Source organism: Hippopotamus amphibius, chromosome 4 (genome assembly GCF_030028045.1).
Source record: "Hippopotamus amphibius kiboko isolate mHipAmp2 chromosome 4, mHipAmp2.hap2, whole genome shotgun sequence".
Classification (NCBI taxonomy): Eukaryota; Metazoa; Chordata; class Mammalia; order Artiodactyla; family Hippopotamidae; genus Hippopotamus; species Hippopotamus amphibius.
The window spans coordinates 2,335,849-2,593,647 of NC_080189.1; the positions used below are offsets into that span (position 1 = coordinate 2,335,849).

General features: G+C 49.2%; 2 protein-coding genes across 11 annotated transcripts; one reads left to right on the forward strand and one right to left on the reverse strand.

Moving 5' to 3' along the window:
• Positions 1-56,767: 56,767 nt before the first annotated feature.
• Positions 56,768-65,857, forward strand: SHH (sonic hedgehog signaling molecule). Its single transcript, XM_057732797.1, has 3 exons — positions 56,768-57,070; positions 62,126-62,387; positions 65,067-65,857. The coding sequence occupies exons 1-3, from the start codon at positions 56,771-56,773 to the stop codon at positions 65,855-65,857; spliced, it is 1,353 nt and encodes a 450-aa protein (XP_057588780.1). The 5' UTR covers positions 56,768-56,770.
• An 18,527-nt stretch (positions 65,858-84,384) lies between these two features.
• Positions 84,385-207,481, reverse strand: RBM33 (RNA binding motif protein 33). Of its 10 annotated transcripts, none has more exons than XM_057730525.1 (19): positions 206,981-207,481; positions 193,499-193,577; positions 190,770-190,818; positions 187,390-187,466; positions 185,076-185,388; positions 181,053-181,169; positions 169,338-169,509; positions 163,792-164,000; positions 160,048-160,330; positions 153,849-153,907; positions 133,538-133,670; positions 132,981-133,324; positions 131,275-131,568; positions 129,249-129,536; positions 124,580-125,224; positions 106,066-106,275; positions 103,625-103,813; positions 87,358-87,446; positions 84,385-87,132 (listed from the first exon to the last, which is right to left on the reverse strand). In XM_057730525.1, the coding sequence occupies exons 1-19, from the start codon at positions 207,021-207,023 to the stop codon at positions 87,084-87,086; spliced, it is 3,642 nt and encodes a 1,213-aa protein (XP_057586508.1). In that variant the 5' UTR covers positions 207,024-207,481; the 3' UTR covers positions 84,385-87,083. The 10 variants fall into 10 exon arrangements, 9 of the variants coding, with proteins under 9 accessions (XP_057586508.1, XP_057586513.1, XP_057586509.1 ...); XM_057730530.1 differs by lacking the exon at positions 206,981-207,481 and adding an exon at positions 206,509-206,559; XM_057730526.1 differs by lacking the exon at positions 206,981-207,481 and adding an exon at positions 205,994-206,063 and having other exon boundaries at positions 160,048-160,297.
• Positions 207,482-257,799: the final 50,318 nt, after the last annotated feature.

Below are 257,799 nucleotides of genomic sequence, written 5' to 3' on the forward strand. Positions count from 1 at the left end.
CCTGAGACCAGCACATCCACTCCCGGGGTCAAGGGAGACACGACGGGCGGGTCTCAGCTCTTACTGCCAGGCCGTTGTCGCCGCCCGTCCAGTCCAGGTGGGAGGAGGGCTGGCCGCAGGTGCCCCATGTCGCCGAGGGCCCAGCCACACGGGCGCCTTCACTCCAACAAGCACCCCAGCACTGTGTGCTCCACGAATGCATGACAAGCCACAGGGTGGGTTCTTGGGCCTCTGGTCCACGGCCCGGCTGCCTGTCTGAGCGATGCTGGGCTCAGGGCCTCCTCCACTCAGGACCGTGGAGGCTCCGTCACGACCCCGGCCCCCGCCAGCCCCGCGGGCGCCCTTGGTGACGCAGGTGACTGAGGATGGCAACGCTTATCCAGCTCCACCGTCCTCCTCCGGCCGCCTGCCTGCTTCCCTCCCCGCCAGGCAGCACCAGGAATCGGCCATGTGATCTCACTCACGCACTTGCCCTCTCTCTCCCCTGGCGAGATGCAGGAGAGGATTCTGCTCACTTCCTGGATGCCCGCTCCCCGCCGCCATGCCTGGAACGCAGATGCCTGTGATTATTTCCAGCGTGAATGAGTGGGTCCATCAACCAAAGACCCTTCGCAGCCCCTTCCCCCACTCTGTTTGAAGCAAGAGGCTTTTGGAGCAACCCTGGGTGCCAGGTTGAAGCGGTCACCTTCCTTCCTCGCCTGCTGCCTGCCAGCCGCACCGCCCCGCCAGCCTTGGTGTGCTCTGCAGAGGGTCCCGTCCAGCCGCTGCCAGTCACAAGCACCAGGCTGGCCACATCAGCCTTCGGGGGCCCCCCGGCCTGCTCGGTGCCCAACTCCCCGGGGGCCAGGCCTCCTCCCCACCTCCCGGGGCACCCAATTCTTCCTCCAGGGCCTGTGAGAAGGTGCCCTCAGCACAGAGGCCCCGCAGGAGCCCTGGACCGAATCTCGGGGCCGCTGAGTCTTCCCTCAACCCTGCCGCTACCAAGTGCCTGGAGAGTCCCGGGTTCTGGGTGTCCCTCTGGGCGGCCAGCAGGCGATGCCGAGGAGAGGTGAGGTCACGGCCGCCCCGCTTGGCTAACCTGTCCCCCCAGCTCCTCACGGCTGCACAGCAGTCATCTGGGTGACAGGCATTAAGCCCGCCCCTCCCGGGGTCACTCAGGAGACAGCCGGGAGATGCGCCCTGGGATACCTGGGAAGGAGGGACAGTCATTCTTTCTTTTTGGGGGAAGAGAGCCCTTGTTATCGCCCTCCCTGCCCCCGCTGTCCTCCCAAAGGCCGGCTCTGCCCCGGCCCCACAAGGCCCCGTCTGTGTGCATCTGGGTGCCAGGACCTGCCACATTCTTCTTTACCGCGTGACATTCCAGCTGCCCCTCCGCGTGTCGTGTCGCACGGGGGTGAGACTTTACTCACTGCCGTGCCATTTATCCACTGCAGCCCGGAGAGGTCAGACAGGCCAGATCCGAGATCCACTGGGGCTTCCGGAAACTGGGGGCTCAGCCCCCGGGGCCAGGAGCCTCCCAGCGCCCACGCCCTCTGCCACGTCCTGGGTGAGCTGGAGGGGGCCCCGCGGGGTCGGCAGAGCCAGAGCTCGGCCACCAGCCCAGGGCCCGCTGAGAGCCGTGGTCTGAAGGCCTGCTTGTTGCGATGGCCTCTAGTTCAGACGCCTACGGGTCTGAACGGGACAGATGGCCGAGCCGGGCGTTGAGCATAGCTGGCACTTGGGGTTCCATTGTCCTGGGAGAAAGTGGGCTCCTGTGCCCGGACTTCCAAGCGGTCCTCTCCTGAAGGTCACTGACAACGTGACCACACCAGGGCAGCCACGGGGTGAGCAAGTCTCTGCGAAATGAAAATCCTTTTGTTGTCCTGGAAGGTCGCCTCGCCAGCAGGAGGCCCTCCCCTGTAAAGGTGACAGCCTCAGGGGCAGAAGTCAGCACCGCGGCATCGACCAGCAGCTCCACGCAGAGCAGGGACCCATTATCCCGTCACAAATGCCACTGTGGCCCGGGAACGGTGGCCATAAAGAGGTGCTGTTGGAAAGGCCACCGACTCAGCCAGGCCTGGAAGGAGAGGGGGCCGCAGCCGGGCGCCAGGCGAGGGAATTCAGGAGAGCCCCCAAGCCCACCTGGCCCCTCCATGGAGGTACCACCCAGCCGGCTCTCTTATGACAGAAGCTGTGCTCTAGAAAGTCACCACACACACCGCGTGGTCAAGAAATGGACCACGGCCGCCACGGAAAGAGGGCTGGGGTCCCGCCAGCCTCAGGCTACATGCGTTTGCCAGCGGGTGGGCACTGCCCTTGTTTCGTGTGTTTGTGTTTAAAGACACCATGTTGTGTATCTGCTGTTGGTTCATGGACAGTGAGCTCCGGCCAGCAGCCCTGTAACTCGTACCTGCGTGAACTTGACTCTGAGAGGTGCTCTCCCCACGGCCCAGCACCGCGTCCTGCACCCCGAGCTCTGGCCTGCCGTTCACTAGGCCTGGGGGCCACTGCGAACAGAGGAAACAGAGACAAAACATGCAAAGACGTGGAGAACAGGGCACGGGGCAGACCGCGACAAGGACACACGTTTGCAGAACAAGCTCAAACCGAGGAAGCCCCTGCCGACGTCACCCCAGCTGCGAGCACGGGTGCCGGGCACCTCGAATCTTAACCGCTCAGCACACGCCCTCAAAGGCCCGTGCAAGCGCAGGAATGTTGCCCTGGGGTGATGCGTGAACGCGCGGGAGCTGGCGAACTCCAAACACAGGACGTGATGGTGAGCATCGATTGTATAAAGGAGCTTTCCTCAACCGGAAACCTCTGTTCTCAGGACACATCTCCCAAAGTCACCACTGCTCAGCAAGAAGGCAAGCCTCACAAGCAGCCGTGCCCGCCCTAAAGGGTCCCGGGATGGCCCTGCCGCCCCGCAGCCACACCCCGGGAGCCGGCTGCCCTGCTGCCCCGTGCCGCTCCGCTTGGGGCCACAGCGCTGGCGTCCCACGGGGACCAGACCAGGGCGAGGCCGGGGGACAGCTCCCCAGAGTCTCAAACGGCTGGGCCTCGCTGGCAAAACGGTCCTCGCCGTCTTGTAAGCGTTTCAAGGTGCATCCTTGGTGGTGTGGTCCAGTGTCTGTGACCTCCTGGCCTCTCAGCGTGACCTTCATGGTCCACCTCCTGCCAACTGGCAGCACCTCATCACCTGATTCTGCGAGAAAGTCTCCACGCTGGCCTCATCCCCTTTTTTCTATTCTTATTTTCCTCGTCTCCCTAATTCTCATTAGACATTCATTTTAGCCTCCTGTCTTTGGGGACGAGGTGGAGGCAAAACAGAGCCTGCAGATTGCAGGTGCAGCCAGAGGCTCTCAGACACACCACATCCCCCTTTCACTCAGAGGAGGGAGGCTGAGTCAGGGCCCTACGGGGAGGGGGCGTCTTCCAGAGGCTGCCTGAGAAAGGAAACCGCTGGAAACCAAGTGCTTTACCTGCTAGTTTATCTTCATGGTCTGTCAACACCTCTGTAGGCAGAAATGAGACAAGGGCAAGACCGCAGGAGCCGAGGAACTCCAGGTGGCGGGTGTCGGGAAGGAGGCGGGGTTCAGCAGAGAAGACACACAACCCCTAACATTCCCCTCGGGGGCATGGGTGACCTCTTGGCCTGTGGACACATCCTCAAGGAAGGGTCTAGAGCAGCTCTTTTGAAGGAATCTTCTAGAAGAACCCAGCCACGTGTCTGGCCACAGGATGCCATTCAGGCCTTGCGGGCCCTGGGCAACTCTCTTAAGAAACTGGTCTTGAAACACAGCAGAGAGCTCCATCTGGAGATCCACACTTTTCCGGGGGCGCCCTGGGGACCATCGGCTCCCGTCCCAAACTCTGAGCTTCCTGGGATTTCTGCACGTGCGCTCTGTGTTTCCTTCTCCTCGATGCCTCTCTCCCCACCGCCTCCGCTTTGTCTTAAGGGTCCCTAGGAGGGCAACTTCCCACCACCCTGCCCCATCCCTCTGCCCCTCCCGCGGTGTCACAGAAAACTGGCGGAAGGTGAAAGGGAAGTGTCCATTTACAGAGCAGCAAACGTGGATAAAGCAGCCCCTCTCCATGAGAACAACTTCGGGGGCAAACAGCTCCCCAGCCCCCAAAATCCACCAGCAGTGAGTGGCCAGGCCTCAGCACTAAAGTGGGGAGCCCTGGGCAAACTGGGGTCGCTTGTCACCTCACTTAATGTCCCAGCAACCATTCCATCCCTGCAAAGTGGGGGGCGATGCTGTGTGATTCGGAGCATCGAGGCCGTAACTGGGTGGCTCCCAGGCCTGCTGCCATGACACCATCACTTCCACGTGAACTTCAGTCCTCAAAGATCTGCTAGGAAACGCCACCCCAGTGTTGGCGCCATGCGGGTCCCGAATAGAAGGGTGACAGTTCCTGGGCGGTAACAAACCAAGAACCAACCACCAAAAATGCGACGTTGTTGGTATGACATACGTGGAACTACAGTCCCACACAGTTTAAAAGTTGTCTTCAAAAAAAGTGAAACCAGTGATCTTGATGACAGTCCCTGGCACGGGAGTGCTCTCCCACGGCCAGCTTCACTAAGTTAAGCGAAGAGCAGAGCTGACTTGGAGACAAAAGCTCAGCACTTCTAAGGTTGGGGCCTGGGGTTGGGACAGAAACCGACGGATGGAAGTACTGACCCATGGGGCCCGACTGAGGTGGGGATGACCCAAAATGGGGGTGCACGGCCATGAGCAGATGGGCCCAGTGGTCTGTACCCCGAATGCCATCAGGCCACACAGGGGGGACACACAGAGGGCAACATCTCCCAGACGTGGGTCACGACCTCAAGGGCATCTCCGGGACTCTCAGACAAAGCCAGATACAGGGCCCCAGGGAGCAGCAGGCGCCCACCTTCCCCCAGGTGACACGGGTCCACCTGGGTGCAGCCTCTCATACCTGCCTCCCCTCCCGGCTTTGCCTGCCTCGCCCCCGGCCCAGCCCCTCTACCTCTCAGCTCTCGCTCCCTGCCCCTCGCTGCAAGGGGTCTCCCTCTACACCCTTCCTTCTGGCTGATGCCGGATCCATCCGTCCACCAGACTCTGCCCCACCCTTCCGCAAACACCTCAGTTGCCAGTGGGGTCCAGAGACCTCCGCAGGGAGGTGGGGCCTCTCTGGGCCGGTCGCACCTGGGTCTCATGAGCCCTGCCTGGGCTCACGTGCGGTCACGGAATCCACATGTGCCGCTTCCTAGCCTTGAGAAGGTCACTCAATCAGCTCAGAGTCAGGGGCGCCCCCACCCCCACTTCCAGCTCCTCATCACAGCCCTGAACATTGAGAGCTGGTGGTCTTCAGGTTGCACGAACATTCCATGACTGTATTGTTATTAGATCTGCAAAGAGCAGCACACGTGAGGCACAGTGAGCTCTGTTCACCGTCAGGAGGGGGAGACCTGACCCCCGTCACCTGGTGTCAGTGATGTACACAGATTTCCAAGCACGAGGAGGGCACGGGCCCAGGACACCCGGAGGAAGGCTGCACAGGGGTGGTGGCACTAGAACCTGGAGACACAGAGGGACAGCGGAGAGTGAGCAGACAGTGCTGGCAGAGGGGGAGTGACAAGAACACGGTCCCAGCCCGGCATGGTCTCCAGCAGGTCAGCTGAGAGCCTACAAGCGCCTAACTTGAAATATGTAATAACCAGAATATGCAGCTCTGGGTAGAGTGATTACCTGGCTGCAGGAGAGTCCGGTGCAAAGTGAATGCCTTTTGGATACAGGCTTTAGGGCAGAAAATAAAAATTAGCAACCCCTTCTTCTCTCAAGTAGAAGTGACAGATAAAGAGTTGCTTCCAAAGACTCCAAAGAGGGACTTCCCTGGTGGCACAGTGGTTAAGAATCCGCCTGCCAATGCAGGGGACATGGGTTTGAGCCCTGGTCCGGGAAGATCCCACATGCCACGGAGCAACTAATCCCGTGCACCACAACTACTGAGCCTGCACTGCAGAGCCCATGAGCCACAACTATTGAGCCCACATGCCACAACTACTGAACCCCGAGCACCTAGAGCCCGTGCTCCGTAAAAGAAGCCACTTCAATGAGAAGCCTGCGCACCGCAGCAAAGAGTATCCCCCACTCTCCACAACTAGGGAAAGCCCACACATAGCAACGAGGACCCAACACAGCCAACAAATAAATAAATAAATTTATTAAAAAAAAAAACAAAAAACAAAGACTCCAAAGAGCACAGCGCTGTGTGTCCTGCTGTGAATTTCAAGCATTTTCCTTCCGAGAAGGTGCTGCTGGTGCTGCGGAGGCTAGTTTCTCTGAGCTTACCGGCAGGTGGAGCTGCCTCCAGGGCAGGTGAGTCTGGGAGGCCCAGGGGACTATGGCCACTCTCCAGGAGCAAAGACTTCTGGTCAACCTCCAGCTCATGGGTGGGTGATGAACACAGGGGGAACCAAACATTGAGAGTATAAGGATATACACACCGTTCGAAGGACTAGAATTGAGAGCCCAGAAATAATCCCTCACATCTGTGGTCAATTGATTTTGACAAGGGTGACAAGACAATTTGATGGGGAAAGAACAGCCACATGCAAAAAAATAAGTCTGGATCCCCTTCCTCACACCATGTGTAAAAATTAACTCAAAAGGTAAGAACTAAAACTAGAAACCTCTTGGAGCTCTTACGTGTAACACTTCATGACCCCTGAACAGACAACGATTCCTGAGATCTGACACCAACAGCACCAGGAACCAAAGAAAAGAGAGACTCATGGGAGTTCATCCGAATTAAAAATGTTGGTACTCAAGGAACACTCTGAAGGCAGCGGAAAGGGAGCCTGCCTTCCTTTGGATGGAAGTGAGGGAATGAAAGAAAATACTTTCCAACCACAGATCTAATAAGGGTGTAGTATCCAGAATATATAAAATGTTCCTGATGCCTTCCTTCCTGCCTTCAAGAATCTGATGTCCCTCCATACACACACTACTATGTATAAAATAAATCATCAACAAGGACCTACTGTCTCGCACAGGAAACCCTACTCAATATTCTGTATCCACCTATCTGAGAAAAGAATCTAAAAAAAGGATGAATATGTGTGTGTGTATACCTGAATCACTGTGCTGTACACCTGAAACTAACACACCATCGTAAATCAACTCTGCTCCAGTAAAATGAAAAGAAAAGAATACGATGTTTCTCCTCCCGTGAGAATCTGCACCGTGAGACAAGATTCTCGGCATCTAAACAGAGGGAGGAAGCTTAGCAGTCCCTCAATCTAGTCTCCTCCCCAGGACCCAGAGCCCCTCACCGGCCATCCAGCTCCCACCCTAACCCAGCAGAATGCCCGCCCTGCCTCCTGGTGGCCCAGTGGGCGGCAGCGCCTGGTCGCTGACCTGTGCACCCATCTCCCGCCCCGGGTGCCCTCGCTGGCCCCGCTTTTCCTCCTTAGGATCAGGGGCACTTTCTCAGGGCTGCTCAAAAGACACGTCTCCCTCCTCACCTGCTTAGTCACCTCGCCAACACAGAAGAGAAGGAGAAGGGGAGGAAGAGAAAAAAGGAAGGGAGGAGGGGGAGGGAGGGGACCGGAGGGGGAGGTGAGGGGGAAGGGAGGGGACTCAAAAAAGAAACTCGGATCTCGCAGCCCAGAGTCCCTGCACGTGGACTGGGGGAATGAGCTCAGCGCCTCTGGAAGGGGAGGGCAGGGCCGCGCGGTCAGCAGTGACTCAGGCCTCTTTGTCCCCTGTCCACAGTGGTGGGACAGAGAACGGGCTCCATGCAGAACAAAGAGGTTCTGTGGAGCAGCACCGAACACAGGGCAGAGCTGGGGAGGGAACCCTCGGAAAAGAAAGAAAACTCACGGAGCGTGGGCCGGGGCCGCCCGGAAGTGCAGCATCATCGACGCCCCCCCGCCGCCCGAAAGGCAAGGCCAGGCCAGCGGGCAGGGTGCGAAGGAGGAAGACAGCCCCGCGCAGGGGAGGGCGGCGCTGCGCGGTGGGCCAGCCTCCACCTGCCTCCTGTGGGCAAGACCCCAGGCTCCCCTTTCTCTCCCAGAGCCTCGGGCGCTGCCCCCAGGACTACGGGCACCTCGTCAGTCGATGCCCTCTGTCCGTGGGATCACTCAGGAGGGGGGGGCAGCCTCCCGCGTCCCACTGCATCTCTGACCGCTGGTCCCCCCGAGCTCAGGAAAAGCGACGCCCATCCTGCCACCCGGGCGGTGGGCGGGCACCGTGCCAGCCCCACATCCACGCCACCGCAGGGCCCTGCACCGTCCACCCAGGCTCCTGCGCCCCTCAACAGCCAGGGTCAGACACGGCTTCTGAAGCCCAAGCAGCGCGTGCAGGACTGAATCCACCCCAAGAGAACCCCGCCGCTGCCAGGACCACCCCTGGGGCCTCTGAGGGGCCGCGGCTCTCCCGCCCGTGGCCACCGCAGGCCCACGGCCTCCGCTCCCTCCAGCTGTGAGTGATGGCGCCATGAAGCATCACTGAGGCAGGACATCTCTGTGCGCGGCTCGATTCCTTAAGTGGGCACAGCCCCGTTTAGACCCCTCTCCAAGCAAGTGGCGGGTTTGCTACACGGGGGTGTTCCACCACAAGGAGAAGGGGGAGACTTTAAAACCCAGTTTTCCCAGGACAATCTTGTAACCAGTTAGGAAACCTGGGACCCAAGAGCGCTGAGCCTCCTCCCCTGGAGCCCTTGTGCAGGTGGGGGCGCTGGTGGGGCCCTGCCCCCTCCTTCTGGACCAAAGGTTGCCTGTTTTTTAACATTACACCAGCAGGATCCCACTGTACATGTTCTTCTAAGTCTTGTTTCCTTCGCTCAGTGTAACGCTTTAAAGATTAACCTGTGTTGCTGCATGCAGTTCTAATTTGTTTCCAGTCCTAATTTGTTTCTCATTCATCCTTGTTTCCAGAATATTGTATGGCAATAAGAAGGTCTACACTGTTGCAGATGCATGTATGCCGGACACTTCCCGAGCCAAGCGAGCAGGAAGGAAGGGGAGCTGCGGGGAGCCGGCCATGTTCTGCTCCTTGCGGTGACGGGGGGTCATCCTGTCGTTTACGTGGTTCACTACCTGTTCATTAATGGCTACGCATGTCTCTGCGTGTCATACGTTTCACAATAAGAAGTTTTCATGAAAAGTGGAATCTCTGTGAATAATGTGTTTGGGGTCATTATACACGAAGTGAGGCCAGCGTGGGCCACGTGCAGGGAGGGGCGCCCCACCCGCCCCGGACCTCCGCGTGAAGCTGCTCAGCGCCCTTGGGTCCCAAGTTTCCTAATCGGCTACAAAACTGTCCCAGGAAAACGGTTTTAAAGTCTCTGCTTCTTCCTATGGTGGGCCTGATTCGTGCTAGGAAACCAAATCCTCCTGCAAAGAGCCTTTCACCTGAGACCCTGCGTGGATTTCCCATCCACCCCGTCCCCCAGGGGGGAGGTCGGGCACTTCCTCCCCCGGCCGCACCTGCCACACCTGCCCCACCTCGGGGAGCCACCGCTCACCTGGAAGAGCTTCTGCTTTCTCATCAGCGGGCTCCGCGGGCGAGAAGGGAGCCACCGCCTCTGGCCTGGAGAGGGTCCTAAAGACGCCTCCTCCGGTGCTTTAATCTGACTGATGATAGATGACTCCCATTTAGTTCGTGTTTCTGGAATTGCATCTTACCTTGTTACCGTAACAACCACCAGGTGAGGTGGGGCGGCCCCGACTCTGGTCTTACAAGTGGACAGAGGGAGGCCCGGGCAGGTCAGCAAGCTCGAGAGGTCACGTGGCTTGGCAGCCGTAAGTCCAGGACTCACACTCAGCTCCTGAAGCAGAGGGACACTAGGCCCGTGGATTTGCGGTGACCCAGCCAGGTGCCCATCTCACCTGGCGAAAGCTAGTGCTGACACTAGGACACAGGTGTTTGGCACGTCTGACATTTTCTCCCAGAAGAGCGCTTTAAACTAGTTTACGTCCTCTTCTCCAGGAACCCCTGCCTGACGCCAGGCTCCCGCAGTGAAGCCCCGACTCTGCCCCTCAGCCCTGCCTGCAGTCCCGCGGGTCACCTCCTCACTTGTCTCCCAACCAGACCGGGAAGGGAGGCGCCATAGAGACCAGGACGGTTGCTCAGAAAGGACTGCGGTGGCTCAGCCTGCCTTCCAAGGCCAAGCCCTGACTCCTGCTCTCTCTGATGGGTGGCCGGTGCCCATGACACGGCTGGGAGTGGTGTCTGTCCCCTCTCCAGGATTCTGGGGGGAGAACCTTGAGATAATGACAGTGCTGATTTTTTAACGTAATTGGATCTGACCTCATATGAATGTGTAATTTCTAAAGGATGCTTTCTCGCAGGGAAAGGCGCAACGTTTTTTGCCAAGAAGAGGATTTGCAGAGGCCAGCACACGGCATGCTGGGTGTGTGGGGTTGGGGCCCCCTGCAGCTGCCATGCGAGCAGCATGTGGGGTATATTAAAAGGGGGCTGTCTCTTTTAAAATACTCGCTTGCAAAAAAAATAAAAAATAAAAAAAAAATAAAAAATAAAAAAATAAAAAATGAAATACTCGCTTGCCCTGGAGCTAAGAAGACAATGGCTCAGGTAGCCTGGAAGAGACCCACTGTCCTCCACGCGCTCCAGTGGCAGGCGGTGCTCAGCCCACACTCCACTCCCGTCTAAGTGCTTGGCCGTGGAGACCTGGTACAAGTGCGGGTTGAGCTGAATTCTCCTCGTGACCCAACTGCACCCGGAGCCCACGGAGAACATTCCTTCCCCCCGGGCCCCCATCCCAGACCTTGTCTCCAAGGGGCAGACGTCAACACGCCTCCGCGTGAGAGAGCAGACACGCCCCCTCACGTGCGTCCGATTGTCAGCTCCTCCCCCGGGGTGTCGCTGACACCACCCTCCCACCCGGATGTGACCCAGGAGGGACCACCGCCCAGGTCGGGGGCTCTGAGGCATTGCAGGTCAGTGGGGGCCCGGGAAGAACCGTGTGAAGTCACATTCGAAGGCTACCCAGCTCCTAAAAAGGCCACATCTTGGCCCTTCATCCTGCCCTGGTCTCGGAGGGAGTAACCAAGCTTCTGGGTCAGGAAGGCGGAGAGGGGCTTGTGGACACCAGCAGTTAACTGAGCACTTACCATGCAGTCAGCGTGCTCAGGGCACTCTTCAAAAATCGTCCTTATGTGCAATCTTTGTCAGCGGATAACCTTAAATGCATGTGAGTCTTTGCTGCAAAATCATGGGGACGGTTTTGTGTGGCTTTGCAGCCCACCTTGTTGTTTCACAGTCATGCTACACGGCGTGTGGTTATAGGACATGCAACTTTCAGGTAAAGTGTGCAAGTCACCTGTGGGAAGATCCAGGGCCCCTGGGAAGCAGCAGAGGGTAATTAGCGGTGGACTGTTGTCGTTACCACCCATCAGATGTCTGTGGCGAAGCCTGCAGAGAATGGAAAGCTCCAATAGGATGGTGAGCAAATTGATGAAGCCACGGAAACTCCCAGAGTGGTGAACAGATGGCCTTGAGAAGCCCATAAGGAGACTTTGGTCCAGGAGGAAGCACCCTTGGTCCAGACAGCTGCAGCCACAAAACTCACTCACCAGCTTATCTTACACCCTTTTCTTCATCCTGTTGTTATCAGAAGCTGAGAAATCATGGGGTGGATTGCTTTAAATAGCATGATTTCCAGGATATCCACAGATGCAGCCGGGGCTTGTGACATTCCAGGAGAGAGGTTGGGGAGAGCGGCGGCGGCGGGCCGTTTCTGAGGAGGCAGGCCTGTGTGGCTTCCGGCCCCCTCAGGGCTGGGTTCCCACACACCTCATCCACATAGCAGATGTCCACCTGCCCAGAAAATCCGAGGCCGATACAAGCCTTAAGATGCAGCTAATACTCAAATGACCAGATCAAAAATATTTTTAAAGAGTCTAGATGTACAGACTTATATAACTTATCAAACTAATAAGATGGACCCAGTGTGAACACAAAATCCTAAACTCAAGTTAGGCGTGTGGAGTAAGCTGGGGAAGACGTAATATAGTACATGTGAAAAAGACGCAGTGGATGTTATGGCCAGTGTGATAGGTCTGAAAAATACAATAAAATAAAAATACAAGTTTGGGCTACCTGGGTAGAATTTAATATTCAGACTCCAGCTGGAACCAAATTCAGCTTATTGAGTCCAGACCTGCACACTTTTGAGACGAACCCTGAAGCAACCTAGACTAGGTCCCGAGGAGAATGCACGGCACAGACCGCAGACGGTGGGCTTTGCAGGCAATTCCCAAATCTACTGTCCGTTCGCTGTGATACTTTGGACAGCGGCTGAATCTCTCTGAACTTCTGTTTTCTCACCTGAGAAATAAAAATACATAACTGAGATGCTTTCTCTGACTGAGATAATCCTGTAAATCATAGTGCCCGTCTCAAAGTCACACTCAGCAGACCCCTTAAGTTATTTTTATTCTCATTGTGCTGAAAAAGATATTCCAGCAAAAGGAACATGGTAGCCGTCTTCCAATACGCATTCTATGCGAGAGGGGATAGGACCTCCGGGCTACGGGCAGAGCTGAGGCTAGTGGTGGGAGTGTGGGGAGGGGCCAGGGGTACGGAGGGGCACCGCTAAAGAAGAGACACCCCCCCTCCAGACAGTTTGACTCTGATGCAGAATTTCTGGATCCAATATTGAGAAACGCTGTTCTAAAAGTGTGAAACGTCTATTCAAAGCATACAACTGTAGAGCAAACAGTTCAAGGTGTTACAGAACAAATATCTGCATCGAAGGGAATTCAGCTCCAATCGCTTCCAACTCCAAGATTCCTGCGGTTCTTACTCACGCTTTCTGCAGATTCTGTATTAAATGACATTATAGGATCCCACAGCTTCCCAATACCCGAGACTATAGAATAGCCGCTAGGAAGCCTCTTACCCTCTGGGGGAGCAAGCTAGCTCACCTGAGCCCAAGACGGGTCCCCGACCAGGGCTGGGAACAGGAGGAGGGGAAGGGAGGCCCCTCCCCACCCCCACCCCCACCCCGAGGCCCCTCTCCCGCTGGGGTGGGGGGCCAGCATTCAGCACCCACGACACGTGGCGTGAGTCGGTGGAACATGACGTGCCCCGTTCGGGCGACCATCCCTTCTCCAAGGACCCCTACCAGTGATGCTGAGAAAACACCTGCAAATTGCTTCTCCAGTCAGGATTTGTGTGCCATGGACCCAAATAACCGAGCTCATGTCAGGTACCAGGGGCCCGCTGATAGGATGTCCTTTCCTCACGTTAGTCTGCAAAGCCCTTCTTTCAGCCTCACGATACTCCCTTTTTTCCTCTGATTATAAAAGTAATACATGCTCATTATACAAAATATGGAAGATACAGAAAGGCAGCTTTCTGTATCTTAATTCCACCAACTAGAGCCAAACAATGACTATTTTCTGTCCTTAATATATACAAAACATTTATTTTACAACATTGGACTTACAAGATTTCTTACAAGTGGCATCCTTTCTGTCACTTTTTACTACATGATGCAAATTTTCCAGCTCATTAGGTATGCTTCAGATTTACGTCTGTGGTACTGCGCTACACAAATAGGGCTTGTTTTATTGGAGAACCCCCCATTTTAGATATTTGTGCTGTCTCCAATCTTTTGGTATAATTTACAACTTTGAAATAAAAATTATTGTATGCAGCTTTTTGATTATTTTTAGGATAAATTCCTAGGAGAGGTTTATTGCTAGGTCAAATGGTTTAAGAATCTTGATAAAAAGTAATAAAAGTATTCCCAGAAAATTGTACCAATTTACTCATACGTGGATATAAGCGTTTTTATAGCACTCAGGGTTTTGCCAACCCTGAGCTGGTTGTTCTCTCGATACTTTGTTTCCGCCAATTTGATGTTTAAAAACTATTACTTTAATTTTACTGTGAATTATTTGATGCCTAGTGGGGTTGCACACCTCACTTACTCTCATGGTCTTGCTTCAGCGACTTGTTCATTGATGCTATTTGCTCATTTTCCTCCTTGGATGTTCAACCTGTTCTTACGGGACCTTAGAAGCATTTTTATAGTTAAGAATTTTACCTCTTTGTCTGTCATATGTGAATTATTCCCAGTATATTTTGTTTGCATTTTAACGTGAAATGCTACTTTTAATTCGCAAATATTTAATGCAGTCAAACCTATCAGTCTTTGCCTTTACAGGGCCTTCTCCTTTCTAAGATCAGATATATGCTGCTCTTTTCCTCCCCCGATTCTTTTTTTCTTACATAGCATTATTCAATCAGTGCACGTGAAGCCTATTTTGATGTCTGATGGGAAGTAAAGCCCAAACTCTTCTTCTCCAGATAGTGACGGAGTGTCCCAACACCATTCTGTCCCCACTAATGTGAAATGTGCTCTTTTATATACTAGATTATTGTAAAATATTGCATCTGTTTCTCAGTTTTCTCCTTTTCCAGGTTGATCTATTTTCACTCTGATTTAATATTTCTACACAATAGCTTTAATTTGGGACAGCAAATGTACCATTAATGTTATTTTCTAAAAATTTTTGTCTATTTCCACTCATCTGTTACTTCTTTAATTTAGAATCACGTGGTCAGGTTCCAAAAATGTCCTTACATGATTTTGGTTGAGATTACATTATATTTTTTATTGAAGTATAGTTGATGTTTAATACTGTGTTGTTTCATGTATACAGCAAAAAAATGATTCAGTTGTGTACATACATGTTTTTTCAGATTATTTTCCATTATAGGTTATTACAAGACACTGCATATAGTTCCTTGTGCTCTACAGTAAATCCTTGCAGTTTATTCTATGTAGAGTAGGTTGCATCTGTTAATCCCATACTCCCAGTTTATCCCCCTCTCCTTTCCTTTCTGATAACCGTAAGTTTGTTTTCTATGTCTGTGGGTCTGTTTCTGTTTGAGTTACGTTATATTTTTAACTAGTTAATTACGGGAAAACTATATCTTTATACTAACGAGTCTTTACATTTGGGAATGTGGCATATCTTTCCATTTTGTTAAATGAAAAAATTTTGGTTGTTTATTGTAGGAGTTCTGCACATTTCTTAAATGTATTCCAAGATGCTTTATATACTATGGTGAATACAGTCTTTTCTCCCCTTAAATTTTCCAACTAGTTGTTGCAAACAGGTAGAACACCTGTTAGTTGATGTTTCTGCAAACTAGCCACTTTACTACAAACTATCTATATAGTTCCAATAGCATTTTCAATTTATTCCCTTGAGTTTTTTTAGGTGGACAATCAAATCATCTACAAATTGTAATAATTTTTTTCCTCATATTTTGGAGATATATTTCTCATGTTTTCCGTGTCTTATTGCAGTGTCTAAAGCTTGTAGATCAGTGTTAAAGTGGCAAATGGGCTCTTTTGCCTTATTCTTGAGTTTAATAGAGATGTGTTCATTGTTTTACCCTCATATCTGGTGTTAGGTTTTGTTTAAAAGACAGAATATTTACCAAGTTAAGGAAGAATCATTCTATTCCTAATCTGCTAAAAACTTTTTAAAATCATGAATAGAGTCTCAGAAATTTATCAAGATGAGCTTTTCTTTCCATCCTTAGGCCTATTAATGCCGTAAATTACGTCAGTAGTACCCTGTGTTAAGCCATCATCTCATTTCTGAAATGGAGTTGCATTATTCTCTCAGCATTCTGCTGGGTTTGATCAGGTAGCATTTCCTTTGCAATGTAATGCATCTGTATGCATGAGAGAGATTGGTCTGTAATTTTTCATGCTATTGTGGTCAAGATTTATATAAGAATTATGATAACTCAGTAAAATTAAGGGGACGTTTTTATTTGCGTGTGTGGGTGAACAGACATGAAACAACATGAAAACCATCTATTCCAAAGCAACGGTGAGATCCCACTGCACACCCAGGAGAACGGCCAAAATCCAGAACACAGACAACACCAAGAGCTGTGAGGATGTGGAGCAACGGGAGCCCTCGTCATTGCTGGTGGGGATGCAAAGTGGTGCAGCCACTTTAGAAGACAATTTGGCAGTTTCTTGCAAAACTAAACATACCCTTACCATACTATCCAGCAATCATGCTCCTGGGTACTTACCCAAAGGAGTTGAAAACACGTCCACACAAAAACCAGCACATGAATGTCTATAGCAGCTTTATTCTTCGTTGCCAAAACCTGGACGCAACCAAGATGTCCTTTAATACGTGAGTGGAGGAATAAACTTTGCTGCATCCAGGAGATGGAATGGTATTAAGCATTAAAAAGTGAGCTCTCAAGCCATAGAAAGGCGTGGAGGAAGCTTAGATGTGTATGACGAAGGGACAGACGCCAATCTGGAAAGGCTACACGCTGTATGATTCCCACTGCATGCCGTTCTGGAAAAGGCAAAGCTGTGGAGACAGCAAAGAGATCAGTGGTTGTGAAATAGGTGAAGCACAGAGGATTCTGAGGGCAGTGGAACCACTCCACATGACACCATAAGGTTACGCATGCCCAAACCCACAGAATGTGTGACACCAGGAGTGAACCCTGATGTCAGCTACGGACTTTGGCTGCTACTGATGTGTCAGTGTGTCAGGGCAGATTCACCCTTGGTTTAAAAAAAAAAAAATAGTGCCATTCTGCTGGGGGATGTTGATAATGGGAGAGGTTATGCATGGGCGGGGCAGTGGGCATAGTGGAAATCTTCCCTCCAATTTTGCCGTGACCTAAAACTGCTGTAAAAAAATAAAATCTATTTAAAACAATTATCCCTTTCCTGAAAGTTTAAAAGAATGTGCCACGAAAACTCCTGTATCTTGGACTTATGTTTCTGGTTTTGGAGTAATTCTTTGACAATGTGAACAATTTACTCCAAGGACATCAATCTATCCGTGCGTTAAACATCCTCGGGACAGTGTTTTGCCAATCTGTGTTTTCCCAGAAAATAATCCAATGTATGAAAATCCACAAATTTACCGGCAGGGTGTTGCATCACGACTGCCTTCATTCTCCTGCTTCCTCTGAATAACTCCAGCTCCATGCCCAGATCTCTTTTCCATTTCTAATACTATGTATTTGTATTTTCTCTTTTTCATTTGACTTTTGGGATATCTTTATTTTTATCATTTCTTCCCAAACAACCAGCTTGTGGATTTGCAATCCCTTTGGCTGTTCCTCTATCTTCTAACGTGTTGCTCTCTGCACGTCATTTATTTTCCCCACTTTTCTCACTTTGTGTTGATGCTGTCCTTGCGCCGTTCTTAACTTCTCGAGTATCCAGCATATTTATTTACATTTTCTCCTGTATGGTTGTGAATGAATTGAACACCATAAACCTTCATGAAAACTGCTCTGACCACTCCCGTAGACTCAATAGCCAGGGTTCCATCCACACTCACTAAATAGTGCCATGTTATTCCCTCTTTAAGGCAACTTATTTTATTAAGTGATTCTTAACTTCCAGAAGGTTTAGGGTTGGGGCTAAAACTCTGGGTCAAGTTAGAGGCAAGATTTGGTCCTGATCTTAATGGAGGAGGAAGGAGGGGAAGGCAGAGGGCACGGCATGAATGAAAACACAGACGTGAGCACCGTCAGGATGGACACACAGTCCAGAGAGCCTGATTCTCAGCCCCCGAGGAAGGAGGACCCCATGAGGTTCTTGCCTCCCAGGCCAGTCCTTACCAACATTCACAGAGAAATCTGATGAAAACCAGGCGTGTCTGGGACTTCACTGGTGGTGCAGAGGTTGAGAATCCACCTGCCAATGCAGGGGACACGGGTTAGATCCCTGGTCTGGGAAAATCCCACATGCCGAGGAGCAACTAAGCCCGTGCGCCACAACTACTGAGCCTGCACTCTAAAGCCCAGGAGCCACAACGAATGAGCCCACGTGTCACAACTACTGAAGTCCGAGTGCCTAGAGCCCATGCTCCGCAACAAGAGAAGCCACCACAGTAAGAAGCCCGCGCATCGCAATGAAGAAAGAGCAGCCCCTGCTGTCCACAACTAGAGAAAGCCTGCGCGCAACAACAAAGACCCAACACAGCCAATCAATAAAAATAAATAAATAAATTTATTATAAAAACAAAAAAAAGGTGGATCTCCCTCTCCCTGTCTCCCTCACTGTATATATATATATATATATATATATATATATATATATATATATGGCTTCTGGAAAAAAACAGAAAAGAAAAACTTTCTTTAAAAATGAAAAGAACACTTTTAAAAATCTTAAAGCAAAGCTCTTGAGTCACGGAGATCCCAAATAAGAATCTCATCACCCTCAACACAAACATGTACTTGAGTGTCTCAGAGCCGTTCCTCTGCCCAGACAGGACAGGCAGCGCCGACGCGGGGACAGAGGGCCGGAACTCGCGGCCGGCCGGGCCTCCAGGCGGCCAGGGCTGCCCCCACCCCCGCGTCTGCCGCCCCTCGTGGCCGCCGTGCTGGCCCCGTGCACAAAAGCCATCCTAAGAATCAAAGCCACTTTAAAACAAAGTGAGTCTCGAAGCTTCCTTGGGACTGCTTCTCATTCCAGATGAGCTTGCACTGTTGACCATGGCTCAGCTCTGACGCGGCAAACTCCTAGGCGCTAAGGAGAGGAGGGGGGGCATAAAAGGCGTCACCCACGAAGCAAGCGCTCCCCTCGGAGCTGATGGGGACGCTGCCCCTGCCCCCGCGACCGTGACCCACCCCAGCTCTGCGGCTGGGACTCCAAGGCTGAGCCCTGGGTGTCCCCTGACACCATGCACCCCACGTACCAGCAGCCGCCAATGTCCTACGCGGGGCGGTTTAATCATTTCTTGAAAACAATGCAAATGGGAAACAAAGTTATTCTGACCAGCTCACCGGCTGAAAGGCCTTGGCTGCTACGTGGCAGACAATAGAAGAAAGACTGCAAACAGAGAGGAAAGAAAACGTGATTAAATCACAGAGGTGACATTAAATCAATAGGAGCAGCGCGAGATCGATGCTTCTGGGCTGTGGGGAACTGCAGCGGGCTTGTGCGTGTTTTCAGATGGTTCCAAGATTGCTTCCTATTTGAATCGTACAAAGAGAGGCTTTGGGGAGTGGGGGGACGTGGTGGGGGGACTGCTGTGTTCCTAAACGTCTAATTAGGGCCTCCAAGTAGGGTTACACGTTCCTCGCTTGATCCAGCAGTTCAGCCAATCGTTTCCAGCCCTGTGTACACATGGGGCACCAAAACCAATAACAGCACGGGCAGCTGCGCAATTGCCAGATGACAGTTACTCTGGGAGACCAACCGGCGCGTGAAGGCTCTGCTGTTCGCCCCTGCGGTGACCAGGCCGACAGAAATCCAGGTCGTGGACACAGTCCCCTTTCGAGGCACCAGCCCTGCCTCGCTTAGCATCACGGATGCACCAGGGTCCCCGGAACAGACTCGGAAGCTGCAGGATGCAGAATCCACGTCTGAGCCGAGGAAGTGTCAGCGAGGAGGAAGTGCCAGCTGAGCAGAGGGCCCCTGGGTTCTGGCGCCGATTCTGCAGCGAACTAGCTGCGGACCTTCAGCCTCTGAGCACGCCTTCTTTTCCTCTCTACCACGAGGCCGTGAAAGCCGATGATCTTAACATCTTTTTTAACCGCCAAAACTCTCATTCTCTAAAAACTGGACTAAAAGCCCTGCGAGTCCTTTGTGCTTGGCGATAACCAAACCGGGGGGTTGAAAAGCTGTCGGGCTGTTTTTCAAGCACTCTGGACAAATCATACCTAAACAGTACTAAACACACCTAAACAAAATGTTCTATCCATAAAGAAAAAACACACACAGCAAAGGCTGCATCCTGACATCGATCTGAGCACAGAACAGTGGCAGGATATGGCCATGAGTTTGCATTTGTTGTTAATAGGAAGGCTGAATTTTCAGGACAAAAATAACATTATCCTCGGAACTAAGGAAATGTGAAGCTGTAAATAAAACATAGGCAGTTGCCAGCTGAGAGGAGAGTGTATCCGATACTGCTCTTCAAAAGATTTCACTCTTTGGGACTCGGTGACTGTTCTGGTCAAAAGTACTCCTGGGTTCCCGTCTGGGGATGTGAAACCCAGGCTGATTGTCCGGAAATGCTGAAAACAGCTAACAAGAATACCTGTCTGCAAGGAGTGAAGAGGAAGAGCACTGGTCCCGCCCGTGAGCTGTCCCTGGCAGCCCGGGAGAGGCAGAGCCCAGCAGGAAGCGCCCAGGGCACTGTGGCCCCGCCTCCCCTGCCTGGGACGCCTGTGCTGTGAGGAGGGTTGGGATTTCACACGCATGTGTACAGGAGGTGGAGGTGGGAGGAGAGTCGGAGGCCCAGGTGCCAAGGCCCACAGCCAGAGTCCCTGTCATCCAGGACCTGAGGCAAGAGCTGCAGTCTCTGAGCCCGTCTCCTCCCAGGTAACAGGTGTGCCCACCTGCCTCCCAGGTAACAGGTGTGCCCACCTGCCTCCCAGGTAACAGGTGTGCTCATCTGCTTCCCAGGTAACAGGTATGCTTACCCACTTCCCTGGTTACTGGAGGCCCGAGACCCCAGAAGGGTGCTGGGAGGTCGACTCACCTCAGACAGATTTGCTTCAGATCATTCTTGCACCCATTCTTTTTGCTTTTTAACTTTTTAGCAGTGTAAACATTCTAGGGCGTGTCTGTGCCTGGGTGCGCATGGCTCAATTTTACCCTTCTGGTAATTCTCCAAAACACAGCATTTTGTGAATGGTGCACTGCTGAGTATCTATCTGAGTGATTCTTTCAACTTATTGGCTTTAAGAATATTTCTTCAAATGTAGCTTCAATTTCATTTTTCTTCTCAGAATTTGTTATGGGCTGAACTGTCTCCCCCTCAAATTCATACATTGGAGTCCTGACCCCCAGGACCTCAGAATGTGGCTGTATTTGGAGATGGGCCTTTAAAGAGGAGATTAAGGTAAACGAGGTCCTGGGTGGGCCCTGATCGCATGTGACTGGTATGCTTATAAGAGGAGATCAGGACAGAGACACGCACAGAGGGACGACCATGTGTAGACATGAGGAGAAAACAGTGTCTACAGGTCACGGAGAGAGGCCTCAGGAGGAACAAGCCCTGCCCGCACCTTGGTCTTGGACGTCCAGCCTGCAGGTCTGGGAGAGACCCTATTTCTGTTGTTTAAGCCGCCCCAGGAAACTAACACAGAGCAAGTGAGTAAACCAGGGCAGAGGAAGAGCCGTGAGTGACTGGACCATCAGGTGAGGCGATCGTAGGCCACCCTGCCCGCAGGAGCCAGACCCCCGTGCCAGGCAGAGCAAGCCCCCCAAAAGCTCTCTGTGCAGCCCGGCTGGGGGTGTGTTGGGCAGCCCAGAAGCTCCAAAGGGAGAACAGTGGCGGAAGGGCAGCGGCGCCCTGCAGGTCCTGGAGGAGCAGATGAAGAAGGAAGGAAACTGCACTCCGGGCCGTGGGACACATTTGCCGTGTTCAGGGGCACACGGGAGGTGCATCTGGGTAGAGAGAGCGCCTGGATCAGCACAGGGAAGGGGAGGTGTGTGAGGAAGAGGGTTGGAGGTAGCACTGGAAACCCAGGCTCTGGGCAGCCCTTCGCACACAGCGATGCAGCATGCGTGTGAAGACTTCCTATGCCCCCTCCACCCCCCCGAGGGAAGACACAGCTGATGAATGTTCATCTCTTATTAATTCTTTAAAAAATGTCATGGGTCCTCAAAGTTCTTTCAAGGGAACAGAGAGTGGTTGAGGCCATGCCCAGTCTGGGGAGGCTGGCATTCAGGAAGATGATCTCTGGCCCATGCACAGAGGTGGGACAGGATAGGACCGGCTGGACAACGAGATGTTTGAAAGCCCACCTGCCTCCAGGACAGCCCCCCTGCAGGTCATGGAAGGACAGCCTGCAGCAGCTGGACGCCTGCACCCCCTCCATCCTGGCCGGCCACCCCGTGAGCTCACCAAACCCCAGTAAGAACTGTGGCCTTCGGGCTGCACCTTCTCGAGAACTTCCCCAACAAAATCAGTTCATTAATTCGAAGCTAAGGGACCGAGGCCAGCAGTGGCCATCTATTCTCCCCAGCTGTGCGCGAACAACCCCACAGAATATTTATAAACCAAGTCAGACTTATGCTTTGAAGAGGGGCTGAGGCCCGGGGGCTCTTCAGCTGGTCCAGCTGATGAGCTCAGGGGCCCCACGGTCAGTGAGACATAGCCTGGGACCCAGGAGGCTGCCCTGTTCAGCAAAATCTGGGCCTCTGAGCTCCTCAGAGGAAAACGGGACCCACTCCACTCCTAGGGGTAATGCCCCTCTTTGGAAAACTGAATTCTACCTGAATTCATGCTATTGATACCCTGGGGACCCCTTGCCTTGATAACAGCAGGCAGTGGGGGAATTGCAGAAAGAGCCCCGGTCCGAGTCAGAGGGGGTGTGACTGGCTAGTTCAAACTTGCTGTTCCTGAGGGCAGGAAACAGATCTTTCTTATCTTTGCATCACCAACAGCCCCAGGTGTGTATCCTGCCACAAAGTACGGGCTCATTAAACACTTGCTGGATGAATGAACAAACCCTGGTGCTGGGGAGAACCAGGACTGAGCAGATGCTCTCCCCTAAGGAGCACGTAGGCAAACTTGTCCCATGAGGCACGATGCCAAGTCATTGTCCCCCGTGTATGTGGGGGGACTGATTCCAGGACCCCAGGAGATACCAAAATCCAAGCATGCTGCAGTCCCTTATATAAAATGACATGGTACTTGCATATCCGCCCATACACTTTAAATCATCTCTAGATTACTTATAATACCTAATACAATGTAAATATTGTACAAACAGTTGCCAGCCTGTGGCAAATTCAAGTTTTGCTTTTTAGACCTTTCTGAAATTTTTTCCAATAAAATTTGATTTGTGGACTGAAATTTGAATTTCATGTAATTTTCACGTGTCATGGAATATGTTTCACCTTTTGATTTTTTTTCTCAACCATTTAAAAATGGGACAATGACTCAGCTCAACAGTCACATAAGAGTGAGTGGCCAGTCAGGTTTGCTGACCTCTGATCCAGGATGTGATTGAACAAGATACCGCACAATCCAAGGAATCCTGCTGAAGGAGGCAGGCCAAGTCACACTTTTCAGCCACAAAGCTCATCTTGGGAACACAGATCGTAAACACAGGGGCAAGCTGCCTCTGAAGCCAAAACCGCAGCCAGGGCTGGACCTCCAACTGCCTCCACCCCCTGCCGTTAACCCGAGCTAAAAATAGCTTTCATTTAAAGTTACCGGACTAACATTTGTGAGCTTGTTTGTTATACAGCATACCTTGTCTGTCCTGACTGATACAGCCTCTATACTTTCAAGTCGTCAGCTTTAGAAACTATGTGTTGGTGGCACCTTGAGAAAAGTGAGGGTCTTCTCACTCACACAGCTTCTCACGACTCCCAAACGATACGGTGGCTACGTTTTTAGTTTTAGTTCTCCTCTTGCTTACATTTATAAATTTAGACGATGCGCTTTATTTCTTCTACCAACTTTAAAGGCACTTCTTGATTTCCACTCTACAAATCAGGGGGAAGCCCATCTCCCCCCTCCCTCCCCTCCGCTCTCTCTACCACTTTTACCAATTACAGTTCTATTTTCATGCTGTCAGGAATACTAACATTGGCATTTGCTCTTGAAGCCATCATTAAGTCTTCTGGGCTTTATTCCTAGGTTGATTATCGAGGATAAATAAAAGTTTTTAAAACGTTAAGTGCATTTATACGATGATGACTTTGTAAAGATTGTTCCCTCCAGACGAGCAGTTTTATTGTCTGTGAATCCAGAGTCAGGGTCCTCTGCCGACCACGGGAGGATGTTCCTCACACCGAGGTTACCGCCAGAGTGAAAATGGCCTTATTCCAAATTTCTGTGGGACGTTCCTGTCCCCACCCCCACCCCCCATTGTAAAGGACCCTGTTCTTGTAAGCCTCCTGCCTGTGTTCTGCCTGGGGCGGGAGGGAGATACACAGAGGGTAGGATGATAAGTCTTCCCAGGACAGGCTGGGAAATAACACGCATATATGGAAAATCAGACACAGATGTTTCATGCCATCTTTCGGGTGACATAAAACATAGAAAGCACAGCCTGGCAGATCGCCTTGACTGGTGTGAGTTTCCAGATGACAGCTCAGGCAGGCAGGGCGCGTAGGACACTTGCGGTGGTGGCTGAGCTCCTCTGGCCGCAGACTCCATCCCCACGTGCTAGAGAGCTCCACGCCGCGTGGCCCTGCCTGCCTCGAGCTCCTGCTCTGCTTCTCTGGCTCTTCTGCCCAAAGGTGAGGGGAGCATACAGCCCCCAAGGTGGCCCCTCCTGCCAGGGGAAGCCCGCTGTGGGCAAGTGCTCGCCTCCCTCCCTGCCAGGGTCACTCCTGCCCCAGTGACAGCCTCTGCGGGGACTCCTGCGCTCCCCTGACTGCTGGGACGACCTCCCAGACAGATCCATCCCCCATGTCGTTCCCCAGGCTCCGCTCTCCATGGCACTCAGGCCAGCACTGGGAGCACCATGCCCGCCCTCCAGGGCTGATGTTTCTTTCGATGTTTATGGAAAGGCACGGACATTTTCCAACGGCGAGGATGAGGGTGTCGATGAACAGGCGTGAGTGGGGGAGGCCAGGACATTCATTGGTGGTGGGGCCCCCAGCCAGCCCCACAGTCACCAATGGCCAAGCATCGGAGACACGGTCTGAGAGGGACGCCTGCCGTTTGGCCTCCTCTGACCCACAGGAGACAAGCAGGTGAGGCCTGTTCCCACCCAGAAGGAGGCCTGGGAGCCCGTCAACAGCCATGAGAAGCCACAGCAGCCGGCTTTCTTCCGGAAGATCAGGCCGGATACCATCACCAGAGTTCCCAGCCGAAGGGAGGAGCAAACCTCCCGGTGCATCCCCACCTGCAGAAGGCACTGTGGGAAAATCCTCCTGGGAACAGGGCAGAAGCAGGAAAGACTGGAGGAGAGAACCGTGGTGCTGAAGCCTTGGTAGTGCCGGATACCCCTCTTTTTCTGTTTAATAGCAGGGTCTTCCCACCTCCAGCCTCAGCAGAGGCCACATCCCTGTCTCCTCTGGAGCTCAGTCTGACCACCAGGGACCCTCACCAATGGGACGTGACATTGCAACCCTGTCACCATCTTCATGGCCTTCACCTCATCTCCTGGTCTTCTGCCCCCTTCTCTGTGGCCAGGAGGTTATTGCACAAGAGCCCTGGACCAGATGGAGAAGTCACACGTAGGTCCCGGGGCCCCGTGTGTCCTCATGGAGCAGAGCCTCCAGGCCATTCTGTGGGAGAGAAATAACTTCCGTGCTTATTTAAGCACCATGTTTGGAGGTCTCTGCACCTTGGGCTGCACCCTGACAAATAAAACCTGGTTAGGGGACTTCCCTGGTGGTGCAGTGGTTAAGAATCTGCCTGCCAATGCAGGGGATACGGGTTCGAGCCCTGGTCCGGGAAGATCCCACATGCCGCGGAGCGACTAAGCTGGTGTACCACAACTACTGAGCCTGCGCTCTAGAGCCCAAGAGCCACAACTATGGAGCCCATGTGCTGCAACTACTGAAGCCCACACGCCTAGAGCCCGTGCTCCGCAGCAAGACAAGCCACTGCAATGAGAAGCCCGCACACTGCAATGAAGAGTAGCCCCCGCTGGCTGCAAGTAGAGAAAGCCCATGTGCAGCAACAAAGACCCAATGCAGCCAACAAAAAGGTTTTTAAACACATATAAATAAATAAATTTTAAACGGGGGAGGCGGGAAGGGGTGCTCACGTGGAGCTGGAAGGAGGGAGCAGAGGAGGGCAGGCCCAGCCCAAGGCCCAGCACTGAGAAAGGCAAGCTGTCGCCTGGGAGCTGGGGACAAAGAAGGGACAGAGGAGGGAGGAAGATGCATGGAGGGGACCTAGGGCTGCCACAGCCCAAAGGCCCTCCCTTCCCCACGGGGACCCCAGAGGGACCACCTTAGAGAAAAGCAAGAAGACACATCTCTAACTCCACTGCCAGTTCGCATGCCCCCCGCTCAGTGAGCAGTCTGCCTTTTCTGCTGGGAGAGCACACCCCGGGCATGAGGGGCACATGGGCCTAGACCGGGGCTCCAGAACGTGGCCACTGCCCGTGCAGCCACGTGGGGAAAAGTCCAAGAGCTGACGGCACTGGAATCACTCTCGTTTGTGGAAAAAAGTCCTTGGTGAGCGCCTGGGGTCAAAGGACGCAGTCAAAGCGGCTGTGCTGAGACCCCAGGCGGAGGGGGTGGAGAGGCCAGGAGGGCTCTGGTGGAGTCCCCGTGAGCCTTGCGTCTCTGTGAACCTCCCAACGCACAAGGTCACCGCAGCGCATGGACGTCCCAGGCAGCTGGTGCAGGACCTGGGCTGTGTCCAGGGACGGCAGGAGGCCTGAGGCCTCAGGAGCAGAGGTGAAGGGGGACACAGAAGGCCACCCCCTGAAACGTGCGCACGTGTGGACGTGCAGAGGGGCCTTCTGACGGCCACAGTCCGCCGCCACAGGGAGGCAGCTCACCAAGGCCAGGTGGGCACACACCCTCGTCCCGCCAAGCAGCCACGGCCCTGGGCGTGCCTGCCCCTCCGAGGAGCGCGGGCCCTGGCGGTTTCAGAGCGAGATGAGATTCTGAGAAGCGTCGCTGATACATTTCGGGTTGTTTACGCTAAAAGACTTTGAAAAGGTGTTTTCTCGCCTCAAAAAGCCGCAGGATACAAGCAAAGCCCATCAACAACCCAATGAAGGAGCAGCTGGAAACTAGCCCTCACATCAGAGAAGAAGGCCCGTGTGAGGCTGAGGAAGGCCGTATGTGAGGGGACGTCTGCAGCCGCAGCGCAGGGCCGGCCGGCCCGGGAGAGCCGGGCCGCTGCAGCGGTCACACAGGGGCCTCCGGAGGTCCCCGCACCGCGTGGTGCGGAAGAGCCGGCACGAGGGCACCTGCTCGGGGCCGGCGACCACGCCCCGCGCTCACCTGCACGGCTCGGACCCCGCCAGGCCCAGGCTGGCGTCCCACCTCCCGGGAGGACCCTGACGCTGAGAGAGCCTAAGCGTCCGGGTGGGACTTGGGGAGAGGGGGGCGAGGCCGAGCTCTTTCCCTGGGGGTTTCCTCGCATCTGTGAAGTGGCGGGCTCACGCAGAGCCATGGGGAGGAAGGAAGGCTGCCGGATGAGGCGTCCCTGCCGTCTGAAGCGGGAAAAGCGCGCTCCCCTTGGAGGGACAGCCAGCTGTCGGAGGACGGGGCTCACTCAGCCGTGGGCCGCCGCGAGCCCTGCGCCAGGGAGCCTGTGGGCTGCGCCTTCCAGGAGGGTGGGGCCGTGACCTTCGCATGTTGTCCTCACCCTAAACCCCAGAGCCACTGGCAAGTGGAAGTGTGCATGTAACCTTTTTTCCATTGCAAATGGAAGGCTACGGCCCAGGGGTCTGTAGCCCCGTGAATTATCATCAGAACGGCAGCAGGACGGCGACCAGGAGAGCCCCGGGTGGGCACGGACGGAGGGGGGCGTTCACGCGGGGCTGAGGCTGGCACAGCGAAGCCAGTGTCTGCACACCTGCAGCATCGCCTTCTCATTTATAAAGCATGAGTAATCAGGTCGATATTGCTGGAACGGCATGCTGAGGATGGCGGGTGGAGCATGTCTCCTTGGCCTCGGGACAGAGACGAGATAAGAAAGTTCCATAGTCTTCTCACTGAGTAAACATATGCCCCCCAGATTTCCACATCCCTGCCACGGCGGTGGGGGGTGCTTTCCCGCAGGTTCTGAATGAAGATGAGACGTACAGTCGCAGATAAGTGCACATAGCGTCTCCTCATGACCAAGGATCTTAACTATTCCACGTCCCATGAACACGTGTGGGCCCGTCGGTAACTATCTTTCCTGCAAGAACACCTGAACGTGAAAATGTAAGCTGAACGCCTGTGTGCAGCACTGTGTTAGGGTGAAGTCAGGAGAACGCGGAAGGGGGACCTGGACTGGGGAGGGGAGAGGAGCCCCTACAGTGAGCCTGGGAAGGTGATTATTGATGAGGCCACCTGTGGAGCTGGACAGGCCTGGAACCCCTCTTCACCACGTGCGCTGGGGACACGCAAGCGGGCAGCAGGGTGACGTCTATCAACTCACTATTTATGGGCCTGCAGGAGGGCCGCTCTGCAGTGGAAATGCACTTACAAAATTGGAGCGATCACTCAGAGCTCGATTCCCTGTAAATTCCCGGCAGGGCCACATGTGACCGTCGCCGTGACGTGGCTGGGCCGCCACCGCAGCCTGCCTCCCCCTCCTGGCCGGAAGACCCAGAGCTCTGCTGTGCACACTGGGGTGGCCCTGGGTCTCCCGTCCCCCGCCCTGCCCAGCCTCCCCCGCCCGGGTCCGCGCCAGGGCACACCTGCGCAGAGGGCAGGACCGCCATCCCAGCTTCTCCACAAGGCACACCTGGCAGTGATTCCCCAAGGGCCCTTTCCACACTCAGAGAAGACCCAGCTTTTTGCTGATTCTCTGGGCTTTTGGGGGAGCAGTGCCAGCCGCCCCCTGAGACCTGAGCCTGGAGAGGCCCCAGCCCCCATCAGAAGCACCACGGAGGGGGCACCTGCTGGGAGCCACGGCCTTGCTGCCTCCTCGGTGGACGTTTGAGAAATGTTCTCAGGGACGGAGCTGGGCCTTGGCAAGCCTGCGACGGGGCCGGCTGCCAAACACTCTCCCAGCAGCAGGGGCCGTTTTGCAGGAAAGAGGAAAAATGATTGCAAATGTGAGCTGACGTCAGCTTTGTCTTTGGAGCCTGAGAGTTGGTAGCAGATGAGGTCATTCAGAACGCTCCCTCTCTTCCTGGGTTCTCCCCTGCCCTGGGAGAGGAGGAGCCTAAATCTCAGGGCCTCGGGTCCCAAGGCTCCCTGTGCACGGCCGGCTCCCAGGCTCTGGGGTCGCCAGCAACACGATGCTTTGGTGCCCCTGAAGCACACTGACCAGTTAGACCTCGCTTGGCTGGGCTGCCTGGAAGGCGAACCTCCTGCGCTTCCTGGAGTCAGACCCTCCCCATCCTGAGCGCCTGCGAGGAGGCACCTGCGAGCCCGGGGTCTCCTTCACCTTGGGCTCCAGCCTTTGTCACTGACGTCTGTGACCATTTGGTGACCCCAGGGACCAGTCTCGGCAACCACTCCCCGTTCACCCGGGAGGAAGCTGAGCCAACGAGAGAGAAGGGACCCGCGCTCAGAGTCAGCAGCAAAGACATCAAACCACAAATCAGTGGTCCCAGGGGAGAGCCAAGGGCGACCAGGTGTCAGGGAGGGAGGGGCAGGAAGCACGGGCCTGGGGCTGCTCAGACGCTCAGAAAGAGGCGCTGGGCTGCAGAGCCCAGGGAGGAGCCTGGAGACAAGACCGCTGGGCATCGGGGACCCAAACTCAAATCCCCAGCTGTGTGACCTTGGGTAAGTCACTTAACCTCTCTGAGCCTCGCTGTCCTCATCTATACAATAAAGTAATAAAAACTACTTCAGAGCTGCCTTAAGAAGGACCGAAGAATTACAACTAACACCTATTGAGGGCGTATTAACACAGGAGGCCCTGGGTTAGGAGGTTTTGGGGGATCACTTTAACCCCCACAAGAACCCTGACACAGGTACTGGGGACGTGTACGCAGAGGGCTGGAGTAACTGGCCCAAGGCCAAGGTGGCTCCAGCACCAGCACATGTTCGCACACGCCCGCGCCCGCGCACACGGTCACCCGTGTGCACGTCCTTGCATGCTTCCACACGCGTGCGCACACCGGCACGTGCTCTGCTTCCTGCAGCATCGCAGCTCCTCGTGCGCCTGCCTCCGTCCTAACGTCTTCCTCTCTCTCTCGGGTTGATGTCGGCAGTGATTGTTCTGGCCCAGACCCAGCTTAGGGGCAGCGCGTGACCGTCGGAAACACGCAGGGGAGAGAGCTCCGCGCGGGGTCTATGCACAGACGCCCCCGGGGACCGTCCACTGCAGGGGCCAGGGTGGGGCCCAGGGTTCCGAATTCCTAACCAGGGCTCAGAGCCCACTTTGAGGAGCGGGCCTGGAATACCCGGGGGCTGATCCCGACCTGAAGCCCGTGAACTTGGAGAGCACGCAGGCTGCAGAGCAGCGCGTACATGCCCTCAAGACGCACGTGCCCTCCGTGCCAACACCAGGGCTCTCTGCCAAAATGCCCAACAAAGCCAACGGCAGACACTCAGCAGGAAGGGACCAAAGTGTGACGCTCCTTAGCACCAGCGGCTGGGCCGACAGGCGGGTCACGGGGCCTCGTCGTGGGGAGGCTGGGGGCCACCTGGCCTGGCAGGAGAGGCCACCAGGGTCCAGCAGGTGACAGCGCCCTCCCGTGAAAATAGCCTGGTCTTCGTGCCCAGGGGCCCAGCCTGGAACCCCAGGGAGCTCACCGTGGGAGATGGCGGGCAGTCTTGCCCTGGGTGCAGTTTCCTTAGTCATAAAATAAATAGAGGAATGATGACCAAACAGGGGTGCAGTGGCGACAACACAGCACAGACAGGGTTCTGCAAAAGGCTCCTTCCTTTCCCCAGACTGGTTACTTTGGGGCTTTGTTTTCTTAATTTTTATCAGAATATAATTGATTTACAATGTTGTGTTAGTTTCAGGTGTACAGCAAAGTGAATCTCTTATACGCAGACTGGCTATTTTCGGACACCCTAAATTTGCTCCAGGATTTGGGCAGGTATCTGACACCGGGGAGGGCAAGCCCCCAGCCCAGCCTGGCCCTGGCACTGAGGGTGTCTTTGCATCAAAAAAGGGAGGCTTCGTCTCCGGCTCCAGACACGCGCTCTGGGCACAGGCGTGCCCCCCCCTCGCCACTGCCCCCAGAAGAAAGAGGCCTCCGAATTCAAGCAGAGACAGGGCCTGGTGTGGAGGCCTGAAACTGAACCTGGACCTTTCTGTCATCGAAGTTTCACCAACCCACGTCACCCCAAGCGTGTGTCCTGGGGGACGGACAGAGGGGAGCAGAGAGGAGGGGGCTGGGGAGAGCAGAGGCCGGGATGGAGCCCGAGCCCACGAAGAGCCAGAAGCAAGGCGCCCAGCGGAGCGGGGACACACCTAGGGTCCAGGAGAGACCAGAGGAACTGTCCCCTGGAGAGACCGTCCACGTGGGCGGCGTGCAGGGGTGGTGGGCACCCGGCACCCCGAAGCTTTGGTGTGACGGCTGGGTGCCCCTGCCCGGGTGAGACGCTCAGAAACGCCACCAGACTGCGGACACTTCGTCACCTCACTTCCTTCAGAGGTTCTCAGACTTAAAAAGTGGAGAGACTGGACTCAGACCCAGCTCTGCGTCCTTCTGGGCACCCGCACCTCCCCGACACCCCCCGGCTCCAGCTCGGGAGCGGGTGCAGGGACACCCACAAACTCGTGGTGAAGCATTGACGGGGAGCCCGGGCACCGGGGTGGGCCCCGGGGCCGCCCAGTGTCTTCAAGGAAGTAGCAGGAGGAGGCCGCGGCCCGGGAAGGGGGGCAGCGGGAACCCGAGAATATTTTTCATCCCTCCCCACGTAGAGCAGCCAGGTGAGCGGCCGGACGTATTCCTCATCCCGGACAGACGGCCGCCGGGGACCCGAGGGGACGACAGAGAGAGGGACGTGGGGTGACGGCCCCGGGCCTGGTCTCCTGCGGAAACCCTCAAAAGTCACCCCGCGTCACCCCCAACGTGTGTCCAGGGCCGCTCGGGGCGGACCCCACGCCGTGGGTGCTGAGCCCGTTCCGGCCTTGGACGCCCCCAGTTCTTCCGAGTTGAGGAGCAAGTGTCCCGACGGGGCCGGCGATGGACGCGCGGAGCGGCCGCGGCACACGCACGGCCCTTCCCGCAGACCCGCGGGGGCTGCCCTTGCTCCCGACCTGGCCCCTGCCCCACCCTCTCCACGGCCACGGGCCCTCCTGCGGAGTTAACAGCGGGGGCTGCTGGCTGAGTGACACCCGCTCGTGCTGCCTAGGGTGGCCGGCGTGACAGCCCTTTTACATGCCCTCGCATCACAGGCACTTACTGAGCGCCGACTGAAGACAGGGGCCTTGGATGGAGGTTGAGACGCAGCCGGCCTGGCCCTGCTCTGCCCATGAGAACAGGGCCACAGCACAGACCTATGACCTCCACGCGTGTAAGACCAAGCCCGCCTGCAGAGGAGAAAGGAGCTCACACGTGGTCCCCTGAACTCCAAGGACCCCGAGTCCAACCGCTTCTCTGCTCTAACCCAGCTGTGACCTGGAAGGGGGGGACGTGCGTGCCTGGCCCCTGCTGGGGGTTGCAGTGAACACACCCTCTGGATAAGCTGGAAGGTCTTCACCTCCAAGGAAACCTCACATGGTCACTGTTATCTCTCGAGGGAGATTCCAAACAATGGCTCCACGAGGAGAGGTCCTGGCCCTCCCTCTTCCACCCTCCCCACCCCAACCCGTTGCAAGTCTGGGGCGTTTGCTTGGCTCGTTCAGCCCGGAAGGGCGCCTGGCCAGGGCTCTGAACTCGCAGCCCCACTCTCCCTTCTTCCAGCATCCTCCCCTTCTGGCCTCTGCCCAGCTCCATGCTGACCACCCTTCTGGGGAGGCTACTTCCTGGAGCCCTGAGGCCCTCCCACCGCATCCCTGCCTTCTCTGTGCCTGGAGTAGACTGGAAGCTTCGTGCGGCCCAAACAAAGAACCTACCCTTCTGTACATCCACCCCACTCGACTCCTCCAGGCAGACACGCGGCAAGTGCTCGCTGTTGGAGAGGAAGGAAATGGCTCCGAGGTGTGACCCACCGACTTCCTGGCCCGCCACGTCATCTGGTGCAGAAGGGACATTGTTCCGAGCAGCTTGTACACATAAAGATAAGGCAGAAGGGAAAGCCCACAGACCGTAATTCCTTCCATTTTATGGCAGATAATTTAATATCAAAATGGACAGCGGAATGGAGGTAGAAATGACGGTAATAAATTGTTCTGACCGTCTGTCATCACACGAGCCGGAGCACACCCGTGATGGGACGGTGGGAATCTATGGAAGGGACTGGAACTCCCTTTTTCAATTTCAAGGTGAAGTTCTTCAGGGAATAAAAATAAATGCTTTTTCTCACAAATGAAAAGACGGCACAGGTAAAGGTGCCTGCGAGGGGTGTGCCTGCCAAGCTAACGCCTCCACGGCCCAGCCCGGCAGGCAGGCGCGGGAGCCAGTGTGGTTCTTCTCGGGGGCTGGTTCGTCACCGCCCCGGGGCCACCAGTGAACCAAGGGCAGTGCAAAGCCTTAGAGGCAGAAGAGTGAAAACCAGCACAGTTTCACTCCTTGTCCAAACAAACAAACGCAACGCTGTTTTGAAGACAAATTGGCCTCTGCAGTGGAGATGCAGCGCAGCCGGGGAGCGGGGAAACACCTGCCTGCCTGGGCGGGGATGCGAGGCCCTGCCAGCCTCCGTCACGTCCCTGCTGGCAGAGCAGAGGAGACGGCAGGTCACAGACCTTGCAGGGAGGGATGGGGCCTGGTCCCCAAACCAGGAATTGTCCAAAATGAAGCAAGGCCAAGCAGGTAAAAATCCAAAGTAATTCCACGCAGAAGCCAGCCTGCAGATCTGACTTAAGAAACACTGCAAGTGAGATAATTTTATGCGGTACTTGGTCAAGAAGGGCAGAAAATTTCAGCGTAAGAAAGAGTAGCACAGGGGAAGACCAAGAATGATTCTTGGGCCAGCAGTGGTGGTGTGACGCAGTCCCACACCTGAGGTCCCAGGCTCCTCGCATCAAATAGGGACGGCACCACGTGGAGAAAGGCAGATGACAAGACACGGACCTTGGCCTTAAGACACATGGCCAGGGCTCGTAAAGAGGTGGGCCCCGTCCCACCCCACCATGGGCCCTGCCGCACCCCCAGCATGGGGCCCTGCCGCACCCCCACGATGGTTCCTGCCCCTCCCCCACCATGGGCCCTTCCCCACCCCCAGCATGGACCCTGTCCCTCCCCAGCATGGGCCCTGCCACACCCCCACCATGCAGCCACCACACCGTTGCTCAGAAGCTGAAGCAGGTTTTCCAGACGTCCTCAGCAGTGACTAGTGCTGTCCTCTAAGGGTGGGTTTCACTGTTCACGACAAGGAGGGATGTTCCGATCCAGCCAGCATGGCCTCTGTGCACAGGGCCAGGCGTCCTGAGGGGACGGCCCAGGGGCGAGAGCCATGTGCTGGGGATACGTGGGCACCTGTGCTGAATGAGAAAAACGTGTGTTTTTCCTCGCTAGGGGTTTGCCTGCGCGTGTGTGTGCGTGTGTGTGTACACGTGTGGGTGTGTCACACCTTGTTCTGAGGCCTCAAGTTAATAGACTGACAAGCAGGTGCCTGGGGGATCTCACTGTTTAAAGGCCCCTTGCAGCCCATCTTCCCCAAAAGCAAATAAACCTGCAAACGGATATGTTCTACAAATCTGGATAGTTTATCTCAGCTCTATTTAAAATACAACCCACCTGAACGTGGCTGAAAGGCACACGTGTATAAAATAGACTTAGAGAGTCTGTGACCTCGAAGGAGAAATCTGGTCACAAATTCCAATAAACACCAGTTTTACAAGCCCAGCAGGAAAACAGGCACCACAATTTACAAGGACGGAGGGTGGGTGGTGGTCCCGCCTCCAGGAGGCGAGGTCTCGGAAGCCGTCTGCATCAGACGGCCGACCCTCCCCGCCAGAGCGCCAGGCCAGGCAGCATCCCACGAGCTGAGAGCAGAGTCTAATCTGAGGGTGTGAAAGTGTTGCAGGGATTAGAAGGCGGCGTGTCTCTGCGAAGGGATGCAGATGAACTTTATCTGAGTTCAGGGGAAAGGAGCCTTCAGGTAAACAGGCTCATGTGCCAAGTGGAAATCCCAGCCCTTGTATATTTAGTAAACGAGCGAAGATAAGATTTCCTCTTTGACAGCATGACGGATACAGTCATGGAAACCTTCCTGCTGTGCTAACAGCATGTACCTGCAGAGCAGGGCCCGATACAGCTCGCACCTGATGGGCTCCGCACTTCCGAGACTTCCGGAGCCCAAAAGTCAGGAATTTTCCCCAGAGTCGTTGGTTCTGAGACTGCCAGAGCCCCACAGAGCGTCGAAATTAATGACCTGGGTTAGCATATTTGCATGGCTTCGTCCAGATTACTGTCCTCTGGACACAGTAAGCAAAGAACTGCTGACTACAGGGAGGTCTGCGTCACACTGCTGGTTTCCCATATCTTTGCTGTAATTTTATAACAAACCATCCACACTGTGTCTTAGAGCTCGGCTCCCACGGTGTCTGACCTGCAATCCTTAGCCACTGAGTAAATCAGGCTGCCACTCTGCCTCTCGGTGACTCCGACTTGCAAGGCCACGTCTTTCACTCCCTGTTGCCTGGCTTTCCCAACAGAGAGTGGGGTCTCGAGCCCTTTTCTGTGACGACATGGCAGTTTTTTGAGACTGTCCAGAAGCATTTCTCTTTCTCATGCAATCACAAGAATTAAAATGTTTTATTCATTGAAAATTTGACTTTCTGAGTGTCTAGGTCTGCAGTCACAGCCATCAGCAAGCATGTCCACAAAAAGTGAGTCATTGAAGCAAACGTGATTATTCTCGAAAGGGTTCTCCCTTAATACTTCTGTTTTGTGTGTTCACCTATTTTTGCCATCAAAGTGGGGGCACCGCTAAGGGGGAAGGGTGCCGGTGGTTTAAGAAAACTTCACGGGACATCAGTTTAACATCGAAGGACTTGTACCCATTAACTTATATTGTTTTCTAATTTGGTTCATTGAACTTTAAAGCTTTATTACAGCTAACATTTCAGCAAACAACCAGAGTTCCTCTAGTTTCTTCAATGCAGTTCATAGAACCACAGCGCTTCTGCAGAAGCGTCACTGAGGTTTCCTGGACTACAACTGCTATCTCGCCTCCAACAATCAGAAGCCCTTGACACTGTCTTTGAAATAAAATCCACTCCATCATGGATGACGCAAGACAGGTGTGGGATTCTGGTTGTATTTGCGGGAACGCCCAAACAACAACCACCAGAAACAAACAAGCTGGTCACGGACAGCCAGAAGGACAGTGAGATCAGCCTCAGTTCTGTCTAGTTCCCTTTTCTGACCAAATCTCATCATTATTACCTCACTTACACCCATCCCTATGCATGACTTGGTCCACGTACAGAGCTGTGGGATAGTAGAGGCGCACCTTGCCTTTTATCATGAAGAAACCCTGGCCCAGAGAAGTGACTTTCCCAAGTCCCAGCTCAAGAGGAGCTGGAACAGACCTCTTTCCAAAGCAGAGGAATGGGAGGGGTGTCCCCAGTGCCCTGGGGCTGGACAAGCTCTGGCCTCTTGGAAGAGAATCAGGGAGAGCTGTTACATGGGTGACCAGCTGACAAAGATTCCTGCAAATACCTGGCTCTGTAACTGGGTTTCTCTTGGGTAAAAGGGCCACTGTCACATACCTGCAGTGAGTCAAGTCTTTTGGCCAGGTGAGGCCCAGGTAGCCAGTGTGAAGAGGGAAATGTGTTCTCCAGTGTGATGGGTAGATGCACCCAGGGTCATGGCCATCCTGCCTAAGGGCCTAGTACAGATTAATAACTTCAGTGGCTTTCCGTGATGTCCTAATCCGGGAAGGTTTGAGAACATCACTTAAAATTCTTCAAGCACTTCACAAGTCTTTATTAAATACCTTTTGTCCGCCTAGAACAGTGCTAGGAGCTGGAGTGGGGGGTATAAAAGGGTGGGCTTCAGAAGACATAGGCAGAGGCATTAAAGATTATGACCCTCCAAGGCCAAGTTCCTAAGAGACCCTGCCCATTCTAGGAAGGCTGTATACCCAGTGGTGTGGGCATCTCCTGCATGGACAGGGGGGTCCAGCCTGCACAGGACATGGACAGGACTCTCCTACCATGCTTAGGCTACAGGAAGCCCAGAGGTCAGCATCCAGCACCAATGGCCAGAGCCCTTGCCAGCCCTCCAGACAGGAGCCCAGGCTCTGATTGGACAACCAAGTCCAAGGACTTCTGTTTTCAGACAAGGAAACGGAGGCCCCTAGTGAACTAGGGTGGTCCCTGCATCCACTTCTCTTCCATCAAAAAGGTCATTTCAACCACAGATGCTAGAACTGGGGACTTTAGTGGCAACTTGGCAAGCGCATCCCTGATGTTTTCAGTATCAGGAACCAAGACCCAGAAACAGAGGGTCTGTGACAACACATCCTGAGCATGGGGCCAAGCTGGGCTCTGCATTTCCCCAAGTGTAGGGTCTGTGTTCTTGCAGGTCTGTGTGCCCATCGAATTATAGGAAATTACAAATAGGAGTAATTTCCTATATATGATTCCTACACATATCATTTATATGCAATTTATCATGTATAAGAATTATAAGGATTATAGGAAAGAACTCAGACAGCTTTCTGGGGTCAAAGGCTCAGACACTGACTGTCTTCAGAGGAGGATACACCTGAGGGTACGCTGTCTCCGGGGCAAGCCTGAGTGTGACCATAGGCCTGGGCCACAGTGGGGAGCTGGCCCCTCCCAGCCTCCGAGCAAGTCCTCAGCCCTGGTTCCCCTGCTCTCTCTCCTGACCAGGATCTGGTGGAGCCCCTCCTGGGGACACATGTCTGCGCAGAGACCAGTCCACACATGGTTGTGGCGGGACAACACACCATAGGAAGAAACTCTCAGCACAGTGGGCATGGAGGGAACACACCTCAACAAAAGAGAGGCCGTGCAGGACACACCCTTCACTAACCTCATACTCAACGGGGAGAAGCTTCCAGCTCAGCTTCCCCTTTAAGATCAGGAACAAGACAAGGATGCCCACTCTCTCCACTGTTATTCAACATAGCACTGGAAGTCCTAGCCACACAATTGGGTATGAAAAAGAAATAAAGGCCTCCAAACCAGAAGGGAAGAAGTGAAATAGTCTCTATTTGTAGATGACATGATATTATACACAGAAAATACTAAAGACGCCACCAAAAACAAACTGCTAGAACTGAAAAATGAATTCAGAACGTTGCAGGATACAAAATCAATGTACAAAATTCAGTTGTATTTCTATACACTAACAATATACTATCAGAAAGGGAAACAGAAAATACTCCTATTTACAATTTCATAAAAAGAACAAAATATCCAGGAATAAATTTAACCAAGAAGGGACGTTGGACATTGGACAATCCCTATCAAAATTTCAATGGCATTTTCCACAGAAGTAGAAAAAATAATTCTAAAATTTGTAGGAAATCACAAAGGATCCCAAATAGCCAAAGCAATACTGAGAAAGAAGGACAAAGTTGGAGGCATCACACTTCCTGATTCAAACTGTACTATGAAGCTAAAGTAATCAAAACAGTATGGTACTGGTATAAAAATAGACACACAGACCAATAGAACATAATATAGAGCCCAGAAATAAATCCCTGCATATATGGTCAAGTAATATTTGACAAGAGCACCAAGAATACTCAGTGGTCAAAGGACAGTCTCTGTAATAAATGGTTTTGAAAAAACTGGACAGCCACATCAAAAGAGTGAAACTGAGTCACTATCTTACACCACTCACAAAATCAACTCAAAATGGATTAAAGACTTGAATATAAGACCTGAAACCATAAAACTCCTAGAAGAAAACATAGGCAGTAAACTCCTTGACATTGGTCTTGGCAATGATTTTTTGGATTTGACACCAAAAGCAAAGGAAACAAAAGCAAAAATAAACAAGTGGGACTACATCAAACCAAAAATCCTCTGCTCAGCAAAGGAAACCATCAACAAAATGAAAAGGCAACCTACTGAATGAGAAAAAAATTTTTGCAAATCATATATTTGATAAGGAGTCAATATCCAAAATATATAAAGAACCCATACAACTTAATATCAAGTCAATAACGCACAGAGGACCTGAAGAGACATTTTTTTCAAAGAAAACATACAGATGGCCAACAAGTACATGAAAATATGCTTAAACCGCTAATCATCAGGGAAATGCAAGTCAAAACCACAGTGAGTGATCACCTGTACCTAGAATGGCTATTATCAAAAAGACAAAAGATGACAAGTCTTGGAGAGGATGTGGAGAAAAGGGAACCTGGTGCGCTGTTGGTGGGAATGTAAATTGGTGCAGCCACTGTGGAGAATGGTATGGGGGTTCCTCAAAAAATTAAAATAGAGGGCTTCCTAGGTGGCACAGTGGTTGAGATTCTGCCTGCCAATGCAAGGGACACGGGTTCGAGCTCTGCTCCAGGAAGATCCCACATGCTGTGGAGCACCTAAGCCCGTGTGCCACAACTATTGAGCCTGTGCTTTAGAGCCCATGAGCCACAACTATTGAGCCCTAGTGCCACAACTACTGAAGCCACGTGCCTAGAGCCTGTGCTCTGCAACAAAAGAAGCCATGACAATGAGGAGCCCACACACCACAACTAAAAAGAAGCCTGCACACAGCAAAACAGACCCAACATAGCCAATTAAATAAATAAAGAAATAAAGAAGCCATCAAAAAATTAAAATAGAACTGCCATTTGATTTTATTTCTTAGTGTTTATTTGAAGAAAAATCACTATCTCAAAAAGATGTCTGCAGTCCCATGTTCATTGGAGCATTATTTACAGTAGCAAAGACATGGAAACAAGCCATGTCCACTGACAGATGGATAAAGAAATGTGGCACATGTGTATATCATGTTATTACTACTGTTATCATTATTATACTCAGCCACAGAAAAGAAGGAAATCCTGCCATTTGCAACAACATGGATGAACCTTGAAGGCATTACACTAAGTTAAATAAGTCAGACAGAAAAAGACAAATACTGTATGATCTCATGTATATATGCCATCTCTAAATACACACACACACTCTAAACTCACAGATGCAGAGGACAGGTTGGTGGTTACCAGAGGCAGGGAGGGGAAAGGGGGGCCAAAAGGATGAGGTGATCCAAAGGCACAGACATCCAGCTACAGCATAAGCAAGCCCTGGGGATGTGATGTACAACACGAGGACCACGGTTACAACACTGCATTGTGTATGTGGGGGAAAGGTGAACGAAGGGATAAACAAACATGCTCTGTTCATGCACTGATGCAGTATTCTACCATAAAAAGGAAGGAAGCACTGACACAAGCTACAACACAGAAGAACCTTAAAAACGTTACGCTACGTGGAAAAGCCAGTCACAAAAGGTCACGTGTTCTATCGTTCCTTTCCCATGAATGTCCAGGTCAGGGAAGGCGGTAGAGAAGAGAGAAGATTAGCCTCGGGCTGGGGTGGGGGCACAGGGGGCGGTGGGGGGCAGACAGAGAATGAAGACAGGAAAGTTATAGCAAAAGGTTGTTTTTTAAGGTCATGAGAATGTTCTAAACTTGACTGTGGGGATGACTGCACGTATCTGTGGATATTCTAGAAACCATTGAATCAGACCCTTTTTTTTTTAAACATCACATAGTGTCTTTATTTTTACTTTTTGGCTGCGTTGGGGCTTTGTTGCTGCATGTGGACTTTCTCTAGCTGTGGGAAGCGGGGGCTACTCTTCATTGCGGTGTGTGGGCTTCTCCGTGCAGTGGATTCCCTTGGTGTGGAGCACAGGCACCAGGTCACGGGCTTCAGTAGCTGTGGCTCACAGGCTCGATAGTTGTGGCACACGAGCTTAGTTGCTCTGAGGTGTGTGGGATCTTCCCAGACCAGGGATCGAACCCGTGTCCCCTGCATTGGCAGGCGGATTCTTAACCACTGCACCACCAGGGAAGTGCCCTGAATCATGCACTTTTAATGGGTGAATTGTACAGTCTGCAAATTTTATCTCAACAAAGCTGTTTAAAAACAAGCTTTTTGGAGTCAGAAAATCTCCAATCAATTCTTGCCGTGGGCTTGAGGACACCCCCCCAGCCACCAGCCCAAGGGAGCACACTGTCCCCACCCCCAACAGCCGGGTCCCAGCAGCCTCAGGAGCACCTCATCCCCCACCCAGCAAAAGGCACTTTTCTGGAAACCAAGCCCTCCTTAAAGAACCAGGCGGAGAAAAGCCTGCAGCTTCAGGATGTCAGCTACCAGAGGCCTCTGTCCCCTCAGACTCCCCAGCCGCACCCCGGCTGCATGAGTCCCCAGGCGAGCGGGGACAGGGTAGGGGTACTGCCGACCTTGTGGACAGCAGCCCCCGGGACCGTCTGGTCCTTCGGGGAAGGGAGGATTCCCCGAGCCCTTGACCTGCTCTGGCCGCACAGCTCTGTCTCTGGGGCAGTCTCCACCATGGGATGCCTGCCCCCAACTGTCACACCCGGCCCCCGGGGTGGCTTGGGTTCCCAGCAATTGTCAACAGGACCCAGGCGGCTGTGCCCACAAGAGCGTCACTGGCGGGCTGGAGGGAGGGGACGCCGAGTAGTCACGCGGATAAAGTGCCCCCCGTGATGAGCAAGGACTTCAAATGCCTCGAGCACTTGGAAGCGCTGGGTCTCACCAGGTAAAGACCAGGGAGGGCTGAACCTGTCCTGCTTCTTGACCCGCAGGAGGAATTTGCCCCCCAGGGACACCCTTGAACGGTGGTCCTGGGGTGGAGGGGAGCTCCGCCCACCTCAGGTGGAAAGGGTGGTCACCACTCCACTGAGACGCAAGCGCCCACCTCCCGGGAGCCAGCCCTCCAGGGAATTCGGGGCTAACCTTCACCCCCAGGCCAAAGCTGCTCCTCTGTTCTTCAGCTTGGATGGAAGCGTTTCTGCAAAAGCGCTACACCATCTCTCTGCTTTATTAAACTTCAGACTGAACAAAACCCTCATCCTCTGTGAGCTGGAAGCATCAGTTTCCGCAGTGGCTGAACCCTGCCCAGCACATCCAGCCGCCGGCTCCCCAAGCCCCTGAGCCAGGTGTCAGGCAGCTTGTTTTCCTTCATTTCACCGACATCTGGTCCCTGGAGATGCCAACCTGTAGGAATCTCTCCCATCTTTGGTGTTTTATTTCTAAAACTGCTGGATGCTTGCAGCCTGATGACCGAGTGAGTTAGAAATTTTTCAAGCGTTACATAGACTCTGGATGAGGGTCTGGAAGCCTGTTTCTGGGTCGGGTTGGGTGTGGACCTAGGACATCTACTGGGGAACCAGAGTCCTTTCTACTCTTCTTCTGGTTACTGGGCATGTTCTAAGTAAATGAAGCTGCGGGTAAGGTGTGCACCTGTACAGATATTCTATAAAGTGAGTGCATTTGTGAAAGACCTGTGGGGTTGTTTCCGGCGTCACTGGTCATGGATCACGAGAGCTGCAAGGAGAGCTTCTGTTTCGTGGGAGGAAGCGTGAAGAGCGCTTAGCCAGCCGGTCCTGCCTTCCTGACAGTGGGCGACCGTGAGGTTTCAGGCTGAGCGGTGGGACCTGTGGGGTCTCTCAGAGGTTCAGGGGTTATAAGGCTAGGGACCATGTTGGTGTGCATGGTGACATCGCCCCATGCCTGGCATCACAGAAGGACACCTCCCGGATCAGGTGTGCGTCGGCCAGGGCTGAGGAGGCAGATGCAGCTTCCTGTTCCCCTCCCTCAGGCTCAGTTTGCTCCTCTGTGAAATGGGACTGTCAGTGCCTCCCCTGTAAATTGCCAGGACGTTTCCATTAGACAAAGGAGGAGCTCTGAGAAGCCTGTCCCCTCCGGAGCACAGGGTGTCCTCGCCCTGCACACCCAGCACTTATTACCTGGGGTGCTGCTCTGGCCGTGACTCTGTGCAGAGCCTCCCCGGCCTGGTGGCCTGGCCCAAGTCTCCTCTCCTCCCTGCCCTCCGTGCTGAAACCCAGGAGGCACTGGAGAAGGAAGGCTTTGAAGCCAGCCCATTTTAGACGGCCTCCTCCTCTCGGCCCCTGGCTCCGTGGGGGCCCCACACCCCATTCCCTGTGCCACCTGCACCCACACTGGCTCAGACTGCAGCTCCCACTAAGAGTCAGGAGCAGTGGAGCCCCTGGCCACGTGCCTCAGAGGTCCCAGGGGCGCCTGCCCCCTCCGCCCCCCAGAGGCTCCAGCTCTCTCAGACCCTCCGCCCAGACTCAGTTCCAGATCTAGGTCCCCATGGAACTCCCAGCTTCATGTGATGAACTTGGCCCCTCTTTGAAGAGCCCCCCCCCCCAACTTATCCTCCGTACAGCTCCATTCAGAGCAGCACATGGGGAGCCAGGCGAGAAACCTGGGCTACAGAACCATGGACAGCTACCCTGGACCCGCGCTCCAGAGGCCACGCCGGGGGTCTCATCCCCGGGCACAGCCAGCCTCCCCCTCTGCTGGCCATCCCCTCCCCCTCCTGGGGGAACGAGAGACCAGGGCTCTGACAGCCGGGTGGGGGGAGGGCTGGGCTGGGGGCGGGGCCCGGCTGAGCCAGCAGCCCAGCCTCGGCACCTCTCCGGGATGGCCTTTCTTTATGTCGGGCTGTGAGTCACTGCGTCCACGTCCACGTGTCGCGTGCCCAGGAGAGGGGGCCAGGTGCTGCTGCTGACCTCGCCCGAGGCCCCATTACAGCCTCCACCTGCTCCATGGCCCACCTAGGTCGCCGGGGGGAAGGTGGAGGGCCCGTGCACCCGCTGGGAAAGAGACCGCCTCCAGCACTGCCAGGGCGAATGCGTCAGGTGGGGGCCTCAGAAGATGGCAGGTGGAACAGGGATCCAGCGTGGGTCCTGTCTCATCTGGGGCACTTGGCAGCCGAGGCGAGCACCTTCCGGGCACCTGGTACGGTGTGTGAATAGGAGAGGGAGGTCCTGTCGCCTGTCCACATCGCCACCCCCTCCTCCAGCTACCAAGTCCCTCTTCTGCCTCGTGCTCACCCAGTGGGGCTGTCAACAAAAGGGCTCCCCGGGACTGGGGACCCAAGAGCCTGCACCCTGCACGCCCAGCCATGGTGGGGGTGGCGGGCCAGAAAAGCAGGACACTGGCCCTCCCTTCGTAGGGGTCTCTAGGAGCTGCCACCAAACAGAGAGCTGCCTGGCGAGGAAGTCAGCAGGGTTGTGACCACACTGTGGACTGAGCCAAGCTGGGACCACAGGCACCTGCCGCAAACACACCAGGTACTCAGTGACATCATTTTTCAAACGTCCGAAATGTATCTGGAAAACTAGTAAAGAGAAATCCTCAGGTGCCTATATAGAAAAAAGTCAGATCCTTCATCTTGTGAAGTGATGCTGCAACAGCCCCAGGATGCCCAGACACACTCTAGACCCTGGGAGCTGGGCTTTAGTGGCCGCAGTGGTAGGTAGGAGAGCTGGCCCTGATGCTGACCCTTGGAAGGGCTTCTCTTGTCGTGAAGAAGATGGAAGGCAGCTGGGGAAGCCCTACCATCAACTTCAAAGCAAAAAGGAAACACGGCTCTACTCAGGACTTGGGGTCAGGAAAAAAACCCTCCCCAGGAGAAACTGGAGATTGCAGCTGGGCCACAGATGGATGTAGTCTCCAAATTTACACCACCTGCATGGTGTGTGGCCCCCAGCGGCAAAACCAGTGCCAGCCCCTGGGGCGCAGAAGCAAGAGTGAAACTGCACGGCTTCCTCTCCTTGGCTTCCTCCAGGCCCTTGTCCTTGGCTCTATGACAGGACCCATTGCCTTTAGAGATTTCTGCAATCACATCTCTTCCCCGGATTGAATGCTGTGAGGCCAGGGTCGGTTCCTGCATTTGTACCAAAGGACAGCCTAGCACATCTTAGCACATCATAAGGAGTCAAGTGCACATCCGTGAAATGAATAAGCAGATGTATGGATACGTGGTAGGAGATGAACCAGTGACCAAGCTTTTCTCGGGGTCCCCAGCACCCAGAAAATAAGAGCATGTGTGGTCTCAGACGCCAGGGCTGGTTCACAGACGGGCCTCTGAATCTATGGAAGGAGACCGACGTGAAAGCAGAGTTCTGTTCTGAGGGTGGGTGGTGTGTGCTCTAATTCTGGCTTGGGACTCTTCAACCTTTGACAGGAACAAGGCACTTGAGTCAGTTAAGCCTCAGTTTCCTCATCTATAAAATCAGGGGTTGGATCAGATTTCTCATTTTCCTTCTAAAGTTCTTAAACTTCAGTGATGCTCTCCAGAGATGACATCACACAAGCTTTTTTTTTTTCTTTTTTTTTTGTGATGAGTCAGAAACTCAAAGGTTTGCTGGGATGCCTGTGGACTGTGTGCGGCTCAGAGACGGGGTAATTTTCTAGACCACATTCCGTGCCTTCTCTTACGGCAGCCGTCTGAGCACTCTGTGTGTGTTTTGATTTTTCCTCTTTACTCTCTGAATGATGATTTATCTGGCTTTCAGAATAGAAGGCTGAAAGGCCTAATTGTGTGTGCGGCTTCTGAGGTTGTTTAGATTTATAAATATTTTAATAGGATTTTTATTTCTTCATAACAGATATCTTAGAAACCTTTGTACCAGGAGCAAATTCCGTGTTTTTTCCCTACAAAGCCTAGCTTAAGAGAGAGAGAGAAAAAAAGACTCAAGAAAAATGGTCACAATTTTCAAAGTCCCTGAAGAGTAGGTGGCGGTCGCCCCTGCTTTAAACCCGCTCTGCTCTGATGACATCAACTGTCCGTTATTCCTCACGAGTTCCGCCCCGACCCACGACCTAAGAGGACGGTCGGGAACAGAGGTGCCTCGTTTTAATTTGACTTCTTGAGGAATCTATTATTGAGTAAATAAGACATACTGGCTCTTTAAACCTCCCACTGCAGAAATTATAAAGCCAAGTTAGACAACAGAAAATCCCGTAGCTGAGTCGTCTAACAGCCCAAACTTATTAGTAAGACTTACCTAGACCGGGGAGAGGAGAGGGGCCCAGCTTCAGGAGGATGTGGAGGCAAAAGTGGAAGTGGGGGCGGGGGGGGGGGGGGGCGCGTGGTTCCCAAGTCGCCGCTCACGGCCACACCTGTTGGCACTGGCTTCCTTCCTTCCAGCACAACTCAGCCATGCAGATACGGGTCCAGGTTTGAAAACTCTTTGCATAAGATTCTTGGTTTACCTCTGACCTAAAGCCAGCTCTTTTCACTCAATCCTCCCTCTTACGCTGAATCTGAGACCTTATAAAACCTTGCCCAGAAAAACCACTTCAATAATCCCAGGTTGTGTCTACCTGGCACCAAATCTCTCTCTGAAAACTGAGAAAAGATGATCTATTCCAGAGACTAGATGCTTGACATTCTGAAGACATAGACTCCTACGCACATCCCTGTCCTGCACGGTGGGGCTGGAGGATAAAGCATGGGAACACGCACTGCATATTAACCTAATACTTAAGCACAAGAATAAATACTGTCTGGCCTTGAGTACCATCCGAGTAAAATGTATTCTTGCCCTTAGAGCTACTCAGATGATGTTATGATGCTGTGAGCCAAAAGATGACAGCAGAATTGAACTATTGCCCAAAAGCAATTACTGATTAGAATTGATTATTTCTACAAAGAAAGGTGACCGATGGATTCGTTGTCCCATTACAGCAGATTTGGGCAAAACTGCGTAATTGTTAAAGGGACGCAGCTACCTGCCATTAAATGGGAACAGGGACCGTTAAGACTCAAGGATGCCTCTGGATACGGGTCTATAAACTGAAAATTAACAGAACGTGATGCCACCACTGGGCTTCCCAGGCTTGTCCTTGAAAGATCGCATACTTACCCGTCCCCTTCCATCAGATGGAATTACGTCGTGCCTGTCGTAAGGCTCTGAGACGTGAGTCAGTGGTGCTTAAAGGCAAATTCATGCTTCTGCCGTGGCTTTTATTTTCACAGGGAATGATAAAAAGACAGATCTCACTGAAACACACAGTAAATTACTAGGAAATGATATGTGACGGGAGAGTTGAAAGTAGTTGCCACGCCTTATTGGATTTGCCTAATTACACGTTTTACTGCCTCCTTTACAGAGCTGCTGCCTAAGGTGTCTGTGGCCTTTATACCTACTTCTTCCTTAATAGCAGAATCAAAATGCCACGTGATCACACTGGCATGAAATCTTACAACTGCCTCCCAGCGCATGGGTGCCTGCGTCCTGCAGAGGGGTGGCCCTCCCAGCCTTTCTGCAGTGGCATTTTAAGAACCCAAGGTGCACATTCTTGACCGATCTGATACAAAAGATCCCCCGGCCACTCCACTGCCCCCCACCCCATCCGTCCTCCCCCAAACAAAGCACCACAAAATTAGGGCATAAATACGTCAGGGTAAGAAAGAGCACACGTACACAACACCCAATGCTGTCGCCGATGGGAGGAAACAAGAGAATCCGGGACAATTGGGCACATACTTGGCCTGCTCCCATGGCCCGGGGATTCAGCGGTTACCATGGCGGGATGGAGCCGGAGGGAGGACCCCAGAGGGCAGGCTTTGTCTGGGCACTGCTCAAACAGAGAGCTGGGATTCAGTCTGCTGGTTTGTGTACTTTGGGGTGAGCCGTCCTCACGCTGAAAAGGCCAAGAGGAGCGGTGTTGGGTGTGACTTGATCTCATGCCTTTGGGTTTCTCTTGGCATCACCCCCTCGGCCCCCCTGCCCCAGGCCATCTCCGCCTTCCCCTCCGTGGAAACAAACAGCGTGGAGCGCTCTCAAGGGAAGAGGCCAATCAGGAGGCGCCCTTCTCCGTGGTTAAACTGCTGGTGGGAACATCCCAGGTCCCACGGCGTGAGTCAGCACAGGAGCCAGAGGAGGGCTCTTCACGTGCAAAAGGAAACTAGCCCGCTGAGGGGTGGCGGGTCTCCTCCTCTTGCGGTGTGCTGTCCTTTGGCCGGTGAGCCCAGGGCTCTGACAGGAGTGGCTGCAGGGCCTGGGAGTGTGGCCTGAGTCAAGGCTGTGTCCCCACAGCCAGGAGGACCGGGCCGGGGCTGGATCCTCTTTGACGTCCGCTATTTGCGCCTCTGAGTGTATTTCCCCACCTGTGGAAGGGGGTGCACGCCTGGGTTGTCGGGTTTGGTGAGTAAGTGACAGTGCGTGGCTGTGCCCGGCGGGTGCCTGGCCCAGTGTGGGTTCTGAGCTGAACAGAAGTGGTTTCCTGTTTAGACTGACGGACACGGACACTAGATCCTTGTTTGGGGCAATTGGGTGTCAAGTAATCAACTGTTTTTCAACAGAGCGGGCCTATCTTGGACCACTTCTTTACTTCAACATTGGCTCAAACTGAGTCAACTTAGATAATCTTACTTCCTGTTGAGGCTTCTTCTCCTCACCCCGTGCGCGTCCATCCCTCTTAGAAACCACCTCCGGGGGCGTCCCTGGCGGTCCAGTGGTTAGGACCCACGCTTCCGTTGTAGGGAGCACGGGCTCCAACCCTGGTCGGGGAACTAAGATGCTGTGAGGCCGGGGGGGGGTCTCCGAGGGCGGTCCCGGGTAAGAATGTGTCTCCCAAGGGGCTGTGACCCCCTCAGTGACACTGGGAGGTGGAGGCGGGCCCCAGGGTGTTACCTGCATCTGACAGATGGGGAGCTGTGGTCCAGAGAGAGCGGGTGACGTCCCCAGAGTCGCTCGGTCCGTCCCTGACTCGGCCCGTGGCTCTTCCATTTCCCCGCCTTCCGCTCGCGCATGAGGGAGCTGGTGCTCCGTTACCCAGGACACTACTCTCTGGCTTGAGCAGCTGGGGTGTCTGGGGCCCAGGCCTTGCACTGCTCCGTCATTGGGGTCACTTTTGTCTCCTCGGCCCCTCCGAGGCCAACTGCGCGATCACAGCAGACGAAGACAGAGGTCCGCAGAGCCCTCTCCCGCAGGAAAGAAGTACCTGGACCCTGACCTTGATGTGGAGACTCCTGTTGTTATTTGTCTGCTTGTTTGGTTTCATGGGGTCACTTTTTCAGCAGCACCCACCAGAGCGTATTTCACAGCACGTCGCAGGGTAACTGGCTCGTTACGAAGAAGCGTCTGTCAGCCGACACATATGTGTTGAGCATCGTGTGAGCCGGAGCCGCGGGACATACAGGGATGAGTGAGACTCGCACCCAAAGGTTCTTCTGGAAATTAGCCAACGTGTGGAGGAGACAAAAGTGGCCCCAGCGACGAAAGGCACGTAACAACCCCCAAAGTTAAACACACGCACGAGCAGCGAGCAGAGGCCGTCAGCTCAGCTCCAAGGGCGGGGCGCACCAGCACCTGGGGACCGCAGGCCGAGATGCGGGACACGGACAGACTCCGTGGACGTGAGAGGCCACAGCTGGCCCTGGGGGTGGACGCCGAGCTAGAGAGCGAACGTGATGGAGAAGTTCACGGGCGGGGTCACAGACCCAACGTGGGGCCTGCAGGGATGGCGTGGGAGACCCACGTACAGGGACAGAAACGCAGGAGAGTAATGTCTGGAATCAGCCCCGTCTGAGTTAATGAAAAGAGACATTTATGACTAAAGACCCCAGAACCACGGGCCGCAGCTCCGGAGGGTGGGGGTGGGAAACGCCCAGGTCGGATGCCAGCTCTCGGTAGGGAGCCCTGTGGCCTCCGTCGCCTCACCTGTGCCGGGAAAATGATGCCCCCGGCCTCACCCACCCCCCACGGCTGCCGGGGGCTCCAGTGACATCTACAAACACATGCTGCACACGAGGGGTTTGCATGATCCCATGAACTTGGGTAGAGTACCGTCTGTGACGCGGCTTCTACCCTACAAACGGGACAACAGATTGCAACAACACACATCGCAGCTCTAGGATCCTAACGGCCTCCTTCAGCCCACGAGGAAACAAGGTCCCAGGCTGTCCTGACCAAGAGTTTACCTGAAGGGGCTGGGGAGACCTTGGCCTCTGCAGTGGGTTCAGTGGAGGCCAAAAAGACTTGTTCAAGAACAAACCAGGACCTGCAAGTGTGGCCTTAGTGGGAACTAGGGTCTCTGCAGGTGGAATTAGTGAAGATGAGGCCACACTGGTGTAGTGACTGGGTTCGTTCCAAGAGGAGGAGAGACCACAGACCCACAGGGAGGAGACGGCCAGGCGACCATGGAGGCAGAGATTGGAGTGATGCCTCAACAAACCATAAGATGCCCGGGGTTGGTGGCAACATCCAGGCGAAGGGAAGGGCGCGGGAGACATCCCTCCCCGGTGCCTTCAGGGGAGCACAGCCCTGCCAGTCCCTGGAGCTCAGACCTCTGGCCTCCACACTGTGAAATAACGCATTTCTGTCGTGCCAAGCCCCAGTCTGTGGCTCTTCCCTGCAGCAGCCCTGGGGAACCAGTCCACAGTAAGACAACCAAGACAGAGCACAGAATGCGCTGAAAGAAACACACTCGGAGACCAAGAGGCAAAAGGCAGCTGGTGAGACTTCCAGACGGTCTGTCCCAGCTGAGATGATGGGACTGCCTGTGGCGGGGATGAGGCCACGGGAGGACCAGGTTGACTTAGCTTTGAGGAATCACGTTTTCTGCCTGGATTTGTGTATCACATAAGCTGTTTTCGCCAATAGTCTGTGTGAAAAATAAAACTGAAATCAGCCAAATTGCAACCCAGCAAGGAGGAGAGCAAGACACAGCATCCCGCCACAGTGATGGGTCGTGGGTCTGACCACCCCTCCATCCTGCAGACGGATAACCCGGGAAGCTGGGCACTGCTCCCTTCCCAGCACGGTTGACCACAGTCCCTGGAGACCCACACATGCTGTCCCATGGTGAACAGAATGCTGAGTAACAATAACAGAAGACCCGCAGGTGAGGCGGGCTTTGGAAATCCTGCCTCTGAAAATCTCTGTCATTCTGAAGCAGCAGTGGTCCCCTCCAGGTGAAGGTTCCAAGTCCTAAAACAGAGCCATCTTGCAGAGAGGCCAGCCCAGACGACTGCTCTTGTTTAAAGGTTTCTTTCATGCTGTGCTGTATTCTTTTCAATAATCAAGGATTATTATTGATTGTTTGCCAAGCAATCAAGAGATCAATACACTCAAACACTGAGAGATCAATAATTCAAGGATTCACAGAAACAATGTCCTTGAGCACACCTAATCTGAAACCCGGATTTCTGCCCACAGCTCAGGGTCAGCCCCATAGCCAGCCTGGAAATGCAGCCTTGCTGGGTGTCTCTCCTGTGACTCAGGAGTGCAGAACCCGGAGCTTCGAGATGGAAGTCAGTCTGGGCATGCTGACCACTCACTGCTAAGTGGCCTTGGGCACAGCCACCTGCTGCTGGTCTGTGTGGCACCAGCCTGGCAGAGACCTTGAGCGTGCCTCCAGGGCAGGGCCATCCTCTGTCACATCTTCTGCAAGCACCTGGACAGGAGATCTCACCTCTCTGCACCTCGTTTTCCTCATCTGCACACGGGCACCTGCTCAATAGGCTTGTGTGCAGTGATTAATTGAATTTTATCCAAGCACAATGAAAATTTATAATAAACACTGAATAAGCAAATATGATTACCCAAAGCTCCAGGTGAGACTGAACTTCTCATCAAGTGGCGCTCTCTGGGTGAGATGTTTGGCAGACACGCGCGGGAACCCCTGTGAGCACAGACCCTGTGCTGTATTCCTCCGTGGGGCGAGGGGCCACGGGGCCGGGGAAAGTGCCCCTTGCCGCCACAGGCCACAGCGTTCCTCCCGAGGGCCTCCCCCTGGAGCGAGGCTTCTGTCTCCCCCGGGAATTCCTCCCCCAGCCAGCGCCACTGGCCGCCCTCCAGGGTGTTCTTGTTAATACCTCCCAAATGGTGGCTCAGGTAAAAATACCAGTCAGGGGCCTGTCGAATTGCTAAGGTCCCAGCGGCTTTTGCTAACGTTGTCAAGCACAAACGTGTGTCCGCACCTCAGTGTCCCGTTCTGCGCCTGCTCCCACTTCCTGACGCGCCCGCCCCCTCCTCCCAGGCCCTCCGTGTCTCTGGCTCTTGGTTGTGCATCTTAAGGGGGATGTGGTGTCGCCCCTTTTCGAGACAGCAGAGAAGGGGTCGGGGGAGAGGATGCACCTGCGGAAGGCTGCCTGGCCTTCTCAGCCGCTGGCCGATAGGACCCCCAGGGCCTCCCAACTCCACGCGTGGCAGAGCCAAAAGGCCCCTGGGGAACCAACCTGGACCAGAAGTGCATCCCAGGAAGGGGCCAAGGTGTCCCAGGGACACACCCAGGGGGCCAGGAGAATGCTCACAGCAGGGGGGGCAGGGCCAGCTCGGCGTCTCCGTTTCCCACATAGAGAGACGGCTGGACGAGCTTAACGCGGAGTCACGGTCCTGAAGGCCATCCCTCAGTAGGGGTCGGGAGTGGCCCTGTGACTGGCCAGAGGGAGAGGGCGGAGGAGGGCAGCCCTGGAGCGGCAGAGGTGCCCCGGCAGCTGGGAGCCAGCAGTCGTGATGACGGGACGCTGCCCGCGGAGCTGGGGGCCCTGCACCGCAGCCCCCACCTGGCAAGCCCCTGCGCTCTCTCTGCTCCGGTACAGAAATGGCCTGTGTTTCCGTGTGTCAGCACTGCATCCCTTTTTTATTTAAAAGAAAACGTTTGGACAGCAGTTGCCCAGATGATGTAAGCACTCTGCTGGCTGCCAAGGTGGGTCGCAGTCGCCCCCCTTCAGAGCGGCGGGCGGGCAGGGACAGCCAGCCAGGGTCTCTCTCGGCCCAGGCGACAGAGGACACGGGCAGATGCGGCCCTGCGGCTTCACCCCCTGGACAGGTGCTCCGTGTCCAGAGCCCCCCCCGCGCCGCCGGGGCCACTCCGCACGCAGCTCCAGGCCCTGCCGACAGGTCAGATCCGGTTCTGGGCCTCATCCTCTGGCCCCCAGAGACACGCACGGCCCTTCAGCCACGCAGCAGCGCGGGCCCACCAGGCACTCACCAAGTAAGGGAGGGAATCGTAGGTCCTCAGGACGGAAAGGGCCTCAATGTCGCCTGTGCTCCTGCTTCAGCGAGCGACGGAGGCCTGGAAGATGCTGGGTCCTAGCCCCGGGCCTGGCGCAGTGAGCAGCTGGGGCACCCAGCATGCCCATCCCCCGGCAGGGCCCTCTTTCCGCTCTGTTCTGCTGAGACATGCTGCCCTGCAGGCACCAGCCCGCGAGGACAGCATCGCCCGCTGGTCCCTCGCGCCTGCACAGCCAGCGCTGGGGTCTCCTCCCCAGTTCCTCCCGCCGCTGGCCTGCTCTCGGCTGCAGCTCGATGGGGACGTGGACGCAGGGCAGCCAGCAGCTGCCATTCACCCAGGTGAGGGCTCCAGTCCTGAACAGCAGGGCCCTTCCCAGGCCTCCTGGGCCACCCGCACCCTGGGGCTCTCCAGAAGGACAGAGGCTCATCCCCCAGGTCCAGGGTCAGGCAAGGAACACGGGGTTAGGAGAGCAATGCTGAAGGGCCGCATCCCTCCAAAATTCAGAGTGGGGGGCGGGGACGTCCCTGGTGGTCCAGTGGGTAAGACTCCATGCTCCCAATGCAGGGGGCCCAGGTTCGATCCCTGGTTGGGGAACTAGATCCCACATGCCACACCTAAGAGTTCACAGGCCTCAACTAAGACCCAGCGCAGCCAAATAAATAATTTTTTAACTAAAAAATTTAAAAAAACCCATAAAATTCAGAGGGGCCCTGGCTGACAATCCCTAGAACTGTAACAGCAGAGATTCAATTTGCCAAAACTGGAACAAAATCAGAAAGAAATTGAAACTGGATGATTGGATGGAAAGAGGCTGAGTACAAGTATTATCAGGAAAAGAAGTCAAAGTGGGGGATGCAGGGAGGAGGGGATGTAAGATTAGAGCCCTAACCCAGAGACCGGGGTCTGGACAAGCGCTGGAGAAGAATGGCAGGCAGTGGCTTTGATGGGGAGCCCAGAGTCCCAGTTGCAGGGCCCAGCGGGTACCACACTGGGAAAAGGGAAATGGGGGATTGCAAAAGCTAACAAGGGGGATGGGAGAGGATGGACCAAGTTGTCTAGCCCCGCTTCCAGGGGCCTCCCAGTCTGGTCTGCACATATTTCCCAAACCGGCAGAGCCAGAGCCTGAAGGCAGAGTGAGGAGGCCATCTAGCGGCAGGGGCCGGAGGGGAGGCGGGGGCCGGGCCCAGGAGGCGCCTCCTGGGGGTGGGGGCAGAAGACAGGCAGCCACCTGTCCTCAGCAGGGATGCTGGTGAGGGATGGAGGGATGGGAGGATGGAGGTAGGGAAGGGTGGAGGGATGGAGGGATGGAGGGATGGAGGGATGAAGGCAGATGACCACGGGAAAGAGCAGCAGAGCCCAGACGAATCAGCAATGGCTCCCGAGGGCTACCTGGGATGTCAGGCCCAGTGAGGCAGAGGCTGGGGTTTGGAACCTCTGACCCACGTTGGGGGGGGGGGGGGGGGGGGGCCGGGTTGTCTGGAGGCGGAAAGGCAAAGAGAGAGAGCCACCTGGCGTCTGGAGGTGGAAGACGCCAGTGTCTGGGGTCTGGGAGGCGGGGAGGGGATGAAAGGAAGGGGAAGCCGGCGGAGGGCAAGACCTCAGCTGCCAGGGTGGCTCAGCTGGTGCCCTTGTTTCCAGGGCAAGAAACACAAATTGCCGTTGATTTTGGTCCTGATGCCCCACCTCCAGCCCCCACCCCACCCCACCCCACGGCAGGGAGCAGGCCCTGGGACTCAGGCGTCAGTGGCAGGTTTACGGTCCACCCTTGTTTCATTCCTGAGGATGGGCCATTCCCCAGGCAGGCGGCCCTGCCAGGCTCTCGGGATGTCCAGGGCTGGCTGAGATGGACAGGGAGGTGGTCTTGGCCCGACCCTGGGGCGAGGAGGCCTGCCCCCGGGACCTCCCGCCGCCTGGGAGTGCAGGGCCAGGGGCGGGCTCTGCCTGCTCCCCACCTGGAGGGAGCCACCCCAAGCCGTCTGCAGTTCCTGTCTGGGGTCTCCATACCTGCACCTGCAGGATGGCACGGTGGCCACAGCGGGTCCCTGGTCTCCAGCTGTAGGGTCGAGACCCCATGCTTTGGCCCTTTCCCCTTTGCCTGAGCAGAAAAAGAGGGGGGAAGGGAAGGGGCTGGGGCGAGATGCCACGCTGGAGAGGGCAATCGGGAGGCTGGAGTGCCCCCAGGGCCCAGGGGCTTCTCAAGCCCCCACACCCAGCCGTGTTACAATCACACTTGCTGCCCGGTGACCACCTCCAGCAGGCCGACCCTCCTGGGTCCAGGACGGTGTGATCTTTCTGCATCTGTTCCACTGGGAAGACCTGATAAAGTTGGGTAGATGCTTCGTGACTCATAGAATAGAAAAGATGTGTGTATGGGGGGGGGGGGGTGCTCCTGGACTGCAGAGCCTTGGTGATGTTCAGTGAGTGTCTGCGAGGGCCTGACTGCAGGTTCTTACACGGCCCTTTCCACCTCCCCCAAAAAACATTTGTCTGTGCGAGCGCTTACTCAGACTGCAGCAAGTATCTCGTCGTTCTGAGGACCCACCTGGCCTCTCCTGCTGCCCCCAGCCAGGCTGGGGTCAAGGGAGGGCGCTTAACGGCACCAAGTGACAGCCAGGCCTCGCTCTGTGCACTCCACGTGAGAGCCCTGGCTCTCTTGTTCTACTCCGGAGCAGTTGCTGTGAGTGAGATGGGAAGGGCCCACAAGGAGGAGGGCACGTTCCGCAAAAAGGGGGAATCTCAGATTTTCTTTTCCTGGTTTAAATAAGACTTTTTAAGTTAGTTAGTTTGTTTCTCAAAGGGCAAGAACTGGGGGCTCCAGTATTGCCGGCTCTGAGCGCCGTGCCCTCCTCTGGACGCCGCCCTTTGACCAGAACGCTGTGCCCCCAGGGCCCTGCCCCACACTCGACTACAGCCCCAGGACCCTGAGGACGGGCTTGCCGAGCTCCAGGGAAAGCCAGCTCACCATGATGTGGAAGGAGCCTGAATTCCACATCCAGCTCATCCCTGGCCTGCACTTTGCTCCGATCGATGGAATCGTGGGGGTGGTGTGTGCACAGCCTTGCCCGCTGCCGCTGCCCCCAGGCACCACGGGCCTCCGCCCACCACGCAGGCACCGGCACCGGCTCCCTTCTCTGAGCTGGGGTGCAGCCCTTAGACGCGCTGGGCCCAGCCAGCCGGACCGTCCCCTCGTTCCCTCTGCACCAGCCCCTGAGCACGCCCCCATTCCACTTCCAGAGAGTTAAAAATAATGCATTCACTGAAACACAATACAGAAGCAGTATTTTCAAGTTTTTCTAAGGTGCTTAAAGCATTTCAAACAGCAGTACGGTAAGTGGTAGGTGCGTGCAGGCCAGTCGTGAGACTGGAATATTCAGGAAGGGGCACAGACCCCTCTTTCTTTCAACTGCAGGGAGATCTGGCCTGCATGATAAAGTCTCTGGGAAAACATTTAAATAAGACCTGGGCAGCTTTGCCCCTCAAACATTTGAGAAACTATTTGTTTGGTGATGGAAGCTTGGGGGTGGGGGCGGTGGGTCTGGATTGTCCTTTAAAAACTTAAGTTGGTTTTAACTGAAGCATCTACCATTCTGGAGAAAGTGAAGGGGGAACGGGAGGTGTGCACAGGGCAGGGGGGAACTGATGTTATCCTCAGCAACACGCCTCCTCCCTCCCCCTCACCTTTGTCTTAGTAAAGATGTTTTTTCTCTTTTAACTAGAAGCCTTCAGGTAAAAATAAAGCCACAGCAGCAACAGAAAAAAAAAATTAGTCTTTTTTAGGGTTAAACATCAGAAGACAAGCTTGTGCTGCTTTGGCCAATCAGATACGCCCCTGCCAGCTATAATATAGTACTGAAGACAGCCTCTCGCACAAGCTCTCAGGCTTGCTACCATTTAAAATCAGACTCTTTTTGTCTTTTGATTGCTGTCTCAAGCCCCAACTCCGATGTGTTCCGTTATCAGCGGCCAGCAGCCTGCCGTTCCAGCCCCCGTCTGGGTGGGGATCGGTGGCGAGTCCCCCGCAGCGGCGGCGGGCAAGGTTATATAGGAAGAGAAAGAGCCAGGCAGAGAGCGAGGGCGCCAGCAGCCAGCCGGAGCGAGGGAGGGAGAGCGCACGGGCAACACACTTGCACACCCGCACCCTCGCGCCCTCAGACCTGCTCGGGCCAGCCTTAAGGTTCCCCGGGCTGCGTGGACGAGATGCTGCTGCTGGCGAGATGTCTGCTGCTGGTGCTGGTCTCCTCGCTGCTGATGTGCTCGGGGCTGGCGTGCGGACCCGGCAGGGGATTTGGGAAGAGGCGGAACCCCAAAAAGCTGACCCCTTTAGCCTACAAGCAGTTTATCCCCAACGTGGCTGAGAAGACCCTAGGGGCCAGTGGACGATACGAAGGGAAGATCACGAGAAACTCAGAGCGATTTAAGGAACTCACCCCCAATTACAACCCCGACATCATATTTAAGGATGAAGAAAACACTGGAGCCGACCGACTGATGACTCAGGTAGAAACCGGCGCGGGGCGTGGAGTGTGCGGCTCTCAGGCGTGATGTGTAACCGTGCAGCTCAGTGTGTTTGCTTTCAGGCAGGTCGAAAGGCGATTTTGCCTTCTCCTTCCCCACCCACCTGCCGGCCTACCATCCCTTCCTCTTCCTGGAAGGGAACAGAGGTGAAGGGTCCAGCTGGAGAACTTCAGGTGGGGGTGGGGGCGAGGAGGCTAGGGGATGTGGTCCAGGGATGGCCCTGATCTGATGTGTCCTGCTGGGCCGGCCTGCCCACCCCGCCTCAGCTCTGGCTGGTCACTTGGGGAGACCTTCACTTCGGGGGCATCTGTCCTTTCCAAGTTGGCAGTGGGAATGGAGAGAGGGGGCGAGAACCCCCTCATAAAGTGGTGTCCAGGTCACCGTGCAAGTGCCGCCTCTGTGCTTACACGTTTCCCTTCTCCTCTGTGCTTTTCTTTGCCACCACGACCCCCACCCTGCTGCCCCCCACCAAAGACCCTCAATGGGAAAAGCCAGGAGGCGGTGCTGACAAAAGGTCGGGGCTCCGGCGGCGGCCAGGCTGGTCCCTGACGGGATCACAGAGCTCCACTGCGATTCCGCTGGCAGTTGTGCCCATCAGAGTGTGAACGTATCGATATTGCTTTAAGGATGCCCTCTCATTCTCCCGAGCCCGCGGTACTTGAGGGGAGGGACTTAGAACTTACTGGCATTGCATCACGCTAGTTTTCAACCTGCTTGCATAGGAATTAGGAGGGACTAGATATTAGCGGGAGGGGTGCTGGAAAGAAGAACCAAAGCAAAACACGCATTCCTCTCTCCCTCTCCTCCTCCGTTTGAGACTTCTGGCTGCCAGTGGCAGACTTTCCGCAACTCCACGCACGTATAACTGAAGCTGGAAATGGATTTCCTGGCAAATATAGGTCAACATCCCTTTTATTGCCCTATTAAAATATTCAAGTCCTACCTTTAGGGCCAGGAGCGCACCGCAGCTGACGGAGCGGCGCTGGCGGGGCGCAAGTGCCGGGGAGGCTGGGGGTGGGAGGGACCGAGGAGCCACCTCCGGGCCGCTCCGCTCCCCAGCCCGATGCCCGGCCTTGCCGCGGAGCCGAGAAAGGCGAGGGGCAGGCGGGGCAGCGGGCTCCAGCTGACGGACGGGGGCGGAGCGGGAGCGGAGCAGAGGGTCCTCATCCCCGGCTCCCGAGCATCTGCTCCCGACCACCTTAAATCTGGACCGCGAGTGTGGACGCGCGCGCCTGTGCCCGAGAGCGGCGCGAGCCGCAATTAACTCTGCGCAGGCCGCGGGGTGCCCGGCGCGTGCGACCGGCTGCGGCGCTTCTCCGGCTCGCCCGGGGCTCCGACGCCCTGGTCACCCTCCATCCCGGCGGGAGGGCAGGGGCCTTCCCGGGATCCCTCGGAACCGGGGAGAGGGGCGCGAGGCCAGAGAAAGCGGCGGGGGCGGGGACGCCGCAGGTCCCCGAGCCGGAGGGCTCCGCGGACGCCGCGGTCCACGCCGGGCCGACGCGGGAGGGCGCGGGGTCCCGGCTCGCGCCCCGCCCGGGGCGCCGGGCCTCGCCGGCCCGGCCGCGCGGTGCTGAGCGCGCGGAGCCGCGCACCCGGGCAGACGCATCTCGGCTCCACTTACTCCCGGGTTATCGATCCCGCGGCTCGGGTTTCAGCGCGCGCGGGGCCGGGCTGCGGCCGCCCGCCCGCCCCTCCGCGCGCCGCAGCGCGGGCTCGGCAAGGGCTCCCGGCGGCGGCGCTCCGACGGCCCGGCTGGCGCAGCGGCGCGGGCGGGACCGGGCGGGGGCGGCGGGGGCGCTTCGGGGGCCCGGGCGCCCGGCCCAAGCCCCCGGCCGGCTCCCTCGCCCCGCCGCCCCCGGCCGCCCCGCCGGCCCCCACGGCCGCCCCGGCCGCCGCGTGCGCTGGCCGCGTTTGAACTTCTGACCTTCTGTCAACTTCCCTCAGACGAACGAAACGAAAACAAATACTTTTTTCCTTGGGCAGTGGCTATTCCCGTTCCCAACACAAAAGGAGGGGGGAGGGGCAGCGCCGTGGGGTGGGGGGGGTAGAGGCTGGCCCAGATTGAACCACGGACCCCACAAAGCTCCCCTGGAAACGTGGGTGGCTGGGGAGGGGCGCGGCCTGGAAGGCGCCCCCCGCTTTGCCGCTTCCCCGTCCTTCCCGCGTCCCTGGTCCTCAGAGTTCAGGGGCGGAGGGCGGGGGACGCGGGCGGCGAGGGCAGGGCCGGGGGTGGGGGGGGGGCAGCGGCAACGCCCCCCGGGCCCCGGGCCCCTGCTCCGCACCCCGCCCCCCGGCCCCCCACTTACGACAACCAGCCAGCCTCTGCTCTCAGGGGCGTGTCCCCCCCCCCCCCGCGTCCCTGTGTGTCTGTCTCCCCAGTGTGACTGCCGCCCAGGGCCCTCAACCATGGCAAGATCGTCCCCAGTGGAACTTTCAGAGCAGTTCAGGAACGCATGAGCTCCTGGTTAATATTAACTGGAGAGGGGGAGCGCAGACAGACACGCTCTCCCCGCAGGCCGCGGTGCCGGGGGCTCCGAGGGGGCAGGAGGCCGCGAGGGGCCGGCCTGCGGGCCGCGGTGGGCACCGGCCCGGGGCGCCACGTTGGGCAGGTTTCCGGGTGCGTGGCGGCCCCGGGGAGCGGCGCTCAGGTGTGGGTCTGGTGGCAGGGGTCTGGCTCTCCAGCGCGGGCTGGAGGAGCGGAGCGGGGTGTGCGCGGGGCCGGGGGGACCCTTTTGAAGTCGGGACACCCCTCCCCCGCGCTGGGGAAGCCCGTCGGCGTCGGCGGTGACAGTCCCGGCCCGGCTGCCGGGCGGCTGCGCAGACCGGGGAGGTGGCGGGAGCTCAGGCGTGGGGAACGACTTGGCCTCCGCCGACACAAAGCCGGGCCCGGCGGCCCCGCTGGGCTTCACGGTGGCTGCACAGAGGCGGGCTTGATTCGCGGCACACGACCCAGTGAATTGATCACCGGCCCGGGCTGCCCGGCTCTGCCGCGACCGTGCCGCCCGGCCGGGGCGCAGAGCGTCCTGCAGCCGCGGGCCGAGGCCGCGCTGCGCCTGGCGGAGCCGGGGGAGCGCGCGCGGGGCGCGGGGCGCCGACTCGGGCCTGGCTCGGCCCGGGGCTCCTCGCCTGGGGTCTCCACCTCTTGCCCGAGCGGCGCCGCTCAGAACGCCGGGGGCGGGGGCGGGGACGGGTGCTCCCCATCCCGCCCTCCCCCTCGCCAGCGGCCCCGGGGGACGCCATTGAAAGCGTCATCTGCCCCCCGAAAGCAGGGAGCTGGGGTGCGACGGGGGCTCGGGAGGCGAGTGTCTGCGTGTGCGCGTCGGTGGTGTGCGCCTGCGCAGCCGGTTCCACATCCCGGCTCTAAACTGACCCTGGTTTACTGATTGATTTTCATGTAAAACGCATTCAATCCTCAAGATGACCTCACTCAAACTCTGTCCTTCCGACTTTTTTTTTTAAGAAAACTGTTGGCGGGCCCAGAAACCTGCAAGTGCAGACCTGTTAGCAGGACCGCCCCTTAAACCTCCCCCACCTCCCAAACACACACACACACACATTTATTGTATGTTTAACTGTACAGCCATGTACTAGTTTTCATTGCTGCCAACAGGACTTCTCCTGTTGCGCAATCGGTTACATCCCCTAAAACGCGGCAGCAGCGATTGCCAGGGCCCCCCCACCCCCACTCTGTAGGAAGAGCTCCCCGCCCCCTCCCGCTAGAATGAGGGCCTCTGCTGGAGGCCGTGTGGTCATCTCGGGTCCCGGGGTCCCGCCTGGGGATCAGCCCTGCCCTCTGCAGAAGTCCCCTCGGCAGTGTCGCCTGCCTCCCCGGGGGATGCCCCCACCATGAGTTTGTCACCACTTCCTCTTTTCCGAGCCCGCACCCCGCCAGCCGCCGTATCAACGTCCAGTGAGTGACTGTCCACACAACACGCACGTGACCCAGCTCCTTCTCGCACCCTTATCTGAATGAGACCCGAGAATTATGCGGGAACTCCCACAGCTTCACCCCGGCTGGAGCCCCGCCTCGCCGCTGTTTCTTTACTCCTACAGGCAGTTTCCTTGTGGGGGTGGGGGGAACCCCAAGGGCGGTTTCCAGAAGGAGGCTCCCCCAGGCCAGAGCTCCGCGGCCCCAGGCCTCTCCGGCTCCCCCTCCCCCACGCCTCCCCCCACCCCTCCCCCCAGCTCTTAAGTTCGCTCTTCAAACTTGCAGGACACCATTCTGCGCCGGCCAGGAAAACAAGGGGGGGGGGGAGGGAACAGGTTAAGGAAAACAAGAGACACAATCAGACCACAGAGAAGCCTGGAGAAAAGAGTTCCACGGGGAAAAGGAATGCGGCTGCCCAGATAAAGAATGTTTGTCATCCGGCCTGGCCTTATTGAAAATCATAGCTCACCTGGCTGCCTTTCACTTCTGCCTCCCCCACCCCTCGGGCTGCTATCGGGGTCCCCCCGGCCTCTCTACCTTTGGCTTAATTCTCGCCTCAGATAGGCTCAGGGCAGGAGGCCGAGCCCAGAGATAAGACGAGAAGCCCATAGTGTGTTTTCCTTCCTGCGGCCACGCTGCGCCCCGGGCCTCTCTCCGGCCTCCGGGGAGGGTTTGTCCTGCACAGGTGCGCGGCGATGCCGGGGGCGCGGAGGGCGCCGTGGAGGAGGCTGCGGGCCCTGGCCCGGGGGGCTCCTGGCGGCTCTGCGGTCACTGTCCGAAAACACGCACTCTACTTCTCTCAGGGAAACGGCACCTGCTTCTCAGCCCTTGCTGGGAGCTCTGCTACTGCAGATGTGGAGGAAGGCCCTCAGGTCGCCTCCGAGAGGTCGCGCTCTCGGAGCGGGGTGCCACCCCCTCCTCCCTACCCGAGGGCCCGCTCTCCGGCACCAGCTGGGCCTCGTCCCGGGCCTTGTCTCCCTACTTCTCCGCACAGCCCGCGCCCTGCGGGACTGGGCAGAGCAGCCCACACCGGGTGCGGCTGCGGTGGGGTGGGAGCGAGGGGTAGACCCGGATGCTAACGTCCGCTGGGTCCCCCCTTCTCTCCACAGAGGTGCAAGGACAAGTTGAATGCCTTAGCCATCTCCGTGATGAACCAGTGGCCCGGAGTGAAGCTGCGGGTGACCGAGGGCTGGGACGAGGACGGCCACCATTCGGAGGAGTCGCTGCACTACGAGGGCCGTGCAGTGGACATCACCACCTCCGACCGCGACCGCAGCAAGTACGGCATGCTGGCACGCCTGGCCGTGGAGGCCGGCTTCGACTGGGTCTACTACGAGTCCAAAGCGCATATCCACTGCTCGGTGAAAGCAGGTGAGGGGACGGGCCCACCCCCGCTGACAGCACCCCGCAGCAGCTCTGGATCTGCGCCCCGCAGCCTGACTCAGGGAAGGCGGGAAACGGGGGGAGGGGGCAGGCAGGGAGGGGATGGGGCGATGACCGGTGTTTCTGTTGTGGGGACATACTCTCTGAGGCCTGTCCCCATCCCCACCCAGGAACTGTCCCTACTTTTGAGGCCACAGAGGCCCACGTTCTCTGGGCCCAGATGCAGAGGGCATCTGGCCTCCCAAGCCTTTCCCCCACCCCTGTTTCCGGAGCCCCCACTGCTGGTGGCACAGACAGGGAGAGACGATGGGCTGGGGGGACTTCCCTGGTTAGAGACTGCAGCCCTGCGCAGCTAGCCAGCTCTGGCCCAGAGCCTTTGTCTCAATGGGGCTTAAGAATGAACCACTCCCTGCTCGCCCTCCCCCCGCCCCGGCCCCCGCCCAGCACAGGAGGTTCTGCCCGGGGTGGAAGCCCGGTCCACAGCCCTCCCCACTGAGCGCCTGTGGTTTCTACACTAACTTAACTCACTCAGCCTTTGGGAAGAGGCCTGGTGGGAGGTAATAAAGCCAGTAGTTACCACTTCCAACATCTGGAGACTGCAAGCCCAGAAGCAGCCATCCTTATTAGGAACCAGCTGGGCTGCCCTGAGCCGCAGGCAGGGCCAGGAAAGCCAAGCCTGCAGCTGGAGCGCCCGCCCCGCGCTGGGAGCCTCACTTCCCTGGGCCTGCAACGCCACACGCTGTCGCAGGCGAGGAACAGCGCCGGAAGGGAGGCGCGCGCGCCCGCGCGCGCACAGGCCCGGCTCTCCCTAGGCGGGTCTCTCCATCTCTCCGCGCGAGTTGGCGCATTTAGCAAGACAGTTCATAGAGACAGTTCATAGAGAATTTCGGAGGCACTGCGTCTTCCCCCCACCCCCAGTTTTGCCTGTTTGTCTCCTAAGCTGTATTTTAACAGCATGTATTAGTAGGGAAAACACTTTCAAGGCGTCGAGCCACACTTTGGAGGTAAGGAAGATACTGGCTTCCTGTCGCAGCAGAAAGAGAAGGTGCGGAAGGCTGGGGAGAAGGTCTGGGCTGAAAGCCCGAGAAAGGGTCTCAGCCGCGAGCAGGGCCGGGAGGCGCGCCCCCACCTCGCGGGGCTCCTACGTGGAGGCGCGGCGCGCGGCCCCCTCCGGGCTACCCCTGTCCGCGGGGTCCCTCCGGCGGGGGTCCCTCGAGGTCTCCTCGCAAGTGAGCAGCCGTCTTCCGGCCCGGGACCCCGCCGGGGGCGCGGGGCCGGGCGCGCAGAGCCGCTCATTGGCATTCCGCGCACGCGGGCCGGGCGCGGGGCGGTGCGTGTCAAGCAGGGTCGTGCGACTCGACGACTCAGGCTCGCCTGAGTCCCGGGCGCATTCCGGGCGGCGACGGCGGGCCTCCAAAGGCCGGCCCCGCACTTCATGCCGGAGAAAACGATGAGAAGATTAAAAACCCTCAGTAATTCCAGCAGGAAGATTCTTTCTCGCGATCTCTATTTGCAAAAAGCATGATCCCGGAGATTGGAATGCAAGAAGACGGGGACGTCCCCGCCCCTCCTCCCCGGCCCCCTGCGCGCCGCCCGACTCCGATTATTGTCCTGGGGACAGTGAGCCTCAGAGAGCGACAGAGGCCGGAGAAAGCGGGTAGTCAAGGGGCCTTGAGAACCCGGCGCTTCCAGAGCTCGGAGCAGGCCCCGCCATTTAAAATTCAAATACACATCTCGAGTGCTTGGAAGAGAGGCCTGGCTGTGCAAATAGTGCTTGTGAGGCCCGGGCTTCTGGAGAGCCCGCGTGTGAATCGCGGGGGGTGGGTGGGGGCGGGGGCCGCACCTGAGCAAATAGGGAGGGGGCGGCCCAGAGCCGCGCAGAGAGGGAGCCGAGAAAGGGGAGGGGGAGGGAATGGCAGCGTCCCGTCTTCCAAAAGCGCCTCCCACTCGTTGCAGGAATCACACTGACAATGGCGAGCCCTTTATTGGATTTTAATTAGAAAATCCACAGCAGCCCCGGATTTTCACACCTCGGCCAATTCTCTGGAATGTTTGTCCAGTTGCTACAACTACTACAGCTATTTTTCACGCCCCGCCCCTGCCCCCCACCGGCCGACACCGAGGCCCCCCCGCCGGGCGCTGGGGGCTGGCGGAAGAGGGTCCCCGCCGCGCAGCCCGGGTGCGGGACGCACCAGGGGGCGCGGCCCCAGCGCCGCAGGCGGGAGGCAAGGAGGGTGCGCCCCGGCGCCCGGGTGAGCTCAAGGAGGCTTCCTGAGGAATCCAAGTGGAGAGCAAATACCTTCTGAATTCGTGGCGAGGTTGGGTGTGTGCAGAGCCGCCGGGCGGGGGGACGGGGTGGGGGGGAGGAGGCGAAAGGGAAGGAGTGTAACCGGCCTCCCGCCGGAGACGCCAGTCGACCTTTGTCGCCAGCAGTCCAATCCTAAGAGAGTCGTTGAGGAATGCGTCTGCATCTGAATGTGGCCACCGAGGCGGTGGGGATGGGGGAGGGAGGTCCGCGCGGGACCAGCCTGGACTCGCTCCCCGGAGCCACGCGCATCCTCGGCGCGGGCGCGCGCGGGCCGCCAGGCGTGCGCCCCCCTTTCCACTCGCGTCTTCCTCTCGGGACTCACCCCCCTGCCCCCTCTTCTCGCCCCCTCCCCCCCGCAGAGAACTCGGTGGCGGCCAAATCGGGCGGCTGCTTCCCGGGCTCGGCCACGGTGCACCTGGAGCAGGGCGGCACCAAGCTGGTGAAGGACTTGCGCCCCGGGGACCGCGTGCTGGCGGCCGACGACGAGGGCCGGCTGCTCTACAGCGACTTCCTCACCTTCCTGGACCGCGACCACGGCGCCAAGAAGGTCTTCTACGCCATCGAGACGCGGGAGCCTCGCGAGCGCCTGCTGCTCACCGCGGCGCACCTGCTCTTCGTGGCGCCGCACAACGGCTCGGCCGGCGCGGGGCGGCCGCCCGGGGCCGCGCCGGGGCGCCGGGCGCTCTTCGCCAGCAGCGTGCGCCCGGGCCAGCACGTGTACGTGGTGGCCGAGCGCGGCGGGGACCGGCGGCTGCTGCCCGCCGCCGTGCACAGCGTGACGCTGCGCGAGGAGCCCGCGGGCGCCTACGCGCCGCTGACGGCGCACGGCACCATCCTCATCAACCGGGTGCTGGCGTCGTGCTACGCGGTCATAGAGGAGCACGGCTTGGCGCACCGGGCCTTCGCGCCCTACCGCCTGGCGCACGCGCTCCTGGCCGCGCTGGCGCCCGCGCGCACGGACCGCGGCGGGGACGGCGACGGCGGGGGCGGCGGCCGCGTCTCCCCGCCCGCGCCGGGGGCGCCAGGTGCGGCCGACGCGCCGGGCGCCGCGGGCATCCACTGGTACTCGCAGCTGCTCTACCAAATAGGCACCTGGCTGTTGGACAGCGAGGCCTTGCACCCGCTCGGCCTGGCGGTCAAGTCCAGCTGAAGGCCAGGGGGCTGGGGCGGGGCGGGGCGGGGCGGGGGGGGGGGCGTCGGGAGGGGGCGGGGCGGGGGAGGGGCAAGATACCGCAGATGACACACGGAAAAAGCGCACGAAATGAGACTTTGATTATAATAATAATGAATAATAATAATAAAGTAGGACAGTCCAAAGTAGACTATAAGGAATCAAAGACCCCGAGAAATTCTGTTGTTGTGTTTAGTTTACATATATATATTTTTGAATTTTTTGATTCTTGTTTAATTTTGGTTATTTTTTCACCTCTCCTGGCTATTTATTTGTTTGGTATGAATAGATGTTTTAAAATAATATGAACCGGACCTTCAAGAGCCTTAACTAGTTTGTTTCTTGGATAATTTATTATCATGTGAACTGTACTCACAGGGGGAAAGATTATTTTGTGAGGCCAAGCGACCCGCTCAGAGTCTATTTTTCTACATGTCCCTCGTCCTGACTTTCAGAAAGCAAAATTCTGTCCTCTCCATTCCTCCTTTGCAACGCTCCTGCTTTTCAGCAAGTGTAAACTAAAACATGCTTCATGGGGGTCCACAAATTATATTTTTATACACAGAATTGTAAATTAGATTTTTGAGAGATCAATACTTAACTGAATTACATTTCATTTTTGAAATAGTGTAAAATATGAAAATATATTATTTTAATTTAACTAGTTTCCAGTGTAACAGCCATCTCCTGTACTGTCTTCTGGGTTTAATATTTACTTTGTCATCACCATTTTGGCCACATTCTTGGAAGTCAAGACTGTTACACACACACACACACACACATTTTTTTTCTTGGACAAACTGGAAAAACTCTGTTATTTTTAACGTCAAAGAATTTATTAGAAAATAATATTTTTTAAAGCGCACACAGTGATGAGCCCACAAGGATGGAGCCTGTAGTTTGTACAGAGAAAAACAAAGGATGTTTTTGCATTAATAAATTGAGAAATAACTGCTGTAAATTTACTAAAATGTATTTTTGAATATTTTGTAATAGTTTTATAGAAATAAAATGTGCCACGCACAGACTGGTTAGTATATAATAACTAAGAATTCCTGTTGCAGCCCTTTTTCTTTCCTGCTTTGGCTTCTTGGTTTGGGAAACCTAGCGCTGACAGGAGTTCCCAGTATTATATTTAGATGTGTTGCTTATACTGTGAGTTCAGATCAGCTTACGTAGGGAACCAAAGCAGGGAACCAAATCGACTTGTCTTCGTCACTGGAGAAACCTCAGCTCTGTTTGTATTTATTGTGTGAAAGTCTCTCTACTCGAAGGATGCTGGGTGCCTTCTGCCCTCACCTCCCCCAGCTTAACCAGCACAGCCTCACTGGCTGCCTGGAGGAGGTGGCCCGGGCAGCCACCCAGAACTTCCTCCCCAGGCTCCGTGTCATTGTCGGCTGACTTTGTTCCCTGCACTTGGCTGACCCAGGTTGGGTTGCTCAGGCCCCTGGCCTTGCAAGGAGAAGGTCCTTAGCTGCTTTCTGAAGTCCTGGAGTGCCCTTTGCAGAAGTGTCCCCGAGGAGAGGGCCAGGTGTCAGCTATCTGCAGGACGATATGCTCCCTGCCCCCTCTGTGTGGGCCTTCCCTCCTCTGCTGTCACACCCACCGGAGCCTCAGGGTGCCAGGGTCCTCGGGCCACACGGGTGTCTCGAAGTCCAAGTTGTCTGTCTTGAGTGGTTGCCAGGTGAGGACTTCTGTCCCTGGGTCACGGCCCTCCTTCCGTGAGTGCCCTGTGGCCAGTGCCCGGCGTCAGCAGGGCTGGGGAACGGATCTTCTGTGCCTGATGCTGTGTCGTAGGCGTGGCTGCCCTGGGCGGTCCCTCCGAGGGCTTTGGTTTAGTGAAGGCTGCTGCACCGCTTTGCGCTCTGGGGCCAGATGCCTCCGCAGGCCGGGCTTTGGAAAGGTGGCCGTGTGGCCTCGGGGCCGCTCAGCAGATTAAGCGTGTCCAGAGGCCGGCCTGGCTTGAGGGCAGCAGGGTCTGAAGGAGCTGCTTCCGAGGCCAGGGCTGAGGTCCCCGGGGAGCTTCTGTGCTGAGGTCTGGTGAGATGTGGCTTTTCCAGGAGGCCGAGGGCCCCAGCGGATGGTGCTGGGGCCGGGGCTCGCTCTCGAGGCAGGAGCGGTCCCTGGTTCCCCTTGGTCTCCTGGGTGGTCAGTAGGGTCACAACCCCTGGTGAGTCTGGTTGGTTTCTGTTCCGTGACTGTTCGAGTCTGAGTGCACAGTTAAACCAGGAGCGCTAGGCACACCGCGGCTCTGGCCGGGCGCGTCCGCCTGCCTAGTGAGGGGTCAGAGAGGTCAGGCATCGTCCTGGCCCGGAGGTCCCGGCAGCGCCCCCTCCCGGCTGGGCGAGGTGGTGGCACCCTCGCCTGTCCCCCTCCCTCTCCCAGCTTTGCAGACCCTTCCAGCTTTACAGTGAGAGTTCCCTTTCCCACGTCCACCTGGTAGAGAAGCGAAGGACAAGGCGTGGAGCAGGTGCAGTGCCGCCGCCGGACGAGGGCTTCTCCATCTTCAGGGCTGACAGGACCATGAGTTTGTGCCAAGCGTGTGCGTGTGTTGTCGCCGGCCTCCCTCGTGACTAAATGCATATCTATTCCTGTCAAACACGCGTATCAGAATGTACTTGAAACCGTTATCTTTGTGCTCTATTGTTTGAATAATTAAAGATGTTACAGAGACTTTGTGCCGTGTCTGTTCTGTGGCAGAATTCCTGTCCCTTCCTGTCACCTGCAACTCCCATGTTCTCCCACCAGGTTGTCCCGAAAATGTGAAAGAAAATGTTGCATTGGGAGTGCACCCTGCAGATCCGTCAGGGGTGGGGACAGCCGGGCTGTGGGCTAAACGTGTGGGGCCATCAGCATCACACCCACATGGGAAATACTGGGCTGACGTGCAAAGAATGCCAGCAGGTTGCAAGATTTGGCAAGAAAGCAACCAAGTGCCTGTCCGGGAGCCAGCTCCAGGGCTGGGGGAGGGGGAGGCATCTTATCGGTCAAGCACGGCCCTAGGGACAAATGTGGCGAGCGGCCCCTTTTTTATACAGCCCACGAGCTGAGATTGGGTTTTACATGTTAAATGGTTGAAAATAAAACAGCTAAAGAGGGCTTTCCTGGTGGTGCAGTGGTTAAGAATCTGCCTGCCAATGCAGGGGACACGGGTTCAATCCCTGGACCGGGAAGAGCCCACATGCTGCAGAGCAACTAAACCTGTGCGCCACAACTACTGAGCCTGCCCTCTAGAGCCCGAGAGCCACAACTACTGAGCTCATGCACCACAACACTGAAGCCTAGAGCCCATGCTCTGCAACAAGAGAAGCCACTGCAATGAAAAGCCCACACACCACAACAAAGAGTAGCCCCCGCTCGCCACAACTAGAGAAAGCCCGTGCGCAGCAACAAAGACCCAATGCAGCCAATAAACTAAATAAATAATAAATCTTTTTTTAAAAAAAGGCTAAAGAAGAAGATTCCATGTGTGAAAATTCCATAAAATTCATAACCAGTTTCCCTCTCTCTTGGAATCCCGCCCCCCCCCACCCCCCAGCCGGCTCACTCCTCTGCCTGCTGTCCCCGGGGGCCTTTCTGCTCCCACCGTGCCCGCGGCAGAGAAGGTGCATCAGAGACCACACGGCCCGCAGAGCCGCAAATACGTGCTGTCTGGGTCTTTACAGAAAATGTCTAGTGTCTCTTATGGAACCCAGCCCCGCTGTGGCGGGGGCCAGAACATAGTGGGGCGAGGCCAGCACAGCACATTTTCTATTGGAATTCAGAGGCTCACCTGCTCCTCGCTGCCCTAGCAAAGCCAGGAAGACCTGGTGGTGTAACAGGTGAACCCTAAGGCTAGTCTGGAGGTAGCTGGAGAGACCCACCTGTAGAGACCCAGGAGCAGGGCCCAGAAGCCACGCAGGCCTCACCCCCACCTGGTGAACACCGCCCCCAGCGGAAACTAGGCAGCCTGCCTTAGGAGGTGACCTTCTTGCTTGGCTTTTCTGGGCTGAGGGTGAGTTTCTCAAAGGAAGAAGAAACAGAGTAATTCACACTCTGTAAACAAGCTCGGGGGCCCAGGGCCAGGAGACAGGGAAGCTGTATGAAGATGGCGTTTTCAACGGGTCTTTGGTTTTCAGGATGAGGGCGGCTGTGTTCCCAGAAGGGGGAAACTGGTTTAGATAAGAGGGGCAAGAAATCTGAGAGGATAAATTCAAAGAAACACGACGCCAAAAATCCAAGGATTTCCCCTGTAACCACTGCTTCCTGGGTGGAACCTTCTGTGTCCCAGGGGAGGGCCGGGTGTTTGCTTCCAGGGAAGGTGGGGTCATCCCGGTCGGGGAAATCCCCTTCCTCCAGCCCCCAGGAGGGCCCAGGCCTCCCCTTCTGAGCCCCACGACCAAAAGGCAGCACAGCAAACGCGATGTCTTTGAAAGGAGCTTTGGGCCCCGGGCCCCCGTGTGCGTCACCAGAACCCCAGCCGAGACCCTGCAGCCAGGCGCCACAGGCAGGCCACCCGCGGGCCTGGGCGTGGGAGGGGGGCTGTTTCACAAAGAGCCCCCGGGCCTCGGCGTCCGCGGGGGCCCACCGGGTGGAGCTGGGCCCGCTGCCCCCCCCCCCGGGGGTGGGGTGGGGGGGGAGGGCACTGCCAGCCTCCCCCGGCCCGGGCCCCGCGGGTCAGCGCCGCATCCCCGCGCGCCCCCGCGGCCGCTGCCCCCTCCCCACAGGCCGCGCGTCTGCCTTGGCGGGAGGGGCGCGCCCGCTCCTCGCGGGGACGTGCGGGCAGCCCGCGTCCCCCGGCCGCCGCCGGGGCAGCAGGAGCGCCGAGGGCGCGGGCGGAAGCGGCGGGGGGCGGGGGGCTGCAGGGCCCGGCTGCGCGGACCCGCGCGCGCATCCCCGAGGGCGCGGCCGCCGGGCGGCGGGACCGGCTCCCCGCGTGGGGGCCCGGCGCCCTCTGCTGGCCGCGGCGGGGACGTCGCGCTCGCGCGGGGCCGGGCCGGCTGGGGGCTGCCGCCCTCTGAAAGGGGCGGTGGGGCGGGGAAGCCCCCAGGGAGGAGAGCCGTGCGCGCTCAGGGCCGGCGGCGCCGCCCGGTCCTGCATCCCCTCCCCACGGCCCCCGGCCCCGGCTGCGGCCCAGCCGTGAGAGGCCCCCGTCCCCCGGGCAGCAGGCCGGGGCTGGTGCTCTGAAGGGTAACGTCATCCTTTATTCTGACCAGCAGGCAGGAAAGGAAAAAGAAAAAGACGACTGTGCTGGGAAAACTGAAGCCTAGAAACGCGCCGAGGAGGTCGGGAGGGCACCCATGGAGCGGGGCCAGGGCTCACGCCGGCCTCCCCCTCAGCTGGGGCTGAGGGTCCCTGGGCTGGAAGGCCCCGCGTCCAGGCCCAGATGCAGCCCTTTCAGAGCCGAGGGCTGGGGTGGCAGCGTCTGGAGGGAGCCGGTTCCTGGACGTGGGGACCCGCGCTTGGTTTCCGTGGTCTGGAAACGACGTCCGGCACCTTGGGGTGAGCAGATGACCTGTGGGAGGCTCGTAGGAAGGACAGAGCCATACACGTGGACAGTGGTCATGGTGGCCTCTCCTTTGCCAAGAGGGAGCCGCCGGGCTCCCCATTCCCATCCCTTAGATTTGGGGGTTAACTCCACCGGACCCCCATTCCACCACAGGCAGAGGAGACGGGGGACTCTGAGGTCCCTCTAAGCTCAGAAACACAGCTGCTCTAAGGCTGGATCCCGCCTCGGTCCCCTGCTCAGGCCTCACCTGGATTCAGGTGAGACTCTGATGAAGTCTGTCTACACACACGAAAAAAGGTGACCTTACAGTCTTTGAAAATTCTAGATGAAGGCATCTTAGTCTCTGTGAACCTGTCTTTGGGGTTGGCCGCAGTACAGCCGCTGACGCCAACACCAGCTGTCTCCTGAGTGACCAAGCCGGGGGGAGGGGCTCTTCCCTCCAGCAGCCTTCGCGGGGACCATCCCTGCCCTGGACGCCATTCTCAGTGGGAAAGAACCCAGCTGGCTGCCCCGCCCCAGCATCCTCTGTAGCTACACTTGGGGACCAGAGACCCTGTAAGAAAAGTGCCGTCTCCCTAAAATCCAGGGCTGGCTGAGGCGTGAGCAGAGGGGGTGCGGCGGAGGGTGACGGGATGGAGAAGAGCACTCTCTGTCCTCGTCCACTGTCAGCCAAAACCACTTTCTTCCCTGCCTCTCCGGGGCTGAGCCCTGACGCCACCCAGACACAGACCGCAGGGCGGCAGCTGCTGTTAGGAAAGCATCGCTTTCAGCTCTCTTTCTCTTTTTCAAGGAAAAAATTTAAGAAAAAAGAAAAACCTAATAGACAAACGCTGATCAAATGTCCAGAATCCGTTCGCTGCTGGAGCTCGCTCTGCGTCACGACTGACCAGCACACAGGGCGCCCACAGCGGGGAGCCCGCTCTCCCCGCACCGGCCACGTGGCACCACAGCCACCGCCGTCCCCTCGCTGCCCACAGTGCACGCTGCCTCCTCCCTCCTGTCGATTCACGTCCGGGGACCCGAGGACCTCAGCCTGAGGCCTGCGGGAGAAGCTTTCAAGTGACTGCCCTGCACCCCAAGGCCAGGCCAAGAGCAAGACAGAAGGAGTGGAGGGCACCTCCTCCAGGCAGCACCAAGCTTGCCAGGTCCCACCGCAGCTCCGGACCCCATGTCCCCCACTGGCTGCCAGCCCACCGGCAGAGGGGGCAGGAAGGAAGGTGGGGAGGAAGGTGAGCACTGGGGGTGAGAAGGAAAAGGGGAAACTGAGGCAGTCCGGGTGGTCCAAGGTGCGTCTGAGGTGCGCTGCCCTTGCTCAGCAAAGAAGCCGCGACACCCCAAGTGGGACAAGAGGCCGAGGGGGGAGGGGCAGCCCCGGGGGTCGTCAGCCGCCCCTGGGACGGGGAGGCCGGCCCGTCCACGCCCAACACAGGCCGCGGTGTGAGGAGCCTTGTAGGTATATATAGATTTGTTCCATTTTCTGTGTTTTCCTAGTTCAATGTAAAGAGCTCACTCTCATCATGGGGAGAGTGAACTGATTTTTAAGCTGGCGGAGCTCAGATGCCGCCCAGGCGGTCAGGCCGGGCCCACCCTGCGCCCTGCAGCCCCTCACTCCCCAGCCGAGAGGCAGGCGGGGGCAGGACAGGCGCCCGGCCCCATTTCATCTCTTCGCAGTTCTGTGATTTGAAAGAACCCCGGGCAGCCCCCACGTGGCCCCCACCTCGGGGCCCCTGGATGCCACCACTGCCTCCCCGGCCTCTCCAAGCTATTTATAGGCAGTGCTTGATGTTGGTCCCAAAGACTAGGTATTCAGTCCAAAAAGAGACTTTTTAGGTCAAGGAAATGAGTTTAAAAATACTTCGTCTGCGAGCGTGCCGGGCGGAGGGTGCAGCCTCCCCATCCTCAGCCTCTTCCAGGTGGGCCCTCTGAGCACAGGCCCGGCACCAGCCTCCCTCCCGAGCCCGGGGGGGCCCTCCTGCCCCTCCTGGCAGCTGTGACCGCCCGTCCCCACATTCACTGAAGACCCCCCAGGGCAGACAGACCCCCGCCCCGGGCACATTCCAGGAGAGGCAGGGCCCAGCTGCTTCCCCTCCCACCCCAGGGAGGTGCGGACACACAGGTCACCACGCAAGCATCCGGATTAAGTGTCTGAGGGTGTGGCTGGGTGTGCACACGTGCGTGTGCACGCGTGAGTGTGTGGGTCTGAGCATGTGAGACGTGTGTGTGAGCGTGCACACGCGTGGTCTGCCTGAGCGGTGGCGCTGGGGAGGAGCGGCTGGCGCCGGGGCCGCCGAGCGAGGACCAGACCCTGGCTGCGTGAGAACGCGCCTCTGACCCCGCGGGCGCCCAGAGGTGGTGAGCGAGGGCACACGCCGCCTGTGCTCCTGCAGAGAGAGGCAGCCTGGGCCTCTGAGGAGCCACGCGTTTCAGTCACGTCTTCAGGATCCACTCCTTCACTGAGGAAGGAATGCGGCAGGGAGGTGACTGGTCCTGGGACAGGCTACGTGGGGGCCGTGGGGGCACCGGAGGGGCAGCCAGTGGACAGAGGGGCTGAGGGCACCAAACAGAGCTGAGGGCAGCGGAGAGGGGAGGGGGCCCCAGGGAGGCCGTGGGGGCCCCGGGGAGGCCGTGAGCACCCCTAGCCCCACACCTCCCTCCGCTCCTGAGCGCTCGGTTGATACAATTTCACATCTTCCGCCGAAGCAGGGGAGATTTCCCAACCTCAGAATTCCCCGTGAGCTGCTTTTATGTCTTCACAAGACTTCACGGCACTGACCTCACAGACGAGCGACAACCACACAGCCAGCCATGGGGCCTGGGCCCAGACCGGGCTGTAGCTGACGTCCCCGTTCACAGCACGCAGGGGTGGTTGTACATTAGACAGCGTGTGCGTGCGTGTCTGTTGTACACGTGTGCTCTACATTGTAGTTAACGTCACGCACATCACACAGGCCCAGCACTTACATGGGTCCAGGAAATGGTAGCTGTTACGTCTCTGATCCAATCGAAAGTGCCTAACTTACTGCTAGGAAGTACCAGTGGAAGTTTTCACACACCATGGTCCGTCCTCAGTGGCTGTCTTCTCAGATGTGGAGGCACTGCAGCCGTCTAACGATGCCTTCGAGATTAACGACAAAATACGTGCGACTACGTCTTGAGTGCTGCCTGGCTGATGGCGTCAGACACACCTCGTCTCAGAGATGTTGAGGGTGAAAAAAAGTAGTGTCCTACAATCAGCATACTACAATACATTGTAGACGTCTTTTCTAGAGAACTTTAAATTTGTTTTACAAAGAACAAGGGCCCCGTGCCATATTTTATAATATCAATATATTTACATACATATATTAAAAATATGTGATTTTTACCCAAAGTCTGGGGCTCACAAGATGACAGGGCCAAGTCACCATGAAATCCAGGAGGAGGGCTGTGGAGGGGGAGGACCAGAAGTCACTGATGTCCCACATGTGACTTGAGGGCCCTTCAGCCTCCGAGATTCCGCACCAGGATTCCCAGGAAGCAGCTGCTTTCTCGTGAAGGGCTGACAGCTTTGCTTCATCCGCGGGCCTCATGCCGCATTGGTTTCTGAGCCCCGACGGGGGGAAGATGCGGGTGTGGGTGGCGGGGACCTGGCTCAGTCGCTGAGCCTCATGGCCGGGCTGTGCTCTCCTGTGGCCACGCACCCCGTCCATGCCGTGTCCCAGGTGGTCACAGCACCCCACTGACTCTGGCACAAGTCGTGACACCTGAATTCCAAGGAGTCCCTCAGCCAGTCGCTCCCATGTGAAACATTTAGTTTCTCTTCGAACAGAAGGGTTTCCTCACCTCACATTCAGCCCCATCAGCAGACTGAACAAGAGAGGCGTTCTCAGTGTGCCTGGCAGTCAGGGATGCTGGGCCCCACGGACGGGAGCACTGAGTCTGGGGTCCTCGCAGCCCCCGTGGTAACAGGTAAGGGGCAGAATCAGGGCCCAGACGGTCCTCCTCCAAGAGGAGCTCATGGACAAGTTCTGGCGACAAGTTCTACCTGCTCACGTATGAACTGAGCACCTTTTGAGTGACAAGCAAATTCTCGGCCCTCTGGATACAGCAGGGGGGAGAAAACCAGGAAACATTTCCTCCTTTCTAGAATTTACTTATTTGTAGAGGGAAGGGAGGCATGTGATCAACAAAATAAAACATAATATGTTATTAGGGGGTAATAAGTTCTGTGGAGACTAAAAACCCAACAGGATAGGACTCTGCTTCCAGCCAGGACAGAACCACCACAACCCAGCTGGCTCTGCCCCTGTAACAGGCATAAAATAGGGTGAAATGTACGTGGCATCTCTTCCAGGTGCTGGTCCACAGGCACACAGGGCTGTCGTCACACACAGTTGGCTTTCTGCCTGGGGGAACTTTACAGACCTCAGTGCAGGGGTGTGGACCCCGAGGGCAGCATACCAGTTCTGCTGAGCCGAGCAGACTGGAATTTGTGGTGCAGGGCCCTGGAGAGGACGAACTATGCAGAGAAGGAACTCCAGACACTTGCCGGGGGTCCCCGTGAGTCCTGGCTTTCTACTAAGCTGCCTATGTTCGGGTCATGACACCATGGGGCCTGGCAGGAATCAGCCACTAGGAACTGTGAGCTATGAGACTGCCGAGGACTCAGTGCTGGGAGAGGAGGCATTCTGACCTGACACAGTGGAAACATCACTGAATATCCTGGGCGATCAACCTGAGAAATAGCCACCCAAGATCAGCCAAACCAAGCTGGAAACCACGTCTCAAAGGCTCATGCCGACCCTCCATTAGACTGGCTGCCTTCCAGAACAACAAAAAAATGGACGTTCTTTAGATCAGGACAACAAAATCCAGACTCCCAAAATGATGTGTCCAAAATGTCCAATGTAGAATCCAAAATTACTGGACATTCTAAGAAAGAAGAAACCAGGGGGAAAACTCCCAGGAGAATAAAATAGTATAAGGAGAGAGAAAATAATGGTAGCAAGGGAACAGGGAGATTATTTAGAGAGAGCAATCGGAGAGTGTTCGCCTCGACAGAGAGCAAAGGCCTGAGAGTGTGCATGGAGAGGCCGGGAAACACTCAGGGGCACCGCACCCTAGGGCGAGGACACAGCAGGCAGAATCCGGCTTGGCTTGTCAAGATAGGGCAGGGCAGCAACTGTTGCTGGGGCCGAGTGAGCGGAAGGGTGTGAGATGAGCTTCTATGACAGGCTCAGGGGACCCAAGGCCCAGAAGGCTGTTGCAGGACTGAGATGAGAGATCACTGGAGCATTCCCACCAGAGGAGTGATGTCACCTGACTTACATCTTAAAGATGCTTCCAGCTGATGTTTGGTAACAGACGGTAGAAGGTAAGGGTGGATGCAGGGAAATCAGTTTGGAGACAGGGTCGGCCTTCCAAGAGAGAGGTTGGTGCTTTCCCTGGGGTGGCAGCTGTGGAGCCAGAAGTGGTGAGATTCCAGATACACTTGGAGGACAGGGCTTGCTGAGTGTGTGATGCATGAGAGAGAAGAAGAGGAGGCAAAGTCGACTTCAAAGTTTGGGGCCTGAGCATCCTTAAGGAAAGAGCTGCCATTTCCTGAGATGGGGAGAGAAGGGCAGAGATCAGGAGTTCAGTTGGATTAAGTGTGAGCTGCCTGCTGAACACCTCAGCAGGAATGAAGGTTCGAGTCTGGAGTTCAGGAGGAAGTCCACAGGAGGACAGGAAAGTCCATGGGAGTCAGTGGCCTGCTGCTGATCTTTAAAGCCATTGAACTGCCTGAGGTCACGCAGGGCATGTGTGTGGGTTGAGAAGGGAGAGGTCCAAGGGTTCCCACCTCTAGCCGACAGGAAGGTGAGGAGGACCCCACCTGGAGACCAAGAGGCAGGTTCCAGTGAGGTAGGACAAAAATGAAGAGAAGGCAGTGTCCTGGAGGCCATGGGAAGTCGACCACCTTATACACACCGGTGAATGGAGAGGAGCCCTGAGGCTTGATCCTTGAATTTGGTGACATGGGCACCAGGAACGTTCTTAGCAAGAGAAGTTTTTCAGAAATGCTGGGGTCAAGAGCCAGACTGATGTGGATTCAAGAGAGAACTTTTCAAAGAGAAAACGGAGGCAGCAAGAAAATATAACTCTTTCACTGAGTTTTACCAAAAGGGGGAAAGAATTATGCATTGATCACCAAAAGTGGTTACAAGGTCAGGGGGGATTTTTTAAAATGGGAGGCCATTACTGCATGTTTGCTGCTAACAGGGAAGGTCCAGTACAGAAGAAAAAACCCAGGGGTGAGAAGAGATACTTGCAGGTGCCAGGTCTTTCAGTGGGGAGGCAGGGGGAGGAAGCGGGAGGCAGTGCAGATGGGATGCTGGCCTTGGATAACAGCAAGGATGCTCACCTACTGTAGGAGGGGCAGGTGGCTCTCGTGGGGCACCTGGAGGCAGGCTGGGAGGCTTGGTGGTGAGGGAATGTGGACGTTCTCTTCCAAGCACTTCAGTAGCAGTAATGAAATGGGACGGGAAACGAGGGTGCTGACACTGAAGGGAGAAGGAGATGTGACTCTGACCTGATCAGGAGAGACAGTGGGGTTTCCTGGCTGCGTGTGGGGATCATCTGTGAGGTCTGTGGCTGTGAATCCAAAGTAGGCCAGGAAGTGTGGCTGCCCATTTCTCCAGCCGTGCTCACAGCTGGGGTGCAGGGTCAGCGTCCTGGAGGACGGGGATCTCGCCCAGTGGTCATCAAGAGGACAAAAGCAAGGGAGTTGAAAGTGCTCAAGGAGCCGGTTCCCAGTGGCAGCCAGAAAATTGACCCCAGGCAAGCAGCAGTCAGAGGGGCCAGGCTGAGGCATGGGAGTCCCAGAGGCATGGACACTTGCTCGTGGGGGCACCACGGATCAGGAGTCCAGGTGTCCACACAGGCCATGAGTGGTATTTCCTGGCCATGCCTGGTCCTGGATAAGGTGTGGGAGGGGGCCGCTGAGGGCAGAGAGGAATGCAAGGGGCTGAGAGTCTCCATCTCACGTCATGTGGGAATGACAGTGCCTGAGAATAATGGCCAAAGAAATGATGGAGAGAAAGACGTGTTAGGTCAGCGGCCGGAAGGGCAGTGCCCCTGGGGGGTTATGTGGCCCTGGGGCAGGGCGGTGCCCCTGGGGGTTATGTGGCCCTGGGGCAGGGCAGTGCCCCTGGGGGGTTATGTGGCCCTGGGGAGACAGCAGCCACAGTGGGCAGTGGGTGGTAGAGTCCCTGGTTCATCCAAGGATTCGGGTCTCCAGCAAGTAGCCCTGAGAGAAGGGGCCCTGGTCACACAGACCCGAGCCCCCGGACTGTGGAACTCAAGTCCAGCCCCCTTCCCAGGCCTGCTGGCTCAGGAGGGACGCAGGGCTAGGGACCTGCCATCGCAGAGGATGCAGGCCCGGGGCGCGCGGGGCAGGACAGGTCCCCACAGCCAGAGCCGGCCCAGGACAACCTGCACCATCAGGGCGGCCGCAGGGAGCTTGCCGGGCGGTGCTTGCGGCTGGAAGCTGCAGGGCCAGGGCCTCCCCATGGTCCCGTACTCTCGGCGTCCACCGCCCAGCCACCATCAGCCACGTCCCCCCGAGAACCCCTCCCCAAAAGGCTGCCAGCGCTGGGCCGCCGCGGGGGCTCAGGCCCAGGAGGACTGCTCTGCGTGCAAGCCTCTGCTCTCCTCTCCCGTCCCGCCGCGCTCTTGATCCCTTGTTCACGCGCTGGAGGCCTGGCCCACCCACCTCACCTAAAGGCTGGGGGCGGGGGGCGTGAGAAGTACCCCCCCATCCTCCTTCCGCCCCAGTTGCGGGCGGTCTGCGAGGGTCCCTGATGTGTCCTGCCACCCCCCATCACCCAGGCACAAGTGTGGGCGCAGGTTAGGGACGTACTTGGTGGGAGAACTGGGTGGGAGGATGGGGCCGCGTCACCGGCTCAGGGTTTATTTTCTGATTCAGCTCTAACTTAAGCCTGTTTGCCTCTCACCCCGCCTGCAGGTGACCCGGAAGTGCAGCGAGGACGTGTTATCTCTGAGCGTGAAGCTGAAACACCACCGAAACATCGCTTCTTTAAACCTGGAAGCCACACCTCAAGCTGCAGACATGCTGCTTTCTGTGCTTTTCTTTCTTGGGGCCACAATTCATAAGCACTGTACTCGCCTAGAGAACTCTTTCATGACTTATTTTTCCCTTCAGACTTGACTATAATTTCCTTCAAAATATGGAAATACACTTTTGAGCAAAAGAGCCTGTCAGATGAGAACTGGATGAGAACTTGGGGCTGCAGCCTTTCCACAGGAGTAATGGAAGCGCGCAAAGTACCGCCAGGCCTCCTGGGTCTGCAAGGAGGCTCCCCCACTGGCGGTGACAAACACCCCCTCCTCCAGGCCCCTGCGGGAATGTGCGCCCAAACCTCTCCAGGCCGGGCGTGCAGACCTGAAAGCTCCTCTCAAGGAGCTCCATTCATAAGGAATCCCAGATTCGGAGAAACCCACCTTCCATGGGACACCTCCAGGCGTTTTGGGCCCATCTTCTCGAGATCCCATCCCTCAAAGCAAAGGGCAGGTTTTAGAAAAATGACTTATCCATGAAATATAGATTTAAATAGAAGAAAAATGGCTTTGGCTTTAATCACTAGGTATTTTCAGATTCTGATTAAGGTTTAAAACTTCCATTAAATCAGATCTGAGAAACTGATCAGATGCACTGTGTGATACACTCTGTGATACAGCACTTCCTTCTTAACCTATGTTCCCCCAAACCGGCCCTTTTTCTCACCTTCTTTCTCCCTTGCTTGAAATGTGGGCTCCTTCTCCTCATCCTTACCATGGGGAGGGTAGTGCTACGACAAAGGTTACCTTTAAAAGGCAGTCTCATTTTGTCAGCGAGGCAGTGGGTGGAGCCCAGGTTCCTGGGCTGCACGGCGTGGGGAGAAGGCGGGAAGTGGGGGGTGAACCTCTGGGTTTCTTCTCCTCAAGCTTTTCCTTTAACAATGTTTGGGGGGTGGGGTGTGCTTTATTTTTTAAGTATTTTCAAAATAGACCATAAAGTATGAGTAGTTTGTAGCAGTTGCAGCAACATGTAAAGCGCTGAGGATGCCTTAAATGGAAAGTGAAAGTGGCAACACAGGTGGTGCAGCTTCTCACACGGGCCGGGTGCATGTGAGAAACAGGAAGGCACCAGGCGATGGCAGTACAAAGGCACAGGTGGCCGATGTCCCCATTTTCAGCATTACGATTAGTGCTGGAGTACAGATCTCCTTTGAAAAACTGTAAAGATTATTTGTGATGCTTTAAGAATTAATAAAGAAAATATGTCTCCCTCCGACTTGCAACAAGCAACACACAATGACACCACTTGGTCAGTTCAGACTCACGAGACCATGGACTGTGAGGAAGACAGTCACCTTGACCTTCCATTCATCAGACACCTGTTCACAGCCAAGCGCTGACCAGAGGGGGTGGACCTGGGGACACGCCCATCCCCGGAGGGACGGCCCCAGTGCTCTGTCCACGTGGGTCTAAGACATGGAACAGACCGAACCCGAGTGCGAGAGAAAATAAAAGCTTGAGAACAAAAGCAGAAACTGCAAGATATTTATTAACAGATCTTTCAAGTTACAATATAGTTCAAAACACATTTCTCAGCATGGAATCACACAAATGATACACACAAGAATACATTTTTCCAACTATGTCACAACTGTTCTTCACATATATTCCTGATAAAGCTGTCACAGTGATCAGAGCCAAGTGAAAAACGGGGTAAAACAAGGCAACATCCTTTCCCGCAAAGGTAAGTGCAGTGTGCGTGGAGAAGACACGGAGGCGGCCACCCAGAGGGGAGCAACGCGCTCAGCTCGATTCCTCACCTCCCACTGCGCGCCCCACAGACACAGCTTCAGACTGCACGCCCAGCCGGCCAGGCCAGCTCCGGCGCTTAGCAATACGGTTAGGAAGGATCACAGTCAGCGAGAGCGCAACAAAGTCAAACGGGCCGTCACCTCCCAGCAGAAGAAGAGGCGCGCTACCACTAACACTCAACTCATGCAAAAGAGGTCCTGCAAAAGTAGAGGGATAAAAACAGAGAAGGGCTGGTTAATGGGGCCGGCGCAGGCTGCTGGCTTCCGCGGGCCACACACCCCGGAGTCAGCCTGCAAAGCAACAGAATCCAGATGTTACTCTCGCCAACCACAGACCTGGAGGAACAAACCGTGAGTGAAACCTGTCAAAGCAAAGACATGGTCGACACAGCACAAAGACACTCCTGACACTTAGAGCGGAATTCCAAACATCAACAGTGGACGGAGCAGCCAGGATGGAGCGCCGTCCCCAGAGAGGTGGGAGGAGAGAAGGGACAGCAGCTACAGCAGGTGAAAGAGGGGGACGCCTCGAGGACGGCGGCTGGTGGGCTTGGTGGGGAGAGCCCCCGAGGGCAGGAAGGAAGGTGCGCGGCAGGCCTGGCGGACGAGGCCCAGACACAGCAGCAGTAGCGAGACCAGGCTGGCGGCCCAGCAAAGAGAACCAACTCAAAAATGGGGGGGGAAAAATCAGATTTCAGGCTGTGCTGTTGGTGAACCTGAAAATTAAACAGCGGAATTAAAGCCTTAAAGTTAAAATCCTCACAGAGGAAAACAATTCTGGATCCCATGCCTGTGAAAAGCAAAGCTGCATTATAAAAACAAATGATTACGTGCTCTTCGGTCAACATTATAAATGTGTGTTGTATGCATGGTGCTTTAGAAACAAATTATTACTCTAAGACAATACTGCAGAGCACAAAGAATTTAAAAAGTCCTTTAAAAACCAGGTTCCATTACGTGACCTTGAACTGAAAAATTGTTTAAAAGAAAATCATGCTAGAAGAACGTCAAGAGGTCTACTTTCTAAAGTACATTAAAGTACTAAATACAGAATATATTAAAACAGTATAACTGTCTGTCCACTCTGTGGAAAATATTAAAATCCAAAGACTACACCATGTTTCTTTTTATGAGGCCTGTATTTTTCTACATACCTTTCAATATCAGTAAAATAAAACAGCAACATGGAGGCCTTTTTACATTTTAGTTGGTTAGAAGTAAAAGCAAAAAGCAATTTCTCACTAAAAATACCTGTTCTGCCTGCCCATCTTAATGAAAAGATTTCCTATCAAAACGTGGCACAGAAAAGAGAGTGTTATGATTTTTTGCACATTCTCTAGAAAAGGCAGATTACATGTGTAAAACCAATGATCCTTCCCAACCACACGCTACCAGAAGGTATACCTGGGATCCAATATGAATCAGTGAGTTTTGTTTGGTTCTAGGACACAAAACCATGGGCACTTTAAATGAGGAAAATTAAACAGGTTGCAAAAAAACCTTACACAAAATCCTTAGGATTTAATAGCAAGTCAAGGCTAACTGCCTTTGGAAAGTTCATATTTACCCAATGTTCAAAGTAACACGTCATTCACAAGTTTGAAAAAGAGGTGCAAAGTTAATTGAAATGCTCATTAAATACAATGAAGTATCTAACTTTTCTCTCTAATTCATGTAAACTCCTTATGGCTTCCTTCATGAGCGGGGGGGGGGGGGGGGGGGGGGGGGCCTGCTGGTCCTACTTCATATTACCCACCCCTCCCTCTGTCAGTTAATCCCCTTTTAGAATACTGTCACTTAAAAACCTGTAAAAAAAAATCAACAATACCTTTCAACAATACCCTGCCCACCCCCCAAACAAACAAAGAAAAAGGAGCTGGGAGGGGGTGGGTGGGGGCAGGACAGGGTGGGGGGCTCTATCTGACTACAGGCCTACCGGGGAATCAGTGAAGCCAGGAGAGGCACTAGGAGAGCCGAGGGCGAGGGAGGCAGGGCTGCGCCCGGCGGGGACGCGCTTCCGCAGGGTGCAGCTGCTGCCTCTCCAGGATCTAAGGGATGGAAGCGAGGGGGCTCAGAGGCTCCAAAGCCCTCAAGAGCAGCTCCAGGTGCTCTGCAGAGACCTCCACCAAAACCTGACTGTCCTCAACAGGGGCCCTGGCAGTCAATGGTCCACGAGCACAGTAAGCTTACCTTCAATAAAACAACAAAAATAAAAAAATAAAAGTAAAAAACAAAAGCCAAACAGAACAAAACAAAAACCACAAGCCAAAAGAAAAAGAAAAAGAAAAAAAGAAAGAAAGCAAATGACAGGTTCTCAAAACAACCCGACCTCAGGTCTTATGTACCCTCCACGCGAGTAGGCCAGGCCTCCTCTCGTCCAAGAGCCGGCAGTGCCCCGAGCCCGCGGTGCCCGGCCTGACGCAGATGCCCCCTCCTCCAGCCAGGGCCGGCCAGCGGGCGTCTAGAGACCACCGTGTGCCCACCCGCCCGAGGGCTCCCCAGCCGGTCCACTGACTCCTCTTCAGAGCCAGCGGCTGACGGCCCCTCATTACCACCCGCTCGTGCTACAACTCTCCTCGCCCCGCTTCTATCGTTCCTTTTTCCCCTCACCCTGGACGCCTCTCCCAGCCGCCTTCCAGCAACAAAGTCTGCTTGCATATTCAGCAAAATGCCCTTTAAAAAAAGACCCCTGGGTGCAGGATCTGTCACAATTCAGAAACGCTACAGAACCAAGCATACACAATTGCTCATCCAGGACCTTTACAAATCACGAGAAGGAAGACCCCAATTAGAAACAGTTAGGATGAAGGCTCCTCCCCTCCCCCGAGCCTCCCCGTGGGGAGAGGGCACGGGCACCTACTTAGCGAGCTGCCTGTCCAGGAAGGGGGGAACCCTCAGCATTTCTTTTGGAAAAAAGAGACAATATTTCTCCTTTAGAAAGCTATCAGTATAAGGATTTAACAAATGTGGCCAGACCAACGGTAGTGCAAGGTTACGCTCAGGTAAGTAGCTAAATGAACGTATATTACAGCATAAAATCAAAACAAGATAATGCAAAAAGAAAAGGTGCCTCAGCTCCACACAGTCACCTACTGTATTTACCTTATGAGATATACTGGTATTTACTGGCTTCTTGAATTTGTGAACAAATAATACACAGGTCAGGATAAATGTATTGACTTACTACCATCTTTATAAAAATCGAATATACACACGAACACATCAACAATTATGGAACTGTATCCATTAAACTTTGATAAGACAACACAAAAGAACTAACAAATAGCTAAGATGTTGCTGAGTTGAAAGCATTTCCAATAACATTTTAATTTTAAAAAGTCCATATTTACACAGTATGTTAAATGCTTCTGCATCTCGTTTTAAACGCATGATAAATAAAGAACAAAGATAATGGTTGCAGCAGATCTTCCAAGAGGGTTCAGCTTAGGGCGGTCTGATTTCACTGCGAGAAATGCACCAAAAATGGAAATAACGTAACTTTCTAATTCTGCTTCTTTCCTTCTCCATGGTTTCCTTCAAGGAAACCAAGCCTTTGTTCCTGGGCCTGGCTGGCACTAGCAGAGCCCATGCCCAAGGGCCATGTGCTAGGTGACCTCAGGGAGCCTTTCTAACCAGCCCTTAAGAAAGGCCCGGCTCGACTTGACCGATGGTCTTTCAAAAACATTCTATCACGAGAAAGCTTACTCCCCTGTGTGTGTAGACAGTTACAGACACACACGTGTCCCAGGCACCCGTTAGACTCGGACAAGGCAAAAGCAGATCTTAGAGCAGCCATGAGGCCTGCCATGAACAAAGGTGCCCCATGGGACCCGTCTCTCAGCACCAACTAGAAGGAAGTGTGCCTAAATGGCGCCTTTTCAGAGACAACATGCAGATTTTTAGTTTCAAAGCCACCACACACTCAGACTATTTCAAAAAGTGGTAAAATTTTGTAAACTCATTTTATTGCATCATTAAGTCCTTGGTGATAAAATAAGTCCATTAACCATGAGCCTTCCTGCTGCCCCAGGTGGGGAAGCAGTCTGCACCTCTCCTATGTGGTGCCTGCGGGCTGCCCAACTCACCACCTGAGCGCTGCTCTCTGCAGACTGAGCCACGTAAGCTGCACTCCTGACTCCAGGGACACACCTGTGTCTACGTGTGAGGACGGGGCCATCTGGACGCTCCACTGGAGCACCCGGGGGCAGGCTGGCACACACCACACCTCCCGAGGGCGAGGCGGGGGCCTTCTGGAACACGGGTGGCCGGGCCCCTCCGCCGGGGGTGTTTCCACTTGTTCTACGAGTGCCTATCGTTTCCTGGGACCCACCTTCGCGCTCCAGGCTCACTCCTAGCACAGGGAGCCACTGCAGAATGAACGCTACAGAAAGTCTCGCAGGCTCTGAAATACTCTCCTCTCGTTCTGGTAACTTAATTTGAAAGAGTAATATAAAATTTCAACTGTGAAAATAAGAAGACACAAGTTCACGTGACCTGTGTCTTAGCTCCCACAAGAAGGCTGAGAAAGAGGGAGCCTTGCGCAGGCCTTCCTGCTCACATCCGGTCCTCGCTGGGCCAGGCAGAGGTGTTAACCGCTAACAGGCTTCTATTTCCCTTAATCCTAGTAGCAGATGTGACAGGAAATCTTAGGTATAAAATAGAGCTAAAAAGTCTGAGTATGTCCCAGTATCATTTGCTCAAATAGTTCAGGTCCACGTTAGAATAAATCCAAAATAATGAAACCCCTTCATGAGCAGAAATACGATAAGGCACTTTTTTCCACACGTGCCCAGGGTGAATTTCACTAAGAGGACTTTCTGGGGAGCAAGCGTCTCACCTGAAGGAGCCTTCCCAGAACCCCAAAGACACCACATTGCGGCCGCCCTCAGTCAGCACTCCACGCAGTGCGACAAGCCAGCGCAAACGTCCCCTCACTCTTGGGTCCACTGAAGGACAGTGCGACCCTGCTCCAGAGCCCGTCAGAAAAGAAAGCGTTAATCACAGGTTCCCCAAGGATGTTCTGTACATATCACAGAGCCGGGGACATGAATATGCCACCTGGGGCTGCACTTAAGAAGAGGGAAACACCAGGCAGGTGTGCCACAGCTGCAGGCGGTCCCACCCTCACCTGGCAGGTCCACGGCGCAGCCCACCTAGTGGGGAGCCTGGCAAGGGCTGTGAGCTGAGCGCCGCGACACCTGCTCTCAGCCCGGGGTGCGACGGTGCCGCGTTCGGGGAGAGCGGACAAAGGGTGTTCCCTCTGGCGCTTCTGGAATACGTACCAGCAGCAGAACCTGCCACATACGTGGCACCGCTCCCACCCCTTACACCCTGCGTGCCAGGCAGGCAGCCGTCAATCACCATCACCCCAAATCTCAACCTACACCTGCACAAGCGCCTCGGAGGCCCTCTGAGAAGTGACTCAGGTGAAGCTGGCTGAGGAAACGCTCATCTAGCCTGCACTGAAGATAAGCGCAACCATTATCAAGTGTTCTTTGCTGTGAAAAAGACTGCGAATTTGTGACGTGAATGTTCGCTCCTGACTCTAAGTCACTGTAACCGATCACACAGTAAGGTCACGAAGAACAGTGTCTACATGCATTGTAAGCACTTTGAAAACGAAAGAAAAACGAGAACTGTAGTTCCTTGTGGTGACGACAGAGGGCAGCGCTCTAACACCAACGCGAGTCTGCCGCAGCCTGTCAGCGCAGCTCTGCGGGAACCAGCGCTGGCCCCGGGGCGGGCTCCGGACAGCAGCCGCGCAGGGCTGCGCGCGGGGGGCCTGAGCGGGCGGGGACTCCGCGCCGGCAGCTCCAGGGAAGAAATTCCACAGCGTGTGTGCAGCGTACCGGTCAGGCGCTCCTGCCAGACATCACTCAACAATCAGCGCCACGTTTATGTGGGACAGATCTATCATGTGCCTGTGGGGATGTAAGCAAACGAGGACCACTCAGCCGTCACCTCAGCACGCAGAAGGACACAGGGAGACCGAAGAGAAGAGCACAAGCCTGGGGTGACCGCCACGTCACAAAGGGACGCGGCGCGCCCTCTGGAGCCTCTGCAGCCCTGGTGCATCTCCACAGAGACACAGCAGTGGCGGCACACGCCCTCCCGCCTCCACCGGGCACCAGGGAATCCACGGCTACCTGTGGAACTTCTGCTGAAACGCTAACGCGTGGGCTGGTTCCTTGAACTTGGCTATGGCTTTCCGCTGCTGGGGAAGCATCTGTAAACTCTGAAGGAAGACAACAGAAACACTTTAGAATCATGTTGTATACACATATAATATACTCATACATCAGATTTAATATAAAACTCGAGTCCAGGCTGACACTTAGATCACTAAACCAAACTAATTCTATCTCCCTGGTAATTTCTTGTAACCTATCCAGATAATCTACCCAAAAGCCATGCTTCAGTAAGTCACTGCCCTGAGCAGCTCTCCTATCCTCCAAGCCTGGTGTGAAGACCTCCATCACTTGCCCGTCAGCCACCCAATCTTCTCTCTAAACCTTCTCGGGGAGACCCAGGGCAGGGGCCCTTGGAGAGTTACTTTCTGGTCTCACATCCTCCTGTCAGGCGATTTCCCACGGGGCCCTTACTCAGCTTTTTAAAAGCACAATACTCATTACTCAGGAGGAACTGCTGTTTGGCAAGGGGACCCCACGGCTGGAGTAGGCAGTTATACCATCGGGGTAAATTAAGCTTTTTACACCTGTAACTGGGACACACGGAGGGGCAGCTGTGCCTGTGGCCGCCGTCAGCACAGTTTGGTCACAGTTTGTGCTTTCAAAAGTCTGCAAGTACTAAGCGGCATCTTAAAGTAAATCTTCAGGATTTGAAACAACCATTCCTGAGACTACTCTGCAGTAAAAACCACAAGAGTTCACAAAGAAGATGCATCTATCAAGTGAAGAGACCGGTCCTCACACCTGCCGAGGACAGCGGGCAGCTCTGTGCTTCCCTGAGGCCTGGGACGGAGTTTCTGGCGTTTGGGGGGGGGGCTAGGCAGGAGGAGAACTCGGATTTCTCAGCCAGTCCCACGCTGCAGAGTCTGCTCCGTCCCCAGCATTTTGGTGACTTGCCCTGGTGCGTCTGGAGCAATGAGCAAAGTGGCAGGGGGTCCTGCCATCGCAAGGACACGGCCACAGGGAAGCAGCACAGGACTCAGTGGCTGGGCACTGTCTGCTGTGTCTGGGCTTCTGTCCAGTAAAGTGTGACGGCCAGAAAAAATAACTAATGGTAACACACAACCCTTTAAAAGTGTTTACACACGTGGCTGTTTCATTTTAAAGCATCTGTTCAAAGACCTACAACGAAAGCGCAGAGTCAAAATATCAATTCCTTGAAGTATGTTCAAAAAGGTATCCTGTATATGAAATAAGCACTCTCCATTTTAATAAACACAGAACTTCCATAGAACTAAACATGACTAGGAGAGTTCTAAAAAAATACTTTCCAAAAAGTTGCTTTTCAGTGCTTCACATTACATGGCAGTAAGGTTACACACAGACACCCCTCGGAGGAGCAGTCAGATCGTCTGGAGCATGTCACCAACCAGACCCAGGCCAGCCACGAGGACCAGGACCGCAGGTGGCAGCCACTAGGGATTAGGGTTAGTGTTAGGGTTAACAGTGAGCTCTGTCAGCCTGGTGTTCTGAAACCAGGTTAGTAGATACCAGACCAGAAGCAGAAGAATTTTCTTGACAATATTCACGTATCATTAATATAACTGGACAAGTAAAGCTCAGTAACCTGATCTTTTTTTCTTTTTCTTTAAGAACTTTTACTGAGATACAACTGACATACAATAAACTGCATATACTTAAAGTGTACAACTTGATATTTTTTTTCTTATTAGTAATGTATATATGGCAATCCCAATCTCCCAATTCATTCCCCCCTCCCCCGCTTTCCCTACTTGGTGTCCATATGTTTGTTCTCTACAACTGTGTCTCTATTTCTGCCTTGCAAACAGGTTGATTTGTACCATTTTTCTATAGTCCACATATATGTGTTAATATACGGTATTTGTTTTTCTCTTTCTGACTCACTTTACTCTGCATGACAGTCTCTAGGTCCATCCATGTCTCTAAAAATGTCTCAGTTTCATTGCTTTTTACAGTTGAGTGACATTCCATTGTATGTATGTACCACATCTTTTTTATCCATTCATCTGTTGATGGACATGTAGGTTGCTTCCATGTCCTGGCTACTGTAAATAGTGCTGCAATGAACATTGGGGTGCATGTGTCTTTTTGAATGATGGTGTTCTCTGGGTATATGCCCAGGAGTGGGATTGCTGGGTCATATGGTAACTCTAGTTTTGCAAGGAACCTCCATACTGTTATGCACAGTGACTGTATCAATTTACATTCCCACCAGCAGTGCAAGAGCGTTCCCTTTTCTCCACACCCTCTCCAGCATTTACTGTTTGTCAATTTTCTGATGAGGCCCATTCTAACCGGTGTGAGGTGATACCTCATTGTCGTTTTGATTTGCATGTCTCTAATAATTAGTGATGTTGAGCTGCTTTTCATGTGCCTCCTGGCCATCCATGTATCTTCTTTGGAGAAATGCCTATTTAGGTCTCCTGCCCATTTTTGGATTGGGTTGTTTGTTTTTTGATATTGAGCTGCATGAACTGTTTATATATTTTGGAGATTAATCCTTTGTCTGTTGATTCGTTTGCAAATATTTTCTCCCATTCTGAGGGTTGTCTTTTGAGTAACTTGGTCTTTAATTAATGCCATCGACTAATTTCTCTCTTGGGCACATGGTTGCACGTAGCTTTTCTGGCCTCTGAAGTTCCACTTGTGTTCCTTGACAGAGACCTGTGTTCTCTTCCGAGCCGCCAGCACAGCTCACGCCTACTCTGTGCCTTATCCTTAAACGGTACATTTCTCCAGCTGCTGAAACTCTGGAGCTGCTCCCGAAGAGAAAGCGCAAGAGGAAACAACGGGTCGTCCCGTCACCAGAGGCGGCCAGAGGGGAATGTGGGTAGGAGCCCGCTTCAAGGCACGAGTCCAAGTCAAGCACCACAGCACAACCTCCCGCCAGGCCCTGCTTTCTGGTTCGCCCTTGGGCGCCACGGCATCCTTTCCCTCCTTCGGCCACAGGGCTGCAGTGCTCAAGGGCCTGGGGGTGGGCACAGCTTCATGGTGACTACTGCCAGCACTGTAGCAGTTCCTGCCGCAAGAATTAGAAGAACTCACCTGAACTTATTTTGTCCAAAACTACAAAAATCAGTCAACTAGGAACAGACAAGACAAATTAATTTGTTATGATATCGCAATTATCCATACTCTACAATTCACAGATGGCATATGGATTTTGAAAATACTATGCTCTCCTCTTGAGAAAAAGCATGTCTAGATTTTACTTCCGCTGGGTGACTGCACCATGTGGGATGAAGGTATGCAGCTTCCTCTTTACCATTTACCATATAAAATGGCAAAAAACCTGAGATAAGAAGATTCATTTTCTGTATCTAAGTGGTCTGAAGCTCACTTTGATTGAGAAGGTACCAGTCAAGATACCACAAGGAGAAAAAGATGGCGGCGAAGTAGAGGGACGTGGAATGCATCCCTCTCCACAGATGCATTGGGAATGCACTGAAGGACGCAATAATTCCCACAGAGAACCAGCTGAACACCAGGAGATGGCCTCAGACACCAGAAAGGACTGCAAGGAGCCCGACATAACCGGTAGGGAGGCATCTACGACGGCTCAAAGAGGGTGAAGCAGCGGAGCTGTGGCAGATGGGAGGGAGTGAGAAACACACAGAGGGTCTGCACCGCAGCTCAGCGTTCCCAGACGGAGACGGCGATCCACAGCTGAACAGAGGGTCCGGGAGTGGGAGCGTGGGAACCGGAGAGCTGATTCAGGGTGAGGAACATAGATGCCAGTAAGGTGACGGACCGAGAGGACAGGAGGGAAGAGGTCCACGGCGAGGAGTGCCCGTCCCTGAGAGCTGCCCGGCCATGATGGCGGCTGGATGCTGCAGGCTCACGGGGTGGGGGGGGGGGGGAGCCGCGGGCATAGCCTCTCTCTCTCTTTGGGCGCCTCTGCAACAGGCAGTGGAGAGACGCCCTGTGGGCCACCTAAGGCGCTCAGGGATAACAAGTATCCTCAGGCACTCGGGTGGGGCTAGACTAAAAGCCCTTGGAACGCTGGCAGCAGGGAGGCTGCAGAGAAAAAAAAAAAACCCCGAGAGAGGCCCAACTCTGAGACTTTCTGTTTATACCTGAGCCACTGGTGTCCCTCTGCAACAGGCACCTCCAAGCCTGACTGTAACAACAGTGCCTGAAACAACAGTGCGCCACTGCTCACTCACTTCCAGGGGAAGGAGCCACTATTGTACCCTCTCCCTCCCCACACACTGACACTTACAGACGAACAATAAAGAAAGCTCTGCTGGTCACAGAATAATGCAAAAAACCCAAGGCCAGTAGAAGGACACTTACAGCTGAGACTCTAAGGAAACAGAAAAATTAGTATCAATCCTATTGACCTGGTCCATTCTGGGATCAGTTCTGCATTTTTTTTTCCTTTATTAATTACAATCTTAGTCCTAAGGGATCTACAAGTTTTATAACCTAATTTTTTTAATGCTATTTTTTATTCTATTTTTATTTTTTGGCCTTTTTATGTACTTCTATTTCTAGCTAAGTTTTTGGTAGTACGGACAATATACCTCTCATACTTTCCTTTCATCCCTATCTTTTTTACATTTCTTTTCCTTTCTTTTTATTTACATATTTCCAATCACACTACACTCTTCTGTTCCCCTTTCTTCCAGCCATTTTTAGTTTATTTTATCTTAACATACTTATAAGTAACACTATCGATCTGCTCAGACTCCATGCTCTATTCTCCAGATGACGCACTGCCTTGGTATTTAATATTAGGTTTTTGGCTTTATCTTAGTTCTTAGTATGATTGTCTGATTTCATTCTGAGAATCTCCATTCTGTCTGGTGGTACTCTAGCTCTTTTCTATATTTGATTCTAGCTTACAAAATCTCCCTGGATTAGTGTTTGTATGTGTAAGGTGTTATTTGTTTGTTAGTTTGCCTTTGCTTTTCTCTCTGATTTCTTCTGTTTCAGTTGTCAATTTCTGTTGGGTTTCTCTTTGAATATCTGATAGCACACTGGGGTTCTGTCAGGTCTTTCCAGAGCCTTATGTCCTAATGGATTCAGTAATTGTGTGTCTTATACACGTATGCGTTTCCTAGACTTAATATTTGTTTAACCCAACACTTGGACATTAGTCTGAGGCTTGGACAGTCTTCTATAAACACCTCTATTGCCAGGACAAGCAACCCCAAAAGCTTGGACAACCATGAGGAAACAAAGAAACACCATGCAGGCAAAGGAGCAGGAAAAAAAACCCACAAGACCAAATAAATGAGGAGGAAATAGGAAAAATGACTGAAAAAGAATTCAGAGAAATGATAGTAAAAATGATACAAAATCTCGATAACAAAATAGAGAAAGTACAAGAAACAGTTCACAAGAACTCAGAAAAACAAACAACAATGGGTAACAAAATAACCAAAATTAAAAATACTCTAGATGCTATAACCAGCAGAATGACTGAGGCAGAAAACGAATAAGTGAGCTGGAAGACAGAATGGGGGAAATAACTGCCAAGGAGCAGGAAAAAGAATAAAGAGAATAGAAGACAGTCTCAGAGACCTCAGTGATAACATTAAGCGAACCAACATTCGAATTATAGGAATCCCAGAAGAAGAAGCAAAAAAGAAAGGGTCTGAGAAAATATTTGAAGAGGTTATAGTGGAAAACTTCCCCAACATGGGAAAGGAAATAATGAACCAAGTCCAAGAAGCACAGAGAGTCCCATACAGAATAAACTCAAAGAGAAATACACTGAGGCACATATTAATCAAACTAACGTCAATTAAACACAAAGAAAAAATATTAAAAGCAGCAAGAGAAAAGCAACAAATAACATATAAGGGAAAACCCATAAGGATAACAGCTGACCTCTCTACACAGAAACTCTGCAGGCCAGAAGGGAATGGCAGGATATACTGAAAGTCCTGAAAGAGAGAAACCTACAGCCAAGAATACTCTACCCAGCAAGAATCTCATTCAGATTTGAGGGAGAAATCAAAAGCTTGCCAGACAAGCAAAAGTTAAGAGAATTCAGCACCACCAAACCAGCCTTACAACAAGTGCTAAAGGAACTTCTCTAACTAGGAAACACAAGAAAAGGAAAACACCCACAAATACAAACCCAAAACAATGAAGAAAATGGTGATTGGAACATACATGCCAATAATCACTTTAAATGTAAATGGATTCAATGCTCCAACCAAAAGACACAGACTGGCTGAATGGATACAAAAACAAGACCCTTCCATATGCGGCCTACAAGAAACCCATTTCAGACCAAGGGATACATATAGACTGAAAGGAAAGGGATGGAAAAAGATATTCCATGCAAATGCAAGTCAAAAGAAAGCTGGAGTAGCAATACTCATATCAGACAAATTAGACCTTAAAGTAAAGACTATTAAAAGAGACAAGGAAGGACACTACATAATGATCAAGGGATCCATTCAAGAAGAACATATCACAATGGTAAATATCTATGCCCCCAACATAGGAGCACCTCAATACATAAGGCAAATGCTAACAGCTATAAAAGGGGACATCGACAGTAACACAATAATAGTGGGAGACTTGAACACCCCACTTACATCAATGGACAGATCATCCAAACAGAAAATCAATAAAGACACACAAGCTTTAAATGACACATTAGACCATCTCGACTTAATTGATATTTATAGGACATTCCACCCAAAACCGACAGAATACACTTTCTTTTCAAGTGCACACGGAACATTTTCCAGGATAGATCACATCTTGGGTCACAAATCAAACCTCAGCAAATTCAAGAAAACTGAAATCATATCAAGCATCTTCTCAGACCACAACACCATGAGACTAGATATCAATTACAGGAAAAAAACTGCAAAAAATACAAACACATGGAGGCTAAACAATTCACTATTAAACAACCAAGAAATCACTAAAGAAATCAAAGAGGAAATCAAAAAATATCTAGAAACAAATGACAACGAAAACACAACAACCCAAAACCTGTGGGACTCAGCAAAAGCAGTTCTAAGAGGGAAGTTTACAGCAATACAGTCCTACCTTAAGAAACAAGAAAATGATCGAACAAACAACCTAACCTTACACCTCAAACAATTAGAAAAAGAAGAACAAAGAAATCCCAAAGTGAGCAGAAGGAAAGAAATCATAAAGATCAGAGCAGAAATCAATGAAAAAGAAAGGAAGGAAGCAAAAGCAAAAATTAATAAAACTAAAAGCTGGTTCTTTGAGAAGATTAACAAAATGGATAAACCATTAGCCAGACTCATCAAGAAAAAAAGGCAGAAGATGCAAATCAACAGAATTAGAAATGAAAAAGGAGAAGTAACAACAGACACCTCAGAAATACAAAACATCATGAGAGACTACTACAAGCAACTATATGCCAATCAATTGGATAACCTGGAAGAAATGGGTAAATTCTTAGAAAAATACAATCTTCCAAGACTGAACCAGGAAGAAATAGAAACTATGAACAGACCAATCACAAGTATGGAAATTGAGGCAGTGATTAAAAATCTCCCAACACACAAAAGCCCAGGACCAGATGGGTTCACGGGCGAATTCTATCAAACATTTCGAGAAGAGCTAACACCTATCCTTCTCAAACTCTTCCAAAATATTGCAGAAGGAGGAACACTCCCAAACTCATTCTATGAGGCCACCATCACCCTGATACCAAAACCAGGCAAACATGTCACAAAAAAAGAAAATTACAGACCAATATCACTGATGAATATAGATGCAAAAATCCTCAACAAAATACTAGCTAACAGACTGCAACAGCACATTAAAAAAATCATCCACCATGATCAAGTGGGGTTTATCCCTGGGATGCAAGGATTCTTCAATATACGCAAATCAATCAACGTGATGCATCATATCAACAAATTGAAGGATAAAAACCATATGATCATCTCAATAGATGCAGAAAAAGCTTTTGACAAAGTTCAACATCCATTTATGATAAAAGCTCTCTAGAAAATGGGCATAGAAGGAAATTACCTCAACATAATAAAAGCCATATATGAGAAACCAAAAGCCAACATCGTTCTCAATGGGGAAAAACTGGAAGAATTCCCTCTAAGAACAGGAACAAGACAAGGGTGTCCACTCTCACCATTATTATTCAACATAGTTGTGGACGTTTCAGCCACAGCAATCAGAGAAGAAAAAGAAATAAAAGGAATACAAATTGGAAAAGAAGAAGTAAAATTGTCACTCTTTGCAGATGACATGATATTATATATAGAAAACCCTAAAGACTCTACCAGAAAACTGCTAGCACTAATTAATGAGTTTAGTAAAGTAGCAGGATACAAAATTAATGCACAGAAATCTCTTGCATTCCTATACACTAACAACAGAAGAGCAGAAAGAGAAATTAAGGAAACTCTCCCATTCACCACTGCAACAAAAAGAATAAAATACCTAGGAATAAACCTGCCTAAGGAGGCAAAAGATCTGTATGCAGAAAACTTTAAGACATTGATGAAAGAAATCAAAGATGACACAAACAGATGGAGGGACATACCATGTTCCTGGATTGGAAGAATCAACATTGTGAAAATGACTGTACTACCCAAAGCAATTTACAGATTCATTGCAATCCCGATCAAATTACCAGTGGCATTTTTCACAGAACTAGAGCAAGAAATCTTACGATTTGTATGGAAACGCAAAAGACCCCAAATAGCCAAAGCAATCTTGAGAAGGAAAAATGGAGTTGGTGGAATCAGGCTTCCTGACTTCAAACTATACTACAAGGCCATAGTGATCAAGACACTATGGTACTGGCACAAAAATAGAAAGGATGATCAATGGAATAGAATAGAGACCTCAGAAGTAAGCCCAAACACATATGGGCACCTTATCTTTGACAAAGGAGGCACGAATATACAATGGAAAAAAGACAGCCTCTTCAATAAGTGGTGCTGGGAAAATTGGACAGCAACATGTAAAAGAATGAAATTAGAACACTTCCTAACACCATACACAAAAATAAACTCAAAATGGATTAAAGACCTACATGTAAGGCCAGACACTATAAAACTCCTAGAGGAAAACATAGGCAGAACACTCTATGACATACATCAAAGCAAGATCCTTTTTGACCCGCCTCCTAGAATCATGGAAATAAAATCAAGAATAAACAAATGGGACCTCATGAAACTCAAAAGCTTTTGCACAGTGAAAGAAACCATAAACAAGACTAGAAGGCAACCCTCAGAATGGGAAAAAATAGTTGCCTATGAAACAGCAGACAAAGGATTAACCTCCAAAATATACAAGCAGCTCATGCAGCTTCATACCAAAAAAGCAAATAACCCAATCCACAAATGGGAGGAAGACCTAAAGAGGCATTTCTCTGAAGAAGACATACAGATGGCCAACAAACACATGAAAAGATGCTCAACATCACTCATCATCAGAGAAATGCAAGTCAAAGCCACAATGAGGTATCACCTCACACCGGATCAGAATGGCCATCATCACAAAATCTGGAAACAACAAATGTTGGAGAGGGTGTGGAGAAAAGGGAACTCTCCTGCACTGTTGGTGGGAATGTAAATTGGTACAGCCACTATGGAAAACAATTTGGAGGTTCCTTAAAAAACTACAAATAGAATTACCGTATGATCCAGTAATCCCACTACTGGGCATATACCCAGAGAAAACCATAATGCCAAAAGAAACATGTACCATAATGTTTATTGCAGCACTATTTACAATAGCCAGGACATGGAAGCAACCTAAATGCCCATCAACAAATGAATGGATAAAGAAGATGTGGCCTATATATACAATGGAATATTACTCAGCCATAAAAAGGGACGAGATGGAGCTATATGTTATGAGGTGGATAGACCTAGAGTCTGTCATATAGAGTGAAGTAAGTCAGAAAGACAAATATTGTATGCTAACTCACATATACGGAATCTAAAAATGGTACTGATGAACTCAGTGACAAGAATAAGGACACAGATGCAGAGAATGGACTCCAGAACTCAAGGTTTGGGAGGGGGTAGGGGGTGAAGGGGAAGCTGAGACGAAGCGAGAGAGTAGCACAGACATATATATACTACCAACTGTAAAATAGATAGCCAGGGGGAAGTTGTTGTATAACAAAGGGAGTTCAACTCCAGGATGGAAGATGCCTTAGAGGACTGGGAGGGGGAGGGTGGGGGGGACTCGAGGGAGGGTGGGGGGTAGTCGAGGGAGGGAGGGAATACAGGGATATGTGTCTAAAAACAGATGACTGAGCTTGGTGTACCCCCCAAAAAATAATAAATAAATAAAATTTAAAATTAAAAAAAAAAAGATAGCACAAACTTCCAATGAAATTCTTAAACCACAAGAATGAGCTGGTTCTCAATAGTCGACACAAGTGATAAGAACAGCCTTAACATTTGTTGTCTGTTTCCCTTTAGTGACATTTTTGCACCTTTTTTCAGATATAAGATTGAATTGCTGAAACTGTCAATATTCAACCATTTCTGGCCTACCAAAATAACAAATATTAGCAATCACTTTAGTGAGAAGAGAAGAAAAAACACTGTGCATTGAAAGCTAAAAGGCTGGTTACAATCACCAGCTTCCACTGTGGAAACATGTAGTTCTGCCAATCAGTAGCCCATTTCCAAAGGATTAAGCACGTTAATTCACCCAGAAGGAACCACGAGTTAAAATCTGTCTGCGGTCTACACACTCACTCTGACCCCACCCCGACTGCACCACAAATACTCTAGTGGCCCGCGGAGAGACAGGCTAACTCACCCGCGCCCACCCTGATTTACTTCTCATTTTTCAGACACAAGACTTCTGCAGACAATTTCTGAGAGTAACTGTGCTACCAGAAGAAGCAAAACAGAAGTTAAAGCACTCCTTGAGCAGCCTCTTCTCGCGTGTATACTCAGCAGTCCCACTCAGGAGCACCTGACGGAGCTGCCGCAAGGCGCTGCACGCGCAGCAGCGAAGCTGCAACAGCCTGCAGCCTGAGTCCAGGAAGCCGCTGTGGTGTTCAGGGTCCTGGACTCTTTTCCCTGATTAGGAAAGATTCTTCCTCTTCCTAGAAAGAGCCTGTGTTTGTGTCCACATATGTGAATAAATTACAATGTCACAGGATTCTGAAATGATTCTGCAGCCCTGCAAATCAATGAAACTCTTCTCCCCAATCTGGCCAATGGTTCCAGCACCTCAGGAATCAACCTAAACCCAAAACTGATACTGATATCAGTTGTTTTAAACACAAGTGAAATTGCTCAGAGTCCCATTTATAAGTCATTAGAAACATACTCTCTCGGACTCCACCCTAGACCTGGTCAGACACCCTGGGGTTGGCCCGGCCTCCAGGGACAGCTTGGGAACCACTGAAGGACACACACTAGGTGCTGCTTTCTCACATAACAGCACCTGGATGTGCTGGTGGCAGCTGGCCTGTCCCCATGTCCTTCCTCCTCTGGCCTCATGGCCCGGTTCCTCGAGCCAGTTCTTGGGCAGAGTGGTGCAGGACCCCTCCGTCCCGATGACCGCACACAGCTCACTGGGGCCCGCAGCGACGACACAAGCGCCTCGGGCTGCTTCCTCACGCGCTACTCCGCGCGCGGAGTCTGCGTCTACTCCCACGCCTGTTCACATTTACACGGATCGTCCCGGCGTGTGGTCTTTTTTGACACCGATTCTGTGTTTTTTCCTCAATTCCAACGTCTGGGCTTCCTTGTGTCCTTGGCATAAGCACTGTTCCTTCTGCTCTGCTACAGCTTAAAGACACTCTGAGTGCCCCGCCTCGTCCACGTTCACCTCCGTCTCCTACAAACACATGCTGCAGATGAGAGCCTCTGCCGGGAATCCTCTTTTTTCTTTTCAGATTGTTTACAACAGTTTTTTCAGGACTTTCTCTGGGAGCCTCCAATTAACAATTTTTCCCATTTCGGTTTCAGATCATGCGGCCAGGCCTATATTTTCTTTAAACTTTGTGCCATCAGTTTTCAAAAAGTCTACATTTGACTATGCCTAAGTGTTTTCTTACCCAAATGTCCTGAACTTCAAAATGACTGACCTGCTTTCACTGAGATTCCAGCTTTTCCCACATCACCCACCAGACATCCCTGGTCATTCAGAACCAGATGCAAAGCAGGTAAGGTGGTCTCATCACACACGACTGCTCGAAGGGGCTCTCCCTCACTGGGTGGCCCAAGATACCCCCAGAATGACAGCTTTCAAAGTGTCTGGTCCCCTGGAACTGCAGCGCTGGGAGCTTGGCAAACTTGGTGGGTCCTAGAGGCCTCTCCTCAGCAGCCTGAAACGTGCCCCCACCAGAGCACCCTGCTCTGGGACAACAGGCATCCTTTCAAGAGCAACACGCTTTCCCTCAACGGCACACGGAGGTCTCCGTGTTTCTTTCTTGCCCCCATTCCGGGCGATGCCAGGGAGCGGTGAAGGAGTGAGGGGATGGCGTGTGCCGTCTTGTGTAGTTCATGAGACTCACGAAGGTGAAGAACTTGGTTGAGAAGCTGAACACCAAGAAACAGCAAACTCAGGATGGAAACCAAAGACTCCTCTCGAAGCTCGACACTTGAGGCTGCAGCGCTGTGTCCTGGAGGGCCCAGCGGCTTCGAGAAGGAGCCGCCACAGCCACTCCCGTTGCTCGGGCATGTGCTTCTGTGACCACCTTCCAGGGCTGCTGGAGGAACCAGGAAAGAGGGCAGGGGAACGTGGGCAGCACGGTGCCGGGCATGCATTGGCATGACCTAACCATGCCAGCTGTCTGTCTAATGCATCAGCTGTCACTCTTGCCGCAGCTCACGGCCAGTGCCCGCCTTTCTGTTTCAGTGGTGCTCACACAGGGAAACACGTTTTGTTCTCACACCATGGCGTTTCATTCCTCTCTAGGATGACACATTTTTCTTCTTAAGTTTTAGGCAAAATCCCGCAAACAAGGAAATAAAGGGAATTAAGCAAAGGGGCTCAGACGTTATAACTACCTCACTTCCTGATCCTAAGAGCTAACTGGGCTTCCGTGTCCAGAACAGAGCAGGAGGCCCGGGCTCCTCCCTGGAGGAGGCTGCTCCGTGGGAACATGTGCCGGTCACCAGGTGGCATGTGGACGAGACTCACATGTCTGTGGAGCCTCCCCGCGCCCCCACCCCAGCAGAAGTCAGCCTCCTGTGGCCCCACCCCCACCCCAGCCTTCCCCCTCCCTTCTCTAAGAGCAAGACCTCCTCCACATTCCGAGCAGAACCTTCTTTCTGATTCTTTCCATATCACCACTAGCGAGCAGCAGGGGGGCGTATTCTGACTGCACCCTCTCACCTGTAACTCTCAAACATGCTGCGATACTTCCTGTGTCATTTCTACTTCTGGCTAGGACATTTCTACAAAATCTCATCATTTTTCCTTATTGTATCAACGAGTGTACAGATAAATGTCTTTAATTTTTTTTATAAACTTGTTTATTATTGGCTGCGCTGGGTCTTCGTTGCTGCGCACGGGCTTTTCTAGTTGTGGCGAGCGGGGGCTACTCTTCGTTGCTGTGCATGGGCTTCTTATTGCAGTAGCTTCTCTTGTTGCGGAGCCCGGGCTCTAAGAATGCAGGCTTCAGGAGTTGCAGCACATGGGCTCAATAGCTGTGGTTCACAGGCTTAGGTGCTCCACAGCATGTGGGATCTTCCTGGACCAGGGATCAAACCCATGTCCCCTGCACTGGCAGGCAGATTCCTAACCACTGCGCCACCAGGGAAGTCCCCAGATGTCTTTAAAAAGGACTCTTTAGAGAGGCTTATGAGAACAGGTGAAGGGGGCAGCATACGAATGTGAGTGGCGCCGCCACAGCAAAGCTGCAGAGCTAACGTGCTGTTACTGCCGGTCGCATAATTGAAAGGCCCAAAGGAACGGGCCTTCTGGGTCCAGACACCGCCTCTTGTTGTTACACTAAGTGAACACCAGGTGGTGCCACAGCCCAACCCGGCAGAGGTTTATTTAACACACATTTCTTCCTCAGCCAGGAAAGCTGGAGGCCCGGGTCCCCTAACCATCCCTTTGACGTGTACTTATAGGTAAGACACAATGAAGTCTTGATATAAACGCCCTTTTAAAAATGCATATTTATCAATACCATTCTTTAATCTAATGCTGGCAGAAGATATATATCTTGATATACACACACACGTATCTTGTTATGTCAGATTGTTTTTAAATTAAGAAACTTAGTACCTTGTGAATGCAGCGTTTAAAAATCTATAAACTCCCGCTTAAAACCATACCATGGGACTAAGACTGGCAAGAAATGAGAGCTCTCTTTGCTGCCTGGGATGGACACACAGGCCCTACTGCGTAAGTGCTAGACTCATCACCGGCGGGGATTTCTACAGTGGCATGTTAAGGGTACCCGATGTAACTGAGAAAACATCACTCATTTTCCTATCTTCCTCTCTTTCTAAATAAAAGAAGCCCTTAAACACCTGACACTGTTTTTGCTTGGCTTTAAGTGCCCTCAATTAAACTTTATTTAACAAGATCTCTAATGCCTCTTTCCAGAATAGGAGGGGAAAAAAAGAAAGAAAAAAGGAAAAAAAAAGACAAATGGGAGGGAAAATGGCCCCCAAAATGCAGAACTCAAAATTGAATTTTTAAGATGGATAACACCAAGCTGCGGTGTTTCAGCAATGGCAGCAAGCCAACCTCTGCAGGGCAGGCCCCGAGCCTCAGGCGACAGCCCTGCCTTTCACACACAGGCCCTGGAAACGGGATCACAGTCAAGGATGCTCAAGGGAATCCTCAGACTATGCAGGAGGACGCAAAACCCAGCCAGCCAGCCAGCCGGCCACACGTGGACAGCAGCAGCGCCGTCACCACCCACCTGCACACACACCGGGAAACCAGACAGCAACCCAAGCCCCCAGGGAACAGACTGGACTCGGCCCCGGGGCTTGGACTCCAGGCGCACTTGCTGAACTGTGGTTTGACCCCAAGTTTCCCACCACCATTCTGGAGACTCCACTCAGGATAACCATATTTCAACGCATCATAAGTTCTCTAATGCCAGCTCTGTTCCTGCAGGTGAATCCGTGTTATGACGGACTGTCCAGGAACAACTGTCCTTGGACATGAGCTTAACGCCTCTGATGACTGACAAGCCGCTCCGCACCACACAGCTGGGAAACTGACTCTACTAAAAACAGATGCCAAAGCTTCTGGTTAACCTTTCACTACTACATGCAAATAAAAACTAAGTCTAACCATCTCTCTGGGAATCCAAGGAAGAAGGGAGAAGTACTTAAACCTAAACAACTACACCGGAGGGCTCTCATCTACGCCTCACTCTGCCAACGCTCCACGGCGGATGAAGCTAAAACACACCAGAAATTCATTACGGTGTCAGCCCTGTTCCCTATTCACTCACGGAGCAAGAGACCATCGCTATTCTTCACAGAAAGCATCTGTGCACTTTCTGTGCACTTTTCACTCAGAAGTTGAACACTCACACTCCATGTCCTACGATTTGCATCAACCATGCTTCTTACAAAATGCTCCCGCCTCCGACATGGGCCCTGGCGTGGGATGGCAGGTGTGCTGCTGACGGCTGTGACTGGGAGGCCAGCGGGCGGGAAAGGCCAGAGGTGGGCACTAGACGCACGCTGCTCAAGGAAACCAGCTCCACCCGCTTCGATGGTCTCCCTCCAGGGCTCTAAACACTGGTGTGAAGTGATGAGGGATTTCAGCGGAAATGTCTGTTCACAGCACAACTGAAGAGCCATTTCCAGCCAGCTCAGCAGAGAGCTTCTCGCATTGAGAACTAGCCAGTTTTAAAATTAAGAGACCAAAATATGGGCCACATCATTTCACATTTGTAAAGTCTAAAGCAAGTTCCTCAAGTGTTAACATGTGAGGCTATTTCGGAAAATTAAGGTCAAAAGCCTAAATACTTAAAATTATAAAACTGTTACACATGAGTATGTGATAGAACAAAAAACTGCATGTTTGGGTGCGTATAAGAACTTTAGGATAATTTGAGGATTTCAGGGATAATTGGTTCAGCTGGAATAAATATTTCATAAAGTTCCTGAGCACCTGAACACTTCCAAATAATCTAACCCTAAGGCAAAAGTTCTGACACCAAGTGTGCACAGCAGATAAAATATTTGCCTTTCTTCTCAAGATATTATTTTAACATGAAGTAACCAACACAAAAGGATTCTAAATGAAGAAATAACTGAGTCTTGGGAAGGACAAAGGGCACAAGCAGAAGAGGCCCCAGGTGACCCACCTGAATAGGTCCTACTGACATCAGCAGGCTCTTCAGCTGGGCATCAGTCGTGGATGACGAAAGACCTTCGACAGACACGACGCAGGGCTGCGGCTTGCACTCCACCACCCGCAGGTTCTGCTTGTTGGGCATCAGGCGCCCCCGGCCCATGGCACCCGCCATCCCCCGGCCTCGCCCGTGCATGAGGACCTGGCAACAGCAGAAAGAACCAGTCAAGGCCCAAACCCAGGACTTTTTTCACAGCGACGAAGATATGAAAGTGAGGAAATAAGGCAGAATCCATTAAAATACATCATGAGTGACAGGATTTTCTGTAGTTCTTATTCACTCTCAGAAAAGGGTTTAATGTCTAAACAAGACCACAATACCCAGCAAACCGGAGCGGAAGAAAAGGAAGGAAAAGGAAAGTTGCAAAGTCTGTGTCTGTCCTGGTGCCAAGTGTGGTACTAAGCAGGCTCTTCCTGGGCTGCCGTCACTCTGTGGATGAAGCAGCGGGATCACGGGGGCTCAGACACTTGCTGCGAGTAACACCGTCAAAGATTTGGGTCCAGCCCTTATCGGCCCCAGAGCCCAAATTTCTCCCACTGGATTCCAGGCCACCGCAGCGGGGACCAGGGAAGTGTGCCCGGCGCCCCCACAGCCACCTCCCTCTCACTGCAAGCCCAGTATCACACATCCCGACGGGCTGCGCCACTGATGCTGCCCGCCTCCGGAGGGCTTCCAAAGCAAACCCCAACCCAACTGCAACGACCGAATGCCTCTCTGGCTTAAGGCAGGGCCCACACCTCAGCATTTTTTAAAGCTGCCCAGGGTTCAAAACCACTGTTCTGGGATCTTTTAAACAAGAAGCAACAGCTGATCTTTCTGGTCTTTTCTAATCCGGAACTAAGATAAAGCACCGGCGCCCCCCAGGTCATGGACAACAGTGAAATGCAGACACGGGTGGGACTGGGCTCACTGGGTTTTCCAAACGTCCTGCCCCATTCTGCTCCCCAAGAGTGAGGGTAGGAAGGGCCAAAAATGACCTCCATCCCATCAGAGGAAAGGGCAGAGAGGAAGCAGACAGAAATCAGAGCGGAGCCTTAGCACGTGAATGGGCACCACACAAAGCACAACTGAGGAAAACCCGCCACTCGGGACGTCCCACAGAAGGTGACACGACCACTCCTGTGACGTGAGTTATTGGAGTGCAAAAGGATATTTCAACAGAAGTCCATGGGAAAACACCATCAAAAACTGCACGTTTCCCTGGCTGAAAGCCAGCAGGAAGCAACTGCCCGTGCTCTGAAACATCACTAACAGCACCCTCACCAGATGCTGACACTCGCTCCGGGCACCCTGCGTCTTCTTATAAAACCCTCACAAGAGCCCAAATGAGAAAGATGACTGAGCTCACTCCATAGGAGAGTAAACTGAGGCTGAAGATGAAGAAATGCGAGCACTTCGCCTATGCGTGCAGCTGTACGCCAGGGGGAGGGGGGCGGTTCTAAGGTCTCTCTCGTCATATGTCCAGCGACAGCACCTGACTGAAGACAGTTTAGACTGGAACGATCATTAAAGAGTGTATCTGAAGACATGACAATGTGTCTGTGCACGTGCCTCCTACAGCAGAAACACGAAGTAACTGAACTACTTCAAAGACCTAGAACGGTCTTCACAGCAACCCGACCCCTCAGTACCAGCGACGAGACAGGCAGAGGGGACGAGCTGGCAGGGCCCAGAGCCTGCTAGAAGAGAGGGGCAGGCGTTGTCGCCCCGCTTCCTCCCAAATGTCATCAGAGGCGTCTGGCTTCTGTGTCCAGAGGGGACCCTGCTGTCAGGCTGGGGAGGGGGGGAGGGCTTGGGAAAGCTACAGAGACGCCCCTCACTGGAAGCTGAGGGGAGGGGGTGCCCCCACCAGGACATGATGGGATGAGGGGTACCGGACGCCCACGCCTCCTGTCTCACACACTGAGCTCAACCTCCGGAGGGAGGTGGGAGGGAAAGAACCGGGCCAGAGGCACTTTCTCGGGCAGGGCGCCACACCCGCAAGGCTGCTGTGAACCGGGGTGACCCGGAGGCAGCAAGCGAGTAGCCACACTGGGTCCTCCGTCCAGAGTCCCTGGAGGAGGCGCCCGGCAGGGAGGGAAGGAGGAAGGGAAGGTGCCGGGCTGGGGTCCATGCGGAGCTGTGTCCAGAGTGCAGCTCAGAGCTGCAGGAAACAGCCGCACCCTGGATAGGGGGTGACTTCCCAGAATCACACCATTAAAGACATCACAAGAGGAAAGTTCTCTGGTGAACATGTCAGCGTTCAAAGCCAGGGCACAGGATAAGAGGGTTCATTTACCCACAATGGAAGCACTCCTACTGTGCCAGGGCTCCTGTCACAGGGTCACTGGGGCTCAGCTCCACTTGGGGAGGGCATCTTTGGGGATGGGCGGGTGGGGGGAGACAGGCGGTACCTTCTTGGCCGGGTGAATCCCTTGGATGCTCTTGATGCCCGGAGGGCCGGCCGAGTGCACGTGGGCCCCCACCGGAGGGTGCTGGGGCTGCTGGAGCGCCCCCTTGGTCAGCGTCACCTTTCGGGCAGGCTGCTGTCTCACATCCGGGGTCTGGGGGAGCCGTTGAGGCTGGGCTTCCGGGTGAAGGAAGCCGTCGCTCTCTCCTCCCTGCTGAGACCAATGAGGCAACCGCTGGTCAGTCTCCACACGGCAGCCCCCCCCCGCCATCCCCCATCAGTGCTCAGCAGAGAAGCAAAACCATCAGGAGCCTGCCCTTTCACTGGAGCCGCTAAGAAAACCTCTCATTTGACAGGTGTCTGGGTTTTAACAGTATTTTTCAAATTTAAAACAAAGATCTTTAATTACTGTATCCACTCGACAGGTCTACAATTATTAAAGTAAGTGCTGTTTAGTTCAGTGAAATACTGCTTAACTTTAAAAATACTTCATACTCAACATGGCGTTTCCATTTTCATGAGCATTCTTGTTAAAATCTGACAGTTTTAAACCTTTGACTCCCACTCAAACCTAATGAAAATGGTTCATCACCCTGACTCACCCGCCCCCTGGCACTGGCTGGAAATCCTGGGGCACGTGCGTCCCAGCGCCTTCCTCCCTGCAGACACACGCTGAACACACGGGCTCCCCACAGCACCCGCAGGCCGAGGAGCACCTCGGTCAGCCAACCCTCCTCCTCTGCGTCACAAGTGCCCCACGTATGCTGGCCTCTGGCCTGTCCTGTTTGGAATAAGAGCAGACCAGCCGGGAGCCTGAGAAACTGAAGGAGGAAATTCTAGAAGTGGAAGAGTTGCTGGAGGCCTAGACAAGTCCTTCCCACGTGGCTGACAGGGACCATGGGGGGACCGCAGGAAGAAGAGCTGAAGCGGGTCTGGGTGGGCAACCCACACACAGCCAAGGGCGAGGCGCCCAGCACTACCACTCCCCAAGCGCCGGCTGACCATTAAGTTATGCAGCAATAGGGCTGCCTCCCTAGGAAGCCAGGCAAGGAAATAACAATAGGAAAAAATCAAAGACGACACAAACAGATGGAGGGACATACCATGTTCTTGGACTGGAAAAATCAACATTGTGAAAATGACTATATTACCGAAAGCAATTTACAGATTCAACGCAATCCCGATCAAATTACCAATGGCATTTTTCACAGAATTGGAACAAAAAAATTTATGATTTGTATGGAAACGCAAAAGACCCCGAAAAGCCAAAGCACTCTTGAGAAGGAAAGACAGAGTTGGTGGAATCAGGCTTCCTGACTTCAGGCTATACTACAAGGCTACAGTGATCAAGACAATATGGTACTGGCACAAAAACAGAAATACAGATCAGTGGAACAGGATAGAAAGCCTAGAGATAAACAATGGTCAACTAATCTATGACAAAGGAGGCAAGGATATACAATGGAGAAAAGTCAACCTTTTCAATAAGTGGTGCTGGGAAAACTGGACTGCTACATGTAAAAGAATGAAATTAGAACACTCCCTAACACCATACACAAAAATAAACTCAAAATGGATTAAAGACCTAAATGTAAGGTCAGACACTATAAAAATAAAACTCCTAGAGGAAAACTTAGGAAGAACACTCTTCAACGTAAATAACAGCAAGATTTTTTGATCCACCCCCTAGAATAATGGAAATAAAAACAAAAATAAATAAGTGGGACCTAATGAAACGTCAAAGCTTCTGCACAGCAAAGGAAACTATAAGCAAGATGAAAAGACAACCCTCAGAATGGGAGGAAATATTTGCAAACAAATCAACAGACAAAGGATTAATCTCCAAAATATATAAACAGTTCATGCAGCTCAATATCAAAAAACAACCCGATCCAAAAATGGGCAGAAGACCTAAATAGGCATTTCCCCAAAGAAGACATACGGATGGCCAGGAGGCACATGAAAAGCTGCTCAACATCACTCATTATTAGAGACATGCAAATCAAAACGACAATGAGGTATCACCTCACACCAGTTAGAATGGGCCTCATCAGAAAATTGACAAACAGTAAATGCTGGAGAGGGTGTGGAGAAAAGGGAACGCTCTTGCACTGCTGGTGGGAATGTAAATTGATACAGCCACTGTGGAGAACAGTATGGAGATTCCCTGAAAAACTAACACAGAACTACCATATGACCCAGCAATCCCACTCCTGGGCATATACCCAGAGAACACCATCATTCAAAAAGACACATGCACCCCAATGTTCATTGCAGCACTATTTACAATAGCTAGAACATGGAAGCAACCTAAATGTCCATCAACAGATGAATGGATAAAAAAGATGTGGTACATACATACAATGGAATATTACTCAGCTGTGAAAAGCAATGAAACTGGGATATTTTTAGAGACATGGATGGATCCAGAGACTGTCATGCAGAGTAAAGTGAGTCAGAAAGAGAAAAACAAATACTGTATATTAACACATATATGTGGACTATAGAAAAATGGTACAAATCAACCTGTTTGCAAGGCAGAAATAGAGACACAGATGTAAAGAACAAACATATGGACACCAAGTGCGGAAAGCGGGGAGGGTTGAGGGGGGAGAATGAATTGGGAGATTGGGATACCAAATGGTACACTCTAAATATACGCAGTTTATTGTAAAAAAAAATAAAAAGTAAAAAAAAAAAAAAAAAACCAAAAACGGGGGATAGTGGGGATACAGGCCTATCTTAACTTGGATCAGAGTAAAGTAAAAACCAGACAAACCAAAAACTGTCTCTCCTGAGAATTCTCCACCCTGCAACCTCCACTCATATGTATGTACCTAGGGACATATTCACTTTATTTGTGTGACCCAAAACACTCCAAGTTGAAAATTTAAAGTATTTCTGGATTGGTAGGACAGATAGCCCTCTGGGAGAAGCAAACCCAAACTTCCTCTTGAAGAATATCATTAAACCTGGCCTCAAACATTTTCCCAGTTTCAACGTGACTCATAATTTTTTTTTAAAAGTCCCTAACTACACAAAGAAACAAATCGCTACAAGTAGAAGCAACCTAAAGAATCATAGTAAAGATTAGAGATATTGCTATTATCAGCTACAAACTATAACTTTATTATGTTCAATATGTTGAAGTAAATTAAGGAGGGAATTAAAAGTACAACCACGAAAAAGTAAATAGCAATGACAGTAAGTCTAGGCAAATAACAAGGGGTTCTAAACATCCTGGATGTTTTCCCCTGTTTAATTTCACTAGAGAAATTCAGAAACCCTTGAACTGCCAGAAAACCAACAGCAGGGTAAATGGAAGGATTAGTACATGGGGCGTGCTGCCTGTCTGAAATCACGGTGTTGAAGTTCATCATGCCACGAGTTACAGAGGTTGCTGAAGGTTTTAATTTATAACAGCTGACCTTTGTAAGTTTCTCAAAACTTTTTTGTGATAAAATGTAACATAAAACTTAACATTTTGGGGGAGGTTGGGATTCCATATATACATTAATATGTATAAAATAGATGACTATAAGAAAAAAATATCAAATTGTACACTTTAAATATATGCAGTTTATTGTATGTCAATTATATCTCAATAAAACTCTCTTTAAAAGAAAAAAGAAAAAGAAAAACAATAGGGAAAAATCAATCAAACCAAAAGTTAGATTTCTGAGACCAACAGAACTGATAACCCTTTAACTAAACCGACCATGGAAAAGGGGAAAAAAGTCACAAATTACCAAAATCAGAAATAAAAGTGGGATTATCAAAACCGGCACTATAGAAATTGAAAAGGGTATTTTGAACAACTTCACAGAACAAATCAGAGAACTTAGATGAAATGGACAAACTCCATAAAAGATGCAAGATATCTTGAAACTGATTCAAGAAGAAAGAGAAAATCTGGAAATCTGAGAAGACACTGAATTGATCACTAAAAACCTTCCATAAAGAAAAACCCAGACCCAAATGGATTCTCTGGCAAAGTCTATCAACTATTTAAGAAAGACAGACTACTAATCTTACACAATCTCACTCAGAAAACAGAAGCAGAGGAACAACTTTCCCGCTCATTCTGAGGCTGTATTACCCTTATACAAAAGTCAAACGAAGACATCAAAAGAATATCCCGCACGTACACACATGAAAAAAATTCTCACCAAAATATGAGCAAACTAAGTTCAGCAACACAGAAGAATGGTCACACACCATAACCAAGCAAGATTTACCCAGGAACACAAGGTTGGTTTAACACTCAAAAATCAATTAACAGACCACATGACCACCTGCACTGATAATGGAAAAGCACTGATAATAAAAATTCTCAGTGAACAAGGAACAGAAGGGACTTTTGTCAACCTGATAAAGGAAACCTACCAAAAATCGACAGCTCACATCATACTTAGTGTGAGACGAGTCAGGGGCACTCGACCCGCACGTCAGTCACCCGGGAGCGCTCAGATGTTCGAGTTCCTGGGCTGTAACCCAGGACCATCCAGCCAGACTCTCTGGAGCTGGAACCCAGACATGAGCATATTTTAAAGGCTCTTCCAGGGATGCTCCAGCCAGGGCTGAGGCTGGCTGAACCAGCTGGTGCCCCCCACATTCTGTGACTCTGTGCCTCTTATGATGGCCGCTGTAACTGCCTGAAACGTGACCCTGCTGGGAGTTCCACCAACCTGATGGAGGAATGGCTCCCAAATGAAAAAAGGCACACTACGGAAAGGCAGGCCACTGGGCAGGACCACGAGCCACATGAAGCTAGACTGCTTCTTGTGTTTCCTGAAACTTCTCCACTAGATCTTCTACCCAAAGGGTGTGAGCAGGTACCCCAGACAAGCAGGGATGGCCTACTCTCAGCACACAATTTTTCAAAGTCCTTATCTTGAAAAGCTATGTGAACTCTAGTTCTGTATATGCTTGAAATTTTCTATACTAAAAAGCTGAAAAATTTAAAGATGTACACCACATATTCCTATCTTCAAAAGCCAGGAATCCATCACTTATTAATTTGCCTAAAATCACACTGAAATTATGTTAGTATAAGATTCATAAATTCAGTATGCAAGGTTAAGTCTTACTGTTCCAAAAGACATCTATGGTTCACATGGGCTGACACTCCACACCAACACCCAGGCCCCGCCAGAGGCTGTGTCATAGTTGCAGGAGGCACTGGGTCCGCAAGCTCTCCACACAGCTCAGCTGCCTGACAGTCTACTAACCGAGTCTCCAACCTCCACCTTGCTCACAAGTGTGGATAAACCAACTGGCTGTGCGTGGTCAGCTTTCTGGGAAAGTCTTCCATTTTATGGACTCCCCAGAAGCTCATCAGAGGAGGTCAAAGTCTACGGACACCTAAAGCACATGCCAATTTCTAAGGGTCTAGAGAAACCAGTGGTTTAGACTTTGGTGAGTCTATTTTTGTTCACCAACCAAAATTTCCTGTGCATATAGATAGCACTGAGATAGTTATTGAATAAAACAATAAACGGTAGCTCAGACTTCTAAAAACTAAGTAGTTCTGAATGCGCTACAAAAAAAAAAAGATTATAGTATCAGGATACTAGGTTATAGCCCCTGTCAATTAGTATATACGTACTTACTAAATGCCACTATGATACTAAAAAGGCCAGCCCTCAGTTCAGCGATGATACTGTGTGCATCAGAAAACATTCCTGAAATGCTGAACGATCATCGATCATCCACAGAAAGACACTGGAACTCACCAAAAAAGACACCCCACATCCAGAGACAAAGGAGAAGCTGCAATGAAACGGTAGGAGGGGCGCAATCACGTTAAACTCAAATCCCATAAATGCTGGGTGGGTGACTCACAAACTGGAGAACAGTTATACTGCAGAAGTCCACCCACTAAAGTGAGGGTTCTGAGCCCCATGTTAGGCTTCCCAACCTGGGAGTCCAGCAATGGGAGGAGGAATCCCCAGAGAATCAGACTCTGAAAGCCAGTGGGATTTGATTGCAGGACCTCCACAGGACTGAGGGAAACAGAGACTCCACTCTTGGAGGGCACACAAAAAAGTGTGCTCACCAGGACCCAGGGGGAAGGAGCAGTGACCCCATAGGAGACGGAACCAGACCTGCCTGCTGGTGTTGGAGGGTTGCCTGCAGAGGTAGGGGGCGGCTGTGGCTCACCGAGGAGACAGGGGCACTGGCAGCAGGGGTTCTGGGAAGTGCTCATTGGCGGGAACCCTCCCAGGGTCCACCATTAGCCCCACCAAAGAGCCTGTAAGCTCCAGCGCTAAGTAGCCTCAGGCCAAACAACCTACAAGATGTGAACACAGCCCCACCCATTAGCAGACAAGCAGCTTCAAGGTTTACTGAGCTCTGCCCACCAAATCGGATTAAAGTGTTACTGAGTTCTGCCCACCCAGACCTACCCACCATCAGTCCCTCCCATCAGGAAGCACACAGGAGGCTCCTAATAGCTTCCTCCACAAGAGGGCAGACAGCAGTATCAAGCAGTATCAGCAGCATTTCTTCTTGTGGAACTGAAAACCACAGCCACAGAAAGATAGAGAAAATGAAAAAGCAGAGGACTTTGTACCAGATGAAAGGACAGGATAAAACCACAGAAAAACAACTAAAGGAAGAGGAGATAGGCACCCTTACAGAAAAAGAATTCAGAATAATGATGGTGAAAATGATCCAGGATTTTGAAAAAAGACTGGATGCAAAGATCGAAAAGTTTACCAAAGACCTAGAAGAATTAAAGAGCAAACAAACAGAGATATGCAACACAATAACTGAAATGAAAAATACACTAGAAGGAACCATTAGCAGATTAACTGAGGCAGAAGGGCATGTAAGTGAGCTGGAAGACAGAATGGTGATCATCACTGATGTGGAAAAGAATAAGGAAAAAAGAATGAAAAGAACTGAAGACAGCCTGAGAGACCTCTGGGACAACATGAAACACACCAACATTCGCATTATAGGGGTCCCAGAAGGAGAAGAGAGAGAGAAAGGACCTGAGAAAATATTGGAAGAGATTATAGTTGAAAACTTCCCTAACCTGGGAAAGGAAACAGCTACCCAAGTCCAGGAAGCGCAGAGAGTCCCAGGCAGGATAAACCCAAGCAGAAACACGCCAAGACATATAGTAGTCAAATTGACAAAAATGAAAGACACAGAAAAGTTATTAAAAGCAACAAGGGAAAAACGGCAAATAACATACAAGGGAACTCCCATCAGGTTAACAGCTGATTTCTCAGCAGAAACTCTGCAAGCCAGAAGGGAGTGGCATGATATATTTCAAGTGATGACAGGGAAGAACCTACAACCAAGAATACTCTACCCAGCAAGGATCCCATTCAGATTCGATGGAGAAATCAAAAGCTTTACAGACAAGCAACAGCTAAGAGACTTCAGCACCACCAAACCCACCTTACAACAAATGCTAAAGGAACTTCTCTAAGCATGAAACGTAAGAGAAGAAAAGGACCTACAAAAACAAAAACAAAACAATTAAGAAAATGGTACTAGGAACATACATATCGATAATTACCTTGAATGTAAATGGACTAAATGCACCAACCAGAAGACACAGACTGGCGGAATGGATACAAAAACAAGACCCATACATACGCTGTCTACAAGAGACCCACTTCAGACCTAGGCACACATACAGACGGAAAGTGAGGGGATGGAAAAAGATATTCCATGCAAATGGAAATCAAAAGAAAGCTGGAGTAGCAATACTCATATCAGATAAAATAGACTTTAAAATAAAAATGTTACAAGAGACAAGAAAGGACATTACATAAAGATCAAAGGATCCATCCAAGAAGAGGAGATAACAATTATAAATATATATGCACCCAATATAGGAGCCCCTCAATACATAAGGCAAATGCTAACAACTATGAAAGAGGAAATGCAAGGAAGAAACAGAGACACAGGTGTAGAGAACAAACACATGGACACCAAGTGGGGAAAGAGGGGAGGGTTGGGGGGGAACAAATTGGGAGATTGGGATACCAAATTGTACACTCTAAATAAATATAAGCTGTTTACTGTCTGTTAACTGTATCTCAATAAAAGTTCAAAAAAAAAAAATTCCTGCCATGCTGTAAAAATCAGCAATTAACCACTACTAAGAAATGATGTCCACACATGCAATGGACAAAATGCTGAGTATCGTCACCGATTTTTTCTTTACCAATCCAAAAGTTTTTCGTAGATAATCTTGAAAGAAAGAGAGAGAGAGAGAAAGAGACAGAAAGAGAAAGAAAGACGGACGGACGGAAGGAAGGAAGGGAGGAAGGAAAGAAGGAGAGAAAAAAAAAGGAACTTCCCTGGTGGTCCAGTGGTTAGGACTCCACGCTTCCACTGCCAGGGGCCTGGGTTCCATCCCTCACTGGGGAACTAAGATCCCATAAACTGTGCAGTGCAGCCAAAAACACAAGTAGATAATCCAGATAGTAAACTTATTTAAAAAGAAGAGCTTGCACCAAATGTAGGGTGTCCGCCTCTTTTGAGGTACGCACTGCGTGTGTGTACTTGGGTGATAATGGAACACTGGGCTGTTCTGATGATTTTTAAACTGGGAATTGAGAGCATAAACATTTAGTCAATAAACACCCCAAATAATAAAAATTCTCTTTACTGCTGTTTTGAGTACGAGACTGGTGATAATTTATGTGTGACAACATCTGGTCAGATCAAAACCCCGCAGCACAAAGTTCTAAACGTTTATCTTCATTCAAAAAAGTTTACTTTTTAAAGCAGGTTTGATTCCCATCTAAAGTTCAGAAATAACAGGTATAGGTATCACAAAAAGCCTCTCCATTTAAGACTAAGAGATGGCCTGAGAAGACACAGGACAAGGGCATCTGTGACGAGAGTACCTGCAGGCCCGGACCCCCCCCACCGCCCACCCCGGTGCTCTCCTCTCTCCCTCCACACTGGCCTCCTCTCTCCCAGTCTGCATCTCAGCTACTCCTCCCTGCGTGGGGAGCCTCAGCAGACAGCAGCCTGACCTGCTCCCTCGAGGGGCCCCCAGCTTCTCCAGTCCTACGGCTTCCCAGGCCACGCAACTGTTTTGTCTTCCTTCACAGCGTGCGTCGCCGCTCACCGTCCTGTCACGCGCACGAGAATGGGAGCCCCACGGGGGGCACTGGTCACCTCAGCATCCTCAGGACAGAGAAGAGCACCGGGCACAGAGCAGGCAGACGACAAGCACCGGCTGAGTCAACAATGAATAAGAGAGAGGGATGTTTCAGGCCTTTAAGGATTATGACAAAGGCCCAACAACTTGCCGGGAAAACTGCTACTGTGCTTACCGACAAGCGAGGGGAAGCCCTGGGTAAGTGCTGAAGTTACTTATACTCAGGACAATGTTTCATAGCTTCTACAGCTACAAATGATGTAATAAACTTTGTAACAGGAATTTCCAAGGCACGCTAAGGCTCTTAATTGCCAGTTTTGGTATCATTCAACATGCTCCACTCACGGGAAGATGGACAGAGCTGTTTGTTGAACGGCTTCAATGGGACGAGACGCACACTCGGGTCTGCACAGACCTTCTCCCTTCAGCCCTCCCTCGAGGTTAATATTATTACCCTCACTTTGCAAGTGAAAAGCCCAAGATCCCTGGTCACACAGTAAGTGCTGCTAGAACGTCCTGTCTTGGCGGTTCCAAAGCACAGACTGCACACGACCTCGCAGGCAAGGAGCTGACACTAACATAACTAGCTTCAGCAGGGCTGGAAACAGGGGGACTAACCACCACTGTAACCACTGTACATTAACGAAAGGCTACTGTAACCTCTGCTTTCACATCTTTCTGGAAACCATGCTGAGGACTTAAGGCTTAAATATAAGTAACAAGTTACTTCATTTTGGAAGAAAAACAAAGTTTTTTTTTCCAAATGAGAGAACAATTATCTTCTTTCAAACTAGCACAAGGAAAAAGCTAATTCTTGGGAGAAATTTTAAATCCCAGAATTATTCTGGTTAACACTAGGCAAAAGTCAACCTACTAACTTCTAGGCTGTGGCCAGAAACATATTTTCACACCTACACACATGGACACAGAAGAAAGGTGAATGAGAACCAAGCCAAACTGAACCCCCCGTTTATTTACGAGTCTTCAACATACGCGCGCAGTGAGCAGCACTGAAAGACATCCCCAAATTGTTAGTACCTAGTTATGTAAATTTAAAAATAGTTGGTTTAAATTAGGACTTTCAGAACCCTATTATCTTAATGTAAGGAAGTAACTACCATCTGTGGATGGCAGATTCCATTCCACTCAAAGAAAGGAAATCCACTTTCAAAGTGAATCCCTCTAGGGTGGCACAGTTCCCTTTTAAATTCCTTACACAGCAGTGTGTTCAGACATGATTTTAAGTATCTTTTACTTCCTCCAAAACAGATGAAGAGAAAAGGAAGTTTGGCCTTAGACCAAACTGGAAATATTTTGTTGGTTTTTTCCACAAATGATTATCTTTTAATGAATACTAAAAATGTCTTTTGAGAGCAGTTTCTCTTAAATATAAAAGGCACTTCCTGAATTAAGTAAGCTTAGGGAATACTTTTTATCAACTTAATTGTTAGGAAAAATGAGGTTTGTAGCCACCACCATTAGCAGGACAAATTTATTTATAACACATGGTTTAAATGTACAGATAAAAACGCCCACTGATACTGTCAGGGCGTCCTGCAATTTGACAGATCAAATCTTATTTTCATTCTTAAACCCCATGACGGAGTGATATCACTGACTCGCATTCAGTAGTGAGCAAATTGATTAATCCCTCTCTATAGAAATCTCAACCTTGATTACACCTATCAGACACTAAGCAGCATTATTCTAGAGTGACAACACTTGACAAATTCCCCAACCATTTTTCTCAGCCTTTGTGGCCCTGCTAGCTTGTATTAACCCTGATGAAAAATTAATTTTCCTTATCTTCTTCTAAACCCCAAAATCCAAATCCGCCAAACTGGCAACTCTTTCTGTAAAGGTATTATGAAAACCTCCAAAAGATTAATTGCATGTCTTCAGGTGACATTAAATTAATTTCTGTACTCATGACAGACATTTGATACTCCGTACTGAGAGGACAGATAACATTGTCGGGACACACAGAAGGACAGTGGTTGGGGTCCCAGGGCAGCCTCTCATGAATTCCCCTTTCGATAAGGCCTACTTCACTGTCATGGCAATGCTGCTGACCTGCTAGCCCAGACCTCACGGAACAGGCTTCTATTAACTGCAACAATGCTGGGCCCAGCCCGGCGATCTTCAGAAAGCTCCCTCAGAACCCGGACAGTAAATGATATGCGTGCTCTACCAAGTTCCTAAACACAAATATATTTAAGGCTCTATTTTCTTTATTTTGTCTTTGACACTACTATTTAAAGGAGAAAAGGTAAAAGAAAATAAACAGGCTAATAACACTCTTATCCAGGCTCCTGGGTCAATTCCCTAATTAAACTGCTGCAACACAATATGCGGTGAGGACACTCCACACGTGCGGTGTTCATCTATTCTCTGCAATAAATTACCCTTACATATGGCAAGCATGCAACACACGTACACAGCAACTTATGTCTAAAATGCTTCCTATACGATTCCAGTAGCAGGTCTACACGGGTTCAACAGAAACAAACTCCGTAAGGTTAAAGGGATCTCAGAAGGGCTTGGGCTTCCTGGAAAGAAAAGGATGCAACCAGCAGGTACACTAGACCTGGCCGCACGGTGATAGCATGCCATTATTCAAGCGCCCTCTCTCTCTCTCAACATTCTACCTCTCTGAAACTAGTCAGGTTTGGGGAAATCTTTTAAAAGCAAAATTAATTGGCCTCTGGAGAAACAAACCAAAGCCCTGAGGCTGCGAGAGGATCTGATACCCCAGGACTCTCCAATTTCTACAGCACAGACCTAGCAGTCTAAAAAGGGAAAGCACTGCCAGAAGTGAGGCTGCAGTCCACCCAGCAGAGGGCCATGAACTCTGGCCTCTCCAGCGAGAGCGCCCCGCAGGGGTGAAGCTCCAGGCTCTGAAAGCAGATGCTTCCAACCTGCCCTGGATGGGCAGCTGGGAAGGACCTACTCTAGAGCACCAGGTAACTTCCCCGTGGAGATGACGAGGCTCCCATTCCTGCTAGCTGTTCGGAGTGAGGAGTGGGCAGTTACCCAAGACAATGGAGGAAGCAGATTCTTTTTGTGCTGGAGAAGGTGGGTTAGCAAATCCTGATTCCTAATTTCTAATGAGAGGTCGCATGTTTAAGAATGCTTAAAAGGTCATGTCTCTAGACGTTACCAATTCTTTCCACTGAAGTGTCTCAAAGCTCTTAAAAACAAGTATCTACGCACAGTAGCTCCTCCTGCGAAAGAAGATTCCAGAACATACACGCTCCTCTCTCCCAGTACCTGCCTTTCGCTGTCCGATTTCTCCTCAGCACCTCTGACAGGGAAATGATTCAGGCGACAAATGAGGCCCAACTACAGCCAGCCCCTCGGCCCCTCCCCGCCAGAGAGGAGAGGAGGGGAGGGGAGAGGAGAGGGGAGGGGCGTGTGGGCCAGCGAGGCAGGAGTCTGGGCTCTCACGGCCGGCTGGGAGCCGTGCCTCCAGGCCCGCCCCCTCCCCGTCCCGCTGGGCAGGGCCTCCCCTGGCCCCTCTACCTGCATCAAAGCAGTTTCTCTTACACTTGGCTTCTCAGGAATGCTTCTCTATCAAGAGCCCATCCCTCTGCAGTTTCTGTCCTTTACTCCCCCATTTCCCACTCACTTCATCTGACTTGCTTTTTCCTGGTCCTCTAGCACAGCCTTGGCTCCTGGGTACTACCCGAAACCGTGGCATCAACTCAGCTTCTGCCAGAAACCAAGTGCGTCAGGATAGCTGAGGCTTCCAGAGGTGGCCAGGCAGCTCAGCGAGTCACAGGATGACAGCCACAACGCGAGCCTGCTCTGCCGTGGCCTAAGGCACGGGTCTCCCAGAGAAGGAGTCATAACCACAGACTCATCAAAAAGCAGCCAAATGAGATGTACGCTACAGTTGCATCTTGTGAACTGAATTAACAAGAATTAATGCTGGTTTTGGTGTTACCGTATTTCACTTACTAGTGTCATCTAAATGTCTACAATACACAGCTACTACTTTTATAACCAGAAGTACCATGGGAAGTGGGAGACATGACACTGCACTAATTCCTCCTTTGATATTTTCATAAAGAAACCATAAACAATACCTATACTTTTAAAGGGAGAAGCTATTTATTTTCTCAATTATTTCAACACGTTTCTTAAATATTTATAACGTATTTGAAACTGTCCTAAACTAAATCTGGAGACAAAAAATGAGCTGAAGAGGAAACCCAGCCTCCGTTGGGAGCAGTGACTAGGAGACAGCTCCAGCGGCAGGCAGGGCGTGACGGGGACGTGCAGATACAGGACAGAGAAAGGGCACATTGAGCATGCGGACCAAGCCCAAGACAGAACTGCAAGCGCGAGGGGGCCAGACCTCGAAACAACAGGGCGCGTCCAGAGAACGGGAGGCAGCGAGGGTGACCACTTCTATTCCTGCCTGCAACTCCTTCTCAGACTAGAGTCCCCAAAGAGTGACAGACGACTCCAAAACCAACGTTCTGTCTCTAGTAAATCTGATAAACAGTGTAAGAAACTCCTTATACTATTTTTGCAACTTCTCTTAAATTGAGATTACATGTATCAAAATTAAACATCCTCCACGCCACAAAAAAAGATCAGGTGTGTACATATTACCTCTTCTACCACCACGCTAGAGAAAATCTGAGAATAACTTCTGAGGAAGAGAGGAAATCTACGACTGCAGAGCAACCCCCAAAAGCAAGCTCAAACAAATTGGGACCCGTCTGCATGAAGCATTTTGACAGCCTTTTAATTTTAAAAATAAAATACAAGAGTATCACATCTGGACAGCTGGCCTTCCTGCGGAGGCATTCTGTGCTCCTCCCATTTCTCCGTGTGGCCAGCAGAACAAAGGACTCTCTGCTTAATTTGCTGCCAAATTCTTAAAATTTTCATGACCTCAACTAGAATAAACCAGCTGCATTGAGAATCTGCTTTCATTTTCTTAAAGGGCACTATAAGAACACACTTTTCCTTCCTTTAACTGAAAGGAAAGGGTGGTAATATGTACTGAGCTCCTGCCATGCGCCCAGGCACTGTGCCACTCGCCACACCTGTGTCACAACAGCTTCCCCTCACAGCCACCCTGGGAGGAACTGAGTCTCATTTTGCTGAGGAGGAGACTAGGGTTTTCACTGTGGCCAGGTAACTCGATGCAAACACCTCAAAGGCTCCCCGTTTCCCCTAAACTGAGGACAGAGCTCCAGGCCTAACTAAATTCATGAATAAACGCATTTCTCACGGCACAGGCTTGCTCTAATTCTTTCTTCAGGTGTTTAATCACAAAACGTGGCTGAGGATGATTATAACAAGTGTACACTAAGGAAACATTCTATATGTGCTGTCATTACTTGCACAATTTTTCTGTATTATGTATTGGTTATGAACAAAACTATGGTTTTGGGGGGGACCACACTGTGGCTTGTGGGATCTTAGTTCTTCCCCAACCAGGGACCGCGCCTAGGCCCTCGGCAGTGAAAGTGCCACGTCCTAACCACTGCGTCACCAGGAATTCCCCAAATTATGATTTAACAAGATTGCTCTTTTGGTTTCTGAAAATTAAATACTTAAAAGTAGCTTTCTGAGAAATGAGCAAATGGAGATTATTCCTATGTTTTAAATCACTCCATCAAATGAAAATCAAATGATATTCAAGGAGGCCCATGAAAGTTCAGAAGCAGTATTTGCCAATACCTAACACCCTTTATAAGCAGCATTAATTTGTTCCTTTTTAAATTTCAGCTAACAAAGCCAGACAATTAAGTGGGAAAAAGCTAAAATTCACAGAGATTGATTAGCCTCATAACAAAAGGTCTCTTTAAATTTCAAATTCCCTTAATGATTTCAACTCAGTGTTTTAAATATAAAATTTGACCTACTTTGATTCACACAGAAATGTTCAAAGACACATTTATAGCACACAGCAAGTCACAGCTTCCCTCGGCCAGGGTACACCGACCCTCACTTTAGTTCACCATACCCGGCGGCAGCGTGGTCACTTCAGTGCACCAGGCCACTCCCCAGTCCTGATTCCAAAGCTGGAGCCAGCCACCACTCAGGGCGCCCAGTTGTACCTCGGAATCCCTCTCGACATGCTCTGCAGCCAGTCACTACCAACTGGGGTCAGCAAGCAAAATGAAACCTCATCAAAAATGTTCTGAATCAACTCTGACTGCCACATACTCACTGGAAACAGCAGACTATGCTCCGTAATCTAGAACTATGTAACACACGGGGAGAAGGAGTGGCAAAAATAGATATTACAAATAACAGTAAAATGCACGGGATTCAGAAGCCTCACTCTACCAATTAGTAGCTGAGTGGCCCTAGACTACTAATGCAACTTCTCTGAGACTTGATTTACTGACCTATAAAATGGAAATAACAGACCTAACTCAGAAGGATGCTGTGAATACGTGCTAAACACTTGATAGGCAGTAGCTTGACCTGTTACACAGCATAGAATCAGGGAGTGTACTTCCAGAAGGGGCCTTACGAGCACTCCAAAAGAAAATGGACGCTTATAAAGTACCTTCTACGTGTCAGAAGAGTCCCCAAGACAATAAACAACAGACAAGCATCCAGCCACAGGTCTTCCTCATCCACAGCCACGCTGCTTTCGCCTCTCGCACCCTCGTGTGCACACACGTGCACTCTGTCCCGGGGCTGACAGCCTCTATCTCCACGCTCCACATGCAGGAACTTGAGAACAGCCGAGCAGGAACTCATGATGCCCGGACAGCCCTCGAAAAAAGTGAGCTTTCACCCAGCCCCCGGCCCTGGTCCTGGGACCCTGTGAGCGCCCCACCAATAAAGAGTTTTTAGTGCCTTCTCTGTGAAAACGCTTCCCAAGTCCATAACGCATTAGCTCTAACGAAGTGGAACACCGTAAAAAGACTAGATAGAACTCTCCTTCCATGTTCAGCAGGAATTAGAATCACTTTAAAGATAATATAATTAATGAAAGGGCAGAATGAAAAACCTATAGTCTTAAGACTTGCGCTCTTTCACCTTTCAAAAACCCAACTTAATAAAATCCAAAGATAAATTATTTAATTGTAGATAATGAAATATGGAAAATGACAAAAGAGAAGTCCTTACTGATTCACCATTGCCTCACAGGTAAAAGTTCACCTAGAGAAACCTAATTTAAGTTGTAATATATTTTCAATTTGTACATCAGAGTAAGACTCCCAGGAAATCTCTGGTTTCCTAACAATCCTATAGATACAGATTTTTACCGTGATCACCACCAGGACACAATTTCTAGAACAGCAGTATGTACGGAGATAGTCCTGTGTCCTGTCTGGAGGCCAACTAAAAGAATCAGGAGACCACTGAATGCAAAGAATAATGTAATTAATACATTAGATGGCAGCTTAGGTTAGAAAAAAGTGAAGTAAATAAAACTGACTCTCTGAAGAATATACACTTCTCTAGAAAACCTTATAAATAGAATATATATTGTGTTTTTGTACTAACAGAACATGAAGAAGTCCTGGGCTCGTAACAAAATACCAGAACAAACTGAAAATGAAACACTCTTATTAAACAAATCATTATAAACCTGAAAATGCATAAATAACATTCTGCACAGGTACGGCATACAAGTCAATCCTCCCCAATGCTAAGCCCCTGTCAGACCCTCCCCAGGGTGGCCAGCTCAGCTCCAGGTGCACAACGTAGCACACTCCTAGCCATTAATGCCACAGTCCGTGAAAGGAGAGAAATAGCAGGGGCAGGAATAGAAGGAAAAATGAGAGCATACTTAGCACTTACAAGAACATGTTGGTTATTTAACTTAATATTTAAGAATTAAAAGGAGAGCCAAAAAAACCATTTTGAAGTTTGGCAGAGAGCTATTTTCATGTAAAATTCCTCCGTTGTTTTCCTGCATATTGTAAAATTATATAGCTTGATTTTGGAATATGGTCTGACATAAAAACCATATTTTTCCCACCAGAGAAAAAGACAGCAGAAATTGAAGTAAAAGAATTCTTTGGAAGTAGGTGAATTCATCAGTTGAAGGCTGCCCATGCACAGCAGAGCCCCGCCACACCCCTGCTAGTCCTCCAGAGCCCAGAGCACATGGCCCGCACAGCCACACCGTGGCTGCCCACGGAAAAGGCCTCTTCCCAACCGCGGCCCCATGGCCCATCCTCGTAAGTTTATAACTCAAGTAACTCAAGTAAAAAATGAGACACTGACAAAGTACGATTAAAACAAGGTCAAAAGCAAAAAGCAACACAGACACTGGAAACTGATGAAGGCTTGGGTTTTCACCTCAAGCAGCTAACGATGAGCTGCTCTGAATCCAGCACAGCAAACAACCCCTTCCCGCTCCTCGTGGCGCTGCTCTCCCTGGATGGACTGAGAATCAGAGGTCCTTTTTTTGTTTTACTGTAAATACTCTGGTTTTAAAAGTAATCATCAATAGCTAGTTTGCTCTAAGAGCCTGTGTCTTACAGTTCTCCCCCTTGCTTCCCCAGTTTATACTACTAACTGCACACAATGCGGAGCATATGATTGTTACTCAGACCGCAGGGAGTTTGTGGCAGAATTCATCAAAATTAAAGCAAGAGATGAGCATTTCCTCTACAAGAAGAAAAGACTATACAGCGGGATTAAGGAAGCCAAGTATCCTATAGATGCTGACAGGAGAATCTCCTGAAATGGGAATCTATCTGCAGCAACTCTGTTTAGTTTAAGTACTGAATTTACCCAAACTGCAATGGAAGACTGCAATTATTGTGCTTTACTGAAAATGCTCTGAAATGGGCACTGTTCTAAGGTGAAGAAAGAAATGAGGTATGCTCCACTTCTGAAAGCACGCGGTAAGATCATACATGATTTCACTTTAGAATTCTGTGAATCCCTTTTTCCCTCAAACGGGGTGGGCGGTGGGGGCAGAGATGTGGAGGGAATTAGCTTGAACGGGAAGACAGGAAACAATCTTTGATTGTTAAAGGCAACACACACACTGCCACATCCACCCCGCCAAAGAGATGCTCACTGAATCTAAAGCTACACACAACAGATCACTTGTTTTATGGTAAAGGAAATTTTATTTTTAAAACAAACTTGATGGTTCTATCATTAATTATCTCCAAAAAGAGGCTGAAGCTGAGAAACATCTAATTTAGGAAATGTCACCCTGGTTTCTCACTAAGATTCAAAGAGACAACTGAAACACGGGTCCCAGCTGGAAGCAGAATGTAAACGACAATTCTCATAGCACCTTCGAGTGGGGAGAGGCTGGTCCACATGACTGTAAGAGAGGCTACTTGACTTCCCTTCCCTCAAACACTCTCTCTGGGAGTCAGGACACACTAAGGGAAACAGGTTCCGAGAGGCACTGGTGACGTCGCTGACTTACCCCGCCTGACAACTTAATCACCCTGACTTTGGAGCTGACGTGCGGCCCGTCTCCGCCACCGCTGTTGGCCCGGTGCACGACAGTCCTTTTGGCGCCAGGCTTGGCCTCCAGGGGCCGGCCCTGGAGGGACGCTGCCCGAGCAGTCTGCAGGGCGGGGGGCGGCCCCTCCCCGTCTGCAGGCTTCCCCGGCAGGACTTTGTGGGGAGCTGGACTCTGAGGTATGGTTCTGGCCTGTCTCAAATGTTTCAGTGGTTTCATCTGCTGTCCTGGATACTGCGTGTTAGCACCAGAGGGCACGAAGCTGCATGTTTTGGGGGGAGCATTTGGAACGACGGCTTCTTGGTTTTTCCCGAGCAGTCTGTTTTTCACATTGGGTCTGACCTGTGCCCCCGGCAAGGGTAACAGGGGGCTGCCGCTGGGGGGTGACGGTGCCAGCGGCTGCTCCTCCTGCTCGGCCGGGGCCAGCGGGGGGCAGAGCTGCTGCTGCTGCTGCTGCTGCGCCAGCCGCTCGAGCAGCTCCTTCTTCCTCGCGCCCGCCTGCTGCTGCCGCCGCAGCTCCTTCTGCTTCAGGATTTCCTCCCGCAGGCGCTTCTGCTCCTCTATCTTTAAGCGGTATAACCTCGTTTCCTCATCTTCATCAGGAAACTGAAACAGAAAACATGCGCGGTTCACTATGGAGTGCAAGGCTAGGGCACGCTTCCAGTCTGTTTCAACGAACTTAAGAAGAGGCACTTCCTAACAACACTTTAATTCAGGATTTGAAAGCAGCCATTCAGAATCTGCTTATAGACTTTAAGTAGAACTCCTTCCCCTGGGGAGGGAACAAAAAATTACACAGCTAAAGCTAATTTGGAAAATCTTATCAGAATAGTAAAAATGAAATAATGTAAATTTCCACTCATTTACAACTTTGAAACCAATTAAACTATTCATTTAAGATATCAAAATATGTTTGAAATGGAAACTGCAACAGTAGGGAGGCCTCACTGTCACACAGGTTTTATCTGGCTCTTCTCTGACGAACCAACAAAAGGTGGGGTGTAAATGACCTGAAAGGGCCTGATTAGAACTATTGATTTTTCGTACAGAATTTTCAGCCTCATCTCAAACTCATTTGTCACAGAATAATTGCTTCTAATGAACAGCACAAGTCGATCTCTCTGACCTTGAACTCATGCACTCTCCTCAGAATCAAAATGCTGCCAATTGCAGTATTGGAATATTAATGGTATATAAGGAATGCCTTGACTATGCCAGTTCCAAACCATTCTGAAAGTCTATCAAAAGAATCTTTGTAAAAGTCCAATAATTAAAAAAAAAAAAAAAAGCATCCAAAGAGGAAAGTTTATTAAAAGTTAAGCATTTGCTCAACTGGTTTGCAAGGCAGAAACAGAGACACAGATGTAGACAACATGTATATGGACACCAAGTGGGGAAAGCTGGCGGGGGCGGGGGGTGAATTGGGAGATTGGGATTGCCATATATACATTACTAGTAAGAAAAAAAATAATCAAATTGTACACTTTAAATATATGCAGTTTATTGTATGTCAATTGTACCTCAATAAAAGTTCTTAAACAAAAAAAAAGTTAAGCATTTGTTTAAAATTGTGATAATTTTCTTAAAAAAACCATAGATCTCATCACTCACAGATCCTTTACAAAAGACTATAACAAGATTTAATCTATCTAGAATTTAGGCATTAACAAACCTTAGAAGTTAGGAATTAGAAGACCAAAACGTAGCTTAAGAGTCGGTCGGCTGGTGCCCCCAGAGCCCATGCACTTGACCTACAAGATATAGAGCCAAGCCCTCATTGGGGCTTACTTGTCCTTTTAGAAGCAATTCTGATCAACTCAGTCATCTAATTTGAAGTCTAGGACAGATGTGAAAGAACAAATCTGAAGCTGCATAAAGGCTACACAGAGCTAGAAGTGACATTAAGGGGAAGACAGAAAAACAGAAGTTCAAAAAGCACAGGGGCCAGGGCATTCTAGGGAAACAGTAAGAGGCCAGAGGGCCCACTGTTTCAAATGCAGGAATAATTAATATTCACTAGGATTCTTCCCCAAGTTAATCAAAAAAGAGTTAAGGTATGTTCAAGAATATAGGTAGAAATACTTCTAAATAGATTTGTCCTTTATTATATCATTATCAACTGGGTGAATATAAGAAGATAAACCACATTTACCTAAGCAAAACAATTAGATTTTAAAAAGTAAAAAAAAAAAAAAAACTTTACTCCTGGTCCCATTCTATGTGCACAGAAAATTAAAAGCAAACAAATTAAGACACTCCACTTACACAATGGCCACCTGCAAGTTCCATTTCATGCACAAAGCATCCATTTTATTCCACAGAAGACTTCTTCAGAAGCCTGCTTAAATCAACTATTGTGAAAGGGACAGACAGATGTGGCGAGTTGGTGTGCCTAAAAAGCCACTTTTCTCACTTTATTTAGCCACTGTTATTATAAAAGTGTATGTGGGCTGGAGGTGCGTGAGCTCCGAGGGCACCATGAGACCTGAGGCAACAGCCAGAGCTGGGGGGGCATGGTGACGTGTCTGTCACTGCCCCAGGTATGGTCCCCAGGGACCACCGCCTCGTTGGCCCGAGAGCCATGGAGGCCTTGGATCCTAACCCCCCAGGATGCTGAGCCCACCAGAACTGGAACCAAGATTTAAAATGCATGAACTGGGACTTCCCTGGCGGTGCAGTGGTTAAGAATCCGCCTGCCAATTCAAGGGACACAGGTTCCATCCCTGGTCCGGGAAGATCCCACATGCTGTGGAGCAACTAAGCCCATGAGCCACAACTACTGAGCCTGCACTCTAGAGCCTGCAAGCCACAACTATTGAGCCCACATGCTGCAACTCCTGGAGCCCACGCCCTAGAGCCCGTGCGCCGCAACAAGAGAAGCTACCGCAATGAGAAGCCCATGCACCAAAACAAAGAGTAGCCCCCACTCGCTACAACTAGAGAAAGCCCGCACACAGCAACAAAGACCCAACTCAGCCAATAAATAAATAAATAAATTTATTAAAAATAAATAAGTAAAATGCATGAACTGGGGGGGAAGTGTATGTGACCTCATTTTTCTGAACAAAACCCGTTTATACACGAGTCAGCAACTAGCTATATAAACTAAAAGCAAGATAAACATTACAGCTGCTACAATAATTTATTAGAAGAAAATCTGACACCCCCCAATTTAATTGATTGAAAGGTAAAATCCAGTGTTAACTGGTTTTTATTATGATTAATAAAACATGACTTGCTTATATCCTTACCTAAGGAAACTCTTTGTGCCATTACTCTTTTATACATTCAGTTAATAGGATACTTATTACATTCTATATAATATTTACATTAGCGTAACTTCCACATACTGGTCTTTCGCAGCCTCTCGGGCACATACACCCAGCAGTAAAGGAAACTGAGGCTTGTGATAAGTGAAGTAACTTGCTCAGAGCCGCAGTGCTAGCCGCAGTCCTGGCATTCCAAGGGTGTGTTCTAACCTATGCTACACGAGAGGCCTACGATTTGTGAGAATCTGCACTGTGCAGACACCACCCAATTTTTGTATCCGTAATTCTAGGGAACAGCCCAAGATGGACTCTAACTGCAGGGAAGCATTAGACAGGCACGCTCACCTCTTTTTCAAGAGACCAACGGCCCCAAGGGGTCTGTCCCAGGCATACATTTTTACTAATGTAAAGAATTTTTTTTAAAAAACTTAGACGTTCATGACTAATACTGCATTGATACTGAGCCGCCTCTAAGCAAAATATAACCAAGTGGCCAAAACTAAATCAAGGTCCAAATAATATCTCAATTGGAAATCATGCAGAATACTGACTTGCATTTATTATTTATTCTTACAACACTTATACCTATTTATTTATTTATTTTTTTTTTTAATGGCGCACGGGCTTAGTTGCTCCGTGGCATGTGGAATCTTCCCAGAGGAGGGCTCGAACCCATGTCTCCTGCCTTGGCAGGCGGATTCTTTACCACTGCGCCACCTAGGAAGTCCGTCTTATACCTATTTAGAAATCAGCAATAATACATACAATTCAAAACAACACCCCCCCCCCCATCTTATTTAAAGGTCCAAAGTACAAGTGGTTCTACCTTCTAGTAGTTCACAGCGTAAAACCAGAAAAAGTCACAGGAACGTAAGAGGAAACGTCAGGGGTCCGCTAACTTCAGCTCAGGAGCCACACCTGGCCCAATGCTCGACTCTGGCATAAAGCGCCACCAGAACGAGCCGTGCCCGCTGATGGAAGACCGTCCACAACTGCTTTGTGCTAAAACAGCAGAGCTGAGTAATCCTGAGAGACAAGCTGGACAATCAAACCTAAAATATTTATTATCTGGGCCCTTTAGAGAGATAGTTTGCTAAGATCCCTGATATACACACATTCCGTAACATACAACTATAGCTGTATAAATATATAAATACAATCCAATACAGCACCAGTGAAAACGGAAGTATCTCTCATGAATGTGGCTGTTGGGTTAAAAGAAGGACCCAGTTAAAAGAAAGGGGTAAGATTTTGTGAAGAACTCACTGGATAAGAGTGAACTAAGAGGTACAGAGCTTGATCATACGGTCTTCCTGTGTGAGACCAAACATTATTTTTTAATTAAAAAAAAAAAGTCCTACCTCTGGTTCTGTTTTTGGCTCCTCTTTAGGCTGACCCACGGGGCTAACTGGCTTGACTTTCACGTCAGTCTTCCCCTGCAAGTTCCTGGGCCCCACACCGGGCCTCGTGGGTGGTGACGTGCTGATGACAGGTTTTACCTGAGCGGCAGGTGTGGAGGAGCAGCGACTGTTACTCATTTCTATAACGTGTGACGGTGCTATAGGTAATTCACGCAAATTACTGTTTCTTGGAGCAGTTGGCTGCATTTGCTGCATTGGTCGTTTGGTTACATTCTGAGAAGTTGTATTCTATCACAAGAAGAAAGAAATTCTAATTACAACTGGAAACTTGGGAAAAGAAACATAAAAAGGCACGTTAGATAAAAATACTTAAAAAAATCATTCTGAGTAAGTGACTTCTCTCTTGGGGGGCAGATACCCTCCCACTGGTAAACACCTTTTTCTGCGTAAATGTTTCCCACTCTGTGCAGCAGCAAACTCTGTTAGGGACCGGGGCTGGGAAAGGTACCATACCCGCCTACAGACAGGCTCCTCCTTACGGATATTACCCCACGTGACTGCAATTGGTGCCTCACGGGATGGGGACAGGCATTTCTAACAGAATCAACAAGGACTCCCACACAAGGAGAGACAGCCAGGTTAATGGTACCACCGCTCCAATGGGCCCCCTAAGTTCAAGGCAGAACAAACAAAGAATGAAGCATTAAGTCAGTGCCCTGAGAAACACTACTCCCTGGCAGAGAAAGATGCTGAAGGTTTCATCGGAGAGGACACTGTCAATCGTCTTTATCCTCAGGATTCTTAACAGAAACCCAACGCGCAGAGGGGTATGCAGACCTGTGAGATGGCAGACGGCTGGGAGAGGACTGGACTGCCCTCCAAGGCTGCTCAGCCCGAGGCTCGGGGTGTCGCCTGCCAGTGTTCTTACAAAATGAAGCCCAGATTACAAAGCACCCTCTTTCCAGATCTAGAAATCCTTTCTTATTTCTTACCACATTTTAGTCTCAATGTTACTTTAAGAAAGAGGCAGGCAGGAAGAAAACAGAGATTAAAAGTAGCTAAGTAACAAGCTTGAAGCTCAAGGCCAAAAGGAACAGTATTAAAGGGAAAACTCAATTATCTCACCTTATAGCCTGTAACCCTGACCATGAGCCTCTGTGCAGGCTAAGTTATTAAATGGAGGACAAGACAGTAACAATGACTAGTATTTGATTTTTTTTTATATGCGATCTCTTTTTATTTATTTTTTATTTATTGGCTGAGTTGCGTCTTCGTTGCTGCATGCAGACTTTCTCTAGTCAGCGAGTGGGAGCTACTCTTTGTTGCGGCGCACAGGCTTACTGCGATGGCTTCTCTTGTTGCGGAGAACGGGCTCTAGGCGCTCGGGCTTCAGTAGTTGTGGTACGTGGGCTCAACAGTTGTGGCTCTCGGGCTCTAGAGCGCAGGCTCAGTAGTTGTGGCACACGGACTTAGTTGCTCCGTGGCATGTGGGATCTTCCCAGATCAGGGATAGAACCCGTGTCCCATGCATCGGCAGGCAGATTCTTAACCACTGCACCCCCAGGGAAGTCGCAAGTCTTTGACTTTTAAAGCGACACGCATTTCCCAGTCTCTTTTAAAGCCTGACAAGCCACACATCTGAGGACAGTACTTGAAGCATAACCTCATAAATCAATGCAGTTCACCCCCCACAATTAACCGTAAGCTCAACGAAGGCAGGGAATGTGTCTCTTTTGTTCACTGCTCTATTCACAGGAGCTAGAGTGGTGCCTGACAACAAAGGATATTCGACAAATCCTTCCTGGATTCATTTACTTACGCGTTCACTGCCCGAGGAGACAGAGGCAATCTCAGCACCAAGAAGCAAGCCACTGGCAAAGGTCAAATGATGATCACCCAGAAATATGTCCCAAACCTCTGTGTCACTTAATCATATCATCTATCGCCATAGGAACATCTAGATACACAAGAGCGCTGTGACATAAAAGGTATCCCCAGAAGACAGCTGAAGACACTGGACACTTACATGCCTCAGCCCCTGGCGCTGGGGGCACTGCATCCGACTGCTGTTTGGCTGCGGCTGCGCCGTCTGCATGTGAGGCCTGAACTGGGGCTGAGCCATGGGCATCAGGGGCGGGGGAGGGACAGAGAGGTGGTGGTGGTGCTGGTGCTGCTGCGGCTGGTGAGGAGGCTGGTGCGGCGGCGGCTGGTGCTGCGGGGGCGGCTGCAGCGGGGGCTGGTGCTGGGGCTGCAGCGGGGGCTGCTGCTGGGGCTGCGGCTGGGGCTGGTGCGGAGGGGGCAGCGGGGGATGCAGGGGCCCCTTCCAGGCCAAAAAAGAGAGAAACAACAGTTTATCACGTATGTACTACTCATGTTCCAATTCAGCCATCTCCTTAAAAACCCCAACACCAGACAGAAACATCAAGTGGCACTAAAATTTCATTTTAGATTTGTTGACGAAGTAATATTATCTTCAGTGCAGTCATAAGCCAAAAGCTACTAGCTTGCATTTTATATTTGCCCTAAATCCTTTGAATCCTGAAATTCCAGGAATTTATCCCAAGGAAAGAACTAAGGATGCAAGCAAACACAACCTCAAGGATGTTTCCTGCAGCACTGCTTCTAATACCCAAATATGGAAACCAATAAACACATGCCCAAAAGTGACAGCCACAACATGGCAACTTGTGCAGGATTTCTAAATGACATAGTGAAAGATCATTCACTGCCATGAGAAGGTGAAGATAACATGCTAACTGGGACAGGAAAGCACCATGATGAGAATGCAGGCACCAGAAAGACTGGAAAAACTTGTGCACGCAAATGTTAGTGACAGCTGTTTCCAGATAGTGGGGTTATTCCCTTTCCTCTTAAAATGCTTACCTATACTTATTTCTGCAATGCAGATGTTTTATATACATATATATATGTGTATATATATATAAAAACATATACATATATAGAGAGAGAGTTCCCTTTGGCTGTGCTGGGCAGCTTCTAGGATCTTAGTTCCCTGACCAGGGACTGAACCCGCACCCTCAGCAGTGAAACTGTGGAGTCCTAATCACTGGACCATCAGGGAATTCCCAAATTACATTTTTTTAATAAAAAGAAAAAAACATTTTCTCGTAATGTAACAACTTAAATAACAACTATTTTCCTGTTTTTATTTCAGGTACATATTCTACATGTTTCTAAACAACTGGTTCAAGCACATCATCATTACATACCTTAACAAGAAAACGAAAAACACAGGAAGAAACGTGCAGGGTAAGAAAGATAGCAGACCCAAGGCAGCGGATGAAACATAACCCACCAGCAGAGGGCACTCAAATCCCTCAAATAACGAGGGAACGGCAACCCTTTTCCCCACTACACAGTGCAGGAACATAATTTGACAAAGAACCTTATTTCCTGTTAACCTTTAAGAACCTTGCAATGACAAGCAAAGGTATTATCAAAATCTGTCCTAATTTTATCAGCTGTATATAGTATATCCTTTACAAAATCATACTACCGAATTTTTGCATTTCCCCAAAAACGACACTTTCTCCAATTCTCCTATGAGTAAGGAGATAAGCAGTACTATTAAGAAAGTTGTCTTAAATAAAGAGAACATTTTAATTTAACACCTTTGTTCTTTAAATAATCTCCACCGCTTAGTAGACTAGAAAAAAATGTGACAGTTTCTCACATGAATTCTGAAGCACAAAGCCAGCTCGTGATGCGTACCTGAAGATTAGGCTGTGTGTGGGTGGGCAGGAACGGCTGTCCTGGGCCGGGCAGGAAGGGCTGTCGAGGAGGGATGAAGGGCCGTGTGGCTGTGGACCCTGGCTGGCTGAAGTGCAGAATCCCCACTGGCCCTGGCGGCTGGAGGGCTGGCCTCACAGGCCTCTCTCTGGGGAACACAGGCTGCTGTCCTTGCTGATTAAACGCTGGTCCGGGCTGGGTGAATGGTAAGGGACTGGGGGTGGGCACAGGGTGACCACTGCTAAGAAGCGTGGGAGGAGGTGGCGGTGGAGGGGGACTGCGCTGTTCCAGAAAGAGATGACCCGGGAACCTCGGTTCACCTGAAACTGAAGGGTGTTGTGACATTACTACCCTCTGGTTGCACAGAAGACGCACGTCACAGCAATCGGGTTGATGTACTGCCTCACTACGGACAAAAGTTACAAGCAGTATCTGGGTGTGAATGTCCAGAAAGAATTCTAGATTGTGCCTCTTATTTCTAGATATTCAGGCACATCGTCCCATACAGCTCTGTTTCCTTACTCTGCACCATCCTTTACCTCCTAAGAAGAAAGGGTCTCGATCCTGCGGAGGGGGCGGGGCCCTCCACTGGTCCTGAAGAGGAAGCCGCGGGGGCTGGCTGAAATTGTTGGGAACAGGCCCAGGTGTGTGCTGCGGAAACTCTGGGGGGCCCTAAAGAACAACAGGAAAACAGGATGGAAGAGGGGGGAAATAAAACGGTAATTTTCAGAAAGGTATACATGTTTTAAGTTTTCCCCTGAAAACATCAAGTAACATCTCCTGTAGCCTCATACCCATATGCAACTTCACGTTACAAAATAGGTGATTCTGCCATAATGGAACAGTAAAACATCAAAATGCAGCATCTAAAAATTAATTCAATGTTTTAACAGCACTGCAGAACCAAAAGAATATTATTTCTAAGCTTACTCGATCCATGCAATTACTGACCTCCTTGCCTATTAATCTGAAAGACTACCTACTTTCAGCATTCCTGACATTTATCTTCTCAAACATGCTATTCTCTGCTACCTTTTTAACACAACATAAGCCACAGCTATGAAGCTGCTTTACTTCAAAAGAAGAAAAAGAAATTGAATGTGTACCATAACAAAAATCAGCAATCTCTGACAAAACAGGAAAGTGTGAAATGTCTGAGAAACCACATTACTACAAAAGAAATAATACAGTCAGGTTCCACTGGCTAAAAATTCTGAACTCTTACAGATTACCAATTTTCAATAACTGCATGTGACTAGAACTATACAAAGCCATTAAAATTATTTCACTCTTTACCCAATATTTTATAATAACTTTAAGTGGCGTATAATCTATAAAAATTCTGAATCACTATGCTGCACACCTAAAACTAATATAATATTGTAAATGAACTATATCTCAATTTAAAGAAATTACTTCATTTTTTAGTTGGCTTTTCAAGTATTTACGGAGATTTTTTAAAAACAACACCTTTGAGAAAGCCTCATTTTTTTTGTGAGACATTTAAAGAAAGCCTCACAATTTTTTTTTCACTTCTTTATCCAGAAATTCATTAATTATACACACTGCATCATCAAAATAATTTTCACTTAATAACACCTCATTCTTTGAAGTATTTCTCAACTTTTTAAAATCACATTCTCTCTCATAAACTTAAAATTCTAATGACTTTTCTGTCATTTTATTACTAATATAATTAGCTGTTCTTTCTAAAGGTGACATCATTACACTGAAAATGCTTCTGCAAGTCAGGATGGTGGAAAAGGAGGACGAGTCCTCGCTCCTCACAAGTACATCAAGAGTTCATCTACAAAGGGAACAATTCTCTCAGAGCACCTGCTGAACGCCAGCAGAAGACTGGACACCTAAAAGGACAAGAATAATCCCCCCCTAACTGGGTAGGATGAAAGAAAGAGAAAGAGAAGAGAGGGATTAAAAAGGGGAACAGCAACCCTGGTGGGAAGCTGAAGGTGAAGGGAGGTTCCCACACTCAGGTGCTGGACACCTCACGCCAAACAATCGGCAAGACAGGAACACAGCCCCACCCATCAGCAGACAGGCTGCCTGAAGTCATACTAAGCTCACAGACACCCCCAAACACACCCCTGGGCAGAGCCCTGCCCACCAGAGGAAAAGACTCAGGCATCAGTCCCTCCCACCAGGAAGCCGACACCAGCCCCTGGACCAACCTCACCCACCAGGGGCAGACACCAGAAGCAAGAGGAACTACCACCCTGCAGCCTGGGAAAGGAGACCCCCAAACACAGTAAGTCAGACAAAATGAGATGTCAGAGAAATACACTGCAGATGAAGGAGCAAGGTAAAAGCCTTCAAGACCAACTAGACAAAGGGGAAATAATCAATCTACCTGAAAAAGAATTCAGAGTAATGACAGTAAAGATGATCCAAAATCTCAGACATAGAATGGAGGCACGCATCAAGACAACAAGATACAAGAAGTGTTTAACGAGGACCTAGTAGAGCTAAAGAACAATCAGAGATGAACAACACAATACCTGAAGTGAAAAATACACTAGGAGGCATCAACGGCAGCATACCTGAGACAGAACAGATAAGTGAGCTGGAAGACAGAATGGTGGCAATAACTGCCGTGGAACAGAATAAAGAAAAATAATGAAAAGAAATGGGGACAGTCTCAGAGACTTCCGGGACAACATTAAATGCACCAACATTCGAGTTATGGGGTCTCAGGAGAAGAAGAGAAAGGGAAAGGGCCTGAGCAAATATTTGAAGAGCTTATAGTCAAAAACCTCCCCAACATGGGAAAGGAAAGAGCCACTCAAGTCCAGGAAGCGCAGAGAGTCCCAGGCAGGATAAACCCCCGGAGAAACATGCCAAGACACATATAAACCAAACTAACAAAAATTAAATACAAAGAAAAAATATTAAAGGCAGCAAGGGAAAAGCAACAAATAACACACAAGGGAATCCCCATTAGGTTATCCGCTGATTTTTCAGCAGAAACTCTGCAGGCCACAATGGAGTGGCCGGACATATTTAAAGTGGGCTTAGAGACGCACACCTCCCGCACAGCTGAAAATCCACGTAAAACTTACAGTCAACCCTCCATACCCCCGGTTCTGCACCCATGAATTCAACCAACTGCGACTGTGTGACACTGTGTTATTCACCCTACACTGGTACTGACTACGTCTGCTCCAGGAGTTTCAATGGACTTGCCTCTGTCTTCACTGCCACATTCTTTTTGTGTGAAGCCAATGAGATACGTGGTGTGCACATGCATGGAGGTCTCACCAGGTAACTTAAAAAGAACATTTATGAATAAAGTATTTATTTATAGCATTAGTATTCTGTCTATAGTCTTACAGACATTTTCCCTCGCATATACATGTATTTCAAACCTTCCTGGGTGATAATAAATCAGCAATCAAAGTGCAGTCATTATTTTTTTTCTGGCCACGGCACGTGGGATCTTAGTTCCCCAACCAGGGGTTGAACCCGTGCCCCCTGCAGTGGAAGCACGGATTCTTAACCACTGGACCTCAAGGGAAGTCCCCAGTCATCGTTATTATGATGATGATTTTTAATGTTTACACCATTTTTCTTGGAGTGGCGCAGAATACAGAATTTGAAATTGCCTGCCCTCTGTTTTGTGGCACGGTTTGACGGGTCATGCCCCTCCAATCCACGCGCTGTGACTATACAAATCAGCAACGCTCCTAAGGAGGCCGGGTTTCAATTACACCGCTCGTCTCCTGAAACTACATTAATGTATACTTGACGGTCCCTCTTTTGGAAGAGGGAACACCAAGAAAGAGTTTCAAATAGATAAACACAGAAGGGACAGATAAGTTTCATTAACAACACCACAGCCTAAAACAAGCTACTGGATGTAAGAGGTGAAAGAAATCACTGAAATTCAAAATCTTTTAAAAATGAAACATATGTATTTTTCATGAGGTTTTAGCTTACAAATAGTGAAATATTAACACCTACGTGAAGACAAGGAAAAAACATTTTCAACCTTTAAAGTGCCATAATGAATGACAGCTCTCTTCTAACACCTCAGCTGTGATCACGTATAAACAGGCATATGTTAGCCTAGGGCACTAGGGCAGGGTTTGTTCCCATACGGGTTTGGTGGAGTAGATCCTAGCCAGGGAACAAAAGACCTCACGAGAAGCCTCAGAAAAAAGCCCCATACTTGGGTATGGAAGTGGCCCATCAGCAGGACGGCTATGCCAGGAAAGGACCTCAGGCCGGTCCACCTTCTGATAATCAGGCAGAAAGTTCAAAGGCCAAGTCGTGAACCTGGGCCAGCGCTGGAGCAACCAGCAACCTGCAGCTCTGGCTGTTGCACTGGGCATGGGGTGGCATTAGGACGGCTCTAGGCAGGCCGGGGAGGAGGGCAGGATGGCTTAGTGAAACGCAGTGGGACTTGGTGTAGTCTCCTGGATTCAGTGTCAATTCTCTTGCTTCTCTGGCCAGTCTTGCAGCCCCATGGGAACTTGGTGAAACTCGGAAACCGAGTCAGAGCCCAGGCTGGAGTCTGAACCAAGGCTCAGGTCTGGGCACCGTCAACAAGAGTGGGAGATGATCCTTCCTCCTGTGTGCGTGTCGGCCCACACTCCCGAAGTGCTCCCCCTGTACAGCAGCGACTGGCAAAGGGTTCACACTAAGTAACCCTGAGAAGCCAACGTGAGCATCTGCTTCACAGTGAGGACCATTGAGGACCGGGGTGTGACGGCAACGGCTCCCACCACCTGTGGCTCACGCACTGCCGCCAGGCCCTGTGTAGAGCCCTTGACCTCCTGAGCTCGTGAATGCACAGCACAGTGACCGCAGGGTTGTGTGTCCTACTTCACAGCCAAGGAAGTAGAAACTTAAGACATTAAATAATGTGTCCAAGGTGACACCAATTTTTTTTTTTTAATCACAGATTTCAATCCCCAAGAAAAACAAGTTAAAATGCAGTAAGGAAAGTTTCAAACCATATGGTATAAATCTTTTCAAAATTACTAAATTTGGGGATTTAAAACACCATATTTTCCCAACTCAGATATCAAAATGATAGTCTAGAACATGAATTCTGGAAACCATCACATCCTTTACAAACTTCCACATTCTACTGATTTCTTCGGGAAATGTCCACTCTATGCTTCTGTTTCAGCCAAAATGTGAGCATTCTCGTAAGCCCTCAGTATAGAAACTTTATTTTCTCCCATCCCTCCGTCACTCTCCCGCCGACTGCCTGTCCAGTGGCCACACTGTTTCAGGAGACCACAGGCGGCCCCCTAGCGCCCGCGCCTCTACAGACCACGGAGCACCGCTGGATGAAACTCTATACGCTCAGACTCACTCCAAGTTTCTATTTAATCTTAATGGGCCCAGCAATGTCCCTCACAGTTTCCCCTCCTCCTGGGCAGCCCTCCCACTGCCCAGGACACTCTCCTATCTCTGAGCATCTTCTAGTCCCTCAGCCTCCAGACCCTGCCCCCCCTCACCCTCCTACCACGTAAAATACTTCCTACCCCCACCTCAGGTGACACCCCTACCCCCAACAGCGCTCTGCCTTCTCGCTTCCTTTCTGTCCGCTCCACTTTCATTCACCTGCATCTACAGAGAACTTTCCAGCATGATCATGTGCTTGTCGCTAACTGTCTATTCGTTAAAACTTGTAATTCTCATTCTGTTACTGCATTTGGTCAGATTTTTCACTTAAAAAATAGCAAAAGTATGGCTGAATTATAACAGCACTTTAAAGTATTACTCTACTGACTTGCTGCCAGGCTTTCAATCTGAACTACAGTCAGCATACTCCAGGACTCGGAACTCACTAGCTCTACCAGTCACCACTACGTGCATGAGCTGACAAAAAAGGACAGATCTCAGGAGACGGTGTCAGAAAGAAGGACTGAGAAAGAGGGAAAGTCTTCTGGGGCTGTTGCCACGTAGCCCTTCAGTTCTGTGTTGTACGAATAGCTAGAAAGCAGCATCACCCACTGTGGGAACTTTTACTAACTTGCAACCGCTTCACTGATTCCCATAAAGACGAAAGCAAAGCTTCCCCTCAGTTGTTCAGAACCACTGTGATCACAGCCCCTCAGTCCGGTGCTGCGCCCACACCCCAGCTCGGGCCCACTTCCACTTGCATCCACTGTGGGTCACTGCAGGACACACGTGGTCTGCACAGTGTCGACACCGGCACTGCCAATACCCGAAAGGCAGAACTCAGCCCCACATACGGAGGAATGACGCCGGGACTGCTTCTTTACTCAGCTTCACGGAGGCCCAGGACTGACAGAGTCTCTGTCTTGCTTCCCTGATTTTGCTCACAATTAGAAGAAACTAGGAAGAGGTTCCTCACTTTTCTGTCTTTATTAATAAACACAGCTTTCTTCATTATTTAACATGTGAAGCCCCAATACCTATTCCCACTCTTCTTAGCAGCCTCACATCATGCTGAGGAAATACTCGGTTTCTCTTGAAATCTGGAGTTATGTATAATTCCATGACTGCATTTTAGTGCCACAAGTCTCACCTCCACTGATGAAGCTCTCACAGGCACTGGTCACGGAGCTGCAGCAACAGAGCTCTTTATAACCTTCCTTTCCTCCTTCCATTAGACAGTTAATTTCAAGTCCTCCCAAAGATAGGTTTTCTCATTACAGATAAGGCAAAATGTAAGTGGAAAAGGAGACTGACTTCCACTGCACTGTAAGTAGAAAGTCTGCTAAGTTTTGATTTTTACTTTGCTATAGGTTGAAATCAGGGAAAGTATTCTCTCCTTAACCTCTTCATCCTTTTCTAAAAGGAAGCAGTTACTGAGTTACAAGAATGAATTCAAAGAGAGACTGATGTGGTTGCTTTTCAATAAAAACTTTAAGCTGGAAAACTGGACAGCTACACGTAAAAGAATGAAATTAGAAAACACCCTAACACCACACACAAAAATAAACTCCAAATGGATTAAAGACCTAAATGTATGGCCAAACACTATAAAACTCTCAGAGGAAAAGATAGGAAGAACACTCTTTGACATAAATCACAGCAAGATCTTTTTTGATCCACCCCCTAGAGTAATGGAAACAAAAACAAAAATAAATAAGTGGGACCTAATGAAACGTCAAAGCTTCTGCACAACAAAGGAAACTATACACAAGATGAAAAGACAACTCTCAGAATGACAGAAAAAATTTGCAAAGCTATCAACAAAGGATTAATCTCCAAAATATATAAACAGTTCATGCAACTCAGTATCAAAAAAACAAACAACCCAATCAAAAAATGGGCAGGAGACCTAAACAGACATTTCTTCAATGTCGACATACAGATGGCGAAGAGGCACGTGAAAAGCTGCTCAACATCACCAATTATTAGAGAAACACAATTCAAAACGACAATGAGGTATCAGCTCACACCGGTTAGAATGGGCATCATCAGAAAATCGACAAACAGTAAATGCTGGAGAGGGTGTGGAGAAAAGGGACTCTTGCACTGTTGGTGGGAATGTAAACTGATACAGCCACGATGGAGAACAGTATGGAGGTTCCTTGCAAAACTAAAAATAGAGTTACCATATGACCCAGCAATCCCACTGCTGGGCATATACCCAGAGAACACCATACTTCAAAAAGACACATGCACCCCAATGTTCATTGCAGCACTATTTACAATAGCCAGGACATGGAAGCAACCTAAATGTCCATCCACAGATGAATGGATAAAGAAGATGTGGTACAGTGCTTCCCTGGTGGTACAGTGGTTAAGAATCCACCTGCCAATGCAGGGGACACGGGTTTGATCCCTGGGCTGAGAAGATCCCACATGCCGCGGAGCAACTGAGCCCATGCAGCACAACTAGTGAGCCTGTGCTCTAGAGCCCAAGAGCCACAACTACTGAGCCCATGCGCCGCAACTACTGAAGCCTGCACACCTAGAGCCCGTGCTCCACAAGAGAAGCCACTTCACTGAGAACCCTGCACACCACAACAAAGAGCAGCCCCCCCTCACAACTAGAGAAAGCCTGTGTGCAGCAACAAAGACCCAACACAGCCAAAAATAGAATTATAATAAATCTTAAAAAAAGAAGAAAAAAAAAAAGATGTGGTGTGTGTGTGTGTGTGTATATATATATATATATGTGTCTGTGTCTGTGTGTGTGTGTATATATATATACACACACAATGGAATATTACTCAGCCGTAAAAAGGAATGAAACTGGGACATTTGTAGAGACATGGATGGACCTAGAAACTGTCATACAGAGTGAAGTAAGTCAGAAAGAGAAAAACAAATATTGCATATTAATGCATATATGAGGAATCTAGAAAAATGGTACAGATCAACCAGTTTACAAGACAGAAATAGAGACACAGATGTAGAGAACAAACATATGGACACCAAGGGGAAAAGGGAGGATGGTGTTGGGGTGGGATGAATTGGGAGACTGGGATTGCCATACATATATTACTAATAAGAAAAAAATATCAAATGGTACACTTTAAATATATGCAGTTTATTGTATGTCAATTATATCTCAATAAAAATTCTTTAAAACAAAACAAAACAAAAACTTCAAGCTGCTGGAGAACTGGGTATATTACTTCTTGGTTCTCTAAGCACTTTCAGATTTCCCGGAAGATTATTTTGAATACTCCTAACTTCTATAGGCATTTTTTGGTATTAAACTGAAAATATATTGGGATCATAAACCTTGTCCCCTTTGGAATTTTAATACTGTGATTTTCCTCTTTTCCCAAACCTTCCTTACTTTTACTGATCATCCACGTGCCAAATGCACACACACAGGCAGTCACGTGTTAGCAACAGAGAACAAAGCCCCAGAATTCTTTCTCCATCAGTAATATTTAAATAGAATCTTATTCTATCTTCCCTAAATGACCCTCTAGCCTAAAGGCATTAGTGACTGAGAAACTGCACCCCAGTGCTAGACTGACGGGTCTCTCAGCCTTGTCTCCCAGCTCTCTCACTCATGGCATGGCCTTGAGCACGCCATCAAACCGCTCTGGGCCTCGGTCTTCTCATCTGTGAAACAGGGATAAGAGACAGTCCCTACCTCACAGGAGAAGATGAGGCACAGGCAAAGCACTGTGGACAGCACCCAGCCAGCAGCAGAGGCTCACCACGCGTGTCATCATCACTCTTCCATGACATTTCTGCAGACGGCCTTCCACCATAAATACAACATATATTATAATACTTATATTAGCTAATTATTAATATAATTAATAATTACATAGCTTCTGACAATTTACATGTTTCCTTATAAGGTGAAAGACAAAACAGCACAGATCTTCCTGCGCTCTCCTTCTGTGTTCACACCTGAAGGCCTTCGCAGAGCAGGTATTACCAAGTCCTAATAATTTCACCTCCTCAATCTTCCTCGAGTCCACACCCCAACCCCCTGCCCCCCCACCCTTCAGCTCGCGGAGCCACAAGGGCCAAGACCATGCCATTTCACTCACCAGGGTATCTCCACGCCGCGTGGCACAGGGCCTGGCACAGACGCGCACAACATGTAAGGGGTGGATGAAATGCCTGTACACAAAGCAAGGGAGGCCAGGCCCACGTCTAACAGAGAATGCTCCAGCTCGCACAACACAACCACCGGCCGCCCAGGACCACGTGGGCAGGGGCCGCCTGGAAGCCTCAGGAAGGTGACAGAGAAGCGCTGACTGTGCTGACTGAGGCTCCTGGGGCTGAGCAGACTCGGAGCACAGACAGGGCAGTAGGACCAGAGAGCAGGCAAGACCACAGACCCGACTCTCCAACCTAGCTGTAGGAGAACCTGCTGTAACCTGTCCTGTAACGCCGTCGTATCATTAGAGAGGAAAAGTGACTCGAACCTGGAGACTCGTCCTCACCTGACGACCACATCCCTATCTTTAGAGAGCAAGGGTAGTTCCTTGAAGAATGAAACTGAGGTGGACGGTGGGTGGGGTACACTTCCAGCACTGCTGTGAAGGAAGACAGCGAGGCCAGTGGCCCCCTCTTGGCTGTAGATCCAATGGAAGAATCGTGCACCTGTAAGAGGCATGACAACCATAAACCACAAGGAGGACCGCAAACCGATTCAGTCAGAGGACCAAGTTCTGGCAGACGGCGTGTGAGCAGAAGTGATGTGGCCGCTTCCAGGCCCTGCCAGTGAAAGACAACCTCGCGTGAATAATCCTCCCTCTTTCTCCACCTGCCAGTGGGAGGAGAGAGGGGCCCCTGAGGACCCGAGGAAGATGCTGAGAGGGCAACCTGAGGGAGAAATAAGCTTCCCAGTGCTGAGCCACCGAGGGCCCAGAGCCGTGAAGTCAGTCCACCCTGGCTGACGCGCCCATGCTGGACGCTCCGGGGCCGTCGACGCGTGTGCAAATGCTGTCCTGGCGGATGGGGGTTGCTTTGCCAAGGGCTACCTGACGGCCACGCACTCTGCCCTCTGCCCTGGGATGGACAACTCCGAGGCGGGACTTATGCTCCAGAGCCCCACCCCCCGAGCTCAGGCCAGGGCTGGAAACTTTCACCTGAAACCACATCTTAGCCCGGCTCCACCCTCTTGCTATCCTGCATACTCCCTGCGCCCTTACCTAGTCCCAGGCACCCCAAATGCCCCTCCCAGGCTCTGCGGCTGCCAACCTAAGGCTCAGCCCACACTGCTGCTGCTGCCAACTCTGCAGGGCGCTCCTCTGCTGTCTCCCTCAATCCTGACAACAGCCCGACGGGGGAGCTATTCTGCTCACAAAAATCTTCTGAGCATTTAAATAACCTGCACAAAGCACAAGGTTAGAAAGCACCAGGTCACCTATGTCCAGAGCACGGACACGTACCCACCATGCTAGCTACTGCTTGTTGTGAACAGCAAACAGCAGGGACTTACTTTCACATCCCCTTATCTGTCTCAGTGTCATACAATCACACACGTACATGTAATTGTGTGAGAGCATGTGTGCACTTTAGAGGCAAGAAAACCAGTAAATACCAAACCAAGTCAAAAGTCAGCCACGGAAATTCCACGGGCCGCCTGAATGTGTAAAACAAATGAGCAGTTCTTATCTGATCAACCTGAGAGGCTGATAAAGGAGGGGGCCGGAGATGCCATCCACAGCTTAGAAAGAGACAGCTGACTCAAGCTCAGTGAACAAGGACATCTCTAGCTTTGGAAGTTGGCTCAATAGAATAAGAAAAGAAAAAGAGGGGTTCTGTGGGCTTGACCTTGAAACTAAGTGACCTGGGCAAGGTGTGGGAACCTGGGACGGCCAGGTAGAGGGCAGCAGGTGCCAGGTAAGACCACAGCAGGTCATGTACAGGCCCCCAAGAAGCTAAAAGCCATGCTGAGGTGCACAAATGAGGGAGGCCGACCCTGGGAAAGAGACAGCCTTAATGATAAATGCATCATATCCAAGCAGGAAGAAGCCCACTTCCAAGAGGGCAAATGCCTGTGTAAGAGCCAGCTGGCAGCAGGATTAGAAAGAAGAGGGCAGATAATACCAGACATCATTCAATAAGAAAGACAATGACTGATACATGAAATAAACCGCAGTGACAATGGCTACTCCTCTGGTGATGTCAGGCCATGCTGGACACGAGGGAGCAAACCATCTGGAAGACATGCGGGCCCCTAACTGCCTCCATTTGCGTCAGTGGATAACAGAACTTGAGAGTCTGAATATGTAAACTGAAAATTTCTCAGCTTCAAGTTCCTAGAAGCTACTTACTGACTGTTAGTACTGGCTTTATGAAATAAAAACTTAACAAACAGTAGGTATCATTAAGCTCACAATACCATTTTTCCTGTTTCCTGTCCTGTTTTGAACACAGATGTCACTTTTTTTTTCTCTATTTATACAATTCAAATTCTGGCCACATGGAAAAGATGGCCAGTTGCTCGCCTAGTATAAATTCTCACTTCTCCCTCAGTAGCAGAAGGACGACACTGTGCCCAGCTAGAAGACCACCAACCCCACCCTGGGACAAGATGGGCTGGCACAGCTGGGCAGGACCCCAGGGGAGGCTCACTAGGGACAGCACCTTCTGCTGTGCCTCCCGCCCCTTCTCCGCATTCAGCCTGAAACTTGAGTAGGGGAGAGAATAGATCTCTGATAACAACTCAGAACTGCTATACCAGCCCAGAAAAACTTTTTTTTTTTTTTTTTTTTTTTTTTTTGCAGAAAACAGGACACCCAGTTTGTGAAGTCACTGTTACCTGAGTTTTCCATTACAGGCAGCCTCACTGACATCCTGACTGATAAAGCAAGTACACACTGTAGCTTTCATAAATACAGCACCAAGAAACGGGCAGAACCAGCAAAAAAAAACAGGACACTCAGTTTGTGAAGTCACTGTTACCCGAGTTTTCCGTTACAGGCAGCCTCATTCACAACCTGACTGATAAAGCAAGTACACACTGTAGCTTTCATAAATACAGCACCAAGAAACAGGCAGAACCAACAACTTTTCCTTTAAGGGATGAAGAAACTAGGGTTTACAGAATTAAAATGAATTAGCCAAGGTTACCCTGTCAATACATAACTCAAGACACGAACCTATGTTTTCAGACTCGTGGTTTATAAACGCTCTTTCTTCCCTCACACACTGCTCCTGCTGCAACCCATCAGTCCTCAGGTAATGCCAAATAAACCATGGTTCCCGAGGCCGGTGTTCACTACCTAAGGTCTCCTGATGTGATCATTCACTTAATAACGTCTATCGTTTCACGAGTAGAAAGGATAATATGTGATCAATTCTCTCTAGAAAATGTAGAATTATTTTAAGACTGTTAATGAGTTGTAAATACCTCACTTAACAGAACCTTTAGGACTACCGTAATTCTACCTTTTGAAAGAAAAAGCTACCTTAATCCTTTTAAATAATTGCTGTTTTGCTTTTCTTTATATCCCTTTAAAAGTCCAAGGTAAGAAATTATCATTCTCCCTCATATAATTCTTATACAAATTGTACTTTCTTTTTTGCATTTCTTGTTAATTATATGATGTTATCTATGTTAATCCTATTCAGGAAGAACTGATAACTTTGGTTACAAAAAAAAAAGGATGAAAACTTTGCATAAATTGCTTAGCACGAAGTTAATCGTATAATGCAAAGAATAAAGAGGCTCTAACAGCTATTATGTGATTTATCAGCTTCCCTGAAAGGGTCAGTTGGTATATTTTAATAAGAATAATTGAATACCTTAATAATGTCATTGAAACTTCATGAATCTTTCAATAAATTACAGCCTTCTGCTCCAACATGTTTTCATTTATTAATCTCACTTAAAATGCAAAGAACTATATATAAGAAATGAACAGACACTTCAGAATGCCTCTCAGTTAATTCTGATTAAATGGGTTAAATGCAAAGAATAAAGACCACCAGTGACCCCCAACATAATTAAAATTACAGCCTGTTATCACTATGTTAATCCTCTTATTTCAGTATTTTCCACAGACTTTTTTCTTCCAGGTTATGCCTTGTTTAAATACCTACATTCATTTCCCTAGAAGGTACTTGTATATCTGCAGATGCATTTGAAACATGCTGAAGCACCACGTACCCAGCAGCAAGCACTAGGTTTCATGTTGGAGGTGGCGGGGGGTAGGGGACACCACATGAACTTAAATATGCTAAGGTAACGTTACAGTTACAAGTTATAACTGTTACTGTAGTACAAAAGATTGCTTCTGATGAAGCTACAAAAGACTATTTATTTACATATCTTCATAAAATGAAAAACCCTTTACCCCTATACCTCACCCTTCCACTCTCCTCCCTAAACTAGCTCACCAGTGACAGGCCCTACCACAGTAAACGTCTCCACTTCAGCACTCCTGACAGTCACAATCTTATATAATTATGATTCAACTTACCAGATCCAATTATTTTTACCCGGTCTACTGAGGTGCATTTTAATATTTAGAGAGAAAGGGAGAAGGTTCAATATGATTAAGAGACTCAGACTGCCTTGGTTCTACTCCTACCTCCTGTATCTAGTTATGTGAACTTGAGCAATGTAATCTTTCCAAGACTCAGTTTCCCTACCTGTAAAGTGCAGAAAATGACACCTTCATAAGGTTGTTGAACACAAGCTTTGAGCAAAATCTGGAATATGCAATCACTCAGTAATAGTCTTCATTTCCCACTGATCACCAATAGTACATGCTCTAGGAAGGTGGTATTTCCTCACTCAATCAAGGACTGACTCAGCAAGCAAAGCAGTGGTATCAGCTCTACTGGCCTGTGAGCACACCTACCATGCAACCCACAGCCCCTCCCAGTGACTCGCTGACAACTAGGCACAGAAAGAACTCGGCAGACCTGCGCCCGGAACACTGCTGGTCAGCACGAAAGGACAGACTGCAGGCAGATGCGGCGCAAGGGACGGACGAGCCTCGCACGCATGGCGCTGGGAGTGAGAAGTCAGACTCAAAATGAAGCGCGCCGTGGGATTCCACGTGCGAGCCACCATTTCCAGAACAGGAAACAGATCAGTGGCTGCCAGGGGCTGGGGAGGGGTGGGGGGGCTGCCTACGAAGGGCAGCAGAAGGAAGTCTTTTGGGGAGACAGAACTGTTCTCTACCTTAATTGTAGTGATTACACAACTACATGTATTTGTTAAAAATCAGACTTGTACATCAAAAGGACTACATCTTAAAAGTTAAAAAAAAATTCTGATCTTTGGAAAGAAGTGCTTTCGGTACTTTAAAATAAAATAGGGCCACTTTCGACTATGGATCTTTAAACATTAAAAAAACAAAAACAAAAAAAAAAACTGACCGGCTTTTTGCAGAACAAATCAGTAACAACAGGACAGAGATTTTCTTGGCACAGGAGGAGTTCTAAGATTCTGAAACTTTGTTACTATGTTATTGTCAATATTTCATTGGCTGAATTATTAAATGACAGACAGGCAAGTCATACTCCAAGTCGACTATACAATGTATCTGGGAGAATTTATGAAAGGTATTCAGTTCAATGTGACAGTTTTACTTATTTAACCAAAAGTTAAACAAAATCGTTTATCACACTTTTACAATGCAGTTTTTACACTGTGACTTAACGGGGAGACTTCATGATCTCAATGAGTGTTCCCTGGCCTTGGAGTTATCGGCGTGGACTCCCACACCCTCTCTCCACCCAACCTACACAACGTACGCTGAAAGGACAGCAAGTCAAGTCAACAGGGCACTGAATGTTATAACCACCATATTTAATAGCTGTTACCACAATGCTTAGCTACTCCTGTTCGTGCTGCAGATGGGAATTCACTGATATGATTAAATTTGATGGTATGATAATGTATGGTAATCATGATTAATCAGAAACCCACTCGCAAATGGAGGATGTTGGGTATTATGTCACCTGCATTTTAAAATGCATTCTCTCACTGCAAGCCTGACAATGTTTGACAGCGGAAAGGCTCTCCTCCCACAGGCGCCTGCTACTACTCAAAGATCTGTTAAGAGAAAATACCTATCATTCCTTCTCTATCTTAAATGCTAATAACTACAAGGCATTGCAGGCAAGTTGTAAAAACAGTAAGGGTTCAAGACAAAGACCTCTTTCCCCTAGATGGAACAAAGTCTGGACCCACGTCTGCAAGGGCTGCAATCAGAGAGCAGTGTAATTTGATGCAGCAGCCTCGTCAAATAGGATTTGCATGAAATGCCGTATCCAACACATCCAGGAAGTGCCCACCACCACCACCTGATACCAGCACCCCATTACATGGAAACAGTGTCGTCAGACCTACCTGGGGGGGGGCCACAACCACAGTAAACACAAATGGAAATCTCACTTACTGGGTCTACCTAATAAGGTAATCCCTAAGAAGACTAATTTAAACATAGCACAGTAGTCTTTTTTTAAACATAATTTTAGTTTTAATTTAAACAAAGATCACTAGGAAATTATTCAGTACCCAAATTACTCAGTATTTAACTGGCTACCCTGAAATACCAGCACTTACCAGAAACACCAATGCAAAATGAATGACTAAATAGGTTTTAAAATACCCTATGTCAAGAATCTGCCCAATGTGAGTTACTTGAAATTTATCTGTATGCTTACCTGACACTGAAAACACTTTTTAAAATATTATTAATCAACACTTTAGTGTTACTTATTTAAGTGGGCAAACTTTAAAAACAACAAACATCTCTTTGAGGACAAGTACATAACTGGATAGCCACACTTACGGATAAGGAAAAGACTTAGAATTTTAATGACAAAAACATCAGGAACAGTCTTTGTGGAAAAAGAAACCTATTAAACTAATGTGTAAAACAAAGAACATGGGACTGAAAACAGAATTCAAATAGACACGAAAACAGAAGCTGCCTTGAAGAAAGGTAAACTGGCCTCCCCATGCCCACTTCTCAGCAAAAACACAAGAGAAAACCACAACTGTCCTGTGAAATTACACTTAAGCATCTTGGCATGAACAAAAATGCTTCAGGAGTGGACTGGGAGACAGCAGGAGGCTAGATGACAGGACAGAACAGGAGCTGAAATGGAGGAAGGACGGACAGGTCACTCGATGTCACCCTGATCTCCTGAGGCATGTGCCTTCTTTCTGTGACAATCCGCTCTTGTAAGTAGTCACTATTCCTAAGGTACGTTTTACATTCAGCAGATTAACATTCTGATATGAAAATAAGTATGAAAAAGATTCATTCTCTGATATGCTTGCTATCAACTGAGATGTATTTATAGTTCCAAAGAAGACTCATAACTCTGATATGAAAAAATAAAACAGTCCTGCGAATAAGAGCTTAGGTGAGAAGAAAGCACTAATGGCTATATCCGTAACTAAAATTAAATACGTGAATCTAACTTTTAGACGGAAACCTAAATTACAAAGCACTTCACTCAATTCCACAAACAAAGGAATAAGGGAAAAAATCCCATCTGGACGCGAGGACTAACGTGACAAAAGAAGTGTCGGCAGTGAGCCTAAGAGCTTAAGCAGTGTTTCCTAAGATGATCAAAAATAAGGAGTCCTTTTCTTATGAAATTTATTACTTTGACATTCAAACCTTTGTTTCAGAAACTGTTTATTCAATTCTGTAAATAAAATCCATTAACAGGAAATCAAAGTAATAGTATTGCTACATTAAGCATAGGCTAGAACACCATATTTTGGTCTAAAATTTTGATTTTAAAAAATAACTGTAAACAATTCTATAAAAAAAGTGTTTCATAGTAGGTTGTCTAGAGTTCTCTGTGATTGTATAAAAAACTGGAGGTGTTATCACTTAGTACAATTTCTAGGCAGACTAGTTCTATATTAAGAATTTCTCAAGTTTTCACAAAATTGTCCAACAAAATGGACTATGAGGAAAGTAAAGTTTACCAGTGTTGGGGAAGAGAAGGAATACCTTAGGAGACCAACTGTATCCTAATCCCCTTAAAATCTGGAAATCTAGTGGTACTTCTGTCTACTGTTTTCCTTTTGCACTCTTTAGTCAGCTGGGTAGAGCTGAATTCTCGTACAGTTAAATGTGGGTGATGTGATTCTATTATGCAAATTCATTTCTGTACCCTTGAAAACAACAAAAAGTAAAAAAAGTAAACACCCCTTCTCTACCCTATTAATTTTACGCAGGTTCCTAATAAATAGCAAGATAACTCAATGTTAAATCCCTGTATACACTTATTCAGCAACTATTTATCTGGGCTTCTGTGCACAAGGCCCGGGGTCAGGTCGGCTCCACTAGACACAGGAGGCCTGGGACCATGTGCAGACATGAATTGGGTCCTTATACCAATACAATACAAGTAAGCAGTAAGAAGCTGTCAACAAGAGCATTACCTACTCTAGGAGCAATGGGAATTCATTCAAGAGGCTTAGGCTGGGGAAAGACAAGATCGAAATGAACTCTGCTTTGCTCAATACATTTCTGGAATTCAGATCTTCCTGTGTGTGTGCCAAGGAAGCACACACTGCTTCACACAGACCCTATGATGAGACTGAAGTCAGGGTTCCTTGCATATGGGGTGTGTGTGTGGGGGGGGGGGGGGTGTGTGGGGGGGGGGGTGTGTGTGCGCGCGCGCGGTTGTTTTACAAAGAGCATTCCGTTTACCAAATGATGAGTGAACTCCTCTACTGAAACATACCAAGAGAGAGCCCGCAGGGCACAATGCCATCACTAGGAAATGGCCAAGGGGCTTTGTTAAGCCACAACAGCACTGTCTCCAGGAGGAAAGTTAGGATTCACTGATCCATGCTTATACATTTTATGGTTTAAGGACCAGCACTATGCAGAGCATTCTGCACAGGAGAAACTCACTAAATGGTCACAAAACTACATCTACATTGATTAAAAAAAAAAAAAAAAAGTAAAATCTATTAGTAGAAAAGGGAAAAAAATAATTTTACTCAAAAAAGACACCTGCACCCACAACGTTCATGGCAAAAGTATTTACAATTGCCAAAACAAGGAAGCAACCTAAGTGTCCATCAACAGATGGATGGATAAAGAAGATGTGGTATGTGTATATAATATTACTCAGCCATAAAAAAGAATGAAATTTTTGCCATTTGCAGCAACACGAATGGACTTGGAAGACATTATGCTAAGTGAACTAAGGCAGACAGAGAAAGACAAATACTGTATATCACTTACATGTGCAATTTAAAAATACAACAAACTAGTGAATATACAAAAAAGCAGCACACTCACAGACATGGGGACCAAGCGGGGAGGGGGGATGGACAATAAGCGACTGGGTGTAACATAGGCTTAAGGATGTCTTGTAAAACACAAGAGAATACGTCCAACATTTTGTAATAACTGTAAATGGAAAGTAATCTTTAAAATTACATAGAAATTAAAAATTAATACTCGAAGATGTTTAAAATCTAAAAGGAAAAAAAAAAAAGAAAAAGAAAGACCTGGTGTACATCAAACAACAGGAGATGGCCTAGAGTTAGTCTCCTTTCCCAACAATATTTTGACAGACTTTTAAAAAATCTAACACCTCTACTGTAATTTTTTAAAAAACAGATTCCACATCCAACTGTTCTCTCTAAGGGAGACCGACTGCCAAAGTAAGTAGAGCACTGCATTTTCAGGACCACAAGTTTACTTAACTTCAGCTTAAGAACCAGCATTTGGGGCTTAAAGATACATGTTAAACCGCAGTAAATATTTCTCAAATTATATCATACACATGACTAATTTCTAGGCCAACTATTCCCCATCACCCATACACACAACCCACCTTAAAAAAACAATAACAAAATATCACACCTTGCTGAAACTTTTCGAAGAGCAGTTCAACAATATTTACCAACCTCAGAGTACTATATAACTTAAAAACAAGTTCAATTTCTCACAAAGAAATTCTGTTTTATTATCCTCTTGTAATATCCTCAAGTATTATGAGGTCTGCTTCTAGTATCAGATACAATTATATCTGCACAACTGAATATTATAAGTAGATGAAAACTGCAAATGATTATTCTAATTCTATATTTACATACAACATTGCTTCATGACTTTAAGCTACAATTGCTTTTTCACATCAAATTTTATCCCTGTATTGCAAATAAAAAATAAACACAAGTCCAATAATGATTCTAATGCAGAAGTTCACAATCCTGAAAATAGCAAAAAGTGCCTTTTTTAAAATGTCAGTGCTTTACAATAACTAGCAGTTAAACTACTTCACCAAAAGAAATATACCTAATGACTAAAATCATACATGCTTATCCTTGGGTAATACAATTAATAAACCTTAGCTATTTAGACAACTTTTTTGAAGAGTGAATTGTACTCAATAGATATTACCTATTTTTTAAAAATAACTCGTTTCTAGAACTTGGTAAGTAATTTTCTTAAATTACCTAATACAGGGTATGAAACCAGTAAGAATCAGTTTTAGAAATCATATCACAATTCATAAACAATAATGACAAATCAAGGAAGTTTCTAAAAAACACTCTGAACCCTAAATCCAATACTGATTTTTTGAACAATCATCTGACTACACATCTAGATCCTTCACAAAAACCTTCTTGCTCAGTGCCCCACGTAAACATGGTATCTACTGAAGCATGAAAGCTAGAGTCAAACAGGTCATGCAGGTATTTCCTGGAAATCAGATTGGTTAGCCTCAACGAAACGACACCTGCTTTACATACAGACTACATTAAAAGGTTACGGTCTGGTCCTTTTTTCCTCAAAGTGTCCTTAGAGAGAACACGTTCTCCCTGATTTAACAAAACCATGAACTAACTACAAATCAAGCCAAAAACTCAAAAAAATGAAATTTATTTAAACAGATACAACTATTTAACGGACATTTTTCTTCTAGTTAAAACACGTTAGAAGAATGGATAAAGTTATGGAATCTACAGGAAAGTGTGAGGAGGGGTGTTTTCTTTTGAAGATATTTTAAAAAGAAAACCTCCATTTTAAAACATAAAACAATGGCTCATGAAGGCTTTGGAGGGTCTCTTTAAAACAAGTAGACCTCTCATTATCATTCCCTAAAATTTCACACACACACCCATACTTACCCAAATGCATGTGCCCCCCACCCACACACCATAATAAAGGTCCTTTTCCACTTAACATATGGCAATAATGATCAAAATTCATATTCTTTGAGATGAAAGGCATTCTACTGATGATCTTGATTCAACAATTTTACAGTTAAACAAAATTAATTCCATTCTCAAAAATCCACCGACCTTAAGCTTTTAACAAACATTTTCCACCGCAAAAATTACTGTCAGTATTTACAAATCCTTAAACTTATATTTCGCTGGCGCCACCCGTATTTGCTGCATTAATGTTTCCTGGTAAATGTATGCTCAACCGTGTCAGGGCAGAAGGAGCAGCTGCTACTCACTGGGAATCTCTGGGGCCCCACGGCAGGTCTCGGCTGGCTCGGGACTGGCAGCAAGGGCACTGCAAGAAAAACACCTTTCGTTACAAACACATTCTCTTCAGGCCGAACACACCAGAAAAAGAATACAATATATTAAGCTTAATGTAAAATATATACTATGTACATAATACATATAATATATTAAGTTTACACATAAGTGCTGAATATTCTCAAAATTCCATAAAGGGAAAGGGGAGAGAACTTTTGTCTTCAGCACAAGCAGAAGCTTACATTTCAACAGTGAATTCTTATTTAGAATTAAAATACTTTGCTACAAAAGAAGATATTATTCCTCTACAATAAAAACCCTACTTTGTTTTTGACATCCATACCCAGGTGATCCAGGCTATCTAATCCGAGTTACATTTTCCGACTCCAATCAAATACAGATTTAAATCCCAATCCACTAGGATCACGAGGAGCGAGGAGGAAGGAAGGAAGGGGGAAGCGACGTGGGCAGAGGAAGGAAAACACACACACCCAGGGTGTTGTGACAGAGAACCACCTACTCAACAACCTGCTACGCTAAGACTGTTAGTTTGTCTTAGTTTTGTGTTTAAACAGGCAGAACTCCCACCAACTTACCAGAACAAGGAGTCAATTTTAAAACAGACATTTCATACTAGGGAAGAAGCCAGATGCTAGTTTCACACCCTGGGGCTAAGCCAGATATGTTTAAGCTATTTAAAACATGTGCCTTATACTTTGATTTGGGGGTTGAAAAAAAAATGCCCACCCGAGTGCTGACTGCCATATGGTAGCATGCTGTATCTTGCACTAAAATGTCCTGCCAAATGCAACCAGTAAGACCTCAGACTGGCAGGTGCTGTGGGCTGAACTGTGGCCGCCTCTCAAATTTGTATTTTGGAATCGTAACCACTAGGACCTCAGAGGGTGACTGTATTTGGAGATGGGCCTTCAAAGAAAGTGATTAAGGTAAAATGAGGTTATGGGTGGGCCCTGATCCAACATGACCAATGTCCTTATAAGAGGAGGAGATCAAAGCACAGGCACACACAAAGGGATAGTCATGCAGAACTCAGCAAGAACAATTTAATAACAGCTCTGGTAAATGAGAAATACAGAAGTGATACAGCTTAAAAAGTCAACCAAAATTACTTTTAAAACAGAGTGCTGAGATGAATTTCATTTTTTTACTTACTATGACTACTCAAAGAATTCCGTACCTTCAGCTTCTAATCAATACCACACTTCCATAGGACCAGCTGAAAGTGATACAGTGTGTGGCCCTGTGTCACTGCCTGATCAAAGCCAAAGTGAGACTGAGGGAAACATCCTTTGATAAACTGTAAAAATGGGAGAAGTCCATCCCTCGAGAGGCTAATGAGTCAAAATTTCAAAATAACAGTGGGCCAACATGCAGAACAATATAAAACAGGCTCCAGCCCCCGATTCTATACAGCTAGCTAACAGGAACTGGGGTACATGGATTATATACCTGAAGCAAAAAATATCAGATTGTGAAGTGGAGAAAGAGAAAACTAGAGTATCTCTGATCTCAGCAGATTATAATGAAAGTGAAGAAGAAGAAAAACTACATATTAAATGATACAGTGTTTTTAAAATTAAATACCAAATAGAGCTTCCCTGGTGGTGCAGTGGTTAAGCCTCCACCTGCCAATGCAGGGGACATGGGTTCAAGCCCTGGTCCGGGAAGATCCCACATGCTGCAGAGCCACTAAGCCCATGCGCCACAACTACTGAGCCCAAGTACCACAACTACTGAAGCTTGTGCACCTACAGCCCGTGCTCTAGAAGAGAAGCTACCGCAATAAGAAGTCCTCACACCTCAACAAAGAGTAGCCCCCGCTCACCACAACTAGAGAAAGCCAACGCCCAGCAACGAAGACCCAACGCAGCTAGAAACAAAATAAATAAATTTTAAAAACATATATTCATTGAACAAAATTAAAATAAAATAAAGTACCAAATATAAAATACCCAGAGTTTCAAGAATATGTACCACTTACTTTTAAACTGGGGATTTAAATATCAATTCCTATCAAATAATTCTAATATCATGAAAGGGTAAGCAATTTAAGTCTCTTTAACTTCAAGGTGGGGAGAGGGATGGATGAGAGCAACAAATCTGAACCTAATTAATAGATTTCTTACACAGAAGCCTTCTGATGAGTTGGTAATTTTTTTTTTAATCAACTGTGAAAAGCAAGAAAAGAGAAAAGAGAACAAGAACAAAAGTTGACAGAAGAGAGCATGTGAAAACAGGTGTGATCAGACCAGATCAGAAATCTAGCCAAGCCAGGGGGCCCTTGGTCAGACTGCCAGGGTGTTTCTAAAGGGTCCCTGCAGCAGTCCTGGGGCCCACGACCCGGTTTGCACACAGAACATTCTACCTATCTGCCTCCCTCTTCACTGTGAACAGGAGAGAATTTGAAACCTGTAACACTAACAGATCATTCTAGTGGAACCCTGAACTCTTTATATTTGATATTTAATATTTATTCCCCACATTGTCCCACGAATTAATGAACTAAACTGATTAAGTTTTCAATTCATTACAACAGTCTGAATACTGAAAATCTGGAAAACAAGTTAAATTTACATCAAAACTGGTTAATTATGATATAACACTCTTTATCCTCGAAAAGAAAATGTTTCTCGGGCAAAGGTGTGCAAATTTTTTTTAATTTTTTTAAAAACAATTTCTTACAATACCTGTTGATCGCCTAAGGCTCTAAGAATCACTGGGTTAATCTATCTTTTGTGTACAGGAGACAACTAGACATTCAGCCTCTCTCCAGAACAACAGTGGCTTTCTATTTAATTAAGCTCGTTCATCTAGTATTGACTAAACAACTGCTAAGAAGGTGTTCTGAGTGTGTCCCCGGCAAAGGCAATTTCTCTCCCTCCCTGCCTCAGAGTTCAAGATCAACGGTACATTAGAGAGAAGGAACGTGGGGCACTGAGGCACCCGGCTGCATGAGGAGAACCCATTTAGCTGGTTCTGAGCCTGTATTCACTGAATCAGGCCCAGGGAGCACTGGGGTGCGAGGCCTGCATCCTGTACCCACTTGGCAACTGGCTCTGGTCTGGCAAGGCACACCGTTTTCATGCCTGGAGGACAGCTTCAGGTTTCCTTACAGTTTTCCCACTGTGTAGTCCTAACACTGTTTATTTTCATTACGCTAAAGAAAATCTGTGCACCTTATCAACTGCCAGTTTTCCATTCAATTTTAGAAGAAAACACACAATAACTGATGCTGACATCAGTAAAATTATTTCGACAAATGAGCTCTAACGCAGCTGCACAGGGAAGCCGCACAACACAGGCTGCTTCAGCGGCTCGCGCTCCGCCCTCACGCAGGCACACGGCTCCTCCAGCCTCACGCAGGCGCTCAGCTCCTCCGTCCCACAGCTGGTGAAGCAGACCCAGGCCTGCCTGTGGGAGCTCAGAGCCCCGGGAGGGGGTGAGACCAGGGAGTGACTCCAATACTGGATGGCGACAAGAGACGGGGCCAGTGACGGAGGGTCAGGGACTCACGGGTACCAACCCGACTTTGACCCTCCTGGGTGTGCAAAACAAGAGCATTCTCCTAAAGCTACGCACAGACACTGACACCCACGACCAGCCTGCCACCCTCACAGCCCTCTGCTGCAAGGCCACAGCACAGTCTCGTGGTGACGCCAGGCCCTGGTTCTCTCCCATAACTCCAAGTCCTATCTCAGGCCTCTCCCCAACTTCTGGAACTTCCTGACCCTTTAGAATCCCAAGTTCACCACCAGCAGAACCCTCGATGGCCTCAGCCCTTCCCCTTCTTGCTCTAATGGAAACCGAACTCTCCCAAACAAAGGATGAGGTGGTTTTCTCCCTCAGCCTTCTTTCTGCTGGCTCTGGAGCGGGGTGGGATCCTTCTTGGTCCTCACTGCCATTTCAGACCCCAGATTTGGATCTCGTCATCAGACAACACGGTCCAGGATGCCACAGGTCACACCACTGCTCTTGCCTCTCAGAGATCAGTTCCCAGCTCACCACTGTCTTCAGCACCAGGCCTGTCTCAAGTCTCAGCAGTAATGCTGCTGCTCCCAGCGCCGGCTGTCCTCCTCCGCCCCAGCTCCACCACACCTGAGACCTGCTCACTATCCAAGACCTGACGCCATCTCCACACACCCCCTCCCACCACTACCTTCTACTTTCCACCCCACTCCCTCCAGGGCCCCAGTTCCTCTGACTGCTGGAACCACAAGGTCTCCTGGCCCCTCATCCCCGGACACTCCACAGCCCGTCATGATGAGCAAGGCGCCTCCTCTGCTACTTTGTCAACACCCCGACCCCAGCAAATCCTACTGTGTCTAGGCTACACCTGACACTGAAAAGTGAGTGTGGCTGGAAAAAACGTGCAAGCACATGGATAGGTCTCACTGAGGTCATGACCGACATCTCAAGCGGGCGTCAATGCTGCCCCGTACCCCTATCCCTACTCCCCAACTTCTGTCTCAACAAGACACTTTCGACAACTGGCAGTACAATTATCTGCCATTCCTGAGCCCCCACTCCCTCTCGATCCCACCTCAGTGAGGCATGGACCGCCACCACTTCACCAAAACCACGCTGTCAAAATCCCAAAGACCCCTCTACTGCCACATGCAGCACTCGGCCTGCAGTCCATCCCCAACAACCCGGCAGCGGTGGGTCCTCCCGCTGCCCCTCGTCCTCCACACACTCCGGGTGTCCGCCTCCCTGAGGGCCCCCACCTGTCACGTCACATGTCCCAGGTTCCAGGCCTCGGTCTCCCCGACACGACATCTGGGTCTCTCACTGGGTGCAGGCTCTAGGTCCATCTATGTGTCAACAAACCCCACTTCTGCTTTGCACCCAGACCCCTTGTCTGAACTCTTACAGTAACTTTGTACTTGACACTTCGGCCTGCGTGTCTAGGTGGTGTCTCCAGCACAGGGCTTCTGGTCTTTCCCCCAAGTGCTCTCAGGTAATGGCAACTCCATCCCTCAAACCCTCAGGCCCTTGAGTCTCATTCTGCCTCCTCCCTCCCTCTCACAGTCCCCGATCCATGGGCTCCATCTTGAATTACGGCCCGCGTCTGACCCCTGACCACCGCCACCACCCGGGCCTGAGCCACCATCATGCCACTGGGTTACCGCAGGCACCTCCTCACTGAAAGGCCAGTTTCCACCCTTGCACTGAACGAGCCCACCGTCAACACGCAGCAAGAATAATCCTTGTAAAAAGCATACCAGATTGTGTTATTCCTCTCCTCAAATTCATCTAATCACAGCCCGCTTCACTCGGAATAAAAGCCAAAGCTCTCAGGATGGCTCCCAGGTCTTACGTGACCCCCGTTCTGCATTTCTGTCCACCTTTATCACTCCATTCACGTCTCATGGTCTCTTTTCAGCTACCTGAACGTCTCGCCAGACGTAAGAGCCTCTGTACTTGCCAACCCCTCTGCCCGGAGTATTCTCCCCCGAAAGAGTGGTCACTAGCTCCTGAACCTTCACCCCCACCCCACGGAGAGCTGCTGCCCGCTCCACTGCCCCCACCCTGCTCTGCCACTGCGTGTCCATCCTCGAACACGCCGCACAACGTTATTTATCATGTTTACTACTTGCTGCCTCTGCTAGAAAGGTAGAAGCCAGCGGCAGAAAGCGCTGCCTGTTTTGTTCACCAATGTACCTTCGACGCCAGAGAGAAGAGGTCTCAACCAACGCTGTGCTGAACAGATGCGTGAAGCTCTGCTCTATCGGCTGCTCTAAACCAACTCTCCCAGCTTCAGCGATGTGCGCCCGTGATCGTGTTATCAGAATTGATAACCAAAAGATGGGTCTGCAGCTCTGGAACTCAAAGGAAGCGCACCAAGTGGAGCCTGAGAGGAACATCCACTTCGCAAACACTGCCACCCGGGAATTTATGAAGAACACCCATCAGACACGCCCACAACTACCTCACGTGCCCCTTGCATTCACTGTGTCTTCTTACTACCCTCCACGGAGGGATGCAACAAGAGACACACGTGTTGCAGCAGACGAGCCCGGCCCGGCCAGGCAGCGCGCCTCGGAGGGGTGGGGGAGGCATCAGGGAACCCCCGTCGTCCTTACAGACTCAGGTGTGAGAGGGATGTGGTCACAGTGACCCAGACCTTTACAAAGCAAAGGAGACACGTACCTTGAACAGGCGTCACCACGGCCCCTTTGAAGTGGGGGTTTATGTGTATGTTCTTGGGCTGCTGTGGGGTCACGGGAGGCGGGGTCATCATCACCCTGGGGGCCTCAATCTGGGGCGGCATGTGCACCCCCTGAGGAGGGGAGGGGTGGTGTGGGTGCTGCAGGGGCAGCAGGGGCTGGAGCTGCTGCTGCTGCTGGAAGAGGCTTCGGATTGGCTGTGGCGGCGGCGGCGGCGGCGGGGGAGGCTGCGGCTGCGGAGGAGGAATTAATCTTGGAGAGTGCGTCTAAACACCACCAAAAAAAAAAAGAGACAAATTACAGAAATAACACTTAACAGGAAACAAAGGCCAATGCCTTACAGATTTTACACTGACTGAGCTGTAGAAGTTATGGCTTAGACGTAAGTGTACAGTCACACCTTGCATAAAACAGCAGGATGAAGCAGCGGCCGCGCTGTTCACAGCAGCGCTGCTGTCTAACAAGAGCCAACCTCAGGGCAAGGAGGGGAAACGGCAGCCCCAGAACAACACGCGTGGATTCCAAAAGGAAAAAGAACGTAGTTCAACCATCCAAACTGCCCACCGCGAGGCAAGTGCTGCGCAGGGGTCGGACCCCACGCCGCCCTGGGCCGCCCCTGCATAGCCGGCCCGCTGCTCCTCAGGAAGCCTAGGGAGACGGGGTGAGCTGCAGAGAAGGATGAGGGGCCGCCCGAGGGGAGGGGGAAGCTCCCGAGAAGGCGGCATCTGAAGCAGGGAGGAGGGAAGGGGACGTGCCATGCAGAGAGGGGAACGGGGTCACCTGAGGGCAGCAGAGGCAGAAACACACACCTGCTGGGTACACGCGGGGGAGACCCGTGTGGCTACAGCCACACGCGAAGATCGGAGGACACACGGGTGGGAAAACACAGCCTCAAAGCAGTCCAGGATCTCAGGTTGTTTCGTGGAACAGTGGCTAGAGAGGAGGAAACCACCGCCCACAGCAACAGCTGCAGAGCATTGGGCTCTCCGCGTTTCAAGCACCTACTGAAAGGTCAGTCTGTGGAGTAACTGACTTACTCCCAACAATGCCATGAAGTGGGCCCTTGTAACGACCCTTCTTTTACGAGATCAAGTGGCTGGTAAGTAGAAGAGCAGAGAATCTGATTTCACAAGCCCTGCCGGTAACCACTCATCAAACTGGCACACACAGCAGCAGAGGCAGAGGCTACGACTGACCCCAAGTCTCGCATAATGAGCTGTTTCCCCGGGATGACGCCAAAGCACGGAGGCTGATGAGCTGTCACGGCGCCGTCTACAGCGCGGATGACACGATGACTCACAGTGTGTAGGATGGACGAGGGGCAAGAAGGCGGAAGGAGACAGACCACTTACAGGCTAGGGTGGGAGCTGGATGCAGGAAACGGCCATGGTCTGAACAAGAGCAGCAGGAAGGAGACAATTCAGAGGAACAAGGAGAACTGTGAAACCAGTGTGTAAGACCTTGTCTAACCTGTCCTTCCTCAGGGAGGACTTTTCTAAAGATTCCAGAACTAGCCTAAATCCACAGATACACAGGCTCCCAGAAACTAGTCTGCCACCCCCCACCCTGCCTCATGACATCTGTAATGCTCACATCCGCACGTGGAGCGGGAACCTCTTGTCTCTCCCAGCTCTGAGTCCACAGACGGCGCACGGACGGAGGGACAGCTAAGCCGATTCTGAACTGAACTGGGAGTGAGTGCAGTGTAGGGCCATGTACTCGAGAGCGTGAAGGATTTTTAAGGAAACTGTGTGTTTAAACAAGGGGGATTTCGGGCCTGGGTGACATCCATGCAGAGAGGCCCAGGGCAGTGAGGAAATGAAGAAACTGAGCTGGCGACATGCTAGAGCTTGAGACCCAGGCTCGCGTGGGGGCAGCAGAGGGCAGGAAGGGCCGTGCTGCTGAGCAAAAGCGCTGACTAAAAAGAGGCCTAAGAACAACGCAGCCAAAGAAACAGGAGAGACAGAAGGGGCCCTGCTGGAAGAGAAGCGAGCACACCCCCAGCTCAGACGCTCAAAACCAGAGACGCTCAAGAAAGAGGAGCCCATGGTCCCAGAATGCAGCCCAAGAGGACGGACTGCGAAGGTGCGGTGGCGATTCTGAGAGCACACTGAGGAGAGGGGAAAGCATGAAGTCCAGGCAGCAAGGGATGGACGGAGGAGAAACTGGACACGAGCAAAGACGTGACGAGCAGAGGTTACTCCTTCCAGAACTTTGAGGGTAAAGAGTCAAAGAGACAGCTCCGGGGTAGGGAGTGACCACGATCAAGGGTGGACAGAAGTGGGAGGGGGTGAAGGTCATTTCAGACAGCCACGATCGCTTCAGTCAACTGAGCTCTAAATAACCACCACTGACTACGCACGTGGTGAGCAGAGAGCATACAGGCTCAGGCTCCAGCAGGCGGATTCGGATCCGCAGCAGGTTTAGTCCCAGTTCACTGGGAGCCCCAGCAGCCACGGAAGTCCAGAGATGTGGCACCCCTGTCGGGAGGCACTCGAGTCAACCTACGGCTTGGGCAACATTTTAAAGCCCTCACAGATCCCCCAGGTGAGCCTCTCCGAAGGAGGCAGGCTGGGCACACACTTCCTCTCTATGTGGATAAGAAAGCAGGGAGTTCAGTTATTTTTCCAGGATCATGGAGACACAGGGATGCAAAAACTGGTCGCCTGTGAGGCTGCTTCCCCCTCAGGAGGCCAAAACAACAGAGCTGGCTGTTCAACACACGGCAAGTGGCAGCTGGGGCGAGGAGACAGAATGGGGACGAAAAACAGAAAAAAACCAAAGGGCTGGTTTTCTTGTGATCAGAGAAGCCTAAGAACAAACAGCAGTAAAAGCAGACAGCAGTTACTAACGTCATCAGCCTCCTCACGCTGTTACCAACCCGCCCACCTCTCCTCCCTGTCCGTCAAAATGGGAATGCTCATGCTAAAACTGTAACTCATCTCTTCTACTTCATTTCACAAATGAATGCCTCCTAAAACACACCATTTCTACACAGAGGCAAAGTGTGGTTTTCCCCTAAGCTCAGAGACTCATGTAGAAGGGTAGAGAGTGTGGACACATATTCGTATTAAATAAATCTGTCCTTGAAGACTGACTTGTGAAGGAAAAAGCTATAAAACCCTAAAGCTAACTGAAAGAACAACAAAATCACTACGATTCTGTCTTTGTTCCTGAGATGTCTCATCTTTGAAACAGAGGAAATGCAAATGAAGTTGAAATTACAAGTATATGATTTATTCCTAAATTGTGAAAACTTTTTGTGAATATGAAAATCTCCATTTTTATGGATAGGATATGATAGCTATTTGTAAAAGAAACTACTACATTTAAGGAATAACCTACAGTAAGCAGTATATAAGAAAAAATATTTTATAAAATACACCATCACTGCTAGACTCTAGATGAAGCAGATTCAGTGTTTCCAGAGTGGAGCCCCTCCACAAGTAGAAGACAGCAGGAAGGCTCCTCTGAGGTTCTGCCACTGGAGGACGCTTCCTCATCAGCAGAGTGCAGGGAATTCTCTCTCACTACCTGAACACTAGAGGACTGAACTGTTAGGAACACATACGAAATCATATTGTAGACTAAAGAAACTTTAGCCGTTATGCCTTTTACTAAATTTTAATTTCAGACTAAGATAAATGCAAAATATGATACCCCCACAAAAGAATATTCTCCTTTGTTCTCAAATGGCAAGCTCCCACGAGGACACTGTGAGACTTACCACCACGGGAGGCTGTGTGGGAAGCAGAGCGGGCCTGTGATCCTTAGCTCTTCCCCTCTCGCTGTTGTCTCTCCTCTGGTCTCCCACTCCACGGCACATGGACGAACCTCCTCTCCTTCCTCCCCTCCTGGAGCCGTAGCGCCCCTGCTTATGCTGTCGCTCCCTTTCTTCAAATTCAAGCAACGCAGCTTTGGCTTCTGCTGAAAGCTCTATTTGAAAAGATGCATATGTGTTAGACACCTGCAAACAGCCTAAAGCAGACTTATAGGGAGAAACAGGAAAGAAACACGTGACAATGAAACTCAAGAACAGCAAGTGCTTCACCCACAACAAACAACTCAACCAGCAGCAGCAAGTAGGAGACAATCACAGAGACATTCAGGCCCCATGAGCGAGATCTGTTAAAGGCAGGCATGACTTTCCTCTGTAATAAAATACAAGGATCTCCTGTAAATTTTAAAATGTTTTCATTTGAGACCACTACAGTGTGCCGAGGGAAACCAAAAAGAAGGAGCTGAAGTTCAACTCAACCCCTTCCCTTCACCTGCTAGGGGTCTTGCAATCACGTCCTTGCACTGACGGCAGATGATGCCGGTCAAGACCTGGCTGCCCCAGTCCTAAACCAGGACACTCTTTTAAGCAAAACCAGGACCAGCAGTAATTAATACACAGTGGCACAGAGACTTAAAACTGACAAATTCCTGACTGTTCTGCTTTAAAAGCAAAACTACTAATAAGATCACTCTCAAGTCAAATACTTAATTTCATAAAGAATGGAAACTCATTTAATACTATTATCAATTTTCAGATTTACTTTTTAAAAAATAACAACTTTACTCTGTGAAGAAAGACTTATATCCATGCGGTCTGAGAGCGAAGCTACAGCAAATGAGAGCAAAGCCACAAAAGAAAAAACCCATTAATGCAGATACTTCTGGGACCCCCAGTAGGTGCGCTGCTCACCTCTCTGACCATTGCTTTAGGGACACAAGAAACAGTCTCTGGCCCTAAGAAACTTCAGCTGGCACATGGTTCTGAATTCCTAGAAGAGAAAAGCTAACTTATTCAAATATGGTTCCTTCATTTTAAAATATTATCTAAGTTGTGATAATATATCTTCAATTAATAAATGAATACCTTCTAAAGATTTCACTGAATTCTACTAAGAAGCACTCCTACACCCCCTTGCACAGTGAAGGGCAGACTTGAAATATTACCAGGTTATCTCCTACCTTGGATTCCATAATCATCTCCAAACTCTTCCAAAATCTCTAAGCCACATTCCACTTCCTTGAAACTGTTTCTATGGTATTCCCCTCCCCTTCAAATGAATCTAGACTCCATTCGAAAGAAAATTTAATCTCTTCTTAACAAGCACAGACTTTTATTCTAATCTTGACTACATGATTGGTTCACATACACATTTTATGCAGTGAATCAGCAATTATTTTTCTAGTGGTTCTAAGTGTCAAGATTAATTTCACTATCCCCAGTAATAAAATGGTTTCAAATGACATCTTTAATCAGCAAGTAAAAATGCTTTCCTCCAATTGAGACAAGCTGTCACAAAAGGTCACCAAAATATGACAGGATGGAAATTACATTTGTAACTTCAACTGAAATGTTAATTTCCCTTTACGTGTTTTCTGAACTATGTCCATATTCCAAAGTAAAGAGATATAGCTCAATGTAACAAAGTTTTACACTGTATTGTCCCTTTCTAAAATGTGCTTAAGAAAAACATATTTACATACAAATACTTTTTATAAGTTAACATACATAATGAATACCTATAAAATACAGTTTCTTTGGCAAAATAAAAACAACAAATGACAGTCTGAGGGTTTTTCTGTTAGTTTGTTTTTAACAAGATAACGAAATCAAGAGATTCTGTGAAAAACTGCAAATCCCATTATGTAAACTGAAGGCAGCATCCTGTCGCTGGCACTAGCGATCTTAAACTATTTATTACTGGGTGAAATATTTTTCCCAAAGATCCTTTGCCTTAAGCAAAATTAACCAAGGATATTATTTCAAGAGAACTATGTGAGCATAGTAACAATGTTCCTCAAACTAAAGCAGTAAAACATAATTTAACATATTACATGTGCCAGTGAAACTTAGAATATCGGTAAAATCTAGATGCCTACTCACAGATAACGAATTGTAAAAGCCTAACTAAACTACACAGTCTTTCATCTATTGCTTGTACTGCTTCCAAAAAGAATCTGAGGTCCACCTCCCAGGGCAAAAGAACTGGCAGCTCCAAACTCCAGTGCTGACACTTCAGGGTAACTGGTCAGTGACACCCACGTTTCGGAGATGGCTTTTGACATTTCCACTCAAAATAAATCTTTCCCTTACACATGCATGTTCTAGAAACTCTTCTCAACTGCATTCTGTATGAGAATTAAGTAAGCCCTCGCACCCAATGGGATCCTTTTTACACAATGAATGATTTTATCTCCTAAGTATGTAGTTTTGTGCCATCCTTGGGAAAACCAACAGTCACATCTTCTCTAAGGTATTTAATTCCCAGAATCCTGGTTGAGGATAAAAGCTCACTACTTAAGAGTATAAATCAGGCAAAAGCCCAAAATTCTACATCTAATCCAATCTGAATTCAAAATACACATCAAAAGTGTGTCAGGCTCTACAATGGCTAAGACTGCCACAAACGTGTGCTCTTCATACTTAAGGATGGCGTCACATATTCAAATGTGGAGAAGACTAGGAGCGACCAAGTGCTCCTCCAGACTTTGACAAGAACTCACTATTCCACATGCGGATGGAGAGGTCAGAAATGAGGGTTGCCAGGGCATTACTTCATTCTTCTTTATATAGCGGAATGTTCTCAACAGTTACCAATGATATCACAAAGTAATTGTTTTTATTTGTATCCAGAATGTTAAAAGACATCATTTGTCAACAAATACATATCATATGCGACGACATATGTACCCTGGTAGCAAGATATTTTAATCCCATTACAGAGTAGATAAGCAGCTTTATACAATCAAACAAATGCAAGCATCTGTACACAGAACCTGAAACTGACATTTCTATCACCAGGAGTGTGCAAAGTGATGAGGAAAAACCTATGCAGAGTTCTGGTATACCAAATACTGCAATAGCGTCTCTCACTGAATATTTTCCTTCTATGTAAAAGTAACTTTTTGTTGGGGGGAGGGGTGTTAAGGAAATAAGGGAGCTCACTGTTTTAGGAAATCAATCTCTAAAATGGACAGAAAAATCATTTTTGTACTAGGAATAATCCTAACTTTTCAGTTACTAGAAAACTCATGTTTTCAAACACTAAGCTTAAGTTAGGGCTTGCAGATAGGGAACAGAGAATGACACTTTCAAGCATCATTTTTACTTGCTCTATTAACCAGCCAAAGAATCACATTCTGCACAAATACATTTAAAGCCTTTTTTCTTCACATTTAAAAGAATGGTCAACGGTCAGACTGTTTATGCTTCAGCCGCTCTGCCTCTAAGAACCCGTGCCCTCGACGCCTGTATGTAAAGGGCCAACCTGCCCATCACTAACCCCTTCTAGCCTCTTGTCTCAGGATGCCATGACTACAGACTGAGAAACGCCTTAAAAAGGAATAATAAATTAAAAAAAAAAAAAAAAGATTCAGCACAAATAAAGGAAGTACAAATGACTCTTAAAAAGAATGAAATGAGGCGAAAACCCTGAAAAGAGATGCAGGAATGAAACAAGCACAAATTATGAACACAGGCAAGTTGGACATTTCAGAACACGTCAGTGCTTGGGTCAAGGTAAAGTGAACAGAGATGAAATGACGGTAGCTGAGGACCAGGGACAGGAGAAGCAGGGGCACTGGGGATGTGGGAAGGGCCCACAAGGAGCTGGCTGCAGAGAGGAAAGGCCACCACTCCTAACAGTGTCTGTGAAGTGATTTCACATCCTTAGAACACGTAGCTACCCCAGTTATTAAGATCTGACACACAGGTTCCCCAATTTATGCAACAAGGCCACGGCCTAGCTATACAGAAGCAGAAAAGTGATGATTCACCCCCCCCCCCCACGGCCCCCTCCTTCCCTAATACGCCGCTGCCCACTGCCCTCCCTTGTTCAGCCAGGGGCACCATCTTTCCCTTGCTCACCTTACCCCAGCCCAAGACTGAGACCTCTGTTCCAATAAGCTTGTTCTGTAATGTTACAAATTACTCCTGCGGACAGATACTTTTGGTCTTTTCTCATCCCTGTTTTAAGACCTTTGCTTCATCTCCTTTTACCCAAGGCCAGTTTCTCAGCTCTGCTTTCTTAGAAACCTGTGCTGTACTGGTTCTGACCAACCAACAACTTTATACCATAACTTGAGAAAAGTGTAGGGAAATCCTGGGCCAAAAGGTAGGTGGAGGAAACTGGAGGGGGAAGAAGTGGAGAACACGAAGACTCTAGGTCAGCCTCTCCACAAACCTCACTTAGTAAAGTAACATAAGACTGGCTCACAACTATTAACTTGGGCATCTTGGGAGCTTAGTGTCCTCAAAGAGAGTTCATACCTGCCACTTAAAGACACGTGCTCAGGGTTCCGATGAAAAACAGCTACAGGTAACGGTTTTATGAAGTAATATAGGCAATAACTAATGGTTAGATTCTTGATCTTTACTTTGACCAAGACTAGAGAACAGATACAATCCTTTATCCTTCCATCCTTCCACCCTCCTACCCTCCTCCTTGGAACAGGGGACAATATCCCAGTGGTTCTAAAAGTATGGCTCCCAGAACTGCAGGAACAGCACCACCTGGGAAGTCATCAGAAATGCAACTTTCTTGGGCCCCACCCTAAACCTACTGCATCAGAACAGCTGAGGGTGCATCAAGAAAGATGTGTCCTAACAAGTCGTCTGGGTGATTTGCTGCTCAAATTTGAGAAGCACTGCTTTACTCTTAGCAATCCAGAGAAGAGTGGGGGTAGGATCAATACTGCAAAAGGCTCTGATTCGCCACAGCCTGCTGTAGATCTGTACAAGGAATGATGTTCAACTGACTGTGCTACAAACAAGTCACCGTGTCTCATTGAACAGTGAAAGGAATGGCATATAGAAAAAGAATACACAAAAGAGATGGTTATAATGACACTAAAAGGTCCAAAATAAAAATAGTCTGGTCTGCAATTAGCCGTGGCAACCTGGACAGTCTTAGGAAGGGTAAAATGACCCTGTACCACCCCCACCCCACCTTCCCAGAGCCAGCCAGGAAGCACACAGTACGCATGACAGCAGGTCTAAGATAGACTCCAAAAGAAAAATTATTAAAAAAAAAAAAAAAAAACAATCAAATACTTTATTCAAACATTTTTTAATCCAGAAGACAAGTCATTTTTATAGAATGACTTTTACAGTGCCATAACTCAGCTCTCACCTCACACAGACCATCCACGCTCTGAACACCATGCATGATACTCTATGAAGTCAACTTTTTTAACTTATTTCATTAATCATAACAGCACTATGGAGGAAGCTGAAATGGGAATGAAGAAGGATGGGAGACAGGCAAAAAAAGTTACCCAAAGTTTCTGGAATGTTCCTTCTCTCTCTAGTTACATCTGAGAGCCTAATAATTGTTCCTTCTTTCCTTTCAGTTTTGAAACGTAATCGTCCAGATCCCTCATCGTCATCTTCTTCCTCGTCTGACTCCTCTTTTATGTCCTTCTGCAGCTCCAGAGTCTCCATGCCTCCCTACAGTGCAGACACACAACAAACAGGAGGAGGGAAAGTGAGTTCACATTCTTTTGAAGTAAATACTGAACAGTGGTTATGTACACACATATGTATATACACACATAAAGCTCTTTATATTTAAGATGTAAAAATACTGCAAAATGTCTTATTTATAAAACCATGTGAAACATTAAACTAATCCCAGAATATAAAATCTCAAACATTAAAAATTAACAATCTTAGAAAAATTCAAATTCCTACTCTTAGCTAATATACAAAGTCTTTTATACACTGTTACTACTTACACTTCTAAGAGAACAAACGAATTCCAAAGATCTCTGCTGGCCTGGAGTCTAATTCAGATCTAAACAAAGTTCAGTATATTAATTAAACTAACACTAGAGTTCCATGAGCTTATTAGCGTATAAGCCGCCTTGTAACTCACATTAAATGAGAGCGAACTCCCTTCCGTTAAACAGGCTCCACATTTCCTATAATTCCTGACCCTATCTATTCTGACTTCCAATGCCAGACAAGCACTCCAAACCTGCTGTTGGGTTGATTTCTATTTTTTTCAGCCTCCATAATCTTTCCTGCATCATTTCTCAAACCTTTCTACTTCACTTAACAGTCTAGTGTTCACTCATTACCACATCTGGCTCAGACTATTCATCACAAAACTATTTTTTTTTCTTCATTTGCTTCACACTAAAGCCAGCTTTTATCTCCTATTTCATTATATCAGGATTCCTACAAAAACTGTCCCTAACCTAGTCCCAAACTAAAAGCAAAATCTTTTCATCAACAATTCTTATTGTATAACTCATGTTACTTTTGACACTAATCACTTTCACTTCATGTTAGATCTTGGTGACCTACGGTCAGGTAATAAGTTAGGTACCTACTGACCCCTAGGTTCACTTATACTTTTTGTAAACTTAAAAAACAAAAAAAACAACAGAAATTGCTGCTTTAGTCTCATCATTCATAATTCTTACATGTCCTTTACTCTTAACAGAAACAAAAATGAACTATTTCATTAGAAAATGTGCAAGAAAAAAAATACAATCATTTTGGATTCTTTCCCCAACATTTTCTGTGTAAAAAATGCACACACTCATTCCTATAAACCCTAAGTAGGGAATCAAATACCTGAAAATAAAATAATGAATGTGAACTACAACTTTTAGCCTAATGACTGCAAAACCACCTTTCAGTATTCTGATACTCAGCATACTATAGAATTTTAAACTACCAAAATGTTGGTATTTCGTTGGTTTGATGCCATTACTTCTGTCATACTGAATATCTGAAACCAAGACTGAGTGACATGTGACATGGACCCAGCTATGTTTGTGCTGCACTACTCAAACTGAGCAAAACTCAACTCATTTACAAAATACTCTTCTCCACCTCCGTGAATACTCCAGAGCTGTGCTGCTCAAATGTAAGGTTTATACCAATCACTGGGAACTCTGCTAACATGCAGACTCTGATTCCGCAGGTTACGGGGGGGGGGGGGGGGGGGGGGCTGATATTCTGCATTTCCAACAAGTTCCACGTGAAGCCAACGTGCAGGTCCACAGACCACACTTTAAGTAGCAAGGCCACAGAGGAGGAAAAGAGATTGTCAGAGAAAACACTGACTGAAACTGCCCATCCTGGCCAGGCAAAGACAGTAACAATTTGCATGAGTTATTTTAGGAGAGGAGGTCCTGGTAAGGAACACGGAACTAACAAGCCACCACCAACCGCAAGAATACGGGAAAGGTCAAAAGGAGAGAGAAGATGCCAGTCCACATGTCCTACGAACCTCCCAGAATCCTCTTCGCTGGAATCCACCTTGGCTGAGCAGTTGCGTGTGCCACTAGGAAGGACCCTGAGTCAGAATGATTGGCCAGAGACAACCTGGAAACCAACCCCATCACCATAAAACCCAAGACTGCGAGCCCCGTGGCAGAGCAGTCCTCCTGGGTTCCCTCGCCTCCTGCTCTCTGCCCAGGGCACCCCTTCCCAATATAGTCTCCTGCTGTGTCAGCACGTGTGTCTCCTCGGACAATTCATTTCCGAGTGTTAGACGAGAGCCCACTCTTGGGCCCTGGAAGGGTTCCCCTTTCTGCAACAAAATCACTACCAATAAAGCTAAGATTCTATCACAATAGTCATTTCTAACTCAACCATTAACAGTAATTATAATTCAAACACTTTCCAAGCAAGTTTAACATAAAACATGACAGTACTGACATTAATATAGTTTATTCTAGATATTCAATACAAATCACCATCTAAGAAATCTAAATACAAGGACGAGTTCAAAATTGTTTCTTTGAAACAAATACTACAGGCTACCAGAAACAAACCAACAAACAATTCTAGTCTATGACCCAGCAATCCCATTGCTAGATATTTACCCAACAGAAATGAAAATTTCTGTTCACAGGAAAACCTGTAGAAAAATGTTTACAGTTCTCCTTTGGATCACCAAAAACAGAAACAACAGTGAATGGATATACAAACTGTGGTGCATCCAAGCAATGGAATACTCTTTCAGCAACTGATACAACAACTGGGACGAAATCACAAAGGCATCATGCTGAATGAGAGAAGTCAAAAGGTATATCACTCAAAAGGTGATATACTGTGACAGGTCCACATATATGACACTCTCCAAGAGACAACACTGCACTGGCTGCCAGGGATTAGCAGTGGAGGGTGGGCCTGACTACAAAAAGGACGGCACGAAGTAGATTTTTTGAGAGATGGAGAATCCTAGGATGCAAACTTCTGGTCTAAGTCTCAGGGGTCCAATTCAGCCTTGAACCACATCAAAGATTATACAAGCCCTGAGCTGAAACTGAAAGACTGCCTGGCCTCAGTTGCCTCAAGTGTAAGCCACCTGGCAACATTCACTAAGCTAGACTCACCCCTTCAGTCACTGGTCACTACCTCTTATTCTAAATACTGGGCTTTTATTAAAAAAAAAAAAAAAAAAAAAAGCACCCTCTTTGGCCATATGGTTACAGAATTAACTAACCTATCTGCCAAAACATGGACTTTCTCTGCAGAGAAATACTTATGTATGGAATATTCACTTATATTCACAGTATTCCATTCACAAGTAAAACTCCACTGAAGAGAGGTGCTGGATAACAACACAGAAACTAAGTTTTCCTAAGATTATATTTTGTAAGAATTTAAATACGTATGTAAATCTCTGATTTCATTATAGACACTGCCAAAAATATTCAAAGGTTTGAGTTTTAGGTGTTTAATTATCTTGAAAATCTGAAAGTCGTAATACTTAAGAGGGTGCATATGAAAACCATCATGAAAGTTCTTTAAATATAGACAAGTCCACCAAAGTCTTTATCATATACACATAAATAATTAGAAACTCTAAGGGGGAGCAAGACCCAGACTTGTATATTTTGTTACATTCTCGAGCCAACTCTGAAATGAACTTGTGATCTCAGTGTTTTGAAAGAAAATTCAATATTCCATCCCAAATCTGAGGGGAAAAAAAATTTGGGTAGTTCTCTGAAATAGAAAACAACTATAGAGAACACTGCTTTAAAAAAAACCTCCCAAAATTTTTTAGTGCTTACAAAATATTTGATAGAGAATAATTCTTACTATATCATGAAATACAAATCAAAAACTATCTACTTCTACCAAAAGTTAAAATTTACAAGCTGGAAAGGTTGAGCGATTAAATTGTGCAAAAATTAAGAGACGAAAACTACAGACCAACCTCCTTCATGAATACAGACACAAAATTCCTTAAAAAAATAAAAGCACATGGAATCCAGCAAAAAATAAAAGGAAAATATGTCATGAACAAGTGAGGTTTAGCCGGAAGCATAAGTAAGGTTGATTTAACATTCAGAAATCAGTCAATTCAACAAATCTTACTTCGAGAAGAATTCCAAATATACGCACATACTCTCCCCTCCTCCAGAGGCGGACCTTAAGTCTTAAGTCCCTCCCCCTCGCCTTGGTTGCAGCCTAGACTTAGAAACTTGCTTCCGAAGAATAACGCAGAGAAAGTCAAAGACAGTAACTCTACAGAATTACTGTCTTTAATTGGCAAAGGCCACCTCACCACATGATCAAGGCTGACATTGCCAGGGAGGTCCTGAACCCAGCTGTACGATGGGATGAGGACACCTAACCTCCACGGTATTGTTTCCAAAAACCCATAACCCCAGTCTGATCATGAGAAAAACATCAGACAAGCCCAGGTTGGAAGACATTCCACAAGACACCTGGCCAGTCCTTCTTTAGACTGTTGAGGTCATAAACCTCAAGGAAAAACCAACAAACTATCATAAACCAGAGGAGACAATAATGTGATGCCCTGGACTGGACCTCAGAAGAGAAAGAGGCATTGATGGAAAACTTGCAAAATGGAATAAAGTCAGGAGTATACACGCAGTTAACAGTTTTTAAAGTCAATTTAATTCACATTAATAAAATAAGGGATAAAAGTCACAAGATTATCTCAATGGATGTAGAAAAAGAATTGACAAAATTCAACACTCATTTCTGACTAAAAAAAAAAAAACTCAGCAAACTAGACATAGAAAAGAACTTCAATTTGACTGAAAAACCTCCAGGTAGCTTATATTACTTACTTGATGAAATATTGAATATTTTACCCCTACTATGAGGAATAAGGCAAAAACAAATGCCCTCAGTGTTTCTATTCTACATAGTACTGGAGGTCAACAAGGCAAAAGAAAGAAATAAAAAGACAAGTAGGAAGAATTAAACTGTGTTTATTAACAGGCAACATGATTATTAGGATATTAGTTTTCCCCCAATCTGACCTAAAGATAAATGCAACTTTCATAAAAATCCCAATGAGATTTTTTATTTATTTATTTATTTATTTATTTTATTGGCTGTGTTGGGTCTTCTTTGCTGTGCGCGGGCTTTCTTTTAGTTGCAGTGAGTGGGGACTACTCTTCGTTGTGGTGCGCTGGCTCCTCATTGCCGTGGCTTCCCTTGTTGCAGAGCATGGGCTCTAAGCGCGTGGGCTTCAGTAGTTGCAGCACATGGGCTCAACAGTTGTGGCTCACAGGCTCTAAAGCGCAGGCTCAAAAGCTGCGGCACACAGGCTTAGTTGCTCCGTGGCATGTGGGATCTTCCTGGAGCAGGGATCGAACCCGTGTCCCCTGCACTGGCAGGCAGATTCTTAACCACTGCACCACCTAGGAAGCCCTGAGATTTTCAATAGATACCGACAAGTCAATTACAAAATTTATATGCAAAATTCAAAGGACTTAGAATAGCCACAACCATCTTGAAAAGGGAACAGAACTGGTGGATTACCCTACCTGATTCCACACCACAGTAATCAAGACAGTGTAGTACTGGCAATGGAACAAAACAGAGGTATCAGAAAGAGACCCAAACTTTAATGGTCAATTGAGTCTCGATATAAGCACTAAGGCAATTCAATGGGAAAGGAAAGTCTTTACAACAAAAAAAGGTACAAAAACTGAAACAAATGGGAGAACTGAGACTCATACATGACTGGTGGGAATATAAATGGTACAAACACTTTGGAAAACCATTTGCTGCTTCTTATAACATTAAACATATTTCTACCTTGTCTTAGTAATTCCACTCCTAGTTAATGCCAAGGGAAACGTGAAGATATATCCACAAAAAGATGTGTAAAATAAGGTCTGTACTCATTCACAATCACAAAAAAACTGGAAATAACCCACATATCTATTATCAGGAGAAAACAATTAAGGTATATCTATAAGAAGGAGTGAACTGTTGACTACTGATATACACGACCACTTGGATGAACCTCAAAAACATTATGGTGAGCAAAAGAAGCTAGACACACAGCACTATATCATCACATATTACATCATTACATTTACATGAAGTTCCAGACTAGGAAAGACTAATTTAAGTCAACAGAACTAAGAACACTGCTTGCCTCTGAGAGGAGTCAGGACTGACTAGAAAGAAACAAGGGGCAATTTTCTGGCGGTAATGAACTGTTTCTCACCAACAGAAGGAGGCTAACTTGGATACATACACGTTATCAAAACACTGAACTGTATACCTCAGATCTGTGCCTATCACTGAATGTAAATGTTATCACAATTTTAAAAGTATTTCAAATTTAAATAGTGCAAGGATTTTTTTTTTTGAACTTCTCACTTGTTCCTCTACACAAGCCAAAACCATTTAAAATAGCAAACCTTTTTAACCATGTTTGAAGACAGAGCATCACTGGCACTGACGTGGCTGTATAATTAGAAAGGCTTGAGAGTTAGTCTTCATAATTAGGTTTTTCTAATTTGTTTCGAGTATAGTGGTTTCTTCATATTAACCAAGCAAGAACACCAGTTAAATAAAAGAAGCCACCGAAAATAGATTTTTCAACTGAAATTACTTTTTAGCTCCATAATTCAGATTCTAATGTGTACTTAAACATAACTCCTAGAAAGAAGTCACCTGAAAAACTGCAATATGCGTTCCACCTCCCTTTCAAGCTACCCAGAGCCATGCACGCTGCAGCGCAAGGTGGAGTGCAAAGGTTTGGTTCATCAACACCCTGCAGACAGTTAATGTAAGAAAATGGGTAAAAACTAGGAAGACACCAAAACACAGGTATGTGTGGCAAAATAAAACAGTTGCTCTCCCCTGAGGACTATATAATTTATTTATTCTTCTAAAAAAGATGGGGGACTTCCTAGGTGGCACAGTGATTAAGAATCCACCTGCCAGTGCAGGGTACATGGGTTCAATCCCTGGTCCAGGAAGATCCCATATGCCGCGGAGCAACCGAGCCGGTGCGCCACAACTATTGAGCCCATGTGCCGCAACTACTGAAGCCCATGTGTCTAGAGCCCCTGGTCCGTAACGAGAGAAGCCACAGCAATGAGCAGCCCCCACTCACTGCAACTAGAGAAAGCCTGTGTGCAGCAATGAAGACCTAATGCTGCCAATAAGTGAGTAAATAAATAAATAATTTTAAAAAACTAAATAAAATACATAAATAAAAACGGTGGGAGGGCAGCCCTCCAAAAGTAAAGCCTACCAAAAGTTACTGAAATAACACATGACACTTACTTCCCAGCACCTACAATAGTACCATGCGTTAAAGTTCTCAATAACGATCTCTTTGACTGATATTCAGTGATTCCACTATGAGGAAGAAAACAAGCCCAAAATATGTGTTGCCAGGGGTAAAGACCAGTGCGTCACCTGCCTCCAGAAAGGCCTACTAAGTCCTGAGAGCAAAGAGCCATAAAAAGAATTTTCAGTCCATACAAAAACAAGCAACATAAGCAAGGTAAACAAACCAACAATCAAGGTCAGAGGGTAAGAAAAACGTATGAGTGACGTTTTAAAGATATTTTTAAATACTAGATTTAAAATTAAATTATGGGACATATATAGCTTAAAAGAAAAAGCAAATAATATACCTTTTAAAAGATGGTATAAAAAAAGATAAACTATATAATCTAGACGAGAGTTTACTTTCTTCTCTATAAAAAGATTCATGTAGAAAACCACCATTAAGATGTTTCAAGTGAGAGTTAATATCAACCAGAAATCACAGAAGTTAAATGCATTCTAGTTCTTTGCCTTACAAATTACCGAGGGTCAAATTTTAACCACCCTGTATTTCCCTGTTTACAAAAGTTATTTTATTCATGGCAAAAAATATTTTAAAACATTTGATATACAAAGTATAAAGTAATCCCACCATCCAGAGGTAATCACTGTCACCATTTCTGTCTTTATACACCCAGATGTGTGTTTGAGAGTCACACACACACACTTAGACATGCAGAGCTACGGAGGAGCCTAAGGGGAGGAGCTCTATTAGCTCCCTCTTTTCACTTAACTCATCAAGAGCCTCGTCCATGTCCAGCAGACCAAGGGCATCCTCGTCCATGTCCAGCAGACCAAGGGCATCCTTTGGTACTGTAGTCCCCTGACCATCATTTAATTAACCCTTTAGAAAAATCTACATTGGTTCCACTTATTTTCAAGGCTGCAAACAAAAACAAGGTACACGTATCCTTGAACACATTAACCCTTGGATAACTTCATCAAAGTGGAATGACTGAGCCAAAGGACTTTCAGGCTTTTGATCCTGTCACAACCAGTGAAGGGTCTGCAATTTTACCTTGCAAGCTAGTAAGGCAGCCTGCCTGCCACTGTTTCACGGAGGCTGTGAGAAGGCACGAGACTCCTAGTCACAGACTAGCACAATTTATCACTTTTAACAACAGCAGTGGCATTTGGGAGCCAGCTCCCTGAGCCCCAATTCCCACTGGGCTATCTAACGAAGACGGTCAGGTGATCCTGCACAAAGGGAGGTGTGTTACAAGAGGGGCCCTGAGTTTAGGGAACTGTTATAATGAACAGAAAGCAAGCCTGTCCCTTGCTCCAGAGCAAAATACATCTTCCCTAGTTGCTGCTACAAAAACAACACTGAAAAGATAGTCAGGATGAACAGGCGGTCAGCGCTTTGCTCCCCAAACATGCAGAGATACAACAGAATTGTGGAAAATTCTCCTGCAGTCAATATCTCCAGTACAGTCCCCCAATAAAGTAACTATACTTGACCAATAATTTTTATTTTTGCCAATATTAAGACAGGTTAGAATTCCCATTGTTTTAATCATTATTTTATTGAATATATTTTACATACCTGGTGATCATTTGCTTATCCTACTTTTCGATTACTTTCTCACATTATCTGTCCTTTCCATAGAAGTGCTCATCTGTATATACAGAACATTCTAAATAGATTAGCTCTTCCATACTGAATATATTAACTTTACTAAATACATTAATCCTTAGGCTCATATGTAAATATTTCCCCATACTGTCACTTCTCTGAACTTGTTTATAGTGTTTTGGGGTATGTGTGTATGAACAAATCATTCTGTACCTTTCTGGCTTAAAAGGCCTAATACCAAGAGTAGCAGAGTAGTAAAACCAAACAACTTGGTGATCATTTTCACCTGTTCTCAACCATGCCCTTAATCATGAAACTCCCAAATTCAGCTGAACACGTGTCACCTAATACAACACTACACTCCCCAGTCTCCTTTGCTGTGAGGTGCAGCCACAGCACTAAGGTGTAGCTCATGAGATGTCTATAAAGTGTTCTTTGAGAATTCTGGGGCGTGTCTTTAAAGGGTGGGCATGGTTGCGTTCAGTCTTCCTGCAATCCACTGCCTGGATGTGGACCATGGTAAGGCAGCAGCCCTGGAATGGTACCATGGAAGTCTGGAGAAAGCCTGGGCACTTGAGTGCCTAGTAAGGCCCATACCAGATCTGAAACGCCTTCGGGAATTTTTTCGATTATTAGTGAGAAATAAACTTGTACTATTTGGCGAGTGTTCTGTTTTGTAGGTAAGCCTTAAGGCTAACACATTATTATTAAAACATTTTCTTCTAATACATGTAGCATCTGGTGTGAATTGATCTCAGATTAGTACTGGCATAAGGTACAAGGAAGGGATCTAACTTTTCCCCCAATGATTAAGCCTTCCTAAGTATATCTGAGATACTATCATATTCACTCATACATGTTATGAGTTCATTTACTTCAAGGCTGGGTCTATTCATTAATGTTCCTCTAAGATATCTCTCTCCCTCAATCTCTTGTTCAGAAGACACTGAAAATGGAAGGTAAGATTACCACTTTTTAAATAATAACCTGCTTTTGCTTCAATATCTTAATGAATACAGTTCAGGAACCAAAGTCTGAAATATCTAGATCTACAAGTCATATCCTATCAGTTCCAGAAGGCACCCAAGCAATAGCATAACACCTATTAGCATTCTTCTTCTTTAACTGCTTTACACTAAAATAGCTTATATCTCCAGAGATCATTTAAAGATTAAAACCTACAAATCTTTTCTCATTCTAAAATATGCTACAAACACAATATGTTATCAGAGTAAGAAGTATTACCTAAAATGCTGAAAGAATAAATTACAGAAAAAAAAATCCATGGAATTAATTTTCCAATAACAAAATGCTACGAACTAATGAAGAGGACATGAACTCATGGGCACTGGATTCCTAGGTTTTCCTCTCAACTACTCACCCCCAGATGCTCTCCACAGCCACCTCCCTCGGACCCCTATCCACATCCCCCCCTCCACCCTCCTTAACAGCTTCTTAGATTTCTCTCTCAGGCACTGTTTGCCAAAATCACACTTTCACAGGTCTGACCTATTCTGGGGTGGAACTGGCTGTGCACCGGGCGGAGCGCACAGGATGTGGGGCTAAGCACAACCGCACGCGTCTGGTCCGCCTGAGCCTCAGCGCGGCCCACCACTCAGAACAGAGCAGTCACCAGTAGGAGAACCACTGCTTACCTAACATCTTCTTTAGCTTTGTCTTGGTTCCTTGGGCTAAATACATTTGTCTACAACTGAAGAATCTGGGCAAAGGGATCTTTCTACTATTCTATCTTTTCTCTAAGTTACAGATTATTTCAAATAGCAAGAGACAAAGAGAAAGCACAAAAATAGAAATAAAATTTAGCTTGTTGGGGAAGAGCAAGGATGTGTCCCAGAAAGTGTCTGTACATGCTCATATACTCCGCCATAGCATTATACGAGGGGGGAAAGGGTAAATGCTTTGTATACTGAGTTTCCAAAGTACTGGTGTAGAGCTAAAGGAAATGACCTAAGGCGGTGAAATATCACTTTTCATGATCTCTTGGGGAAAAGTATTAAGGAAAATAACTAAGAAAAAACATAAATAAGGAAAAGAAATTTTAAACCAACAAATTCTAAGTCTATAGAATGATTTCGTGGCTCACACGCTTGGCCCATGGGTCGAGTTCTAAGGCTGGAAAACAGAATGTATGAGCCTCTGTCTCACAGCACACCTCTATTTGTCCCGAAGACATCTATTTTTCCAGACCTACTTCACAGGTTACCTCTTCCATAATGCCTCAACACATCCCACCCCAGTTCCCCATCCTCAAGACACACACCCAACCAGAGAGGCCCCCTGTGTGAGCTCCTAAAGCATGTACTTGAGCCTCTCTTCTGGGAGGTTTTACATCTACGTTTCCATCACTGGAATTTGCCCTCTTCTCTCCCCTATATTAGGCTGCGAGTTACTCCTTGAGCACAAGAACCAAGCTTCTCAATCATCCTTGTTTCTTCAACACCTAACACAGCACCTCAATCCAGGGAACTTTGCAGTATTTTTTGAATAATGGTCAAAATTAACATTAACTAATTTAAGATAATTACAGCACTCCTTTCAAAGCACTAACATATACTGCACATTTCAAAAGATTTCTATTCCCCCACAAAACGTTTAAAACATTCCAACATTCAAAGGGCGAACAGCTATCTGGAAACCACAGCTCATCAGAATTCACTAGCCAAAGATTCTAGAAAGCTCAGGGTTTTTTCCTCAACTGCACTCAAAGAAGAGATGTATCAACTTTTCACTAACGTTAAAAAGATGCTCATTTTAAATCTGGACGAAAACAAGCCCCAGCAAACTTTTGGACTCTTTTTAAAAGAAGAACAAATACCTCTTCAGTTTCAGGAGCAACATGGGAATCAGTAATCTCATCTAATTCCTCTTCAGCAACACAGTCTTCCTGCTCTTTCATCCCTTGTTGCCCACAAGCCTGCAAGTATTCTTCATCCTAACAGCCATTAAAGAGAAAATAAGTTCTTCTCATAGAGCTTTGGGGTTTTTAAGCACTTTTCATCTTCATAACTCATGCTTAGTTATGTTAGCAAATTTTACTATGGCAATTACCAGACTGAGCAGAAAAGCACTAAGCACAAAACCAGAATGGGACCTCCCCTGAGTGTTAATGACAGCAGAGCGCAGTCTGCCAAACGATCGCTACAGGGAGTGACACGGACTCTGCTTCAACCTCCAAGGGCCCTGACAAACAGCTCTTCTTAAAATCAACACTAAGGAAACGTAATCTTAAGAAGAAAGTGTGCCTGTGCGTGCACACAGCAGCTCAGTAGCAGTACGGGAGCTGGAATCATGCCCAGCTCAAACCATTGTTATAGCAACAGAAGTCAACAGAAGTACAGCAATTCAACACCGGAGCTGTGTTAAAATTACACGTTAGAATGTTTCTCCATCAGCCGCTCCCTTGAACTAGAAGGATGATTCCAGGTTTGCATGAAATGTAAAGGCATGGCAGCAGGCAGGCACCTCCTGAGGGCAGAAGGAAGGAAGCAGGCAAGCTGGCTAGAAACAATAACTGCAAGGAAAGAAGGGCTCTGACATGTATCACTGCAAGTAACAAGGTCTGATCCCCTCCAGGGCAGCTGCACTTCCCAGCCTCCCCGGTCTCCAGCTCAAGTGAACAACAGGTGGTCACAAGGCAGGAAGGAAGAGCGGACCAGCTGCGAGACCTGCACAGCCTACTGCACAGTGCACAACAGCCTCACTACAAAGTACAGCATTTGCACTCAAGGTGACAGACCACCACAGTCCCACAACTGTCTCTCAAGACCATCCACACACACTGCATTTTACTTTCCAAAAGAACCTGTTACCATCCTACCTAAAGGAGCAACTATTACTACCCATGATTCACTGAGAGCAGAACTGTCATTTCAAATCAGGCCATGCAATGCTAATGACAACTGTCAGCCAGCAGACGATGGAGGATAGTCTACATCACCAAATTCTCACTGGGAGACAAAACCCTGCTATCTGTTACATACCTCACCCTCCGAAACTGTTTCTACAGAACAATGTTTTATGAAATCTCAATCGATGTTAACTTTGAAGGCACTAAGTAAATCTGCTTGTGCTCAAAAGAATAGATCACCTAACAATGTTCTAATAGTCTACTGAATAACAGACAATATACATCTCTTCCTAACACAAGAATACAAGTTTTTATATCAAATCCCAATTCACTCTCAAGATTAGGACAGCAAAACTCAAAAAAACTTGTTTTGAGTATGACAGGAAAGAAAACCAGTTTACTACCAACTTTCTATGGTAAAACTCAGTTTCTTCATATGTAAAAGTGTCCCTTCCAATTGTAAAATTCTGTGATTTTATGATTCTACTCTCAGTTATACACAAAAAACTCTCCCTGTGACCTTATGTGTGAGCTCAAGTAGACAGAACACACTCATGATCAGTACAGAGTTCAAGTCCAGCTTTAGAGTACGAGTTAACAAGTCCTCACTGGGACATGAACCACAGTTAAATAAGCCATTTAATAAACTAAAATACCACTGGGACTCACAGGGATGCAATCCACTCATATGTTCGTTAGTCTAATAATGAATAACTAGTTAATCTGTGCACCAGTGACAGCCTAAGAAGAAAGTAAGCCCACACTGCAGAGCTGGAAAAAAGGATTTCACAGCTTAAGTCCATTCTTCTCTTCGCAAAGAAGAGGCAGTGCCAGATTCCACCACTGTGATAGCTATAAAGAAACCAATAATCTTAAAGAAACAGGGAAGGGAAAGAATGAGTGCGGCTGAAGCTGAGTGTACTGAGGTGAGCTGACACCACTCACAGAAAGACATTTAACTTCACTTCACCTTCAAACTTGACAACTCACCTCTGTGAAAATATCTGAACACTTGGAATTTCTAAGTAAATTTTCTTTAAGATTTTTTTTAATTCTGAAAAAATTTATTTTAATGTGGAAAAGTACTGTGAGTATATTGAATTTGCACATTTTTTTCTTGTCAATACCTGAATCTTAGGCACAAGATGTTGGATAGTTAAGCTGGATTTTATACGAGGGTCCTACATGTAACCTCAAGTTTGGAAAATAAGAGGGAAAATTCCTCACTTACTAGAAATTCTCTTTACAACAATCTCTGCAAGAACACCAGAGCGAGAGACGCCTCTCACGTGACCATTCCTAAGTGCTATGGAGCATGTTCCACAGTATGATTTGTTCCACTCAATTCTAAGTTCACAGAAGGCAGGGCCATGCTTCATGTTTCAGCGATACTTATGTCCCCACTGCTTGGACACTGGTAAAGATTTGTTGAGCCGTTAAATTTACAAGGGATATGACTGTCTGACCACCTTATTTTAGGGATGAGTAGTAGAAATAATAAAACGCTCTAACCAGGGAGGAACTGGGCACATCTTGAAAAGACCATGGCTTAATTTTTAAGAATTATTTTAAATTATAGTGTCTCACTTTAACATAGTATACAAACACACCAGTAAACAGAGAGCACCTGTCCACACTACTGAAGAATTTATTACCAAAACAAACCATTACAGAGTTATCGAAAGAACAAGAGCCCATGATGCCTTTTGCACGATTCTGTTTACCAAAACTACAAACATGTTTTCATTGAGAAAGCATTCAAAAAGAATCAAACCTGGGACTTCCCTGGTGGCGCAGTGGTTAAGACTCTGCGCTCCCAATGCAGGGAGCCCAGGTTCGATCCCTAGTCAGGGAACTAGATCCTGCATGCATGCCGCAACTAAAAGTTCAAATGCCACAACTAAGAAGCCGGCAAGCCGCAACTAAGGAAGCATGCCTGCCGCAATTAAGACCCAGTGCAACCAAAAAAAAAGAAGAATTAAAAAAAATAAATATATAAAAAATCAAATCTGAAAAATAACTACTGAGATTATAAACAACTGTATCTGGAACTAAATATTCTAAGGCTCTGTGTAAACAATCTCTTTCAAAGCTAGACACACACACACTTTTTCTCAAATGAAAAATTCCTTACTCTGAATGAAAACATAAAGAGATAAAGGCAGAGCTCTAGCCCTAACTCTACACACGTCTACCCCATCCCAAAAGCCCTGCTGACACTGCACTCAGTGGAGCCCAGCATCCTGAAAACCCTAAGATTCTACTGCACCTGTGGAGATGATGCCCTTCCAACACAAATTTCATTAAGCGCTTATTTCAAAAACAAACCTCTCTTAATAATCAATCAGGAAGACATATGAGCAATCGTTCACTAATACCTTTTTCTTTCTTGACAGTTCAACCTAAAAAAATAAAAAGCTACCTACCAAAACCACCTTTCTGAAATAAAAATCAGCACAATCTTTGCTTCCTGATTACAGATAACAAATTGTGTGTGACATTTCCTAAACTAACCTCCAATCTCTTTATTCATGTTTAGACAGTTCTCAGTTACAAAAAAGGATGAATGAACAGGACATCAATCACTCTGGAATATTAGCACCTTAAAGATGTCTTTAGCAGGTCAATAATCTTTTCACCTTAGAAGGACTTTATCAGATCTTGTCTAAAGCCTGGATAAAAGCTCTGCATTAAGTACTTCTAACAATTGACAGTGTATCTCCACCACACAAAGCTTTTTTCTTCCTTAGGGTGCAATCCTCAAGGTCACGATTCTGTGCAGCCTTCCAGAATGACAAAGGAGCATTACCTCTGGCCAAACAAGCTGTCAACACAAACTTTGTCATAGCTCAGATAAAGAAACTGGCAGACAGTGATAATAAGGTCTAATTTCCCTCCCTCCCAGGGGAGGGAAATAGATTTCAAATCAGTCTAGAAACCTATACCCAGGCAGCCATGTTATCTTCGGCTATACAAAGGAGAAAGACTCACTGTGAATTCATCTAAAGGCTCATTGATCTCGATGTCTAACACCTCATCACTGTACAGCTGCTCCTCCTCCGGCTCTTCCACATACTCGATGTGGTCTTCTGTCAGCTCAGCATCATGGCCTTCATACTGTCCTTCTTCCGGGTACTCGTGAGCATACAGTTCAGATCCACTGGATTTGTGATAAACAAGTTCATCCTCTCCTTGTTCATACTCGGACTCCTGTTCTCCAGACTGGTCATTAGTGTTGTCAGACAGTTCAAATGATGTGACCATGCCAGATGTGGTATTCAGACTAATTGTGACACCCTGAGAACTAGAGAGGACAAAAATACAAAGAAAGGCATGCAAGTGGAATGGAGCTCAAAACTAAATCATCACATACATTAACTGCTACAAAGACTGGTGAAAAGTTAATTCCAGTGAAGGATCAATGCACACTGACTACAACAATGGCTAAAAGCAAAATTCAACACGCTACATACTAAGCCAGCACCACAGACTCCTGCCACACACAGCAGAGCTCAGCGTGCTATACGTGTACGGGGCCAGCACCAGGCTCCTACTGCATGGAGTGCCCCTACTATCATCAGCTGCAGGTTATCTGACCAGAAGAATCAGATCAACCACGAGAAACAGGTCTACCTGGCAAAAGTTCAGGACTGAAAGCAAATAAGACATCTCATTCTAACTTTCAGAATGAAAAGGGTGGTATCTATTTTCTAAGACATTCAAGTAAAACTAGGAATATTACTCTATAAACAGAAAGTCAAAGAAGGAACTTTAAGAACTCTTTTTTAAATCTATGACACAAACTATAAACTCCTATTTAAAAAACCAAACTATTAAAAATCTGCGTGAAAATACATTTCCATGTTCAACTAAACAAAGTTTACACTAGTCAGAAATTTCAAAAAAAAAAAAGTTAATTTCGTAGTAAAATAAACGAAGGCAGTTATGAAACTATGAAAATAATATTACACCTGTTAAAACACAACAGCTAAATGTCAAACAATTCAGATACATAATAAACAACACTTAAAACACAAGGTTTGTAGCTAAATCTAAGCTTACACATATTAAGTATCCAATCCTAACAGAAAATTGAACATGCCACGTACACCTGAAGACCTTATATGGCTAAAAAAATTCCAAAGGCTTATTTAAAGGACAATGTAACTAACTCAAAAATCAAAATATAATAATTGTGCCATAGAATGGAACTGGGAAACAAATCGGTGGTAGAATAAATTAATTTAAAACGTATTATTACCCATAAAAATTATTGTATGTTAGAAAACCTATTATAAAATCTACAGCTCAATAATAAATGGCATATACTTGTTAATTACATTTATAAGCAAGTGTCTCTATACTTTCATAATAAATCTTTCCTCATAAAATTGAAAAAATTATTCCACCTAACAGAGTACACTAAACACCTCCTCCTCTTGTTGTAACAGAGCTCACGATGTCAACCACAGAAAGATACTCTTTACTGCCATGCAATGAGTAGCTGTGTACCCCACAGAATTCATGCACTGAATCTTAACACCCAACATGATGGTGTCTGGAAGTGAAGCTTCTGGGAGAGTCCTAGGTCATGAGGGTGGATCCTCATGAATGGGATCAGTGCCCTTATGAAAGGGACCAAAGAGAGCTCCCTCACACCTTCCAGCCCCGTGAGCACACAATGAGAGGGCTGGAGGTCCTCACTAGAACCCAACCAGGCCAGCACCCTGATGTTGGACTTCCCAGCCCTTAGGACTTGTGAGAAATACATTTCTGTTGTTTATATGCTACCCAGTTTTTGATACTTTGTAATGGCAGCACAAACAGACTAAAACAATTATATTCATATAGTCAACTAGATAGAGTCTAAAGCACAGTACAAAGTAATTTTCAAAACGGCAATTCAACTAATAGATACGTATAAATAAACTGCCTAAAATGGAAACAAAAGTAGTAACATCAAACTGCAATTATGGCGGTGCAGTATTAAGAGTCTGAGGTCACTGACCCCCATCCAAATAAAGGAATTCTTTAAAGAGCAGTACATACCTGCACTGAACTTTTATAACCTGCACTTACCAGCGCTCACAGAGGTCAGTAAGTGCAAGATCAACACCGATTTTAAACCGTTGGTCTAGTTATAGAAAAACACATATGGCTTCCACATCAAAGAGTTATATTAATATCCTGTTTAGAACATACTATGTTAAATATACAGGACCACATTATCGTTTACATCCCACTATAACTACCTATCAGTCACTAGAAGCGTAAAGGACACTGCGAAGGAGCTAATACCGAGTACCTGAAGTTTTCTTCATCCTCGTTGTCGCTCTGCAGAAGGTCATCGTTCAGCTCTTCATCTGACAAATCCGACTGATTCTAATTAAAGTAAGAAATCTAATTAACGCATGTCACTTTCATAAAAAAAGACTTATTACAAAAGTGCAAAATTACGTTGACTGGATTGTTTCTAACCTTGTTATTAAAACATTTGCCATTCAGAAAGTTTTCTCAGTTTGATATAACCAGCTGACAGTCAAGACTCCACATACAGCATACTAGCTAACTACCCCAGACTAATTTTAGATGCACAGTCAAATAAGCATAGAAGCAGCAAGCATAATGGCCATAATTACCAAAACACTAACAAAAGGGGAAAGTCCTTTGGTAGCATCCTGTAAACAAGTAATTTTTTCTTATCATACAAAAAAAATGGTATTCTTAAGATATGACAACATTTAACATAAAAAAAGGAAGAAAAGTGGAATTTTAGAAATAAGCAGATTTTAGACAACTAGACTGACCAACTGAAATGGTAAGGGACTAAAATAAAACTCCAGTTTGTCCAGTATAGACGAACACATGAAAATAAATGCAACTAACTTAGACCCCCTCTCTGTTCTTGACAGGCTTGTCTACTCATCATATGGGTAAACAGAAGCAGCCTAGTGATTTTGCCAACTGGTCAAACTTCTACCATTCCAGGTTTTATTACGCTAAATATATACCAGCCTCTTAGATTTAAGGAGGGGAAGGTCATACTTTCTCACGCTATTAACATTATTTCTGTGGTATAAGCAAATTACTACTCCCCCACAATAGACACACAAGGGGTTAAAAAAAGGGGGGGTTGGGGGGGGGGGCCGGAGGAAAGACTTGCTTTTCTAAAGAAACAAACCACTAGTCTTTTCCTGGCATTTTATAGTTTATAAACCTAGGTTTCTCAAACGTCTATATATACTCTTCATTACAGTAGTTTTGATATAAGCCAAAACATATCAATCTTATTAGGTTCTTATCAGTTGCCCACGGAATCCGTCATCCATTAACAGGGATAAGCCAGGTCCACTACAGGAGAACCTAAACTTAGCTGCTCGGATCACTAAACAAAAAGCACAGGAAATCTTTAAAAAATAATTCAATAAAAGCCTAATTTCATTCAGTAAGAGGCTGCTTCCTTGAGTTTTTTCAGTTAAATTTTTAAATATCTATCAAAATTAGTGAATAAATAATACACCAAACAAAAAAGAGAATATATGTTGCGGTGGTCCCTGATAGTAATCAAATCTTACATTTTTGAGTTCTGAGGATTCAACTTTCTGTGTCGGTTCTGAACCTAATGAGTAATAGACACAGGAGGCACAAAATAATGACCAAAATGACCAAACTACAGGGGATTCCCTGGTGGTCCAGTGGTTTATAATCCGCCTTCCAATGCAGGGGACGCAGGTTCGACCCCTGGTCAGGGAACTAAGGTCCCACATGTGGTGGGGCAACTAAGCCCACGCGCCACAACTACTGAGCCCTCACACTCTAGCCAAAGAAGCCCACTGCTCAACAACAAAGATCTGGCATGCCACAACGCAGCCAAATAAATAAAACTTTTTTTAAAAAAAAGAATAGAGGCCCTTGCTGTACACCTGAAACTAACACAACACTGTAAATCAACTATACTTCAGTTAAAAAAAAAAAAAAAGACCAAAATACCCACTTTACTGATAAAGCTGGAATGGAGAGCCAGACTAAATCCTTGAGGCCAAAACTGATTTTCAACTACTATATCCCAATGAAATGGAGTGAAATGTTTCCTCAGGCAAGGGTGGAATAGCTAGAAGGACTCTGCTCAGGGTGATCTGTGGGAATGCAGGGCAAAAAGAATAAGAGAAAGTGGCTGTGAATGCCTGTGAAAACATCAGGGCCAGCTGGGCTCCCTGACAGAAACACAGGCTTGTACAAGGGTAGCAAGCCACCTTCACTTTACTACAATTAAACATTTTAACATCTAACTGGTATTCTTCACTAAAGCATTTTAAATAATTACAAAGGAAAAATGTGTCTACATTAGGGTAGTGGACTCCCAAACACAGTGAGTGCACTTCAAGGATGTGCAAACTAATTCACTGAGTCAGAAAGAACACAGTCCCCCTCTCCCCTCTGTGACCGTGGCACAGGAAGGACTAGCCCTGGCCCCTGAATCACACCACACATGCAGCATCCTAAAGCCAAAAGGGGAGCTCAACATGGGCGAGCTGAAGGGCACTCTCACTGGTTTTTCACTTTCAGTCACTTGATTATCAAGTGGATTTACAGGTAACAGAACTAATTCTTACAGTGTCACGGGTGATGACAGGGCCACTTTTTAAAGGAGGAGAGGTTGGGGGAGGCCAAAGCCAGGACACCTGCAGGCCTATGGTGCAGTAAGAAACAGGACACAGAAAGGAGAGCAGCTACAGCAAATTCATGTATTAGAGACGATGTTAACGCAACAGAGTAAGTTACAGGAAAATGGCAGAGCTGGTACTTCTTCTAGTACTGGACCTTCATCAACTAAATCATAAACGAGACGGAAAGGAAAATCTACTCAGATCCGATAAGTCAGACAACTGACGTGACCCAGTCACCTAAGAGTATAATGAGGTTGAGTGTAACTGCTGACAGTAAGGAGCCATCACAATCGGAAGACTAAAAACACTAAGCATAAAAGGCTACCTTGATACTTAGTGATACTTAGTGAGAATAACGAGTGTCTTTAAACTGTTAATAAGTAAAATAAAAATTTAGTATTTAATCCTCGGCTTTTTATTTCTATTTTTAACGTATTTTTCATAATGTTCAAAATACGTTGGTAGAGTTACATATATACACATACACACATGATATAAAAGTAGATATACACATCAGACATAACTGCTTCCAAGTTTTTACTTGATCAAAAAAGTTTAAGGAAAAAAGTTTAGAAAAACCTACACTAGATTTTATTTTTATTTGTCTGAACACGTGTCATATTTGAGTATGTTTATTTTTATGCTTATCTCTGAATACTTCCAAAAAGTAAATTCCAAATCTAGTACGCAAAATATTAACCACCAAATGTTAAGTTCCCTCCAGGCAAGTGGTAGTTTTGTTACCGCTTTCACACACTCAACACCTGCTAGAATGCCCTGGCATAGTAGGAACTAAAATATTTGCTTCAAAGGATTTACTGCTTGAATTATGTTATCAGAGAATCTGCTAATAGATTAAATAGTCAACTCTTTGTGCATTTAAAAACTAATTCAATTCACAAAAGTTTAATCTATACGCAACTTTTCAGTAACACATCCTATGCATAAGATGGATTCCTATATTTTAAATGCAATTAAATAATTATCATTTAATTTCAGGAAGACCTGTATTTCTTACCTTTTTGCCAGATAGCAAATCTTCTCCAAGTAAGTCATCTTCAAGTTCACTGTGGAGAAAAAGAGACATGACAATGTATTATTTCTATTACACACTGGAAAGTTTATAGACCACTGTGAAATTTATCCAGGACTTTAGGGTTTGGATACTTTCATGTGAAGTTTGCTATATTTTCCTTTATTAATAACAAAAACACTTTCAAATATATAGGGAACATCTGGTCCTTTAAGTATGGGAGGCTTTGCTATAACTAGTGGCTCTCACTAGACTTCTAATCTTCTTAGTTTTTCACCTCAATATGAGATCTTAACTTCTTTAGACTTGTTCACTAATGCATAAAAGAAGAAACTATAACAAGTAATACCTCTGCTTTCTCTTACCTTTTGAAACCTATGATGAAATAGGAAAAGACAGATGCCCAACATCATTAATTAGGAAAATTAAAAACCAAAACCACTGAAAGACCATTTGACACTCATCTAACTGCAAAAACAGAAAAAATGAAAAAACGAAAAATCAATGCTGATGAGGACATTCAAGTAAATCATAATAACTGAGGGAATCATCTCTGTATAACATGGAAGCCATGTCAGCTGTCTGCAATTTTTTGTCAGCATATTTATGTCTTGATGTGATCAGAAGCAGTTTTTCTCACAATTTAAAATAGAAACCCTTAGCAGATGAGAACCCTGAAGACATTTCCCACTGCATGTTTTTTTAATTGATGAAGATGGCTACCACTAAACTGTCTTTTAAAAGGACCAACATCTAGAAGGAGGAAACACAATTAGACCACAATTCTAGGTACAAATGCCAATGGAGATTTAACTGCACCAATGTTCTTACTACAACTGTTACTTTTTTATAAGGGCTCTGGTTATAAATTTCTATTGGATCTATAGGTTTTGAGCACTATTTTACCCAAAACCCATGTTTACTTCTAGTGTGCTATTTTTCAGAATGACAAAATATTCTGGAATGCACATATGAAGTTACAACAGAAATCCTATACACTACCTTTTAAAACTAGAAACAACTCTACAAATCATTTCATTCATGCACTGAATACCTCTTTTGTTATTTTAAGTTACCCTACATAAAACCTATACCATCATTTTACAGATAAAGAAAATAAGGACAAGAAATTAAATGATGTGCTCAAGGTCACATAGCAGAGACAGACCCAGGACAAGAACTTAATTAGCTCATGGAAAAAAATCTTTCATGGACCTGTATGAGAGAGTAACGTGTAACTTCTTCCAACATGTTCAATCCACAAATCATCTAATCATCTTTCAGATACAATTTTTGTATCTTCAATGTTACAATCATTCTCCATGGGTAAGGAGAAAACGCTTTCTAGTCATAATATTTACAATAACCGCATTTGAGAATTTGATTCTAGCTAACCCAAAAAATACAAGCGTCCCTTTGAGAACAAGCACCCCTCTGGAGCATCATTCTAAATAACTGAAAATGGAAGGTAATACCATTTGCCCAGGGAACACTAATTGAGAACTCTTAAAACCATAATATGAACAGGTGTTGGTAATCATATAAGCAAAAATCTAGAGAGTATTTGTGCCTTCTGCTGACAAAGATATGGAAATAAGAAATCAGTCTTTGATAACTACAGTACCTATCTTTTTTAAGCAAAATCATTTTTTAAAAGAAGATAAATGAAAACTTTATCAGGTGGAAATGAGTGGAGTGTACAGAGCTGGAGAATAGTTGTTTCCATGACTAACAAAGGCAATAACAGCACGAAACAAGAAAGCGAGATGGGAGACAGAAGCGTTAAGTGCACAGGACTGCAATATGCACAAATCACAGCTCCAGGAATCACGAACACCCATTCAGTGTACTACATGCCAGCAATCATTCAAAGCGTTTTACACAAATTCGCTCTTTTATTGCCATAACACAACCCAATCAAGTAGATACACCATTCTCCATTTTTTAAATGTGAAAACAGAGATGCTGAGAAGTTAAATAATTGGCCCAAGTTCACCCTGCTATCAAGTCAGAAACCAGTAGATAAGTTTGGACAGTCTGGCTCCAGAGTCTGAATCGTAACCACTACACACACACCCCACAAAAATTAAATGCAGATTTTAAATGTACATTTTAACACGTACATTTTAAACATTTTAAAAATGTAATTATATATAAGTACTGGAGTTACAGCTTCTCTCAAAAAACAAAAATGTCGGGACTTCCCTGGTAGTCCAGTGGGTATGACTCCACACTCCCACTGCAGGGGGCCCGGGTTCGATACCTGGTCAGGGAACTAGATCCCACATGCCTCAACTAAAGATTTCCACATGCCACAACTAAGATGCAGCACAGCCAAATAAATAAACAAATAAAATATTTTCTTTCGATGTTAAAGTCTAGCCAAATGTTATATAGAAAACAGAAACTCTGTTGCTACTGATGTAGGCATACAATTACTCCAACAATAGCTCTAGGGAGGCACCAAGTCAATATCATCACTATATAAATACACAGAGAGATAAGACCCCCAGTGCTCCACTGGCAGCCCTGAGACAGCACAGGCCTCAGGTAGGAGCCAGCCACAAAGCCTTCCACCTGAAGTGCCCACCCCTGCCCTACTTCAGTCCAGTAAGGAAAGGCCTACTCAGGAAAGAGCATAAGTAGCTAACACATTGTTTTCAATACAGAATGGGATAAATCAGCATGGATGCTGCGTGTAATCTGCATGTTACCTGTCCCAGTCCTCATCTGCAGCTCTCCTCCTCCAGGAACGCTCTGCACCAGGTTTATCAAACTGGTCGAAGTCATCATCTATGAGGGAGAGGCCATGAAAGTCAGTCTTACTAAATTTAAACAGACGCATATTCAAATAATGAAACAACCTGTTTCTTTTAAGGATTCCTGACATGACATTTTAAAATACTAAAATTTCATATACAACAATTATAAATACTTTAGCCATTTTTAACAAGTAAACAATTTTAAAGTACATATCTACCTAAAGAAAATCAATTTATTGAACACTATTAAGCATGAAAGCTCACTGACAGAAAAGGTTTTCTTAAATCATAAATTTAAGTAAAAATGTTTTCTTCATAAAATAATGGTTTTTGAGTACGTTTTTACTACAACTATACAAAAGGGGGAAATTGCTGATTTTGCTAAAAATTAGAGACTTTTATATTACTTTTTTTATTTTTTACATTTTTCCAAATTAATCAAAATAAAGACCCTATTTAAGGGTAGTAGAAATAACGTAGAGAATTAACCAACAACAGAGACACAATACAAGCTACGTACATCATTTTAAATTTTACTAGTGTCCACATTTTAAAAAGTAAACAGAAACAGACATAGGAAACAAAATTACCAAGGGGGGGGACAAATTAGGAGTACAGGATTAATAGATATAAACTACCATACCTAAAACAGATAAGCAACAAGGATGTACTGTATAGCACAGGGAATTGTGTTTAATACCTTGTAATAACCTATAATGGAATATAATCTGAAAAAAAATAACTGAATCACTTTGCTATACACCTGAAACTAACACGATACTGTAAATCATCTATATTTCAATTAAAATAATTTTTTTAATTTTTAAAAATGAAAATGAAATTTAAACATGTTAACTTTTAACAATATTTTAACCTAATGTATCAAAAATATCATTACAGCATGTAATAAATACAGAAAATATTAAGATATTTTATTTTTTCCATACTACGTGTATATTTCACAAATACACCACATCTATCTCACTTTCACATTTATTTTTATTAGGAAAATCAAAGAATTGGAGTTTAAGTTTTCCCATCTTAGAACACATGCAAGCAAAGAGGCTTGAGAAGCAGCAACATCTGCCTCCACAGAAAGTCTACCTTGGGGAGCCAGATGATATAAACATCATGAAGCTCCAGGAATTTTTCCATTAACTAATAAAGTTCTAGCAAGGTAATACATCAATTCCTACCACACACTACCAAACAGAATAGGTGCTTAAAAAAAAAAAATGAATGAGAGAGATTAAAAAATTAGTATCCTTGAGGATTTCTACTTTCAGAATGACATCAGGAGGAGCTCCACCAACCCACTCTCCGTGAAACTGGTGAAAATTATTTGTAATGAAATGACTATTTCATGTCCCTGGAATTGATTCTAAACACATATATTAAATGGAAAACACTCATTCAAGAAATCTACTCAAATTTGGTTAAGAACGGCTGCAGGATTCTGTGGTCTTTGAACCAGGATCCACTGGTTCCTCCCCCTCCCAGCTCATCCACTCTAGACCAGTGCAGAGCTCCATTCACTCTAGACCAATGAGGCAAGAACACAGACCTACCTCTGCATTCCTCCTCCTGTCCAACCTGCCTGGCGCTGAAGCTCACTTCTCAGTGTGAGTGAGAGATGGGGGTTCCCTTCTTCCATCCAGGCCCCACTTGTGGTACAGATGCTACTGGGGCCCAGATCACCCCTGCCCCAGCTTGTGGGGTGGGCGTTTTGTACCAAGAGAAGTAAGCCAAGGAGATCTAGGGCTATGGCTAGCACCCTCCCCCTCACCCTGCTGTCACCCAGGCACTCAGCTCCTAAAGCAAGGTTGTCACTCAGAGACAAGTACACCACTGTCCCAACCCACGGCACAAGAGTTGGGGCTCAACAGTTAGCCAGAGGGGAAAAGCAAGCCTTAGAACAACAGAGCTCCAAAACTCTCTCAGAGAAACTGACTGCATTTATGAACAGTGTACGTAAGAGTCCTAGCCAAAAGGTGCTCTCAGAAACAGTGAGGGTTTTGGAAAGAGGTTATTTGAAAGCTAAAAGTCACTGGAGATAAAGCTTGAACTGCAGGATTCCTAGTGTGCCAGAGAGAAATGGGGAACCAGGGGCCAGGGCCCTCACTTAGAACAGATCCAATCAAAGGAGGCTGAATTTGACTGGCCAGTCTGTACAGCAAACTATGCCCCAGGGCACTGTGGAAGGTGTTGTCAGAGAAAGAGACAGAAGGAGCCCAGCCAAACCACCACCACCCCAGGGTGACTGTGAGCATGCCCAAGGCTGTGGCCACCCTGAAAAGTGACATCAGAAGCTTCCCATTGCCCAGAGTGGGGTGCAGGGTGGGAAGAGACCTCACTTAAAACCTAGCTGGTCACCAAACAGATAAACAAGCAAATAACAATAAGCCCCAGGTGGGGAAGTGGGGAGACCAGCACTCTGACATGACACAATATATTATCTAAAATGCCCAATTTCCATCAAGAAATTACAAGACATGCAAAGAAACAGGAAAGTACAACCCACAACCCATCAGAAAAACGGCAGGCAAACTGCCTGTGAGAGGACCAAGTGTCAGATTTAACAGAAAGACAAATTGGCCATTATAAGTATGCTCAAAGAACTAATAAATGAAACCATGATTAAAGAACTAAAGGAAGGTATGATGACAATGTTGCACTTTCAAACAATACGAATAAACAGGAATTATAGAAAAAAGAAGGAGGGACTTCCCTGGTGGCTTACTGGATAAGACTCTGAGCTCCCAATGCAGGGGACCCACGTTCGATCCCTAGTCAGGGAACTAGATCTCACATGCATGCCACAACTAAGGAGCCGGTGAGCCTCAACTAAAGAGCCTGCCTGCCATAACTAACACCCAGTGCAACCAAATAAAATAAATAAAATAAAAAAAAATTAAAAAAAGCAAAAACAAAGTCTATAAGTGAAAAATTCACTACCAGGGCTCAACAATAGATTTGAACTGACAAAAGAATTGGTAAACTTGAAAACAGATCAATAGAGATTATCCAATCCAAAGAACAGAAAGAAAAAATTTTAAAAAAATGAACATAGCTCCAGAAAAATGTGAGATACCATTAAGCATACCAATATACGTGTAACAGGAGAAAACGAGAAACAGGAGCAGGGGAAATTATTTGAAGAAATAATAGCTGAAAACTTCTCAAATTTATTGGTAAATATTAATCTATACACCCAAAAAGTTCAACAAACTCAAACTATAATAGAACAAATGCAAAGATCTACAAACACACACAACACAGTCAAGATGGTTCAGAGACAAGAAAACCTTAGCAGCAGCAAAAGAAAGACAATTCATCACTTAGACATGCAATAAGATTAACAGCTAATTCTCATCAGAAACAATGGAGTCAGGGGCATATACAACATACTCAAAGAATTCTGTATCCTGGGACTTCCCTTGTGGTGCAGTGGTTAAGAATCCACCTGCCAATGCAGGGGACATGGGTTCGAACCCTGGGCCGGGAAGATCCCACATGCTTTGGAGCAAATAAGCCCGTGTGCCACAACTATTGAGCCTGTGCTCTAGAGCCCATGAGCCACAACTATTGAGCCTATGTGCCACAACTATTGAGCCTATGTGCCACAACTACTGAAGCCCACGCACCTAGAGCCCATGCTCTGCAACAAGAGGGGCCACCGCAATAAGAACCCCTGGCACTGTAGTGAAGAGTAGCCCCCACTCTCCGCAACTACAGAAAGCCCCCAAGCAGCAACAAAGACCCAATGCAGCCAATAAATAAAAAATAAAATAAATTTAAAATAAATAAATAAGTAAATAAATGGTACAAAAAAAATGGTACACTACTAACATTTAATAAAAGGATGAGATCATATTGGATATTAGAGCTAACAGATAAATACAAGACACGCAGCAAAATCTACACTCTTCTTAGGTGCATATGGAACATTCTCTGGGATACATGTCAGGCCATATAACAATTCTAAGTTAATAATTTCAGAAGGTCAAATCATACAAAGCAGAGTCTCTGACTAAAACAACAGCAGTCTCTTGAACAACACTGGATTGAACTGCACGGGCTCCACTCATGTGTGTTCTTCTCAATAAACACGCACTGCAGTACTACACAATCTGCGACTGGCTGAATCCACAGATGCAGACCACGGATATGGAGAGTTGGCTGCAAAGTTACACGTGGATTTTCAACTGCATAGAGGGCTGCAACGGACCCCTGCCATTGCTCAAGGGTCAAGTGCATAATAAAGCTAGAAATCAATAATTGAAGGAAAACTGAAAAATTCACAAACACATGAAAGTTAAACAACACGCTTCATCAACCAACAGGTCAAAGAAGAAATAAGAAACAGGTAAATAAGAATATACTTTTGAGAAAAATGAATACAAAAATACAACATACCAAAGTTTATGGGATGCAGCAAAAGCAGTACCTGGAGGGAAATTTATGGCTGTAATTGCCCACACTAACAAAGAAGAAAGATCTCAAATCAACAGTCTTACTTTAAATTTTGAGGAACTAGAGAAAGAGGAAATTAAACCAAACCAAAACAAAAGAAGATAAATAATGAAGATGAGAGCAGAGATACATGAAACAGACTAGAAAAACACTTTTAAACTCATCCCATAAGGCCACTATAAAACTAGACAAAGATATTAAAAAGCAAAAAAAAAAAAAAAAAAAGACCATTATTCCTCATGAACATACAAGCAACAATTCATTTTAAAAAATTAGCATATAGGGACTTCTCTGGTGGTCCAGTGGTTAAGATTTTGTGCTCCCAATACAGGGGGCACAGGTTCAATCTCTGGTCACAAAACTAAGATCCTGCATGCAGCACAATGCAGCCAAACAAACAAATTAGCATACAGAACTCAGTGATACATTAAAAGGATAATATACATCATGACCACATGGGTTTATCCCAGGAATGAACAGTTTGTTTAACATTCAAAACTCAGTACTTTTTTAAAATCAATGTAACATATATTAACAAACTAAAAGTAGAAAACCAAATTATCATCTCAATATAAGGAGAAAAAGCATTAATCAAAACCAAGCATCCACATTCCTTATAAAAAACTCTTACCAAATTAAGTATAGGAGGGAAGTTCCCTCACCTGATCAAAGGGCATCTGCAATGAAAACCTATGGCAAACATCACAGGTAAAGGCAAAGATTCAGAGCTCTCATCTAGAATCAGGAACAAGATTGGGACTGTCACTCTTACCACTGCAATTCAGCTTGGTAATGGAAGTTCTACCTAGTACAACCAGACAAGAAAAAGAAATGCAAGGAATTCAGACTGAAAGGAAGAAATAAAACTGTCATTATTCATTGCAAACATGATCAGCTATGCAGAAGATCATATGGAAACTATGGGGGGGAAAAAGGCATGGAAACTAGAACAGGAATTGAATAAGGTTGCAAAATATAAGATCAATATAGAAAAATCAATAGTTTTTCTACATATAAGGAATGAGCAATTAGCAATTAAAAAACAAATCCCTGCAATAATATAAAATTATGAAATACATACTAGGGATAATCACAATAGAAAATGTGAAAGACCTGTAAATTAAGAACTATGAAACACTGCTGGGAAAAACTAAATACCTAAAGAAGTAGAAAATACCTAGAATTCCCAAAAGGAGACAAGAATGGTTGTACATGTGGGTAACCCTGTGCTTGGACAAAAGCACATTAAACAAAGGAAAAACCACACCAGAAAAAGCAGCAAACAAAAACATACTTTCTTTCCATCTGGAACATGGAATATGAAAAGAACGCTAACTCAAAACCCTAAGAAACAAACTAAGACAAGAACTCTCTGTATGCCTATTTTTCTTCTTTTTACACTTTCTGCATCATTTCCCTTTTGTTCTCCTTTAGAATAGACAAAGCCTTTTTTAAGTTCCAGTCTGTATCTGTCACACTGAGCAGAACCAGAAGAAAACATGTCCACACTAGCCCAGAATTTTAAAGGAAGAACAGTGCATTCCTGAAGATCAAGGGGAAGATAAGCTCAGCAGGACAAGAGTGGTCAATGCCTTTATCTAGAAAGTCTCCTTCTAAGGCTAAACTTTATACTAGACATGCTATGTTATTAAGGGAATCAATTTTCCTTATCAGCAAGACTAAAAACAGCTACCAGAATTTTTACAATTTTCAACTGCACAGCAATCAGAGATCTATAACGAACACAACTTTTACTTAGCATTCTAATTATTTCCTCTTTTCCAGGAACCTCAGAACTTAGAATAGCAACTATAAAATAATAGCTTGGAACAGGGTTCTAGCAAGTGTCTAGTCCAAGAGTCAGCAAACTGCAGTCCACAGGACACGTAGGGTCTGCCACCTGTTTCTGTCCAAATTTGACTACTGCCTGATTTATGTAAATAAGCTTTTATTGAAATATTGTATGCTAATTAAATTACATATTGTCTATAGCTCTTTCAAGCTACAAGGGCAGAGCAGAGGACTGCAACAGAGGCCCTGTGATCTGCAAAGCCTCAAATATTTACCATTTGGCCCTTTACAAAGTTTCCCAATCTTTGCTCTAGTCCAAAGGTTCTCAACCTTCTTTCTTTTGCCTCAACGCCATTCTCACATATACATGCTCATATTCTGAATCAGTAACAGAGGTCAAAATTCCGTATTTTATAGGTGAGGAAATCCAGACCCTCTACTTATACAGTAACCAGAAAAAAAAAATCAAACTAACATCCAAGAACTTTCAAAGTGAGCATATCTGCCCTACAGTGTAACTATCAAATTCTGAGTAACCAAGCAAAATTTTCAGAAAGAGCCCCTACATCACATTGCTTAAAAAATAATCTGCAGTCTTGTTTTAAAACTCTCTTACATGGGATCTTGTGATCCCTAAAGTGAACTTTGTGTTTTGCTTATGAAGTGTATTGCACCCTGACCATGTTTGCCTGTCTTACAAGTGAATTTCTCTTCCTGAGTTTGGAAATCAATCACAGAATGAGTCCTGAAAGACAGGGCTCTGCCTCCCAATACGGAAGCCATAAAAGTTAGACGCTTGAGTTCTCTGTGGGCCCGGGCAGCTTGGAAGAGGACAAGTGGTCTGAGCTCAGCCAACTGAATGTTCTCATCATGACTTAGAATCTAGAGGAAATGAAACCCCACTTCTTTTTCCCAAGAATCTAGACTCTCTTTTTAAAAAGTAAAACCTTCTAAATGTTTTTATAAAGTGAAACCTTCTAAATCACTAAAGATTAGTCACTAAATTGGTGAAGTGTAAGGGAAGAAATGTCAAAGAAAGGGAGAAAGTCCTTTCACCGATCTCTGTTTTTCCTTCCACAGACAGAATAACAGCTGTGCTTAGACTGTGGTCCCCACCACTCTATGCAATGGTGCAGAGAATGGAAGAAACACACTTCCCAGAGCCTCCTACCCTGTGTGGTTTTGAGTTAGAGTCTGCAAAGCAAGGCAGTCACAGGAGGTTTGAGTCACAATTATCATCACTCTCATGAGGCAGAAGCAGGATGGACAGGTTGATGGACGGACACAGACCACCCCCCAACCCCCCCATAAGAGGTCCTCAGAGGATCAGAATGGGCTCCAGATCCCACGTGGGACATTCAGGCCTGCAGAAGCTGTAATAGTCAGTGGGGGCTTCTTGAGACTCAACACCATCTAAAGTCTCAACACCTCAGTGCTGCAGACTGAGACAGCCCACTGGAGCTTCCACAATAGTCTTTGGAGCTACAATGGCTTCCAGCCATTCAAGATTATCAGACTACGTTTTCCTGACCATCACACCCCCAGGCCTTTCCAAGGGTTGCATTAAGCCTCTAATTGCTGTGTTAAAACCCTTCATACTTGGAATGCAAAGCATGGCTTCTATCCTAACTAAAACAAGACTGATAAAGCCTAGCACTACTGGAGAGCTGCAGAGGCTTCATTGCACTTCAAAGAGCTAGCATTTTCATATTTGTTTTCTCCATTTAATCCATTCCCAAACTCTCCTTTTACAGATGTGAAAACTAAGACTAACCAAAGTTAGTAAGCAGCAAAATAAGATTTAAACTTAGGTTTACCAAACACTAAGTACAACGCTCTTGAATTTATTTAGGAAGCAACTTCAGTAATAAACCCCCTGATATCCTATGTTAAAGTATTTTAGGTAGGAAGATCACTAATTCACAGAACCTACAAAATCATGAAGGCAGAATCACTCTAAAGTATAGGCTGCAATCTGGTAGCCTATAAGACACATGCTCTCTATGAATTATGTTGTCTTTTTTTAAATCAACTTTGTTGCCAACATTTTAAAAAATGTAATTATATATAAGTACCAGAGTTACTGCTTCTCTCAAAAAACAAGAAAACATCGGGACTTCCCTGGTGGTCCAGTGGTTAAGACTCTGAGCTCCCAATGCAGGGGGCCTGGATTCAGTCCCTGCTCAGGGAACTAGATGCCACGTGCTGCAACTAAGAAGCCTGCATGCCACAGCTGAGAATCCCACATGCCACAACGAAGACCCAGTACAGCCAAAATAAACAAACATCTTTTAAATAATTATTTTTTTTAAGAAACAGTAAAATATCAAAAGATCTAGAACAGTGGACCCACATTTTGCTATAGCTAAGTCAGCTAAAGATGAACAGCGCCTGGCAGAACAGGAACAAAATTCCTGCATCTGTAAGAAAAGTGACTGAAGACGAAGTGGCAGCCAAAGAGCCTGGCTGGAGCAAACGCCACCAGCAGCTGCAAACTTGCCTACGTCCCAGACCACCCTGACTTCTGCCCTTCTGCAGTCTTAGTAGTCCAACTCTTTTATCTGACTCTTCGAACTACCAAAGTACCTATCCTCCCAAAAGAATCTTAATGAACTGCCTCATCATGCTTATCTTCTGCATATAAATGAAGTACAAAAATCCAATAATAATTTCAGCAAGTGAGAACAGAGGAAATGAAAGGAAAAAAACAGTAACATAAGGACTTCCTAGGCGGCGCAGTGGTTAAGAATCCACCTGCCAATGCAGGGGACACGGGTTCGATCCCTACTCCAGGAAGATCCCACATGCCACGGAGCAACGGAGCCTGTGTGCCACAACTATTGAGCCCATGTGCCACAACTACAAGCCCGTGCACCTGCAGCCTGTGCTCCGCAATGAGAGGCCACTGCAGTGAGGAGCTTGCGCACCACAATGAAGAGGAGCCACCACTCGCCACAACTAGAGAAAGCCCATGTGCAGCAACAAAGACCCAATGCAGCCGATAGATAAATAAATAAATAAATTTATTAAAAAAAAAAAATACAGTACCCTAACAACATTTCCCAGAATTGAAGGATGCATATTTCCAGACTAAGGTAGCCACCAAATGCATCACAAAAAATATGAAAAGACTTATGCTAATGAATTTTATAACAATGAGGAAGAACTGTTAAAACCTTCCTAGAAGAGAAAAAAAGTCACATACAAATGATAAGGAATCAGAATGTCATCAAACTTCTCAAGAGAACTGGAAGCCAGAAAACAACACAGCAGTAACACCAAAATTCTAAGGCAAATGAATCTAAGTCAAATCTAGACTTCAAGACCCTACCAAGCCATCAATCAAGTATGAAGATAAAATAAGAATTTATTCAGACATGCATGGGTTTCAAAAAAATTTACCTTCAACACACCCACTCTTAGATGAAGCCTTTAACTCTGTATTTGTTAATTTGAAAATATGAACATAAAGAGTAATTCTTCCAGAAAGTCATCAAAATTGACCCATGGATTTAAAAAAGCTAAATAAGCCATAACAATAGAAGAAACCAAAAAATAAACAGGCAACAGACCCAAATGGCTTTGCAGACAAGAGCTTTTCCCACATTTAATAAAGAGATTTTTACAACGTCCAGAAAACTTCACAACTCATTCTAGGAAGTCAGCCTATCTTGCAAAAAACAGGACAGCACCATGTGCACACACAAAGGAAGAAAACTATAAGCCAATCTCTCCTATGATCATAGATAACCCCTAAAGTGAAAAGCAACAAAACACTAAAAAGAACAAAACCTGCAGAAGCAGAAGAGTTTGAACCCAAGAATGCATGGGTGATTCAGCCCTGGAAACCTATCAATACATTACAGCAAGGTATTAAAGGAGGGGCCTCATGGTCACTTCAATGATGCAGAAAAAGCATTTGCTAAAATGATAAACCCAATGGAAAAAATAAACTTTCTTAGCTAAACAAACAATAACTATCAGAAACCTACAGCCAACACTACATACTGGTAAAACATTAAAAGAACATTCATTAAACTCATAACAAGATGGCAAGATAAAAATGCCTGTCATCACCCCTCTACTCAACATTATACTGGAGGACTTGACAATGAATGCTTCTAGAACAAAAAGTACAAAAAAAAGAAATGAGACATAAATATTGAAAAAGAGATAGTGCGACTAGAAAATCTAAAGCACCAAATTATTAAAATAAGATTCCAATAGCCAGTTATAAATGATAACCAAAACAAACAAAACAAAACAAAAAGTTTCTCTATAGTAGATCAGTAACAAATTTCAGAATATAATAGGATAAAAAAACCTATACCATCCACAATAACAACAAATACAAAATATCTAGGAATAAAACTAACAAGAAATGTGGGAGAACTATATAAACAAAATGTTACTAAGGTAATTCCATAGAAGACAGAGATCCCTTTGCCTATGGAACCTACCTCAGTTAAATTTTCTTCTTATCTGCAATCTCTTCTATTCCAATATTTATGTATCCCAACCTCTTAGATCAGTACCCAGCACAGAGCAGGCACTCAGAAATGTGGTACAAGATGGAGGGACAAAAAGAGCTTGACAGCGAGATACATTTAAAAAATGTTAAAAGCAGAGAAACTCTTGGCATGGAGACACCGAAACAAGTGACAAGAAAAAAACCTTAAAAAGAGTATAAGTGAATCACTTTGCTGTACACTTGAAACTAACACAACTTTGTAAATCAGCTATATTTCAATTAAAAAAAACTTTTTTAGGGGGGTTGGGAGTTCCCTGGTGGCCTAGTGGTTAGGATTCCAGGCTTTCACTGCCATGGCCCCAGGTCCAATTCCCAGTTGGGAAAGAGATCCCATAAGCTGTGCGGCACAAGCAAAAAAGAAAAAAAAAAACATTTAAAGTAACATATTTCACAATGTAAAATTTTAAAACTTCCACAGTGAAAAATTTTAAAAAACAAAGTAACAGGGCAAGCACAATTAAAAAAAAAAAAAAAAGTTTACAAGTCTAACATAATATACAAAGAATTATTTAAAATAATGAGGAAAAAGCCAGCCACCCAGTAAAAGACAAATGCTATAAACACAATTCACAGGAAAGTAACGTATGAAAAGATGCTTAATTTCAATAGAGATCAGGAAAATATAAATTACAACACCGAGGCTATTTTCCTGCCTCAACATTATCAAAAAGACTCAGAGTATAGGAAACAGTGTGCTTTCATACACTACTGTTGGAAGAATGAAGTGGTACCAACTTTTTTGAGGACAACTTGAAAACAGGTACCAAAATTTTAAATATATGCAGCTTACAACACCGTATTTCCACTTCCAGAGTTACCAATCCTCCAGAAATATTTGCTTAAGCACACCAAGACGTGTCTGTAGATGTTCAGCGCAGAATTCTCCACAGCAGTGAAAAAGGACATATAACTGACAAGCTCATCAATACAAAAATGGGTAATCAATAAATAGTGGACCCATACACCTCACCTACTAACACAGGAGAGACGGCCAACACTTACTGCTAAGTGAACAAAGCCACATGATGCCCTTCACACCATAAAAGGCAACAGGTGTAAATGTGCAACTTCCATATCCACAGGAAAGAGTGCAAAGGAATCCTATAAAGAAAATATCTCATTCTTTAATCACTAATGTGTCAAATATGTGTTGAACATACACTACATGCCAGGAACTGAATACATGGCAGGTAAAACAGGCAGCATCCCTGTCCTCAAGGGGCTTACACACTACTGGGGAAGGCAGATTAAAAACAGAAATAAATAAACAACTAAGTAAAATCACAAACTCGGATCAACGTTCTGAAGAAACAAGGGTCTCACAGACTGGGGGTGAGGGAGGCACATGAGAGAGGCCTCCCTAGGAGCCTGAGAGCTGGGGCTGAGGAGCCAGAGCGAGCGCGGGAGCAGCCCTCCCGCGGGGGAGGGGAGGGGAGAGGAGGGGAGCGGGCTGACACGAGCCCTCGGGGAGCCCGCGGGCACCGAGTCAGGCAGAACTCGCAGACGTCGCCGGGGAGTCTGGCTCTGGTCTAAGAGCAACGGGAAAGCAAGCGCCTGGGACCCACTGGAAGGAAAAACTCCAACAAGGACAAAGCCCACTTCACCCTCCAGTGAAACAGCACGTCTCAAAAACCTCCTGGGCTCAAACTTACGGAGGATCCCAAAAAGCTTTCGTCTGTGTGGGTTACACTCATCGACACGGGCCATTTCCGCAGTTAGGAACGAGACACCGGAGAACACTCGCCAGCACCCACTCCACCAGCCGGGAGCGCAGCCGCGCCGCCGGCAGCCGCGCCGCGCTCCAGCCCGGGTGCGCACGCGAGGGGCGCCCGCGTCCCCCGCCGAGACAGCGTCGACCCGGGGGCTCCCAGACGCCCCTGGGAAGGGGATACAGAGCCGTGACTCGGAACCCCAGCAGGCAACCCGGCGAGGTACTCTCAAAATTTAACTAGAAAGCCCCAGAAAAAAGCTACGTGGCAGCCGCACAGCGCCCGCCCCCTCGCACTGTCCGGAGCGGCACGTCGGCGCTCCATCGCCGGGGCCCTCCGTCGCCGGGGCCTCCACCGCGCCAGGCGAGCGCGACCCCGAGGCGGGAGGCCGCGGCCGGACGGCCGGGCGGGCCCACAGCGACGGCGCAGCGCGGACGCTGCCGCTCTTCACACCTCACCATTGAACGGTCTCCTTCGTCACAGCTACCGAACCACCCTCCAAGTCACTCTTCAGTGTCTTCCTCATATTAATTTAAACAAAAGAAAAAAAAAGCCTCAGCCAACAAAAGGGGCTTTCAACCAAAAAGAGGTTTTCCCTGAAATCCGTCTGCGTGAGATGCCCCGCCAAGCTCACCCGCGCTGGGAAAAGCAGGGGAGCGAGCCAGCGGCACCTACAGCTCTCCCGGCCCCCACCGCCGGGCGCAGGGGGGAACGAGCGCAGCCCGGGAGGCTGCCGCCGCGCGCGGCCCCCACGCGGGCGGGTCTCCGCCGCCCCGCGCCCGTCAGCGCGGCCCTCCCCGAGGCGCCCGGGCCCGGAGCCGTGCCCCCGCGCCGGCCGCTCGCCGCCTCGGCGGAGCCTGACGCCTCACCGCCGCGAGGGCGGGGACCCCTGAGCCCGCCGCCGCCCCCCGCGCACGGCCGCTCACTCACCTCCGGCGCCGGCTCCTCCGCCCGCTCCCAGGGCGGCCGCCATGGCGCTCGCTGGGCCCGGCCTTCGTCCTCGCCCCACCGAGCCAGCTGGGGGGAGCCGCCGGGCCGGCCGGGGCCCGGGGACGCGCGGCGGGGGCGGGGTCCGGGGGCCGGCGGGCGGCGGACCGGGCCTGGGGGCGGGGGGCCGCGCGGCCGGCGGGTGGCTGGCCCTCCGGCCTGCTCCTCCGCAGGAAGAAAACAACAAACTATCGCAACATGGCGGCCGGCCCGGCCCTCCGCCGCGGTGCACGCCGGGATAATGGCGGCCTGGAGGCACCGGCGCTGGCCCTCCCCTCCAGGCCGCGGCGGCTCCGAGACGCCCCCGGGGAACGCAGGCCGAGCGTGGAAAGCAAACACGCAGGCGGGCGCCTCACTCGACGCCGGGAAGCCTAGTGTTTTCAACGCCGGGGCGGGGGCGGTTGCCGGCCGTCGTGCGGCCCCGGGCTCTGTCGTAAGGCGCTTTGCAGCAGTCTGCGCCGAGCTTTACGGCCGGCGGAAGTCCCGCTGCAAGTGGGAGGGAGCCGGTCGGCGCCCCGCTATGGGGCCGGAGCCTGGTTTCTGCATTTGGACAGTGCGGCGCGGGGTGGGGGCGGAGTCACCTGGCCGTGGACCGAGGCGGGGAGCGAGCGCGACGGGGGCGGGCCGGGCGGCGCCGGGCATGCGCACTTCGGGCTGCGGGCGGAGGCTGGCACGCGGAGCCGCTGCGGCTGTGAGAGCGCGCGAGAGTTTGCACTTGAGCGACGGGAGAGGTCCGAGAGCGCGATGCTGACGAGCGACGGGAAGGCGGAGAAGGTGGAGGGCTGCTCCGGAGAGGCGTCGGAAGACGGCTTCTGACTGGTCGGGGCTGGGGGTGTGAGTGCCGTTAGGCCTTTCAAGGACACACAGGCTACAGAGGTTGGCTCAGAAACAATGTGCGGGGATTATGGGGAAGGAGTAGGGTCGTTTTTAGGTAGAAAGGGAAGGCTGAGCAAAGGTGCAGAGATGGCAGATCACTTCGTATGATGCCGTATCTGCAAGCAGTACACGTGGGTGCTGGCCTGTTCCTAGAAAAGAATAATTCCTGGTGGAAAAGCCTGGAAAACTCCACCGTCACTGATGACAGTAAGCATTTTCAGGAATGGGATAAATCAAAATTGTGTGCCACCGGGAAGGATGCACTAGGAAGAAAGAACATCGCTTCTGTGGTAATACTGTCACAGATACCTAACTGAATCTAATCCTTAAGAAATAAGGACAAAGAAGCGAGGGACGCACTACAAAACAACTGGCCTTTAGTCTTCAAAAGTGTTAAAATTGTGAAAGTCAAGGAAAGACTGAGGAAGCGTTTCAGACTGAAAAAAAAGACGACAGATGAATGCAATGCATGATTCTGAACTGGGTGCTTTCACTGTAATGAATATTATGGGGACAATTTGCAAAAACTGAAGTCTGAAGATAAGGTGGAAGTTATGTAGCAAAGTTAACTTCCTTATTTTGAGGCTTGTAGGTGATATGCAGGAAGAAAGATTTGTGGGAAATACAGGCTACATGTTACTACGAAGTCCAAATTTGTACTGCTCACCACAGGACAGGCCAATAAATCGAGAGATGAGGTGTCAGGGAAAGGAATAGCTACTTTATTCAGAAAGCCAGCAGACCAAGAAGATGATGGAGTAGTGTCCCAAAGAACCATCTTCCAGGCGTTAAAATTCAGGCTTCTTTTGTATTAAAGGGGAGGAGGTGTGGTTGGTTATTGCACACTTCTTGGGGCCAGAATCTTTTGTTCTTGCAGCTGTCCAAGGAGGTCTGGTCCCAGTGTTCCTGTAAACCTCCAGTAAGACAAATGTTATTCTCTGTTCTGTAACTTTTTATCTCTATATGAATGGGAAAGTGTTATACCTTTAAAGGTCAGAGCCTTGAGAATGGACTCTCCTGTATATTTCAGACTATAGGCAACATTGTTAACTCATAGCAAAAGCAATAGAATACAAAGTTTAAAGTAAAAGAAACATTCAATATGGAGTCAGGTTTACTCTTCCCTCTTACAAAAGTACTTGGGCCTGATGGGGCATCAAGTCAGGAACTTATTCTCAAGCACTTCAGAATAAAAGGGTTTTAATTTTACTCTGTATTAAACTTTTCTATAAGTTTTTATTGCTTCAAAACAAAAAAGAACCAAAGAGAACATTGTTTTAAAATGGCATTGTTTAATTGTGGTGATAGTGTCGTAGGTAGATACACATATCCAAACACATGAAATTGTATACATTGAATATGTGCAGTTTTTTGTACATCAATTATACATCAATAAAACTAAAAATATTCATCATTGAAGTAAAAATGAAAAAGAAAAGTTAAACAGATAAGACACAGTTGAGAGAATTTTAGAATTAAGGACAGGTAGGAAAAGATTTCCTAGAATAGGTCACAAAGAAAAGCAGGGAAGCAGAGGGACGATACAAACGAGAGTTTTCAAAATTGGTAGATTGGAATGAGAATGTCGAATTCACGGCACATTGGAGTTCCAAAAAGTAGAGAATAAAAAGAACAGAAAAGAGGCAATGTTTGAAAAGATGATTCCTGGGAACTTTTAAGAACTGATGAAGATATAAACCCACAAATACACAGGCATAACAAATATCAAGCCAGGAAAAATAAATCCACACCTAGAGGTATGCAGTGAAACTGATTAGCATCCACAAACCAGATCGTAAAATAATCAGAAAGAAACTGCCATCTCTGGTCATGATGGAGATGCTGGGACAGACTGCCTTCACATCACAACTTGAAAAGTAGACAAATTTGAAAAAACAAAACTGCTTTCCGACATTGGGCCACAGGCAGCACAGGCCTGCAGTCACTGAGAAAAAGGAAACCAGTGAAGTGGGCCTTACAATCGTCCAGCTTTCTGCCTGGAAACACTTTCCGGACCATGAGGCAGGAGGGGAAACTCAAGTAAAACACAGTTGTCTTAAAGACTTGAGGAGACAGACCAGAAGTTAGAGGGGCTGACGTGGGGCCTTGTAGGGGGCGGTGATGGAGATGATGCAGCTATGGTGAGGAAGAGCTCCGGAATCCACCCACTCAGGGACACCTTGAATGTGCTGCTGCAGGACGAGACCCCATGAGGATGAACAAAGGACCAGAACGGCCAGAAAGCTGTGCATGGAAGTTCAAGAGCTCACAAGGGCCTGGGAGACATTTGAACTTCAACCACCCAGAATGGCCGATCCTGGCTCACCACCCAGGACATTCAAGAGAGACCCAAGAAGGGCCAGGACATTAGGACTAGGACAGACCAGTGCTAGAATCTCCTAACAAAGCTTTAAAACAACTCTTGACATGGTTTATGCTAATCAGCAAGTAATTTAATGGCCTACCATAACAAACTTCATTTTTCTTTAAAAAAAGAAAAAAAAAAAGCCAGCACTCAATAAAGTAAAATTCACCAAGTCCAGCATTTAATAAAAAAAATTACTAGTGAAGGGAAGAAGCAGGAATATATGACCAATACCAGGAGAAAAATTAATCAATAGAAACAGACATGACAGAGATGACAGAATTAGCAGGCCAGGGATTTCTGCAACTATTATAAATATGCTCAAGGATTTAAGGAAAAATAGGACCATCATGAGAAGGAAATAGAAGATATGAAGTGGAACTTCTAGAGCTGAAAAATGCAGTATTTGAAATTAAATATTCAGTGGATAGGAATAAAAGCAGATTAGAAATTTCCAGGTTCATCTCAGAGACGTAGAGAGCCAGAAAGAGCATCACGTAAAGAGACGGAAAGCCCACAGCAAGAAAAGATTACAACCAACTGCAATTTTCTTGAGCCCATCAGAGACAAAAGATTTCAGAGCAACCAATTGGAAATCGAGGGAGAGACGGACACCTACAAAGAAAAGCAGAACCTGAGCCTTTGCTTACCTGGGGCAGATGAGGCCAGATGCCATTGAAGCTGGAACTAAGATTCAGCTAAAAATTTTCAATGATGTCTAAAGCCCATGTGAGGGCTAGAGTGAGAGCGTGAAGCCCCTCAGAGCTGCACAGGCAGAGAGACCTGCACCATCTTGCAGGCTTCCTCTCCACGAACCCCACACAGCACCGACCAGAAAGATGGGCCAAGTCCTAACACGCCCCTTGTTGTGTGGGCTGAGGAAGGGAACATTGACCACTTGAGAACACACACACACACACACACACACACACACACACACACACACACACACACACACACACACACACACACACACACACACACCCTCCTCCTCTTCCCTCTGAAAATAAGCTGTAATCTTCGGGGGAAGGCAACAAAAACAGTGGCTATAGGTCAACAGGGAACACATTTCCACTGTGGGAAAGAGACAGAGAAATAAAAAGCCTTAGCTTGCAGAGGAGTCCAGACAACAGGTAGAAGAAGGAATTCTGGGGTCCATACCCCAATACCCAGGACAAGACGCTGTGCTGGCCCAAGAAACAGCTGACACAGAGCATCAGATTTTCCCTCTCCCATCTCCTGCCACCAGCCTAACAGACATCAAGTAAAACTAACAGTGGAATACAGTTGGGAGAGCTGCAAAGACTGATTCCCCCAGGAGAGCAATGCAAAGAGAAGACCCCAACCCAGGGGATGAACAGACACATCTCTGCAACCCAGCCCTCATTCCAGCACGAGGCTTCACTGGAGGACTTGGGAGCTCTGGGTACAAAGAAGGCAGTTGTGGGAACAACAGATACTTGCTACGTGAGCCTTTTGAGGGATATGTTCCTGTTACTTCCAGAGAAAGAAACTTCATAATCATATATCCTGTATTTTACTTCTCAGTTATTACTTTCAACATAATTAATTCTCTTTTTATGGTGTTTTTTTCCTTAGCCTATTTTTTCTCTCATTATTAAGAACGTTTTCTTTCTAAAGACGTTAAAAGGATGTCACCCTAATCCATATCAATAAGAGTAAAATATCCCATGTGAATTGGGTGATTTTCAATCTAAAGATGTCAAGTAATGCATTTAGTAATGGCAACTGGAATATGCAAGGCTGTTAAACACACACCTGAACAAGCGACTGTGCAAATCCAACCTCTTGAGTTTCACTGTTTGCTTGAATTTCAGTTGCATTTAAGTATAAGCCTAAGATGGTAATTGATAATTGATTACAGAGCAGCAGTAAGTCTGATTCTTATTTCTAGCATGAGATCCTCATTAAAAAGAATCCCGCTTCTTAAGTATAAATCTGCTAATGAAACTCCACTTGCACCAGAATGGTTTCTGAAACAGGAATTCGTCCCTTTTGCTAATGGTGACTTGTGTGACACACACATCGTTGGTGTTCTCCATCGTGTTTCAGAAGCGTGTTTAAAGCATTAATCCATACAGTGCTCGTGGACGTCCCAGATGGGGGTGGCGGCTGTTCCCCCAACTTTGTTACCGTCTTCCGTTGTTATTTTCAAAGAGAATAAGACCAAGCTCACAAGACTTCCTCACTACCTGAGTGGTCCACCCAGGAGAGACTCCGGTCTGGTCCTTCCCCATGTTGTAGAGAGCTGTGTGAAATTACTGCGTAATATGAATAATGAAATCAAGAATTGTATGAAAACAAAAATAGTGCTCCTGAAAGTGGGAATGTTAACTTTCTAAATTAAATCTTCTATCTGCTTCTGAATACCACTTATCTTTCACTGCTTGTCCATGTTCCACATTTGCCTCCAATGTGAGTTCAAGCTCCCATCTTTTTCTCGCTACCTTGTTTTATCTTTCCAAGTCCGAGTGATTTGTGTTGTCCGAATACTCATCATTCTTACCTTCCCTCCCCCATCATGCCAGCTGATAACCAGTTGCTTGTGTGTGGCCTCCTCACCTTCGGGGTTACCTTCCAGAGGGCAAAGGACCCGAGTTTCCGGCTCATCCGCTTCCCATTAACAATAGATACGCACCCAGCCACCACATGTGCAGGCGTGCCAGGCTGGCGCTGGGCAGTGGAGGCGCCAAAATGACGAAGATGCTGCCCTGCCCCAGGGGGGCTCCCCGCCTGGCACCAGCCAACAGCTCTGTGTGGTTGATGTGAGGACAGCCCAGTCCCGGAGCGAATCTGCAAAACCAAATCATTAAAACGCTTTCTTATTGAAGGACATTAGAGATTCCCCACCTTCCAAAGCTGCCACTGTCATTCTAACACCCATACATTTAGTTCCTCAAGTACGGACAGTAGATTGGATAAAGAAATACAGCTGTTGATTATTGCAAGTAAAAATTAGACTGCTGTTTATCATTTTGACTGGTGACACGTTTCTTGAAGCCACGCCTCTGTGGGAGCCCTGAGCATTTTGGGGGCCTTTCATGGTGTCTAACCTGATGGCAGGCACTTACACGGCTGACCTTCATTTCCTCCTTTGTGCATGAAGGGCACTTAGCGCTATACCAGGAGCACAGAAAGTGCTCTAGGAAGTTCCTGTAGCTTCTGAAACTGGAGGAAGGATCAGTGTCCTGCAAATGTTTTAAAAAGGGAGAGGACTTCCCTCGTGGTCCAGTGGTTAAGACGCCAAACTTCCACTGCAGGGGGCATGGGTTTGATCCCTGGTCAGGGAAGTTCCGCATGCTACGGGGAGGGGCCAAGAAAGGAAATAAATAAATAGGGAGAAACCCTTTGCCCCATTCCTTCTAGAACAATAGGATTGTGGAAGAGAAGTCACCACCACTCTACCCCTCACACCATCTTCCACACTACCTGCAGGGGTGGACATGTAAGCCAAGCACTGCACACAGCTGCTTGGCGGTGGCGGGGGGAGGGATCCTTTCACGCCATGAGGTTGGGACAATGTGGCCTGAAAGATGCCAGGGGCCATGTCATTCCCGCGGGGGGAGTCTTGGGCTCCGAGGATGGGCAGGAAGAGGCAGGAATGACAGAGTCCAAAAATAACTTCTGGAGACGTGAAAGGCAGGCTAACATTGTGCAATGCTGAAGATGGGCTGTTCATCAGGAGAAGAAGAAAGGAATGTGGGTCACCACTTTCCGAGCCGCAGGTAAATATTTACCAGCTGTACGGAGTCTAAACAATCCTGTCCAAATAGCATACACCAAGTGTTTGTTCAATTTTTCATTTACCACCTGCCATTTATAAGCTCCTCCCCTAAGTGCTGGGAGTGAAAACAGCGGTTTCAGCTCCCTCTGGCCAGAAGGAGTTTTTAATGTGGCTAAAGAGACCAGGGAGAAATCAGTGTGGAGCAACAGCAACGATTGGAGGAGTAGCTGGAGGAGGGGAGGCATTCAGGGAACAGCAGGCTGGCCGGATCCCGGGGAGCAGGGTCCGGGTGCGTGGTGTATCCAGGAGCCTATGCAAGCCAGTGTTAATTTCAAGTCTTCCCTATTGAATTAGGTACCTAAGTATTTCAAAGATCTTCTTTTTAAAAAAGATCACTTCTAGATAGGTTATCTTTGAACTGAAAAATGCTTATAAAAAGGTTTTGCTGCTGGGAAGAGTTAGTGTTAACATTTAGACAATTATAGGACTGATCGTGGAGATAACCTAAGTGCATCCACTGGAAAAGTCACTAATCTCTCCGTGACCTACATTGGCATTTAGGAGAAAAAATAATAATGCTTTGATAAATGTTTGCCTCTTAGAATTATATCAATTCAGTGGGTAAATAAGGATTTTTTTTGAAAAGGAATTGTAAAAACAGAACATAACAAACAAAACAAAAACAGGCAGAGATCGGTAAATCTGAGCTCATTAAAATTTGAAAATGCTCCATTATCTAAAAATGTCACTTAAATGTGAAAAGACACACCACAGAGTAGGAAAAAATATTTGCAATATGTGTGACTAACAAAGTATTAGTACCCAGAATACACACATATACACACTAATTGGTAGTAATAATAATAAAAACAAATAGCCCAGTAGAAAAATAGGCAAAGGATAAAAACACACGGCTTACAGCGAGGGACACTGCCGTGGCTATCGGCAGTACAGGAAGCTGGGAAGCCTCACTCTGTGTAAGGGGATATACAAACTGCAGCCAGTGCACACCCACCAGATTGGTAGAAACTTAAAAGCTGGACAATACCGAGTGCTGGTGAGGGTGAGGGTACTGACAGAAGCATAAAGTAGAACAACCGCTTTGCAGAGTGAGTTGGTAATATCTAGGAAAGGTATTAGTTAGTGAAGAACAAAGCATACTCTTCTATCCAGCAGTTATCCTGCTGGTACACACACTGAAGACATGCTCGCACGTGTGTATTAAGAGCAAGAGCACGCTTGCAGCATTGTTGATTATAGCACAAACAAAACTTCCAAACGAATAAAAAGATAAAAACACAAAACAAACACAGCATGCAAACACACATTTTTAAAAAGAATGGATAAACAGATTGTGATATACTCACGAAGTGAAAATGGTGAACCAGAGCTATGCATGCCAAAATGGAAAGACCTCAGATCAGAGTCTTGGACAAAAAGATGAATAAAAATTAAAATATGTATATAGAGAAAACTTTTATAAAAAGCCCAGGTATAAAGACAAGTACACGCATGATAAACAGTCTGGGTAGGGTACAGGGGGAAGGCTGCACAGTCACAAGGGAATCCATGTATTTTATGCTAGGTGTGTCTCAAAAACTGTAGTCTCTAACGTGTATTGTATATCTGAAAGATTACACCATAATAAATCAGGCTTTTGTTCCATATTCATATGGTATTAGAATCCTCTGAATTCTGTGACCTCTTTCCTATCACAATATTTTATTTTCCATTGAGCAGTTTTATTTGTAAACATTTTTCATTATATGTATCAAAAAGGCTCAGATTTATTAGTCTGAAATTTTTAACACTTGAAAATCAAAGACTAATGTTCTGTTAGAAATTGTTTTTTGTTATAGAAATAGAATGAAGATGACTCATTACACTGTTGATTTATCGGCTGGATGCTGATTTTTAAGGCTAATTTGAGATGTAACTGATCAAAAAAGAGAGATTTTATTGAATTAAAACTGCCTACGAGAGGACTTCCCTAGTGGCGCAGTGGTTAAGAATCCGCCTGCCAATGCAGGCGACACAACTTCGAGCCCTGGACTGGGAAGATCCCACATGCCGTGGAGCAACTAAGCCCATGCGCCACAACTACTGAGCCCATGTGCTGCAACTACTGAAGCCAACACGCCTAGAGCCTGTGCTCCGCAACAAGAGAAGCCACAGCAATGAGAAGCCCGTGCACTGCAACGAAGAGTAGCCCCTGCTTGCCACAACTAGAGAAAGCCCGTGTGCAGCAGCTAAATAAATAAATAAAAAGTTATTTAAAAAAAAAAAACAACTGCCTAAAACATTCTCTAGGTTGGTTTGAGTTTTGCAGGAAAGCTGTACGTTCAGAGAGGTGTCCCTCCTCATCCCTGACGCCCTTTTCCCATCCCCCCATCTCTCGCACCCCATGCCCACCATCCTCTGTGATGCTCTCTGATCCCCTTTTCTGGGTTTCTGTTAGGAACCAGGCCGCACAGCAGCAGGTGAGCGGCGGGTGATCGAGCGAAGCTGCATCTGCTCCTCCGCATCGCTCCCCATCACTCGCATTACCACCTGAACCATTCCTCCCTCCCCCCACCCCCCGCCCCTGCCTCCGTCTGTGGAAAAATTGTCTTCTGTGAAACCGGTCCCTGGTGCCAAAAAGCTTGGGGACCACTGTTTTAGATGAAGGGAGCTCACGTGTAGACACACACACCGTTTCCTTCTTCCTCACGGGCTGGCACCCTGTGTTATTTAGTGTCTGGGAGCGTAGCCATCCCTCCTCTCTGGATAGGTGATGGCCTGAGGTCTGCTCCTTCGGCTTTCTTTGTTGGAAACCCACCTCTACTTTTTTTGCTGTCAGCTCGTGTTGGGAGCACAGGGATTTCCCTGAGGCTTGAAACCTGTAGTGGGCAGTTCCCCGGCTGGACCATTTACACATCGTTGCTCCAAACAGTGGAGTAAATACTTCAGAATAAGTCCCATTATCTTTGAAGCTCTCCTGCAGAATCATAGGAACAGATGGGAATCAGGCAGTGCCAGGGATGTCCTCATTCTCAGCCCGATCTGGACACACGTTTTCACAACTGCTTGCTGTTAACACGGCGCTCAGCCCTCAGGACGTGCCCTGTTTAAATATAAAGCCGGGAGGCCAGCTATGACGTGTTCCGAGCAAGGTCGAAGGGAGATATTTACTGCAATTGTTCTGAGTGTTTTAAGATGTCCCTCACTGAAGCCCAGGGCCCCGGGGTGTTTTCTGGAGAGCAAAGGGAGGCAGGAAGTGCGCACCATGGCAGGGGCGCTCCTCTGTCACCCCAACTGGAGGGCTTGCACTTGGGAAGTTTAAAATAGCTGCACCTGAGGGACTGAGTCAGTGCTGGTCTGGGCTCCCTGGTGACCCTGAGGTGTGACGATGAGCGGGGTATCTGGGTAGGGTCTGCTCAGGCTTGGGGCCCAGGTGTCGACTCACCTAGTGGCGGGGAAGGGAAGCCACCTGTGGCCTCCCTGGAAAGGCACCGGTGGCCTGGCTGCAGGACTCCTGCCCAGGCCCCGAGGATGGCCCAGCAGGGCAGGGAGCGTGGGAGGCATCTTTCCTGCCCGCCCGCAGTGTCACAGACGAGGGGAGCGAGGCGTGCGAGACCCAGGCCACCTCTCGTGGGGTCAGTGGAAACAAAACACCCGACCTTCTTTGAATAATTCCTGCTTGATTTTATTTGACCTAATTGTAGATTTTTTTTTTGGTCTACTAGATGAGAAAGATAAGATTTCTTTATTTTTATTTTGAAGAAATAGCAGTTTGAACCACACTGTAGGCAGTGAAATAGGACAGTCAGGAAACCAGACCAGCCACACCTGGGTTTCCTCTAACCAGCCCACGGCCTCAAATAAGTCACCTACGTCCCACCTCTCTGCCTCCGCATCTTCAGATTTAGTGTGGGGGATAATGGTGCTCCTCTGTGGTGCTGTGGACAGGACTACATGAGTTGATGCACTTAGATGGGGCTTGGAGTTGGGTAGGTACTGACCAGCCTGCAGCCTCATTATTCCCACCACTGTCACCACCACCATCACCACCACCATGACCGCCACCACCATCACCACCACCATGACCACCATCACCACCACCATGACCGCCACCACCATCACCACCACCATGACCGCCACCACCATCACCACCACCATGACTGCCACCACCATGACCGCCACCACCATGACTGCCACCACCACCACCACCATCACCACCATCACCGCCATCGTCATCCAGCTATTACTAGCAGAGTGTGCACAGTCTGGATTAGTCTGGCAGCATGCTGATAACTGCAAAGTCCTAACAGCTAGTTACTGGGGGTTGGGACTTACTTAAAATACAGAGTGCTGGGCCCTGCTGTCAGATAGTCTAAGTCGGTAGGTCTGGGTGGGGTCGAGGAATCTGTGTTTTTAGTAAGCATGATGATTGATTCTACTGCTGTTGTCTCTGAGGCTTACACTCTGGGAATCATCGTATCAGCCTGGGCCTGGGGGTGGGGGGTCTGGGTGAGACCCAGAACCATATGCCCAGCTCCTCTCCACTGGACCACATACAACGTAAAGCTTGCCATTGATTCTTTCTAATTTGTAGAAAATATTTAAGACATTCCATCAGCACCTGTTACATATCTGCCAGATGCTGCTCCATTCCAGGTGGAACATGTTCATGGAGAAAAGCCAGAGGGGCTTCCCTGGTGGCACGATGGTTAAGGCTCTGCGCTCCTTATGCAGGGGGCTGGGGTGTAATCCCTGGTCGGGGAACTAGATTCCACATGCATGCCACAATCAAGAGTTCACATGCTGCAACTAAGGAGCTGGCGAGCTGCAATTAAGGAGCCCGCCTACCACAACTAAGACCCAGCACAACCAAATAAATAAATATTAAAAAAAAAAAAAAAAAAAGGAAAAGAAAAGAAGGACTTCCTAGGTGGCACACTGGTTAAGAATTCTCCTGCCAATGCAGGAGACATGGGGTCAAGCCCTGCTCTGGGAAGATTCCACATGCCACAGAGCAACTAAGCCCATACGCCACAACTATTGAGCCTGTGCTCTAGAGCCTGTGAGCCACAACTACTGAGCCTGTGTGCCACAACTATTGAAGCCCACATGCCTAGAGCCCGTGCTGTGCAACAAGAGAAGCCACTAGGATGAGGAGCCCACGAACCGCAATGAAGAGTAGCCCCCACTCACAGCAACTAGAGAAAGTCTGTGTGCAGCAACGAAGACTCAGCACAGCCAATAAATAAAATAAATAAATAAAACTTTTAAAGAAAAGAAAAGAAAAGGCAAAGATCCCTGCCCTTCTGGAGTTATAGTCTAACTGGGAGAAACAGACAATAAACAGTAAATAAATTTACTAAATAGTGAAGGTGAAAATGCCATGAGTAGTACAAAAAGAGCAGGGCAAGGCTGACTGAGAATGTGGCTGCAGTTTTAAACCGGTGGTCAGGAGGGACTTACTGAGAAGGTGACACTGGAGCAGAGACTTGGAGGAGGTGAGGGCCTAGTCATGGGATATCTGGGGGAGGATGCCTCAGGCAGAAGGAAGAGCCAGTGCAAAGGCCCTGAGGCAGGACGGCAGGATGGTGTGGGGAGGTGTGAGGAATAGCAAGGTCATCTTGTGGCTGGAGCAGCCACTGTGCTGGTCACAAGAGTAGGAAATGAGGATCAAAGAGGTAGGAACCTTTTTTTCAACAGTTTTTAACTTCACAAAATATTCAGTTCACACATAGACGAACAGGCTCTTTTGTGTAACCTTCAGTCTTTCCCCTACAAAAGCTGTGGATGAGACACTAAAGAGTGTATCGCTGGGCTCATGAGAGGTGTTTTTTAAACCATGGTCGCTTTTCATCAGTGGATGATAAAGTCCATTTAGTGGGTCACGACCAGCACTTAAAAAAACCCGAAATAGTATGGAACAGAATACAGCCCCATCAGAGCACATTGCACTACAGCATTATTGCACGAAACCTTTGTTTCCAGTGTAACAGAAAACTAAGGGAACAGAGGCATTTGTTAAAAGGCAGTTTTGGATCGAATTGACTCAAACCTCTGCTCAGGCTACTGAGTAAAATTAATTACCAGCCAAATTAGCCCTCTTTCCAAAAATCCACAGGTAGCTTCAGGAAACACCTCTCTCACCTGTCACTCAGCAAAGGAAAAGCAGGTAGCGCTTATCCTTCCTGGAGGTGAAAGGGCCTGGTGGGTGCTGATACCGTGGCGGGGAAGGGCACCGCCTGCAGGCTGCTCGCCTTAGGCCACCGGACCACCCTGCTTTTAAAATGGGGTCATTTGAAGCCCAGCGGGCTTCATTGGGATGGTGTGGGATTGGTAATGTGACAGAGATGTATGTGCTTTAAAGACTGCCAGCTACACACGGGCACTTGCCGTCTGCCTCTACAAGGATTAAACCATGAGCCACTGCAGCTGCTGACCTTGAACAGGCCCCGAAAGGAGTTCAGCGCGGACAGCAGGGACGAGGCCCTCGCTCTGTGCTCCGGGGGAAATTGGCAGAACAGGCCTTTAGATAGTTTGATGTTTTCAGGAGAAGATTTTTGTGACCCAGTTCTCGCGTCTCCTCCTATCTGTGTTTTTCTACTGTGTGTACTGCTGGAATGAACAACCTCATTCATGTGTCTTTGGATTTGAGATTCTTTTGTTGGGTTAGATTCCCAGAAAGGTTGGATCCGTTTATCCTCTCTCGTACAGTACTTGTGATTAATACATTTGTGTGTATGATAATTTGACTCGTGAATCTTGAGATCTCAGGTTGGGCTTTCATTTGTATTTGATTGCTGTTGAGGTTAAACACGTTTTCCAATGTTCACGTTCCTTCACAATGACCTCTTTCATGATTTGTCTGTTAATCTTTTTTTACCTATAAGGCAATATCTCTATCAGGAAGCATTCTAAGGCATATTCACCTTTAGATGGGAAACATCACAAAGTCCTGACAGCCTGACAACTTTTTCCCCTTAGTATAATGCGCAAAAGAGACAAGGAAAATGTATTTCTATCAATCTTTGTGTTGTTGGCCTCTTGATTTCTTGAAAAATAAGGAAAACAAAGTAGCATTTTTGACCTTTGAATTTTCAATTACCGTGCCAAGCTTCAAGACAATTAAGACATAAATATTCTTTATACAAGATCTTGTCCTTAATCCATGATTGATACCTTGTGCTGAAACAGCATAGGTGGTGTACAAAAGAATCATCTCAGAGGACACAAATGTTAATAAAAGATCGGTCGTCAAATATATTTAGAAAGAAAACAACAGAGAGAGAACATAATTTGCCTTTCCCAGAGGTCCTGACAATATCACGGTAGGCACCTAACACCACCCGGGATCTCCCTTTCGGTGACTCGACGGTTATGTGTGAACCGTGGGGATGGCACCCACTGATGGCTGTCAGCACTGCACTGCTCCCCGAGAAAAGACCTGTTTTTAGAACATGGGCTGAAATTACCTTTGAAGAGTTAAGCCTGTCTCATTACCTGTCTGGGTAATGTGTGATACAGTTTATAAACATGAGCTGTTAAAGATGGCCAGTTAATCAGATTGACAATTGAATAAATTCTCCAAAACCAGCCAGATCCACAGTTTGCTTCTCTTATCTCATTTCTAAACATTGTAACCACTTTGATGATGGTGGCAAGGAGGCAGAGGAAATCTAGAGGTCTCGTTGGTGTTTTATAGAGGGTCCTTGAATAGTCCTTTAGAGAATGTTGAGAAATTTGGACGCCTAAGGGAGTCACTAAATGCTGTGTACTTTCTCTTTTCCATTTATTCAAAGGCAAACAGAGGTAGGGAGTAGCTAGTTCAAACCATGCCTTGTAGGACATTCTGCTTTAGGAAAACAAGGTTTCCAAAACTGTAAATGCATGAGGTGGGTAATTTAAAGTTAGAACTTGATTGATTGTGTTATGAAGGAATTTTTCTGTTCAGAAAAATATACTATGTAATATTTGATATAAGTATCAGCTCATTTTGTTCATTTTAAGTAACTGATTTGATCCATCTTTCATATCATTTGTATTTTTTTCAGGGCACCAACACCGGTATCTCAAAACCACTTAGAAATGCAAAGTTGAATCAATCCCTGATTGTCTTTTATTCTCACACAAGTTTTGTGTAGGTGCCCTAGTGAGTCAGTTGAGCAAACACAGACACACTTTGCAAGTCACTTGCTACCCAAAATGTGGCTTCTCAGATATCTACCCTTTAGTATTTAGTAAAAGATGCACATTTTATTTTTCCTCTCCAGTCAGAATGATTTTTTTTTTTTTTTTTTTTTTGGTAATACATTTCCTGCTGGGAGAGCATTGGGGTTGATCTACGAGAGCAAAACAAGCCCATTTAGGCCACTTGATGCACCATGCTTGTCACAGCTAATGTCTGTGAACCAGCTGATAATTGGCAGTTTAGAAAGATATGCCTGTTTGGACACCAAGTTCTCAACCTAATAGTTTATTTTGTCTGAGGCTGCCATTCTCATTAGGGGCTCCCAGTCCACCAAATGGGTGTTAACACAAAACAGAAATGAGCCCTAGGAACCAAAGAACCAATGTAAGGCTGGGCGTGGCAATGTTTACACCTTTTCAGCATAAACATTTCCCCGTCCTAGGACCCGGCCACCAGTTAAGTCAGTGGGACCCCGAGGCCCAGGTGTTCCCACCAGCTGCTCCACGGTGACAGGCATCCGTGGGTTTGCTGTCGTGGTTCTGAAGAAGCACCAAAGCTGGATGTATCTCTGGGACTGTTCTGTGACACGTCTACCCAGGTGGGGACTGAGAGACTAAGGCGATACAGGTGGCCTTTAAGGGACAGTTTTGCAAACGAGGAGTGCTCATGGCAGATGAATTGGTCTCAGGACTCTTGCCTGCTCTGTGCAGCGGAGAGAGCGTCTTCCGCCTTCTGGAGAGGAGGTGCTGACTGGCATCTGAACAAAGAGGAACTGTGATCACTTCAGACGCCACCGCTTCAGGGCTTTGAGGGCAGAGTGTGTACAGGTTTCCACCTGCAAAAAGTGTCTGAGTGATTCCAGAAGCCTCTTGCATCTCCCTGTTCTGCACAGAGTGCAGTTGCTTTCCCAGGCAGCCTGTTTCTCATTGATCTCGTCGGACAAAGGAGCAGAACTATGAAGAATTACTCCAACAAGCGCTGCTTTCATCTCCAGGCAGTAAAGCATCTTTAAAATCTGATTAAAACACTCAAAGACAAATAAAATCGCTTTTGGTTTAACAGTAGTCCTGGACGTGGGAATCTCACCAGAAACAACCCCCCGGGGGTTCCCCCAGTGTTTCTCAGTTCCCAGAACGCGGGTTTGAGAGTCAGAAAACTGTGGTTTTAAAATCTCAAGCCTGAATTCCTGATGATGTTTCCTTCATTGTCCTTTTGCAATGCTTGTTTTAATGTATGTGACATTTCTGGTGACTCTCTCTCCTGTCTCTCTTAGGTTCTATGCAATTTGGGATTGAGGCACAAGTTGTTCCAAAGCTCCCAGCCTCCCTGCAATCAAGGAAAAGAGCTCAGATTGTGCACATGACCAGGGCAGAGGGGGCAGGGGCCAGGTGAGTGGGGGGAGGGCAAGGGATGGCGGAGCACAGAGGGGGTCCGCACTGCGTGAAGGGAACCAGGAGCTGGTGCCCACGGTGACACACCGCTTTCCTCCCACCCCTCCCCCCTCTGTGTGACTCCTGTCCCCTTCAAGGCCATCCTGGGTATTAATTAACCTGATGTCACCTACTTAGTGTGTTGAGGAAACTACTCAGGGGCGTGCCCTGTGACGTGGCAGTGGTTAGAAGGCAGAGAAGCAGCCCGTGACCACAGCCACACTTCCGGATGGGAAATGAGTCTAGATATTTCTGAAGGGCTCTCTGCTCCAAGTTGCCTGGCCTGCCCCACGTTGGGGAGGGAAGCGAGGCTCCCACCTCTGGATTCTGCGAAGGCTGCAACAGTCTTCAGGGCCCCAGCCTGAGAACCAGTGAGGTCACGCTTTGAATTTACAAAGCTGTTTGCAGACATCTGTGGTCCCCAGCTTAGAACCCCGGGCTCATAGGGAAACACGTGCCCAAGCCACACGTACAGCAGGAGAGAAACACCCCCCACGCCCAGATTCCCCGATAAGGGCGGTAAACGAGCGAGAAAAGATCATTCATTGGTGAGGAAAGGGCTGAATAATTGGTGGAAATAAAAGTGAATGGTCATGTCTTTTTCTTCCCGTAGCTGAGATTTATGGAGCATTGACAATAAAGTGGCAAATCCCGGAGCATGGGAACTCTCTCCACCAATCAGGGATAACTTACTTCTTGCAACATTAACACTTTCGATTTTGCAAGATACAAACGGGATTGGGATTTTGTACTTTTTCCCCCTCTCTGAGGTTTTAGACTAAAATATTTGGTTTTAGGAGGACTTGGAATTTGGGATTATGAATAACATCACTTCCTTAAAACTTTTTCAATGGGATACATTGTAGACCTAATGAAATTTTACTGTAGAAATGATGTCAGGTTTCTCAATCAACCTGACCTGATAGGCCGTGAACTGCATTTTAAATTGTTATTGTGTGCACAGTGACTGAAGAAATATTCAAACAAGCGACCACTTGTTTGAATATAAATTAAGGCTTGCTCACACCTGAGGGCACCCAACTGTGATGCAAAAACACACCCTGCACATCTGAGCCTCCACTAGGGATCAGGCCACTCTCAGTGATGGAGATGGAGAGGGAATGCACCCATCAGCTTCCAGCGAGCACTGCAAAGTAACATGTGCACACTGGTGAGACAGGTGACCCCCAACACAAACACGGGTGCATATGGTTCCTTGCAGTCCAGAAGTGCCAAGTTCAAGAATAATTCTAGAAAGGTTTAGTTGTAAGTTGGTGGTTCGGAACTTAGAATGAATGTTCGCAGGGAAAGCAATTCGACATGCTGGCCGGGCTCCCGGCATCCCTGGGAAGGCTGGCTAGCCCCAAGGTAGGTGGCCACCCATGGCCAAGACCTTCTTGGGAAAAGCCCCCACGTTCGGCTTGTGGACAGTGAGTGAGGCTCTGTCGGGAGCGCTCGGGCAAGGGCCCGGAGGCCTGGCAGCGAAGTCCAGTCCGCCGCTGTGGAATTAATGAAGGGGCCAAATGAGAGGGCGGGAGGCTGCTTCCTCGGAGCTGGCTGGAGCGCGGGGTCGACCGCCCTCTCGTGTGCTCGGCGGGGCAGCCTCGTCGTGGGAGGGGGTCTCAGGGGGGCCCTAGTGGAGGCTGTGGCGGGGGGGGGGGGGCTGGGGCAGGCCTAGAAGCGGGGCTCCGACATGACCGCCTAGGGGAGAGTATTAGGTTCCCCCAGCTGCTCCTGAGTTGGAAGTGGGGGCAGAAATTAGGAAACTGTCAGATATCGACTGAGTCCTGGCCATTTTGGCCCAACTTTTACAGGGGCTCCTGAGCTGGTTGGCAGGGACAGAGGCTGACTCCCTGGAAGCCGGGCTGGTCGCCGTGGAGCACGTGAGGTCAGGGCTCTGTGCGTATACGCGGTCTGGCTCTTGTCCGTGTGCCTATCCAGTCCTACCACGACCTACTTCTCTGGCCTTTGACAAGCCACGTGGCTGACATTTGTATATAAAATGTGTTTAGAATCCATGATCCCTGGACATATTTGCCGTCTCAAATTCTATAACAAGTAAAATCACAAGACTGGCACCTTCATGTCCGTGTACAGCCTGGAGGGATGCCTGCCCGGAGCACACCAGGGCAGACTCTCCTCGTGTGTTTGGAGCTTCCTTCAGTGAATCACAGACTGCCAGGGGCGAAGAAGGTAGCTCAGAGGACATCAGCCTGCGACAGCCCCGTGCCCCCAGGCGGAAAACTGAGGTCCAGGAAGGGAGGGGCTTTGCCAGCTGCGTGATTCCAGGCCCAGTGCCCCCAGCACCCCCAGAGCCCCTTGTGCGGCTGGCCCAGCCCTTCCTGGGCTGGCATGTCTGTGCAGAGGCCCCTTCTGGAGGCATTTGGTGCCGAGCCTCCGGCGCTTCACTGCCCGGAGTAGCAGAGGCTGGGCTGTGCTCTTGGGCAGAGAGCGGCTCTCATCTCCCGAAGCCAGTGGGGGACACAAGGTCTGCTGCTGCAAGGAGGAGCTCTGCTCTTCAGGGAGACAAATACCTGAAGTAAATAGACCCAACTGCCCAGCTGGAAACCGCTGGGGCCCACCAAGTCCTGGGAGAAGATGATAAATGCAGGGGGAATTGGAAGAACCAGGTCCTCCTGCCAGGAGCGCTCAGGCCTGCTCTCACTCCTGATGACCAGGACAGCTCAGGAATAAGGAGGGGAGGGCGCTGGCCTGAGTCCGCGGACGGGCCCGTGTTTCTCTGCCAGGGCCATGACTCGCGGACCCCTTTCTGCTTGGATGCACACCCCCTCGCTCCGTCCTTCATCCCCAGGTACCAGGCGTGGCTGGGCTGCAGACACTCCGCTTCCCACGACCCCCAACCCTGCTGTGGAGCCCAGGATTTCCCGTCCAGCCCCTCGTCTTTTCCTCGCCCCCAACCCTAACTGAGGCGTTTCCGTCGTGTGCCCCTCACTCTGCGGCCTTCTGCCCCGTGGCAGACTCCTGCTTGGTTGCTAAAGCGTGTTTGCTCCCAGCCCAGCAGCGGTTGCGGTCAGTACCCTCCTGTGAGCTCTGCCTCACGCCCTGGGGACCCTGATGCATGGGAGCTGCTTCCAAAGTGATGAAATCAGACTCCAGCAGGTAGGGTCGATGGCAAATGTTCTTCATTGTGAAAATGTTTTTACGTCACCTGCGACGACAGGCGACCCACTGAGCAGTGACATTACCCTCGTGGTGGTGTTGCATTCAGGGTGGTGTGCCCACACCCTGACCCACCGGAGACCCCGGCCCAGCCCCCTTTCTGTTCTCTCTTGGGGGAGGAGCCCTGGGTCTCCCCACCAGTCCAGTCATATTCATGGGGTCGCCCTCACACTGCAATTATAGGGCCTCCAGTAAACAGGGGGTTGGTCACAGCAGTTATCTCCATTCCTACCCAAAATCCCACTAGAAAGATGGTGTGAGAATTTTGAAAAGGTATAAACACATAAAGGCAGAGAGAAGAGGAAGAGAGAGGAACAATGGTGGCTGCAGTCAGACCTACAGCCCAAGGATTTCACAGGGGAGTCACCTGGTGAGCTAGACGGGGGACAGCCAGAGAGGCTGGGCTGCAGGGGAGGAGGACAGAGGGAGGATGGGGAAGCTGTGTGGCCAAGGACGGTTCCCCAGGGTCGGGGGTCCTCACACCAGTCGGCCATCAGAGGGGCCTGAGTCTCCCACGGACTGGCCTGTGTCAGGTGCCCTCTCCTGCTCAGCCCCGCTGGGAGCAGTCCCGGAAGCCCAGCTGCACAAATGTGGTCACGGATTTAGGAGCAGAGCAGCCGGAGCCCTGGGCAGCTGTGTTCTCTGTGGGTGAGGCATGGCGGCGGTGGGAGGTGTGGGTGGTGGGGGGAGGTGTGGGGGACAGGTGAGGTGGGGGACCGGTGAGGTGGGGCACAGGTGAGGTGGGGGACCGGTGAGGTGGGGGACCGGTGAGGTGGGGGACCGGTGAGGTGGGGCACAGGTGAGGTGGGGGACCGGTGAGGTGGGGGACCGGTGAGGTGGGGGACCGGTGAGGTGGGGCACAGGTGAGGTGGGGGACCGGTGAGGTGGGGCACAGGTGAGGTGGGGCACAGGTGAGGTGGGGCACAGGTGAGGTGGGGGACCGGTGAGGTGGGGGACCGGTGAGGTGGGGGACCGGTGAGGTGGGGCACAGGTGAGGTGGGGGACCGGTGAGGTGGGGCACAGGTGAGGTGGGGCACAGGTGAGGTGGGGGACCGGTGAGGTGGGGGACCGGTGAGGTGGGGGACCGGTGAGGTGGGGCACAGGTGAGGTGGGGGACCGGTGAGGTGGGGGACCGGTGAGGTGGGGGACCGGTGAGGTGGGGCACAGGTGAGGTGGGGGACCGGTGAGGTGGGGGACCGGTGAGGTGGGGGACCGGTGAGGTGGGGCACAGGTGAGGTGGGGCACAGGTGAGGTGGGGGACCGGTGAGGTGGGGGACCGGTGAGGTGGGGCACAGGTGAGGTGGGGCACAGGTGAGGTGGGGCACAGGTGAGGTGGGGGACCGGTGAGGTGGGGGACCGGTGAGGTGGAGGTGCATTCCCATGACCTCAGAACTTTCAACAACAAAGCTGAAGGTGAAACTCAGTGGGAAAAGCCTTAGGAAGTCAGAGAGAAAATGACTTCCCACCTGGAACCCCAATCAAATCATCGATTGGGTATGAGGGTTGAGTAAAGGTATTTTTAGTTCTACACAGTCTCCAAAAGGGTCTCCACAGCGTCCTCTCTTTGGAGCTACTGGGGAGTGTGTTACATGCAAAGTAGGACGTTGATGAGGAAGGGCTCCTGGAGCCCAGGACCCCAGGGACAGGTTCTCTGGCGGTGGTGTGACCATGCCCGGGGAGTGGGGTTCCGTGGGGACTCTGGCTGTGAGTTCCAGATGGGTATAGAAAACGGAGTGAATGGAAAGCACGTCAACCGTTGCCGAGGTAGGAGAACCAAGCAGGGAAGGCGACGTGATGTCACAAGCTGGGGCTCGGCCGAGAGAAGGGTCTCCACAGTCGTTATGTGAGCACTGAACACAGATTCAGCAAGACGCCACCAACCTGCCCATCACCCGGCCAGGAGGGCGCGGGCAGCCGTGGGGATCCCACAGCTCCTGGAACAGCCAGTCTGGAGAGCATCACACTGACATTTCAAGTGATGGTGGTACCAGCTGTTATGTAGAAGCGTGGAATCAATGTAAACTCTCTACATGGGCTGCTTTGATCAACATTAAAAGAATATGTAATAGCCCATCCCCCACCCCACGCCCACACACGCTCAATAGCGCAATATGAACACACACACACCCAGGTGCAGTCTGAAAAGTCAAAGAACGAACGTGGGAAAGTGGCCCCTGCAGTGGGTGCCGTGGGCCCCGGGAAGGAGGAGGAGGGCTGCTCCCCTCCCCACCGCGGCATGGCGGCGAGTCTCAGTGATGCTGGGATTAACAGCATCCCGTCCCTCCCCGCGTGCTCTGGGGACACTGTGCTTCTGGAAAGGACGATCCCAAGGCGTGTGGCTTTGACTGCTTCCAGAGGAAACAGGGAAAACATGCAAAATGCAAATACAGCATTGTTTACAATGGGTTCACACATTATTTCCCTGGTGTGAGCCGGCTCCACAAGCGCTTGGTGCCTCAGGCCATGAGGCACACACGGTTTGCAACTCTTACAGGTGAGATCAGAGCTGAGGTCTGAGGCTTGTCGCCTGTGGCAGGGGTGGGGTGATGGTGACTGAGATGCCCACTGGTTCACTGGTGCGGTCAGCACTGCCTTCCCTGGTCCCAGATCCTGCGGCCCCATGGCACATGGTATGGTGGTGGATACTGGGAGTGGCCAGCAGTGCATAGAAAGGAGACCTTTTTATGTCAAGCTTTGTTTCTGTGGCTTTTAGTTCAAGGGCAATTGATGGAAATGCTCTTGGAGACCATTTAACAATGTTCCATCCCTCTAAGATGGGGAAGTGGGCACCTGCAGACGTGTGAACTACTCCAGGCACCAGTTACTTATCTGTTCAGAAACTCTTTTTCCTGCTCATCTGCTCTGGGACACGCAGAACGGGGCCAGCCTGGGGGCACCTGGAGTCCTCTACTGTCACAGCGCGGCAAGGGGGTGGGTGCTGCCCTGGGGGCACCAAAGCTGGGCTCAGACTCAGACCAGAGGGCAGGCGAGTGCTCAGGGAAGGCTTCCTGGAGGAGGTGATGTTTGAATCAAGTCTTGAAGGGCCAGGAGCAGTTGGGTGAATAAAGAAGGGAAGGAGGCCAACCTCTCTGACCGAGGGGCAGAGGGGGCATAGGTCTGAAGAAACACAATGCGTTTGGGAAACTCAAGGCAAGTCACCTGGATAAAACAGCACAGAGAGAGGCAGGTTGGGTTTTATCCTCAGGGAACTTTGGGCACCACTGGTGGAATTGGGGTCTTTGGTCTCTGAGTCACCATTAAGTTGGTGTTGTCGACTGAAAAAAACCCCACACAGTGTGAGAGCTGTGAGTTTTATCTGGGGACTCACTGAGGACTGCAGCCAGGGAGACGGCCTCTCAGGGAGCTCTGAACAGCTGTTCTGAAGGGGGGGGTGGTTTCCATATATAGTGATTTTGGAGAAGGGGAACATGCAGTCAAGCACACATCTCTGTAGAAGGTTCCTGTTAGTCACAAGGACCAGAAATCCCAGGTAACGATTTGAGTGCTTCTCTAAGTACAGGAAGATGCAAGAATTGCGGCTCACAAAATTTTCTCCTGAAAGTATCTAACTCTCTGAGGGCCTGTTCTGCCAATTCTCCCAGAGCACACCAGAGTGCAGAGGGTCTTATCCTGATTTTCGCTCTGCATTCCTTCCAGGGTTCTGCAGGTCAGCGACCGCAGTCAGTAGCTAGTGGCTTGATTTTTGTGGAACTGGACGGCGGACAGCATTCTTTCGTCGGCAGGATCTTTAGAAAGATCAAGCTGGAGCGCTTCGGAGGTGGACTGGGGAAGGGGAGGAGGAGCTGGCTGCCCTGTGGTCACAGAGGAGGGACCGAGAGGACCGAGCAAGAGAGGGGCTGGGAGGGGTGTAGCTTGTGTCCCCCGAGGGGGCCATCTCGGCCCCTCCCCTTCCCTCTCCATCCCTCTCTGGAGGATCAGCCCTGGCGGGGTTGGGGGGGAGGGGGCAGACGGGTGTTTGTCCAGCTCACTCCTCATGGGCTGGTACAGGTCACAGCCATCCCTCCACTGAAGATCAAGTTCAACTGTGTTGAAGCTCGCTGTCAACAGCTGTGTTCCCTACAACTGTCCTTTCCAAGTTCCAGCTGCCCCCTTGTGCTCAGGCTGGTCCCTTTGCTTTGTTTAAGCCCTGCCCAGTCCTTTAATAAGCCCTCCTTGAGCCACCCAGTCTACACCCACTGTTTGTTTATTGGGGGGACCCTGAGTTACGTGGGTCCAGCCCTGGTGCGGGGGAGACAGGCGCTCAGCGCCCCCACTCCTCCCCGACACCCCCGCACACTCAGCTCCCCTGCGACCTCTTTGCTCGGCCCGCAGCCACTGCCTCCGTGAGACCTGCATTTCCAGCTGCATCTCCAGTTTCTAGCCTGCCCACTGCCGCTTCTGACCCTGTCGTGACACAGTCGCGTCAACAGGGTTTCTCCCAGAAAATACAGCCCCCGATTCTCAGTCTCTGGGGTGAATGCATTTTAGAAAGAAAGGAGATGGGGAAGGAGGAGCTGGAGGGAAAGCCCTTTCCTGCCAGTCTCTCCTGCCAAAGTTAAGGATGGTGCTTTCTAGAAGCCAAAGCCTGTGCAGGTGCAGGTGCAGAAGAGGGGTCCCCAGGACAGCGGAGGGGGCCCCTTCCCATCCGCACAGGGCAGGGGTCCTGGGGGGAGGGGGGCACGGCATGTGCTGTCTTGCTGTCTCCCGCCTCCATCAGACACTTAAAGCTGGTGGTTACTGTTGCTCTGCTTGGGGGCAGGGGGTCATGCAGGCCGGCCCAGGAGGTTTCCAGACTAAGTAAAAGAGACAAAACAATTCAGTGAAAGAGAAATGTCTGTCCCAGGAAATGGGATCGTGCCCTACACCTCAGAGCGGGGAGGCCATTGGCTTTTTCTCTTATTCATTCTTTTTTGCCTTGAGGGTCAACTCTCAACCCTACCTCGCCACAAAACCCCTTAAATGTGAAATGCTATCTTGATGCAAGTTGGTGGGTTCCAGTGAAAATGGAATATGCTGATTTTAAATGGAAATGGTCGCTTGGCATTGACCCTGGTTTGGACGCTGACTCACGGGCTCACGGCGGCTTTCAGGGCGGCGAGGAGGGAGGCAGGGCAGACCCAGCTTCTCCAGCAGTGGCCAGCGCCCGGGCTCCCGCTCTGTGCCTGGGGAAATTCCAGCGCCCCCTCCGTGATGCCTCGTCCAGCAGCACTTATACAGACAGGGCAGCACAAGTAGGCTTTACCCCCAGCAAAGGTGACACCTACAGGGCAACACTGAGCTCCTCTTCCTGGCAGATGTCACATGAGAGGGCAAGGGGACGACAGCCTCCCCAGCTCCGGAAACATCCAGGCAGCACGAGCCTGTCCCCTTCCAGCACACACTGCGACCCTGGGTAACGAGGGAGCCTCCTCTTCCCATCACCTGTTCACCTACAGGGCGGTGTATGTTCCACTCGGCAGGCGGCGGCGGATGAGACAGGGATTCAGGTCTCAAGGAGAGGTCGGTGGGTAGGCAGCGTGTGAGCTGTGCCTTTTCAGCCAGGCATCTCCAGGACCCAGCGTGCAGAAGGGTCCGTCACTCCCTGTTGAAAGGTTGAAAGATGGCATCTCCTGGGATAGACAGCCCGTCCTGGAATGCTAGGATGGGGCCAGTGTTCTGAAGGCTCAGGTTAATGCCATCACATCCTTGAAAGTTTATCAAGTTCAGAAGAAGGGACTCACATCACATCTAACCTGAACTCTGTGGTGCTGTTTAAACACAACCAGGACCCTCCGGCCTCACAGCAGCGTGGCAGCAGGTCCAGGGCAGGACTCAGTCTCTTTTGGCTCCTGGAGTGGACGGAGGGGACAGGGCAGCTTTTCTCCTGGAGCTCAGCCCCCGCTCAGCCCTATGAACTGAGTCCTCAGGCCGCTACAGATGGAAACAGAAGGGGCGAACGACTGTTTAAATGCTAGGGTATCCCTGGCACAAATGATGCTCTGATGTCCAGGTAAACTGTCTGAGATGAAGAGGAGAACAGGGCAGCCCGCCCAGGATGCTGGCCTCTCCACCGTCCTCAGACCTGTCCCTCACCTGCAGCGGAGGAGGCAGCTCTGGTGATGCTGGGACCGGCCTGTCCTCGTGCGGGGGCCACCCGGCCTTCCTGTGGCTCCCCTGGGAACTTGCCTAAGCGGCTGAAGCAGGATAATGCCCCCAGTGGGCTCTGCACAGGACGGGGGCAAGCCTCACTCTGTGCAGGACCACTGGCCAGGGGTCAGAGTCGGGGGGCGGCAGGCGGGTGGGCAGGGTCGGCCGCACGGGACTCACCTGCAGGGGAGCACGACTGTGACGCCCATTTGACACAGGTGAGGGACTCAGAGAACGTGCAGGTGTGAGCCTGTGAGTCAGGAACTGCAACGCACACCCAGCCCAGCATGGTCATCGCTACCCTGCTCTGCGGTCACCCCCGACCCAGCGAAGGTCCCCAAGCCCCGTCCAGCTTTGACACCATGTGAGTCCCTGTGGCCACAGAAAAACAGCCTGCTAAGTGCTTTCCTTGTCTTTCTCTGCTTTGTGCGGCAGAAAGGCCCAGAGGGGAGACGAAGATGCAGAGGGGAAAACACCCCATCTGCGGAAGGGTCCCGGAAGAGGGCCGCCAGGGGACCAAGTGGCAGGGGTTTTCCAAAGAGCCTGCTCCTCGCCTGCCCACCTGCGCTGCTGCCTCCCCAGCTCCTGTGTTGCTTCTGAGAGAGGCTTTTCTTCCCGTGGTGAAATCAAACACGCCCAAGGCTGGAGTCTCCAGGCTGGGCATGCAGCTTCTGAAACGTGGAAATCCCCTCCCCGCCTGAGCAGCTCTGCCTGGACTCCTGGGTCTCGCCAGGTGGACCAGCGTTTCTGACTGGGAGGGTTGGAGGTCTGCGTGCTCCAGGCTACTCATGAAATCAGACAGAGGATGAAAGAAAAAGGCAGCCGAGGAAACAAGCGGAAGTGTTAGCCTCTCTCCTCTCCGAGGGCACCGTACCACCACAAGCAACGAGAGGTTTTTTTTCTTAAGATCCATCAGGTGCTCAGAATTCTTATCCATTTTAGTTTGCTTCAGGTTGAGACCATGCTTTCATGTACAGCCATTTGTTTCTCCCAGAGTTAAAAATACCTTCCTTTTAGCTGTATGTATTTAGTTGTAAATAGGAAACACTCTTAAGAAAGGTACAAACGGTTACAGCAAAAACTCATCCCCCTTTTTTTGTCCCTGTTATGACACCAACTTCAACTCTGACACCAGTCACAGGAGGTTAGGTTCAGACCTTACAGTTAAGGGCTCCATTCCCCCAAAAGACTGCCCCACTTCAGACGCCAGCCACCCGTGGGGCCCCCAGGCCACTCATACTTCTGACAAACTGTCCACAAACCTAGGGGTTCCCATGACCCCCTCAGGCTTGATAATTCACTACAATGATCGGTAGAACCAACCCAGCTTATGGACCAATTCCTCTGGAACTGGGTGTCCCCCCTTCCTTGATCAGCTGGGCCAAGGGGCCGGGGGCCCCTGGGGTTGCCTCTTCTGCTGTGGACTAAGTAGCCTCTCTAGTGGGAGGGGGGACATCACCTCTCTGCTCTTTCAGTTAGGAATTTCATTCGGCTTCTAGCAACACATACTAAAAATAACAGTTCCTTAAGCCTGGTGGAAATGAACTTTTATATTGAAAGAAGGCCAGTTATGGGCCACATCAGGGTCCACATTCCTGGGTTCTTGCTCTGCATCTGCTCTCTGCTTTCCAGCCTCAAGGCTGCCTCAGGGTCCAGGAGTCCTGCAGGAGTTCCAGCCATCAGATCCGCATTCCAAAGAAGAAGCAAGAAGAACAAAGGAAAGGCAAGAAGGCCCTGTGGCAGCTGTGCTCCCACTTTAATGAATTTTTCAGAAGTCCCCCCCAAGTCCTGCTTACATCTCACTGGCCAGAAATTAGTCCAGTGCCCATACCTCTGAGCAAGGGAACGGGGAACTGGAATCTTTTAGCTGGGCACACTGCTGCCATGATTAAAAATAAAGTCATGGTCCGAAGCATGCAAACAAGTGCACATGAGCCAATGGCTAAATCTCGCTTAGGCTCAGCTCCATATCTGTAAAACGGGGACACTGCTGAGTGAAAGGCAGATTTGATACTAGGCTATTACTTATCAAAACCAAGCCCCATTCCTTGAGCCCAGAGTACGTGACACAGCTGGGGACAGGAGATGGGGAACAGGGCCACAAAGGTGACTGGATGCTTAGAGAGACGTGCAGGGGGTTGAGCAGCAAAGAAACACTTCGAGGGAAACAGGACCAGGTTTTGTGCTGTCAGAGGAGGGATTTACTAATCTGGGAAAGGGAGAAGGTTAGGAAGAGCCTGAGGGCTGGACTGGGCTGGAGGTGTCTGTCGTCGCATCCTTCTAGACAGCCATGGGGATGTGTGTGCGTCAGGGTGGGTGTCTGCGTAGCAGTGTCTACGTAGATGTCCTCGTCTTTCTCCCAGAGAGTCTGGGAGCAGTCACACCCCAGCAGCAACAAACAGTGGGTACCCCAACCTTGGCTTCCGAAAAGTCTTCTCTGCTAAGGGTCCCCGGCCTCCCTAGAGGAAGGCTAACCCAGGATGTGACAGAGGCCCTGCCCTCTTCCTCCCCTCCCCCTCCCTTTTCTCTTTTTTCCATCTCTCCCCTCTCCCCCCATTTCCCTCGAAATACTCCCCACTTTCACCTTCAGTGGGCCAGCATTGTTTCAGAGATGAGATGCTCAAAATGAAACTAGAGGGTTGGTATTCTCTGCACACTCAGAGAAAACAGAGACCAGGTGAATGTGGAGGAAATGATTTGGAGGAAATGATTCGGCTTATCTGGAGGAAATTAAGGAAGCTTTTTCCTCCCTGAACCGAAATGCCCACCCTTCTTTCTCCCCCCAAAGGCTGCCCCTCAGCCTGCAGCTGGGTGGGTGGGTGGGTTGGTGGGAGAGCAGGGCGTGTGTGACAGAGATCGGGTTTCCCAAGGGCCCCACACCCCGCTGCTTTTCCTATTGGGATTTTCATGAGACTCGTTTGCAAAAAAGGACGCCCTGCTGATTTGTAAGGCAGTTCCTGTTAAAATGTAAATATGACACAACTCATCAGCCCCTTTCAGCGCCCAGAGCTGATGGAGTGGGTGGGGATAAGGTGGGAAGAAACGGATTGACGGAAGGGGTCAGGGGACAGTGAGCTGGGGGGAGGGGGCCAGCGTCCCCGCAGAGCCTGGGAAGGAGGGAGTGACATTGCCAGGGCCTTCTCAGGACCCCCGGGAGGATGCTCCCCCGGCCGTGGTGGCAGCTTTGGGAACAAGCCCCTCCGGGGCCAAGGTCTGCACGCAGGGTGTATGCCCCCGGTGGCTCTGGCTCACGGGGGCCGTCTGCCTAGGAAAGCTGAACCAACAGACGCTCAGGGCCAGGGCTGCGGAGGCCTGGGGTGGGCGTGGGGACCTGGGGATGGGTCCAGGCACAGGAGTGAGGGTGGGGACCTGGGAAGGAGGTGGGACATCTGGGATGAGGTTGGGGTCCGCGGCCTGGGCGGGGGTGGGGACTGGGCGGTGGCCAGCCCAGCGGAGGCAGCTGTGCGCACCTGGATGCGGGCGCAGGTGCAGCGCCTGCGGGGAGGGCGCTGGTCTCCTGGGTGACGTGGGGTGGCCGGGCCTCAGCCCCTCCCTGCGGGACGCCCAGAGGCCAGAGGGCTCTGAGAAGAGGTGGCTGCAGGCATGCGGTCCGCACTGCTGCGCATGGCCCTGCTGGCTCTCCTGGCGCGGCTGGCGGTGGCCCGGGACCCCCGGGACCCCGACGTATTCTGCGGAGGTGAGTGTGCAGGGGCGCAGCGCAGGCCGGGCTTCCGCACGGGCTGGACAGCCGCCGTCCTTGTCCCCGGGCGCCCCGATGAGAAGCTCTCTGGGTTCCACATGACCCCTGCTGCCCAGGTCCAGGCCCAGCAGTTACAGCAGCTGCTTTGGAGCCGCCGGGACTGCGGTGCCTCTACCAGCTGCAGCCCTGAGCCTGGGCTGTCAGTTCATGTCTCTGCGTCTCGTTTGGGGCGGTCTTGGCGGTGCCGGCTCAGCTGTGGGGTCACGCTGGCACATCTGCCCTGGGGCACTTTGGTGACATCTCTCATGGGGCGACTAGTCACGGGTACCAGTTAAGTACAACTGGTTTGAATAAATGTGCACCCAGGTTTCCTGGCTGTCAGCGTGCCCCCTGGACTCTAGAATCTGGAGGTGGTTTTCGTCTTTTTGGTCCTTTAGACGACAGAAGGCAGAAGGGGCGTCCTTGCAGCCACACGGAGGTGGTGGGTGTGATTAAGGGTGAGGAGCACAGGGTCTTTGACTGACCATCGCAGTGGGGATGAGAACTGGAACCAAGAGGCTGACGCCGGGGCAGAAGCCTCTGGGTGGTTCTGGCTGGCTCTGAGCTCGCGGTTGCGCCAAGCTCTGAGCTTTGCTTCTGCACAGCTGTGGCCCCATCACATGGCCTTGGGTCTCTGGGTGGAAGTGGGCCGGACATGCCTGTCCCTGCAATTAGGGACCTGCGCTGGCTTCCCCGGCTGGGCTTCGGGACAGGGTGGGGGTGGGGGATGGGAGGAGGGCATCCTGCAGGTGCCCTGTGTAGGGCCAGGGGCTGGGGACAGGGTGCGGAGGGGTGGGTGGGGTGGAGCCACTGAGCTGAAAGTGGAGAAGGGACACTGAGCTGGGGGCTGAGGAGTGAGAGCTGGAGGCGGTGGTGCCGGGGAGGCTTGTGTGTCAGGGCATCTGCTCAGAGCCCCCCAGGGTCTCACTTGCAGAGTCAGCTGAGCCTTTTCCCTGCATCCTCAGAGTTGGTCCCCACCCACCTCTCCTCACACCTGTAATCCGCAGCGGTGGGTGATGGGAGATGAAGTGAAAGATCTCCCCAACCTTAAATATATCATCCTTTGCCCAGACCCAGTGCCTGACAGCCATTTCTCTACCCTAAAGCGTCATCTCCAGAAAGTTCCTGCTAAAAGGCAAACATGTAACCCAACCTGAGGAGCCCACCATACTTCTGGAAGAGAGACAAAGACTGCCTGTCAGGGGATCTAGAGCAGAATAGGCAGGGTGCACAAGTTCCGACAAAAAGAGAGGTCTGGAGGGAAGATGGGGATATGTGTATAAAAACGGATGATTGAACCTGGTGTACCCCCCCAAAAAATAAATAAATAAATAAATAAATAAATAAATAAATAAAAAAGAGAGGTCCGGGACGTTCTAGAGCTATGAGTTTCCACCTTCTTTTTGGCAACAGATCCTTCCTTTCAAATGGAATCGTACACAGAAGCACAGTATGAAGAGCGGGTAAAGCAGGGCCGCCTGGCCTGTCCAGGGTCTCCGGACCCAGCTGTGCGCCCTTCCGGGTGTGCCCTAGACCCCAGAAGAAGGTGAGGAGCCCCAGCGGGCTCCCTGCAGATGCCAGCGCTTCTGTTTGGGTATATTCTATCTCAAGACTATACCTGGTATACAAACGTATTTTAGAACACATGTACGACACTTAAATAAATGTATACAGGGATATTCAAACTCATTCTTTACTTACGAGTTTTGAACATGCCAGGTGTGGGGCTTGGGTGCCTGGTGAGAGCAAAAGCCAAAACCCAGAGGACAGAGGCACCAGGACGTGAGGGGCCCTGCGTGGGTGTCCCCCTCCCCCAGGCCTGCCCACCTCCCCTGGGGAACCCCTCCTCTCGCAGGGTTTCCTCTGTTTTCTCTCTCTCTTTCTGTGTTGCTCTTTTAAAATCTCTTTCAGTGTTTCCTTCCATTTAAAGCCAATGGACTCAGGGAACCTGGGAGGGCGGGGAGGCCCCTGTCTCTCACACAGATGGCCCTGAACCCCGACAGTGGATGTGACAGGGCTGCTCGTGTCCTGAAGCTGTCCCCCCAATTCTGCCTCCCAATTCTAGAATCCAGGACACTTTACCCCAGGGGGAGGGGCAAGCCGGCTGCCCTCCCTCCGGGAGTAAAATCAGCAGTAAAATGCATGAAAGCTGCCACCTTGGCCACCTTCCCAGCCGTCATTGTCATTTCTGCTAAGAAGAGGCTGTTAGTGGGGCAGACGTCTCCCCTTCTGTGGGAGAGGCCAACAGGGATGCATACGGGAGGTCACAGCTCACTCATGTCTGGCATCCGTGGCTGAGGGCTTTTGCACGGACGGCCTCGCTCAGGCCTCTGCAGCCCTCTGAGGGGGTGGGCCACCCCCCTGCAGGCGCACTGCCCATCCCTGTGACCTCACATGGAGCCTGTGACAGAGAACATGCAAACAATTGGAAGTATCAATAAAGCTTTATTTATAATACCAGGCGGAGGGCCGGGTTTGGCCTGTGGGCCGCAGTTGCCCAGCCCTGCTCAGCACAGGCTCCCAGGCCCTCAAAGGACTGAACCCCACCTGCCGCCTCTATCCCCGTGCAGCCTGTTTGCTCACCTCTCCACACTCCTTCCTACTCCTTTGTGTTGGGGGAACCCAACCTAAGACAGGTAGATAGAATTATTACCGTCATTTGGCAAATGAGGAAACTGAAGGAAAACTGAAGTTTTTTGCCCGCGACCCTTTGGCTGGTGAGGGGCAGTGCTGGGCCGGTCCACACAGCCTGGCTCTGCAGTCTGGGTTCCCCCGGCACTGTCTTGCGTCGTTAAATGATTCCAGCAAAACAAGATGTACTAACAGTGCTGGGTGTCAAAGGAGGGGAGGGGACGCCCACGATGGAATTCAGAGGAGGGACGAATCTGTACCCCCCTGCCCCCCCCCACAGAGTGGGCCCTCCTGACCTCTGCCCTCCTGGCTTTCTCGGCAGCTCTTCTTCATCTCCTCTGCTGCCCCCCCAGCCCACGTCTGAATGCTAGGGGCTCAGGCTTACCCCGTGGGGAGCCCCTTGGTTCCCACTGTCCTGGTCCAAGGCCCTGGTTACATCGTCCCCTTCCTGGTGCCCCCTCTTTACCAGCCAGCCCCCCGGAGCAGTTGAAGCCTAGGTCGTGGCTTCGAAACTGGCTGATGCAACTTTACTGCAATAGGACAGAGTGAGGCTCACGTGTGTGGTTTTAAATACTTGGTGCTTAATTTTTGGCTGAGATGCCACACGCCCTGAATGTCAGGCACTGTCCATGAGCTCTGGGGACCTGACCCAAACATCTGTTCACCCTGGACGGTAAGGCTGCCATTTCTGTCCTCTGGCCGCTCAGGACAAAAGGCAGACACCCACCTGGCCCCACAGTGGGTGGGGGTCGTTGGTGCCGATGGCCACTGCCTGGCGCAGCCTGAGGCCACAGCACCCACGGTCAGCCCTGCTGAGCTGACCCTGCCAGGAAGGGGCCGCCTCTCCATTCCCCTTTCTGAGGCTGTCAGTACAACTCCCCCCCCCCCCCCCCGCCGCCTCCCTCAGCACTGGCGAGGCTGAACCTGCTTGGAGTCGTAAGAAACTCTAATCCTTCATCCCCTTCCTCCCTGAGGGATCAGCCCCCCTCTTTGCTACCGGGCCCAGGGCCCAGGCAGGAACAGAGGCTGCAGGCTGTTTGCCACGTCTCACCCATCCTTCACGAGCCAGGTCTACAGGTAAGGAGCCCTTACCTGGAGGACAAAGACCCGCTCTGTTCTCTCTGGAGCTAGGAAATCCGGTTTTCTTTTCTCTTTTTTAAATTAATTAATTGGCTGTGTCAGGTCTTCGTTGCTGCACACAGGCTCAATAGTTGTGGCTCATGGGCTCTAGAGCACAGGCTCAATAATTGTGGCGCACAGGCTTAGATGTTCTGTGGCATGTGGGATCTTCCTGGAGCAGGGATTGAACCCGTGTTCCCTGCACTGGCAGGCGGATTCTTAACCACTGCACCACCAGGGAGGTCCGGAAATCTGTTTTTCAGTAGATGAATCCACCTACTCACTCTGGGTCACCCAGGCAGGTCCTAAGGATTACTCATCACTTACATCCAACCCAGTCCCAGAGTCCTGTGTGCACCTGCCCACTGGTACCCACCAGAGGTTTAAAAGCATCTCAACCATCGTGCATCCGAAGCGGACCTTGCCCCACGCTGCTGCCCGGTCTCCACCCCCTGCCCCTGGCATGGCTCCACCTTCCACTCAGCGGCAGGAGCAAAGCACTGGACTCTATCTTCGATTCCTTCCTCTGCTTCCCCCACAGGCCGCCCTACCACCGTGTCCCGGTGGTTCCACTCCAAGGCTATCTGAAGCCGTCCACTCCCCACGGCCACCCAAGCAGTGCAGCCGCTGCCACCTTGCGTCCAGTTTGTTCCTCACTGGCCCCACCTCCCTCCCTGCATCCTCCACCCCATTCTCCACGCAAAGCCAGTATCTGTTTTGTTTTAGTCCCGTTCTTAAAGTCTTCCATGTCTCACTATCGCTCTTGGAATAAAATCCAAGTCCCTGCTATGACCTGTAAGACCCCTGGCGACCTCGCCCCTCTGCCGTGTTGACCCCACCTCCCAGACCTCTGCCCCGGGGCCCTGCCCTTGCTGGCTGCCCACCCCTGCCTTCGCTCTGGTCCTCTTCTAGAATGTTCTCTGGGTGCCCATTCTCATCCTTTGGGTCTTTGCTCAGACGTCACCTCCTCAGTTGGGCTTTTGAGGCTCCTGATTGCTGGTCACTCCTCTTGCCCTCCCGGGACACATGGCCATCCCTCCGAAGGCTGCTCTTCCCAGCCTCCTGCGTGTTCCTGCATGTGGTTGCCATGGGAAATCATGTCTGCAGCTTCCAGGGCTGCTCGCCTTCCTTCCCGGTTCTCCCCACCCCCTGCTCTGGAGCCTCCTGGGACCCAGAGAGGAAAGCCCCGTGCTGAAAGGCAGACCTCCCCACTGCCCCCCAAGCCCTGGACCTCTCACCTCTGAACTCTGACCCCCCGGAACGCGCTTCATCTTATCTAAGTCATTCCATTTGGGGTCTTTTTGTTACCGATGCCTCAGTAATAGAAATGTACCTCCCGTGACCTCTAGGAGAGACATCCGGATAGCTTCCTATCTCCACACCCAGTTCCTGCAGAGTAGCGACTGTGACGTGCCACTGTCTCTGTTTGTTCCTTTGCTAGTCGGTTGTCACCTCCCTGCTTGAACCAAAGCTTGGTGCGCGTGAACTTTGTGTGCTCACCTTGAAAGCAGAGCAGGTGGAAACTTCCAGGTAAGTCCTGTTGGATGGACGAACCAGGGAAGTGACCCAAGGAGGCTGTGATGCCAGAGCCCCTGCCCCAGAGCTGCACTAGGGCCCTTTGTCAGAGTCCAGAAGGTCAGAACGGCTCCTTCCACAGGTGCTGTGGATTTTCTTTTATCCATCTTGAATTTCTCCGTGACTTTTTTCCTACAAATTTTAACTTAATTTTTTTTTTTTGGCCACGCCTCACAGCATGTGGGATCTTAGTTCCCCAGACAGGGGCCAAACCTGTGCTCCCTGCAGTTGAAGCGTGGAGTCATAACCACTGGACCGCCAGGGAAGTCCCTACAAATTTTAATGTAGTAAAATTGATTATCATTTTTACTTATGACTTTTTGGTTTCATCCCATGCTTATAAGGATTTAGCCCACTTGACAATTATTTTAAAAAATCATATTGGATCCGCTTGAAATTAATTTTGGTGTAAAGAGTTACTAAAAAAATCAAGGCTAGGGGCTTCCTAGGTGGCGCAGTGGTTGAGAATTCGCCTGCCAATGCAGGGGACACGGACTCGATCCCTGCTCCAGGAAGATCCCACATGCCGCGGAGCAACTAAGCCCGTGCGCCACAACTATTGAGCCTGCACTTTAGAGCCCATGAGCCACAACTATTGAGCCCATGTGCTGCAACTACTGAAGCCCACGTGCCTAGAGCCCATGCTCCACAACAGGAGAAGCCACAGCAATGAGGAGCCCACACACCACAACGAAGAGTAACCCCCACTCACCGCAACTAAAAAGAAAGCCCGTGCACAGCAAAAAAGACCCAACACAGCCAATAAAATAAATAAATAAATAAATAAATAAATAAATAAATAAATAATAAATAAATTTATATTAAAAAAATCAAGGCTAGTGAGCTGACCTTTGGTCCATAACACACGCTCAATATATGTTGCTTAGTCTCATTATTTTTTAATTTATTTTTATTTTTTATTTATTGGCTGTGTTGGTGTTCATTGCTGTGTGTGGACTTTAGCTGTGAAGAGCAGCAGCTACTCTTCGTTGCGGTGTGTGGGCTTCTCGGTGCAGTGGCTTCTCTTGTTGTGAAGCACAGGCTCTAGGTACGTGGGCTTCAGTAGTTGTGGCATGAAGGCTCAATAGTTGTGGCGCACAGGCTTAGTTGCTTCTCGGCATGTGGGATCTTCCTGGAGCAGGGATTGAACCTGTGTCCCCTGCATTGGCAGGTGGATTCTTAACCACTGCGCCACCAGGAAGTCCCTATTCTCATTATTTTAAATATTATCTTCTAATCAATTCCTATTCGTATTAGGGTCTATTTCCAGACTAATGGTTTTTAAATTGTTTTTATTTTATTATTTTTATTTTTATTTATTTTATTATTATTTTTTATTTTTGGCTGCGTTGGGTCTTCATTGCTGCACATGGGTTTTCTCTAGCTGCGGTGAACAGGGGCTACTCTTCGTTGCGGTGGATGAGTTTCTCATTGCAGTGGCTTCTCTTGTTGTGGAGTACGGGCTCTAGGAGCATGGGCTTTCGTAATTGTGGCACATGGGCTCAGTAGTAGTGGCTCTTGGGCTCTAGAGCGCAGGCTCAGTAGCTGCGGCGCACGGGGGGAATTCTTAACCACTGCGCCCCCAGGGAAGTCCCACTGTTTTTTTTTAAATAATTTATTTCTGTACTAGTATCATTTTATTTTACTTATCATAGCTTTATAGTATATTTCAATATCCCATATTACTCATATTTTCTATTAGCTTTTCAACTGTTTTAGAAAAGTCAGGGAAAATCCTGTTCTTATTTTGATGGCAATCTCATTGAATGTATATAGATCAGCTTACAGAGAATTCACATCTTTACAACACTAACCTTCCTAACCAAGAACAATCTCTTTTATTTGAATCTTTTTACTACCTCCCAGCTGAGTTAAAAGTTTTCTTGATGTAGATCAGGCACATTTTTTTGAATAGATTTTATTTTTTTAGAGTGGTTTTCAGTTCACAGCAAAATTGTGGGGAAGGCCCAGCTCTTTCCCATTTACCCCCACCCCCCCGGCAAGCACGGCCTCTCGCACTGTCAACCTCCCCACCGGAGAAGGACGGTTGTTACATTGATGAACCTGCACTGACACGTCTACATCACCAGCGTCCATAGATGACCTTGGAGCTCACGCTTGGTGTCGTATGTGCTGTGGGTTTGGGCAAATGTCTGGGGTCTTAGATCCACCCCTGTAGACCATGCAGAGTAGTTTCACTGCCCTGAAACACACCTGTTTTTAGGTTTATTTCTAGCTAATTTGTGTCTTTTATTATTGTTAGTGTTAATGAGACTATTTCTTCCTTCATGTTTTCTATTGGTCATATCTGTATATAAGATATTATTTTTGCATACAAATTTTGTAAGCAAGACTTTGCTGAACTCTCTAAGTGTTCTGATATTCTTTCAGTGGATTTGTTGCATTTTCCAGGCATCATCTACAAATAATGATCCATTTGCCGGTGTCTTGCCAATATTTATACCTTTCTAGTTCATTCTGCTTCTACCATGGACCTTTTCCCATTCTGTCGTGGACCCCAGACGTTCACACCCTCATCTACCCGTTTCTACGGGGCCTGGAGCTACTGGTCCCTTGGGTCACCTCAGACACCCTCCCGGCCACGCGCTGGCCCAAGTGTCGCAGGGTGAACTTGTTTCCACCCAGATACTGCCCATGGAGGTGTGTGTGTGCTTTCACGGGATAATTATGGTTGCAGCTCTTCCGGAGACATCAGTGAACTGAGGAACCTGTTCTTGGCTTCCTGGACCAGTTCCCCCTTCTCTTAGTAACAGACCCCTCTTAGAAAGCTGAGAAACGTGCTGCTTCTGGACGCTCTCATGCTCCTGAGTGTTCCTGACCCTGTTCTTCTCGGTGTCGGCTGCTGCCGGCAGCCCTGCCCTCGGAGAGCAGACCCCACAAACCCCGGCTTTCCATCGGTGCTGTTCCCAGGGCTCACCTTGGGCTCCTGTCCTAGGATTTATTTCTGCCCCCACTCTCATCGACCCTTTCTTTGGTCTGTGGGGCTCATTTGGAGAAGAGATAAAGGGGAGTGAGTGGGGAGACTCCTGCCAGGTGTGGACACTGCCCTGGTCCAGCTGCACAAGAACCCGTGCAGAGCGTCTGGTCCTGAACGGCCCCCCCCCACCCTGCCCTGTCACCCGCTGTTCTCGGGGCGCCTGTAGCATCGAGATAATCGCCTCTTTCCCTCTTCTTGTGCTTCGACCTGCAGACAGAGCAGATTTTCCCTGTCCTGCCCCTCCTATCCTGCCTCACCCCCTCGCGTCGTGGAGGGGCTCTCGGGCCCCACTTGTTCGAAGACCTTCACGCGTGTGTGTCAGCTGTCAGCGTGATGCTCCAAACAGGCTATTGATTTAGTGACAGCCGTCACTGCCAGGAATCGATCAAATGTTTTCATTACACGAAAAACGCTTTAACAAGTTCATTCGGAATTAGGGGATGGCAAAGATCTGCTTGGTTCCCATCACGTCCCAGGAGGAGGTGACTTGTAGGGGACCTTGAAGGACGAAAGCCACCTCTCTACCCGGCAACATTCAGCCTGGTGGCGTAGGACTGCCTTCCCCAAAGAGACCAGAGACCTCAGCATCCCCACTAGGCCTTCCGCTTGGAAATACTCCGTGTGGCTTCCTTGGCTTTTCAGCCTCCCTGTCCTGGGGGCCCTGCTCTTTCTCCACTCCCCCCGCCCTGCCCCCCAGCAAGTGACCCTGACGGTCCTTGTCCCCACAAGGCCTCAGCACCTCTGCCTGAGGGAGATCAGCGTGCTCTACCTGGCTTTCCCGCCCCCCTGCCCGGGCTTTTCCTGTGAGTCAACCTCCGTTTGAGCCCTGGCTGCTTCCTGGTCGTGGGGACCCATAACCCCCGTAACTGGGGTAACACCACTCATTCTTAGGGAGGTGGGGGATCTTCCGTGCAGTTACAGGAGCCCGGCACATCGGGTGGGGCTGGGGGGCGAGTGCTCAGGGAAATAGTCTCCCCGTAGGGCCTGCTGTCCTAGATGCTGGGGTCACGCCCTGGCCCATGGGGTCTAGCTCTGACAGTAGAGCCGTTCCCGCCTCAGCCTGGCCGAGGTGGCCCCCTCCTCCCGAGCCCAGGTCCCCAGCCGGGCACAGAGGGCCGGCCTTCTGCTCTGACCCCTGTCTGAGCCGGCGGTCAGCTCTTGGTCACTCAGTTCCCCCAGGACAGGACCGGCTGTATCATGTGTGAAACCCAGTGGAAACGCAGATGCAGGGCCCCTGTTCCCAATTCAGGGTTTCAAGAGCCATCAGCCTGTGTCCCAGGAACTGGGGTCATCGACGCAGACGGTCTGCACGTCTGGACTTGAGGGGGCCGCCTGCCCACAGTCCTGAGCAGCACACGGTGTCCTGGGCTCCTTATGGCTTCCGCTGGGGTCCGTCCAGGGGGCGGCCTGAGGCCAGCCCCGGCGGCCCACACTGGCCGAACCCCAGGGAACCCAGGCACGGGCGAGGTCCCTTTCCCACGGCAGGTGAAGTCCAGTGTCGCAGGCAGTCAGGACAGGCCGGGCTGCGCTGCGGTCACAAACGCTCCCGTTTCTCCCTCCTGTGATCTCGCTGCTCCCTGCACCATGGGCCACGTGGCCAGTTTGCAGGTGTCACGGCCGAGGGCAGAGAGCCCTGGGGGGGTGGGGGAGGGCCTGGCCAGAACTTGGATGCCCGGACACAGCTGTGATTCCCGCACTTCTGCCCACTTGGCTTCACCCACATCCGGGGGAGCCCAAGCACTGCCTCCCACGTGCCTGGGGAATGAGCAGCTGGAGCTGTTTCCCGAGTGGCATTGCTGATGCCAATCAGGCCTGAGCATAGCTCCACGATGCCACTGTGATTAATGACATTGCTGTGGGCATCACCCTAGATCCACCCTCATTTCTTTAAAGCGAATGAAACCATCTCGGGGTCTTTCTGCGCTTGCATCTTCCCTCTATGGCTATATTGGCTACTTGATCTGAAAAAAAACAAAAGACAGGAACACCCAAGCCACCACCTAGCACCCACCCAAAGCCCCCAAGTTCTAAATTCTTTTTTTTTTTAAGCTCTTTATTGGAATATAATTACTTTATACTCTTGTACCAGTTTTTGAGATACACCAAAGTGAATCAGCTGTGTTTACACACACATCCCCATATCCCCTCCCTCCTGTGACTCCCTCCCACCCTCCCTGTCCTGGCCCTCTAAGGCATCCCCCATCATCGAGTTGATCTCCCTTTGTTATACCGCAACTTCCCACTAGCTGTCTGTTTTACAGTTGGTAGTGTAAATATGTCTATGCTACTCTCTCACTTCATCCCAGCTTCCCCTTCGCACCCCTAAACCCCGTGTCCTCAAGTTTGTCCTCTACATCTGCATTTTTATTCTTGCCCTGTCACTGGGTTCATCAGTACCATTATTTTAGATTCCATATATATGATTTAGCATACAGAATTTGTTTTTCTCTTTCTGGCTTACTTCACGCTGTATGACAGACTCTAGGTCCATCCACCTCACTACAAATAACTCGATTTCATCCCTTTTTATGGCTGAGTAATATTCCATTGTATATATGTGCCACATCTTCTTTATCCATTCATCTGTGGATGGGCATTTAGGTTGCTTCCATGTCCTGGCTATTGTAAATAGTGCTGCAATGAACATACAGTACATGTTTCTTTCTGGATTATGGTTTTCTCTGGGTATATGCCCAGGAGTGGGATTGCTGGGTCATATGGTAGCTCCATTTTTAGTTTTTTAAGGGACCTCCAAACTGTTTTCCATAGTGGCTGTACCAGCTTACATTCCCACCAACAGTGCAGGAGGGTTCCCTTTTCTCCACACCCTCTCCAACATTTATTGTTTCTAGATTTTGTGATGATGGCCATTCTGACCAGTGTGAGGGGATACCTCATTGTGGCTTTGACTTGCATTTCTCTAATGACTAGTGATGTTGAGCATCTTTTCATGTGTTTGTTAGCCATCTGCATGTCTTTGGAGAAATGTCTATTTAGGTCTTCTGCCCATTTGTGGATTGGGTTATTTCCTTTTTTGGTATGAAGCTGCATGAGCTGCTTGTATATTTTGGAGATTAATCCTTTGTCCATTACTTCATTGGCAAGTATTTTCTCCCATTCTGAGGGTTATCTTCTTGTCTTGTTTATGGTTTCTTTCGCTGTGCAAAAGCTTTTAAGTTTCATTAGGTCCCATTTGTTTGTTCTTGATTTTATTTCCATTATTCTAGGAGGTGGGTCAAAAAGGATCTTGCTTTGATGTATGTCGTAGAATGTTCTGCCTATGCTTTCCTCCAGGAGTTTTATAGTATCTGGCCTTACATGTAGGTCCTTAATCCATTTTGAGTTTATGTTTGTGTATGGTGTTAGGAAGTGTTCTAATTTCATTCTTTTACATGTTGCTGTCCAATTTTCCCAGCACCACTTATTGAAGATGCTGTCCTTTTTCCATTGTATATTCATGCCTCCTTTATCAAAGATAAGGTGCCCGTATGTCCTTGGGTTTACCTCTGGGTTCTCTATTCTATTTCATTGATCTTCCTTTCTATTTTTGTGCCAGTACCATAGTGTCTTAATCACTGTGGCCTTGTAGTATTGTTTGAAGTCAGGAAGCCTAATTCCACCAACTCCATCTTTCCTTCTCAAGATTGATTTGGCTATTCGGGGTCTTTTGCATTTCCATACAAATCATAAGATTTCTTGTTCTAGTTCTATGAAAATGCTGTTGGTAATTTGATCAGGATTGCATTGAACCTGTAAATTGCTTTGGGTAGTACAGTCATTTTCACAGTGTTGATTCTTCCAATCCAAGAACATGATACGTCCCTCCATCTGTTTGTATTGTCTTTGATTTCTTTTGTCAGTGTCTTATAGTTTTCTGTGTACAGGTCTTTTGCCTCCTTAGGCAGGTTTATTCCTAGGTATTTTATTCTTTTTGTTGCAATGGTGAATGGGAGAGTTTCCTTAATTTCTCTTTCTGCTCTTTCATTGTTAGTGATTTGGACCTACACTGTCACCCAGCTACTGCTGCATAACAAACAAGTCTCAGTGACATTTTCCCTACAAGTCTGCCGGTTGATGGGCAGTCAGCTGTCTAGACCAGGCTCAGCCAGCAGCTCTACAGGGTAGGATGGGTCCAGGTCTGTCCAATGTGTGACTCCTCCTCCTCTGACCCGGGGGGCTGGTTGGGACATGCTCTTCTCTGGCAAGGTTATAGGTGCAAGAGGGCGAGTGGAGCTGTGTGTTGCTGTGGGAGGCCTGGGCTCAGAACTGGCAGGTTGTCACTTCCACCTCAGATCCCTGGAGTTAGACGGCTGAGCCCCACATCCAGGGTGGGCTGGGAAGAACTGCAAATTTACATTGCAGAGCCAGTGTCACCTCCAAAGTGGGGTCTTCTCCCTTCTATGGGGGGGGGGGGGGTTGTGGTGGTCTGTGTCCACAGAGGGAATCAAGCCTGTGCCTTCTCAGAGCAGTTATGTCCCTGCTCTGGAAATGCAGGCTTCTTACAGAGCCAGGTAACCATGCTTCCTCACCCCAAGTGGGATTGGCCTACAAGATGCTCCCTGGCTTACTTGGTGGGAGCTGGAGTCCCCCCACCCCCTGTGGGCAGGAGAGCCTTTGGAACGGATGTGGGCATCTTGGGACACTTTATTGGGAAATCACGTTCTTTCTTCCTGGGAAGAGCAGGTGTCTTTGTCTGCTGTGGGAGGCAGGGGTCCTCTTGGCTGGACTGGAGGGTCCCCTGGTGATGGCATGTGCATTGACCCGGGCTGGGCTCACCGCACACGGGAGGAAGTCAGCCTGGGCTATTTCTTAATTGACTCATTAGAACTCATGAGAGTTTTGCATTTAAGATTCTTTCTATGATCAAGCCTTTTTAGGATGGAAATCATGGAGCCCCCGCAAGACGATCTGGTTTTGAGAGTACAGACTCGCCACTGTCGTTGGATGGACCTACCTGCCAGCTCTCACTGTCACTGGCTCGCTTTAATGCTTCTCCACACAGAGGGCATTTGGGTGGAACCATGGTGGGTTCTGAAGAGGCACCTGCTTTTGAATCTCAGCCCTGCAACCCTGTGTGACCCAAAGCAAAATGCTCACCTGTTCAAGTCTCAGTTTCCCTATCCGTAAAAAGGGACGATGACCACGGCAGCTGCTCCAGAGTCTCCGTGGGTCCTCAGTGTGATGGCGTGTAGCGGGCTCAGCACGGAGTCTGCACACCGTGGGCCCCTACGGGTGGAAGCTACCACCCCTGCGTGTGGGTGCCCAGCTCCCCACTGACAGGCCTAGGCTTGGTTCCCTGATGGTTGTTTACTTAAACTGATGTATAGTTGATTTACAATGCTGTGTTGATTTCTGCCACATAGCAAAGTGACTCAGTTATCCGTATATATACATTTTTTCATATTCTTTCCCACTATGGTTTATCCCAGGTCATTGAATATAGTTCCCTGTGCTCTACAGTAGGACCTCATTGTTTATCCATCCTACATGTAATAGTCTGCAACCCTGATGATCTTTAATCACATTGGGGTGGTTTTAACTGACAGGGACCTGAGAACCGGAAGCCCCGCTCAGACAGCTCTGACTACGCCTTGTGAAAACTGTGACAAATAGCCCGTTTTATGCTTTTCCCAGACTGTGCTTAATATTACCAAGTCTCAGAGACATTTAGGATGCAAAACATGCAGAATGAAAACTTTCAAAGTGTAATCAAGTGAGAAGGACCTGAATGAAAGAAAGAGATTATCAGCGAGATTTAAGTGGTGTTTTGGTTGGTTGGACTTCCCGGCACCTGAAGGCTGACGGAGGCCCTTGTATTGTTAGCACCGGAAATCTTCCAACTGTGCCTCTGCCCACATTTCTGCCAGAGTCAACAGCATCTGCTGGCCATCATTATGTCTTCCCCTGGTGACTGAAGGCCGTTATCCTGAACATCAAGGATGATTGAGTAAGACGGGAGGTAAATAGAATTATAGTGAGACTAGAATGTTCCCTGGGAAACAAACACCACCACCAACAAATCCTAACATTGCTTCTTTTTCTTAAAAGAATGTAGGAGGGAGAAAAATGCTGTGGTTTGGGTTCTGAGTAACCAGAGTTTTCCTGTTCGATTAAAAAATAATATCTATCAGATTTTCCTTTTCTGCCACCCACCTCTCATCTTTGAGCATCTTCAAGTTGTTAAAATGACTTCTCCTGTCAGTGCCTCTTTTTTAGATCCAGAAAAAATAATTTGGGTTAAAACTCGATGGGGAGTCACTCAGGCGGATGGGTTGCCGTGGTGACATGCTGGGGAGGGGAGACGTATGGCCGGAGGTATTTGCAAGAGCCTCTGGGCTGGGCTTTGTCTTTGCACCAGCTGGTGGGCCTCCTCTTTCCAGGCTCCCGCCCCCACCTGCTGCCTTCCTGAATCACTGCCCGGTACTGAGGTGACCATGGGGTCCTGGGGCCGGGCGCATTCTTGCTGGCAGAACCCTGATTTTGCTCAGCTACAGAGGGGCCACGTGCCTCCTAGGACAGGCTGCACCCTTTCTAGCTCCAGAGGGTACATCTCAATTGGTCTAAATTAAACATCGTTATTTTATTTCCATGCCAGGGACCATGTTGGGCCAGGTCATAGGACAGGTCCAGCCAATGACAGTGGGAGTGTGCCAAGGGTATCTGGAACTTTCCTTACAAATAGAAGTTCACAGGTGAGGAAATACCTGTCTAGGACTCTAGATGTTGGGTCTGAGGATTTGACACATAGAACCACAGGTGACATCTCTCACCTGTGCAGGAAAGTCAAGAGGGCTGGGAAGAAGCGGAGCGAGAGTTGGGGTGTCACTGAGGCACTGAGTTAATCAACCTGGGGACATCCCGATATCCCCAAGTAAACTTGATTCCTGAATTGTGTTCCCTCAGATTCATCTGGGGCAGCCCTACCCTCCTTGTACCTCTGAATGTAATCGTATTTGGAGGTAAGGTCTTTAAAGAGGTAATTAAACTAAAATGAGGTCTTTAGAGACCCTGACCCTGGCGAGGATTCAGGTTGTAATCAATAACCAAGGAGTTATAATTGGTAACTGCTGGAGGACGGAGGGAACGAAAAGGGCCCACCGAACTGTGAAGGTATCTTGAGACCAGAAAATGAGGGGGGCAGCTCCGTATACTCAGCGGGTCCGTTTATTATAGGGTGGGGTCTGGAAGTACCCATAGCTGTGTTCCATGCTGCCGAGGGCCACTGGGCAGTTGTGTAGTTCACTTAGGGTATGGGGGGTGTGCTCGGAAACAGGACGAGCATGGGTAACTGGTCTCGTGGGGGCCGGGGATATGTCATTGAAGGTCTTCGTGATTGTTCGGAGGCTGAGAGAGCATAGAGGCCACCTGGACCTGACGATCGTGGCACAATAGCTCTCAGCCACAAAGCCCCTGATGACAGAGAGGAGCTTCATGGGCCACAGTCCTGGGCAGGGTCAGCAGAAGGACGGGGGAGCTGCACGGGCCCAAGATGGAGTCAGTTATGCTAACAGCCATACAGTAACTCACGATCCAACTTGACTGGCCGGTTATAAGAAGAGGGATTTTGACGCAGACGTAACACGGAGGAAAGAGCATGTGAAGACATGGGGAGGAGACAGCCACATCCATGCCACGGAGCGAGGCCTCAGGGAGAAACCAACACACCAGCACCTTGATCTTAGACAACTGGCCTTCAGAATTGTAAGAAAATAAATCTCTGCTGTTTAGTCTCTGTTTGCCCCTCCACGGCACTTTGTCATGGCAGCCCTAGGACACTGAAACATCAACGAAGCCAATACAGGCTTTGGAAGCAACTGGCATCACTCCTGACTCCAAATGGCTTCAGTAATAAGGAGAAAATAGAGTAAATCACATCCAGGAGGTCAGGCAGTAAAGCAGCCCGTGGCGGTCGCAGCAGTGTCACCAGAGGCCCGGGTTCCTCCATCGTCCTGCCTGCTCGGCTGGCTGGCCTGACACTTAGGTGCCCCACTCCCAGGACTGCTGCCGCCTTTCTGGCTGCCTCCTGCAGGCCACACTGTGCAGAGGCAGGCGTGACGTGTTGGAATGTCCCTACACGTCTGTTTTGTGAAGGAAAGGAAGCCTCTCCTCCTGTCTCATTGGCCAGAGCTATAACCTTGGCCCATTCCAAACCAACGGTTGGCCACATACACGGAATTACTGTGGTGGGTTGAACTGGGAAGAAGCCAGTTGTCTGCCACACGTGGCTGCCAATAACGGGATATGAGTGGTGCTTTACTTTATTTTTTGGCCATGCCCTGTGGCATGCGGGATCTTAGTTCACCGACCAGGGATGGAACCTGGGCTCCCTGCAGCGGAAGTGTGGAGTCTCAACCACTGGACCGCCAGGGACGTCCCTGAATGGTGCTTTCTTCATACAGAAGAAGACGGTGGAACAGAAATGGTGGTTGGGTTGCAACCAGCAGGGTCTGCCCGGCCTCTGTGTCCAGCCATCACCAACTCTACTTAATTCTCTCCCAAGAGCTCTGGAACTCACTGCCTTCCCTGCATCCCTTCTTCCATCTCTGCGATCCAAGCCCCAAAGGTCTCTCGCATGTCAGTCCTCTGCGAAGCTCTCTCAGGCTCCAACCAGGTACATCCTGCCAGGTACATCTCTGTGACTCTCCCCGCCCTGCCCCCATGCTGTCCGCCTTACTTGGGGCTGTCTCTGTCGCCTGGCACAGTGCTGCCACAGGTGAGATGTGGTGCCTGGGGGTGCCCGGGGGGCTTAAACAATAGAGATGTATTTCCTCACGGTTCTTGAGGCCAGAAGTCTGAAATTGAGGCATCGCGGGGTCGCAACTTGCCTGAAACCTCTAGGGGAGGTTCCTTTCTCGCTTCTTCCGACATCTAGCGGCGACTGGTGACCCTTGGCTGGTGGACTCGCTGCCTGATCTTTGCATCCGGCGTTCCGCAGCTCCCCCTCGCCCAGGTCCGTACATGCTCTCCCTCTGTGGGCGTCTGTCTCGGGGTCTCTCCTCGCCCTTATACGGGCTCTAGTCGGTCTGGATCAGGGTCCACCCTGATAACCTCATCTTAACTTGACCATCCGCCAAGACCCTGTCTCTAGATGAGGTCACCTTCACGGTTACACAGGTGAGGACAGGCACAGCCTTGGGGATACAGTTCCGCCTGCAACAGTGGGGGAGGGCGGGAAGGAGGGAAGGAGGGAGGGGGAGGGAGCTATAAGATCTGGGGCGCTGCGGAGCTGAGATTCGCTTCCCAGGCCCAGGCCGCTTCCTGTGTGCCTAGCTGGCACTCATATCTCTGCTGGGGGCTCTGGGCTGTGGCGTCGCCGGCCCCGGGAGGGACCCTGGAGGGGATGCCAGGCCCCAGCTCTGACGTTCAGTCATGCAGCTCATCTCCGGGCTCCTGGGCTCGTTGCCCATCTGCCCCTCTTAGCACCATGGGACGCCCACTGCACTCCCACCTCACTTTCAGGTGACTTGTGGACAAAACTTTCATTCTTCTTTTTTTTAAAAAATAAATTTGTTTATCTATTTATTTATTGGCTGCATTGCATCTTCGTTGCTGCACACGGGCTTTCTCTAGTTGTGGCCAGGGGGAGCTACTCTTCGTTGTGGTGCACGGGCTTCTCATTGTGGTGGCTTCTCTTGTTGCGGAGCATGGGCTTTAGGCTTGCAGGCTTCAGTGGTTGTGGCTCAAGGGCTCTAGAGCAGAGCCTCAGTAGTTGTAGTGCGCAGGCTTCGTTGCTCTGCGGCATGTGGGATCCTCTTGGCCCAGGGCTCAAACCCGTGTTTCCTGCATTGGCAGACGGATTCTTAACCACTGTGCCACCGGGAAGTCCAACAAAACTTTCAAGAAAGACTCAAGCATTGGCCACCTCCATTTGCAGAGACTGTTTCTTGATGGGTGGGGTGTGGGGCGGAGTTGCCCTCTCCAGGACACCCCCGCCACGGGGATCAGGGCTTCGTCTTCCCCCGCTAAGCCAAGCCAGGTACTTTGGTGGTGGGAGGAGTGTGGGCCTTTGAGTGGCCATCCCCTGGTCACAGGTGCAAATGGACTCTGTCGAGGACACAGGCAGAGCCGGGTCCCACCCCGAGCGCTGACTGGGATTCTGCGAGCCTGGAGCCTGGATGCTTTCTTAGCCTCTGCCCGGGTGTGCCTGCCGGTCCTGGCGCTTGTGCCCAGGACCGACTGCTGCGGGTGGCTCCACACGGCTCAGGTGTCCTGCTCGCCCCGCTGGTCCAGGTGAGGTGTCTGCAGGTGCTCACCGCCCGCCCCTGCCCACTGCGCCGGTTCCTGTGCCGTCAGTGAGCTTGCTGACCTGCAGGCGAAAGGGAGCTCCTCGAGGCCCTGGCTGTGACCTGCTCCCCGTGACTCCCTTGCAGCTGGTGGCACCTTGAAGACGGCAGGTGCACAGATGCCAGTTGATTCACGAGCCTCTAGGGCATGTGCCGAGCAGGGGTGGACGTGGGGTGGGGGAAGAGGAGTCGACGGCAGTGTTATGTGTGTTCCCTCGTGGAAATGCTTTCCCACGACGGGGCCGGCAGGTTTCCGGCTTCCAGTGTGCTGGGCCTACCTGCAGGGCTGGGAAGAGGTGCGCCCACAAGCTGCCCTCTCCAGCCCGCTCAGGAGCTCCGGCCTCGGGCCCCCTGGACCGTCCCAGCTGCCCTGACATCTACCGCCATCTCCTCCCCGTTTCCAAACTCACTCCAAGAAAGAGAGAAAGGGCGGGAGACAGGAGGAGGCAGACAGAGGCGGCTGGTGGGCCCAGCTGGGAGGAGGGCTCGCCCTCTGGCAGGCAACGTGACCCGCCAACCCCCCCAGGAGGCTCCACGCCCGCCGCCTGCTCTAATAAACTTGAAACTCCAGTGACTTAAGTGAAGATTTCAGATTAACATTTAAATGAACGCCGGACTGGAAATCTGGAGGCCCAGGTCGCCGATGTGACTGTGTTAACTTGTTCTGTGACCTGGGGCGAAAATTTAAAATGATCTTTTCTCATCGAGCCGCCCCGTCCCTCCGTGGGGAGGTCAGGACGCAGACCTGGAGGACCTCGGCCCCTCCCGGGCTGTCCTGGAAGCCCGGCCTTCCGTGTGGGTGGGGCTCACCTTTGCCCCTGAGTCACTCTGCTTGACCAGTGAGTGTGGACCCTCCTGGCCCCTGGAGGGTAGGACTCCAGGCAGCTGGTGCTGGAGAAGAGGAAGGCAGGGCCCTGGGCTTGGGGACCGTCAAGTGACACTGCCGTCAACTCGGTCACTGCAGGAGGACCTCTTTTAGGAGCTTTCCTTTACACAGCCTGTCTTGGTGCTACCTAGACTTGGGGCCCGAGCTGAAAGGAACAGGGTATTAACATGACCTACACCCAGGTCCAGGCCGCGGGGCTCCAGAGAGCTAAGAACACCCCAGATCCCCAGGGTCTGAAAGGCGGGTCTGCAGACACAGAGCAGAGAGCTGCGTGGGAGCTGGGATCCTCGGTCCAGCTGGGGCTTCCAAGAATCCGGACTCTCCCAGACGGTCAGGCGAGGGGTAGGCCCTGGCTACGTGGACACGTGTGCTGGTGCCTCATAGACTAGTCCTCACCCTCTGATGAAGAGAGAACCACAACTGACAGTGGCTGCGAGGCACACACAGGTGGGCGCGGGCCCCGCTGCCCTCCGAGCGGGGCAGCTGCATCGGGAAGGGCCGGGGGCACGGCCAGAGCCCTGCTCCCCCCGCCCTGCTCTGTGGGACCCTTCACGCCAGCCTGCCGTGTCCCTCTCAGTTAGGGATGCCGCTCCCCCCATAAGCTGCCTCGCCGCCCAGTGGCCAGACCAGCCGCTGCTCCTTCACACTGACTCTTTCCTCGCCTGCAGCCAAGAGACTGGTTCCCACTGTCCCGCCTCTCCTGGGAGCAGGGAGTCAGGACATCAGGAACCTCTAGGAAACGCTTCTTCCACTTTAGTCTGTCCACAGGGGTCCTAGACGGCCCTCAGTCTGCAACGGTCACCTTCACTTTCTTTCCAAGAGGCCTCCTGGCCGAGCCTGCCTCCCACAAGGCGTCGGAAGTGTGGCCCTGCGTTCTCCCAATCAGCCCCGGCCCCCACCAGTGGGTTCCCGTGGCTGGTCAGGGTGGGCACTGGAGACCCCCTGCCCTGGAGGCCTCGGCTCACATTCACTGGGAGAGTAGTGAACTCGAAATCGCAGTGGCTGAGGCACCTCACAGAGGATGGAGAATTGCCGTCCGGGTGGGTGGGAGATGTCCCGCCGTGCGCAGGGCCTTGGTCCTGATGGCCCGAGTTCTGTCCAGTGGGACAGGAGGGCAACACTGGGCCAAAAGCCTTTAGGAAGGTGCCGGAACACTTGGTACGGGAGCCACGTTACGTGGCCACAGAGCTGGAAAGGAGGTGTGTGGCTACAGGTTCCCTTTCTGGGGAAGAAGAGACATGCCGCAGGCAGTGCTGGTTCCTCCCAGACTCTGGTGACGGGCCCACAGGCCTTCCAGCCCTTGCTGTGTCCTTGGACAGACAGGCTGTTCTTGGGGGCCTGGGGACAGAGAAGGACTGGGTGCTCCTCGGTGGCTCGTGGCTCCATCACAGGTAACGATGACGGTCGAGGACAGCTCACACTGCCCGACGGTCACCTGGCCAGTAAGGGGCGGGGTCAGGACGGCAGCCCGGCTCTCAATCAGCTGACCTGCCCGGGTGCACTCACAGATGTGCACCCGGTGACCTGGGCAGTGGAACTGGGGAAAGGTCCCCGATCTCTCTAAGCCTCGCCGTGAAATGGGGACAGTCCTGGGGTCGCTCTCAGGCTGTGATGAGCGTCGAGT

Bases quoted from the DNA above. Each gene is read 5' to 3' on its own strand.
- RBM33 (XM_057730523.1), bottom strand. From the start codon at position 206,048: ATGGCCCGTGTCGATGAGTGTAACCCACACAGACGAAAGCTTTTTGGG. The intron at 187,467-190,769 runs GTAAGAAATACA...TACTTTAATTAG, and splicing joins ATTTGCTATCTGGCAAAAAG to AATCAGTCGGATTTGTCAGA. The intron at 87,447-103,624 runs GTGGGTCACCTG...GTCTTCCTTCAG, and splicing joins TGTCAGTAGGACCTATTCAG to AGTTTACAGATGCTTCCCCA.
- SHH (XM_057732797.1), top strand. From the start codon at position 56,771: ATGCTGCTGCTGGCGAGATGTCTGCTGCTGGTGCTGGTCTCCTCGCTG. The intron at 57,071-62,125 runs GTAGAAACCGGC...TTCTCTCCACAG, and splicing joins CCGACCGACTGATGACTCAG to AGGTGCAAGGACAAGTTGAA. The intron at 62,388-65,066 runs GTGAGGGGACGG...TCCCCCCCGCAG, and splicing joins CCACTGCTCGGTGAAAGCAG to AGAACTCGGTGGCGGCCAAA.